General features: G+C 42.3%; 2 protein-coding genes and 1 long non-coding RNA gene across 6 annotated transcripts; 1 reads left to right on the top strand and 2 right to left on the bottom strand.

Annotated features, from left to right (window-relative positions):
• Nucleotides 1-55,162: 55,162 nt before the first annotated feature.
• Nucleotides 55,163-201,718, bottom strand: LOC134343607 (uncharacterized). Of its 2 annotated transcripts, none has more exons than XR_010017287.1 (3): nucleotides 201,601-201,718; nucleotides 180,428-180,502; nucleotides 55,163-55,185 (listed from the first exon to the last, which is right to left on the bottom strand). It is a non-coding gene; the product is annotated as an uncharacterized LOC134343607 (long non-coding RNA). The 2 variants fall into 2 exon arrangements; XR_010017286.1 differs by lacking the exon at nucleotides 55,163-55,185 and adding an exon at nucleotides 102,479-102,662.
• A 39,464-nt stretch (nucleotides 201,719-241,182) lies between these two features.
• On the bottom strand, nucleotides 241,183-251,476 carry LOC134343606 (transcription termination factor 1, mitochondrial). Of its 3 annotated transcripts, none has more exons than XM_063042371.1 (3): nucleotides 251,421-251,476; nucleotides 251,069-251,216; nucleotides 241,183-242,769 (listed from the first exon to the last, which is right to left on the bottom strand). In XM_063042371.1, exon 3 carries the CDS (start codon nucleotides 242,717-242,719, stop codon nucleotides 241,571-241,573), a length of 1,149 nt encoding a protein of 382 aa, XP_062898441.1. In that variant the 5' UTR covers nucleotides 242,720-242,769; nucleotides 251,069-251,216; nucleotides 251,421-251,476; the 3' UTR covers nucleotides 241,183-241,570. The 3 variants fall into 3 exon arrangements, with proteins under 3 accessions (XP_062898441.1, XP_062898442.1, XP_062898440.1); XM_063042372.1 differs by having other exon boundaries at nucleotides 251,393-251,461; XM_063042370.1 differs by having other exon boundaries at nucleotides 251,069-251,460.
• Nucleotides 251,477-265,750: 14,274 nt separating this feature from the next.
• LOC134343759 (leucine-rich repeat and death domain-containing protein 1-like) lies at nucleotides 265,751-287,883 on the top strand. The gene is made up of 6 exons (XM_063042499.1): nucleotides 265,751-265,814; nucleotides 270,596-270,738; nucleotides 274,220-274,418; nucleotides 281,148-281,309; nucleotides 281,966-282,086; nucleotides 287,316-287,883. Exons 1-6 carry the CDS (start codon nucleotides 265,751-265,753, stop codon nucleotides 287,494-287,496), a joined length of 870 nt encoding a protein of 289 aa, XP_062898569.1. The 3' UTR covers nucleotides 287,497-287,883.
• Nucleotides 287,884-288,358: the final 475 nt, after the last annotated feature.

Below are 288,358 nucleotides of genomic sequence, written 5' to 3'. Positions count from 1 at the left end.
GGGTTTTGACTTGCCTTTCTAGCGATCCTACGAGCAGTTCTCTCGGAAACTTTTCTTGGTCTTCCAGACCTCAACTTGACCTCCACTGTTCCTGTTAACTGCCATTTCTTAATTACATTACTAACTGAGGAAACAACTACCTGAAAAAGCTTTGCTATCTTCCTTCTCCTGCTTTGTGGGCATCAATTATTTTAATTTTCAGAGTGCTAGGCAGCTGCTGATTGCTGGGACAAGGTTTGAGGATCCAGGGTATTTATAAAGCTTTGAAATTTGCATAACCTGGCCTTTCCTAATGATGATTGTGATCAAACCATAGTCCTAACAAGCTAATTAAGGTCTGAGACCTTTGTAAAAGTTATCTGAGAGCTCAAATTTCTTGGGGTGCCCAAACCTTTGCATGGGGCTCCTTTCCTTATTTTCACTCTAAAATTGTACAAAACAAAAATAATACACTAATCTTGCTTAAAATGTTGAAAAGAATGTTTCATCTTTAACTTTATGACTTTTGGAGATCAGTTCATCTTCTACTCACTTAACTATTCACAGTAACAGAAATTTTGACCAGGGGTGCCCAAACTTCTGCATGCCACTGTATACACATAATGCACATCTACCATGAATGGTTGGATCTTAGAAAGCATTGATGAACAGAGAGCCCTTGGAATTCAAGTGTAGTGACCTTTGAAGGTGGAATGACAAGCAAATACTGTGGTTAGGAAGGTATATGAGACGTAAGCCTCCATTAGTCAGAGCATTGAACACAAAATCAGGGACGTAGCGCTCCAACTTAGAAAGTCAAATTTAGGTAGGACTTCCACAGTGCACAAAGGGGCCCTGGGGAATGTTGTAGAACTGAGGAGCCTTGGAATACAAGTGTGTGGTTCACTGAAAGTGAGTCTCAGTAGAGACGATGGTGAGGAAAGCTTTCATATGTCAAGGCATTGAGTTGATTAGTTGAAATGTCATGGTGCAGGGTGTTGGTGAGGCTGCACTTGGAATATTGTGTTCCATTTTGGTTGATCCGCTATAGAAAGATGTTATTAAACTGGAAAAAGTGCAGAAAAGATTTACAAAGATGCTGTGGGACTTGAGGGCCTGAGTTATATCTCCCTTGAGTACAGGAGACAGAGGTTATTTTATAGAGGTATTAAAACATGAGGGGCATAGATGGGCTGAATGCACTCAGTCTTTTTTCCAGAGCAGGGGTATCAAGAACTAGAGGGCATTGGGTTAAGGTGAGAGGGGGCATATTTAAGAGGAACTTGAGGGGAAACTTTTTTACACAGAGGGTGGTACGTACATACGTTCATGGAATGAGCTGCCAGAGGAGACAGGTACAGTACAAGAACAGCTTTTATAAAACAGATAGACAGGTACATGGATGGGAAAGTTATGGGCCAAATGCTGGCAAATGAGACTGGCATGTAAAGGGCCATCTTGGTTGATATGGACCGGCTGGCCAAAGGGCCTGATTCTATGCTATATGATTCTGTGGCACTATGGTAACTTTATAAAACTTTGGTTAGGAAAGTGGTACAGTATTGTGCCAGGAACATGCTGTCACTGTGTTCAGTACTGCTAAGATGCTAAGATGATTCAGGGAAATAATGGTTATAATGATTCAAGGAAATTAAAGACATATCTGAAACAAATCTTGTTTGGTCCTTATTCACATCAGTTGAGAATCAATATCTCTAAGATTTAGATCATCAAATTCATTTTTCTTTACTATGAAAAAGAACATAATATACTTTGTTTGGATTAATGTAGTGCTATAAAGAGCACAATAAAATAACTCAAGCTAAAACAAAGAAAGAATTTAACTTTATACTGCAATGTTAATACTGATGATGAAACATGACCAAATTCTGTACGACTTTTGCAATGTAACAAGCTTGATAAGGGTGAAGATCATTTAACAAATATAAACTCATTTAGCTGAAAGAATAATCTACATTCCCCTCTCTTACTAAGCAGCTATTTCATAAATGGCTAAAGGGCTTTTTCCTCCATGATACCCATCTATTGAAAATGAAAAAGAAAAGAATTATAGTTTTTGTGAAGAACTTCCTGCAAAATATTTCAACTTTGCCACAGAACAATTTGAAACTGTTGCTCAACCTATTTTTTTTTAAATATATACAATTATTGTTCTTTGTTTATTCTTCTTGATGTTTATTAACTTAAAAATGGACCTGAGTCATGCCTTTATGGCAGTTCTGCAGTGAAATTTAAAACCTTTTGTTGAACTTTAACTCGTCACTGGGATCTGGGTGCTACTGGTGAGGTCAGTATTCATTGTCCCTAATCGCCCTTGAGAAAATGGAGATGACATTCCTTCTTGAACTGCTGCAGACCTCCACATTTTTCCTTTGAAACTACTCTTTCAGTGCCTTTGATCTGGATGGTTCCAGGAGTTAAATCTGTACCAGTGAAGAAGGAACAGTGATAAACTTCCAAGTGAAGGTGACGTGCGATTGGAGGAAAACCTGCAAGTGGTAGTACTCCCATGCGTCTACTCCTTGTGTTCTTGCATCTACTGGATTGGGAGGTGCTGTAGGAGTAGGCTGTGTGAGTAACTGCTGTGCAGTTTGTAGATGCTGTACACTACAACTTCAATGAGTTTTCGGTGGTGGAAATGAATGTTCAGGGTGGAGGATGGGGTACCAATTTTGCCTGCTACTTTGTCTCAGAATCTGTCAAACTTCTTGAGAAATTGAAGGTACCGCAGAGCTCTAACAAATTATTAAGCTTTCTGGTCCAAGAGAGCAGCAGATTCTCATGAATTCAAACAATCTATCACATCTTAGGATGATAGCATTCATCATTCAATCACAGCCGGTCTTGTTGCCCGTCAATCGTCCAGCTCTGATTGCTGCTGCTCATGGTGTGATGCACATAGGTGCGTGGACAGCTCAGTCATTGGTCATGGCCCTCAATACCAATGACTGAGCATCCCTCCACTGGCTCACATAAGTTAGAACTTAGAACTGTACAGCACAGTTCAGACTATTCAGCCCACAATGTTGTGCCAACCTTTTAACCTACTCTAAGATCAATCTAACCCTTTTCTCCGAAGTAGCCCTTCATTTTTCTGTCATCCATGCACCTATCTAAGAGTTTCTTAAATGCCTCTAATCTACTGGGTCTGGCAGGGCATCCATTACATCCATCACCCTCTATGTAAAGTATATACCTCTGACATCCCCTCTATATTTTCTTCCACTCATTTTAAATTACGACCCTCTCGTATTAACTATTTCTGCCCTGGGAAAAATTCTTTGACTAATCCACTCATTCTACCATCTTATGCCTCTTATCAACTTAGTAAGGAAAATGCACATGGAAACAGTAACTTAGGGAGACCTAGCTGGGTCCAGCATTAATGATTTGAGGTCAAGCACACGCTAAGATAATCATCAAAAAGCAGAAGATAAAATGGGAACCATGGTGCAGTGAGAATTTTTCTCCTTTATCCTTACACATTAATGGGACTTGGGGGTCATGGGGAGGTAGGTATGTAATGATAACCCAAAGTTTTCCTAAGAAGTTCCAAAGAGCTTCCTCTTGTTTCACTGCAATCGTTAAAATGAAACTGGTCCCACAGGTACTCTGTTAAAACAAATCCTCTGCCATGCCTTAGGATGACCTGATACCATTAGACATCCTGTTAACCAGTCACTAACTTACACTTCGGGATTTTTAGTTCCAGAGAAAATATTCCAACCCAGCCAGTCTCCCTTGACGTTAATTCTCCAGCCCTCTGCAGTGTGATGACCAGAGCTATACGCAGTACTCCCAGCTGTGGCACAACCAATGTTTACCTTCCAGGATATCTTCTGTGCTCTTGTATTTGGTTCCTCAGTGAATGCAAGCATCCTGGAGTTAAAACATTTTAAGCTATGGAAAAAAATGGCTGTCTCAGGTTGTTGGGAATTTGCAGGTCATGGCTGGGTATTAAAGGAGAAAAGAGTAGAAGGGAAGCTTTGTGATGATTAATTAATAAAAGAGGAAGTTAGTGTAAAGCTAAAGGGTAAGGTAATGAAAACATGAGGGAAAAAGATTACATCCCAAGGAAATACAACATGGGAAAAGCTAAACCTTTCTCTGAACTCTCGAAAAATCATAAAATATCAAATTATCTGAAACAACAATAGATCAGCGTACAGGAAGGAGATAAAGAGACTAGTGGTATAGTATCATGTCATCAACCCCCTCAATGTCAACTAAACAAAAGAGCTGGTTGTTGACTTCAGGAAGGGGGCAGTGCACATGCTTCTGTTTACGTCAGTGGAGTTGATATTGAAAAGGTTGAATGCTTCAAGTTTTATGAATGAACATCAGCAATGGTCTGTCCTGGTTCTACCACATAGACATCAAGACCAAGGAAGTGCACCAATGCCTTTACTTCCTCAGGACGCTAATGAAATTTGGCATTCTCCTTTGATCTTCATGAATTGTAATTGATGCACCATAGGAGGCATCCCATCCAGGTACACCAAGGCTTGATATGGCAACCAAAGACTACAAGAAACTACAGAGAATTGTGGTCACAGCTCAGCACAATGTGAAAACCATCTTCCCTCCATGGAATCTGTCTATACTTGCTGCTTCGGTAAAGCAGTCAACATAATCAAAGGTCCCATACACCCCAGATAGTCTCTTCTCTCCCCATTCCTAGAAGATACAAAAACCTGAAAGCATACCACAAGGCTCAAGAACAGCTTCTATCCCAATCCTCTGGTATGGTAAGACCACACAATCTAACTCGTTGTGATTTTTCATCTTATTGTCTATCTGCACTGCACTTACTGTATCATCATATTCTGCCTTCTCATATAGTTTCCCTCAATGTACAGATGCGATAAAATTATCTGTATGCAAGATACATTTATTGTCACGTGTACTGAGGTGCATTTTTCACTGTACCTCAATACACATGACAATAATAAACCAATTTACCAAATTGTGGAACTCATTGTTTCCTCATTGTGATGTGATTGCCTGTTAGAATTGGTGCTGTTCCTTCAGCTTGAATTATACTTCACTAGAACAGTGTAGGACTCGGAGGTCAGAGGGAAATTAAAGTGACAGGCAGCTGGGACTCAGCGTTACACATGCAGTTTAAATTGAAGCTGTTTTGAAGGATTCTGTGTTGACCCAATGTGATTGATCTCTTCAATAGAGAAGAGATGAAATAGCGTGTTGAAGAAGTATGCTGAAGTTCAAAGTTATTCCATGTTCGCCTGGAAAGTGGACTTGGGACCAAAGCGGTGGGAAAAAGAACAGATAAAATGACACTTGAAATATCTCCTGCAGTTTCAAAGGAAACTCCAAGAGATATTCGCCCTTGAAAAAGCAAGGGGTAAGTGAGCAAGCTAAATAATATGGTAGAATTTTGAAGATCAATTTACCATGAAACCTAATCATTATAATGGCGGTTGTATTTGTAATAACTCAAAGTTCACCTGATTGGCACATGATGTATAAATTAATAAACTTATAAGAGGATCTAACATAAGCAAAAACTGTTATATTTAGTTGGCAAAAGCATGGGAACAAACTCAAATTTTGAAGATATTCAGTGAATAATTTCCTTGTGCAATTTCTGCAAAATACTTTTTGCATAGTTTGTTAAAGTACCGAATTACATCGTCAACACTGATGTTGCATTTAAACATTGTCCTTGTTACATTTTCAGTTTGTTTTAATGATTATCTGGAACACTAGAGACTGGAAATGTATATGACCTACCCATTCAGAATCTCTTTCTCTTTTTGCATTTGGCCAACTAATGATTTCCTTCCCACCCTCCAATAAGATTTGATTTAGCAACACACGCCGAGGTTGCATCTGCCCACACAGAACTGCAATGTTTGCTGTTTATGAGCAATCTTTCTGCTCATTTCTGCAGTCTCTGTGGTAACCATATTACCAGATAAAATTAATTAACTCCACAATTGACTGATAACATCCATAACCACCTTTGGGTCGGTGGATGAAAAATCACATTCAGCTGTGTAACAATAGATAAGGCCAAAAGCAGGATTCACTCAAAATTTAAATATTTGGAACTTTATTTTTTAATGCCAAGTAAAGTTGATTTCTCTCAAGTGCATAATCTATTTGTCACACTCCACTCCTTATCAGGAAACTACACATGTGGCTACCAGCCTGACGTCTTGGATTACTCCAGAGACCAATATACAAGACCAGAATGAAATTCCTCCCTTGGAAGCTAATCATTCAGTTAGTCACCAACACCTGGGCAGTTACATGCTGCACATGGTGTGTTTTTTTTTGACTTAACAAGAATCTAGAGCTTCTTTGAAAGTATAATATATGCTTAGCTGCTTAACACAGAAAGAAAGTCACAGGGTATTCTTGCTGCTTAAGTGGTCAATTGAAGTGGATTTTCAAAGATAATGTTTTCCAGGTAAATTCATACTGTGATCTCCTCAAACAAAAAAGCATATCATAAAAAGGCTTTCACTACATGCTCGTTAAAAATAATCCTCGTATACTCTTAACTGCAAGAACAACAAGTGAAATTTTATAAGGAAGCTTTTGCAATTTTTGTCCAGAATTTTGGAAGGAAATGGAAATACATTGCTTCCACATGAGATATGCATTCCTTAAAGTGAGTTAATAATGAAATAAGGGCTAGAGAAATTGTAAAGCTCCTCCCGTTAACATTTGCTGTACTCTTTATCTCGGCTCTGAGATCGTCTCACAATGTAATCATATTAGGTTGTTATGTTTTTACCACATGTCCTGGATAGAAGAATCAAAGTAATTGTACATTCTATAACTGAATTGCCCAAGTTTGCTTGATCTTGAAGAAAGCTGCACAAAATGATCTCACAATCACTCTGATGTTTGTTACTGACAGCCTTTAATACTGGACCATCTTTGACTTCCAGTAACAAGTTGAATAAGTACCCAAACTTACTTCTGCACAATGAAGCACAAGCAATTTCACAGACTTGGAGGTGACACAGTGGCACGACTGATAGAGCTGTTGTGTCACAACTGAAATTACGACTTCTGTGAAATGACTGTGTAGAGTTTGCATATTCCTCTGCGATGGCGTCAGTTTCCCCTGTATGTTCAGGAATATGTTTATTTATTTAGAAATACAGGGGGAAACGGGCCCAGCTCAACGAGACACACTGCCCAGCAGCCCACCTATTTGAGCCTAGGCTAATCACAGAACAATTTATAAGGACCAATTTACGGCAGACTGCAATCTTCATGAGCCCTCACTTGTGGGAGAGAGAAAGAGGTTTAAAAAGAGCTCAGTGCCTTTCAGGACTTTTCATCAGGCTACAGTCAAAATGATCTGTAAGGCTTTTGGCAAAGGCCAATAAAAAGAGGCAGGGTGTAAGCAGAGTGTCCTCTGTGGGAGTGACCATTGAGTGAGTGGGCCTTTGACAGACTGCTCAGGCTTTGAGTCAAGAAGCTGATTACTGTCAGTGCACTTGCCAGTGAGGGTAAGAATAGGACGATCGGCAGATGAAAGTGTGGCTGAGGAATTGGTACGGGGCAGGGTTTCAGATTCCTGGATCACTGGGATCTCTTTTTGGGGAAGGTATGACTGTACAAAAAGGATGGGTTACGCCTGAACTCGAGAGGGAACAACATCCTTGTGGTAGGTTTGCAAAAAGCTGTTGGGGAGGAATGAAACTAATTTGACAGGGGGATGGGAACTAGACTGATAGGGCTGAGGATGGGGTAGTTACTATACAATATGTAGTGAGACTGTAAGGAAGGACAGGCAGATTATAGGACATTAGTGCAGTCAATGGGATGAGTTGAAGTGTAATGGGGACAAAATCAAAAAGGCTGATGAACACAGGACTTAAAGTATTATATTTGAATGCATGCAATATGGCAGATGATTTTGTAGCAATTAGAGACTATCCTATATAACATTGGGTCATGGCTGAAAGAAGGTCATAGTTCAAAATCCAAGGTTACACATTGTATCAAAAGGACAAGCAGGTAGGCAGAGGGGGTGGGGATGCTCTGTTGGTAAAATTGAAATAAAATTTATATGAAGAGGTGACATAGGATTGGAAGATTTGGAATCCTTGTAGGTAGAGTAAGAAACTGAAAGAGTAAAAAAAAGGTGGGAGTTGCATGCAGGCCTCCAAACAGGAGCAAGGATGTGGGGTATAAGTTACAATGGGAGATAGATAGATAGATACTTTACTGATCCCAAAGGAAATTACAGTGTCACAGTAACATTACAATTGCACAGATATACATATTAGGAGATAAGTAGAAAGAATAAAAAAAAATGAGTTACCACCAACAGTCTAACAGGAGGGGGTCATCACTTCCCTGGCTATAGGTTGACTCATTATAGAGCCCAATAGCCATGGGTAAGAATGACCTCATAAAGCGCTCTTTAGAGTAGCGCAATTGACTTAATCTATTACTGAAAGTGCTCCTCTGTTCAGCCAAGGTGGCATGCAGAGGGTGAGAAGCATTGTCCAGAATTGCCAGTACTTTTTGTAGGGCCCTTTGTTCTACCACAGCCTACCCCTGTCCAGTTTGACTCCTATAACAGAGCCAGCCTTTCTAATCAATTGAGTGAGCCTGTTGGCATCACCCATGCTGATGCCATTGCCCCAGCACACCATCACATGGAAGATTGTATTGGTGATGGTGAAGGAAAACATGTGAAAGAGAGGCCTGCATACTCTAAAGGACGTCAGTCTCCTCAGGAAGTAAAGGCGACTCTGGCCCTTCTTGTACACAGTCTCTGTGTTGGTGTTCCACACAAGTCTGTCATCCAGGTGCACCCCCAGGTACTTGTAGGTCCTCACCACATCTATGTCCTCACCATCGATAGTAACAGATAGAAAGGGCGTGTAGAAATGGAAATGTTGTGACAGTCCTAAGGGACTTCAATATGTAGGTAAATTAGGAAAATCAAGTTGGTGCTGGATCCCAAGAGACGGAATTTGTAGAATGCCTATGAGATAGCTCTTTAGAGCAGCTTGCAGTTAAGCTTACGAGAGTAAAGACCATTCTAGATTGGGTGTTGTGAAATGAACCAGATTTGATTAGGGACGTTAAGATAAAAGAACCATCAGGAGGCAGCTATCATAACATGTTAGAAATCACTCTGCAGTTGGAGAGGGAAAAGCTAAAGTCTGATGAGTCAGTATTACAATACAGAGGCACGAGAGGAGCTAGCCAAAGTTAATTGGAAAGAGACGCTCTCAGGGATGATGGCAGAACAGTAATGGCTGTTTCTGGGGGTGATTTGGGGTAGATACATCCCAAAGAAGAAGTAACAATCTAAAGGTAGGATGATACAATTGTGACTGACAGGGAAAGTCAAAGCCAGCATAAAAGCAAAAGAGAAAGCAATCGTGTAGCAAAAATTAGTGGGAAGTTAGGTGATTGGGAAGCTTTTAAAAACCAATAGAAGGCAACTAAAAAAGGAGAGAAAAGGTGAAATACGAAGATAATCATCATCATTATGTGCCATGCCATATGATGTAAGAAATCATGGTCCCATGACCATGATTGATCTTGGCAAATATTTCTACGGAAATGGTTTGCCATTGCCTTCTTCTGGGGACTGTCTTTACAAGATGGATGATGCCAGAGATTGTCTGCCTTGTGTCAGTGGTTGCATAACCAAGACTTGTTATGTGCATCAGCTGCTCCTATGGTTTCACTTGACCCTAATTCAGGGGGGATGTGGGGGGGTGGGGGGGCGGTGCTAAGCAAGGGCTACACCTTGCCCAACAGTGACCTGCAGGCTAGCAGAGGGAAGACGTATCTCCATCCCACCACCCTATGAAGGTAAGCTAGCCAATGATATAAAAGAGGATACCAAAATGCTTTTCAGATATATGAAGGGTAAAAGAGAGACAACAGTGGATGTCGGACTGTTGGAAAATAATGCTGGAGAGGTACTAATGGGAGAACAAAGAAATTGCGAACAAACTTAATAAATATTTTGTATTATCTTCACTGTGGAAGACCGTAATGTGAGGCTAGCAATTCAAGCGTGTCAGAGGGCAGAAGTGAATGTAGTTGCTATTACTAAGGAGAAACTGCTTGGGCAGCTGAAAGGTCTGAAGGTAGATAAGTCACCTGGAGCAAATGGACAACACCATAGAGTTCAGAAAGAGGTAGTTAAGGAGATTGTGAAGCCATTACTAGTGATCTTTCCAGAATCACTGGATTCCAGAATGGTTCCAGCGGACTGGAAAATTGCAAATGTCACTCCACTTTTTAAGAAGGGAAAGAGACAGAAAAGATGAAATTATAGGCTAGTTAGCCTGACCTCAGTGGTTGGAAAAATGTTGGAGTCCATTATTAAGAATGAAATTTTGGGGTACTTAGAGGTAAGTGAAAAAATAAGGCAAAGAAAGCTTTGTTTCCTTAAGGGAAGTTTTTGCCTGACAAATCTTTTGGAAGTCTTTGAGAAAATAACAAGCGAGATAAACATCAGAGGAGAGTCCATTGGCATTGGGCACCTGAATTTTGAGAAAGCCTGTGACGTGATGCAGCATGTGAGGCTGTTGAACAAGATAAGAGCCCATGGTATTTCTAGAAAGATACTGGCATGGATAGAAAATTGGCTGACTAGCAGGAGTCAAAGAGTGACAATAAGGGCGACCTTTTCTGGTTGGATGCCAGTGACTAATGGTGTTCTGCAGGAGTGGGTATTGAGATTGCTTCTTGTCATTGTATATGTCCATGATTTGGATGACAGGATTGATGGCTTTGTGGGCAAGTTTGCAAAGATATGTGGAGAGGCAGGTAGTGTTGAGTAAGCAGGGAATCTACAGAAGGACTTAGACAGACTAGGAGAATGGGCAAAGAAATGACAGGTGGAATATAGTGTCGGGAAGTATATGCTCATGCAGTTTGGTAGAACAAATAAAGGCAATAACTATTTTCTAAACAGGGAGAAAATTCAAAAATCAAAGGTGCAAATGAACTACGGAATCCTCATGCAAAATCCTCAAACTCTGCAGGTTGAGTCAGTGGCAAGGAAGGCAATGCAATGTTAGTATTTATTTTGAGACAGCTGGAGTATTAAAGCAAGGATGTAATTTTGAGACTTATAAGGCATCGGTCAGACCACAATTGGAGTATTGTGAGAAGTTTTGGGCCCTTTATCTAAGAAAAGATGTGCTGGTATGACGGTCTAGAGGTGGTTCATGAGAATAACTCCAGTAATGAACGGGTTAATGTATGGGAGTGTTTGATGGTTCTGGACCCGTACTTGCTGTAGTTTAGAATAATGAAGGTGGGTTTCATTGAAACTTATTGAATATTGAAAGGTCTAGATAGAGTGGTTGTGGAGAGGATCGTTCTGATAGTGGAGAACTCTAGGATGCAAGAGTGCAGAATCAGAATAAGACTATAGATCATAAGACCATAAGACATAGGAGCAGAATTAGGTGATCTGGCCCATCGAGTCTGCTCAGCCATTCAATCATGGCTGATCTTTCTTTTCTATCTCCTCCTCAACCCCAGTTCCCGGCCTTCTCCCCGTAACCTTTGATGCCATGTCCAACCAAGAACCGATCAATCTCTGCCTTAAATACACCCAGCAACCTGGCCTCCACAGCTGCATGTGGAAACAAATTCACTACGCTTTGACTAAAGAAATTTCTCCGCATCTCTGTTTTAAAAGGGTACCTCTCTATCCTGAGGATAGCAGGACATCCATTTAGAAGAGTGATAAGGAGGAACTTCTTTAGCCAGAGAGTGGTGAATTTGTGGAATTCATTGGTTTGGGTGGCTGTAGAGACCAAGTCATTGAGTATATTTAAAGCAGAGGTTCTTGATTAGTCAGGGCTTCAAAGATTATGGGGAGAAGGTGGGAGAATGGTGTTGAAAGGGTCAATAAATCAGCTACGATGGAATGGTGGAGCAGACTTGATGGGCTGAATGGTGTAATTCTGCTCCTATGGCTTATTCTCTTATGGTCTTAACCTACTAACCAGTGCATTTTGAAATGTGGCAGTAAACTGGAGCAGCTGGAGGAAACCCATATGTTCATAGGGAGGATGTACAAACTCTTTGCAGACCACATTGGAATTGAACTCCGAACTCCAACGCCCTGTGATATAATATCATTGCGCTAACCGCTACACTACCGCGGTTTCCTCCCACATTCCAAAGGCGTGTGGGTTGGCAGGTTAACTGGCCACAATAAGTTGCCTCTCGTGTAGATGAGCAGTAAAATCTCTGGGAATCCCTTGGTGTTTAACTGTGGAATGATTGAACTTAAAGCTCACTGAGAGACATAACTGGAGCAGAAGGCAACTACTAGAACAGATATGGGAAACTAACAGATGTGGTATATTTGAACTTGTTGAATAATTTTTATAAGGTCCCCCACAGAAGTTAGTGTTAAAAATGAAACCACAAGCGATTAAGGATAATATCTTTGCATAGATTGAAAATTAGTTGACAGACTGAAAGCAGAGAGTAGGAAAGAATAATCTATTCTCAGGCAGCAACTAGTGTGGTGCTTGGAACGTAATTGTTCACTCAAGGGCCACTGCATCGGGTACACCTGCTCATTAATGCACAAGTCTAGTCAGCTAATGTAGCAACATCTCAATGCATAAAAGCATGCAGATGTAGGCAAGAGGTTCAGTTGTTCTTCAGACCAAACATCAGAATGTAGAATTGACGTGATCTAAGTGGCTTTGTCTGTGGAATGACGGTTGGTGCCAGGCGGGATGGTTTGAATATCTTAGAAATTGATGATCTCCTGGGATTTTCATGCACAACAGTCTCTAGAGTTTACAGAGAATGGTGCGATAAACAAAATCATCCAGTGAGTGGCAGTTCCGTGGGCAAAAGCACCTTTTTAATGAGAGGGGTCAGAGGAGGATGGCCAGACGGGTTGAAGCTGACAGTAACTCAAATAACCACGCATTCCAACAGTGGTGTGCAGACGAGCATCTCGGAATGCACAACATGTCAAACCTTAACACTGAATGAATCAACATCATAGCAGTGGAGTTATTTTTGAAAGCGTACTTCTCAGCATTGTCCATATTTTTCTGAGTGAGAGAAATTAGACCAAACTGGCTGGTGAGTTATAAGAGTCACTGAAAAAATACATGTTTTCCTTGTCTTACACTATAAAATACTCTTGATAATGTAAATTGCATAAGAATTTAAATGTCTGTTTTCCAGGAAGGAGCTGACCAGTGTTGACACTGAAATATGGAGAGAAAGCATTTACATTTCCGTGCCCCCGCCCAATCCCTCAATCAAAGTGTACTGAAGAAGGGTCCTGGCCTAAAATACGACTGTTTATTCTCTTCCATAGATCCTGCCTGGTCTACTGAGTTCTTCTAGCATTTTGCATGTGTTGCTTTTGATTTCCACCATCTGCAGAATTTCTTGGGTTTAACATCAAAAGCTGCCTTTTCTTTTTATAGAGGATAACTTCCTAGCACTCACAGCTTCCTTTTTTTTAATTTGCCTTTCTTGCCCTTATCTGCAATAAGTTCTTCATTCTTTATCAGGTTCAGTTTTGTAGGTTAATCAGTGAGAAATGTTGATTCATATCAGCATCCCACTATAATACAAGGGGTGATTGATAAGTTTGTGGCCTAAGGTAGAAGGAGATGGGTTATACAGCTCTCATTAACGTGCACATGCAGTTCAACTCTTTGAGTGATTATGGAGAAAGATTGAAGTTAATAACTCATCTCCTTCTACCTTAAGCCACAAACTTATCAATCACCCCTGCTGTGGACACTTTCTGGAGGTCCAAGATCTGTATGCTCCATGACCGCTGGACTAAGTGTGTAAATGTAGGAGGGAACTATGTTGAAAAATAAATGTGCTAGGTTTTCTAAAATTGACTCCTTCTACCTTAGGCCACGAACTTATCAATCACCCCTCGTATGAAGACATATGACAACAGTTCTTGAGTAAAATACATTTAGTATTTTGAAAGTGATTCTGATACGCTCTAGCAGTCAAGTTTTATAGAATATAGTGAAAAGGGTAGGAGCTACCAATAATCAACTTAAAGTTTGATGAGATCATTATTATTTAAGCTCAAAGATGTAAAATTACAAAACAAGCAAAACACACAAAATGCTGCAAAAACTCAGCAGGCTGGGCAGCATCTGTGGAAAAGAATACAGTCAGCATTTTGGGATGAGACCCTTCGGCAGGACTGGAGAAAAAAAGCTGAGGAGTAGATTTAAAAGGTGGGGAAGGGAGAGAGAAACACAAGGTGTTAGGTGAAACTGGGAGGGGTAGGGATGAAGTAAAGAGCTGGGAAGTTGATTTATGAAAGAGATACAGGTCTGGAGAAGGGGGAATCTACTAGGAGAAGGCAGAAAGCCATTTATTCCCTGGCCTTCTGTCTTCTCTTCTTCTCTTTTGTCTATCCTGCTTGTTATTTCCTCAAAGAATTCCATCATATTTGTCAGGCACGATTTTCCCTTAAGAAAACCATGCTGACTTTGGCCCATTTTATCATGTGCTTCCAAGTACTCCTAATCTTCATCCTTAACAATGGACTCAATCATCTTCCCAACCACAGAGGCTAACTGCCCTATAATTTCCTTTATTTCAGCCTTCTTTCCCTTCTTGAAGGGTAGAGTGACATTTGCTGCTTTTCAGTCCTCTGGAACCATGCCAGAATCTAGTGATGCCTCCACAAACTCTTCAACTACCTCTTTCAGAAACCTCAGGTGTAGTCCATCAAATCTAGTTGACTTATCAACCTTCAGACCTTTCAGCTTCCCAAGCACCTGCTCCCTAGTAGTAGCAAATTCACTCTCTTCTGCCCTCTGAAACTCTTGAATTTTTGACATATTGCTAGTGTCTTGCACAGTAAGGCTGGTGCAAAATACTTGTACAATTCGTTTTCCATTTCCTCGTCCACCATTACTTCCTCTCCAGCGTCATTTTCCAGTAATCTCACATCAACTTTCATTTCTCTTTTACTTTTTATATATCTGAAAAAAACTTTTATTATCCTATTCAATATTATTGGCTAGCTTACCTTCATATTTCATCTTTTTCCCTCCTTATGCCTTTTTTTTTAGTAGCTTTCTTCTGGTTTTTAAAAGCTTCCCAGTCCTCTAACTTCCTACTAATTTTTTGTTCTATTATATGCACTCTCCTTTGCTTTTATGTTGGCTTTGACTTCCCTTGTCAGTCATTGTTGAGTCATCCTGCCTTTAGAATACTTATTCTTCTTTGGGATGTATCTATCCTATGCCTTCCAAATTGCTCCCAGAAACTCCAGTCATTGATGCTCTGCCATCATCCCTGCTAATGTCCTCTTCCAATTGTCTTTGGCCAGCTCCGCTCTCATGCCTCTGTAATTCCCTTTACTCCTCTGTAATACCGATGCATTTGCCTTTAGTTTTTCTCTCTCAATTGCAGGGTGAACTCCATCATAATATGGTCACTGCTTCCTAAAGATTCCTTTACCTTAAGATCCCTAATTAAATTTGGTCATGACACAACACCCAATCCTGAATAGCTAAACCCAAACTGCTCTAAAAAGGCATCTTGTAGGCATTCTACAAATCTCTCTCTTGGCATCCAAAGTCAGAACCAACCTGATTTTCCCAATATACTTGTGTTATGAAATCTGCCTTGACTATCATTATATTGCCCTTTTGACATGAATTTTCCATCTTCCATTGTAATTTTTACCCCATATCCTGGCTACTGTTCAGAGGCCTGTTTATATGTCCCTTCATGGTATTTTTCCCCTTAGAGTTCCTCAACTCTACCCACAATGATTCTACATCTTCTGATCCTATGTCACTGCAGTCCTCTTCTCCACCCACCCACCCCCACCCTCACTTCTGTGCTGCAGCCAGAGACCCAGTGCCAGAGACCCAATTGCTGGGGCTTCCCCCAGTAGGCCGTACCCCCCTACAGTATCCAAAGCCTATTATTGAAATATTAACACTGATGAATTTAAAGTTGCTGACCCCTCCATCTCTGATCCTCCAGTGAGAACTGGCTCATAGATCCCTGGTTTCCACTCCTGAAGTCAGTAATCAGCTCTTTCGTCTTGCTACATTGAGTAAGAGGTTGTTGTTATGGCACCACTCAGCCAGATTTTCAATCTCCCTCTTATATACAGATTTGTCACCATCTTTGATTCTGCCTAGGGTCGTGGTGACATCAGCAAACTTAAATATGGCGTTGGGGCTGTGCTTAGCCACACAGTCATAGGTGTAAATTGAGTGTCGGAGGAGACTAAGCACAGAAGCCTGTGATGCAACTGTGCTGATGGAGATCATAGTGGAACGTCATTGCCAATATGAACTGACAGGCCCTGATGAGTAAGTGAGGCAATTGAGGGTCTAATTGCACAAGAAGGTATTGAGACCAAGGTCTTTAAGCTTATTGATTACTTTTGAGTGGGTGATAGTATTGAATGCCAGGCTGTAGTCAATAAAGAGCATCCTGATGGATGCATCTTTGCTGTCCAGATGTTCTAGGGTTGAGTGAAGAGCCAATCTAATGGCATCTTCTGTGCTTCTGTTGCTCCAGTAGTCAAATAGGAGTAGATCCAAGTCACATCTCAGGCAGGAATTGATATGTTTCATCATTAACCTCTCAAACCACTTCATCAATGTGGATGATAGTCATTGAGGTACATTCTTCTTAGGCACTGGGATCATTTCAGTCTGCTTGAAGCTGGTAGGTACCTCAGACTGCTGTAGTGAGAGGTTGAAGATCTCAGTGAACACTCCAGCCAGTTGATCAACACAGAGCTTTAGTCTGGCCAGCTACCCCATCAGGGTTGGATGCTTTTCATGAATTCACCCTCCTGAAGTCTGCTCACATATCAACTTCAGAGACTGAAATCACATGATCATCAGGGCCTGTGGGATTTTGTGATGGTTCCTCCAAGTTTTGATGATCAAAGCGAGCATAGAAGGCATTGAGCTCATCTGGAAGCGAGGCCCTGTTGTGGCCTATGTCATTTGATTTGACTTTATAAGATGTGATGGTATTCAAGCCCTGCCACAACTGTCGAGCATCCTTCGTTGATTCAAGTTTAACCAAAAATTGCCACTTCACCTGTGAGATTATACCTGGATCTCCTTTAACTTTCTTGGTCGCCAGTCTTGAACGCCTCTAATCTGGTCCTCAGCAGGTTATGGATCTCATAGGGCTTCTGGTTGGGGAAGACTCCGAGTAATTTTGTGGGGATACACTCATCAACAACAGTTTTAATGAAGTCCATGATAACCATGGTGCATTCATTCACATCCCCATCTAAGTCCTAGAACATGGCCCATTCCACTGACTCAGAGCCATCCTATTGCCAGCCACGACCAGTTAATCCAATATGTTGTCCTAATCTCTGAAGCTTTGCTCTTTTGCCTCAACCTGTATGCAGTTAGGAGAAGGACAGGCATGTGATCAGGTTTTGCCAAAATGCGATCAGGGTATGGAATGGTAGGCACTCCTTATCCTAGTATTACAGTGGTCTGGTGCATTGGGGCCTCTGGTGCTACAGGTTATATGCTGATGGTAATTTGGCAATATTTTCTTCAAACAAGCCTTATATATTCTATTTTACAAATTCTAATTGCAATGTAGAATTTTACGTATGACACTGTTGTGCTGCCACAAAATAGCAGATTTCACAACATATGCAAGTGATAAGAAACCTGATTCTGATTCATCCCAGTGATGATAACTGAGCCTTAGGCTTATTTTCTTTGATAACACTCCTTTGAAGTATTTTGGGACATTTTCTATGCGAAAGACTCTCCACGAGTACAAGTTGTGGATGTTATTTTCAGTTTGGCTGGCATATTTAGTATTTGGCAATGGGGGGTTTGGGGGGGATTACCTCTTGCAGAGAAAAGTTATGTTATTCAACACCTTGTTTACACTTTCCCAATTACAAAAGCATAATTATTATAATTGGGTGTGGTCTTTCATTAATTCTACTGTGTTTCTTGTATTTACTGTGAGTGCCCACAAGGAAAGGAATCTCAGAGTTGTATATGGTGACATATATTGTAGGTCCTTTGATAATAAATTTATTTTGAACTTTGAACTGAACATAAGTTCGTACAATTTATGAGCAGTGGTCAGTCATGTGGCCATTAAGGCCACTCTGCCAATCATCCACATAATTCTTGATCTCCTTCCTTGGCTTTATTCTCCTACGTTACCCTATACAGTACTTCGTGATTCTCTTTATATCTAAAAACTTGTTCTCTGTTTTGAATGAACTTACTGACCAACTTTTCACACAGTAATAGAGGATTACAAAGATCCACTCCCCTCAAATTTCTCCTAATCTCATGCCAGCAGTTTCTATTTAAGGGCCAGCTGTTTCAGGATTTCCACACGCCCATGCATGAAATTGAAGTCCTATTCTTGCAGGCAGCTGTTCATTTTCCAACAGCAATCCAAATCTGCACTCACAGAGTTGTGTATTGGAGCACAGTGTCACAGCAAATTTCCACAGAAGTTCCCTTGAAATAATTGTACCACATTAAAGCTAATACAGGGAATTTCCTCCACTGATCGGGATATTTATAAGGTTTTAATGGTTTTAGTTAATTTACATATTTTAGTTCAAATTTTTAATAGGCTGATTAATGTTTATTAGTTTTAACATATCTTTGTATGTTTCTGAATGCCAGAAAGAAATCAAAACCATTCAGTTTTATGTCAGCTTTATCACCCATCTAAGTTGGTGGAGTTTCATGGCCAACTCTCAGATCTTCACTAAGTTTTCAGAGAAGGTTTTATTATGCCCTCTATTGTTGATCTTGGAGCTGGAATTTTGCTGAATGCTTTCAATAAAGAACAATCTTCATAGAGAATCAATGGGATCTTGACACCACAAAATCTAGGCCAAGAATTGTACGAAAGCTGCCCACGATAAGTTTCATTATCCCGATAAAAAGAAGAAACAAAGATTAGTGATCCAGAGATAAATGACACTGATGAGAGAAGCAATGCCCATTAAAAATGCTCAATAATATGTCGGAGTTTGGAATGCAATTGATAACTGTCTCTTCTCTCAACAGATAACAATAGAGCTGCTTTGTATGTACCACATTTCTAGTTTTCTAGTGACCTGATAGAGGTGATTAGATGATGAGAGGCATGGATAGTCGGAGGCTTTTTCCCTGGGATGGAATGACTAGCACGAGAGGGCACAGTTTTAAGGTGCTTGGAAGTAGGTACAGAGGAGGTGTCAGGGGTAAGTTTCTTTACGCAGAGAGTGGTGAGTGTGTGGAATGGGCTGCTGGCGATGGTGGTGGAGGCGGATCCGATAGGGTCTTTCAAGAGACTCCTGGACAGGTACATGGAGCTCAGAAAAATAGAGGGCTATGGGTAACCCTAGGTAATTTCTAAGGTAAGGATATGTTCAGCACAGCTTTGTGGGCCGAAGGGCCTGTATTGAGTTGTAGGTTTTCTATGTTTAATTTCAGTCATGATTGACTATTCTGACACCTATGCACATTCTGACATATGTCCCCACCTAAGAACCTCTTGAACATCTATATTATATTTGCCTCCACCACCATCCTGACAGTATATTCCAGGTACCCTCCACCTTCCACTCTCCACTCTAATGAAAAATAATAAGCTCCCAAGTATGATCTTCTTTCAGCCATGACTCAATGATGCCCACTATGTCATACTGTACAGTCAAATATAATACCTTCAGTCCTGTATTTGACATCCATTTACACTCCCCTTTGAAAACTTCCCTTCTTACCTTAAATGCATGCCCTCCAATTTTAGACATTTTCATAAGACCATAAGACCAAAGCATATAAGGGCAGAATCAAGTCATTTGGCCCATCGAGGCAGCTCCATGTTTACATCACAGCTGAAACCCATTCTCCACACCTTCTCCCCAGAACCTCTAATGCCCCGACTAATCCATAGATGTCTGTGGCAATGAATTCCACAGATTTACTACCCTTTGGCTAAAGAAATCCTTCCACATTTTTGTTCTAAACTGATGTCCCTCCATTCTGAGGCTATGCCCTGGTCCTCTCCCACTACAGGATGCATCTCATCCACATCTATTCTATCTAGGCCTTTCAATATTTGATAGGTTTCAATGAGGTTCCTCCTCATTTTTCTAAACTCTAATGAGTACAGGCCCAGAGCCATCAAATGCTCTCATACATTAAGTCTTTCGTTCCCTGAATCATTCTTGTGAACCTCCTCTAGACTGTCTCCAATGCCAGCACAACGTTTCTTAAAGAAGGGGCCCAAAACTGCTCAAAATACTCCAAGTGCGATCTGACTAATGCCTTATAAAGCTTCAACATTACATCTTTGCTTTCTTATTCTAGTCCTCTCAAAATGAATGCTAATGTTCCATTTGCCTTCCTTACCACTAACTTAACCTGCGAGGTAATCTTTAGTGAATCAATCACAAGGACCTCAAGTCACAGCACATTTGGAAAGTGGAGAAATGATCGGACAAAGTCAGCATGGATTTGTGAAAGGAAAATCATGTCTGACGAATCTCATAGAATTTTTTGAGGATGTAACTAGTAGAGTGGATAGGGGAGAAACAGTGGATGTGGTATATTTGGATTTTCAAAAGGCTTTTGACAAGGTCCCACACAGGAGATTAGTGTGCAAACTTAAAGCACACGGTATTGGGGGTAAGATATTGGTGTGGGTGGAGAATTGGTTAGCAGACAGGAAGCAAAGAGTGGGAATAAACGGGACCTTTTCAGAATGGCAGGCGGTGACTAGTGGGGTACCACAAGGCTCAGTGCTGGGACCCCAGTTGTTTACAATATATATTAATGACTTGGATGAGGGAACTAAATGCAGCATCTCCAAGTTTGTGGATGACACGAAGCTGGGTGGCAGTGTTAGCAGTGAGGAGGACGCTAAGAGGATGCAGGGTGACTTGGATAGGTTGGGTGAGTGGGCAAACTCATGGCAGATGCAATTTAATGTGGATAAATGTGAAGTTATCCACTTTGGTGGCAAAAATAGGAAAACAGATTATTATCTGAATGGTGGCCGATTAGGAAAAGGGGAGGTGCAACGAGACCTGGGTGTCATTATACACCAGTCATTGAAAGTGGGCATGCAGGTACAGCAGGCGGTGAAAAAGGCGAATGGTATGCTGGCATTTATAGCGAGAGGATTCGAGTACAGGAGCAGGGAGGTACTACTGCAGTTGTACAAGGCCTTGGTGAGACCACACCTGGAGTATTGTGTGCAGTTTTGGTCCCCTAATCTGAGGAAAGACATCTTTGCCATAGAGGGAGTACAAAGAAGGTTCACCAGATTGATTCCTGGGATGGCAGGACTTTCATATGAAGAAAGACTGGATGAACTGGGCTTGTACTCGTTGGAATTTAGAAGATTGAGGGGGGATCTGATTGAAACGTATAAGATCCTAAAGGGATTGGACAGGCTAGATGCAGGAAGATTGTTCCCGATGTTGGGGAAGTCCAGAACGAGGGGTCACAGTTTGAGGATAGAGGGGAAGCCTTTTAGGACCGAGATTAGGAAAAACTTCTTCACACAGAGAGTGGTGAATCTGTGGAATTCTCTGCCACAGCAAACTGTTGAGGCCAGTTCATTGGCTATGTTTAAGAGGGAGTTAGATATGGCCCTTGTGGCTACAGGGGTCAGGGGGTATGGAGGGAAGACTGGGGCGGGGTTCTGAGTTGGATGATCAGCCATGATCATAATAAATGGCGGTGCAGGCTCGAAGGGCCAAATGGCCTACTCCTGCACCTATTTTCTATGTTTCTATGTTTCTAAGTCCCTTTGCACAACTGATTTTTGCATTTTCTCCCAGCTTAGAAAATAGTCTATACTTCTATTTCTTCTACCAAAGTGCATGACCTATACACTTCCTGACACAATATTTCATCTTCCACTTCTTCATCAATTTACCAAGTCGTTTTGCAGAGTCCCTGCTTCCCCAACACAACCACCCTCCACTGACCTTCCTACCATCAGCAAAGCTGGCCACAAAGCCATCCAACTCACTGACATCCTATATAACATAAAAAGAAGTGGTTCCAACACCACTAGTAACCAACAGCCATCCAGAAAAGGCCGCCTTTATCCCCACTCTTGTCCTCCTGTCATTCAGCCAATCTTCTATCCATGCTAGTATCTTGAGTTCTTATCCTGTTTAGCAAACTCATCTGCAGCCCCTCATTAATAGCCTTCTGAAATCCAAATAAATAAAATCCATTGAATCTTCTTTGTCTATCCTGCCTGCTAGTTCCTCACAGAATCACAACAGATATGTCATGCAAGATTTTTCCTTTAAGAAACCATTGGCCTGTTTTATCATGTGCCTCCAAGTACCCCAAAAACCTCATCCTTAACAATTGTCTCCAACATCTTCCCAACCACTGAAGTGAGGCTAACTGGTTTAACGTTAACTCTCTTCTGCCTCCCTCCCGCCTTAAAGAGTGGAGTGACGTTTATGATCTTACAGTCCCCCAGAACCACTCCAACATCCATTGAATACCCAGGGTTGTATATAGGGCCTGTATATAGGATCTCTTTTTACACTTGCAGTTTCTTAACTCTAACCAAAAGGATTCTACAATTTCTGATCCTATGACACCTTTCTAAGGGTTTAATTTCATTTTTTTTTTACCAACACAGCCAGCCCGCCATCTCTGCCTACCTGCCTGTCCTGTTGATACAATGTGTATCCTTGGATGTTAAGCTCCCAAGTATGATCTTCTTTCAGCCATGACTCAGTGATGCCCACTATGTCATACTGTACAGTCAAATATAATACCTTCAGTCCTGTATTCAACATCCATTTTAATTTGCCCTCATGTAACTCATGCCACTGACTGTAATTTTGCCCTTTTGTTTACCTGTCCTTCCTCACCATCCCACTACACACTACATCTTCTTGAATATTAACTGCCCCATCTTCAGCCCTATCATTCCGGTTCCAATCCCTCTACAAAATTACCTTAAACTCTCCCCAGTAGCTCCAGCAAGCCAGCCTGCAAGAATATTAGCCTACCTTGAGTTCAGGTGTAACCCATCCCTTTTGTATAGGTTGTGGCGACCCACTTTCTAGCACACATGAACCGGCTCACAACAGCGCGCGCAGGCAGAGGGCCGGCCCCAGAAAGGGCGCCAGGCCATCTTCACCAGCAGGGAGAAAATCCCGCGCGTGGAAAGGGTCTGGGAATATGCATTCCCCACAGCAGTCCTGCCCAGGGAGGGTGGGAACGGGAAGGCTTTAAAGCAGGCCGCGAAGTTTGAATAAATCTCTTTATCGCAACTCCAACTCACTGACTCCGTGTGTTCTAACGCTGTGTGTAGCACACCGCTACAAGGTCATTCTTTCCCCAGAAGGTATTCTAATGATCCAGAAATCTGACACCCTGCCCCCCCCCCACCAATTCCTCGAGCATGCATTCATCCACCAAATCACCTTATCCTTGCCCTCACTGATGCATGTCTCAGGCAGCAATCCAGAGGTTACTACTGGTGATTTCCAGCTTTTCAACTTTCTGCCTAACTCCCTCTGTTCTCTTGTCAGGACTTCATCCCATTTCTTTCCTATGTCATTGGCGGGAGGAGAGAGAAGCAGTGCGCCGCGCGTGCCCTGCCCTCCAATGAAAAATGATATTGTATCTGTTAAATAGGGGCCGTGGACAGTTCTGATTTGATGGAGATGGACGTGAAAGCACAGAGAAACATCCGGAAAAATTTCTGAAACGCTCGTTCGCTGCTGTCGTTACTGCGCGGTCGGGAATCTTTCGGAGGGAAGGCCTCAAAATCCCCGGCTTTGCCTGCCATTGGTGACTGAGAAGGAGGTTGAATCGTTTGGATAGAGATGGCGCTGAGTACTCAGTGTTGGAGAGCTGATCAGAGCTCGAAATTTTCGGACAACTCAGAGTCGGACCGTGGTCGGGTAAGGCAGGGAGAGTTTTTCTTCCTTCTCTCTGTCTGCGTGAGATGTGGGACATTTGAGAGTCTTTGAACTTTTACTGTGCTCATGGACTTCTTGATCAAGTTATGGTATTGTTGCATTGTTGTAACTGTATGTTATAATTATATGGTTTTGTTAGTTTTTTTCAGTCTTGGTCTGTCCTGTGTTTTGTGATATCACACCGGAAGAAAGATTGTATCATTACTAAATGACAATAAAAGAGGACTGCGTGTCTTTATAATCTAAATTTCAGCTATTCACACTCTCCCTTTAGAACGTTATGGACCCAATCCAAGCCATCCCTGACCCTGGCAGCTGGGAGGCAACATCCCATCCGGTTCCAGAGACTCTCCTGTGTGCTTTTCTAACTGGAATCCCCTATCACTACTGCACTGCTCTTCTGCCCCCTTCCCTTCTGAGCCTCAGAGCCAGACTCAGTTCCAGAGATCCATTCACTGTAGCTTCTCCCTGGTTGGTTTTCTCTCCCTACAGTGTCCAATATTGTATACTATAATTGAGGGGAATGGCCACAGGGATACTCTGCACTGGCTGCCTCTTTCCTTTCCCTCTCCTGACAGTCACCCAGCTACCTGCCTCCTGCAACTTAGGGGTGACTACCTAGCTGTAGCTCCTACCTATCACCTGATTCTCTCAAGTGGGCCAAAGGTCATCCAGCTGCAGCTCCAGTTCCTTAATGTGGTCTCTCAGGAGCTGCAGCTGGACGTACTTTGTGCAGATATAGTTATCAGGGAGACTGGAAGGCTGCCAAAGTTCCCACATCTCACACAAAGAGCACACCATCAACTCTGGACCCATTCTCATCGCACTGGCTGTGTACTTGTGGTGAACATTTGGCCCATAATGACAGTGAGGAAGCTCACTAATTCAACAACTGTTTTTAATGTGATGAACACAAAAAACAGACCAGGCTCTATGACCCAGGGAGAGAACCCATTCAGTCACATAAAGACGGGAGAAATGATTATTACACACCCCGGTTACAGTGAGAGTGACCAACAAAGACACAAACAAATAACCGTATATCCCAAGCTAAAATGTAACCATAACTGAACTTGAACATCCCAGCATAATCCCACGAAAGCACCTTAACACAAGAACAATAAGTAGCACTGGTTGTTGGGAATGCTGGGGTGATCAGTTGACCGCACTCTCCTGGAGTGTCACACTGCCCCCACCAGAAGAATCAGCAACCCCAGAGCCAACGACAAAGTCCAGAAGTCCCGGTGGTGGTTGACGCTGTCACCTGTGGCGCTGGGGGATTTCTGGAGCTTCCCCCACCCCACCCTGCCCTCTAGGGGAGGCACTGTTTGATGAGGCAAGAAGCAGGGCACCCAGAATGCCACTTCCTTCCTTCAGTCTCGCTGGGTCGGTGGCCAAGTGCCAATACAGTGCCAGCTGGTCTCAGTGCAGCATAGCTGCCTTCCACGGCTCAGGCAACTGTAACTAGTATAATACATTGGATCAAAGTTGCTGGTGAACGCAGCAGGCCAAGCAGCATCTATAGGAAGAGGCGCAGTCGACGTTTCAGGCCGAGACCCTTCGTCAGGACTAACTGAAGGAAGAGTTAGTCCTGACGAAGGGTCTCGGCCTGAAACGTCGACTGCGCCTCTTCCTATAGATGCTGCTTGGCCTGCTGCGTTCACCAGCAACTTTGATGTATGTTGCTTGAATTTCCAGCATCTGCAGAATTCCTGTTGTTTATAATACATTGGAAATGCGTTTGGGCACCTCTCTCGGTCCCTTCAGTAGCTTCCCAGCTTGGGGGATAGTCTCTGCTTCTGGGAAGGGCAGTAGACCCATACTGGCACCCCCACTATGTGCTGCTACATTGTTAGCCTAGGCTGGCGGCCTGGCCTCTGCTGGGACGTGTAAGCATCGCAGCAGTGCACAGACAGCTTCATGTCCTGCCAATACCCAGGCCAGTAGAAACGTCTGTGCAGCCTGCCCAATGTCTTTGCAATCCCAAAATGGCTGGCCCCCACCAGACCATGCACCGATCACAGCACTATGGTGCAGAGCCCCCGGGGGACCACCAGCTGCAGGAGATGTCTGTCACCGTCAGAAAACTGCCGCCACCGGAACAGCAACCCATCGCACCTCTCCAGCGTTCCCCACTGAGACCACAGGGCTCTGGTCTTTGGATCCAGGGCGGAGACCTCCCACCACCTCGACCACCGTCCCCTGCTCAGCCATGCCCCATGCCTCACCCGGGCCAGCACGGGATTGCTCGCCTGATCACCACGCAGCTGCTGGTCTACAGTGCTGAGATCTACCTCGCCGTCGGCTGGCACCTGAAGCACTGTCACTGTCGCTTGCCCCTGGTTCCACCGTGGTGCATTGGGCCATTGCGGGGTGTGCTGCAGTGCAACAGGCTGCCGTGGGACCAGCGGGGTTGTGGCTGCGCTCGTCCGGTCCACTTCCTGGAGCTGCCCGGCTGGAGAACCAAGGCTTCAGTGCCAAGATAGAGTGTTGCCCCCAGCAGGACAGCAAGTCCAGCCCAATGATGCAGGGCTCCCGGATGTCGGCGAGCCGCACCTCGTGCTCCACTGTGTTTCTCCCCACTGTGACACGCAGCCACCTCATTGCCACACAGTCGCCAGTGTCCGTAGCCAGCTGGACCACTGTCATTGCCCACCCAGCCAAGCTGGCCCATGGACTCCTGAATGGATAATGGTGATGGTTGACCCCATGTCCACCAATGCACGCAATCTTTTACCCTCCACCACGCAGTCCACATATAAGCCTTGCTCCTCACCCAATGGCCCCTCCACAGAGGTGACAATGGAGGGATTTTGCCGGATATCTTGGGAGACGCTGTCTGCTTGGTGCTCCCCAATGACTGCGCTGGGTTGTGACATGATGTTGGTGTGAAGCTGTCCCAGGCCATGTGGCCTGCCTCCCCCAGCCGGTAGCAGAGATTACTCCCTGGCACGCGGTGGGGCTGGCGCGGAGCTGGTCAAACCTGTCTCACAGGCTCCTCCTCATCAGTTTTTTCCTCACCCTCAGTGACCCAAGCCCGGGCTTGCGGCAAGCAGGGTGATGCTGGAACGGCTTGGGGGTCTAAAATTGCTTCTGCCCTCTCTGCCTCAGCCAGCGATGATGGTGATGTCAGGCGAACACGCTGCTGAAGGTGCTGTGGTCTCAGCACCTTTACAAAGGCAAGTGAGTAAGCTCTTCCTCAGCTGCAGGAGGCAACTAGGGGTAGCCATGCTGAGCACAGTAGCGGAGTTCTGCTGCAAACCCTCCCAGGCTTTCTCCCACATGGCACTGTCTGCTGCCCAGTTCTTCCCTCATTGCTTCCTCCAGTGGCCTCTGCTCAAAACACCACTCCAGCACCTCTATGAGGATCCTCCAGTAATGCTGCTCAGCTGGCGTTAGGTTGAGGAGGGTCTGAAGGGCATCTTCTTTCAGTGCCAGGGCAAGGTGCACCACCTTCTCGGGCTCCACCCGTTGTGCCAGCAAGTTTGACTCGCACCAGGTAAGGGTCCAGGCGGCTAGACCCAATGTATCTGAGGAGCTTCAGGGTGGACATTGTGGAATACAATGCTGAGGTCCATTGTTCTTCCTTTGGTTCTGGCGGTGTTGATGGTGTTTGCCATATTACCCATCATTCCATGGCAGTGGTGTCTTGGTGCAGGCCACGAAAGAGGCAGGTGACGTGCTCTGCCATGTTCCCCAGGTTGGGGAGCCTGGGTACGCATGCCCTGTGGGGGTTCAGTGGGAAGGCACGATGCACGGTTCCCAGGTCCTCCCTGTGGGTTTCATCTCCATGAGCCTGGCCTGGGGGTGCAGGGGAAACATATTGCTCAGTCCCTCAACATTCCCCAGATCTTAAGGTGCTCTATCTAATGACATCACTCGTCAATCTCATTGTCAATTCCTAATCCCACTCCAGATACCAATGTGGTGAGCATTTGACCCATAATGACAGATGAGGAAGCTCGTTAAACTCAACAACTGTTTTTATTGTGATAAACAGAAGGACAGAATAGATACCATGACTGAGGAGAGAACCCACTCAGTCACATACAAACAGGGGAAGAGATTATTACACTCCCCGGTTACAGTTAGGGTGACCCACAAACATACATGCAAATAACTATATATAGTATCCCAAGCTAAAATGAAACAATAAATGAACTTGAGCATCCCACCAAAATCCCACAAAAGCGCTTTAACACAAGAGCAATAAATACAACTGGTCACAACCCCTCCGAAGTGTCACATACTAATAGATTATGAAAGAAAAAGATACTTACTTGAAATATACTTGGAACCTTTACCCCCTCTTGCCCAAGCATCTTGTGCCAAGCCTGACCACTCTAACACAGGCCCACTCACATAATTGCCACTCCAGTTACACTTCACTTCTTTTTATTTGCCAACTAGAGGAGAGGCTGTACTTGATTGCCAACTGGAGGAGAGACGGTACTTGATCTAGTATTAGGAAATGAACCTGGTCAGGTGTCAGATCTCCTGGTGGGAGAGCATTTTGGAGGTAGTGACCACAACTCTATCTCCTTCACCATAGCACTGGAGAGGGGATAGGAGCAGACAATTTGGGAAAACATTTAATTGGGGTAGGGTAAATATGAGGCTATTAGGCAGGAACTTGGAAGCGTAAATTGGGAGCAGATGTTCTCAGGGAAATGCACATCAGAAATGTGGCAAATGTTCAGGGAATATTTGCATGGCATTCTGCATAGGTATGTTCCATTGACGCAGGGAAGGATGGTAGAGTTAAAGAACCATGCTGTACAAAGTATGTAGAAAATCTAGTTAAAAAGAAAAGTTTACAAAAGGTTCAAGAAACCAGGTACTGTTAGAGCTCTAGAAAATTACAAGGTTTCTAGGAAGGAGCTTAAGAATGGAATTAGGAGAGCCAGAAGGGGCTATGAGAAGGCCTTGGTGAGCAGGATTAAGGAAAACCCCAATGCATTCTACAAGTATGTGAAGAGCAAGAGGATGAGCTGTGAGAGAAAAGGACCAATCAGGTGTGACAGTGGAAACACGTGTATTGAGTCAGAGGAGGTAGCAGAGGTACTTAATGAATATCTTGCTTCAGTATTCACCAGGAAAAAAGACCTTGCCAATTGTGGGGATGCCTTACAATGGACTGAAATGCTTGAAAAATTTAAAAAAGAGGATGTGCTGGAGCTCTTGAAAAGTATTAAGTTAGATAAGTCACTGGGAGCAGATGAGATATAACCCAGGCTACTGTGGGAAGCGAGGGAGGAGATTGCTGAGTCTCTTGTGATAATCTTTGCATCATTAATAGGGATTACCGGAGGATTGGAGGGTTGTGAATATTGTTCCATTGTTCAAGAAAGGAAGTAGAGATAACCGAGGAAATTATAGACCAGTGAGTCTGACTTCAGTGGTAGGTATATTGTTGGGGAAGATCCTGAGGGGCAGGATTTATGAGCATTTAGAGAGACATAATTTGATTAGGTGTAGTCTGCATGGCTTTGTCAAGGGCAGGCCATGCCTTATGAGCCTGATTGATTTTTTTTGAGGATGTAACAAAACATTGAGGAAGGTAGAGCAGTGGATATGGATTTCAGTAAGACATTTGATAATGTTCCCCATGCAAGGTTCCTTCAGAAGGTAAAGAGGCATGGGATTCAAGGAGACCTTGCTTTGCGGATCCAGATTTGGCTTGCCCGCTGAAGGCAAAGGATGGTTGTAGATGGTTCGTATTCTGCATGGAGGTCGGTGACCAGTGGTGTGCCTGAGGGATCTGCTCTGGGACTCTTCCTCTTTGTGATCTTTATAAATGACCTGGATGAGGAAGTGGAGGAATGGGTTAGTAAGTTTGCTGATGACACAAAGGTTGGGGGTGTTGTGGATAGTCTGGAAGGTTGTCAGATGTTACAGCGGAATATCGATAGGATGCAGAACTGGGCTGAGAAGTGGCAGATGGAGTTCAACCCAGATAACTGTGAAGTGGTTCATTTTGGTAGGTCCAATTTGAAGACATAATATAATATAATATGGTAAGACTCCTGGCAATGTGGAAGATCTGAGAGATCTTGGGGTCTGTGTCAATAGGACACTCAAAGCTGCTGTGTCGGTTAACAATGTTGTTAAGAAGGCGTATGATGTGTCGGCATTCATCAACTGTGGGAATGAGTTCAAGAGCTGAGAGGTAATGTTACAGCTATATAAGATCTTGGTCAGACCCCACTTGGAGTACTGTTTTTAATTCTGGTCATCTCACCACAGGAAAGATGTGGAGATTATAGAGAGTACAGAGGAGATTTACAAGGATGTTGCCTGGAATGGTGTACCTTATGAGAATAGGTTGAGAGTACTTGGCGGTTTCTCCTTGGAGCAATGGAGGATGGAGGTATATAAGATAATGAGAGGCATTGATCATGTGGATAGCCAGAGGCTTTTTCCCAGGGCTGTAGTGGCTAACACGAGGGGGCATAGTTTTAAGGTGCTTGGAAGTAGGTCCCGAGGGGATATTAGGGCTACGTTTTTCACACAGAGAGTGTTGGGTGTGTGGAATGCACTGCGGACGGCAGTGGTGGAAGCAGATACAATAGGGTCTTTTAAGAACCTCTTAGATAGGTACATGGAGCTGGGAAGTATAGAGGGCTATGTGCTAGGGAAGCTCTAGGCAGTTTCTAAAGTAGTTTACATGCTCGCAACAACATTTTGGGCTGAAGGGCCTGTAATGTGCCGTAAATTTCCATGTTCTACATTCTATCAGAGATGCAGAGGGACTTAGGAGTCCTCATGCAAGACTCACGGAAGGTGAATTTACAGGTTGAGTCTGTGGTAAAGAAGGCAAATGCAATGTTGGCCTTTATTTCAAGGGGAATAGAATATAAAAGCAAGGAGATAATGCTGTGCTTTTATAAGACACTAGTCAGGCCACATTTGGAGTATTGCCAACAGTTTTGAGTCCCATATCTCAGAAAGGATGTGTTGTCATTGGAGAGAGTCCGGAGGAAGTTCACAAGGATGATTCTGGGAATGAAGGGGTTAACAAGTGAGGAGCATTTGGCACCTTTGGGCCTGTACTTACTGGAAGAATGCGTGGGGATTTTATTGAAACCTACCAAATGTTGAAAGGACTAGATAATGTGGATGTGGAGAGGATGTTTCCTATGGTAGAGGTATCCAGAACTTAAGGGCACAGCCTCAAAATTTAGGGGTGACCCTTTACAGAAGAGGTAAGGAACAATTTTTTTGGCCAGAGAGTAGTGAATCTGTGAAGTACTTTGCCACAGACTGCGGTGAAGGCCATGTCTGTGGGTATATTTAAAGCGAAAGTTGATAGTTTCCTGATCGGTCAGGGCATCAAAGGATATGGCGAAAAGGCAGGTGTATGGGGTTGAGTGGGATCTGGGATCAGCCATGATGAAATTATGGAGCAGACTCGATTGGCTGAACGTCCTAATTCTGCTCCTATGTCTTATGGTCTTATGAAGTGGTTCTGCAGCCTGCAGTCAACAAACAATGCAGCGCTAAGTTGAAATGAACTGAACTATATGAACATTTCTACACTGTTTAATGACTCCGTGATTTGATGTTTTATACTTGTGTTTTTCACTTGTTTTTTGTGTTTGTGTGATTTTTCTTCTTTTTCGTATTGGTGTTTGATGTTTTATTTGAAGGTGTTCCATGATGTTTCTTTGTTTAGTGGCTGTCTGTGAAGCCTCAGTGTTGTATAGTGCATGCCTATTTTGATAATAAATGTACTTTGAATCTTTGAAATGCCTAAGAGGTCATTGTGATTGCAGCCCACTCTTTTAAACCTCGTGCTGCCTCTCCCACAAGTGAGTGCTAGAGTCCCTCAGACAGTCCTACATTGAATTCAGCATTGACTGGCAACTGCTTTGTCAGGCTTTGTCAAAGGCAGGTTGTGCCTTACGAGTCTAATTGAATTTTTTGAGGATGTGACGAAACACATTGATGGAAGTAGAGCCATAGATGTAGTGTATATGGATTTCAGCAAGGCATTTGATAAGATACCCCACACAAGGCTTAATGAGAAAGTAAGGAGGCATGGAATCCAAGGGGACATTGCTTTGTGGATCCAAAACTGGCTTGCCCAAAGAAGGCAAAGAGTGGTTGTAGACGGGTCATATTCTGCATGGAGGTCGGTGACCAGTGGTGTGCCTCAGGGATCTGTTCTGGGACACTTACTCTTCGTGATTTTTATAAATGCCCTGGATGAGGAAGTGGAGGGATGGATTAGTAAATTTGCTGATGACACAAAGGTTGGGGGTGTTGTGGATAGTGTGGAGGGCTGTCAGAGGTTATAGCGGGACATTGATAGGATGCAAAACTGGGCTGAGAAGTGGCAGATGGAGTTCAACCCAGTTAAGTGTGAGGTGGTTCATTTTGGTAGGTCAAATATGATAGCAGAATATAGCATTAATGGCAAGGCTCCTGGCAGTGTGGAGGATCAGAGGGATCTTGGGGTCTGAGTCCATAGGACACTCAAAGCTGCTACGCAGGTTGACTCTGTGGTTAAGAAGGCATACGGTGCATTGGCCTTCATCAATCGTGGGATTGAGTTTAGGAGCCGAGAGGTAATGTTGCAGCTATATAGCACCCTGGTCAGACCCCACTTGGAGTACTGTACTCAATTCTGGTCACCTCACTACAAGAAGGACGTGGAAACCATACAAACGGTGCAGACGTTATTTGCAAGAATGTTGCCTGGATTGGAGAGCATACTTCATGAGAATAGGTTGAGTGAACTCGGCGCTTTTCTCCTTGGAGTGACGGAGGATGAGAGGTGACCTGATGGAGGTGTATAAGATAATGAGAGGCATTGACCATGTGGATAGTCAGAGGCTTTTTCCCAGAGCTGAAATGGCTAGCACGAGAGAACATATTTTTAAGGTGCTTGGAAGTAGGTATAGAGGAGATGTCAGGGGTAAGTTTTTTACGCAGAGAGTGGTGAGTGCATGGAATGAGCTGCCGGCGATGTTAGTGGAGGCGGAAACGATAGGGTCTTTTAAGAGACTCCTGGATAAGTACATGGAGCTTAGAAACACAGAGGGCTATGGGTAAGCCTAGGTAGTTCTAAGGTAAGGACATGTTTGGCACAGCTTTGTGGGCTGAAGAGCCTGTATTGTGCTGTAGGTTTTCTGTGTTTCTATGTTTCCTGCAACGCGCTGGTGCCAAACTGTATTGGTCTCTACCGTTCCTTTGAGTTCATCGGATGTGTGGAGAGGGGGAGTTGCTACATGGTCAACAGCTTGCTCTCCATATTCTGCTGCCCTGGCTTGTGCATCTAGACAGTTAAGATGTAACATCAATGTCGACCCTGACCACCAACTGCGTCATCATAGTACCAATTAATACTTTAAAAAGGGGAATCTCCAGAGTATTAAATGTTTCATATGGCAGGTGTTTTTCTCATCACACTTTTAATTGTTTTTTGACAAGCCACCCCTCCAACTCATGGCCCTATCAATGGACCAAAGCAAAACTGCCTCAGATCTTGCTGAGAGGGACCAGGTTGAGGACGTCCTGGGTTGGGGCACCACAGGAGCAAGCTGGGATTTGTCGGGCACCCCATCGGTGTAATGTTTGCACTGTTTTGGCACATTGACTTCTGAGTCTATTTGTGGCTGTCCAGTTTTTTCTGGTAGCTGTCGTAAAGCCCAGGAGGAGTGAGATGGGGGCCATCCAACAGATCTCCACCAGAGGGGCATGTTGGTGTGTCAGTACTGGGGCCATTCAGTGTGTTCATCATAGAAGTCAAAGTTTTTCAAGTTGTAAAAATGTTTTTAGGATTTGATTCGGGAAGTTAGAGGAGTATTTTGATGAGTTTACAAACTGGAATGTTGTTGGACATATTTAGGATATGCTTGTAGAATTTTGCTGAAGCTGCTCTTCTACAGATCTCCGGGGGTGCTATTCCACTCATTGTTGAGAGCCATTGGATAGGTGTGGATTTCAGGGCTCCTGAGATTATTCTCATAGAAGTATGGAGCTGTGTATTGATGATGTTTGTGTGAGCACTTCTCTCTCAGGTGGGTGCGCAATATTCAGTGACTGAGAAACATAGTGCTAGGCTAAATGTTAATAGGACTGACTGGTTAGCACCCCAGTTGGTACCTGCTACCTTCCTGGTCATAGCCATTCTGGATTTTAGGTTCTTTACAACATTTTGAAGATGGATCTTGAAGGTGGAGTATTAAATAACATGATGGAAGGATATAAGGAAAACACAATGCTGGGAATCTCAGCAGGTCAGTCTCTCTTTAAAGATTCAGGTCTGCAACCCTCCCTCAGAGAAATGCCTTAGTTTCATTTTGCTTGTTGTTGGATTTGTCACAATGTAATAGTGAATCTGAATGTGGCTATCAAAGATGCAGGTTTGTTAATGTGTGACATTTATCTTTAACAAGAATTTCAAGCAATTGAATCAATAAATCATTTAGCCTATCACCTGACAAAATGTGAAGTGTTTCAACAGCAAGTTAGTGGCTGATCATGTGATATTGATTGTCTTGTTATGGTGAAACCAGTCAAAGTATCATCTTTTTGGTATTTAAAGCTGCTACTGACACCACACCCATTATCTAAACTACAATGGGCCAACAGACTAGGTTTTTAATAAAACTAGTTTTGATTATAACCCAGAAACTAATGTTATGATGTCATACCTATTCAAATTCTTTTGAGAAACTTATGCCAAAGGCACACTCAGTAACAATGAAGCCCCTTTCTTCACTGAAATTAAGAAGGCATTCTCTTCATGATAAATTGATTGACGAATCATATAATGTGTAGCAAAGGAAGGATGGAAGACCTCTGTAGTAGTTATGAAAGGAATCAGTCTTTGAAGGCAAAAAAACTCTTTGACCTGGAATGCTCTTTTTCTTTTTCTGAAAATACCACCTAAAATGATGAGTTTTACCAGCAACTTACATTTTTTTTACATTTCAAACCTCCAGCAGTTGCAGTTGTTTTCCCTTTCAATATTTCCTAATTGTCAGGTTTTGAATTTTTGTGTCAAATTGATAGCCTTGTTATGGGAGAACAGGATTCCAGAGACATGAAAGAACAGAGATAATTTGTTTGTTTGACCAATCAGATTGAAGGAAATAAGGACTGAAAATTAGTGGTGAATTCAGTTTCACATCAGCAATACACATAAAGGGGGGTGAGGGTTGGAGAAAAAGAGGTAAGAATCTCCAACAGCAATTTAAAACGAGAAAATCTGTAGATGCTGGAAATCCAAGAAACACACACAAAATGCTGGAGGAACTCAGCAGACCAGGCAGCATCCACGGAAAAGAGTAAACAGACAACATTTTGGGCTGAGACCCTTAATCGTGACTGGAGAAAAAAAAAACGAGTCAGGGCAAGAGGGAGGGGAGGGGAGGGGAGGAAGAAACCCAAGGTGATAGGTGAAACTGGGAGGGGAGGGGAGGGGAGGGGAGGGTGAAGTAAAGAGCTGGGAAGTTGATTGGTGAAAGAGATATAGGGCTGGAGAAGGGGGAATCTGATTGGAGAGGACAAAAAGCCATGGAGGAAAAAGAAAGGGGAGGAGCTTCAGAGGGAGGTGATGGGTGGGTATGGAGATGAGGTGAGAGCGGGATATGGGAATGGGGAATGGTGAAGTTGGGGGACATTACAAATAATTGAAGTTCATGCCGTCAGGTTGGATGCTGTGCAGACAGGATATAAGGTGTTGCTGCTCCAACCTGAGCGTGGCATGCAGCAACAATTTAAGTTTGAAGGCATGAATATCCATAATAACACACATAAAAGTTGCTGGTGAACACAGCAGGTCAGGCAGCATCTCTAGGAAGAGGTACAGTCGACGTTTCAGGCCCCCCATCCCTCCCCACCGATCTCCCTCCTGGCACTTATCCTTGTAAGCAGAACACGTGCTACAAATGCCCTTACACTTCCTCTCTCACTACCATTCAGGGCCCCAGACACTCCTTCCAGGTGAGACGACACTTCACCTGTGAGTCGGCTGGGATGATATACCGCATCTGGTGCTCCCGATGTGGCCTTCTATATATTGGTGAGACCCAACGCAGACTGGGAGATCGTTTCGCTGAACACCTACGCTCTGTCCGCCAGAGAAAGCAGGATCTCCCAGTGGCCACACATTTTAATTCCACATCCCATTCCCATTCTGACATGTCTATCCACGGCCTCCTCTACTGTAAAGATGAAGCCACACTCAGGTTGGAGGAACAACACCTTATATTCCGTCTGGGTAGCCTCCAACCTGATGGCATGAACATTGACTTCTCAAACTTCCACTAATGCCCCACCCCATCCGTTATTTATTTATTTATATACACACATTCTTTTTCTCTCTCTCTCTCCTTTTTCTTCCTCTGTCCCTTTCACTATACCCCTTGCCCATCCTCTGGGCTTCCCCCCTCCCCCCTTCTTTCTCCCTAGGCCTCCTGTCCCATGATCCTCTCAAACAACAGGAATTCTGCAGATGCTGGAAATTCAAGCAACATACATCAAAGTTGCTGGTGAACGCAGCAGGCCAAGCAGCACCTATAGGAAGAGGCGCAGTCGACGTTTCAGGCCGAGACCCTTCGTCAGGACTAACTGAAGGAAGAGTGAGTAAGGGATTTGAAAGCTGGAGGGGGAGGGGGAGATGCAAAATGATAGGAGAAGACAGGAGGGGGAGGGATAGAGCCGAGAGCTGGACAGGTGATAGGCAAAAGGGGATACGAGAGGATCATGGGACAGGAGGCCTAGGGAGAAAGACGGGGGGGGGTGACCCAGAGGATGGGCAAGAGGTATATTCAGAGGGACAGAGGGAGAAAAAGGAGAGTGAGAGAAAGAATGTGTGCATAAAAATGAGTAACAGCTGGGGTACGAGGGGGAGATGGGGCCTAGCGCGGAAGTTAGAGAAGTCAATGTTCATGCCATCAGGTTGGAGGCTACCCAGACGGAATATAAGGTGTTGTTCCTCCAACCTGAGTGTGGCTTCATCTTTACAGTAGAGGAGGCCGTGGATAGACATGTCAGAATGGGAATGGGATGTGGAATTAAAATGTGTGGCCACTGGGAGATCCTGCTTTCTCTGGCGGACAGAGCGTAGATGTTCAGCAAAGCGGTCTCCCAGTCTGCGTCGGGTCTCACCAATATATAAAAGGCCACATCGGGAGCACCGGACGCAGTATATCACCCCAGTCGACTCACAGGTGAAGTGATGCCTCATCTGGAAGGACTGTTTGGGGCCCTGAATGGTGGTAAGGGAGGAAGTGTAAGGGCATGTGTAGCACTTGTTCCGCTTACACGGATAAGTGCCAGGAGGGAGATCAGTGGGGAGGGATGGGGGGGACGAATGGACAAGGGAGTTGTGTAGGGAGCGATCCCTGCGGAATGCAGAGGGGGGGGAGGGAAAGATGTGCTTAGTGGTGGGATCCCGTTGGAGGTGGCGGAAGTTACGGAGAATAATATGTTGGACCCGGAGGCTGTTGGGGTGGTAGGTGAGGACCAGGGGAACCCTATTCCTAGTGGGGTGGTGGGAGGATGGAGTGAGAGCAGATGTACGTGAAATGGGGGAGATGCGTTTAAGAGCAGAGTTGATAGTGGAGGAAGGGAAGCCCCTTTCTTTAAAAAATGAAGACATCTCCCTCGTCCTAGAATGAAAAGCCTCATCCTGAGAGCAGATGCGGCGGAGACGGAGGAATTGCGAGAAGGGGATGGCGTTTTTGCAAGAGACAGGGTGAGAAGAGGAATAGTCCAGATAGCTGTGAGAGTCAGTAGGCTTATAGTAGATATCAGTGGATAAGCTGTCTCCAGAGACAGAGACAGAAAAATCTAGAAAGGGGAGGGAGGTGTCGGAAATAGACCAGGTAAACTTGAGGGCAGGGTGAAAGTTGGAGGCAAAGTTAATAAAGTCAACGAGTTCTGCATGCGTGCAGGAAGCAGCGCCAATGCAGTCGTCGCTATAGCGAAGGAAAAGTGGGGGACAGATACCAGAATAGGCACGGAACATAGATTGTTCCACAAACCCAACAAAAAGGCAGGCATAGCTAGGACCCATACAGGTGCCCATAGCTACACCTTTAGTTTGGAGGAAATGGGAGGAGCAAAAGGAGAAATTATTAAGAGTAAGGACTAATTCCGCTAGACGGAGCAGAGTGGTGGTAGAGGGGAACTGATTAGGTCTGGAATCCAAAAAGAAGCGTAGAGCTTTGAGACCTTCCTGATGGGGGATGTAAGTATATAAGGACTGGACATCCATGGTGAAAATAAAACTGTGGGGGCCAGGGAACTTAAAATCATCGAAAAGTTTAAGAGCGTGAGAAGTGTCACGAACATAGGTCGGAAGGGATTGAACAAGGGGTGATAAAACAGTGTCGAGGTATGCAGAAACGAGTTCGGTGGGGCAGGAGCAAGCTGAGACAATAGATCGGCCAGGACAGGCAGGTTTGTGGATCTTGGGTAGGAGGTAGAAACGGGAAGTGCGGGGTGTGGGAACTATAAGGTTGGTAGCAGTGGATGGGAGATCCCCTGAGCGGATAAAGTCGTTGATAGTGTGGGAGACAATGGCCTGGTGCTCCTTGGTGGGGTCACGATCGAGGGGTAAATAAGAGGAGGTATCCGCGAGTTGTCGCTGTGCCTCGGCAAGGTAGAGGTCAGTACGCCAGACTACAACAGCACCCCCTTTATCAGCGGGTTTAATAATAAGGTTAGGATTAGTGCGGAGGGAGTGGAGAGCAGAGCGTTCCAAAGGAGTGAGGTTGGAATGGGAACAAGGTGCTGTGAAGTCGAGACGGTTGATGTCCCGTCGGCAGTTGGCAATAAAGAGATCCAGAGCAGGCAGAAGACCAGAGCGGGGTGTCCATGAAGAAGAGGAGGGTTGAAGACGGGAGAAGGGGTCATCGGTGGGGGTGGAAGAGTCCTTGCCGAAGAAGTAGGCTCGGAGACGGAGACGGCGGAAGAAAAGTTCCGCATCGTGGCGAACATGGAACTCGCTGAGGTGTGGGCGAAGGGGGACAAACGTGAGGCCCTTACTGAGAACAGAGCGTTCTGCCTCAGACAGTTGAAGGTCGGAGGGGATGGTAAAGACCCGGCACGGATGAGAGCTGGGATCAGAGGGGGGAGGGGGGAGGCTGGGGGTGTCAATGGAGAGGGGAGGGTTGGGGTGAGAGGAAGATGGAGCCTCTGAGGGCCCAGGAGTTGACGGTGGGATCTGAGGAAGACGGGGTTGCAGAGTGGTGGTGGGGGAAGGGGAGACGGGAGTCACAACAGCAGCACATAAAGACCCAGCCTGGAGTTCAAGGCTGGAGTCGCAGTTGGTGGTTGCGCAATCGCTGTGAAGGTGTCCATGGTCGTTGCTGGAGTCCGGGTTTTGAATATGTCCTGAGGTGTTGGAGCCGCCGAGATCAATGGCAGGGGCCGCAATTGAAAGTTCATGCCTGCTAGCGTCGGGGCCGGCAGGCTCTGGAGTCCGTAGATGTAGGAGCTTGCGATCTTTGCCTAACATGACAAAGTCAAAAAAACGGCGATTGCAGGCGTGGATCCGACGGAGGATGAAATACCGGGTAGGACCATTACAGACGGCGAAGAAAGTGTCCCGAAGGTGTGGAAGGGTCTGGGATAGGGACACCAAGTACCTCCTCATGGCGGAGAGCTTCGCCTTCAGAGCTTGACGGGAGAAGCGGCGAGAGGCAGAGTCAATAAAATGTGAGTACCTGGGATCCTCAGAAGGTCCAAATTGAGAGGCTTGGAAACGAATCCTAAAGCCAACTGGAGTAAGTTGGCGACGGAGGCATGTTCCAAGAAAGGATACATGGCTGTGATAGCGAGTTTGAGTCAAAATGTGGTCGAAAAGTTGAAGAGCCGAAGAAATTACAGATGGGGAGCAGTGAGAGATGGTTTCACTGAACTCCCGTCGAAGAGAGGATCTAAACTTCTTCGGTGTAGGCATCACCGGAAGAGGCTTCGCAGTAGTGAATTTAAACACAAACAACAGGAATTCTGCAGATGCTGGAAATTCAAGCAACATACATCAAAGTTGCTGGTGAACGCAGCAGGCCAAGCAGCATCTATAGGAAGAGGCGCAGTCGACGTTTCAGGCCGGGACCCTTCGTCAGGACTAACTGAAGGAAGAGTGAGTAAGGGATTTGAAAGCTGGAGGGGGAGGGGGAGATGCAAAATGATAGGAGAAGACAGGAGGGGGAGGGATAGAGCCGAGAGCTGGACAGGTGATAGGCAAAAGGGGATACGAGAGGATCATGGGACAGGAGGCCTAGGGAGAAAGACGGGGGGGGGTGACCCAGAGGATGGGCAAGAGGTATATTCAGAGGGACAGAGGGAGAAAAAGGAGAGTGAGAGAAAGAATGTGTGCATAAAAATGAGTAACAGCTAGGGTACGAGGGGGAGGTGGGGCCTAGCGGAAGTTAGAGAAGTCAATGTTCATGCCATCAGGTTGGAGGCTACCCAGACGGAATATAAGGTGTTGTTCCTCCAACCTGAGTGTGGCTTCATCTTTACAGTAGAGGAGGCCGTGGATAGACATGTCAGAATGGGAATGGGATGTGGAATTAAAATGTGTGGCCACTGGGAGATCCTGCTTTCTCTGGCAGACAGAGCGTAGATGTTCAGCAAAGCGGTCTCCCAGTCTACGTATCCTCTCGTATCCCCTTTTGCCTATCACCTGTCCAGCTCTCGGCTCTATCCCTCCCCCTCCTGTCTTCTCCTATCATTTTGCATCTCCCCCTCCCCCTCCAGCTTTCAAATCCCTTACTCACTCTTCCTTCAGTTAGTCCTGACGAAGGGTCTCGGCCTGAAACGTCGACTGCGCCTCTTCCTATAGATGCTGCTTGGCCTGCTGCGTTCACCAGCAACTTTGATGTATGTTCCATGATCCTCTCATATCCCTTTTGCCAATCACCTGTCCAGCTCTTGGTTCCATCCCTCCCCCTCCTGTCTTCTCCTATCATTTTGGATCTCCCCCTCCCCCTCCCACTTTCAAGTCTATTACTACCTTTTCTTTCAGTTAGTCCTGACGAAGGGTCTCGGCCCAAAACGTCGACTGTATCTCTTCCTAGAGATGCTGCCTGACCTGCTGCGTTCACCAGCAACTTTTATGTGTGTTGCTTGAAATTCCAGCATCTGCAGATTTCCTCGTTTGAGAGTGGTTTATTGAGCCATGAACATTGTTTAAAGAATTCTTAATTGAAATATTCTGTACTAGAAAATTCTGTATTATATTTAGTTTGTATCTACAGTACAAATACAACTTTGTACTTTTAATGATGCCATCCCTGAAAACAAAGGAGTAAAATGGTTTGCACAGCAAGTTTTGAATATTTGAATTTAAATGGATATTTGCCCAGTTGACATTTTGGTTGCATCTAAGAGGTAATCAGCAGCATTAGACTCAATTTTAATTTAATAGTACACTTTGTCTTTCTTTCAGAAACTGCCGTATTAATTGCTATATGTATAGGTAACCATTTTATGATGGTGTTTGAGAGAAGTGTTGGAGTTTCATTTCGTATCCACTTTATATACCAGTCCATTGAACAAATTGAGAACTAATAGTCTGAGGAATTTCCATATTATCTAAAAAAAAATCAAACCTGTACAGAGTTTTCTATTGCAGGTGAGTTCACTTATCTAATGATGATAATAATAGGTCAGAACTTAATTTAAAGGATAGTACAGTTTCATTTGAACAATCCCAGTGACACATTAAAACTGGTTCCAGTGATGTGCAGCTCAGGTTCTGCAAATTCCAGTAGCAGTAGAAACCTCCAAGCATGGAATATAGTTCATTCTAAGATTTTATTCCTGATATGAGGCTTCCTAAAATATGGATTATTAAAATTGGTAAAGAATATCTGTCATGTGTATTGGATTCAGACCTAATTACCATATATGGTCAAAAGGGATTACATAAAGATTAAAGAGGACAATTAGAATTTGAACACTCTTGGAGAACATCAAACTATGGAAAAGATAATAGATCATTGGAGACTCTTATACGTTTGTGATAAGTGACACTTGTCTGTTGCAGCACAAAAGTTTACAAATGAAAAGTAAACCATTCATAAAAGATCATGCAGGACACAATCCCTTGTTGCATTTGCATTGCTATTTTGTTTTGTTTTGCACTTCTGCTGAAATAACCACATCTCTTCCTACTTCCTGGCCTAGTCCAAGTTTACAAACAAGAGGAGAGTTCTTGTGAATTTTGGCTTCATTGAAAGAGGCTACTACAAGAAAAAGAGCCAAGATCATCTTGTTTCTCTGGCAGCTCAAGACAAATGCACTCACACATGAAGTTCACAATTAGGAAGAAGATTTTTTAAAGGAGTCTTGTGAGCAGTGCTTCATCAAAGAGGCATGTCATGAGATACATTTAACTGACAGAAATAAACAACATCAAGAACAAAATGTTATATTCATACTATCAGCAAAGGAAATCATAGACTAAACATACTGGTTGCCAGAAAAGAGATGTGGTGGGGTCAGTTCAAGGGCATGGCTGTGTTATTAAATGAGGATTTCATGTTGTTCTTTACCAAGGAAGATTTTTGGATCATTGGGTTCTCTTGTAGGGAAGGTGGGACCTGTACAGAAGAGACGGTTTGCACTTGAACTGGAGGGGGACTAATATCCTAACGGAAAGGTTTGCTGGTGCTGCGTGGGTGGGCTTAAACTAGAGTTGCAAGGAAATGGGAACCAGAATGCCAGAACAGATCGTGGAGACATTGTGGAGTAGGATGCTGTTAAGACATCAGACAAAGTTTGAGCACGGTGCAACTGATGTCCTGAGTAGCATATATTTCAATGCAAGTACGATTATAGGAAAGGCAGATGACTTCAGGGCATGAATCTACACATGGGATTATGATATTGTAGCCATTATTGACACTAGGTTGCATGAGGGGCTGGCAGCTCAGTATTTCAGGGTTCTGTCACTTTAGATGCAACAGAGTATGAGGGATAAAAGAGGGAGGAGTGGCATTACGAGTCAGGGAAAATGTCACTGCAGTGCACAGTCAGGACAGACTGGCAAATTTGTCTAGTGAGGCTTTATGTATGACCATGTTAATTGGGCTATGTTATAGACCACCCAGCAGTCTGCGGGATTTAGAGGAACAAATTTGTAGAGAGATCACAGACTGTTGCAAGAAATATAAGGTTGTGAATGTAGGTGATTTTAACTTTCCACATATTGATTGGGACTACCATACTGTAGGAGGACTAGATGGGATAAAGTTCATCAAATGTGTTCAGGAAATGTTCTTTAGTCAGTACATAGAAGTCCTATCTAGAGGGAGTGCAAGACTCTAACTCTTATTAGGGACTGACATTTAGCAGGTGACAGAAATTTGTGTAGGGCAATACTTAGCATCTAGTGATCACAATGTCACTAGTTTCAAAATAAATATGGAAAAGGATTAGTCTGGTCCTTGAATTGAGAGTCTAAATTGGAGAAAGGCCAATTTTGATGGTATCACCTAGGGTCTAGCAAGTGTGGGTTGGGACAGGCTATTTTTTCTGGCAAAGGTGTCCTTGGTAAGTTAGAGGTTTTCAAAGGTGAAATTTTAGAGTACAACGCTTGTATATGCCTATCAGAATAAAAGGTAAAAGTAACAGGTTTAGGGAACTTTGATTTTCTAGAAATATTGAAGCCTGGATAAGAAAAATAAAGGAGATTCATAGCAGATATAGGCAGTTAGCAGCAAATGAGGTTCTTATGGAGTCTAAGAAATGCAAGAGAACACTTAAGAAATAAATCAGGAGGACTAATTGAAGGCATGAAGTTGCTCTAATAGACAAGGTGAAGGAAAGTTTTAAGGGATTCTACATACAGATACGTTAAGGGCAAAAGGATTGCAAGGGATAAAATTGGTCCTCTGGAAGATCAGGATGGTAATCTATGTGTGGTGCTGAGAAAGGGGGGAGATCTTAAATGGATTTTTTTTGCATCTGTATTTACTTGGTAGACGGACACAGAGTCTATAGAAGTGAGGCAAAGCAGCAGTGAGATCATGGGCCTTATGAAGATTGGAGGAGAAGGAAAAGGAGATTAGATTAGATTCTGAGAACACTAAGTGCTCTTTTTATTGTCATTTCGAAATGCATACATGCATTAAGAAATGATACAATGTTTCTCCGGAGTGATATCACGGAAAACAGGACAAACCAAAGACTAATACCGACAGAACCTCATAATTATAACATATAGTTACAGCAGTGCAAAGCAATACCATAATTTGATAAAGAAGAAATCAGGGGCACGGTAAGTCAAAAGTCCCCAAGTCGATCGACTCCCGAGTCCCCGATAGCAGGTGGCAAGGGGAGAAACTCCCTACCATAAACTTCCAGGCACCGTCAACTTGCTGATGCCTTGGGAATCAACCGACCACAGCCGACACCAAGTCAATCCGTCCGAAAATTTCGAGCTTCCGACCAGCCTCTCCGATACAGCCTCCCGAGCACCATCTTCTACCAAGCGCCTTCGACCTCGCCCCAGCCGCTGAAACACGCAAAGCCGAGGATTTCGGGGCCTTCTGCTCTGGAGATTCTGGTTACCACACAGTAGCAGCGGCTGCAAAGCGGACATTTCAGAAGTTTTCCAGATGTTCCTCCGTACTCTCGCGTCTGTCTCCATCAAATAAGGATTGTGCATGGTCCCCTACTTGACAGATAACAGACATCACCACCAAAGTGGCCGCACATGCTGCTGTCGTGCCGCCATCTTTTCCTCCTCCTCATGTGTGCTGTCTTGAGGAAAGTTAGTATGGATAAATCCCCAGGGCCTGAGAAGGTGTTCCTTTGGACCCTATAGGAGGCGTGCAGAAATTGCAGGGCCCTAGCAGAGATATTTTAATCATCCTTGGCAACAGCTGAGTTACAAGAGGATTGGAAGATAGCTAGTGTTGCTCCATTGTTTAAGAAAGGCATAAAAATAAACCAGGAAATTAAAGGCCAGTGAGCCTGACATGGGTAACGTAAAGTTATTAGAAGGTAATCTAAGGAACTAGATATATGAGTATTTGGATAGACATGGACTAATTAGGGATAGTCAGAGTGGCTTTGTGCATGGTTGGTCAAGCCTAACCAATCTTAGTTTTTTGAGCATGTTAGCAGGAAGATTGATGAAGTGGATTTGTCTGCATGGACATTAGCAAGATATTTGACAAGGTCCTGCATGGGAGGTTGGTCAATAAAGTTCAATCGCTTGGCATTCAAGATGAGGTAGTAAACTGGATTAGACATTGGCTTTGTGGGGGAAGCCAGAGTGTAGTGGTAGATGATTGCCTGTCTGACTGGAGGGCTGTAGCTAGTGGAGTGTCACAGGGATCGGTGCTGGGTCCATTGTTGTTTGTCATCTATATCGTTGATCCGGTTGATAATGTGGTTAATGATGACACAAAGATTGGGGGTGTAGTGGACAGCAAGGAAGACTATCTGAACTTGCAGGGGGATCTAGACCAGCAGAAAAGTGGTCTGAAAATGGCAGATGGAATATAATGCAAACATGTGCAAGGTGTTGCATTTTGGATGGAACTATCAGGATAGGTCGTACACAGTCAATAGTAAGGCACTGAGGGGTGGGGTAGAACAAAGGGATTTGGGAATACAGGTCCATAATTTGTTGAAATAGGCATCGCAGGTGGATAGAGTTGTAAAGAAAGTTTATTTTGGCTTATTGGCCTTCATAAATCAAACTATTGAGTACAGGAGATGGGATGTTATATTGAAGTTGTACAAGACATTGGTGATGCCTAATCTGGAGTATTGTGTGCAGCTTTGGTCAACTAACTACAGGAAAGATGTAAATAAGGTTGAAAGAGTACAGAGAAATTTTACAAGGATGTAGCCAGGACTGGTGGACCTGAGTTATAAGGAAAGATTGAGTAGGTTAGGACTTTATCACTTGGAACTTAAAAGATTGAGGTTAGATTTAATAGAGGTATACAAAATATAGGTGACGGGGTAGAGATATATCTCTAGCAAAGGAGGTATAAGGTGCTTCTTCCATCGCTAGGCTGCGGGTCACCCTTGGGCAAGGTGTAGCACCTACTTAGCCCTCCCTCCCCCGATCAGGATCACGCGAAGCAATGGATGCAGTTAATGGATGGCTGTATTAGCTGCTGGTGCATATCACAGGTCCTGGTTATGTGATCACTGATGCCAGCCAGGCAATCTCTGCAGAATATTGATAATGGCTGGGATCATCCATCTTGTAAAAACACCGCCCAGAAGAAGGCAATGGCAAACCACTTCTGTGGGAAAATTTGCCAATGCCAATCATGGTTATGGAAAGACCATGATCGCCTATGTCATACAACACAGCACATAATGAATGAACACAAAATTATGAAGGGTATAGATAGGGTAAATGCAAGCAGGTTTTTTCCACTGAGGTTGGGTAGGACTACAGCTGGAGGTCTTGGGTTAAGAATCAGAATCAACTTTAATATCACTGGCATAAGTTGTGAAATTTGTTAATTTTGCAGCAGCAGTACAATGCAATACATGATAAATAAAAAACTGAATTATAGTAAGTATATATGTGTGTATTAAATATTTAAGTTAAGATGAGTAGTGCAAAAAAACAGGAATTAGAAAAAATGAGTGAGGTAGTGTTCACGGGTTCAATGGACAATTTAGAAATTGGATGGCTGAGGGGAAGAAGCTGTTTCTGAGGAGTTGAGTTTGTGCCTTCACACTTCTGTACCTCCTTCCTGATGGTAACATTGAGAAGAGGGCATGTCCTGGGAGATGGGGATCCTTTGGTGATGGAAGCCACCTTTCTGAGGCACTGCTCCTTGATGATGTCTTGGACACCAAGGAGCTTAAAGTGAAAGGTGATGGAGTTGTGGATAGAGCAGTTATTGAACAACCTTGCACTCAACATCAGCAAGACCAAAGAGCTGATTGTGGACTTTGGGAAAGGTAAAACGAGGGAACACAAACCAGTCCTCATAGAGGCATCAGAAATGGAGAGAGTGAGCAGTTTCAAGCTCCTGGGAGTCAATATCTCTGAGGATGTAACCTGGACACATATTGAAGCAGCTATAAAGAAGGCAGTTTGAAGAGATCTGGTTTGTCAACTAAAATACTCGAAAACTTCCACAAATGTACCGTGGATAGCTTTCTGACCAGTTGCATTACCGTCTGGTATGGGGGTGTGGGGGGGGCTACTGTACAAGATCAAAATAAGTTGAAGAAACTTGTAAAATCAATCGGTTGTATCATGGGTACTAGGTTCCGTGGTATCCAAGACATCTTCAAGGAGCGGTGCCTTAGGAAGGCGGCATCCATCATTAAGAATCCCCACCACCCAGGACATGCCCTCTTCCCCCGTTACCATTGGGAAGGAGATACAGAAGCCTGAAGACACACACTCAATGATTCAGAAACAGCTTTTTCCTCTCTGCCATCTGATTTCCAAATGGACGTTGAACCCATGAACACTATCTCACTACTTTTTTTATTTCTGTTATTTTGTACTATTTAGTTTAACTTAACTACAAACATTTGTATTTAATAGGCATATATATACTTAATGTAACTCAGTTGTTTTCTCTATTTATTTATCATGTATTTCATTGTACTGCTGCCAAGAAGTTAACAAATTTCATGACATACGGAAGTGATATTAAATCTGATTCTGATGGGGTGCAGAGCTGGGCTGAGCAGTGGCAGCTGGAGTTCAATCAGGAAAATTGTGAAGTGATTCACTTTTAAATGTCGAATTTGAAGGCAAAGTATGGGGTTAAAGACAGGATCTTAGTAACATGGAGGAACGGAGGGATCTCGGGGACCACATCCATAGATTCCTCAAAGTCCCCACACAGGTTGATAGGGCTATTTAAGAAGGCGTATGATGTATTGGCCTTCATTTGTGGGGGGTTTGCATTCAAGAGTCGTGAGGAAATGTTGCAACTCTATAAAACTGCGGTTAGACCACACATGGAATATCGTGTTCTGTTCTAGTTGCTTCATTATAGAAAAGATGTAGAAGCATTTGAGGGTATGCAGAGGAGATTTACTGGGCTGCTGCCTGGATTAGAGAACATATAAATAATGTTAGGACAGGGTGAATGAGCTAGGGCTTTTCCCTTTGGAGAGAAGGATGAGAGGTGACTTGTTAGAGGCGTACAAGATGATAAGATGCATAGATTGAGTGGATAGATAGAGACTTTTTCCCAGGGTGGAAATTGCTAATATAAAGGTGCATAATTTTATGGTGATTGGAGGAAAGTATGGGGGGGGGGGTGGGAATATCAGACATGCATTCTTTTACATTGAGAGTGGTGAGTGCATGGAACACCCTGCCAGATGTGGTGGCAGAGGTCGATATATTAGGGACATTGAAGAAACTCCTAGACAGCAAAATGGAGGGCTATGTAGGAGGGTAGGGTTAGATTGATCTTAGAGTGTGCTAAAATATCAGCACAACATCATGGGCTGAAGTTCCTGGACTGGGCTGTAATGTTCTGTATTCTATGTTCTATACCATTGGAGTGTCAACAAAAGGAGATATACTGTAGCTGAGCCACTAAATTAGCTAAAAATTGATTTAAAAAATACTAAAATGGCCAGCTGTACCTAAAGCAGTTAAATCACATGATTCAAATGTGATATATTCTCAGCTGTTGAGGGAAGGACAGAGGAAAGTGTAGAAAGTCCTGGCCATTATGTTGCAAACTACAAAGACTTAAGAGTGATGCTTGAGTATTGGAAAAATTCCATATTGTGCACTCTTGGTCAAAACTGGAGCAGCTTGTTTGCAGATATCCATTATCGTCTATGTAAACAAGTTGTCCCTCAGGTCCTTTTTTAAAGCTTTTTTTCTCTCTCACTTTAAACCTATCCCTGTAGTTTTTTTATTCCATTTCCCTGGGGATAAGGAACTGTGCGCATTCACCCCTCCTGATTTTCTACCCCTGTATAAAACCATCTCTGTCTCCGACACACCCAGGAATAAAGTCTTAGTCTGTCCAATTTCTCCCTATAGCTCTGATATTATAGGTATCTCTCTGATGTTATAGGTATCTAACTATGCTTCCTAAGGGTCCTGCCATTTAATGTATAGTTTTCCCCTTGCACTTAAACCTCTCAAATGCAACACCTCACTGTTGTCCAGAATAACTAACGTCAACCATTCGTACTCCAAATTTCCAACTGATCTATATCCTGCCATATACTTTGACAACTTTTGTTACTATCCACAACTCCACCAATTTTTGTGTCATCTGAAAATTTAATAATCAAACTCCTCACATTTCATTCATAAAAATCACAAGCAATAGCACAGTTCTCTGTGGAACACCAGTAGACATGGACCTCAAGTCGGAGAAAAACAGCTCCAACACTTTTTCCCTCTGTTTTCAATGACCAAGTCAATTTTTTATCCAACATTCCAACTCTCTGCAGACATAGAACTTACTCTACTGGACCAACTTACCATAAGGGAACTTATTGAATAGGAAAGTCTCTGTAGACAGCAGCCATTGCAACACCTTCATAAATCATAATTGTTACTTTCTCAAAAAGCTCAATCAAGTCTGAAAGAGGTGTACAGCCAATACCTTTTGCCCCAAAGTGGCAACAGCCAATACTAGAGGATGTCCATTTAGAGAGAGAGGAAGGAGATGCCAGAGATAAGTGATTTTTTTTTTCACACAGAGGATGGTAGATGCCTGGAACAGATTGCCAGGGGTGGTGGTAGAATCTGTTATAATAGGGACATTTAAGAGACTCTTAGATAGGCACATATCTAAGGGTTGGAAAAATGTAGGGTTATAAGATGTGTATAAGGGAAGGGTTAGATTGATTGTGGAGTAGGTTTATAAGGGTTGAACACAATGCCATGGGCCAAAGGGCCCTCACTGCTGTACTGTTCTGTATTCTAATCTAACAATCTATCAGTCCTTTGCAAACAAAACAGTCTCCTCAGCCCTCCAGTGCAGAGAATTTCAAAGACTCTCTCCTCACTGGATGGAAGATTTCTTATCTGACCTGGATCGTCACCACATTACTTTGAGACTGATCCCTAGTTCTAAATATCCTAGCCAAAGGAAATATCAACCCCTGTCAAGCCCATTAATACTTTTGTATACTTCAATGAGATCATCACTCATTGTTCATAAACTCAAAAGAGCACAGGCTTTATCTGCTTAATCTTTCATCATTCAATAAATCTATTATCCCAGGAATCCAGCTGGTGAACTAACTTTACCTGTACTGGCATGATTCTGTGTGACTGGTATATGATGTAATTCCTAGGTATGGGATGCATTTGACTTTGTAGGTGGTAGGGTGTGCAGGCTTTGGCTAGTTTCTGCTATGTTTACATGGTCACAATGTAAACTTGCTTCTGTGCCATTCAAACAGATCCTGGTAGAGGAGTTTTTTTAACTGTAGATGCTAGAAATCTGAAATAAAGACAGACATAGTCAATAAAACTTCAGCAGGTCAGGCAACATCTGTGTAAAGAGTATATGTTTCGGGTCAAAGAACTGAATGAGAGGAAAAAGTTTTTTTTCCTTGAAACTAATGTGAAACGAAATTCTGTTTCTCTTTCTCACAAAGAAGCTGGATTGTGTCTGCTTCTTAAGAGTTATCATTAGTATTGCCCTCTTGAGATATATGAAAATTAATGGAAGCCGTGACTTGAATTTTATGTGTAACTTCCAAGGTTCTGTGATCAATGTCTCCATAAAGCATGAAGCCAAAAACGGGTATTCCTGTCCTAAAGAAAACATTTTAGAAATTTATCATAATTATGTTTTTAAAATACTGCTGGAGTATAGTTGTGCAAATCAGCCATGTTGAAAAATGATTCTGTAGGTGATACATAACAAGCAGAATAGCCGCATTCAATAAAGACCAGTTAACATTAAAGCACACCCTGTGTCCCAACAATATTTATAAACTTTATTATATAATGGAAACTCTGAGCTTCAGGATATGTTTGAAAATGCATGCATTCTGTTGGGTCACATCAGTAAGGTTTAGGCGTGCTGCAGTATGTAAATGTAGAACAGCACATTGTAGTGAGCTAACAAGCAGTCTGGAAGAAAGCTGAATACAAAACATTCGACGCAGTGAATTCTTAGAACCAGACTGAAATGATTCTCAGCACATCAGCGCAGAAAGTGCTTGAGGTGTTATACATAGGTTGTGTCCTGTTCTCATCGTGTTTTAGCAGTGAAGGTAACAAAATAAAGAATATCTGAAACTAGATAAAGTATTGAAGGTGACACAGATTCAGTACGCTTTGAAATGATTTAGCACCTGCTAATTTATACTGGTTTCTTCCTGCTTCAGCAAAGGAATGTGTTGAAGAAAAACCCTTAATTATGTGCTACAAGTAATGGAATGTGCAACACATCCAAACACATTGGAAAGAGTCCGGATTATGGTCAGCTTCGTATAGAATTAATTCTCCAATGGAGAAAGAAAACAGTCTGAATAACAAGAAGTGAGACTCAAGAATTTGTTTTTAATGAAATAAAAATCCAGATATAATTTCTACCTTATATGGAATTCCAGATTCAGTAAAGATGTCCCAAAGAAACATTGACCTGTTGACTCATCACCTGGGTACTCACTCAGCCAGGACTAGCTCCCAGATAAGGATTGGCTCTGTTTTAACATTCTCATCTTTGCTTTCATATCTTGCCAATGGTCATTTAAAATAACAGCATTCTGCAATTCTATAGATCTGTATGATGTGATTAACCTGGAAAGGATGTGCTGAAACTCGAGAGGGTAAAAATCCACAAGTATGTTGCCTAGACTGGACTGCTTATACTCTAAGGAGAGGTTGTATAAACTGAGATTTTTATCACAGGAAGGAAGGCTGAGGGATAATGTAATAGAGGAGATTAGACAAGGTGGATGCTGTCAGTCTTTCTCCCTTGGTAGGAGAGTCTACCTGGGGTCCATGAACCCTCTGCTTAATGGTATTGGTCCATGGAATAAAAGAAGGTTGTGAACCCCAGGTCTAAAACTAGAGGGAATCGTTGTAAGGTGAGAGGTGGTGAAAGATTTAAAAACTAGTTTTTCACACAGAGGGTGGTCAATGTATGGAATAACTGTAAAAGGAGGTGTTATAGAGGCAGCTGCAATTACAACATTTTTTGGAAAAAAACCTTTAGAAAAGTTCATGCGTGGGGAAAAAATTGGAGGAATATGGCTCAAATGCAGGCAAATGTGATTATCTTAGATAAACATCTTGGTCAACATGAATAATTTGAGCCTAAGGCCTCATTTCTATGCCATTTAACTCAATTAATCTATGAATCAATTCTGTTTTGAAAATTTCAGTTGTATCCATTCTTTCTCTGGCAGCCATGCTAAAGGTTTAAGTTTTTCAATTCCCTTCCTACTATCTCTGTCTCCCCGCCCCAGGTGTGTGTGAGGCAAGTGCAGAAATTGCTGGGGCCCTAGCAGGGATATTTAAATCATCCTTGGTGACATGTGAGGTTCCAGAGGATAGAAAGATAGCCAATGTTGTTCTACTATTTAAGAAAGGTTCTAAACAGAAACCAGGAAATTATAGGCAGGTGATCCTGATATCTATAGTGGGAAAATTATTGCAAGGTTTTCTAAGGGACTGGATATATGAGTATTTGCATAGACATGGACTGGTTAAGGATAGTCAGCATGGTTTCGTGTGTGGTAGGTCATATCTAATCAATCTTATAATGTTTTTTAAACAAGGTACCAGGAAAGTTAATGAAGTCAGGGCAGTGGAGTTTGTCTACGTGGACTTTTAGTAAGGCACTTAATAAGGTCCCACATGGGAGGTTGGTCAAGAAGGTTCAGTCACTTGGAATTCAAGATGTGGTAGTAAAATGGATTGGACATTGGTTTTGTGGGAGAAGGCAGGGAGTGGGAGTAGATCGTTGATTCTCTGACTGGAGGCCTGTGACTAGAGGAGTGCTGCAGAGATCAGTCCTGGGTCCATTGTTGTTTGTCATCTATATCAATGATCTGCATGATAACGTAGTTAACTGGATAAGCAAATTTGTGGATGACACCATGATTGGAGGGTACAGTGGACAAGGGGGAAGACTATCATGGTTTGTAGCAGGATGTGAACCAGCTGGAAAAATGGGCTGAAAAATGGCAGGTGGAATTTAATGTGAGGTGCTACGCTTCGGTAGGGGTAACCAGGATAGGTCTTACACAGTGAATAGTAGGGCACTGAGGAGTGTGGTAGAACAAAGGGATCTGGGAATACAGGTCCATAATTCATTAAAAGTGGCATCACAGGTAGATAGGGTTGTAAAGGAAGCTTTAGGCACATTGGTCTTCTTAAATCAAAGTACTGAGTACAAGAGATGGGATATTGTGTTGAAGTTGCATAAGACATTGTTGAGGCCAAATTTGGAGTATTGTGTGCAATTTTGATCATCTAACTACAGGAAAGATGTAAATAAGGTTGAAAGAATACAGAGAAATTTTACAAGGATGTCACCAGATCTGGAGGACCTGAGTTATATGGAAAGATTGAATAGGTAAGGACTTTATTCCTTAGAACATAGAAGATTGAGGGGAGATTTGATAGAGATATACAAAATTGTGAAGGGTATAGTTAGAGGAAATGCAAGCAGGCTTTTTCCCACTGAGGTTGGGTGGGACTACAACCAGAGGTCATTGGTGAAATATGAAAGGTGAAAAGTTCCACCCCGAAACATCAACTGTTTATTCCCATCCATGGATGCTGTCTGGCCTGCTTAGCTCCTCCAGCACGTTGTGTGCATTGCTCTGGATTTCCAACATCTACAGTACTACTTGCGTTGCTGAGTAAAGGAATGTTGGAGAGGGAACAAGAGCACCAGCTTCAGCACCCGACAGTGGGATAAACTGGGAGGGGACAACCAAAATGGTGTGGTGCAAACAGGTGGAAGATTAAAGGCACCAATTCAGTTCTGAAGGAGACCAGTGTATCGACTCATTGGAGAGGGCACAGTCAGTACAGCTGTAGTGATTAGTAGAGACAGTAATACAGTTAGTACAACTGTGGTGATTAGTAGAGACCGTAATACAGACAGTGAGTACAACTGTGGTGACTAATGAAACTTAGACGACTGAGAGGCAACTTGATCAAACCAAGAAGTTTGCACAGGACGGATGATGCAAAAGTATTGCTACTTGTGAGAATATCTGGAACTAGGGCCGTTGTTTAAAAATAAAAGCTTACCTATTTAGTACAAAAACACTGTTATTTTTATTCCTTTCAGAGAGTTGAAAGCGTTTGGAACTCTCTTCCTCAAATCTAAATATTTTTAAAGCAGAGTTAGGTAGGTAGATAGGTGAAATATTATTGGGGAGAAGGCAGGAAAGCAAAGATAAGGTTACAGTCAGATCAACCATAATCTTACTGAAGAGTTTGATAGGATGACTGGCAAACTCCTGCCCTTAACTCATACTTCATTCTGTAATTAGCTCACATTCAAGGATGAGGGTGGCGTGGGGTGGTAGATCTGTGTCCGGCAGTGATGAGTATTTTTGGAATGTGGTGATGAAAAGACACCCCTGCTGTTCACGGCTCCACATTCAGTAAATGTATTTAAACAACTTTAAACAAGGCTCAGCCTGTAGCAACCCCTTTACTGACTGACTGTTAGGCTGAGCAACCAGGTGATTTCCTAGAGCGCAGCTGGTCAAGTGCTCCTCAGCTGAATGTAAAAAGGGTCTAATGACTACCTTTTACCTTCACCAACATGACAGGCAGCACACTTTCAGCTCATAATGAGCATGCCTCTTGATGGTTTAGGTGGTCATTTAGCACTCAAAACAGGAGTGATGCAATTGCACTGCTTTGCCATTTTCCTCAGTCACATTGATTCTGATAATTCCCAATACTCATTAATATTTTCTTAGTGTTTATATCATTTCTCCTTAAATGTGATTGAACTGATTGACTGTCATGCATACAATCCAACCGCCGCCCCCCCCGCTCTCCTTGATCAGATAATTTAAAGGAACTATGATGAAACTCAATAAAAATTACAAAAAAAATACATTTGCTCAATAATCTTCAAGTTTTATAAATTTCAATTAAAACAGAAAAATCACAAAAATATGAAGAAACCACTCACCTTTTCAAACAAAACAGGCAGTGAATGGAGTGGAGTTAGACACAGTTGTGGCCAGATATAAAGTTCATTCAGCCATCAGTTCAGGATATTTGTGCTCCATCTCTGGTGTTTAGTCCAATGATAAAGTGAGAACTCCAATGAACTGCAAAGCCCAGGCATGGACATCTGTGAGGAGATGACCAGTACAGAAATTTTTATCATTAGTTCCATAGAGAACAGTTAACAAAAGAGAAATATGTTTAAGACTAGTCAGTATATTTTCATTTCAATTAGCTTTTTAATAAATCAGTTCTTCCATCTTTCTCATGGATGATTTTTGTGATTGTCTTGCTTTCATGTCCATTTCTTTCCCAACTGTCAGTGGAAATAGAGACTCATCTTTTCATTATTCTCCAACTTTTGAATTTAGTTAATGCAAAATCGGTTAACACATCCTTGGCACCTTGAATCTACATGTTGTTAGTTACTAAATTACTTCCTTTGACGTACAATTTGCACAGATTTTGCCTATATGCCATGCTGTGCTTTATTTTGTTCAAAATCAACTTTTACATAAGAATTTGAAAATTCAAAGGTACAAATCAAAATATAGTCACATCATAGCAACACTTTACAAGAATAAAAGTGCCTTGTCCTTCTCAATATTCTCTCTAAGGTGTGCACGCACACATTTTTTGCTACCAGTGCACAAAGGAATTTAAACTGCGCTCAAAAGATTGTTACCCTCTACTTCATTGGCATGTTAAGTGTATTTCACGATCGTACACAATCACATTTCCTTTTCCGGTTTCTGATGCAGATTGTGTTGACAACATAGAGTTTGCGATGATTTATCTGCAGATTTTAGAACTAGCTTATTCATACTGCTTTTATTGAAGAAATAATTGATTCACTGTGTTGAATTCCAAAGAAGCAAAGGACGTGAAGTGCAAAAGAACTGCTAGTTCATTGAAAGCGGAATGGCGTAGTGAAACAGTAGAAACTGCTACACTGAAAGCTCATGAGGTCAGGAACGTGCAGCTACGAGATATATTTATGTACAATACAGAAACTGGTGTTATCAGCATGTATTGTCACAATGCCAAATTTGCTGGAGAGTTTGCAATTGGGAAGAAGTGGAGTGATATTTGGAAACTTGACCTTTTTAAAGTGTCATTTAGCAAGCAAATCATGTATGGGTGGTGTACAAAAGCTCCGGTCGAGAAAATCCTCTGTTTCCCACTACAGGCCTGCTACATTTGTTTTGTGAGGGTGCAGGTGAATGAGAGCAAAAACAATCAAACTCAGAGGAGACTAAAGTTCTTATTGACAGTGTTTTGCTAGCACTAAAAATGAATACCTCTATTTTTAAAATTCAGTGCACACATGTAGTTGTCACTGGGCAAAAAAATTGCACAGCACAAGATTTTTGTGTACAGTGGTCATTACAAATTAGAGGAAACATTAAATGAGGGTATAAAATATAAACAATAAAATAAAAAATTAATCATATTTTTCTTACTAGCTGGGTTCAACCATCTTAAAATTGAAATTGTAAAATGACATACAGAAAGCTGCTTTATGCATAAAATTCACAGACTATTTTATTTTTTAAAGGTCTATTATTTTGAAGTATAAATTATAATGTAAAGCTCAAGATAGTTATATAGATTATCTTTAAGGCAGATCTCATTATACATGCTGCATTTCAAAGCTGACAGAATATGATTGAAGGATGTGACGTGAATAATTCTCATTTTCATTTTTAAGGCTTGAAGAATTTTTAAGGGAAAAATTACTTTAGAGGACTTTGAAATATTGAGACTGTTTCATTAATACCAGTTAGTCCTTTTATCCTTAAAGAGTAGTTATTTTATGGTTGCACAGGGAATTATAACTTGTATCTCTCATTATTGGTAAATAGTTTATGTGATGCAGAGAACACCGCTTCTTAGTCCTGTTCACAACTCAAGATCCCAAAATGTTTTACAAATAATTAAAGACAAGTGGTTCTTACCAGAAGACCACAATTTGTGCAGATCAGAAGTAACATTTCCTCCTCGCTGACAATCAATACTGGTGCCCCTCACGGGTGTGTGCTTGGTACTACTCTCTCTACAGCAATGACTGTGTGGCTAGGCACAGATCAAATGCCATCTATAAATTTGCTGATGACACGATTGTTGGCAGAATTTCAGACGGTGACGAGAGGGCATACAGGACAGAAATATATCAGCTAGTGGAGTGGTGTCACAGCAACAACCTTGCAATCAACATCAGTAAGATCAAAGAACTGATTGTGGACTTCAGAAAGGATAAGATGAGGGAAAACACACCAGTCCTCATGGAGTGATCAGAAGTGGGAAGAGAGAAATTTCAAGTTTCTGGGTGTCAGTGTCTCTGAGGATCTCTCCTAGGCCCAACATATTGATGTAGCTATAAAGGCGGCACAACAGTGGCAACATTTTATTAGGAGTTGAGAAGATTTGGTATGTTAAACTGGAAGGAGGAGAAGATGGTGGCGCGACGCAGCACGCGCGGCCTCTCCGGTGAAATGATATCGTATTTGTTAAATAGGGGACGTGAACAATCCTGATTTGATGGAGACGGACATGAGAAGGATGGAGGAACATCTGGAGAAACTTCTGAAATGCCCGGTCCATTGCCGCCGCTACTGTGTGATCGAGAATCTCCAGAGGGAAGGCCTCAAATCCGCGGCTTTGCTGTTGTTGGTGGCCGGGGCTGGGGTCGAAGGGCTCGGCAGAGATGGTGCTCAGTGCTCAGTGCCGGAGGGCTGGTCAGAGGCTCGGAGTCTTCAGACGGACTGAGAGTCGGACTGTGGTCGGGTGCTTCCAGGATGCTGCATCGGCAAGTTTGCAGCGCTGGAAGCTCATGGCAGGGAGAGTTTTCTTCCTCCTACCGTCTGCGTGAGATGTTGGGACTTTCGAGAGACTTTGAGACTTTTTTTTTTACCGTGCTCATGGTCTGTTCTTCTATCAAATTACTGTATTGTTTGCACTGTTGTAACTATATGTTATAATTATGTGGTTTTTGACAGTTTTTCTGTCTTGGTCTGTCTTGTGTTTCTGTGATATCACACCGGAGGAACATTGTATCATTTCTTAATGCATGCCTTACTAAATGACAATAAAAGAGAACTACGTGTCCTCATAATCTAAATCTAAATGTCTCCAAAGGTACTCACAAATTCCTACAGATGCAGCCATTTAGAACGTGGAGAGCATTCTAACTGTCTGCATCACCATTTGGTATAGTGAGGAGAGGCTACTGCACAGGATGAAAATAAGCTGCAGAGTGGTGTAAATTTAGTCAGCTTCATCATGGACACTAGCTTCCACAATATCCAGAATGTGTTTGAGGAGCAATGCCTCAAAGAGATGGCATCCATCATTAAGGACCCCCATCACCCCAGAACAAGCCTTGTTCTCATTACTGCCATCAGGAAGAAAGTACAGAAGCCTGAAGGCACACACATGCAGTGATTCAGGAACAGCTTCTTCCCCTCTGCCATCTGATTCCTGGATGAACATGAACTCCACCTCACTATTTTTTATTTTTTTGGTGCACTACTTATTTATCTATTTAATATATATGATTACAGGTTTCCCCCACCATCTGAAGGTAGAGCGTTCCTATGAAACGGTTCGTAAGCCGAAATGTCGTAAAGCGAAGAAGCAATTACCATTTATTTATATGGGAAAATTTTGTGAGCGTTCGCAGACCCAAAAAAACCTACCAAATCATGCCAAATAATACATAAAACCTAAAATAACAGTAATATAGTAAAAGCAGGAATGATATGATAAATACACAGCCTATATAAAGTAGAAATACTTTTCCACAATCATTACTGCACTGTTTTCCGTAACGGAAATCTCATGCAAGCGCCGTCGGCAGAAAATCTCACACAAGCGCTGTTGGCAGAAACACTCTCTCCAGTAACCTTTAAGCTATGAAGCTGCCAAATCATACCAAATAACACATAAAAATACACAGCCGATATAAAGTAGAAATAATTTATGTACAGTGTAGTATCACTTACCAGAATCGGGACAGCGCAGAGCACACGATGATGGTGTGTTAGACTGAGTCATCGCAAGTTGGCTGGTTCATTGGCCCCCACCCTCCAGGCCGCCAACCGATACATTGCCGCGAGGCACTCAGGAGTCCAGCGGTAGCCGGGAGGCATACAGCACATCTTTAAGAAAAAAGCTGAAATAAACATGCTAATTAATTAGATGCTGCCCGGCACATAATTGTTGGCCCAGCTCAGTGCCGATTGCATCACCTCTGATCTGGGCTGACAATTACGTGTGGGGCGGCACCTAATTAATTAGCATGTTTATTTCCACTTTTTTCTTAAAGATGTGCTGTGTGCCTCCTGGCTACTGCTGCATTCTCCGCGAATCGGTACAGTATCTGTCCGCAGCCTGGGTGTTCGGGTGGTGGTACACTGGGGTGTCATCTCGTCGTCTGTTTCCATTAAGGCAGGCAGATCATCTTCTCCTATGACTGACCGCCTCGATGTCGAAGGTCGAGGTTCGTCGTCTGCTGTGGCTGATGTGGAAGGCTTGCTTGACTGCTGAGCCTCGCGCATTTTTCTATCATACAGTTCTTTGTAAGGACTCAAACCATCCTGCAAATATCCCCTAAACCTATGTACCCTTTCAAAATTAAAGTCGTACTTTATCATTGCAGCGAAAATCTCACGTAGTTGCTTCACTTTCGCTACTGCATTGGGTTTCGATTGTTATCCTTTCCTCTTTCAATTGCTTCAGCTCTTCATCTATCAGTTCTTGGTCATGGGATGCCAAAACCTCTTCAACATCATCTTCATCAACTTCCACAAGCCAAACTCACTTAGTCCTTACTTCGTTCACCGCGATCGAAACGCTTAATTATGTTTAGTTTTATGCTAAGTGTAACACCCTTACGAGCTCTTTTAGGCTTTTCCGACACCTTAGAACTCATCTTGCTAACGGCTACTCACAGAAACGTGTTTAAGCAATGCCGGCGAGAATGCAGTTCTGAATCCGGGGAGAGCGGCTGCTCGGGGCGCGCGCTGCTTTTCTTCGCACACTGCATTTTTTTTAAATCGCGCACTGCTTTTTTTTATAACAGTTAAAACACCTTCTGAAAGCGAAAACAGGGTACCAATGTAGGTCTTTCGTAACAGTGAGGTTTTGTAAAGCGAATGTTCATAAAGCGGGAGACACCTGTACTGTAATTCATGTTTTTCTATTATTATGTATTTCATTGTACTGCTGCCACAAAGACAACAAATTTCACGACAGGTGCTGGTGATATTAAGCCTGATTCTGAAAATTAGGCATCGCTGAACTGTAGGTACCACAGCAGCTAATTTGTCTTCAGCAATCTCCTGTCAACAATGTTGTGATACAAACAGTATAATGGTAATTTGCTTTCTCGCTGGTGTTTATTTTGACTTGACTTCATTGAAACCTATCGAATGTTGAAAGACTTCAATAGAGTGAATGTGAAGAGGATGTTTCCTATGGTGGGAAAGGCTAAGATGAGAGGACACAGCCTCAGAATAGAGGAGCATCCTTTCAGAACGGAGATGAGGAGGAATTTCTTTAGCGAGAGAATGGTGAATCTGTGGAATCCATTGCCACAGGCGGCTGTGGAGGCCAGGTCATAGGGTATGTTTAAGGCAGAGGAAGATAGATTTCTGATTAGTCTGGGCATGAATGGATATGGGGAGAAGGCAGGAGATTGGGGCTGAGAGGAAAATGGACCAGCCATGATGAAATGTGAGAGCAGACATGATGGGCCAAATGGCCTAATTCTGCTCCTATATGTTATGGTCTTATAAATATTGATTCCACACCACCAGATTCTTGAAACAACTGGCAAAGCCTTAAACACTACAGTTTAGCAACACCATGGCCACTTTGATCACTTTACTAAAATGATCTTTGTTTTTTGTTTTATTGTAATTGGATTCTTTCTTGTAAAACATGTATATAGTTCATGTTTAATTAATGTTTTTCTTGTAAATTCTACATTGTATGATGCTATGTGCCTGCAACGCCACTGCAAGTAAGTTTTTCATTGCACGTGTCCATACATGTACTTGTGCATATGACTTTGACTTTCATCTTTGGAATGCCATTATAAGGTCTTTTACACTTATACCAGAGCTTAGAAGCTCAGATTAATACCTCTACAGTGCAACGCTCTTACTACAGTGCTGGAATAATTTTTGTACTCAAGTCTACAGGATAAAAAATAAGCACAAAATCTTCTGACACATAGATTGCCCTCTGAGACTGAGAATCTTAAGAGACATTTTAGAAATAATGGAAATTTGACAAATAAGAGTAGAATCTGCCAACAGAGGGGAGAGAGTAGAGAAAGATGGACATATTAAGGGCTCTTTCATAAATCAACTCTTCTCACCCACAGATGTTTAAGATTGTCTGATCAAAACAAACAAATGCCCTCTCTGACCTTGCAGACTTCAGTGGGAGGGTCTGCAGGAAACTAGAATCTCATAAATTTCTAAGGCTCGTCCATAAATCATTTTAAAACTCTCAATTGGCTGCTCTGAAAATTAAACAAAGAAGAGAAAATCCGTAGATGCTGGAAATCCAAGCAACACACACAAAATGCTGGAGGAACTCCACACCTAGAGACCTGCTGAAGGGTTTCAGCCTGAAACGTCGACTGTACTCTTTTGCATAGATACTGCCTGGCCTGCTGAGTTCCTCCAGCATTTTGACTGAAAATTAAACAATTGAGTAACAAAATAAAAGCTGATGAATCAATTTTGTATTATATCCCACCAGTAACCAATAAATCAAGAATACTTTTTATTCCCAGCTCGGGTTGTCTCATGGCAAGGTAAAGGATGCAAACAAGTGCAATAATGTGGGATCTACATATTACTTAGGTTGTTACATTTAGGAGGGTTTAATACTTTCCTTACTCAAATGTCCTATGTCTCTGTGAACTTTGCAAGTTTGTGATATTTATGAAAATCGCCAGCAGTTATATTCATATATGATTAATTAATGTGGCTCAATTAGGAAAGTGTGTGAAGTTCTAATGTGTGAAATTGGCACAAACAAGAGAGTGAAATTTTAATCATGCTGATAGATTACATTTGAAATGTCTGCTTGCACAATGCTATTTTTTTTCTTTGTCATTTACACACATTGTATAGGTGCCCGGGGCCACACTACAGCTGATTTTCTATTCCTGATTTGCCCGTGCACATTTAATGTAAAGCTCTTTATACACAGGGAGTAGTGACAGCCCTTTTGTTTTCACACAGTCAATTTTTGTTCCTTGACTGTGGGAAAACTCCTCAGAAAGGGCTGGGTTCACCAATGCCTCAACTCTGTAGAGCACTGCAAAAAGCAGGAAAGAGTCCAGCTGCTAGCTCCTACCCCTGTTGGTGATGGGAGAGCCAGGACCCCAGTGTCTGAAGCTCCCAATGAGTTGAAGATCATAAATAGCATTCTTCTTGAAATTTGCAGTATTTTCTGTACTGTCTTGTCTATAGTGTACAAATGCCATTCATTCCTATTGGGAAAATATTAACTTTACGTTTATGATAACACTTGCAAATGAGAACAGTTGCCAACATTGGATGGAGACATTCCTGGAGAATTGATGACATTATGTTCTGGATGCATCATAGCTGACAACATGCTGACTGATCAGCCAGGGAGGGTAGAGACATCACAGGGTCAAGTCAAGAAGCAACCAAACATCATCTGACAAACATTACTTACAAGCAGTTTCATAAGATGTAAATGATACTTAAGACTCGTTTTATCCAAGTAATGCACCAGCTGAAAACAGGTCTAAAGGAGGAACTCAGCAGGTTGGGCAGCATCCGTGGAAATGTTCAGTCAACATTTCGGGCTGGAACCCTTCGTCAGGAGAACCCTTTGCCAATGTTCCGGCCCGAAACATTGACTGATCGTTTCCACGGATGCTGCCCAACCTGCTGAGTTCCTCCAGCGTGTTGTGAGTGTTGCTTTGACCCCAGTGTCTGCAGATTATTTTGTGCTTAGGTCTAAAGGTCTCTGGATGTTCAATATTTTCATTCACGTTGGAATCGTAGAGTCATACTGCATGGAAATAAGCCATTCCGCCCATCCGGTCTATGCTGACCATCTAATCTATGCCCACTTGTCTGCATTTGGCCCACATACTTCTAAATCTTTTCTATCTATGTACACATATCCTAGTTCCTTTTAAATGTTGCTATTGTACCTGCCTCAACCATTTCCTCGGGCAGCTTGTTTCATATATTGTCGACTCTCTGAGTGAAAACTTGCCCATCAAGTTTCTATGAAATCTTTTCCCTCTCATTCTAAACGTATGTCAGCTTGTTCCTGATTCCTCAAGCCTGGTAAAAAGTCTATATGCATTCACCCTATTTATGCACTCAAGCATATTTATACACCTCTATAAGATCATCCTTCATGCTCCTATATTCTAGTGAATAAAGTCCCAACCTGCTCAACCACCTTCCATATCTCAGTCTGTCAACTTTTGGCAAAATACTTATAAATCTCCTGTACACTTTGAGTTTAAAGCCATCTTTCCAATTGCAGGGTGACCAAATCTGAACTTAATATACATGATTGACTCCATTTCTCGACAATCTCGCTGATTAAAGTGGGGAGCAGGATTGAAATGAACGAGGACGAGAGGCAGAAGGCAAGTGGGTGTTCAACGCCATCGAGCTGCCTTTGACCAGTCTCTCTCCCTCTCGCTCGCTGCTGCCAGTGGAAGGTGCCTGCATCTGGTTGGTCTTCCTCTCAGTCTCTTTTGCTACTCCCAGAGGAAGGTGCCGAAATATTGGTTTAATCAGCGCGGTTTGTGAATTGGACTCTGTAGAGTTCTTGTTATGATGTGTTTCTGGTTACTCCTTTTTTTCATTATTGCTAATTCATGCAATTTTGTTCGAGGCGGAGAGGCTCTGCAGCCTGCAGGCAACAAACAATACAGCACTAAACTGAACTGAACTGAACTTTGTGAACATTCCGAGACGGTTTCAATGGTTTGATGTTTTATATTGTGTTTTTCACTCATTTTTTGCCATTTGCGCGATTTGTTCATTTGGTGTTTCATGTTTTCTTTGAATGGGTTCCATATCGCTTCTTTGTTTAGTGGCTGTCTGAGAAAGATGAATCTCAGGGTTGTACACTGCATATGTACTTTGATAATAAATGTACCTTGAATCTTGAATCTTAAAATGGTCCTCACCAATGTCTTGTGCAACTGCAACACTACAACACAACTTCTATATTCAATGCCCTCATTGGTGGAGGCCTGAGTGCCAATTGCCTTCTCCACTGGTTAAAACTTGGGTCCTACAATGGTTTTGGTGCCCACTTCTAGGCACCAAAATTTGTATGATCTACTCCATCATCCTACTGATGGTTTTCCCTTCTCCAAAAATATCAGGTTTCACTGAACACTTCAACGAAGCTGAAGGTCTTTTACTTGCTGTGCTCTTTGTTAAATCAATTAAAATTATATTGAAATATGAGCAGCAGTATATTCACCAGTGACTCATATTCAGTGCACATTCCGTGTCGTACACCCATGCATCCAAGATAACAATTTGCAACCACAGATGTTTCAGACTACCCATCAGAAGAAGAAATGGATTTCAAATTGACATGAAGTAGTTTCAAAAAGAGATTTTGAAAGAAAGAGTGAAAAAGTTCCACCTTGGGTGTTTCTTAAAGGACAAAATGTGCAAAGATTTTTAAGGACAAAATTCCAGATAAGAGGGATTCAAAATCGAAAGGTTTGACCTTGGATATTTGCTGAAATAAAACCAGAAAATGTTGACAACATTCAGTATTTCAGGCAGAATCTGAGTTTTTGTGACAGCTTGAGCTTGGAGTTTGAAGGTGAGAGAAGAAGAGTATTGTCAAAAGTCAAATAAGCAGAAAATTCGAGCTGCAACATAACTGTTATTTCTTACTGTTAGTTTTGCTTAAACTCAGAATGTTACTGCAGAAAGAGAGTCTTGGACAAATGGGTGGAACGTTGAACCAAATTAGTTGGGCAAGAATGTGGTAATGGACAAGTGGCCATATCTTATGATTTACTTAAAAATCTATCATCTTTGAATATATTCAAGGACTGAGTATCCTCGGCCATCTCAGAGGGAGAATTACAATGCATAGTGACCCAGACTACCTCATATCAATGCCGAGATTCTGACTCTATATCTCATAGGCCTATACTTTCTGAACAAATGAAACTATTTCTTAGTGGTTAACTTGTCAAACCATCTCAGAATCTTATTCATTACAGTAAAATTTGTCCTGTTTTTCTAAATTTGGTCTGTAGGTGTCCATCACGGACCTCATAAAATAATCCCCTAACTAGGGATCAAGCAGGTGAACCTACTCTGGATTAACTCCTTAATCCTTCTGTGAGCACTCAGAAGAAATGATACATATTGATAACCTATTGATACATAATTATAACCTATCCCTCAATGTCAGCAAGACAAAGGAATTGGTTGTTGACTTCAGAAGGAGTAGCGGACCGCACGACCCCATTTACATCAGTGGTGCGCAAGTGGAACAGGTCAAAATCTTTAAGTTCCTCGGGGTCAATATCACAAATGACCTGACTTGGTCCAACCAAGCAGAGTCCACTGCCAAGAAGGCCCACCAGCACCTTTACTTCCTGAGAAAGCTAAAGAAATTTGGCCTGTCCCCTAAAAGCCTCGCTAATTTTGATAGATGCACCATAGAAAGCATTCTTCTAGGGTGCATCACAACCTGGTATGGAAATTGTCCTGTCCAAGACTGGAAAAAGCTGCAGAAAATTGTGAACATGGCGCAGCACATCACACAAACCAATCTTCCGTCCTTGGACTCACTTTACACCGCACGCTGTCGGAGCAGTGCTGCCAGGATAATCAAGGACACGACCCACCCAGCCAACACACTTTTTGTCCCTCTTCCCTCCGGCAGAAGGCTCAGGAGCTTGAAGTCTCATACGGCCAGATTTGGGAACAGCTTATTTCCAACTGTGATAAGACTGCTAAATGGATCCTGACCTGGACCTGGGCCATACCCTCCAAATATCCAGACCTGTCTCTCGGTTTGTTTGCACTACCTTACTTTCCCTTTTCTATTTATGATTTATAATTTAAATGTTTAATATTTACAATCAATTTGTACTCCAGGGAGTGCGAAGCACAGAATCAAATATTACTGTGATGATTGTGGGCTCTAGTATCAATTGTTTGGCAAAAATAAAGTATTATATGCATGGTGCATAAAACCCTGTTCAAATGTAGCCATACTTCCTTAACACGAGGAATTCTTCAGATGCTGGAAATTCAAGCAACATATGGAACATAGAATAGTACAGCACAGTACAGGCCCTTCAGGCCACAATGTTGTGCCGACCCTCAAACCCTGCCTCCCATTATAAGCCCCCACCTTAGATTCCTCAAAGTTGCTGGTGAACGCAACAGGCCAGGCAGCATCTCTGGGAAGAGGTACAGTCGACGTTTCAGGCCGAGACCCTTCGTCAGGACTAACTGAAGGAAGAGCTAGTTAGAGATTTGAAAGTGGGAGGGGGAGGGGGGCTAGTAAGAGATGAAAGTGGGAGGGGGAGGGGGGCTAGTAAGAGATTTGAAAGTGGGAGGGGGAGGGGGGATAGTAAGAGACCCTGACGAAGGGTCTCGGCCCGAAACGTCGACTGTACATGCTTACTTATTCCCCTTTCTCTGTACTTTTATAATGAAGGTCAAAAATATTTCTGACTGTCCATTTGTTTGCTATACTGCATATTAACTTCCTGCGTTTTGTTTATGTGTACTCGGATCCTTCTATTTCTATTCCATAAAATCAAGCTCAAAATGCTTCATCACTTTGTTACTATCTAAATAATAGATTCCAACCTTTTTCCAACAATAAATGTCCAGCGAATTGACCTCTAGCCCCCCCCCCCCATTTTAGTTTCCTGACAGGTATGATTCTGAGAATTTATGTTAGATTGTTGCATAAACAGCAGCATTGGCACAAAAGTGCTCAGCTGTTCTTCTTTACAAGGTCAATTGTGTGGGTGTGTCTTCATCAATTCCGTTGTATAGCCCAATGCCCGCTGGTCTCACCAATTTGATTGTTATTATTCCTTCAAGTGCTGGGTTGGTACAAGCAAGTGGCTTTCTAAGATACATTTGAGAGCAGTTAAATTTATCCTCGGTGCTGGAATCACATGTATTAATTGGTAAACTGCCTCATGAAAGATTGTTCAGGAAATTGGGGCTAAGATCAGGATAATCCAAGGAGAGGACTGATTAATTTTCAAAAAAATTGAAGGGGGAAATAAATGGGCCATTTTAAGTTCGGCAAATCAGTGGGACACCATGTACTGTGAATCAGTGCAAGTCTTCAGCTGTTCAAAACTGCATTAATGACAGGTGAGGGTGGCAGATATTATTACCTGAAGGGCATGAACGAAGCAGACGGATCCTTACAACTGTTGAACTTTTCCATGCTCACCAAAACAGACACTCACTTGTTATTTGGTTTAATGGAAGAGTTTAAATTCCCAATTGATATGGTGGGATTTTGGGTTCATGCTTTGTGTATTACTACCCAGGTCTCTCGGTTATTAGTAATGAAAAATACAAAAAAAAAAGCAATAGGGAGAGAATGGGTTGAATTAGGGAATCAACCAGGACGCAGCTGGAGCAGTGATAGGACATGGAATGCAGTAGAGACATAGCTGGGTTTAAACGGTACATTTTGGTTCGATCAATTTTGAGAGGACAGCAAGATGGGTGAACTATCATCAAAGGGTTTGCGAAGAATGAAAATAGAAACATTAGCAGCTGGAATCACAAGCTCTCAGAGATTAATAAGAGTTAGGTCAGGCAATTATTCAGGAATTAACAATTAATCTCCTGTACAGTTCTGGGAAAAAAAGTTCAGAAAAATTATAAGGGCATTGTGAAATACTTTGGATGTTTTCTACTGTGCTTGAGCACTTCCAATGTAACTTAAAAAGTATAAGCATGGCCTCTTTAATCTTCTCCACCACACAGCGAGATCATGGTTGGTGTGATTTTTGCCTCCACTCTGCTTTCCTAACTTGTTCATTGACTCCTCTTTTATTAGTTATAATGGCAATGAAAGTGTGCCAAGGGACTTTTCGTTGGATGAGTGAGAGAAGGAAGACGACATGATAAAGCCTTCATTAATGAAAATACTCAACCAAAATGCAATAATGACAAGAAATCGGGCGAGGACAGGGAAGCTGTGATGAAATGAGACAACGGGATTCTTTGCAGAAGGAAGGAATTAATTATTTGCAAACTAATTTACTCAGTGCTCCTCAGAAGATAGAAGTTTTATTATTTTGACTGCTGACTAACTCATAAGGTGGAACTTGGATAATTAATTTGCAAATGTTGGACTTTACAGCTGCCTGCTATAGATTTGAACCATGTCTCAATTTGCCCAAAATGGTAAAACATAGTCTTGCACTGATCTGGTCTGGAACTGAATCTGATTACGACTCCAGCACCATCAATGTGGGCTTCAACGACCATGGACACCTCCAAAGTGATTGCGCAACCACCAACTGCGACTCCAGCCTTGAACTCCAGGCCGGGTCTTCATGTGCTGCTATTGTGACTCCCGGCTCCCTTTCCCCCACCACCACTCTGCAATCCCGTCTCCCTCAGATCCCACTGTCAACTCCTGGACCCTCAGAGGCTCCATCTTCCTCTCACCCCAACCCTCCCTCTCCACTGACAACACCAGCCTCCCCCCTCTGATCCCAGCTCTCATGACTCCAGCCTTGAACTCCAGGCCGGGTCTTCACGTCCTGCTATTGTGACTCCCGTCTCCCCTTCGCCCACCACCACTCTGCAACCCCGTCTCCCTCACATTCCATCATCACCTCCTGGGCCTTCGGAGGCTCCTTCTTCCTCTCACCCCAACCCTCCCCTCTGCACTGACAACACCAATCTCCCCGCTCCCCCCTCTGATCCCAGCTCTCATCCGTGCCGGGTCTTTACCATCCCCTCCGACCTTCAACTGTCGGAGGCAGAGCACTCCGTCCTCAGTAAGGGCCTCACCTTTGTTCCCCTTCACCCACACCTCAGCGAGTTCCGCGTTCGCCATGACGCTGAACTCTTCTTCCACCAGCTCCGTCTTCAAGCCTACTTCTTCGGCAAGGACTCTTCCACCCCCACCAATGACCCCTTCTCCCATCTTCAACCCTCCTCCTCTTCATGGAGGCCCCACTCTGGTCTTCTGCCTGCTCTGGATCTCTTTATTGCTAGCTGCTGATGGGACATCAACTGTCTCGATTTCACCACACCTTGTTCCCAATCCAACCTCACTCCTTCCGAATGCTCTTTTCTCCACTCCCTCCGCACTAATCCTAACCTTGCTATAAAACCCGCCGATAAGGGGGTGCTGCTGTAGTCTGGTGTACTGACCTCTACCTTGCTGAAGCACACTGACAACTCGCGGATACCTCCTCTTATTTATCCCTCGATCATGACCCCACTAAGGAGCACCAGGCCATTGTCTCCCACACCATCACCGACTTTATCCGCTCAGGGGATCTCCCATCCACTGCTGCCAACCTTATAGTTCCCACACCCGCACTTCCCGATTCTACCTCCTACCCAAGATCCACAAACCTGCCTGTCCAGGTAGACCCATTGTCTCAGCTTACTCCTGCCCCACCTAACTCATTTTGCATCCTTGACACTGTTTTATCCCCCCTTGTTCAATCCCTTCCCACCTATGTTCGTGACACTTCTCACACTGAGTTTTTTCAATGATTTTAAGTTCCCTGGCCCCCACTTTTATTTTCAGCATGGACGTCCAGTCCCTATATACCTCCATTCCCCACCAGGAAAGTCTCAAAGCTCTCCGCTTCTTTTTGGATTCCAGACCTAACCGGTTCCCCTCTACCACCACTCTGCTCCGTCTAGCGGAATTAGTCCTTACTCTTAATAATTTCTCCTTTGGCTCCTCCCACTTCCTCCAAACTAAAGGTGTAGCTATGGGCACCCGTATGGGTCCCAGCTATGCCTGCCTTTTTGTTGGCTTTGTGTTCCAATCCTATACTGGTACCTGTCCCGCACTTTTCCTTCGTTACATCAACGACTGCATTGGCGCTGCTTCCTGCACGCATGCAGAACTCGTTGACTTTATTAACTTTGCCTCCAACTTTCACCCTGCCCTCAAGTTTACCTGGTCCATTTCTGACATCTTCCTCCCCTTTCTTGATCTTTCTGTCTCTATCTCTGGAGACAGCTTATCCACTGATGTCTACTATAAGCCTACAGACTCTCACAGCTACCTGGACTATTCCTCTTCTCACCCTGTCTCTTGAAAAAATGCCATCCCCTTCTCACAATTTCTCCGTCTCTGCCGCATCTGCTCTCAGGATGAGGCTTTTCGTTCCAGGACGAAGGAGATGTCCTCCTTGTTTAAAGAAAGGGGCTTCCTTTCCTCCACCATCAACTCTGCTCTCAAACGCATCTCTCCCATTTCACGCACATCTGCCCTCACCCCATCCTCCCACCACCCCACTAGGAATAGGATTCCCCTTGTCCTCACCTACCACCCCACCAGCCTCCAGGTCCAACATATAATTCTCCGTAACTTCCGCCACCTCCAACGGGATCCCACCACTAAGCACATCTTTCCCTCCCCACTCTCTCTGCTTTCCGCAGGGATCACTCCCTATGAGTGGTAAACTATATATGTATATATATAGTGACCTGTCTGGACATGCCTGGACATGCCCCTCTGCTGACTGCTCCTGTGGCTCCTCCCACAGACCCCTGAATAAAGGCGATTGTGTCACTGCTCCTTCCTCAATCCAGGGCAGATACTCAGCATGGACGTGGGACCATTTACTGTTAATAAAAGCCTTTCAGTATTTACTCTACTTCCAGTCTTTTGGAGTAATTGATGGTGCATCAATTTTATTAACAATAATTTTAAAGCGTGGAACACGTCCTGAAACCCGACAAGCTAGACCTCGACCCGCAAACACCTGAAGCTGGAAACGCTTTTGAACTCTGGTTGGCCTGCTTCAAATCATACCTGGAGGAGATTGAAGTGACCGAGTCCACCACGAAACGCAGAGTTCTCCTCTCCAGGGTCAGTCCACGGGGCTACTCTATGATTAGAGACCAGCCGAGCTACGATGGCGCAATGAGCACCCTCAGAAGGCAATACCTGCGGCCGGTAAACACCGACTATGCGCGACATCGCTTAGCGACGCGGCAGCAGCGGCCCGGAGAGTCGAGAGCTGAGTTCGTCCAGGCCCTACAGACACTCGTGCAGGACTGCGATTGCCGGGGGCTGACGGGTGAAGAGCATGTGAAGCTCCTAGTAAGAGATGCCTTCGTCACAGGGACCAGGTCAGTGTATGTGCGCCAGCGGCTGCTGGAACACGCCAATCTTACCTTACGGTTCGGCGATTGAGCTGGCCGACGTGCTGGAGGCCGCTCTGCACAACTCTGATGCTCTCCAGGCACGCGATCTCCCGACGGCCCCGTGGACGCTGCAGACCCCGCAACCCACTGGCGAATCGACCACGGCTGCTGCCAGTCGCGAGTCTGCGAAGTGCTACTTCTGCAGACTCGGGAAGCACCCCCGGAAACGCTGCCCAGCCCAAGAAGCTACCTGCTCCAGCTGCGGAAAGAAGGGCCACTTCGCCAAGGCCTGCAGGTCCAAACCACGAGCGGGATCGAGTAGCGCCGCATGCGAGGCATGGGGGTTGCCATCTTCCCTGCATGCCGCCACCATGTGCGAGACATGGGGGCCGCCATCTTCCCGGCACGCCGCCACCACGTGCGAGACATGGGGTTCGCCATCTTGCCTGCCGCCATCTTTCCTGCACACTGCCACCACCTGCAAGACATGGGGGCGGCCATCTTGGTTGGTGCCACCTCCCACCGCCTACGACCAATGGGTGCTCACGAGGCACCCCACCACGCCGGACCAAGACAGCGACTCAACTCTGGCCTCTGTGACCCTCAACCAAAGCGCTCCCCACCAGCTCACAAGGTCAATGATGGACATCCCGGTGGAGGGGTGCAGGACAAGCTGCCTATTTGACATGGGCAACACGGAAAGTTTGATCCACCCAGACACAGTGCAGAATTGTAGACTCGCGATACGGCCGGTAAGTCAGGGGGTCGCCATGGCTTCCGGGTCGCATACAACAGATATCTGGGGGGATTGTGTAGCGACACTAGTGGTGCAGGGCACAGAATATAGAGACTTTACATTACTGGTCATGCCTCAACTGTATGCCCCTGTGCTATTAGGTCTCGACTTCCAGAGCCACCTGAAAAGAGTGACAATGGAGTATGACGGGCCCCTCCCACCAATCACTGTCGTAAATTCTCAGTTTTGTAGGAATACGTCACATACCCCGCTACTGACCACCCACACACACCGACCCGCATATCCCACCCAACACCATGCCAACTGCCACACTACCGACACCATTTGCAGCCTCTCCACCCTCAAGATCCCTCCCCCACTGCTGTTCGCCAACCTGACCCCCAGCTGTAAACCTGTGGCAACTAAAAGCAGAAGGTACAGCGCGGGGGACAGAGCCTTCATTAAAGTCGGAGGTGCAGCGGCTGCTCAGGGAGGGGGTCATTGAGGCAAGCACAAGTCCTTGGAGGGCGCAGGTGGTGGTTGTTCGGAACGGGGAGAAGAATAGGATGGTCGTGGACTATAGCCAGACCATCAATAGGTTCACGCAGCTCGACGCGGACCCTCTACCCCGCATCGCGTATATGGTCAATCAGATAGCACAGTACAAGGTGTACTCGACCATAGACCTAAAATCCGCTTACCATCAGCTCCCCATCCGCTGGGAGGACCGCCCTTACGTGGACGGCAGGCTTTGTCACTTCCTACGCGTCCCCTTCGGTGTTACGAATGGTGTATCTGTCTTTCAGAGGGAAATGGACCGGATGGTGGACCAGTGCCAACTGAAGGCCACGTTCCCATATCGGGATAACATCACCATCTGCGGTCATGACTGGCAGGATCACGACAACAACCTCCAAAAATTTTCCACGCGGCCACAGCTTTCAATCTCACCTATAACAAGGACAAGTGTGTGTTTGGAACCACCCGACTTGCTATCCTTCGGTGTGTCGTGGAGAACGGAGTCATTAGCCCTGACCCCGACCGTATGCACCCCCTGTTGGAACTCCCTCTTCCCAACACCCTCATAGCCCTCAAAAGGTGCCTGGGCTTCTTTTCATATTACGCCCAATGGGTCTCTAACTACACAGACAAGGCCTGCCCCCAGTCAAGTCCACCACATTTCCCCTCTCAGCTGATGCCCATGCAGCCTTCAGCTGCATTAAAGAGGACATTGCCAAAGCAGCAATGCATGCGGTGGACGAGGCCATTCCCTTCCAAGTAGAGAGTGACGCCTCCGACTTTGCGCTGGCTGCTACCCTCAACCAGGCAGGAAGACCGGTGGCGTTCTTCTCCTGTACCCTTCAAGGCCCTGAAATTCAGCACTCCGCGGTGGAGAAAGAGGCCCAGGCCATAGTGGAAGCTATTAGGCGCTAGAGGTACTATCTCGCCAACAAAAAGTTCATCCTGCTGACTGACCAGCGCTCAGTCGAATTCATGTTTAGTAACCAACAGTGGGGCAAAATCAAAAATGATAAAATTCTGAGGTGGAGAATCGAACTCTCCACCTACAACTATGACATCATGTACGGGCCTGGGAAGCTCAACGAGCCCTCCGCTGCCCTATCCGGGGGAGCGTGCCCCAAGTGTAGGAGGGCGGCAATTGTAATGTGTTTCGAGTGAAGCGGGGTAGAATTTGATGGGGATACCAAAGGAAAATAGATTTATTGTAGATGGGTGTTCTGTTGTCTACATCAACTGCCGTGGGCAAAAGAGACTGACTCAGTACTGTGTGGTCTATTTCATCCTCATTTGGAAACATACTGCTGATCCCTTATCTTTGGTAAGACTAAATCCCAAAATTGCCTGCTCAACACAACTGATAGAGTACTGTCATCAAAAGGAAGCATTCATAACCACCTACTCAAGAGTAATTAGCAATGGGCATTAAATGTTGGCTGTACCAATGACACCTGGTTCCTGAAAAGCAATTGTTGACTTCAAAACAGGAATGTCACCAATTGTTTCATTAATAGAGAAAGGTGTTCAAATTGGGCAGGATTTAAGACATCCTTGTAAATACAATGAAGTAGGGCTGTCGTCCAACAATAAATCAAATTTAATTAAAGAAAATTAATTTGGGTACAGAATTAATCAAAGTGATACTTCTGAACATCTACAATGTTGATTTGAATACTAATTTATTGAAAGTGGTTGGGATGTTGAATATAACATCAGAAATAAAGGCAGATTATGCCTTCAATAAATGTGCCCTCAATCAATATCATGCTTGACCTTTCCCTCTTCCTACATTAGTCTAATATCCTTTAATTCCTTTAATATTTTATAACTTATCAATCTCTGTCTTCAATATTCTCAACAGCCGACCCTCTACAGCCCTCTTGTGTAGAAATGCATTTCAATTAGGTTACCCTTCATTCTTCTAAATTCAGCAGAGGATAAATGCAGTCTGTGTAATCTCTCATCCACCTCAGAAATCAATCAGATGATTACTCCACTGCACTATCTCTATTTGATGTGCAGATCCTTAAGCAGGATCTACAATATTCAGAATCAGGTTTAAGATCACTGGCATATGCCATGAAATGTGTTGTTTTGCAGCAGCAGTATATTGCAATACATAATAAAAAACAATAAATTACAATAAGAGATATATTTTTAAAAATATATTAATTAAGCAGTGCAAAAGAGAGTAAAAAATAATAGAGGTCATATACATAGGTTCATTATCTATTCAGAAATATGATGGCAGAGAGGAAGAAGCTGTTCCTGAAAAATTGAGTGTGTGTCTTTGGGCTCCTGTACTTCCTCCTCGATGGTAGTGTAACCCTCAGGTTCGGCCAGTACGCGTTTGTCTAGGGGAAGACAGCCTCTGGCCCAGCCAAACTTAGAAATGCGGTTTATGTAGATACTGTGTGATGTGTTGCCCAGTTACAAATCCGAACCACAAGGTATCAGACAGTATACCATATGCAATTTTACAATTGAACTTTATAAATTTTAATCTGACTATAGGGTTAGTAAAGAAAATAAAAAGAAAAAGGGCCCATGAAATAATGAAACTGTCTAATGTGCATGTTGGAGCTCACAGATTCATCCATTCGACCCACCCCGCCCCCCCCATCAACTTGCGAGTGTCGCTGACCGTCGGACCCTCGCTCCCAGTCCACTCCGTCTGCCAGTCTACCAACTCTCTCCATTCGCATCTTCTCTCTTCATCCCTCACTGACCAAAGACCCCGAAATCCCTGCTCCCAGACCCACAAGAAAGAACATGCCTCTCATTGGATAGTGCACCATTTCCAATCCCTCGTTATCTCTAGTCATAACCCAAACATTGCTGTTACAGAGAAACTATTAGCTTACCAGTAAAACATTACAAAGAGGACATTACATTAGCAGTGAAACCTTACAGCACATTACACTCTGCCCCCACCAAATTTAGTCTTGTCCTCATGACGTTGAGATAATTCGCCAACCCTTCCTGCAAAACACAAAGTCCAACCCAGGTGTAAAAGGCAGTGACATAGCTTGCCAAATGGTAGGGGTAACTCTCTGTTCCCCAGTGCTACACAGGCCAGTCTATCTGGGGGGTCACCTAATTCTCTGAGACCTCTGTACCCCCCCCACCTAACTCTTCAGGTTCAGGTAATACTGGGGATACTTCCAGTCTACCTAGCGAGGCCTCCCCCGAACTATCACTCATGCCCACCTGCAACTTGGACCCCACTGTCCCGTAGCCAAGCTCCGCTTCATCCCTTGCAGGGTTCTGCAGCAACCCAGGCTGTCCACAGATAGCACCACCTCCCTCCCCACTTCACCTGACCAGCAGGAGAAGGGCTGGAAGTCTCTTTCTCAATCAGTGGGGAGTTAGTAATAAGGCAGCATATACCACACATCCAGGTCCTCATCCTCTGAATCAGTATCCCTCTCAGGGGTGGGGGCCAGCCAAACCTTGCCTGCTGTGGGCCCTGCAGCCACCCTGTGGTTCCGCAGAATCCTCTTACTAGGTGTAGGCTCCAAGGTGGGCTCTGGGTCTACCTGCCCCTCTTGTCCCGGGGCAGCAGGTGGTTCCAACTGAGAACCTTGACAGGCCCGCTCCCATCCTCTGGTTTCACCCAGAGAACTGATGGTAACAATGAGAAGAGGGGATGTCCTAGGTGACGGGGATCCTTAATGATGGATGCCGCCTTACAAGGCATCACCTTTTGAAGGTGTCCTGAGTGCTGGGGAGGCTAGTGCCCATGATGGAGCTGGATGAGTTCACAACTTTCTGCAGCTTTATCAGATCCTATGCAATGGTTTCTCCATACCAGATGGTGTGGCAAGCAGTTATTTGCTCTCCGTGGTATCTCTGTAGAAATTTGTGAGTGTCTTTGATGACATACCAAGTCTCCTTAAACTCCTCATGAAATATAGCCACTGCCGTGCCTTCTTTATAATTGTATCAGTACGTTGGACCCAGGATAAATCTTCAGAGCTGTTGACACTCAGGAACTTGAAACTGCTCACCCTTTCTACTGCTGATCCCTCACTGAGGACTGGTGTGTATTGCCTCGACATCCCCTTTTTGAAGTCCACAATCAATTCCTTGTTCTTACTGATGTTGAGTGTAAGGTTGTTGCTGGGACACCACACCAAACAGCTACTGTACACTTCCTCATCCACCACATGAAATTCTGCAGACAATAGTTGTATCGTCACCCAGTTGTGGGTGTAGAAAGAGGAGAGGAGAGAGCTAAGCACACACCCTTGAGGTACACCAGTGTTGATTCCTAGAGAGGAGGAGATGTTATGTCCAGAAAGAGTTCTCAACAATGCCTTCTATAATTGGAGCAAGGCATCTCTACTTTTGTATTCAACTCCTCTTACAATAAACGACAACATACCATCTGACATCCTCATTGCTTTCATTACTTGCACGTTAATTTGCAGTAATTTATGGACAAGGGCAACCAGGACTTTCCGTATAGTAAACTACCCATTTGCTACTTAATTGCTTATCTTTTTGTTTACTTTGACAAAACTACAGTGCAGGTGGAAACTGCTGACCCGTCTAAGGAGATATGTTGCCAATTTAAACTACTGAATATCATACATACCTGCCAAAAGAGCATCTGCAGGCATTCTGACCTCTACAAGGGACTGGCAGCTGTTGGTGGACCTCGAACGGCAGCCGAAGTTCCCCAACCATATCGCAGCCACCACCCTGCGACCAGACATTGTCCTAGTGTCTGAGTCTACTAAGCAAGTGGTGCTGCTGGAGCTGACAGTCCCATGGGAAGATAGCTTGGAGGAGGCCTTTGAAAGGAAGCTCTCCAAGTACGCAGGACTGGTCAGCAACTGTCAGCAGGCTGGATGGAGAGCGAGGTGTCTCCCAGTGGAGGTTGGTTGTAGGGGATTCGTAGCCCATTCTTTAGTTAGAGCCTTCAGCATTTTGGGCATTGAGGGAGAGAGGAAGAGGAGAGCCATCCGCAGTACCACCGATGTGGCAGAGAGGGCCTCAAGATGGCTGTGGCTTAAAAGAGGGGAGCCATGGACTCAAAAGTAGCTGGCCATCTGGACACAAGCTGGGGTCTGATCAGCCCCGGCTGGGTCACCTGGAGGAGGTTGTATGATGTTGAAAGACCCGAAACACCCGATGATTCCCAGAACATCACTGACGATATGTCCAGAAGCATCAGTAGATGTATGTACACAGCGCAGTGGTGATATTTTGATATATCATTAAATCTTAATCATGCCTTCTGTTTATGGAACCATACAATGAAACCAAGGCAAGAGCAATGGCAATTTATGGGACCCACATAAGACGAATTTCATTAATTAATGTAGTAAATGTTCCTGGTAAAGCATGAATTATTAATTCATGTCCTGATTAGAAGTTAGGAATTCTAGGAGCTAATGCAGTTCAACAACATGAAAGAACTTGAGCTACAGAGGTATCAGGCATCAGAAAATTCTGAAGCTAGGTAAATTGCAAACTTTTTTTTTGATGAACTTGGAAGAACTTACTGTTTTTATTTGGATAACATGCAATGTGATCTACAGTATATTGCAAAGTAAATATAAGGTTACAGAAGGGAGTCCAAGTTGGATAAAGCTCAGACAGGATGATATATGAAAACAATATTCACCTCTATAATTCCAATGACCACATTTCAAAAACTTATTGTACATGAAGAAATTTGGACACTTCTGAAGGGTATAATAAAAGCAATATTTTCATTCTTTACAATTTGGCAGGCAGATGTTTTGTTGGGAGACATTGGATATGGATCAAATGAATTTGCTTATTGAAAGCCAGCACTTAGGCATTTAATAAAGAGAACATGGTGTGAATCCCAGACTGTGCATTTGATGTAGGGATAACATAAAGGACTTTTCTCTCTTTTGTCACTTGATTTTGAGCAGAACCAAGTGAACAGAAGAGCAGAATGGGACTCTGATAGGCATCATCTCACTTTGATTGCATCACCCACCCTTCAGCAGCCAGAGTCACCTTCACAGAAGAGGAGGGTCCTGCATCCACTTAGTATTGTCTCTAGATCTAATTTCAGAGAATGAAGTGAAGAATGAGAGAAGGGAGACCAAGACTGATTACCCTAAGAGGAGGAATTTAATAGCTACCAGCTGGTATCTTTGTACCCACTGCCAAATAGTTGTGCACAGATGCATAAAACAAGAAAGGAAAACTCCAAGTTTCCTCAATCTCCTTCCTATAGGAGGACACCTATGACTTAAGTAAATTGGTATGTGAAAATGCTGAACTAAGGGTTTCTCTTAAAGCTTCTCCAAATGATAATTGAGAATTGAAATTGTGGTTATTAAAAATCCAAAGAAGCTTCTCCTTAAACTCACGCCCACATATTAGCAACAGCACTAAAGACTCAAAGCCAAAAATAACACGTGTGTTTGGACCGGGAGAAGGATTGAAGGTGTGGGTTGTATGGAGCATTGTAACCATGCAACTTAATCTCTCTCTCACATCTCCACCATCTCCTCTTTAATTCTTTTTGACATTTCTCTACACCCGATAATTAGCTGGTGGGTTAATTAATCTATTATGAGGGGGAAACCAGAACACACAGTGCAAAGCCTATGTGTCGAATGATGCAAGTGAAAACTCCACATCAGCACCTCGTGAGGTAAGTTTCCAACCAGAATCCCTGGAGCCGTGAGGTAGTCGCATTAGCTGTCATTAACTGCTACATCTTTCTAACATTGTTTCAGTAAAAATATCTTTTAACAAACATGAACATTTATTTTTAAATGTACTAGAATAATTATTTTGAGGTTTCCAATGTTGTGAGTGAAGGAAAATGGAAAGGGAAGAAAAAAGAATGTGAAGGGATTTGGTAACTTTAACACAACCAGAGTAGCTAAAGGTGAAACATACTCGCTAGGGTGCAACATTATGTGCACAGTATGTCTGTGTCTCTATGCTTGGCCAAGCTGATTTGGTCATTCACCTCAATCCAGACTGACAGTAATGCCAGAGACACAAGAGAATCTGCCGATGCTGGAAATCTTGACCAACACACACACACGCAGTGCTGGAGGAACTCAGCAAGTCAGTCAGAATCTATGGAGAGGAATAAACTGTAAATGTTTTGGGCTGAGACCTTCATTTGAACTGGAAAGGAAGGGGGCAGAAGCCAGAATAAGTTGTGGTGAGGGGAAGGAGTGCAAGCTGGCAGGATCTGAGCTCTCTTATCAACTGCCAGTTTGTACTCATCACAGCTTTTTATTCTGGCACCAGACATCTTACTTTTGCATCCCTGTGAAGGGTCTAAGTCCAAAATGTTGATTGTTTATTCCATAGATGCCGCCTCACATGCTGAGTTTCTCTGGCCTTTAGCATGTACAGTATTGTAATGCCAGAGTTTGTGAATGGGATGCTGTTTGATTCTAAGATTGTGTCTTTCATGACACTTCCTCAGATGTCTTTGTTCCTTTAATATAAAATAAATGTTTTCCTTCTTTAATTTAGCCTTTAAAAAATCATGACAATGGAGCCTAGATTGAAATCTCCTTCTCAGCCTTGATCTCTGGACAGTACGTTTGTGGTCATCAGGAACTACTGCTAATTGGTTCTTGAAGTTTGTGTGGCAACACTTACAGATTGAAGGTTGCTCATTTGTTCGTCTGGTTCTCCAACGTTATTCCACGTGGTCATGATGATTGATCTTAAATGACTTAGAGATACTCTCCACATCTAGCCACAATTATGCAGTATTACACAGTAACCTGCCACGTATGTCATAGACAATAAGGCACTGTGAAAGCAAATAAATTTAAATTATTCCTCACTTCAGTCTCAGGAATCATGTGGAATAAATAAAATAGTAAATTACTTCAAGACTAAATCCCATTGTGAATAGGTTTATACAAAAACTACCTGGGAAAGTGAATTGCTAAGGGTATTATTAAGGGTATTATTTCATACTGGAAACATTCATGGCTTTTAATTGACTAATACATAGTTTTTTGTACAAGTCATCCAGAGGCATGTTCAAATAGTCATATAGCTAAATAAACCTGAATTTTTACTCAGTAAAGATGACCACAAAACCACTAGATGTTTTGTGAAATTCAAGCAGTGACCACTGCAGCTGAGTCTTGAGTGACGCCTCTGAACAGGGTGATAACAAAAATGAGCAGTGAAGATCTGACATGGACATTGACCCGAGGTCTGATTCTTAAAATAACTTCTGAAACAAATAGTAGACTATCATATTGACATTTTAATAGATCTAAAATGGAATGTCAGAGATGATAGACTTGATGATAGATGACAGATATGACATCCATGCACGTATTTGCTCTGAAAATGATGAAGAAACTGGAATAAATATTAGCATAAAACGAAAAGCTGCCAAAATGAACTCAAAAAGTCTTTCAGCTTGTGGCCTCATGGCAGTAAAGCCTTCCAATATGTTATAAAAGAACAGCTAGTTTGCTAATGGTCTTGACGCAAGGGACTGGCCGTTCCCATCTGGAATTGCCTGGTTAATTCATAATGGAACCAGCAATTATTTAAAGACATAGGCTAACCAAGGAGGCAGAATCAATATAGCCTCGTCAGTTACAGCAACATATTGTAAACAGAAAAATTGTCCAGGGCTTCATAACTCAGATGAAATACTGCTGTCTACATCAATGTATGTGGCTATATGGACCATTACAGCCAGAATTAAGCAATGTTCCCCTGACTTTATGGTTATAGTTAATAGGTCTTCTATAATTCATCTCCTTTTGAATAGCATTCAACTTTATATTGGCACTAAATTGTATTTTTTTTATTTTGCATCACAGGAAAGAAAATGCAGTTATGAATAATGTTAGAATTGAAATTGCTTTGTTTTGCTCTTTGGTGCTTTATTATTGAAGTGCAAAGTGCATTAGTGAATTGAAAGAACAGGCAGGACTCAAATCACCTGAAGAATAGGCTCTGCTATTTTCCTGCATGACTTTCAAACACCACCACAGATTTTGATAACTTTCACCTGTCACTGAGCAAGCTAACATGAAACAGAATACATCATAGTGCTTATAAAGGCCAATATCTTTCTAATGCATGACATTTTGGCTTATGGAATTCTTCAGGAGTCATAGCACCTTCTGATAAGGTGGGGCATTGCTTCATTTAATGGGGATGATTGAAAGAGAAGATCTTATCAGCACGATGTTATGTTCTTGTCTTTCCTCTTGCATCTCAGATCTTCTGATCAACTTCACAAAGGACAGACTTGTATATACAGAGGTCAGGCAGTTCACTTTAGCACCATTGCTGTAGGCCGCACCAGAAACCAATCTCCAGATTGTGATATATTTAGACTCTGATATGACATTAACACTCAGGAGAACATCACTAATGGCAAAAAAAAATACTGTGGCATAAAATGCAACTGCATTAGTCCCATGTCACAGTGCACAGAATGGTTCTTAAATGTGTTCCAGAGACGGCTGCAAAGACCATTCTGATGGGTCACATTTTAAGCACTAGTTCTTGAGGCTGCTGTTTGCCTGCCTCTGTTTTAACAGATCCTCCTTTCATCCACCATCCCCACACAGCATTCCAGCTGGCCAGTGACTGGAAGGCAGCACTGTGCACTCGCAGGAGGGAGGTTTCCTCATGGGGTGTTTCGGGAATTTTATGCTAGTTTGGAGGCCAGGATCAAGGTTGGAGGCAGAGAGGCAAGAACAATTGGTATTTGAATGGGGGAGGGGGCCTCAACCCGCAAAGGAACAAAGAAGGGGAGAGAGGACAGTGGGAAGGGCAGAGTGGAGGGGTGTGTAATGTATGGATCTCTTAGTGAAATGCCTCCCCTTAGCACTACTTATTGACTGATAACTTACCCACATGCATTGACCTGTTGTTCTCTCTCTACAAAGTGAATATACCAGTTAACCTCACCTCCATGTGTGCTTTTATTTAATTGATATGCAGTTGTACAGACACAAAAAGGAGAGCAGTGTTAACTGGTAAATGGGTGTAATGCCCTGGTTCACATCTTTAATGTTATGTTGTAGTGTAGTTCATAGAGCAGTTCGTCTGCTTTCAACCTGTTGTTGAAGATGAGGGATAAAGAGGAATGTGCCATCCAATTAGGATGGTGGGACTGGGGGGAGGCTTTTTTTGGTGAGGGACACTAAGGTTGGTCTTGGGTCTTTTGTTCGGCAGGAGATGAAGAGTGAAGTTGCTGGGGGAGAACCAGTCATAGGATGTGATCCAGTGGGAGACCGGTTTGTTTGAGATGGATTGCAAACGACGTTCGGAAGGTGGTGTGCGCTTTCAAGTTGACCAAGGGGCCCAGCGTGTGAGTGACAGGTAAGTTCAAGATGAGCTTCAACTTGTGCACATTTGACTGTTTAATTAGAATGGGCCCTTTTTGTCTTTTCTTCACTAACCCTTTAGTTAAATAAGATTCCTTAAACCGTATGCTGTGTACTGTCTGGTATTTCTTAGCACTGAGTTGTAACAGGGTAGCAAATTACACATCATCAGGGTTTGGAGTGGGAGAGCATCCCAGTCTCACGAGTTCAGCGGGACCGGACTGTGTATTCCCTAGACTTACGCAGCCAAGGAAACCAGCGGCGTTTCATTTGTGGGGCTATCATCCCGGATCGATTTCATTGGGTGCTGTGTGATTGCCCTGAGCATTGATCTGGTGGGTTGTGTGTTTAAGCCTGTGTGAAACTATTGTCTGGTAAAATGATCACCTCTTTGTGGGTTGAGGCCCCCCATTCAAATACCAGTTGTTCTTGCCTCTCTGCCTCCAACCTTGATCCTGGCCTCCAAACTAGCATAAAATTCCCGAAACATCCCATGAGAAAACCTCCCTCCTGCGAGTGCACAGTGCTGCCTTCCAGTCACTGGCCAGCTGGAATGCTGTGTGGGGATGGATGCTGCAGAGGTTGAGCGGTGTTGCGAATCCATGGGGTTACTGGTAATGAATGCATGTGTATTGAGCGGGGTAGACATTTGTATTCCCAATGAATTGCTACTTCAGACGTTAAGTACCGTTAGAGCATTAGGAACAGTTACAATTATGGAGCAGAAGTTTGACAAAATAGTGGGCAAAGACTCAGTTTTAGTTCAGACTAGCGCTGATGTAACAACAGTGGATCTGCCTGGTACAGCTGGGGCCCCCGGGAGAGAGGGGGGCCATGGGCTGTCCATACTTTCCGGGAGGAGGGGAGTGTAGGTGAGCGTGCTGAATCAGAAGCAGAGTTTCCCGTAGCTGGGGCCGGAGACTTTAAAGACAAGTTGTTCTCATTTCTGTGGAGTGAGGGGAAGGAGTGGTCTGATGTGGAAGGTCGAATGAGTCCTCCAGCAAGGGGTGAGCATTCTGAGTTGGTAGCGACCATTGATGCCACTCAGTGCGATAGAGATCTGGGGTCTTAGTACGGATGACTATCCATATGATGGTCACTTGTCCTCGAAACTGGTGTTTTCAGAGGTAGCTGTGGGAGTAGCTAAGGTCCTTGGATACATTTCGTGTTGGTTTGTCCAGACCCGGTCAAGAAGGCTGAAGCTTCAGTTCTTGTGGGGACAAATACTCCTATTGTGAGGAGGCTAGTGGGAGCCTGCAAGGAGAAAGTTGGAAAGAGCTTTCTGAAAACATTGTCCATTCACCCTGTGCTCCAAGCCACACTGGGCTGGATGATGAGCATAAACGAGGGACTGTGAGGTCCAAACTGGTCCTGTTATGCCCTGGGGAAGCAGCTAGAGTGACGGGAAACCCCAAATTTCCCAGAACGCCAGATGCCGAGGCCCTCTTAGTGGATGTTCCAGAAAACCACAAAGAGGAGTCATGATTAGCTGCTGGGGTACTAGTGAGACCTCTTTCCAGTGACAGTAATGTCTGGTGTCCCTGTGAGACAAGCTGGGCGAAACTCTGAAAAAAGGAGAGTTAACTGCTAAGTCATTCAGCGGGGTTTCATAGGATATGAAAGAGAGAGAACAAGGATGTAGAGGGGAAATCGGAGTGGGAATAAAGAGATGGGAAAGGAGCAGGCAAGAGCAGCAAGGAGAAATAAGATAAAACACATGGAAGGAGAAATGGTGTAAAGTAAAATAGACATTAAGAGGGAGTGGTTTAACAGAAAAAGGAACTCTGTGAATGTTTGTGCGCATGTGTGTGTGTGCTTGCATGTTTGTGGATGTATTTATGCGGATATGTGCATGTGTTCATTCAGTGTCCATCTGTATGGAGATATGCCTACACTGCAGCTCTGATACCAGGACCGTTCCCAATCGAACATTTGCCTTCTTCATATTTTCAATTTCCCTGTTCTGTTCCTACCAATCCTTAATGTCAATACCGATTTTTATTTAGACAGAGATCTATAATACTAAATTGAACATCAAATGAAATCATCCCAAATAGCTTCAATGCTAAAATACCTGATCACATAATTAATACAATGAAAGGTAACAAAGCAATTGAAACATAGAATGTAGACATAGAACATATGAGATAGAGCATAGGACAGTACAGCACAGTATTGACCATTTGGCCCACAACCGTATACCAACCTTTCAACCTACTCGAAGATCAATCGAACCTTTCCCTCCCACATGGTACTCCATTTTTCTTTCATCCATGTCTACGAGTCTCTTAAATGTCCCTAGTTTATCTGCTTCTATCACCATCCCTACCACTTCCTGTGTAAAAAAAGCCTATATCTAACATGACCCCATACTTCCCCTAAGTCACATTAAAATTATACGCCTTTGCATTAGCTATTTCTGCCCTGGGGAAAAACGTCACTTTTTCATAGAGTGCCTGTCCACTCTATGCCACACATCATCTTGTACACCTGTCATCCTGAATTGCTCTGAGAATACCCCTAGCTCACTCAATCTATCCCCATAATACACGCTCATTAATCCAGGCATCATCCTGGTAAATCTCCTCTGCACCATCTCCAAAGTTGCCACTTCCTTCTAAATCAGGTGACCAGAACTGAACACAATACTCCAAGTGTGGTCTAACTAAAGTTTTGCAGAACTGCAACATTACCTCATGTATCTTGAACTCATTTCCAACTAATAAAGTCCAACACTCCGTGTGCCTTCATAAACACACTAACAATTTACACTATAACTTTGAAAGATCTATTTATATGGACCCCAAGACCCTTCTGTTGCTCCACACTACTAAGAATCCTACCATTAACCTTGTACTTTGCCTTGAAGTTCAACCTTCCAAAGTGTGTCACTTCACACTTTTCCAGATTGAACTCCACCTGCCACTTCTCAGCCCAGCTCTGCATCCAGGTAACAAGTTAATGAAATAGTCCACCAAGACCAGGATTGAGATATATATATATATATATATCGCATAAATCCATGACTGGACTCGATTTAGAGTGAGTGGAAGGATTATTAAGATATAGCAAAAGTGGTTAGGGATCACGTCAGAGAAATCTGTCTTGGATCTTACTTAGGGGCTAAGTTTAAGTTAGAGATCAGTTTGTGCCTTTGATCAGGATGAGAATTGAAGGAGGCCAATAAAGTCAAGGGAAGTTAGGAGGCAGAATCAGCCAGCAATGCATACATTTTCCTTGACATAGTTGGACTACTCAATGTTATTCTCTGTCTTTATTTGTGATTTTATATGAAATCTGGATGGAATAAGACTGCAGATACTGGAATTTGGAGCAGAAAGCAAACTGCTAGAAGAATTCAGCAGATCAAGCAGAGGTAAAGGATCAGTCAATGATTTGTGATTGAGAGGCCAGTATGCAGATGTGAGAGGGAGGGGTGAAACAGATGCTGGTGTGGGATAAATAGAATCAGATGAAAGGGGTGATGGACACGTGAGGAGGGAGAGGTGATGAGACAGAGGTTGGTTGGTGATAAGCGGAAACACATTGGGTGGGGGAGGAGATTAAACAGATATATAGTAGGTATCTTCCCTTTACACTCTCATTTCTGAAATAAGCTTAGCTTGCTGAATCATTTGACTTTCAAAGGATTTGAGAACTTCTTATTAAAAGTTTTAGGGTATGAGAGTGTAACACTAGTTTTAGCAAAAAAAAGTAGTGGGAGGCCAAGCACATTAAATGCCATGGGCATACAAGCTGATTTAATTGCAGCAGATGATGTGGAATAGCTCAAGAGAAACTGCTAGTGACAGGGGAAATGGTAATAGATTACAGACATAGGATAATACAAAAATGAAGTGGGGAGAATAAGCAGGTATTTTTATACATGGTGAATTGCTATCGTTAAAATCCATTGGTGAAAGGATGAAGAAAACAGCTTTCTAAAGAGAATTTGACCTATCTTCAAAGGGAGAAATTCAGGACAATGGAGAAAGAGTCAGGGAGACAGGGAATGAGATGAATTGGGTCACAAGTCCAATGCCCCATCATTCTGGTTGAGGAAAGCAATCTGGCTAATCAAAGAATTTAAGGATCCCACTGCAAAACTCTCAGCCAAGCATTTTGGATCTCCCCCTCCCCCTCCAGCTTTCAAATCCCTTACTCACTCTTCCTTCAGTTAGTCCTGACGAAGGGTCTCGGCCTGAAACGTCGACTGCACCTCTTCCTATAGATGCTGCTTGGCCTGCTGCGTTCACCAGCAACTTTGATGTGTGTTGCTTGAATTTCCAGCATCTGCAGAATTCCTGTTGTTTGCAGCCAAGCATAGGATTTTTTGATATAATAATAGAGCTGAATACCAGAAAAGCTGTCAACTCTGAATTAATCAACATACATCAAAGTTGCTGGTGAACGCAGCAGGCCCAGCAGCATCTATAGGAAGAGGCGCAGTCGAAGTTTCAGGCCGAGTCCCTTCGTCAGGACTAAAACGTCGACTGCGCCTCTTCCTATAGATGCTGCTTGGCCTGCTGCGTTCACCAGCAACTTTGATGTATGTTGCTTGAATTTCCAGCATCTGCAGAATTCCTGTTGTTTGCGTTTAAACTCTGAATTAATTATGTCTTTCAGAGAAGTTCTAGATTAGTACTTATCAAACCAGAACAGGCTGTCACAAATTATCTTCATCTTCTTAGACAATTTCTCTAAGAATTAACCATAACCTCCTTCCTTTCAGTTTTGTGACCTCTAAGGTGATAATGAGGCCAATGTAGGAACCGCAAACCCTTCCACAGATGGGGCAATTGGTGCTGGACAGGACTATCAAGTGGGTAGTTTGGAGCATTCCTTCGACCCTTTGTGCTGTTCATCTCTGCATTACCGAGCATGGACTCAAGATTTCCATTCTCCTCCCAGATATTTAATCTCCATATTGAGTAGTCATGGGCTGGGATTCAGTGGGAATGTTGCACTTTCTCAAGTTGGTTTTGAGAACAGCCTTGTAGTTTTACCTCTATTATGTTGGTATTGCCTCCTGTGACAGATCTCGAAATAAAGTACGCATTTCAGGAGTCCAATGCCAGGTATGCAAACAACAGATCCTGCCAAACAAAGCCAATATTCAGGGCTCCACTGCTGGGAGCATTAACCTATGAGAAGGCACTGATATTACTCAATGGTAGGTTTCTCCTTGAAGGCTCCACAGGTATATTGATGATGGTTAATGAATTTCATCATTTAATCTGGCTTTAATGAGTTGTGGCTTCAGATATACAGGACTTCTGTCTTGCAGGCTTTGAGTGTAAGGCTCCTGTTCATATAAACTTCAGAGGTGGAATCAACAATGACTTGGGCTTATCAAGTACTTCAGTCTATATTAGTTTTATCAAGTACACATTGTGGATATGATGAATATCATATTGGGAGCAACACAAACCAATATAAAGGGAAACAACAGGAATTCTGCAGATGCTGGAAATTCAAGCAACACACATAAAAGTTGCTGGTGAACGCAGCAGGCCAGGCAGCATCTCTAGGAAGAGGTGCAGTCGACGTTTCAGGCCGAGACCCTTCGTCAGGACTAACTGAAGGTCTCGGCCTGAAACATCGACTGCACCTCTTCCTAGAGATGCTGCCTGGCCTGCTGTGTTCACCAATATAAAGGGCCTTTTTTGTCCTCACCAAATCCTTGATTCTGTCAGTTAAAACTGGCTGTTCACAGAAATTTGTCTCCATTTTATGTTTGCTTTGTAATGGCATGCCATGACTCTAACCAACAAGTCCGGGTTCCCAATGAAGACCAGCGTCACACAGGTTTTGAGTTTCCAGCAGTGGGTCATAACATCATTCGGCTTCAAAACTTTACTCAGTCATTTTTATTGCTGCATCTCATCTCCAACAAACACTGCAGAAGGGGAAACCAACTGATGGAACAAATAGAAAACTGTTCACGTATTGGCTCCTCAACTACTGATCCAACATCACCTCGAACTTAGTAGTAGAATTGCAGTACACAATCAGTGTGAATGAATAGATCTGTCCGATTCGTATTGAATCTTGGAAATTAATGCTAAAATCTTAGGCCTGAGAAGGAGAGCTCTACCATTGAAATTGTCATGTATTGAATATGGATAGGATGTGCTTGTTAAGCTAAAAGTCATTTTTCATTCCAACCTTTCTTAGTATCTCAAGGTTATATGAGTGAACATGAATTAAGCTAATTCAATATTATCTGAAGGTTTCCTTCATTCTATAATCAGGAATAGATCTGTTACCAGCTATTGTGAAACAAAATTATAGTCATAGTCAATGAGTCATAGAAGAGTACAGCACAGAAACAGGCCCTTTGGTCCATCTAGTCCATGCCGAGCCATGAAAGCTGCCTATCCCATCAACCTGCACTGTGACCATAGGCCTCCATACCCCTACAATCCATGTACCTATCCAAACTTCTCTCAAATATTGAAATTGAGCCTGCATGCATCACTTGTGCTGGCAGCCTGATTCACACTTTCACGACCCTCTGAGTGAAGGAGTTTCTCCTCATGTTCCCTTAATCCTTTCACCCTTAACCAATGACCTCTAGTTGTAGTCCCACCCAAACTCAGTGGAAAAAGCCTGCTATCTATACCCCTCATAATTTTGTGTACCCCTATCAAATCTCCCCTCAATCTTCTATGTTCCAAGGAATAAAGTCCTAACCTATTCAATCTTCCCTTATAATTCAGGTCCTTCAGACCTGGCAACATCCTTGTAAATTTTCTCTGTACTCTTTCAACCTTATTTACATCTTGTTGTAAGACTATTAGCAATGCAGCTTCACTTAAAATCTTAAAGGCTGGATCTTGAAGAACCATGTTGTATTTTTGGAGGAAGTTCAGTAAAAATCTTAGTGTCAAGATGTGCACAAATGCTGCAGAAATATAATTAGATATAAAGTCATCACTTACAAACATCACATGCTTCTCTTAATCAAAGCCTCTTTTGTTTTGCCAAAAAATGTGGTCCATTCAGGAAATGACACCAGGCCAAAAGCACCACCAAATGTCTGTGAGTTACTTACCTTTCTCTGATAATATAGTGGCAATGCAGGCTTTATTAGCTAATGAAATGTGAGCCTTTTAATACCATTCACTTTGGGGAAAATATCTAGTTTGCAAGCAATTGATGATTTAAAGGGACATCTCAATTTCCCTTTTCAAATCAATATACGTCTTTAATTTATCTGTAATTTCACGATTGTTGTATATGTTATGAAATTGCATCTCCCACTTTCTAATATTTGGTATGGTCAAATAACACAGTGTTGTGTCAGACCTCCAGTGGTATGAATAATTCCATGCAATAACCCTGTACACAGTAATTCATAATACAATGATTATTAGAAAAAATGGAGTGGAATTCCACTCCACCCCATGTTTCAGGATGGAATGTCAAGGATCCTCTAAAGCAGCTTTATAGCAAATTATAATTGAAGAATTCACCAAATATACAATGGATTCTGAAAAACTTAATAAAGATTAAATTCTGTGTTTATGATTTAATTTTTCAAGCATGTATCAGCTTTAACTTGAATAGGTAATATTTAATTACAAGAGATATAAATTACTGCTGGGTGGATTCAGAACTCAGCTATCAGCAAGGCAGTAGTTGGCAATGGGCCAGGAGGGCCTACAGGATGTTTAAAGCACTGATTTTGTAGAGTCAACATCATTTCCACGACGTGAAAGCTTTCTCAACCATTGTCAGGCCTGATATTGGCAACTTACCATTTGGTGAGATGGGTGGAACCATTAAATCATTTGCCAGACATCGGAAGACAAAGAAAAAAATGTGACCACACAAGGCTTTTGATTTTCTTTATTGTGTTTTACTAAATCAGTTCAGGTTAAAATATTGGCTGGCAAAATCTGTTTAGCACAATAATTTTAGCAGCAGAAAATCTTGAGCTTAATTATTTTTTCTCCACCAGAATTGACTTTAAAGGCTATTTAGCTGACACTTTTCCGAAGTCTCAGTGAAAGGGAAAGTACAGTGGTGTGCTTTGGTCCTGTGGTGGCACAACAAAAGTATTGAATTTCACACAGCAAATCATAATATCCCTCTGCTCCTTCATTAGGGTAGGCAGATCGCCTTAACAAAACAAAGGAATCAGCTATGTTTGCACTGGAGATATTTGAACCATGTTAACTATTTGGTATATTTTGGAACATGCTTCTGCCTGATTATTTCTGCTGCGATTCTGAAGTTAACAGTTTTGTTGCTGAGCCTCATAATCATGGCTCCAAGTTCAACACATGCTCAAAAGTCTAGAATGACATGCCAATGGCTTAAGTAGAAGAGTGCTGCGCCATCAGTGGTCTTTTAGATGAGGTGATACCAGGACACTGTCTTCCCTCTCATGTCGATGTGCATTATTTTATCGAACCATGCCAATGAAGTGCCAAAATGTTTGGCCACTATTTAGCTTTTAACCAATGTCAGTAAAACAGGATATCTGCTCACCTTGTTGTTTGTGAGGCAAAATGTGTTGGTGTGGTTCAAATATCACAACTGAAACAAAACGTGAAAGTTATTTAGTTACCTATAAAGATCTCAGAATGTCCTGAGATTTTTGAAGGTGCTGAATAAATAAATGGCCAACCTGTGGTGATGTTGATCACATTACTTATAATATTAGTTAGCTGAAAAAATTAATCTGTCTTTTAAATTCACAACAGATTGAGGACAAAGTAGTCATAGTGACCATATACTGCTTTATATAAGCCCCCTGTGACAGTTTTTATGCACTAATGGTCTGTCCACTTGGACCAGAATAGGGTTCTGAATCATAATGCCACTTACTTAAATGTAAGCAAACTACTTATTAGTGATGTTAACCTAAGTGTAAATGTTTGACAGCAGACCTTTTATGTTAAATTGCACACAATGAAGGCATTCTGTTCCTACTAAAGTTGCCACAAAGAAGCTTGTATTTAAGCAATATGACTTCTGATTTTGCTGATGCATGCTCTTTCAATTTAAAGATTTTTCAACAAGGCTGAGCAGATTTTTATAAAGAGAATAAAACATTGCTATCAATTGAAGCAAAATTAGCCAGATTAAAATTGTTTGGTTTAGCAACATGGGGCTAAATTATTATAGATAGTGCGGGTGGAGAACTGAATAGAAATGGGAAGAGGGTGTCAAGGAATCCGAAAAATTGTACAAAAGTAAAGAATTAGAATAAATCATTAAATGATACATTAGTGAAACAGCCTCAAGTTGAAAATAGTCTACCCTTCTTTCTCTGTTCCTGTAACTCGCAATAACCCACCCTTGTTTCACTGATTATGTCACTCATAACTTACTCACCTCTTTCCTATCACAAAGTCCAAACTTGCAAATACCCCTGTCACTGCTCACCCTATCTTCACTCAATACAATATTAAAATTTTAATGTTTTGATACTTGGAAGTGGAATGGGTGCAGAAAGGTTTTAGGAGAATGTTATAAGGACTGGAAGACTTAATTTTTTTCCCTTGCAGCAGAGGCAACTGAGGGGCAACCATAAAGAGGCATGTAAAATCTTGAAGGGTGGCCCTATAGAATTATGAGATGCTCAGTCTTTTTCCAAAGGCAGTGGAGTCTAAAACCAGAGGTCATAGATTTAAGGTGAGGGGGGAAGATTTAAAAGGGATCTGAGATGAAACTTTTGTACATGGAGGGTGATGGGTATATGGAACAAGCTGCCAGAGGAAGCTGTAGAAGAGGGTACAATTGTAAAGTTTAAAAGACACTTCAACAAACACATGGATAGAAATAGTTTAGAGGGATATAGACACAAGCAAATGAGACCAGCTTGGATGGACATTGTGGTGGGCATGGTTGAAAGACCGGTTCCCATGCTGTATGGCTCTATGACTCTGTGAATCTAGATGCTATCCAAAATCCTTGCTGCGGTTACTGGGTCTATGAGCTTTAATAAATCAAGTACTGAGTAATGTCGTAAAGTAAGATATTTCAAAGGCAAAAAAAAAAATTGGAAACAAATCTCACAAGAACCATTCAAATAGTTTTGAAAATAGTATGTAGCTAAGATTTCAGAACTGACTGCCTCTCCAAAGTTAAAACATCAGTGAAAGACCACACACAGATGGAATCAGAAATGGCACATGCACAGATAGCAATATATCATTAGAACAACCTTTTGCACAACATTATGGATCATCTCAATTAAGTAGAGAAAGAGAACAGGAGTAGGAGAATTAGCAGTAGAGGATGATAGAATCATAAGAGAAATAAGGCGATTTTGAATATTTGATGCAGTTGGAGGCTGATGAAAATATGAGAAAATGATAGGGACAAGTCAATAGAAGGTCAACTTCCTCCACCTTCCTTCAGCAGGAAACTCAGCCAGGATTTCTTCTGCTACTTTTATAAACTAAGTTCTGTTGACGCAGGCACGTGTGGACAATAAATAACAATAGGATGAATGTATAGGGAACTCTGGATGTGGAGGGATCTCTAGGGTTAGATAAAGAGCAAAAGGGAAGTATATGGCAGCTGCAGAGGGCTAAGCACAGAGAATATAATCTGTAGAGGGGCATGCATAAAGGAAATTAGGAAGGCAAAGAGGTGTCACAGAATGGTACAAGAAGGCTGAATTCTTGTCTGTGTTTTGTGAATATACTTAGGACAAAAGAATAAACAAGGGAGGAATTGAGCCCATTAGCAATGTCAGGAGCAGCCTGCGCCCAGAGCCAGAAGACAGAGGTGAGGCTCTAAATGAATTCTTTTCATCAGTATTCATAAAGGAAAACGACTTTGTAGTTGGATAATGCAGGGAAAGGGAAAGTGAAATTCCAATGTAACTCTCATAAGTAAAGAGGAGGTACTTGGTGCCATACTAGACTTAAAGGTGGATAAATCCTAGGGCCATATGGGATTAGTCCCAGGTTGCTATGAGGAACAAGGGAAGAAACTGCAGTTATAAGATCCATATAACTTTTATAAAGTTGCAACATTACCTTCCAACCGGGACCAGCAAAGGCAAGCATGACATGTACTTTTCTTATCTATCTGCATCTGTCGCTACTTTCAGGAACTATGGACTATTCCCTTTCTGACTTCCCAGAATGACTTCTCAAACTTATTGGGATCAGTACTCCATCAATTTTCTAACTGATCTGTTGCTTATTCTGCTGTAGGCTTAGATATCCTTCCACACAAAGCACAATACCAATTTTCATGACATCCATAAACTTCTGATGTTCAATTTATACCATTGATAGAGGCCTCTTATCCTGTCATATCTGTGCAAGTCAAATCGTAAAACCTTGCCAAATCCTATTGGGACTTCAAGGACATGTTCAAGTACTTTATAATTGTGATGAAAGCAAGGACAGTAAAGGTGGGGAGAGCCAGCCTTGGATAACTAAGGAAATAAAAGAAGGCATCAACCTAAAAGCTCATGCATACAAAGTTGTCAAGAGTAGTGGGCAACTGGAAGACTGAGAAAACTTTAAAAAGCAACAAAGTACCACTAAGCAAGCAATAAAGAATGGGAAGCTAGATTATGAAAATAAACTAGCACGAAATATAAAAACGAATAGTAACAGTTTTTATAATTATATAAAGCGGAAAAGGGTGGCTAAAGTGAACGTAGGTCCCTTGGAGGACGAGAAGGGGGAATTGATATTGGGTAATGAGGAAATGGCCAAGGTTTTGAATGACTATTTTGTGTCGGTCTTCATGGTGTAGGACACATCTAACATGACAAAGAGAGATATTATGGATGCAATGGGAGGTGAGGACTTTGATACAATAGCTATCACTAAAGAGATAGTGATAGGCAAACTTGTGGGCCTGATGATAGATAGGTCCCCTGGTCCTGATGGTATGCATCCCAGGGTACTGAAAAAAATGGCAGAAGTTATAGTAGAGGCTTTGGTAATAATTTACCAAAATTCTCTGGACTCTGGGCAGATCCCAGCAGATTGGAAGATGGTGAATGTCACACCACTGTTCAAAAAAGGAAAAAGGCCCGTTAGTTTAATACCTGTAGTTGGGAAAATGATTGAAGCTAATATTAAAGAAAAATAGCAAGGCACCTGGAAAGAAATGGATCCATCAGGCAGATGCAGCATGGATTCACCAAACTTACTGAAGTTCTTTGAGGATATAAAGAGTGCAATGGATAAAGGAGAACAGATGGACGTTATTTACTTGGATTTCTAGAAGGCGTTCGATAAGGTGCCACATAAAAGACTTATCCATAAGATAAGGATGCATAGAGTTGAAGGTGATGTATTAGCATGGATGGAGGATTGTTTAACTAATATAAAGCAGAGAGTTGAGATACAAGGGTGTTACTCTGGTCTCCGGTTGGCAATCAGTGGTGAGCGATGAGCCACAGGGGTCGGTGCTGGGTCTGCAACTGTTCACAATATACATTAACGATCTGGAAGAGGGGACCAAGCATAGAGTATCTATTTTGCTGATGATACTAAATGGGGTGGAAAAGCAATTAGTGCAGAAGATACTGAGAGCCTGCAGAGAGATATAGATAAGTTAATGAGTGGGCAAGGGTCTGGCAGATGGAGTACAATTTTGGTAAGTGCGAGGTCACCCACTTTGGAAGGAAAAATGAAAGAGCAGATTATTATTTAAATGGTAAAAAATTGCAGCATGTTGCTGTGCAGAGAGACTTGGGAGGGCTTGTGCATGAATCACAAAAGATTGGTTTGCTGGTGCAGCAGGCTATCAAGAAGATAAATGGAATGTTGACCTTCATTGCTAGAGGGATTGAAGTTAAGAGCAGAGTGGTTATGCTGCAACTGTACAGGATACTTCTGAGGCCGCACCTGGAGTACTGCATGTAGTTCTGATCTCCTTACTTGAGGAAGGATATATTGGCTTTGGAGGTGGTGCAGAGGAGGTTCACCAGGTTGATTCCAGAGATTAGGTGGTTAGACTATGAGGAGAGATTGAATCGCCTAGGACTTTACTCACTGAAATTCAGAAGAATGAGAGGAGATCTTTAGAAACATATAAAATTATGAAAAGATAGATAAGATAGAGGCAAGAAAGTTGTTTCCATTGGTAGATGAGACTAGAACATGGGGACATAGCCTCAAGATTCAGGGGAGTAGAGTTAGAGCACAGATGACGGGGAACTGCTTTTCCCAGACAGTGATGAATCTGTGGAATTCTCTGCCCAATGAAGCAGTGGAGGCTACCTCAGTAAATATATTTAAGACAACATTGAATAGATTTTTGCATAGTAGGGGAATTAGGGGTTATGGGAAAAAGGCAGGGGGGTGGAGATCAGTCCATGGCCAGATCAGCCATGATCTTATTGAATGGCAGAGCAGGCTCGACAGGCCAGATAGCCTACTCCTGCTCCTATTTCTTATGTTCTTATGTTTCTGTCTCTGCCATCTCTTTAGGTAGCGAGTTCCAAACCTCATCCACTTCCTGGATCAAAAAGACTTTCTTCATCTCCCCTCAGATACTTTAAGTCAATTCTCCACTCTGTTTGACCCTTCTGCTAATGGAAAGAGCTCCTTTCCATTAACTCTGTCAAGAGCCCTCATAATGTTGCATATTGTCTCCCCTTAGCCTTTCTTCTGTTGACTTTTTCTATATACAGCCCTCAAACGGTTCAGAAACGTGTTGAATAACATCCCCTTTCATAATTTTGTGCTTTATTTAATAAATGAAAGGCATCCTGCAAGCCTTTAGAATCACCTTATCGACCTGCTGTGCAACCTTTGAGGATATGCGAACAGTGCATTGTCTCTGTGTTCCTCCATGTATCCTCCCAATTATTCCCTTGCTTTGTTGCACCCCCCAAAGTAGATTACTTCATATTTCTCTGGATTAAATTTCATTTAAATTTTCTGACCAACCAAAATCTGGATCTCCAAGGTAGTGCTGGTAAATTATTGGAGTAGAGATGGGTTAGAATGGACATGCCGGGCCAAAGGGCCTTTTGTGTTCTAATGTTTTCCTCCCATTATCAAACAAGTGGCTATTTTTGCATTATCTGCAAACTTCTTTATTATGTCCATTCATTTTGTCTAAATCATTAATATACTTAATGAACCAACTGGAAATAGTCTTCCAGTCTCAAAGCATCCAGCAGCCTTTCCTCTTTGTTTCCTGCCAGTGAGCAAGTTTTAAATCAAATGTATCACTCTCCCTTGGATCCCTTGAACTTTAACCGTTTTGACTTTGTCAAAAGTTTTCCTAAACTCCAGTCATCATATTTACTCCCTTCATTTGTAATTGCTCAAGTTAATCAGACACAACTCCGCCTTAACAAATCCATGCTGACCCTAATTAATCTATGAATATCTAAATAAATGTAACAGCGTCCCTCAGATTTGATTCAAACACACAAACCACCACCAAAGTTACTGTTTGTCCTTTCTTCCCTATCCAAACAACATTAGTGGTCTCCCAGTTCTCTGACCCCACGCCTGCCGCCATCGTAATTTGGTTCTATCATTTCCACCTTTGTTTCCTTGCTACAGCCAGGAATAAATCTTATCTGAACCTAGTTGGTTATCTGCTTTAAACGATGATAAACTGTCTAATACGCGCTCTCATACCAAGTTCAGGAATCAACATCCACACTCCTTCTCTCTAATTGTCTACAAACAAGAGAAAATCTACAGATGCAGGAAATCTAAGCAACACACACAAAAGGAACTCAGCAGGCCAAGCAGCAACTATGGAAAAGAGTGAGTAAACAGTCGACGTTTCGGGCTAAGACTCTTCATCAGGACTATTTTTTTAATATTCTTTTGTGATAACAACCACAGATTGTTGATTAAGAACCTTACCCATAGCCTCGGCTACTACACTTAGATTAACGTCTTTCCCTAATTGGCCTTCCTCTTCCTTTCATTATCCTTTTACTATTTTGTTCATTATAAAACAGCATAATATTTTCTTTAATTTTAATCTCTAGTATTTTTTCGTAACTTATCCCTGCTTTTCTAATTTGATGTTTAATTTCAAACCTACACACTGTTTGCAGAAACTTCCATTTTGCACGGTGTTGTCGACAGTCCTCCTTGTCACCTTCTAATCTGGGCAGCGTTAAGTTTTTATCCTTGTGAGAGAAACTTGTAAGCCTCATCATTGTAGACCTTGATAGATCAAAAAGAAACAGCAGAGAAATGAGGTCTCCTGATCTCCTTCTGATCTACCTGGTCTTTCCTTCCAACCTTGCAACCCGTCCTCCACCAACACCCAGTTTCTTTCACTTCCCCCACCTACTCCATCTGCCTATTATTCGCAAAAACCTCCCACTGGGTCCCCTATTCCCTCCCTGTATTGTTTCCGTCCCTCTCTTGGTTGATTCATCATATGTAATCTTACCTTTTTATTAGGTTCCATAATCTACAGCTCTTTGTTGCCTCCACCTAACACTTCCCATTTCCACCCTTCCCTTCCTCTGGAAGGAGGGTCATCAAAAGGGTTAATGAACTAAGGAGCTAACTTGCATTTTTATATTTGGACTTTGTAACCCAACGTCCTAAGCTGAGACCTGAAGACAGCAGATGGTCTTTCATAATCAAGATGCAGCATTGAGTGCAGATGGCCGAGAAACGGAACATGATTTAGTCACTTGCCTGTCTATGATTAAAAATACTTTGTGCTACAGATATATTTCCTTGCATGCCAGTAGTCAAGAATATCCATCTGTTTAGAAGTAGAAACATATAAAATTATGAAAGGGAAGGATAAGATAGAGGCGGGAAAGTTGTTTCCACTGGTAGGTGAGACTAAGACTAGGGGACATAGCCTCTTGATTCGGGGGGAGTAAATTTAGGACAGAGGTGAGGAGGACTACTTTTCCTAGGGAGTGGTGAACCTGTGGCATTCTCTACCCACTGAAGCAGTGGAGACTACCTCAGTAATATATTTAAGACAAGATTGGATAGATACTTGGATAGTAGGGGAATTAAGGATTATAGGGAAAAGGCAGGTGGGTGGAGATCAGTCCATGGCCAGATCAGCCATGATCTTATTGAATGGCGGAGCAGGCTTGATGGGCCGGATGACCTACTCCTGCTCCTATTTCCTATTTCTTATGTAAGTCTGATCTCTAAAGTCATTTTCTTCTACACTCCCGCCCCTGCCCTGACTCCATCTGTCTATCAGCTCTTTGGACAACTTTACACTACTCTTAGGTTGCCAATGTGTCATACTATGGAAGAGCAGTTACCATCATGTTAGTTGAAGTCAAAACAGAATTAACTGTAGACAAAAAATAGCCAATTTTTGCTGAGCTGATCCCTTGCACAAAGATGGAACAGTTCCAGTAACCATCTGGACAGTTGGTAATCTAGGGTTCAACAAGACAGGTAAAAACCCCCACTGTGTGAACCTTTACATCTGCATCCAATAATATCTTGGCAAAGAATCATCAATGCAGAGAAAAGAGGTTCTTATTCATCTCGTTCCACCAGGATTTAATATTTATTATTCACCAGTTGGATTGGGAGCAATTATGTCATTGAGATTCAAACCATCTGCTTGGAGGTGCTGTGAAAGCAAGTTTTCTGTTCTGTCCTTTTCTACCTACAAATGGGTGTAAGGTTACAATAGCATTTTCTCACACCATTATTTATCCTCACCTTTATGATTTTCATTGCATTGCACATGCCTGCCTTCCCAAAGGAATGCTTAGTCATATGTTTAACTGAAGGGAACTTCAGAAAAATTGCTTTGCTCACATCTGACTAAGATAAAAATATAAACCTAAAGATACTGCCGCAAATTGGTTAGACCCTATTAAGAAAGAGATTCACTTATTAATACTGAATTACACCAACTGCATATGAATAATATATTATTAGAACAAACTGATTTATTTTTATTTCTCTTTATGGACAGCAACATATGGGATTCTGTTGAGCTGGGTAGAACATCAGGGCCATTCTATCAGTGTGTGTGAGCTTCCATGCTGGGGAAAAAGGGATATAAATTTAATACTGCAATTCCAAGGTAAAATAAGTTTTTATCCCCCACTTTTCAATTAGCAAATATATCACTGCATTAAAGCCCACATGTAATATAGCTAGTGATGATAGAGGGAAAGAATTCCTACTAGATCAGCTGGAGTTGTCAAGCTAAATCAATATGGTCAGTTTGAAACAATGAGCAAATTTTGTTAATTAAGCTTTTATGTGGATGGACGTAAGAGGAGAAGTAAGTCAAAGGCATAGAGTGATGGTGAAACGTTACAGAAACAGGTCCTCTGGCCCACCATGCTGATGTCAAATACCCATCTCTTCTCATTTGCTAGCACTTCGTCCCTATGACTTGGCAATTCAAATGCTCTTCAAGATAAATTTTGTGAGTCTCTGCCTCCACCAGCTCTAGATTCCAACCATATAATGGGTCAAAAAATATTTTCTCAAATGCTTTCGAAACCTCCACCAATGCCCTCATTTTTTAAATTGAACAGACAGAATCCGTCTCCAAAAAGGTAATTCCTTGTCCTTCAGAATTTAGGGACATGAATCATTTCCCTACCATTGAAGTCGGACTCACAGCTCTGTAGTTACCTGGCTTATCCCTGATACTCTTCTTAAGTAAAAGTAACATATTTGTTTCATCCCGTCATCTGCCACTTCTCTATAAAAAATATCTGACAACATCCCAGCAAACTCCTCTCTGGCCTCAAGTAGCAACCTGTGGGGTTATCCAATCTTCAATCTGCTAAGAATCTAATACCTCTTCCTTTTTAGTGGTAATCTATTCTAGAATTTCACTGCTCCACCTCCAACTACAATGACCTTCTGTAAGGGCAGTGGCTCTTCTACCATGTGGCACTTTTCTCAAACTATTGGTTGTGCACCTGATCTGTGGATCAGAAATATTTAAATTGCCCTTTACTGTCCTTCTGGTAAGCAGCTGCTCTGTTTCACCATCATGTATGTTGGCCCAGTCCTATTGGAACATCTTTTCCTTTAATGAACCAGCTTCCTGCTTTGGAATAATGGCAAAATAATGACCACTTGGTTATGTAAAACATAAACCTTAAATTCCTCAAACACGAGGAAATCTGCAGATGCTAGAATTTTGAGCAACACACATAAGAGTTGCTGGTGAACGCAGCAGGCCAGGCAGCAAATATAGGAAGAGGTACAGTCGATGTTTCGGGCCGAGACCCTTCGTCAGGACTTACTGAAAGAAGAGCTAGTAAGAGATTAAATTCCTGCAGGTCACACAGTCAAAGAATCTAAGAGATAAGCAGCAGAGTAACAGGCCACTTGACCACTAGGTCCATGTTAACCCTTTTGTCCATCTACACAAATCACATTTGGCTGCATTAAGACAATGTCCTTCGATGCTCTGCCTATGTAAATGTCTGATGAAATACCTCTTAAACACAGTATTTGAACCTGATTTCACAATATTCTTTGGCACATTCCAGATACCAAAAACGCTCTGCATAAGAGACTTACCCCTATGAACCCCTGTAAAACTCATTGAACCTGTGCCTTCTTAGTTCAGGAAAAACAAGGATTTTGAGTATCTACAGGTGCTGCCTGACCTGCTGAGTTCCTCCAGCATTTTGTGTGTGTTGCTCTGGAATTCCAGAATCTGCAGAATTTCTTGTGTTTTTGATTATGTACTCCATCTGTGCCTCTCATAATCTTATCCACTTCTATCAGATCACCCCTCAGCCTCTTTTACATCAGAGAAAACAACGCCATAACTAAGGCCCTCCAATTTCTGGTGGATTTTCTCTGCATTCTCTCCAGCACAATTACATTCTTCCAATAATATGGCAACCTGTGTTTTGTAAAGTTGAAACATGACATCCCAACTCTTACATTCCATGCTCTGGCCTTTGAAGACCGGCATGCCATATTCCTTTTACACTATCCTATCCACCTATGCTGCCACTTTCAGGGAGCCATGGACGTGAGGAGTGCTGGATTCCAGGCTAATCTCGGTGTGCCTGGGACTGAGCAGAACCAATACAACATCACCTCTCTGTAGTCTCTGTTCCTCTAATTCTGACTCAAGTCTCACTTATCCCTCACTAACTATACTGCTTTCATTTGCCAAGAGACCACATACTCTCCAAAAAACCCTTTCCTTTTCTCCCTTTCCCTATTTATTTCATACACCTTCCTTGGGTATATAAATTGTTGAGAGTTGATAGTCAGAATCCTTTTTTTTCCCCAGAAGGGAAAGGACAAATGCTAGAGGGCATAGATTTAAGTGAGAGGAGTAAAGTTTGATGGAGATGTGTGAGGCAAAGGGTTTTGCACAGAGAGCCTGGAACCCACTGCCAGAAATAGATACTATAGTGATGTGTAAGAGGCAATTAGGTAGACACACGAACAGGTAAGAAAGATACATTCTGTGTGTAGGTAGAAGAGATTAGTTTATATTGACACTATGGTCAGCACTCTATTGTCCAATGTTCCATGTTCTATGACCAGTCTTCAGAATCAGAATAAGAATCAGAATCAGGTTTATTATCACCGGCATATGACGTGAAATTTGTTAACTTAGCAGCAGCTACTACTACTACTACGACGTCGACTCAGGCCTAGGGGGCCGGCGTTGGGCAGCAGCAGTTCAATGCAATACACATAACCTAGCAGAGAGAAAAAAAATAATAAGAAGAATAAAATAAAACATAATAATAAATAAACAAGTAAATCAATTACATATTTTGAATAGATTCAAAAAAACCATGCAAAAACAGAAATGTATGTTAAAAAAAAGAAGTGAGGTAGTGTCCAAAGTTTCAATGTCCATTTAGGAATCGGATGGCAGAGGGGAAGAAGCTGTTCCTGAATCGCTGAGTGTGTGGCTTCAGGCTTCTGTATCTCCTACCTGATGGTAACAGTGAGAAAAGGGCATGCCCTGGGTGCTGGAGGTCCTTAATAATGGATGCTGCCTTTCTGAGACACTGCTCCCAAAAGATGTCCTGGGTCTTTTGATTATCTTTCATAGTATATCCATTCTTGAACTAAAGGGGCAAATTTCTCTTGCACTTTTGAAGACCACTAGACAGGTCTTTTTCCACATTAATCACATTGCACAGATCCAACCTAATGAAGGCTCTAGAATGTTTTACCACATTAAAGAGAAATTGCACATAAATAGTTGATTTTGTTATTGTCAATGACAGTAAGAACTTGCAGCAAAAACTAAAAACTGTTCTTGGGAATGATCTCCCTAGCAGTTAGAAGGAACTTTATCTCTCGGTTTGTAATAAAGAGAGACGGAAAAAGGAAGTTCACAATAAGAATGAGGATTGTACATCAATTGGGTGGGAATCCTTAATTGACAAGGAAAAGAAATGGGGCGACTCTCCAACAGGGTTCAAAGAGCTGGAGAAAGCCCAGAAATAGTAACTAGGCAATTGAGATTCCTCAAGCCACTGACTGGAGGAAAAGATATTTGAGTGCAAAGGAAATCCTTCACTTTTTCTGTTGTAACATGTAAGAAATCTGATCTATATTTTCTTTTAGCTTACCACTCCTGGATCTGGTTTTGCCTGATGGGGAAGCTATCACTTGTAGGCACCACTCCCCAATGTTCAGACTTCTGGTTAGTGTTGCAGTTTAGTCCTAGATGACATCTATAACATTGATTTTCTTTTCATTACTAAGCTTTCACTGAGAAGTAAAGATGTCAGATTTCTTCTCCTGAAATGCATCTCTCTGAACAAGTTTTGACCAGATCAGTGCACACAAAATGCAGGAGGAACTCAGCAGGCCAGGCAGCACCTATGGAAATGAGTAAACAGTTGACATTTCGGGCCGAGACCCTTCATCAGGACTCAGCATGAAATGTCAACTGTTTACTCTTTTCCATAGGTGTTGCCTGGCCTGCTAAGTTCCTCCAGCATTTTGTGTGTTTTGCTTGGATTTCCAGTATCTGCAGATTTTCTCATGTTTGTGAAGCTTTGACTAGAGTTTAGTAGTTTTGTGACCCTGATTATAAATGACTCATTCTTATTAAAAGTCTGGTTTAATAAGTGATTTTAAGTTTTGCTGTTTCCATGCTAGGATTTGAACCCGAGTCTCTGGGTTGTTTGTCCAGATCTCTTGACTGGGAATTTAACCATCACACCAAAAACAAAATGATCTGTGTATTTAAGGCAGAATTCCACTTCTTAACTGTGGCTGCCTGCTGAAGCAAATAGATTGGTTCAACATACTGCCAGGAAGGCAGCAAGGTCATGGTGGGTAATTGATGGGTTTATTTTAGCAGCCTCTGCCTGGCTTTCACCAGAATGGAAGAATTAAAACCAGATCACTCTCTGCACAAGGCACATGTAGCACATACAGAGAGCAGTAAATATACAATCACACAAAAAATATAATATAGCCCAAATCCCTGAGTGTCATGTCCTGTAGATAAATGGTGCATAGACATTGTCAGCAAGTATAAGCCAGCAGCAGCCCACAGACGAATTCTTGTATTCCACTGAGCAAACACTACGGAGCAGTGTCATTTTGAGGGACCAGTCCCAACACAGCTTGGATGCCATCTCACACCACTTCCAGCATCACCCCTTCTGGGCAGATGCAACAGGCGAGCCCATGGCATGAGGCCTAGTCTGAGGTACAACCAAGGCCATGCAGCTCCTCTGCCATCGGTCTTTCCAATAAACCAGTGAACCCAACTTGCCGTATTCTGCGTTACCTATGCCCAACAGGGTCTTGCGATCACCAGAAAAATGTTGAAGACAATCACTCGCAGTTAGACCTCACACCGCCTTTATACATCGTCTCTAAGACCTTTCAGTAGCAAGCAGTAACACAGTCTGCATCAAATGCAGATCCTCTGCTGTCAAGCAACTTACTGATGGGGTAAACCTGCAGTAGTAAAAGGTTTTAATATCCAGCAGTGTATTGCAATTGTAAAAAGACATTTACAGAAGACAATAACACCTTTGGTTGAATGCAGAAAGGCCACTGCATTAGAGCATGCTGCTATTTTTCCAGATTCGTTTCTGCTTGGAATGACATTTGCCTTTCATTGCATCCGTCAGTGCCTTCAAATGACGAAGAAGATTTATCTCAGATGAGAGTAATTGCCTAAAAATATCTATCTGTCTTACCTTTGGGGAGTTTAACAAAAATGTAACCATTATCTCTCTCCAGCAGCTGTCAGAATCAGAATCAGGTTTATTGTCAATGACATATGTCATGAGGTTTGTTCTTTTGTGCATCAATACAGTGCCAGACATAAAAACCACTAGAAGTTATGATAGAGAGATAGATAGATAGTGAACAAGAGGAATAGTGAGGTAGTGCTCATGGGTTCATGAAACATTCCAAAATCTGATGGCGGAGGGGTAAAGAGCTGTTCCTAAAACAGTGAGTGTGGATCTTCAAGTTCCTTTGCCACCTTCTTAAGGCACTGCCTTTTGATGATGTCCTCGATTGTGGGGAGGTGTCGTGCCGATAGTGAAGCTGTCTGAGCCCACAACCCTCCACAGCCTCTTTCGATCCCGGGTTTTAGAGCATCTGTACAAGGCAGTGATGCTGTCCACCATGCATCTGTAGAAATCTGCAAGAGTCTTTGCTGACCAAATCTCTTCAAGTTCTTCATGAAGTATAGGCTTCAACCTTCACACTCTGCTCCCCCCGCCCCCCGCATTTTGTTCCATCTGCCACTCATATTTTTCTCTTAGTTTTCCTCCGTCTAGTATTTGTTGCGATTGTCTCCCAACTCTACCCTACTTCCCCTTGCACGTCTGTCATCTTACACCCCCTCCTCAGTCCACCAACCATCTGACACACCACTTCTCTTCACTTCTCTATACTGGCCATCTCACCTCACCACTTTGTCCTAATGCAGTGTTTTGGCTCGAAACATCAGAGATTCCTTTCCTCCCACAAGTGCTGCTCAAACTGCTGAATTCCTCCAGCAGGTTGCTTGTTGCTGCTATTCCATTATCGTTCAGGTCGACAGGGAGGAGAGATTCAGTCATCTCCACTCTGTTCAGGTGGAGGTCCAGCAAAGACTTAGCACAGTGCCCATGGTGGCGGCTATTAGGTGGTGAGCGAGGATGGGGAAATGAAGGCGCACAACCTGCAACAATTCCAAACAGAACAGGTCACAGAATTATTCATCCTTTGTTCTTAAGTTGCCTCACATATAGGATTTCATGGTTGCAATGCTACATGCTGAAAGAATGCACACAAGGGAGATCATTAGATATCAGATCATGTCTACAGATGTCCAGTCTATGTTCAAGCAAAACTCCTCAGCATACTGTGAATTACCAGGGAAGAAATTTGCCATCTACATCCAAAGGGCAACATAGACATTGTCCTTTCAGTGGTTGCTATGGTCACCTTACACATGTGACTTATTTCTGGCCAGCAATGTGATATCAGCTAACAAGCAAGCCACAGCTGGATGTAAGTGTCAATGTCATCAGCACTTCCACTTTCTTTTGTAGTAAACAGCCGCCCTTTGTCATTGCATTGGACCCTTTCTCAAAATACCAGTGAATTTCAACAGCTGGTCTTTTCCCAACTAATCCTATATGTCAGTAAATGAAAACATTTCCACTGCAATAATGCATGAAGCCAACGCAAGACATGAATGTCGCTTATCTGCTGATTATGAGACAGTAATAAGTTCATATGTGTGTGACTATTGATAGGGAAGATATTATGATACAACAATTCCAACATGAATTCTCAAGTTACTTATTCAATATATGTAATTTTGTCTAACTCCTTAAAGTGTGGCATTTTTTTTTCTTGCAGCTGTTCCCAAATGCTGCAGACAGTAAGGAAGCTATTCTGGAGTTTCAGACATTTTATGGAGGGAGAACTTCTATTCTATTGACCACTAAATAGGAGTACAAGGAAGAATAACGATATATTTCCCTCATCTACCCTTGGACTCTATTTCATGCCTAGATGTTCAGTTTGCCATCCTTCCATCCTTTCTCACTTCATGTGCTAGAGTGAGGGAGTTCAGGTTTTGGCTCAGAGGCTTTGGCAAGGAGAGGTGGAAGCTGTAGGTAGATTATTTCCATTTAATTTTTCTCTCTTTCTTATTGCCCAGATAGATCAGCGGTGATGCCAGGCAGTATAGTGGAATGCTCATTTTGTGCGATGTTGGAAGGCACGGTCCCTGACAACTACACCTGCGAGAAGGGCATCCAGCTGCAGCTTCTTTCAGACCGTGTTAAGGAATTGGAGCTGGAAGAACTGGATGAACTCTGGATCATTTGGGAGGCTGAGGGGTTGATCGATAGGACAGACAGGGAGCTAGTTACACCCAAGGTACAATACTAGGTAACTGAGTGACTGTCAGGAGAGGGAAAGGGGACAGGCAGCCAATGCAGAGTACCCCGGTGGCTGTTTCCCTTAACAACAGGTATACCATTTTGCATACTGTTGAGACGGGGAATGGCCTAGCAGTCAAATGCCACAGTGATCAGGTCTCTGGCACTGAGTCTGGCTCTGTGACACAGAAGGAAAGGAGAGAGAAGGCATGGGTTGCAGTGATAGGGGATCCGTTGGTTAGGGGAACAGACAGGAGGTTCTGTGGACAAGAATGAGATTCCTGGATGGTATGTTGCCTCCCAGGTGCCAGGGTCACCAACACCTTGAATTGAGTGCACAGCATTCTAAAGTGGGAGGGTGAGCAGCCAGAAGTCGAGGTTTTCATTGGTACCAACGACAAGGGTAGAAAGGGTTACGAGGCCCGGCAAAGCGAGTTTAGGGAGTTAGGTGCTGAGTTTAAAGGCAAAACCTCCAGGGTTGCGATCTCAGGATTGCTACCTATTCCATGTGCTGGTGCGGCCAGAAATGAGAAGATCATACAGTTTAACATGTGGCTAAGGGGCCGAAGGAGGGAGGGCTTCAGATTTTTGGATCATTGGTCTCTTCTAGGGAAGATGGGACCTGTACACTTCAACTGGAGGGCTCTCCTTGCAGGAAGGTTTGCTGGTGCTTCATGGAGGAGTTTAAACTACAGTTGCAGGGGTGCGAACCAGAGCACTATGGAGTGGGTCATGGAGTGCGGTGGTTGCGGGGAAAAATTTTGTTAAGCTTACATGCAAAGAGGTTTCGAAAGATTGAGCATGGTGGGACTGTTGTTCTATGTATATTTCAATGCAAGGAGTATAGTAGGAAAGGCTGGTGAGCTTAGGACATGGATCAGCACATGGAATTGTGAAATTGCAGCCATTAGTGAAACCTGGTTGCAGGAGGGGCAGGATTGGCAGCTCAACATTCCAGGGTTCTGTTTTAGACATGATACAGCAGGAGAAATTAAAGGGAGAGGAGTGGCATTTCTAGCCAGGCAAAATGTCACGGCAGTGCTCAGACAGGACAGACTAGAGAGCTTGTCTACTGATGCTACATAGGTGGAACTCAGAAAAAAGGAAGGGATGACCACTCAACAGTTCATGGGAATTAGAGGAGCAAATCTGTAGAGAGGTCGCCGTCTGTTGCAAGAAACATAAGGCTATAATAGTAGATGATTTTAACTTTCCACATATTGACTGGGACACCCATACTGTAAAAGGGTTGAATGTCAATTGTATTCAGGAAACTTTCCTTAATCAGAACATAGAGGTCCCAACTAAAGAGAATGTGACCTTAGATCTTGTATTAGAGAATGAGACAGAAATTTGTGTAGGGGAGCACTCTGCATCCAGTAATCATGATGCCGTTAGCTCCAAGATAATTATCCAAGATAAGTCTGGTCCGCAGTTAGGATTCTAAATTGGAGAAAGGTAAATTTTGATGGTTCCAGAAAGGATCTGGCAAGTGTTGATGGGGACAAGTTGTTTTCTGCACGGGTGTACTTAGAAAGTGGGAGGCCTTCAAAAGTAAAATTTTGAGTGTACAGAGTTTGTAGGTATCTGTCAGAATAAAAGACAAGGATAACAGGAACCTTGGCTTTCAAGAGATGCATAGCAGAGATAGGCAAGCAGGAAGAAATGAGGTAATTTAGGAGTATAAGAAATGCAAGAGAACACTTACGGAAATCAGGAGGGCTAAAAGAAGACATGAGATTGCTCTCGTAGACAAGGTGAAGAAGAATCCGAAGGGTTTCGACAAATATAGCAAAGGACAAAATTGGTCCCCTAGAAGATCAGAGTGGTAGTCTATGCATGGAGCCAAAAGAGATGGGGGAGACCTTAAAAGGGGATTTATGTGCATTTGTATTTACTTGGGAGATGGACATAACAGAATTGTGGCAAAACAACAGTGAGGTCATGGAACCGATATGGTTTACAGAGGAGGGGGGTGTATGTTGGCTTGAGACAATTTATGGTGGATTAATTCCCAGGGCCAGACAAGGTGTTCTCTTGGACCCAGTGGGAGGCAAGTGCAGAAATTATAGGGGAGCCTATCAGAGATAGTTAAAACGTCCTTTGCCACAGGTGAGATGCTAGAGGATTGGAAGAGAGCTAATGTTATTCCATTGCTTAAGAAAGGCTCATAATGTAAACCAGAAAATTATAGGCTGATGAGCCTGACATCAGTAGTGAGCAAGTTATTGGAAGGTATCCTAAGAGACTGGATATACAAGTATTAGGATAGATAAAGACTGAGAGTCAAAATGACTTTATGTATAATAAGTCATGTCTAGCCAATCTTATAAAGTTTTTCGAGGATATTATCAGGAATGTTGATGAAGGCAAGGCAGCGGATGTTGTCCACATGAATTTTAGCAAGGTCTTTAACAAAGTCCCGTATGGGGAGGTTGGTCAAGAAAGTTCAGTCGCATGGTGTTCAAAATGAGGTAGTAAATTGGATTAGACATCGGCTTCACAGGAGAAGACAAAGTGTGGTAGTAGATGGTTGTTTATCGAACTGGAGGCCTACAACTACTGGTGTGCCCCAGGGATCAGTGCTGGGTCCATTGTTTGTCATCTACATCAATGATCCAAATGATAATGTGATTAACTGGATCAGCAAATTCGCAGATGACACTAAGATTGGGCGTATAGTGAATAGTGAGGGAATCTATCAGAACTTGCAACAGGATCTGGACCAGCTGGGAAAATGGGCTGAAAAATGACAGATGAAATTTAGTCCAGACAAGTGTGCAGTGTTGCACTTTGGGAGGACCAACCAGGATAGGTCTTACACGCTGAGTGGTAGGACACTAAGGAGTATGGTAGAACAAAGGAATCTAGGAATACAGATCTATAGTTCCTTGGAAGTGGTATTGATAGAGTCACAAAGGCAGCTTTTGGCACATTGGCCTTCATAAACCAAAGTACCGAGTATAGGAGTTGGGATGTTATGTTGAAGTTGTAAAAGAGATTGGTGAGCCCTAATTTGGAGTATTGTGTGCATTTTGGTCACCTACCTATAGGAAAGCTGTCAATAAGATTGAAAGAGTGCAAAGAAAATTTACAAGGAGGTTGTCAGGACTTGAGGACCTGAGTTATAGGGAAAAGTTGAATCAGTTGGGATTTTATACCCTAGAACATAAAAGTGATTGAGGGGAGATTTGATAGAGGCATACAAAATTATAAGGGGTATAAATAGGTAAATCCAAGCAGGCTTTTCCCACCCATGATGGGTGAGACTAGAATTAGAGGTCATGGGTGAAGGGTGAAAGGTGAAATGTTTAAGGGAAACATAAGGGGGAATTTCTTCACTAAGAAGACAGTGAGAGTGCGTAAGTGAGAAGTGGTGGATGCGGGTTCGATTTCAACACCTAAGAGAAATTTAGATAGGTACCTAGGTGGGAGGGGTATGGAGGGCTTTGGTCCAGATGCAGATCAATAGGTCTAGGCAGATCAATAGTTCCTCATGGACTAGTTGGGCCAAATAGCCTGTTCCGGTGCTGTAGTGTTCTATGACTCTCTGAAGACTTCCCCTGTTGAAGACTTTGCATTGGCTGCAAATTTTTTCAAATTAATTTTCGGGCCTTAGAAAAGGGAGCAGCTTCTCTAATCCTCGAAATGGGCCATTGGGCTCACATGGGAGAAACCCTTCAATTATGAGCTGGAGTTCTTTAAGGACAAAAACTTCTTATCGTTAGGGTTCCTGATCTTGTGTTTTTTAAGGCTCAAGTTGCATTAGAATAATGATATTCAAAAGTTTTCCTCACTCTGTCAGGCTAACTGGAATGACTTACCCTTGGGATAAGATGATGTTTTATGAGACGGAAATTATTCACATTTTTCTTTTCACATGCATTTTTTAATGTTGTTCCATTGGGATTTATATGATGTACTAGATGTGACTGTTACTTCGGACGTGGGTTACATTTGCTGGATTCCTGACTGTCTAATCAAAGTAATTGAATATTAGACTTGGATACAATTCACCCATTTGTTTTATATATTGCTTCCATGTTGTACACATGCCTAAAATTCCTTTGATGATTATAGCAAAAATAAAATTACAATGTAGATAAAACATGAATTGTGCTCACACTGAGATTATCATTAAGTGAAATTTAATTTTCTATGTTCCCTCCCGAGTAACGCACAAAAAAGATAATTCTGCAAATGAAAGTATCTATAACACATCAATTGCACTTCAGTCATATTCTGAGCCACAAGATATGTTGTCAGACATAGGCAAGATTTATTAAACTGCCAGAGGCAATGTCAGATTGTAGTTTTGAATCTGACTGGTACTCAATATCTGAAAATGAAAGTATACCAAACAAATGTCCTATAAATGATGATTAAAACATTGAAAATGGGCTATTGTTAATAAATAAGCCATACTTCTAACAAGTTTGTTGTGCCTTTTATATGACCATGAGTAGGATTTCCTCAGCAAGTTTTGAAGTATTGACATGTTCCATGCTATGCAGAAAAAGATCAATATAGTATGTGTAACCTACATTAAGTCCCTTGTCAGCAAGGCGATCGCATTTAAAATGACAAAGCCTTGAAACCAGAATACTTTCATGATGAAAGACTGAGTGAGTGAAGGAGAATATTTCCAACACAGTTTAATGAAGCATTATATTCATGTGAGGAATGAAAAAAAAAACCTGGAGTCTGGTAAAGCTTTTAGTAAAAAAGTAAATAAATCAGCCTTCGTATGTCGTAACCAATTAGACATTTCTGATCCAATGATTTTTAGGATTACTTTGCAAAGCATCCTTGAAATTTAAAGATCTTACACAATATCACAAGGTCATCTCATTTACAGTCTGCTGGACTCAGACTTTGAAACCATTTTGAGAATAAAGATGGCAGCTGAGGACTTTCAATGAGCCTGTTGCTTTTTGCCACAGACACTTTCTGAGCAACAGAAGAGATAAGATTGAAATTTGTCCTTGATCCTTGTGCTAAATATACACTATGGTTGAGTTCAGTGGTGCAGAATTTTGTAAGCTGAGCTCAGTCTCCTGCATCTCTATATTGCACAGGATGAAATTACCCCCGTTACTTTTTTGTTGATGATTGTTGGTGCCTTGGTGGCGTAGTGGTCAGCACGGTGCTGTTGCAGCTCGGGGCATCAGAGTTCGGAGTCCAATTCCAATGTCATCTGTAAGGAGTCTGTATATCCTCCCATGGAATGTGTGGATTTTCTCCAGGTGCTCTGGTTTCCTCCCACAGTCCAAAGATGTACTGGTTAGCAGGTTATCTGATCATTGTAAATTATCCTGTGACTGGGCTCCGGTGATTCACAGCAGCATGGCTCGAAGAGCCGGATGGGCAAGTTCTGCACGGTGTCTCAATAAATAAATAAGTCTGCCCTAGACAATTACATGGCAATGTACACCTCCTTCCTCCTGGTGTATATCTAAGCTATGGACTGTGTCTGTTACCGTCCTCCTAGATTCAGGAGAAGTCAAACATTGAACAGATTTATGGTCTGTATTTCTTGCTATTATTTACTCTCAATGAGTTTGCTAGGGCCAATTTGTCACCGTGAATTGTAGGATAGAGGCCAGAAATGAATGAGATGGATACTGCTTACTTGCTGCACTGTTGGACAGTATATCAAACAGAGTCCATAATCCCTTTCAAACTAACCCTGAGTCTTAGGGTCAGAGTGCAATCCAGCATAAAAACAGACACTTCAACCCAACTAATCTTTGCCACCCAAAGTGCTGACCTAAGCTACTCCCATTTATATGCATGTAAGCAATAACTCTCGATAACTTTAAATGTCATTATTGTACTACTGTCACTAACAAATTTGTCAAATAAAATTAATTAACTTAGGGTGGATAAATCCCCAGGGACTGAGATAAATCCAAGGAGATTGCTGGGTCTCTGACAGAGAATTTTGTACCATTATTAGACATGGATGAAGTCCCAGAAGACTGGAGGATGGCTGATGTTGTCCCCTTGTTCAAAAGGTGCAGTACAGATAAGCCTAGAAACTAGGGAGGCTTATATCAGTGATATGGAAGCTATAGGAGAAGATCCTGAGGGACAGGATTCTTGTTCATTATAAAGGCACGCTGATTACGAAGAACCAGCATGGTTTTCTGCAGAAGAGATACTGTCTCACAAATCTGACTGAATATCTTGTCAAATATCCTACTAAAGTGCCTAACGTGGACTTTAATAGAGCTTTTGACAAAATCCTGCGTGGAAGGCTGGTCCAGAAGGTTAACATACATGGGCCAAGATGTGCTGGTAAGCTGGATCCAAAATTGGGTGAGTAATAGGAAGCAAAAGCTACTGGTGGTTAGGTATTTTTCTACTGATGTACCACAGGAATCAGAGCTAAGACCTTCATTGTTAGTAATATACAGTATATTAATAGAAACATAGAAAACCTACAGCACAATACCAGGCCCCTCGGCCCACAAAGTTGTGCCGAACATGTCCCTACCTTAGAAATTACAAGGCTTACCCACAGCCCTCTATTTTTCTAAGCTCCATGTACCTATCCAAAAATGTTCTCTTAAAAGACCCTATCGTATCTGCCTCCACCACTGTTGCCGGCAGCCCATTCCACAAACACACCACCCTCTGCATAAAAAAAAACTTACCCCTGACATCTCCTCTGTACCTACTCCCCAGCACCTTAAACCGGTGTCCTCTTGTGGCAGCCATTTCAGCCCTGGGAAAAAGCCTCTGACTATCCACACGATCAATGCCTCTCATCTTCTTATACACCTCTATCAGGTCACCTCTCATCCTCCGTCGCTCCAAGGAGAAAAGGCCAAGTTCACTCAACTTATTCTCATAAGGTATGCTTCCCAATCCAGGCAACATCCTTGTAAGTATCCTCTGCACCCTTTCTATGGTTTCCACATCCTTTCTGTAGTGAGGCGACCAGAACTGAGCACAGTACTCCAAGTGGAGTCTGACCAGGGTCCTATATAGCTGCAACATTACCTCTCAGCTCCTAAATTCAATTCCACGATTGATGAAGGCCAATACACCTTATGCCTTCTTAGCCACAGAGTCAACCTGCGCAGCTGCTTTGAGCGTCCTATGGACTCAGACCCCAAGATCCCTCTGTTCCTCCACACTGCCAAGAGTATTACCATTAATACTATATTCTGCCATCATATTTGACCTAGCAAAATGAACTACTTCACACTTATCTGGGTTGAACTCCATCTGCCGCTTCTCAGCCCAGTTTTGCATCCTGTCAATGTCTGCTGTAGCCTCTGACAGCCCTCCACACTATTCACAACACCTCCAACCTTTGTGTCATCAGCAAACTTACTAACCCATCCCTCCACTTCCTCATCCAGGTCATTTATGAAAATCACGAACAGTAGGGGTCCCAGAACAGATCCCTGAGGCACACCACTGGTGACTGACCTCCATGCAGAATATGACCCGTCTACAACCACTCTTCGCCTTTTGTGGGCAAGCGAGTTCTGGATCCACAAAGCAGTGTCCTATGCCTCCTTACTTTCTCAATAAGTCTTGTATGGGGTATCTTATCAAATGCTTTGCTGAAATCCATATACACTACATCTACTGCTCTTCCTTCATTAATGTGTTTAGTCACATCCTCAAAAAATTCAATCAGGCTCGTAATGAATCCAACAATCTTATATAACACATATAAATGAATTGTATGAGATTTCTGTTGGTCTACTTAGTAAGCTTGAAAACGATATGAAAACTGATGGAGTTGCAGATAGTGAAACGTTTTGTCAAAAGATTCAGTAGAACATGAATCAGCTGGAAATATGGGTGAAGTGTGGGCAGATGAAATTTAATCCCGACGAATGCAAGGGAATGCATTTCTGGTAGTCGAATTCTGACAGGTCATACAGTGTAAATGGCAGGGACTACAGGACCACTGATGTAAAAAGAAACCTTGGGGTACAAGTCCATAGCTTGCTGGAAGACATGACACAGGTGGATAGGATAGTGCAGAAGGCAGTTGATATGCTTGCCTTCATAACCAAGGCATTCAGTATAAGAGTTGGTTCAGCATGTTGCAATTATATGAAAAATTGATAAAAACCTCATTCGGGGTGTATTGTACAGTTCTGGTTGCCACACTACAGAGAGTATGTAGTAGTGATTAAGCGAGATTAAAGAGACAATTCATCAGGATGTTGTCTGGAATGGAGTGGTGTAGATATAAGGGGAGACTGAATAGTTTGTTTTGTTTTCTTAGTAGATCATGGATGGCTGAGGATTAGCTTACAGAAGTTTATATAATATGAGGGGCATTTATCTCCCTGGCTTACACAATTTACCTGCCTTGTTGAAGTGCAATTGGCCTTACTTTTAGCGCTCACATAATAGACCCCACCATCACTGAGAATGGGCATATAATTTTCTTCCCTAGTTCATAGCTCGATGGGCTAGCGCTGTGGAGTTTCAACTGATCCATTGGTTGTGAGAATGCTTCACTCTATCCTCTTTATTTCTCTTATTTACTGCACATGTATTACATCTTCATTAGACTGCCATCTCATTTTTAGGAATGCAGTTGTACGTTCCTAACTCAGGTTTGATCCCTACCTTGATAGTAATGCTAGACTTAGGGGACAAGTCAGGCCATGAAGTTAAAGATTGTGACGGTGTGCATTTTGGCGGCTGAGTATGGTCCACACCACTTCATGGATGCCCAGTTCTGAAATGCCAGATCCGTTCTGAGTATGTCCTATTTGCCACAATTGTAGACCCTCCACACACCGCAATGGAGAGTATCTTCAGTGGGAAGATGAAATTGTATGGTTGTCATTGGTATCAGTGCAATCATCAACAGATGAATTTGGAATAGGTTAGTTGATAAGGAAGAGGTCAAGCAGGCTTACCTGTCGTGTTGGTTCACTCACTATCTGCACAGACCCAGTCTGGTAGTTTCATCCTTTGGGTCTCTACCACCTCACTTGGTATTGGTGCTATCAAGCCACTCTTGGTGATGGAGGTTGATGATCCACACCCAGAGTATATTCTGTACTGATGCTACTTCCAGTGATTCTTCCAAGTGGTGTTCAACATGGAGCAGCACTGTTTCATCTGATGAGGGAATTCTGTAGGTAACACTTAGTTCTACCCAATGGCAAGAGATTTCATGAAGTCTTCAGACAATGATACAAAAGCCTGAATGTATGTATCATCAAGCTCAAGGACAACTTCTAACCCACTGTTATAAGACTATTGAATAGTCCCTGAGTACAATAAGATGGGATTTGACCTCACAGGCCTCACACCTTATTGTCTGTCTGTATTACACTTTTTTCTGTAACTAACACTAATTCTTCATTTCCCTTGTACTATCTCAGATGTAGAAGGGTTCTTCATTGTTGTTTCTGTAGCAATTTAGTTTTACCAGTCAGGGTTGTCAGCCCTGAGCTGTAACCATAAACCCTGCGGGACCAGTGGACCACTCTTATTCTGGCCTCGACCCTTTGACCTGTTTGGCATGGGTGACCCTACCAAGAGCCAAAGCACAAAGCCCTGACTCCAGATAACATAGGTCTCTGAGTCATTAAGGCACACAAGCCTCCTAACCATGACAAGGTTGTGGTTAGTCTCCAGACACCGGTACCTAGATATTTGCAAGGAGGACCCTTGCAAGGTCATCTGGCTGGGTGAGACTTTGCTGTGAACAAATACAGTTCCCGGTCAATGCCCAATACAATCTCTGATCTTGTCCTTAGTTTCCCTACGCAGAATAATTTTATGGGAGGCAGGAGATTCTGACAAAATATCCACGTTGCAGCCCTTCTCCAAATCACAGCCCCTCATGTTTATCCCATTGATACAACATGAATAAGTGCTGTTGATAACAATCTTCATAGAAGTTTGATTTTGGGAGAACTTATCAAATACACTTCTTTAATAGTTGAAAAAGACAGAATGAAAGGAATAAAGTTGGCATGCAGTGACCCCACAAAGACATGCTTTCCTCCAGAAAGCAAAACTATTTTATTTGAAGAAAGACCTTTGTAAAACTCATGTGTTTTGTGAAAAAAATTTGGAAAATTTGTGATGGCCATATCTGAAAAACTCCAATAAAAAAATTGAGTCATAATTAATACAAATCATTGGATAACGAATAGATGAGAAAGGGAATGGGGATAAATGCAAAACAATTTTGAGTACATGCACACAAATACCCAGAGCCTAGAAAATTACACTGATCATTTGCAGATACACATATGAACATGCATTGTGATTTAGCACGATCAGAATATGATATTCAAAGATACAGTCTGTTTGGTTTGAATGAAGGAACAACAGAGTTATTATGCTGCCTTGCACTATAATACCACTTCAAATTAAAGGCATGGCTATATGGACTCATAAATCCAAGTTATTTCAATCCCTTTGTGTAGAATGCTAAGAGCATTTCTTATTTCTGTCCTACCCAGGCTTCTTCTCTCACTTCTTGCTGTTTTACATTGATGCTTATTTTGTGCTATTTCTTGATTATGTAAAAAAAAACTTGTAAGTTTCATCGGCTTTCCATCCTGCCCTCACTTTCACCTGGTCTATTTGTAAACTCTTCCTTCCCTTTCTTAACTTTCATGTCTCCATTTCAGAGGATAGGTTAGCGATGAGTATTATACACAAGGTCACACACAAGAAAATAGCATAGGATTCAACTGCTCAGCCCCTCGTCTCTGCCTTGCCATTTAAAATGATCAAGGCTGATCTGCCCCTGACCTCAACTCTTCCTCTGTACCACTCCCCAATCTTTCAAAAAGTTATTTACTTCCCCTTTAAATACCTCATCATGTGATCCAGCTTCCACAACCCTCCAGTGTAGAGATTTCCTGAGATTCGACATCGCAAGCCCATAGTCTTCTGGGATGCATTCCTCCAGAGATACTTTACCATCTTCATTCAACATCACCATCATCAGTCAGATATTTCCCCTACCCTGGTCTCCACCCATTGCAGATCTTCCCATGTGTTCTCACTGTGACCCCCCCCAACCCATTTTTCCTATGTTACTTAAAGCTTGCTTCCCCTTTCTGATGAAAGTTTATTAACCTGAAACATCAACTCTGTTTCTCTTTCCACGGATGCTGTCTGACTGGCTTTCAGCTATTTTTTTTTTATTTACTCCAGATTTCTAACATCTGCAGTCCTCTGATGAGCGTTCACAATTAGTGATCACTCAAGCATTAAGTTTAGAGAAGTTACAAGAAATGACAGAGTAAAAAATCAAATGCAAGGATATTCAGTTGGGAAATGACTAATCTCAGTGAGTAAAAAACGGTGTAGCTCAGGTGGTTGGAGTCAATTTGTTTTGCTTAAAACTTATTAAATTTCAGTTTTTCTGATGAAAAGTCATCAATCTGAAAGAGCAATTCTTTTCCTCTTGTTCACAGGTAGTGCTTGGTCATGCCAGTGTTTTCTCTTTTTATTATGAAAAGCAATGGTGTTGAAGGCCTGACAGCGCTGTGATTTATTGACTTTAATTGCATACTCTGACCATCTTTAAATGGTGTGTTATCATGTTCCTTGATTTTGGGGCATGTTGAAAGACAGGTTCACCAATTATCGCATTGTCAGTCGATGCAAATGTGTTATGAATGATACTTCTTTTTAAAACGTATTTCAACAATATTTCATGTTAGACATTGATTAATCCGTGCTCCACAAATTTGTTTTGCTAACAAGTTTCACCAAAATAAATACACATAAAAGAGGATGATACCACAGTTAATTACACAAATAATACTTGGCCTGTGGGCGGTGAAGATGCACAGACTGGGCTGGAGGATATAGCCGAAACTCTCTCTAGAGAACAAGCAGAAAGTGACATTTGAGAAGCAGCAGGCTAACTGGACAACTGGGTAGAATCCAAGCAAATATTCAAGATGGAATAAGTGTTCATTGTTCAAGAAGGACTATGTATTCATTGCAAGGAAAATGGGGCTTTTCTTCCCCCATAACATACCTTAATCAGAGTTCCTCTTATGGAATCACTCTTTCCAATTGTTGAAAAAAAAAGCACCAGCCTGTTTCTGTTATGCTATGATTTTTAGATATTAAGAGAATCAAAAGATTTAGGTTTAGTTAAAAGTTGAAGTGTTGTTAGGGTTAAAAATCATGACTTTGCTAAATGACAGAACAGACGCAGAGGGACAACTGGCTTCTATTTCTTATGCTTTCATGTGCTTACATTATATATTCAATAGATTGCAGCACTTTAACACAAGTTTATACTATTAGGATATACACCTCAATATTTCATTGCCATATTTGTTTAGCATTATTCTCAGATCACTATGATCTATGCTCACAATTTTGAATGCAGTTATTACTTACACTCACATGGCTGTTATGCACACTTAATTATTTCCACATGTCTCAAGCTCTCCTGCGCATGATGAAAGACGAGTGAAGGAGCACAGTGCCTGAGCTTTTGTGACATTGAAAGCAATAAACTATGCATTATTTTGATTTGTCACAGGCAAAAGGAATAATTGCAAAAGAACAAAAGCAAAATTTAGAATAACTAAGTAATATAACTGAGAACTGGAGAAAGCTCAAAGTGACTTCCACCTAGTGTGTATGCCAATTTTTTTTTTAAATACAGTATACCTAAGATGAAGACGCAGACCCAAGATTATAGAGGACAAAAGAACACCTAAATAGGACTTAGCATAGGAACTATGGTATACAAACAGATGTAACCTCAATGTAAGTACATCTCACTTAATTCTAAGGATATGGATTTACTAGCAAACATTGTATTTATTACAAATCTCTGAGGCAAGTGAATGATGATTGAGCTACCTTAATTAAAAGTCAGGCCATATCAGTGCAGGGGTTGGAATCGCACTTATCATTACAAAGATAGTATGCTTTCTTCCCTTAAAGGACTTTAGAGAATCAAACTTTTTTAAACAATCCACCAACCCAACAATTACATTTTTGATATTAAGTGAATGAACAGTATTCAAGTTCCCAGTGTTTCATGGTGGACTTTGAGCTCATGTTCTCCACATTATAGTCAAAATTCTGGATAATTAGTCCATTAATATTGCCATTAAACTTGAAATGTTAATCATGCCTTGGCCAGTAACCCTCGAGCTATGGGTCAGTAGCCCTAGAGCACTTTGCAGGGATATGCGAGACTTCCTACATATTTACTGAAGGTTTGTGACCCCATCTGAGGCTGGGAAAAAGTATAACATAAGATCATAGGACTCATTGGTACCCTCTTGGAATTTAGTGAATTCTGAAAAATTGGTACCCTCTTGGAATTTTGTGAATTCTGAAAAATTGGTACCCTCTTGGAATTAAGTTAATAGATGAAGTACCTCTGCAACCACTTCCTTACCAGCCCAATGTGCAGACTATTATATCCTGTTGAGTTGACTGCATTTGGTCCTGAGAGTTTTTCTAATCCTATTTCCCTCTGATTGGGATTTCTTTTACAAGCTCGTCCATGCTATTTGAAATTAGCATATTTGTTCAGGATATTTGCAGTGAAGACCTACTTGGTTAAAACATAGCTGCCATTTCCTTGTTTAGAACCATAGAACCATAGAACATTACAGCACAGAAAACAGGCCTTTTGGCCCTTCTTGGCTGTGCAGAACCATTTTTCTGCCTAGTCCCACTGACCTGCACCTGGACCATATCCCTCCATACACCTCTCATCCACGTACCTGTCCAAGTTTTTCTTAAATGTTAAAAGTGAGGCCACATTTACCACTTCGTCTAGCAGCTCATTCCACACACCCACCACTCTCTGAGTGAAGAAGTCCCCTAATGTTCCCTTTAAACTTTTCCCCCTTCACCCTTAACCCATGTCCTCTGGTTTTTTTTCTCCCCTAGCCTCAGTGGAAAAAGCCTGCTTGCATTCACTCTATCTATACCCATCATAATTTTATATACCTCTATCAAATCTCCCCTCATCCTTCTACGCTCCAGGGAATAAAGTCCTAACCTATTCAACCTTTCTCTGTAACTGAGTTTTTCAAGTCCCGGCAACATCCTTGTAAACCTTCTCTGCACTCTTTCAACCTTATTTATATCCTTCCCGTAATTTGGTGACCAAAACTGAACACAATACTCCAGATTCGGCCTCACCAATGCCTTATACAACCTCATCATAACATTCCAGCTCTTATACTCAATACTTCGATTAATAAAGGCCAACGTACCAAAAGCACTCTTTACGACCCTATCTACCTGTGACGACACTTTCAGAGAATTTTGTATCTATATTCCCAGATCCCTCTGTTCTACTGCAATTCCTCAGTGCTCTACATACCTTGTATGTTCTACCTTGATTTGTCCTTCCAAAGTGCAACACCTCACACTTGTCTGTATTAAACTCCATCTGCCATTTTTCAGCCCATTTTACCAGCTGGTCCAAATCCCTCTGCAAGCTTTGAAAACCTTCCTCACTGTCCACTACACCTCCAATCTTTGTATCATCAGCAAATTTGCTGATCCGATTTACCATATTATCATCCAGATCATTGATACAGATGACAAACAACAATGGACCCAGCACTGATCCCTTTCTGAAGGTCTTCATAGAAACTTGAGCCGCTGTCTTCCTTAATATATATCCATAGAAACTTCTGGTCATTGTTTTAATATTGCGTGCAAGTTGTCCTCTTCAGATCAATTCTCGCTTTTCTTGTAAGATTTTTAGTTTTTTGCTGCTGTTGTTGAAAAATCTCAGTCCTCTGGTCCACCTCTGTCTCTTACTACTTTGTATGCCTCTTTTCCATTTGACTTTATCCCTGTTCTCCATCGATAGGCATGGATGATTCCTCTTTCTTATGGAATCCCTCTTTCCAATTGGGATAAATTTCTCCCTAGCATTATGAACTAGCTGTATAAATAGCTCCCACAGATTATCCAATGACCTAACTCTAGGTTTGTTTACCTAGTCCTCGCTCGTCATATCCATTTTCATGCCATTGAAATTGCCCTTAATTAAATTGGGGACGCTGGTTTTGGACCTGAGGTATTCACCATCAAACTACAGTATTTCTACAATTCTGCCATGTTGTGGTTATTATTTCCTGAGGGAACCTTTAACCAAGAGATCTCTTATCAATCCTTTCTTAGTACAAGTTCAAGTCTAAAACAACCTGTAACAGATAGGTTCTATAATATGCTGCTCTAAGAAGCAATTGTGACATAGTTCACAAATTCTTCTATGATATCCTTGACAGTTTGGTTGGTTCAATTGATATGCAGATTACAATCTCCCATGATAATTGCTGTTCCTTCAATAGTTATCTACTTATGCTTTCATGAAGCAAAGCCTTAGAGACTGTCAGACTACTCTCTCCCACGTCTTCTTTCCCTTGCTACCCAATATCTGCACCCCAACTGATTTGACATTACTATTCACTTTTTTTTTTACATGTCAACCCAGCACCACTCTTGATTAATAATGGTACTTGGCCTATTCTTTGGGAGCACTATATGACCTGGAATATTTTGTATCCAGGCCTGGTCACACAGCTATCATGTATCCATACCAGCTATTAGATCACATTCATATCTTGGTATTTGTGCCGACGTTTCATCCAACTCATTACAAAAGTTATGTGCATTCAAGCAAAGAGCCTTAAGCTTTGATTTTTTACACTTGTTACTTACCTCAGACAATTGGATCTTCCCACTACTACTCCAAATTATTCTCCCACTGAGAAGAAATATTTTTAACTCTGGCACTAGGCAGGCAACAGAGCTTTCTGGACTCTGTCTTTGCTGCAGAGAATGGTGTCTGCTCCAACTATGCTATCCCTTATACTGTAACTACTACATGTATTTTTCTCCCACAGTTGAATGCCCCCATTCCACAGCTATTTCCTGCAGTCCCTATCCTCGACCATACAAGGAGCAAGAACATCTTACCTGTTGGACAAGGATAAGGGGTAAGGTTGCTCCAGGATTAATTTTCAGATCCATCTACCTACAGTCACACTGCCCTATGCCTGATCAGTCACAAAGTAGTTAATCTGAGGGGTGTTATTTCTCCTAGAATACTGTTTTCAGGTAACTCTCCCTCTTTCTCCTTCTTCTTGGAGGTGCGTGTTTCATGATAAGCTCTTGGTGATGCTTCAATGTGGTGGTTTTGTCAAACTCATAACCCACAACCTTGAATACCTAATGGTCAGACGCCATCCATTCTGTTTACCTAGGCAGTTCTGCTGCATAATCCTGACTGCAGTTTACATACCAACAGTAGCAGACTATAATCAAGTGCTTGAAATGCTACGTGATGCTGTTTCCAAACTAGAAACCATCCATCCTGATGCATTTCAAATCATACTCGGGAACTTCAACCCGTCTGGTATGAAGAAAACCCTGCCCAATTACCATTAGCATATAACCTGTAGCACCAGAGGTCCCAACACAATAGACAACTGTTGTACCAAGACGAGGAATGCCTGCCATCCCATGCCCGGATCACATTTCTGTAAATCAGATCACTTAGCAGTCCTTCTGCTACCTGCACAGAGGCCGATGCTAAAGAGCAAAGCTCCAGAGATCAGGACAACAAAGGAGTGTCCTAATCGTGGGAGGCAGAGGAGCGGATACTTGATTGCTTCGAGTCAATGGACTGGGCCATGTTCAAGGATTCATCTATAGATCTGAATGAATATACCACGGTTATCACAGACTTTATTAAAACAGTTGTAGATGAGAGCTCCCCCGTCCACACCCACAAAATCATTCAGAGTGTTTCCCAACCAGAAGCCCTGGATGAACCAAGAGATTCGCAGTTTGCTGAGGTGAGGGCCAGGTCAGAGACATCCAAATCTGGTAACCAAGGAAGTTACAAGAGGTCTATGTACAATCTCTGAAAAGACATCTCATGAGTGAAGTGGCAATTCTGGACTAACCTTGAATCAACAAAGGATGCTCAACAGTTGTGCAGGGTTTGAATGCATCACCTCTTATAAAGTTAAATCAAGTGACGCAGGCAGCAACAGGACTCTGCGTCCAGATGAGTTCACAGGACTCTGCGTCCAGATGAGTTCAATGCCACCTATGTTTGTTTTGACCATCAAAACATGGAGGAACCATCACAAACTCCCACAGCCCCTAATGATCCTGTGATTTCAGTCTCTAAGGTCAATGTGTGAGCAGCCTTCAGGATAGTGAACCCACAAAAAGCACCTGGCCCGGATGGAGCAGCTGGCCAGGTATTAAATACCTGCGCTGATCAACTGACTGGAATGTGCAGTGAGATCTTTAAACTTCTGCTTCAGCAGTCTGAGGTACCCACCTGCTTCAAGCATACTTCACTCATACAAGTGCCGAGGAATAATGTATAAAACTGAAACAAGAGAAATTCTGCAGATGCTGGAAACCCAAGCAAAACACACAAAATGCTGGAGGAACTCAGCAGGCCAGGCAGCACCTATGGAAAAAAGTACTGTCGACAATTTGAGCTGAGACCCTTCGGTAGGACCCACATCCCCTAATATCCTGCTGAATGGTCTCAAATGTCAACTGTATTCTTTTCCATAGGTGCTGCCTGGCCTGCTGAGTTCCTCTAGCATTTTTTGTGTGTTGAGTGTATTAAACTGCCTCAATAACTATCGTCCAGTAGCACTTACATCCACAGTGATGAAGTGTTTTGAGAGGCTGGTGATAAAACACATCAACTCCTGTCTGAGAAGCCACTCGGATCCACTCCAATTTGCCTACCAGAGCAACAGGTCCACAGTAGATGCCACCTCATTGGTTCCTCACACAACCCTGGAACATCTGGACAGCAAAGATGTATATATCAGGATACTCTTTATCGATTACAGCTCAGCATTCAATACCATCATCCCCTCAAAACCTTGGCCTCAATATATCCTTGTGCAATTGGATCCATGATTTCCTCACTTGCAGACCGCAGTCAGTTCAGATTGGCAATAAAGTCTCCTCCACAATCTCCATCAGCACAGGTATCCCCTGCTCTACTTGCCTTACACTTACGACCGTGTGGCTAAGTACAGCTCCAATGCCATATTCAAGTTTACCGTCAACACCACTATCGTAGACTGAATCAGAGGTGATGATGAATCAGAGTACAAGAGGATATTGAAAATCTGGCGGAATGGTGTCATAACAACAACCTCTTACTCAATGTCAGCAAGACCAAGGAGCTGATTATTGACTTCAAGAGGAGGAAATCAGAGGTCCATGAGCCAGTCCTTCTCAAAGGATCAGAAGAAGAAAGGGTCAGCAACTCTAAATTCCGCTGTTATTATTTCAGAGGACTTGACCAGCACATTAATGTAATTATGAAGGAAAAACAACAGTACCTCAACTTCCTTAGGAGTTTGAGAAAATTCTGCATGACATCTCAGACTCTGATAAACTTCTATAGACGTGTGGTGGAGATGGTATGGAAACACCAATACTCTTGTGTGGAAAATCCTACAAAAAGTAGTGGATACAGCCCGGTCCATCACAGATCAAGCCCTCCCTACTATTGAGCGCATCTATATGAAGCGTTGTTGCAGGAAAGTAGCATCAGAGATCCTCACCACCCAGGTCATGTTCTCTTTTCACTGCTGCCATTGCGAAGAAGGTACATGAGTCTCAGGTCTCACACCACCAGCTTCAGGAACAGTTATCACCCCTCAACCACCAGGCTCTTGAACCAAAGGGGATAACTCTACTCAACTTCACTTGCCCCATTATTGAAATGTTCCCACAACCAACAGACTCACTTTCAAGGACTCTTCATCTCATGTTCTCACTATTTATTGCTTAATTATTGTTATTATTTATTTATTTTCATATTTGCACAGTTTGTTGTCTTTTGTACAGAGGTTTAATGCAGTCCTTCATTGATTCTATTATGGATTTACTGAGCAGGCACTCAAGACAATGAATCTCAGGGTTGTATATGGTGACATATGTACTTTGATAATAAAGTTACTTTGAACTTTGAATATTTTCTTCTTGTAAAGTTTAACGGCAGTTGGCAGACCAACATAAGGTGCATTACCGCCACCTATTGAGATGAAGTGTGGAACAAAGGGACAAGAAGTATACCCACTAAATTCCCTCCCCTCCAAAAAAATTAAATAACATCAAGAAGTCTATTACTTTTCAGAAACAGAGTTATATACATTCTGAAGGCAATGATACCCTAACAAGTTTTCCATGTTAAGTATTGTCTGTCCAAAAAATCTCACTTCAGCAATTAGCTGTTACCTCTGCACTGCAAGGGAACTGCATTCAAATAATGCATGCTGCATTGTTTCTTGCCAAGTGCACTCCCTTCAAATGCCCATATCATCACATTAATTTTGAACAGGGAGTTACCCAATTTAGTATGTCCAATCTGCAAACAAGTAAGTCTTCCTTTCTCATTTTATAGCCATCTCCCAGCTGAGTTCCCACCACCTCTGAATTTTATATAAATGCCATCCTTTCTTTTCCTTATCCCAACTTTGTTGCCACAGTAATTTAATAGACTTCTTAATTTTGCCTTTCATCTTCACTTTATGCAAAACCATTATGACATATATCATTAATTTTAAGTGATTGCTTGGCAAGACTGTCTGTCATCTCGTTTCCTTCAACCCCAATATGGACAGCAACCCATAAAAAATGTACTCATCGGTCTAGACCCTGCATCCTCAGTGGATGTTGTCCAATCTCAAGAAGAATGTCTGGCCTACAATTTGAAGTACCTGTTTTAATAGATGTCAAGACCAAGAATGAATAAGAGCGCAGAAGTAAATAATCAGGGTGTACTTCTTCAATCCAATCCAAGGCTAAAATGATAGCAAACACCTCAGGTGTGAATACTGATACTTCGTCTGATAACTTTTTTTAAAAAAAGTCATCTGAAACGTGGAACATTAACAGAACACCTGAAGGTTCTTTTGAAACATCTGTGTAGATGTGCAAGAAGCCATAATATCTGCCTTGCACTTATTGCTGAACTTCCTGTGCCATGGATAAATAATCACTCCTCATCTTGATCTTTTCCTAAAGGCCCAAATCAACTACAGGTAAAGGGAAAAACCTGGAGAGGTGACAGAAGGTAATGGGACCATCATTCATATTAAACAACCCAAAATCTGTGCCCACTTGTTTCCCATCCACTCAGAACTGGAGACCTTATGAATACAGTGCTCTCCTATTATGCCAATATTGAATGACCAACTTTATGTCCTCTTACGTTAACCCAATAAACAATTGCCAACTGTAACCTGCGTAGATGGAAAGGTACTTCACCCATTTCTACCAGTAATGCTGAAATTGGGGATGATTTACTAGCACCATAACATAATCTCAATGCTTAAGCTTGAATTTTATCTAGGGGCTTTAAAACCACTGGTGAGTCAGACCTATAAGCAATATATCTATAATCAAAGACGGATCTGATTAAAGCAATAGACATTTGATTATGTGGCCTACTTGCACCCCAATCACACCCAACTAAGCATTTCTCTAGAACTTTATCATGTGTACCTTCTATTTTTGTCTTGTATACACCAACATGCCTAGAAACTTTACTGCTGACTTTTGTTTAAGGGATTTTCCTTATGACTTGAGATCAATTGTGGGTGTAATGTTCCTATTGGAAAAACAAATAACTTGGGTCTTTGCAACAGAAAATTTAAACCCGTACAAATGTACTACTCCTCTACTTCATTAATAGCTGCCTGCATTTTCTATAGTTAACTATTATATATAGTTAACTATATAATTTATATTCCTGCCTTCCCTCTACACTGCCCTATCATCAGCATATACTGATTTGCAAACGTCTGGGTCAACATTTAAGAAAATATCATTTATCATTATACAGTATTGAAAAGGAGTGGGCTACACAGACACCCTGTGGAGTCCCATTCTCTATCTCATACTCCTTAGAGAATGTTGTTCCCACCCTAACTTGTAACATCCTATAACATAAAAAATCTTGAATCCAAATGAAAATTCTGCCGATTCCACATCTTTTCCAGTTTAAGCAGCAACCCTCATGTCCATAACTAATCATAAGCTTTCTCTACATCAAAGAAAACTGCTGCTACTGATTCTTTATTAACTTGAGCCTTATGAATATCAGATTCCAGACTTAATACTGAGTCCATGGTCATTCTCCCTTTAGGAAATCCAGATTACTATACAGATAACGTTCCACTACTTTTCACAAAAATTTCAATGCAAGGATAACAACCATTCATTTCCAGGAAGCAGGAAGTCACCCTTCAACCCATATTGTATTTTAGAATTTCAAAACAAATATAAGTTTCAAATCTGAAATAAACATATTATGACAAATATCATCTTTCCCAGGTGATGTCTGACCAGCACCATTAACAGCCTGTTTAAGCTCAGGCAATGTAAATTCAACATCCAAGCAGGAACTGGAACATTCTTTTTTTCTCAGCAATCTGGGCACTGCTTGCCAAAGCTGTATCTCTACAAGATTTCTTTTCTTTACTAAGTTGGCCAAGCTATGTACACGGACATACGTTTTTGCTAATAATCCTGCTTTTTCAGAGTCAGTAACTGCAACCACCGTACAAAACCAGTAATGCATCCAGTTTTCTAATTCCCATTTTCTGTATCATACCCCAAATTTCTCCTGCCCAGTTCTTTTGCCCAAAGTTATCATAGTACATTCTCCAATACATTTTCTTTGTCCTTCTCACTACTTTACTAACTATAGCTTGAACTATTTTATATTGTATGAAAGATGAATAGGATTAACACTAACTTACCTAAAAGCTTTATTCCACTCCTTCCCGGCTCGTTTACATTCATTCGTCCAAAGAGAACAGCTTTCCTTTTATTATCTCCAATGATCTGGGAATTGATCATTGAGATGATTGCAGAGCACAAAGTATTAGTACTCAACTCGAAATCCTCTGAACCATGTGAAATCTGCTTACACATAAATCATCAAATCCATCCTCATTTGCCTATTTTAAATTCCATCTGGGGATTTGAGATCCTTTCCTCTGATACATATCTATTCCCATTGTACAGATAATGGGGAAGTGATCACTCCCCATTGTTGTATTATTATACACTTCCCAGTTATACATATTTGCTACATTCTCAAATACCAGAGTAAGGTCTACAGCAGAAACAGTGTTATTGGGCTTATCCTTGTACTCCCACCATCATTCAAGTACCTTCAACACTTCTCCTACAGCAAATCTTCCACCACAATCCCATTCACATCAGTGTTAATACAACCCTAAATAGTATTCAGAGCATTAATTATTCCACACCTTACAATCTTATTTTTCCCCATTCCCACCCACACATTCCAATATATCAGGTATTAACCTTTAACAGGGATTATAAAATGTATTATCTGTAATTTACTATTTTTCCCCAAATTCCAATCGCAATTGACTTACAAACAACTGCAATCCCCCAAACAATTTGTGCTATCCCACTTTTGACTCCTCCTTCATTTCCGATTTTCTGATCACGACTTATATCAACGTAACCTTATATCTTAATGCAGACCAGATTTCAGCTAGCTTTTCACTACACATATAACATCAGGTTTATTTGGTAAATCTTCAATAAATTGCTTAAAATCTTGACCATTAGCTAACAAGCTTCTAGCATTCCACTGTAAGATTAGAAAAAGCATAACCCTTCTTTGAAGTCTGAACATTATTTACTCCTCCTTGTAAGGCATAATAAATAACATCTAAGTCTTTCATCGGTAAGTTTTTCTGCAGCTTTTAATATAATTTTAATTTTTCTGTCAAAATTTTAGTTATGCAGTACAATTTACCACATCTGCTTTGAAAGTGACAAACTTTAGTTTATCAACAATCAGAGAATCCTTTGTAATACAATCATGCACTTTACACACAGCCTTTAAACTACCTGTTTTCTAGATATTAATAGATCCCATTCACACGGTCTTCTGTTCATTCTGAAGAGCCTCTGCATATGATATGCCCATTTCCACCCAAACACACTGCACTTCCACAGCTTTCATATATACAGGACACCCTGCACAAGCAAAGCTATGGTCCTCTCCACAGTGGCTACATTTTAGCCTAACACCTTCTCCACAATTGCTTACTCATGTTCTCTACCACAGGGCAGGCTCAATGGGCTGGATGGCCTACTCCTGTTCCTATTTCTTATCTACCACACTGCTTTTTACCCTTACACACACCTGCTACATGACTATATGTCTGGCATTGAAAACATCTCAGAGGGGCTGGCACATAGACTCAACCCATACAACTCATATATCCTAAATTAACCATACTCGGCAACCTTTTTTGATCAAACTTAATCAACAACGATAAGCTTTTTGTTCTAACTCCACCATGAACCCCTTTTAAACACTTAGCATCCTTAAATTTTCCCTGACTAGGTTATTTTTAATTTGGTCTGTGGATATACCTAGAAGCACTCCAGAGATTACTCCCCAAAGCCATTGTCGTTCAATATAATTTCTTAGTGTTACTTTCATTTCTCCCACAGCTTTCAACCCTAAAGTTTTCTCACATTACTTACTATCTTTACAAAACATTAAAAGTGCCCATCTTTTAAAGGTGTTGTGCCCACAATATTACTTAATGCCTTTTTGTCATATTAGATTGATATCACAAACAGGTCCAGATTCAAAACTCAACAAAACCTCAAACTTTTCCTTTCTTCTTTTATTTAAATCCTGTCTACTGCATTCATCACTGGACGATTAGCCACTGTAATCATCAATCAGCCACTTATTTTTCCATTTCCCAGAAACCTGCCATTCACCTTCCTCCATACAACTCCTATCACCTAATACCACCTCCCATTGTTTCCTCCATCTCTAACCACACATCCCTGCCTGAGAGAAAACTCACAACAACAGGCTCAGTCCTTTGATCCAACCACAATCAACAGTTTCCCCATAACTTGCTCATAGCAATGTGTCAATTTGTCTTATTCTTGGACTCCATCGCATTACCCAAGCTGAGATTCCTTCAGCCAGCCAATGCTTGCTCAGATATAGTTGCTGTTAACCACAATCAGTTCCTGTCTATTGTAATTACATGTCACCTGTCAAGCCATCAATATTCTAGTTAATTAGTTGGATTAGTTTAATTAATTTGGATTGGATTTCACTCCTTATCAATAATAATGTCCTATTTTGAATCATTAATCCAATTAGTAGTGACTGAGAAAAATATTTCATACAATGTCTTAACCACCAATAATGATAAATGTGCAGTTGGCTTATCTAGTGTGCCTACACTCAGCTTATCAGTTAAGTATAGTAAATAAAGTTCAAAGTTCAAAGTAATTTTATTATCGAAGTACACAAATGTCACCATATATAACCCCTGAGAGCTCATTTTCTCACAAGCATACTCGGTAAATCCATCATAGAATAATAATCATAATCGAACCAATCAAAGACTGCACCAAATGGACAGTCAACCGTGTGCAAAAGACAACAAACTCTGCAAATTCAAAAAGAAAAAAAATAATAATAATAAATAAATGAGCAATAAATATCAAGAACATGAAATGAGGAATCATTGAAAGCGAGTCCATAGGTTGAGGGAACATTTTGTGAAGATGAGTGAAGTTATCCCCTCTGGTTCAAGAGCCTGATGGCTGAGGGGTAATAACTGTTCTTGAATCTGGTGGTGTGGGTCCTGAAGCTCCTGTACCTTCTTCCTGATGGCAGCAGCGAGAAGAGAGCATAACATGGGTAATGGGGGGGTCCCTGATGATAGATGCTGCTTTCCTGCGATGATGCTCCATGTGGATGTGCTCAGTGGTGGGGAGGGGTTTTCCCATGATGGATTGGGCCATATCCACTACTACTTGTAGGATTTCCTAGTCAAGGGCTTTGGTGTTTCCATACCACGTGGTGATACAGCCAGTCAATTTACTCTCTGTCACACATCTATAAAAGTTTTAGATGTCACGCCAAATCTTCACAAACTCCAAAGGAGGTAGAGGCGCTGCTGTGCTTTCTTCATAATGGCACTTCAGTGCTGGGCCCAGAACAGCTACTCTGAATTGATACACTGAGGAATTTACAGTTGCTGACCCTCTCCTCCTCTGATCTTTCGATGAGGACTGGCTCATAGATCTCTGGTTTCCTCCTTCTGAAGTCAATATTCAGCTCCTTGGTTTTGCTGACATTGAGAAAGGGGTTGTTCGTGTGGCACTACTCAGCCAGATTTTCAATCACCCTCCTATATGCTGATTCATCCTAAAACAGTGTTGTAGTCAGCAAATTTGAATATAAGACCATACGACACAGGAGCAGAATCAGGCCATCTGGCCCATTGAGTCTGCTCAACCATTCAATCATGGCTGATCCTTTTTTCTATCTCCTCCTCAACCCCAGTTCCTGGCCTCCTCCCCGTAACCTTCCATGCCATGTCCAATCAAGAACCTATCAACCTCTGCCTTAAATACACCCAGCGACCTGGCCTCCACTGTTGCTTGTGGCAACAAATTCCATAAATTCACCACCCTTCGGCTAAACAAATTTCCCCACATCTCTGATTTGAAAGGGCACCCCTCTGTCCTGAGGCTGTGCCCTCTTGTCCTAGACTCTCCCACCATGGGAAACATCCTTTCCACATCTACTCTGTCTAGGCCATTCAACATTCGAAAGGTTTCAATGAGATCCCCCCTCATCCTTCTGAATTCCAGTGAGTACAGACCCAGAGCTATCAAACTTTTCTGGTATGATAGCCCTTTCATTCCTGGAATCATCCTTGTGAACTTCCTCTGGAACCCGGCCCAAAACTGTTCACAATACTCGAGGTGAGGCCTCACCAATGCCTTATAAAGCCTCAGCATCACATCCTTGCTTTTGTATTCTAGACTATGGCAATGGTGCTGTGTTTTGCGCAAAATCTTAAGTATAAATCAAGTAGAACAGGGGCTAAGCATGAAGCCTTGCAGTGCACCTATGATAATGAAGATCGTGGAGGAGATGTTCTTGCCAATCTGAACTGACTGGGGTCTGTAAGTGAGGAAATTAAGGATCCAATTGCACAAGGAGGTATTGAGGTATTGATTAGTTTTGAGAGGATGTTGGTATTGAAATCTGAGCTGTAGTTGATAAAGAACATTGTGATGAATGCATCTTTGCTGTCCAAATGTTCCAGGATTGAGCGAAGTGCCAATGATATGGTATCTGCTGTGGTCCTGTTGTGCCGGTAGGCAAATTGGAGTGGATGCATGTTGCTTCTCAGCAGGAGTTGATATGTTTCATCACCAACCTTCCAAGACACTTCATCACCGTGGATGTAAGTGCTTCTGGACGATAGGCATTGAGACAGGTTACCACGTTCTTCTTAAGTGTGGTAATAATGGGTATAATTAAAGCTTGCTTGAAGCAGCTGGGTGCCTCAGACTGCCAAAGCAAGAAGTTAAGGATCTCAGTGAGCAATCCAGCCAGTTGATCAGCACAGATCTTTGGTATTTGGCTAGATACCCTGTCCTGAGCTGGATTCTTTTCATGGGTTCACCGTTTTGAAGGATGCTCACATGTTGGCCTCTGTGACTGAAATCACAGGGTCTTCAGGGCTGTGGGAGTTTGTGATGGATCCTTCATGTTATGACGAACAAAGCAAGTGTAGAAGGCATTGAGTTCATCTGGAAGTGAAGCTTGATATAGTCCTTGGCATCAAGGTTGGATTAGCATTGTTTCTATTGTGTAATGTGAATAATGTCTCAGTTTGGAGCACCTGCATCTATAAATATCTATCAATGAGTCAAATATGAATGTAGGAGGAAGAATTGTTAAATCTGCAGATGACAAAAGTTGGTTTTATTGTGGATTATGAGAAAGTTTGTCTTAGGCCACAGATGTAGGATATAAATCAGATAAAACATTGAGCAGAGTGTTAACAGATGGAATTTAATTCCGACAAGTGAGAGATGATACAGTTTAGAAAGTCATATAGGGGTAGGGCATATGCAGTAAATAAAGGGAGCTAGGGAATGTTGATGAACAGAGGGTCCATTGTTCATTGAAAGTGGCAAATTAATGGACGGGGTGGATGAGGAGGCAGGAAGCATGCTTGCCTTCATTGATCAGGGTCATAAAATATAAAATTGTAATATTGCAACTTTGTAAAATGCTAGTTAGACAACACTTAGAATACTACAGTTCATACAGTTTACAATGCCTCCTGAGACGGTGATGTGCCTCTCATGTGAGATGTGGCAGTCTTGGGGGAACGCCCCTCTCCCGCAGAGTCACATCTGCCAGAAGTGCATACGGCTGGGTGAGCTGGAAGACCACGTTAGAAATCTGGAGCAGCAGCTGGATGACTTTCAACTTGTCAGGGAGAATGAGGCAGTCATAGATGAGAGCTACAGGGAGGTAGTCACACCTAGGCAGTCGGAAGCAGGTCATTGGGTGACAGTCAGAGGGGGGAAAGCGAAGGTGAGCAGACAGGTAGTGCAGAGCACCCCTGTAGCCATTCCCCTGAATAATAAGTTTACCGTCCTGGATACTGTTGGCGGGGACGACTGACCAGGTGTGAGCCATGGTGGCAGGGCCTCTGGCACTGAGTCTGTCTCTGTGGTGCAGAAGGGTGGGACGGAGAAGAAAGCTGTTGTCATTGGAGACTCTATCGTCAGGGGAGCAGACAGGAGATTTTGTGGACGTGAGAAGGACACCTGCATGGTTTGTTGCCTCCCGGGTGCCAGGGTCTGGGATGTCTCCGACCGGGTGCACAACATCCTGGTACAAGAGGGAAAGCAACCAGAAGTCGTGATACATGTTGGTACCAACGACATAGGCAGGAAGAGGGATGAGGTCCTGAAGTGTGAGTTTTGGGACCTAGGCAGAAGGCTGAAGAACAGGACCTCAAGGGTGGCATTCTCAGGATTGCTGCCAGTGCTACGTGACAGTGATGGTAAGAATTGGAGGAGATGGCAGTTGAATGCATGGCTGAGGAGTTGGTGCAGGGAGCAGGGTTTTAGATTTTTGAATCATTGGGATCTCTTCTAGGGAAGGTGGGACCTGTACAGATTGGATGGGTTGCCCCTGAACTCGAGGGGGAGAAATATCCTTGCAGGTAGGTTTGCTAGCATGGTTCAGGAGGGTTTAAACTAATTTGCGAGGGGGATGGGACCCAGAGCGATAGAGCAGTGAAAGAAGTGCATGGAGTAAAGCCAGATCTAACATATAGAGAGGCTTTGAGGAAAGAGAAGCAGAATAAAGGGCGTAAAGGTAGGAAGGTAGAAGGGCTGAAATGTGTGTACCTCAATGCAAGAAGCATCAGGAACAAAGGTGATGAACTGAGAGCTTGGATACATACATGGAATTATGATGTAGTGGCCATTACAGAGACTTGGCTGGCACCAGGGCAGGAATGGATTCTCAATATTCCTGGATTTCAGTGCTTTAAAAGGGATAGAGAGGGGGGAGAAAGGGGAGGAGGGGTGGCATTACTGGTCAGGGATACGATTACAGCTACAGAAAGGGTGGGTAATGTAGCAGGATTCTCTTTTGAGTCAGTATGGGTGGAAGTCAGGAACAAGAAGGGAGCAATTACTCTATTGGGGGTATTCTATGAGCCCCCTGGTGGCAGTAGAGATACAGAGGAGCAGATTGGGAGGCAGATTTTGGAAAGGTGCTAAAATAACAGGGTTGTTATCATGGGTGACTTTAACTTCCCTAATATTGATTGGCACCTGATTAGTTCCAAGGGTTTAGATGGGGCAGAATTTCTTAAGTGTGTCCAGGATGGATTCCTGTCACAGTATGTGGACAGGCTGACTAGGGGGAATGCCATACTAGATCTAGTACTAGATGACGAACCAGGTCAGGTCACAGATCTCTCAGTGGGTGAGCATCTGGGGGACAGTGACCACTGCTCCCTGGTCTTCAGCGTTTTCATGGAAAAGGATAGAATCAGAGAGGACTGGAAATTTTTTAACTGGGGAAGGGCAAATTATGAGGCTATATGGCGGGTGTGAATTGGGATGATATTTTTGCAGGGAAATGTACTATGGATATGTGGTCGATATTTAGAGATCTCTTGTAGGATATTAGGGATAAATTTATCTTGGTGAAGAAGATAAAGAATGGTAGGGTGAAGGAACCATGGGTGACAAGTGAGGTGGAAAATCTAGTCAGGTGGAAGAAGACAGCATACATGAGGTTTAGGAAGCGAGGATCAGATGAGTCTATTGAGGAATATAGGGAAGCAAGAAAGGAGCTTAAGAAGGGGCTGAGAAGAGCAAGAAGGGGGCATGAGAAGGCCTTGGCAAGTAGGATAAAGGAAAACCCCAAGGTATTTTTGAATTATGTGAAGTAAAAAAGGATGACAGGAGTGAAGGTAGGGCCAATTGGAGATAAAGGTGGGAAGATGTGCCTGGAGGCTGTGGAAGTGAGCAAGGTCCTCAATGAGTAATTCTCTTCGGTATTCACCAATGAGAGGGAACTTGATGACAGTGAGGACAATATGAGTGAGGTTGATTTTTATTAACGAGCTGGATAGGGGGGTAGAAGGGTGGGTTGGAAAGTTTACAGACGACACAAAGGTTGGTGGTGTTGTAGATAGTGTAGAGGATTGTCAAAGATTGCAGAGAGACATTGATAGAATGCAGAAGTGGTCTGAGAAGTGGCAGATGGAGTTCCACCCGGAAAAGTGTGAGGTGGTACACTTTGGAAGGACAAACTCCAAGGCAGAGTACAAAGTAAATGGCAGGACACTTGGTAGAGTGGAGAAGCAGAGGGATCTTGGGGTACATGTCCACAGATCCCTGAAAGTTGCCTCACAGGTAGATAGGGTAGTTAAGAAAGCTTATGGGGTGTTAGCTTTCACAAGTCGAGGGATAGAGTTTAAGAGTCGCGATGTAATGATGCAGCTCTATAAAACTCTGGTTAGGCCACACTTGGAGTACTGTGTCCAGTTCTGGTCACCTCACTATAGGAAGGACGTGGAAGCGTTGGAAAGGGTACAGACGAAATTTACCAGGATGCTGCCTGGTTTAGAGAGTGTGCATTATGATCAGAGATTAAGGGAGCTAGGGCTTTACTCTTTGGAGAGAAGGAGGATGAGAGGAGACATGATAGAGGTGTACAAGATAATAAGAGGAATAGATAGAGTGGATAGCCAGCGCCTCTTCCCCAGGACACCACTGCTCAATACAAGAGGACATGGCTTTAAGGTAAGGGGTGGGAAGTTCAAGGGGGATATTAGAGGAAGGTTTTTTACTCAGAGAGTGGTTGGTGCATAGAATGCACTGCCTGAGTCAGTGGTGGAGGCAGATACACTAGTGAAGTTTAAGAGACTACCAGACAGGTATATGGAGGAATTTAAGGTGGGGGGTTATATGGGAGGCAGGGTTTGAGGGTCAGCACAACATTCTGGGTCAAAGGGCCTGTAATGTGCTGTACTGTTATATGTTTTATGTTCTTATCAACGCACTATAGAATGGATGTGATTGCACTACGGAAAGTGCACGAGAATGTTGCCTGGACTCGTGGTGAGAGCTTGGTTAAACTGGGCTTGTTTTCCTTGGAATAACAGAGGCCAACAGTCACCTGACAGAGGTATATAAAATTATGAGTTTTAAAGTGCATTTGAGGGAAAGACCTTTACACAGACAGTGGTTGATGTCAGGAAAGCTCTGCCAGATGAGATGGTGGAATTAGACATAATTGCCATGTTTAAGAAGCATTTTGACAGGGACTCGAACAGACTCTCTGTCAAAGGATATGCAGCTAAATCAGGCAAAGGGGATTCGTATAGATATGTAAAATGCTTGGCATGAATGTGATGGATTTAAGGGCCTGATTCTGTACCATATGACTCTATAATTCAATGATTCTGTAAGTTGTACATTCAAATCCTGCTCCAGAGATCTGACACTGGACTGGTGCTTCTGTGCAACAATGAGGAAGTTTTAATCTGTGGTGGAGACAAGTACTATGCTGTCATCCCTTAATTTTGCCATTAAGCAAAAACCTGTTTAATACACTGGATCCACATGAAAGTTCCATTGGCACAATATTTTTCAGGAGCAGAGGAGCTCTCCCTGATGTCCCGATCAGTATTTATTCCTCTGTTAGAAACAACAAAACAGATGATCTTTGCTATTGCAAACTAGCTGTGTCCAAACTGGCTTCCACATTTCAACAGCAGATTATGTCATGTGAAGCACACAGGTGATCCCTATGTTTGTGAAGGATATAAGTGCATCTATTTTTTCAAAATTAATGATTCAGTAAAAGAATAAAAGTTACATAAAAATAATCATTCCTACCAGAATATGTAACATATCACAGAATAATCTCAAACTGCAGCTGAACTTTACAAAATGCTTTACTTATGTCATCTACGTATCTCACTTAAATCACATCTTGCTAATTCAGTTCCACCTATTTATTACCTTGTGAGAATTTGTAAATGTTATTTTTTAGGATGTGAAATGTAATCATCAGTTACTGTACAGTTTTAGTACCATGTTAGCCAGACTGAAACAGAAAGTTAAATTCCCTGTGAAAGAAGGGATCAAGTGTTTGGTCATTTGTTTCTCTTCATCTGAATCTCAGTTATACTAACAGCCATAAAGAGAATAGTTAATTCATCTTGCTGTTTCTTATGGTTAAATTTAACATTTATTTTGTGTGCTGTGCAAAGCAGAACACGGTGAAGTTGCACCAGTATTTTAGATTTTTCTGCAATGCAGTTCACAATGCACAGTGCTGTGTTATTCTCAGTCCAAAAAACACATTTTGATATGATTCCAGAATGCAGAAAATTAAACCTTAAATGGGAGAGCTTTTCACTCTCCATTTGGAGTTAAACTCCAGTGCCATAGAGATTTACTACACAAAAGGAAGTCTGTCCAGTTCTGTCTCTGCAATCCTGTGTCTGCCACGGCTTTGAAATTTTCCCTTGAAAAATACAATTGTTTCTGTTTCAACCATTCCATACATTCCATGCTTCAACAATTGTCTCCAGTTGTTCCTTAGGGGTTATGTTTAATTGATGTTTGAGGCAAAATAGTCTTTTCCTATTCAATGAAGTGTTTTATAATATTAAAAACCCTATCACAACCACCTGTCTTGTCTATATCTCAGTTCTCCCAGTACACTCCTGTTATTGTCTGGTGGACTTAATCCCCATGCTCCTGATACTTCCCATGACCTTTTATAAAGGGATGCTAGAGCAGGGTACAATATTCTTAACTATGGGCTCATTGACGTATTTTATAAGTGCACATGACATAAATTATAAGTTTTTGTTAATTGGTTGTATACACTTTGGGCTCTTTTTGAACAGCAATGTGAGTATTCAGCAGTGACTCCATCATTCTGAGCCATAGTGTCATGTTCATGGAGGCGGTCACTCATGCCTGACCTGATGGAATGAACTGCATGGTGTGCCACAAAGTCCCAACACAGCTTGGAATTGGAGTCCTCTGTGTACCGTGGCATGGCACACATAATTTTGTTGGCAGGCTTCCCAGTGTCTAACAATTCCAGGTCTGAGCCAATTGATCTGTCTACCATGTTCTTGGATCTCAAAAGGAGTCCCAAACAGAGGAGCCGGTTTAAGATCTTGCTTCTAACAAAAGGTGATGGATTGGGAGTGAGAAGGTAGGGAAGGTTCCCTACTCCTATCTCCACATGCACATCCCAACTGATTCAGCTGGAAAGACTTCTCCATTCTACCTTTCTAAGTGCCCATCTCTGAGCTGGTGTTATTAGTTTCAGAGGCAGAGATGGTTCCCTACTCCTATCTCCACACGCACATCCCAATTGATTCAGCTGGAAAGACTTCTCCTCCAGTCTACCTTCCTAAGTGCCCATCTCTGAGCTGGTGTTGTTAGTTTCATACCAAGAGTATTTTGGCCTATTGCCAATATAGCCTTTCATTCCCCCCTTCCTTATCAAGCATCTATTTACCTGTGCCTTAAAACTGTTCCAACAATCTGCTTTCGGTGGTTTTGAAACCCTATAGGAGAAAAAAAGTGCCCCCCCTCTCAGTCATAAATGGGTGAGCCCATTTTAAACAGGGAACGAGAGAGAGAGAAGTTTCTGGTGAAACTTCATTTTTTTATACTATGCGTGAATGGTCAGGTAAAAGTACAAGATAAACGTGTAAAAAAACACAAGTATAACCTCTAGAGTGCAGACTTGATGGGCCAAATGGCCTAATTCTGCTCCTATGTCTTATGGTTTTATGGTCTACCATCGCTACTCACTGTGGCTGTAATCCTCCACTGCTGAAGATAGTCATTAAGTTCATTTCATAGGAAAGAAGATACAAAAGTGGACTCAGCCGACTCTAGTGGCAATTCGTGGCAATTTCCTGATGGAGGTTGTGTGCATTTGTGCGAGAATCCTTGTAGCCAGTCTGGTTGAGCAGTTAATACGTGATAAGTTGTCAGCTCTGGCGACATTAGCATTACAACAGGATTAAATATTTGAGTACAAGGAGAAGGATGCAAAATGAAGAGCAGTGGACTTATCACAAGAGAGTGAAAGGAAGGCTGCCTGAACTTGGTGGTCAGTCAGGTTGGAGACAGTGAATATCTGTGCAAAGGGCAGGCTTCCCTTGACAGCCCTAATGCAGTCATTTAATACTGCAGACATGTGCTACTGGTCACGTCCCACAGAAACCAAAGGTTTGTTTTCACCTCACTGGTAAATGGTTTCCTTTCATTTGCTTGTTATTTGAATAAAATATGACATCTGACAAGCTGGATAACTTGGTATTCAGCTAGGTTGCACCCTCACCTTGAAAAAACAACTGCCTCTCTTTAGCAACAAAATGAAAAGTAATATTGTGGTCCCTCCCCTTGCCAAGCAACAGTCCCAGAGGACCCATCAGTGCTGTCTGTAGGAGCTTGCATGATGTTCCTCTGACATTATAGTTTTTCCCTTGATCCGGTTTCCTCAAAAACCCCAAAGACATGCCGATAGGTTAATCAGCTCTGTAAGTCAAAGATTTAAAATGTATTTATTATCAAAGAATGTATAAATTATACAACCTTGAGATTTGTTTGCTTAACAAGCAGTCACAAAGCAAGGAACTTGAAAGAACCCAATTAAAAAAAATTAAGTCCAACCCCAAGTTCTCACAGAGAAAGAGAGAAAAATAAACAAAACAAATCATGCAAACAATAGAAGCGAGCAACATCAACAGCTTTCCAAACTAAATTTAGTCTTTCGATCCAAATTCCTGGGGTAGGCCCAAAGCCATAGTATTCAGTTCATTATATTAACGGGGCAAGTCACCACAAAGTTCGCAGACACAAAGCACAGCAGCCAGGGACAATCTCACAGCCTTAGTATTGTGGAGAGAGGAGCCCCCAATCTATCTGGGCCGGCATTTAAATCGTCCAAACCTCACACTAGGACCCAGGCCCGCTGCAACAAATCACTCCAGGGCCTAGATTCTGCTGTTGGAGAAGCCATTCTCAAACTCTCCAAATTGGCTCAGCACTTAGAATGATCCAACCTCACCTGACTCTCAACACCCTGCCTTTCCGGTCTACCTGGGCTGACATTTAGATTGTCCAAACAGCAGAGTCTACCTTGCATTAGGACCTGGGCCTCGCCGTGCTGAATCGCTCCGGGCCTAGAACACACAGCCTAGCAATTTGTTTCGGATCTGGATTTTGCTGCTGCAGAAGCTGTTCTTGACCTCTTCAAATTGACTCAGTGCTTAGTGTGAACCTCCCTCACACCTGGGTTAATAGAAACGTGGAAAACCTATAGCACAATGCAGGCCCTTCAGCCCACAATGCTGTGCCAAACATGTTACTCACTTCAGGAATTACCTCAAGTTACCCATAGCCCTCTATTTTTCTAAGCTCCATGTACCTGTCCAGGAGTCTTTTAAAAGACCCTATCGTTTCCGACTCCACCACCGCCACCGGCAGCCCATTCCACACACTCACCACTCTCTGCGTAAAAAACTTACCCCTGCCATCTCCTCTGTACCTGCTAACAAGCCTGATAGAGCTCTTTGAGGAGGTGATGAGGCATATAGATGAGGGTAGTGCAGTGGATGTGATCTATATGGATTTTAGTAAGGCATTTGACAAGGTTCCACACGGTAGGCTTATTCAGAAAGTCAGAAGGCATGGGATCCAGGGAAGTTTGGCCAGGTGGATTCAGAATTGGCTTGCCTGCAGAAGGCAGAGGGTGGTGGTGGAGGGAGTACATTCAGATTGGAGGATTGTGACTAGTGGTGTCCCACAAGGATCTGTTCTGGGACCTCTATTTCTCGTGATTTTTATTAACAACCTGGATGTGGGGGTAGAAGGGTGGGTTGGCAAGTTTGCAGACGACTCAAAGGTTGGTGGTGTTGTAGATAGTGTAGAGGATTGTCAAAGATTGCAGAGCGACATCGATAGGATGCAGAAGTGGGCTGAGAAGTGGCAGATGGAGTTCAACCCGGAGAAGTGTGAGGTGGTACACTTTGGAAGGACAAACACCAAGGCAGAGTACAAAGTAAATGGCAGGACACTTGGTAGTGTGGAGGAGCAGAGGGATCTCGGGGTACATGTCCACAGATCCCTGAAAGTTGCCTCACAGGTGGATAGGGTAGTTAAGAAAGCTTATGGGGTGATAGCTTTCATAAGTCGAGGGATAGAGTTTAAGAGTTGCGATGTAATGATGCAGCTCTATAAAACTCTGGTTAGGCCACACTTGGAGTACTGTGTCCAGTTCTGGTCACCTCACTATAGGAAGGATGTGGAAGCATTGGAAAGGGTACAGAGGAGATTTACCAGGATGCTGCCTGGTTTAGAAAGTATAAATTATGATCAGAGATTAAGGGAGCTAGGGCTTTACTCTTTGAAGAGAAGGAGGATGAGAGGAGACATGATAGAGGTGTACAAGATAATAAGAGGAATAGATAGAGTGGATAGCCAGCGCCTCTTCCCCAGGACACCACTGCTCAATACAAGAGGACATGGCTTTAAGGTAAGGGGTGGGAAGTTCAAGGGGGATATTAGAGGAAGGTTTTTTACTCAGAGAGTGGTTGGTGCATGGAATGCACTGCCTGAGTCAGTGGTGGAGGCAGATACACTAGTGAAGTTTAAGAGACTACTAGACAGGTATATGGAGGAATTTAAGGTGGGGGCTTATATGGGAGGCAGGATTTGAGGGTTGGCACAACATTGTGGGCCAAAGGGCCTGTAACGTGCTGTACTATTCTACGTTCTATGTTCTATAAGCACCTTAAAACTGTGCCCTCTCGTGCTAGCTATTTCAGCCCTGGGAAAAAGCCTCTGACTATCCACACAATCAATGCCTCTCATCATCTTATATACCTCTATCAGGTCACGTCTCATCCTCCGATGTAACCATTTAAGTTACTCCATATGAAAATGAATGGTTGTAGAATTGGTGTGGGGGTGAGGGGGATGAAATAAGAAATGGGGAAGTGATAAGTGGAAGATTAAAGAGCTGAATAAGAAGGAATCTGATAGAAGGGAGTGGACCATGGAAGAAAGGAAAGGAGAAGGGGCCCCGGAGGGAGGTGATAGGCAGAAGAGGAAAAGAAAAGAGGGAGCCAAAATGGAGAATGGAAAAGGAGAAAGGGGGAATGGGGATAAATTACCAGAAGTTAATGAAGTCGATGTCCATGTCATCAGGTTGGAGGCTGCCCAAATGTAATATGAAATGTTGTTCCTCCATCCTGAGTGTGGACTCATTGTGGCAGTAGTGGAAGCCATGCACCAGCATATCAGAATGGGAATGGGAGGTTGAGTTGAAATGAGTACGCATGCATTACTAAATGACAATAAATGAGGACTACGTGTCCTCATAATCTAAATCTAATCTAATCTAATCTAAATGAGTAGGAGTCGGGGAATTCTGCCTCCTGCGACTGACAGAGCAAAGATACTCGATGAAGCAGTCCCACAATTTACATCGAGTCTCCATCCAGAAGCAACGGTTACAGTAGGTGATCCCAACAGACTAACAGGCGAAATTTTGCCTCACCTGGAATGACTGAAGAGTGGTGAGGGAGGAGGTGAGTAAGTAGGTGAGGCACTTCTGCAGCTTGCAGGGTAAGTGCCAGGTGGGAAGTCAGCGCGGAGAGACTAGGTGACAAAGGAGTATCCTAAGTCCTGCGGAAAGTGGAGTGGGGTGGGGCAGGGAAAGATGTGCTTTGTTATAGATGGCAGAAGTTATGGAGGATAATGTGCAGGACATGGAGGATTGTGGGGTGGTAGAAAAAGACAAGGGGAACCCTCTCCTTGTTGTGGTGACAGGAGGATGGGGTGAGGGCAGGTGTGTGAGAAATTGTGAAGATACAAGTGAGGGCAGCATTGATAGTGCTGGAAGGGAACTCCTGGTGTTTGAAGAAGAGGCCATTTCAGATGTTCTTGAATGGAACAGATGCAGCAAATATGAAGGAACTGAGAAAAGGGAATAGCATTTTTACAAGTGACAAGGTGGGAAGTGTTATCTTCAAGATGGCTATGAGAGTCAGTCGGGGTATAAAGTCTACAGCAGGGGTTCCCAACCTGGGGTCCACATATCCCTTGCTTAAAGATATTAGTCCATAGCGTAAAAAAGATTGGGAACCCCTGGACTAGAGATCTGCAGAGTCTGCCTCCATTAATGGAGTCAGAGAGATCGAGAAAAGGGAGAGGAGTGACAGAAATAGACCAAGTAAATTTGAAGGCAGGATGGGAGATCAATTCAATTCAATTTTAATTGTCATTTGACCATACATGAAATTCCATAAATACAGCCAAACAAGACAGTGTTACTCTAGGGCCAAGGTGCAAAACACAGTACCACACAGCACAAAGCACATATAGCAGATACAAAACAGCAAGCACATGTAAGACATCAGTAAAGTACAGCCACGCAAAAAAAAATCCAGACCCTGAGTCCATGAATGCCATAGAAGTCTGCAGTCAACCACAATACAACTTGTCTTCTGCCAAGCAAACACTAGGGGGCAGCACCAACTCCAGAACTCCAGCACCACCCCTGGTGGAGCACACTGGCTCTGATGCCTTTCTCCTGCAGCTGTAAACAGGCGACACTGCGGCTTGAGGCCTAGCCCTCGTTACGTCTGGCCACGCAGCTCCCCTGCCATCCACCAATAAATCAGTGAATCAGACTTGCAGCATTCCACATTAACAATGTCCAGAAGGGTCTTGTGACTAAGATGGTCACTCAGTATAAGACTGCACGCCTCCTTCATGCACCAACTCCTCTGAAGCCTCGCTGACGCAAGCAGCAAGCAGCAGCAGATCTATACCAAGTCCAGCTCCTTCAGTTTCTCCACCAACGAGCAACTCACTGATGGGGTAGATCTGCAGTACTTTAAGTTCTTATTGTCTAGCAGGACCTTGTGATCATAAAAAATGTTTAAAAAGGACAGTAGCACCCTTTGGAGGCAAAGTTGATGAAACAGATGAGCTCATCATGGAGCAGGAAGCAGTGCCAATACAGTTATCGATGTAGCGTAGAAAGAGACAGTGAGCATTGCCAGTATAAGCTTGGAACATGGACTGTCCCGCATAGCAAATTAAAAGGCAGGGCATAGCTGGAACCCATACCTACACTTTGGGTTTGGAGAAAGTGGGAGGAGACGATACTGAGGGTGAGAACCAATTTCACCAGATGGAGGAGGGTGGAGGTGAAGGGAAACTAGTTAGATCTGTTGTCCAGAAAGGATATAGAAGACATAGACTGATAAAATTGTTTGAAATCTGGTTTCGTTTAACCAAATGCTCTCCCCCTACATTGCTCTGAAAGCCTTTAACTTAAGATTCAAACTCAGAACAGAATGATGTCAGACTTGTGTCATTTTTCAGCATATTATCGTAGTTTTTGACAGTGAAGATCTCCTATTTCACAGTGATGTAAACATATTGTTATTGGCTTTAATTAAACATCCCACTCCAACCATGATGTCTCATCTGTTACCAACGTAGCTCAAGGTAAGCTTCGAGAACAGAACTTTATTTTCCTACTAAGCTACGACAGGCTGGATTCAGGATTGAGTTTTACAATGCTAAAGAGCATTTCAGTAACTTAGTAAGTAGAACTTAGGACACTACAGCACAGGAACAGGCCCTTCAGCCCACAATGTGGTGCCAGACTAATTAAACTAGTAACCAAATGGCCAACTAAACAAATCTTTGGCACAACATCCTGCAGATGATGCAAATCTTGAGCAATACACACCAAGTGCTGGAGCCCCTGGGCTGATGCTGGAGTTGGTGCTGCCCCCTAGTGTTCGCTTGGCAGAAGACAAGTTGTATTGTGGTTGACTGCAGCCTTCTACAGCATTCATGGACTCAGGGTCTGGACTGTATTTTTTCTTTTGCGTGGCTGTATTTTACATGTGCTTGCTGTTTTGTATCTGTTATATGTGCTTTGTGCTGTGTGTGACTGTTGGTACTATGTTTTGCACCTTGGCCCTGGAGTAAGTCAGGCAGTAGCATTGAACTTCTCCCTCCTTCCTTTCCAATCCTGATGAAGGGCCTCAGCCCAAAACTTTGACTGTTTGTTCCCCTCCGTAGATGCTGCCTGACTTGATGAGATCCAATAGCCATATCCTTCCATTCTCTGCACATTCATGGGCTTATCTAAGAGCCTCTTGAACACCTCTTTTGTATTTTTCTCCACCACCCCATACTGTGCATTCCAGTCCCCAACCACCCTCTGTGTAGAAAACTTGCCCCAGACATGCCTTTTGAATTTTACCCTCCACCCCCCACCTTAAATGCATGGCCTCTGGTATCAAACATTTCAACCCTGGAGAGAAAGATACTGACTACCTATGTATGCTTCTCATGATCTTATAAACCTCTTTCAGATCTCCCCTTGGCATCCACTGCTCCAGAGAAAACAACTCAGATTTCTCCAACCTCTCCTTATGCACGTGTCTCTAATCCAGGTATCGTCCTTCTTAACCACTTCTGTCCAACATGATTTCCTGACCCTTGAAACTCATTGTTAAACTAATGAAGGTACGTCTGTCTGATGCCTTCTTTACCGTCCTATCAGCCTGTGTACCCACTTTCAGGGATTTATGGAACTGGACCCCATGATCCTGTGGCATCTCAACATTTTTAAGGGTCTTGCTATTAACAGTGTTTTGTCTCTTTACATTTGATCTCCCAAAGGGCAACACTTCACATTTAGCCATTTTAAACTCCCTCTCCCATTTGTGCCCCCATATCTGCATTGCTATCTCTCTCACTCTCAATGACTTTGCTGTCGATTCTCATGTTGGAGAATTTGAAATAAGAAGTGATGCCTCAGACTGTGACTGTAACATCGAAACAGCGACTGTTTGTCTCCCCTCTCACTATGGAAGGAGTGATTATTGCCTCTCCCTTGTTAGTGAGAGAGAGAGAGAGAAAAAGAGGCTGAGGGATGACGAATTGTTGGAATGACCGTTAGTTTTGATGGGCTGTAGATCATGGTCTCTCTTTGGGGGCTTTGCTGTTGCTTGTATGGTGGGTGGTGAGAATGCTGATGCTTTCTGCTAGAATAAATGGGAGAAGGGGAGGGGATGCTGTTTGCTGCTGCTTGTCCGTAGGAGTGGGACAGGGGGCTTTGGAGTTCCTATGTTTTTTTTCTGTCATTGACTCTTTGGGGTTTCTCTTCTGTTTTGAGGATGTCTGTGGAGAGTAAGAATTTTAGGTTGTATATTGTATACTTTCTCTGATATTAAAAGGAACTATTGGACCATTAAACTATATCCAATTATACCTTTGCCAGTCTTCAACACTATCCACAACATCATCAATCTTCATATCATCTGCAAACTTACTAACCCACCCATCTACATTTTCATGCAGATCATTTAAACTGTAGCACAGACAGCAGTGGTCCCTGTACAGATTCCTCTGGAACACCACTAGTCACACAACTCCAGCTCTTTGTTTTTATTTCTAAGTTCACAGTAAATTTATTTTCCAAGTACATATACGTCACCATATACAACCCTGAGATTCATTTTCTTGCAGGCATATTAAATAAATCTACAGAATAATAACCATAACAGAATCAATGAAAGAGCACATCAACTTGGATATTCAACCACTGTGCAAAAGACAACAAATTGTGCAAATACAAAAAGAAAGAAAGAATAATAATAATAATAATAGTAAATAAGTAGTAAATATCACCATGAGATGAAGGGTCCTTGAAAGTGAGTCCATTGGTTGTGGGAACATTTCACTGATGGGGCAAGTGAAGTTGAGTACAGTTATCCCCTTTGGTTTAAGAGCCTGATGGTTGAAAGGAAATAACTGTCTGTTTCTGGACCTGGTGGTTTGAGTTCTGAGGCTCCTGTACCTTCTTCTTGATGGCAACAGCGAGAAGAGAATATATCCTGGGTGACATGTGATGGATGCTGCTTTCCTGCAACAGCATTTCATGTAGATGTGCTCAATGTGGGGAGGACTTTACCCATGATGGACTAAGCCACATCCATTACTTCTTGTAGGATTTTCCATTTAAGGGCATTGGTATTTCCTTACCAGACTGTGATACAACCAGTCAGTATACTCTCTACCGCACACCTATAGAAGTTTGTCAAAGTATTAGATATCATGCCAAATCTTCGCAAACTGCTAAGGAAGTAGAGGTGCTGCTCTGCTTTCTTTGTAATTGTACTTAAGAGCTTGGCCTAGGACAGACCCTCTGAAATAATAACTCCTAGGAACTTAAAGCTGCTGACCCTCTCCACTTCTGATCTTCTGACAAGGTCCTTTGGTTTCCTTCTCCAGAAGTCAATAATCAGTTCCTTGGTCTTGCTGATGTTGAGTAAAAGGTCACTAGTAGTACGTTTATATTATAATTTCAAATAAATTTAATTTGACACTTTCACTGTGTATAACTTCTGATTCTTTCTTTCTCCAGTTTTTATTTCTTTCCCCCTGCAAATTTACCATTTTTGCCATTTTGTCTCTCTTCCTTTCCTCACTCATCCTCCATTTTAAACTTCCTCATCTAAAAATATAAGTTATTTCTGATGAAAGTTAGTGAACTGAAAGGTTCTGCCTGGCCTTCTGAAAATTCCCGGCAGACTGTGTTTATTTAGAGGTTTAAATTTTCAAAGCACATTAATGCCTGACCATGTGCAACAATCAAAATCTATCTTTTTATAGGTCTAGAAAGGCAATTTTTTTTACTCTCCAGCAGAAGATTGCAGTAATCTGACCTCACAAATGAACTTGAGTATCAGATATCAGGCAACATTTATGCAATAAAAAGAGGTCTTAGTTCAATCGAAATCTTTCATAGTAAGATCCTCAAACATGAGAAAACCTGCAGATGCTGGAAATGCAAGCAACACACCCAAAATGCTGGTGGAACGCAGCAGGCCAGGCAGCATCTGTAGGAAGAAGTACAGTACTGACGAAGGGTCTCGGCCCAAAATGTCGACTGTATTTCTTCCTACAGATGCTGCCTGGCCTGCTGCGTTCCACCAGCATTTTGTGTAGTAAAGTCCTGTTTGTCACAACAAAATATGATTCACTGGCAGATTTGCTTAATCAGTGGCTATCTAACTGAAGGTTGCTGACACCTATTTTGATGAAACAGAAAAAGCAAGAGTATTATTTACAGTAAATACATCAGCTGAAAATTGTTGCATTTTGTACTGAACTTAAGCACATGCTTCAATTTTTAATTCTTCAGACAATGAGACTACTCCAAAAGTGAAATTAAAGGATTCTAATCTTGAGATGATTATCTACATTTTAGTTCATTTTAATTATAATAAACATTTTAAGGTATTATACTAATTAAGATTCTCAGTCAATATACAATGTTTTGTAAGAGCTTCTTTTGTTCTGAGGAATGAAATAATGGAAATGATATTTTACCACAGATATGTGACTTTATTTAGCTCAACACTATTAGTAGGTTTTACTTTGGTTTGCTCTACTTTTTTTGCCTGGGGTGTCGTGTGTCATGTGTGTGTGTGGGGGGGGGAGTAACTCAAGATCTAAAAAAACAGAATGTGTGAAATCTTTAGATATGAGTAATTATATACCATTTAATTTAGCAGGAGACAGTCATGATTATAGGGTAAAACAGAGACAGCTGTTACATCTGTTACAGAGGCTTTGTGATAGTGAATGGTTCCTACAAGGAGTAAAGGGGTCAAAACAACTGGCTAACAGAAAATAAACTACCTGGAATGCAAATGGACATATACGAAGACATTAGATTTAGATTCATTTACTTATCCCATGTACAACAAAGCACACAGTGAAACGCTTGTTTTTGCATCAACAACCAGCACAAGCTGAGGATTTGCTAGGGGTAGCAAACAAGTGTCACCACAATTTCTGGTGCGAAGTGGCACGTCCACAATTTTCAGCAGAACAACATAAGCAGCAACAACAGCAACAAAATACCAGCAATAAAACAAGCTCTTTTCCTCCTTCCCACCAACTTACACACACACAAACAGTCCTCCAACCAGGCTGCCTCCTGGCCTCCAGTAGACTCACAGACTCATCAGCGTTGGGCTCTGACTTACCCTTGTCTATTGCCGTCACTGGCAGATATTTCACATACACCAGGCCAGGGCTGATAGGAGGGTTCTCAGTGATGACTGATTAAATTCTGCTTGGCTGGTCAAATTTTAAAAGGGTACACACATATGACATTCTGAGCCATATAATATAACTGGATAAACATAACATTTCAGGTTGTCATGCCTAGTTTAGTGCTGGTCAGTATACTTTTCATTCTCATAAAGGTGTCTTTTGCCATCCCTAGCAACACACACAAAAAATGCTGGTGGAACGCAGCAGGCCAGGCAGCATCTATAGGAAGTACAGTCGACATTTTGGGCCGGGACCCTTCATCACTGTACTTCTTCCTATAGATGCTGCCTGGCCTGCTGTGTTCAGCAGCATTTTTTTGTGTGTGTTGCTTGATTTTCCAGCATCTGTAGACTTCCTCGTGTCTGAGTTTTGCCATCCCTATCCTTCTTTTGATGTCCATGTCGCATCTGCCATCTGACGAATTGTAGCAGCAGAGGTGTGGTTTTTGAGGAGGATGCAAAGAATATCATGGATGAAATGAATATCTAATGAGGATGTCATGAACAGAGCAAGCACAAAAAGAGTAATAATGTATGAGATCATGAAAAGGTAAAGTAACTTCATTAGACATGTGATTAGGAAAGAGGAGTTAGAATGCACAGTAATTATGGGAAAGATTGAAGGGAAGAAAGCAAGAGGAAGACAAAGACAAATGATGATGGGGACAGCAGCCAGAGAACTGGAAATGAATACCAATGAATTGATCCACTTGACCTGAAACAGGAGTGTGTGGGCCATGGCAGTCAAAGCTCAAACTGGGCACTGCACCTGATGATGGTGATGACACACATACAAAGGTGAGTAGTTTTACATTAAGACAAATAGTCCATACAATTTGAATCTAGTGGTAATTCGGCAGAGGAAAAGTAGGCATCCATTCACTCTGGCTATTCTTTTGAACTTGTGCTTAATGGAAGTGCCCTCCAAAGTGGGGTTATGATAAGTGAGGTCTATGATATGTAGATATGCAGATATCAGTAATGCAGTCCAAAATAATGGGTATAAAACAGAAAGCTCTCTGATTAAATGTGGATTTAGGTTAGGTATGTATTGTATGGAGTAGTTTTCAATTTTTGGCTTTTATAAAATAAATAAAGAAATAAAAATCCAAGAAGTGTAGGAACAGCTGCTGTTTCTGTGCAATGTTTCCTCTTCTACTGGGAAAAACAAGTCTAGACTGGGTGAATGAAATCTGCCTGTGGAACACTTCAGCCCTTTAGGCTGAGCAACTTCAGACCTCAGCTGCCTCTCTCAATTTCCTGACAAATTGTCCTTTTCACATTGAGTTCCACTCTGTTCCATTTTGAAGCTGTTTTACATTTTGTAGCCTGGGAAAAATACACACTCGGGACAACAAATACATCTTCGGGTCTTTAATTCCTTTATCTGTTTTAGATGTTTTAATGCAGAAAGTGGGTATTGTAGTGGTGTGCTATGCACAGCGCTAAAATAACCACATGTAGTCGGTGAGTTAGAGTTGAGATAAAAGAGATTTATTCAAACTTCACGGCCTGCTTTAAAGCCTTCCCGTTCCTGCCCTCCCTGGGCGGGACTGCTGTGGGGAAAGCATAATCCCAGATCCTTTCCGCACGCGGGATTCTCCCCCTGCTGGTGAAGATGACCTGGCGCCCTTTTTGGGGCCGGCGTCTCTGCCGGTGCGCGCCGGTTCGTGTGTGCTAGAAAGTGGGTCGCCACAGTATCAAAATAAAAACAACTATATGAATTTTAAAAATACACAGTTCCTGCTGTTACAATCTCAGCTTACTTTCAGTCCACACACTAGTGTCTCAACGAGTCAAATATACAGAACCAAAATGGTAGTGGCAATTCTAAAATAACAATACAAACATTAGAATCTCACTAACCCCATACCGTATACACAACAGCAAAAATATAAATGAATGCATCTCAACTTAACTAAAAGATATACTCATTTCACACACACGTGCTTAACTTCCAAACACATATAGGCTAGACCCTGCACCACTTTGAGGGAACACACATCAAAGTTGCTGGTGAATGCAGCAGGCCAGGCAGCATCTCTAGGAAGAGATACAGTGGAGGTTTTAGGCCGAGACTCTTCGTCAGGAAATACTTCATGTTTGTACTCTGTTTGTTGTGTAAATAAACTTTTATAGTTCTGTAAAAAAAATGATATTTTTGTATCCATTGTTAGACTAGTACAATGAAATGACTCAGAATTTTGTAATTCTTCATCATTAACCTCATGAGAAATGTCTGTAGGCCTAGAATCCTCCTCTTCAAAATTCGCCACACTGGACTGTCATTAGAATGAAAATTTCATTCCAATTTTCTAGTACACTGGTAGTTTGTGTGTTCCCATAAGTCAGACAGTGGGGGGAAGTTAGAGGCAGTAATTCAGGAAGGAGAGGCTGATATCTAGGGTTGCCAACTTTCTTACTCCCAAATAAGGGACAAAAGTAGCAGTCAAATACGGACACTTGTGTTTACCCCGAGAAAGACTACCAAGACCATGAAGCCTTGCGCGGGCACCTGTGTGCGCATGCGTGACCTGCGCATATGTGATGTGCGCATGCGTGTACGTGCCGATTTTTTTTCCACAAATCAGTTTTGCCTTAATCTTCCCGACTACACTGTACATACATTATTTCTACTTTATATAGGCTGCGTATTCATCATATCATTCCTGCTTTTACTATATGTTAGTGTTATTTTAGCTTTTATGTGTTATTTGGTATGATTTGTTAGGTTGCTTTTTGGATCTGGGAACGCTCAAAAATTTTTCCCATATAAATTAATGGTAATTGCTTCTTCGCTTTACGCCATTTCGGCACGAAAGGTTTCATAGGAATGCTCTACCTTAGCGGGGGAAATACGGGACAAGGGTGGTCCCGAATGGGACAAACCAATTTAGCCCAATATACGGGATGTCCCAGCTAATATGGGACAGCTGGGAACCCTACTGACATCCCAGCCCAAGTTGGGCAAGTCCATTTGATGTTTGGAAAAAGCACCTCACGCTCCTCAACAGCCTACAGTCCTCCCCTCCATGCAATACAGCACTCAACAATTATCAACAGCCTCCCCGAAGTCGCGTCAAAACTGAGAATAGACTCAAGCAAATAAACACGGTCCTACAGCACACTTCCATGGCGGACTGAGAGACCTCTAACGAGATTACTAAAAGGGGCTGCTCACTCACTGACCACCACTGTGAGTGCTCGCATCGCACATTGTGCAAAGTTCAAAATTAAGATGTTTATTTTCTTTTATTAACCACAATCTCTTGAGGAACCCCTAGCGACCTCTCAAGGAACCCTGTTGAGAAACCCTGTTCTACTCCGTATGTGCATAATAAAGTCAGCATTTTCTCTTAAAGGCACAGGCAGCTATTTTAATATTACCAGGGTGAATACATATGTGCACTTTAGCAAAAAAAATTATAGTCAGCAATGGCCTGGTTAGATTTCTTCCCCACATAAAGTTAAGTGTCCTCGATTACTTGCTCACTGCAAAGAACCTTTAACCTCTGCTGGTAAAGAATGGCATCAAGTCAGTAGAAAGATGTGACATAGGATTGGAAGATTTTGAATCCTTGTAGATTGAGTTAAGGAACTGCAAGGGTAAAAGGATCCTGTTGGCAGTTACATACAGGCCTTACAACAATAGCTGGGACATGGACCACAGATTATAATGGGAAGTAGAAAAGGTATGTCAAAAGGGCAATGTTATAATAGTCATGGGAGATTTCAATATGCATGTCAATTGTGAAAATCAGGTTGGTAATGGATCTCAAGAGAGTGAGTTTGTTGAATGCCCATGGGATGGCTTTTTAGAGCAGTTTGTCGTTGAGCCTACTAGGGGATCAGCTATACTGAATTGAGTGTTATGTAATGAACTGGAGGTGATTAGGGAGCTTAAGGTTAAAGAATCCTTAGGAGGCAGTGATCAAATATGATTGAGTTCAACTTGAAATTTGATAGGGAGAAAGCAAAGTCTGACATAGCAGAATTTCAGTGGAGTAAGGGAAATTACAGTGCTTTGAGAGAGGAGTCGGCCAAAGTAAATTGGAAGGAGATGCCGACAGGTATGACAGCAGAGCAGCAATGGCATGAGTTCAGAGAAAAATGAGGAGGGTGCAAGATAGGTATATTCCAAAAATAGAGAAATACTCAAATGGCAAAATAGTACAACCGTAGCCTTCAAGGGAAGTGAAAACTATTGTAAAAGCATAAGAGAGGGCAAACAACAAAGCAAAAATTAATGGGAAGACAGAGGATCGGGAAGCTTTTAAAAACCTACAGAGAGCAACAAAAAGAATCATTAGGAGGGAAAAAATGAAATATGAAAGCAAGCTAGTAAACAATATCAAAGTGGATAGTAAAAGCTTCATCAAGTATGTAAAAATAAAAGAGGCCAGAGAAATAATAGCAGGGGACAAAGAGGTGGCAGATGAACTAAATGAGTATTTTGCATCAGTCTTCACTGTGGAAGACACTAGCAATGTACCAGATATTGAAGGGTGTGAAGGAAGAGAAGTGAGTCCAGTTATGTGTACACGGGAAAAGGTGTTCAAAAAGCTGAAAGACCCAAGTCACCTGGGCCTGATAATCTGCAGCCTAGGGTTCTGAAAGAGATAGTGGTAGAGATTGTGGTGGCATTAGAAACGATCTTTCAAAAACCAATGGACTCTGTCATCGTGCCAGAGGATCAGAAAACTGCAAATGTCACTCCACTCTTTAAGAAAGGAGGAAGGTAGAAGAAAGGAAAGTATAGACCAGTTAGCCTGACCTCAGTGGTTGGGAAGACATTGGAGTCAATTGTTAAGGATGATGTTATGGAGTATTTGGTGACACAGGACAAGATAGGACAAAGTCAGCATGGTTTCCTTAAGGGAAAATCTTGCCTGATAAACCTGTTAGAATTCTTTGAGGAGATTACAAGTAGGGTAAATAAAGGGGATGCAGTGGATGTTTTACACTTGGACTATCAGAAGGCCTTTGACAAGGTGCCACACATGAGGCTGCTTACCAGGTTAAGAGTCCATGGTATTACAGGTAAGTTACTGGCATGGTTAGAGCATTGGCTGATTGGTAGGAGGCAGCGAGTGGAAATAAAAGGATCCTTGTCTGATTAGCTGCCAGTGACTAGTGGGGGTTCCGCAGTGGTTGGTGTTGGGACCGCTTCTTTTATGCTGTATATCAATGATCTAGATGATGGAATAGATGACTTTGTTGCCAAGTTTGCAGATGATATGAAAATTGGTGTAGAGGCAGGTAGTGTTGAGGAAACAGGTAGGCTGCAGAAGGACCTAGGCAGATTAGTAGAATGAGCAAGAAAGTGGCAAATGAAATACAATGTTGGAAAATGCATGGTCATGCACTTTGGTAGAAGAAATAAATGTGCAGACTATTTTCTAAATTGGGAGAAAATCCAAAAATCTGAGATGCAAAGGGACTTGGGAGTCCTTGTGCAGAAAACCCTAAAGGTAAACTTGCAGGCAGAGTCGGTGGTAATGAAGGCAATGTCCACATTCATTTCAAGAGGCCTTGAATACAAGAGCAGGAACATGATGCTGAGGCTTTATAAGGCACCGCGGAGGGGAAAAAGGATCAGTCGGGATGGCGGAGCAGACTCAATGGGCCAAAGGACCTAATGTCTTATGGTCTTTAACTGCTTCTCTGAGGGAACTGAACTTAGACTAGCCAGTATCTGTGACATTGCTGGAGGACTTATGGAGGCCACATCTAGGACTGACCTTGGTTCATGTTGTGGGTTAGAGTGCTGACCAGCCTTTACTCTTTTACTCCTGTGGGGTGCTGCAGTAGGGGGACTACCAACACCTGACCCTGTATCAGCAGTCACAGGGACTATAGTCTCCGTTCCAGAAGAATTTACAGTTCCAAAAGATAAGCTGTCATAGCTAAGGTCAAGATTCTGTGCACCCTGTTCTGACACATCTTCTACCAATATCACACCATTCTCTGAATCCTCAGAATCTGACTCATGCCCCAGGGGAGGACTAGCCTGAATTACAGGGGTTTACAGTCTCCTTTGAGGAAGTGGGGTGGGAATGTTCTCATAGGGCCTGATGTCTATCCTGTTCACCCTCTTGATAGGCCCTCCCTCCAAAGGTTCCACAGTGTCTAGTACCTCCACCACCCTGTAGACAGTTGATTTCCAAGCATCCTAGATCTTATTATGGCCTAATGACCTGTTCCTGAGGTAAACCAGTGCATTTACATCAATCTTAGGACAATGAATTTTATCCTCCTGTAAAGCAATGCATTCCGCAGCCTTCTGTTCAGAGTATTCTTTCACTCTGGCTTGAGCATCACCCAGTCATTTCCGGTGTATGGCTAATCAGTCATATTTCCTGAACACAGTCTGTTCTTGCCCCAACAGACCATCCACTAGCAAGTGGGGATCAACACCAAACAGAAAATAATAAGGGGAATATCTGGTGGTCGTGTGAGGCATCACATTATATGCATACACTAATTCTAGCCACCTAGATTTGTTTCTTTTCTGGAGGCAACGCAAGCAACAAGTCATGCATCGTCCTGTTGAAATGCTTGCATTGAGCATTGCCAGTAGGGTGATGGGGTTGGGTACAACTTTTCTTTCCCCTGTACAGTTTGCACAGCTCAGCTACGACCTCACTTTCAAAGTTACGGCCCTGGTCAGAATGCAAGCTGTCAGGAACACCGTACATCATAAACCATTCCCTTAACAGCACCTTTGCTGTGGTATCCACCTTTTGATCCCGAGTTGAGAATGCTTGGGTAAATTTTGTGAAAATGTCTGTGACTACTAAGACATTCTCACACCCATCAGCTGCCAGCTCAGGCCCAGTGAAATCTACAGCAGCAACTTCAAGCGGCCTAGAAGCAAGAAATGATGTCATGGGGAGGGATGGCTTTTAGGGTGCAGCATCTTAGTACACAATGCATACAATTTTTGATCCACCGTGCCACACCCTCGTGCATGCCCACCCAAAAACATCTGCTTCTCAACAAGTGCAGAGTACACTCTATACCTTGATGGCCCATAGAGCCATGTACATACCCTGACACTTTACTCCTCAAGCTGGTAGGTAGCAGCAGCTGGTAACAGTCCCCATGCTTCTCATCCTCAACTATACGATACAGTAACCCCTTACGCTCCCTGGCCCTGTCCCAATGCCTTAACAGAGACAAAACAGGTTAGGCAGATCTTTGCATTCCTTGCCACTCAGCTTTCTGTTTAGGTCCCATAAGTTTCTGAAGACAGTTAACACAGGGTCTTGCCGCTGAAAAGTGTACAAGTCTCCATTAGAATAACCCGGGAGGGTTGAGTGCTTCCTTGCATCAGAACACTTACGTTGCTAATACCAGCTTCAAGAGCTTGGATTTGCTTAACCTTACTGCTTTTAAGACCAGCGGTAACCAGTGCCGGGTCAAGAGCAGTGCCATGATTGATCAGACTATAGATTGCCACAGACCCGTCAAACTCAGTATCCCCTGAGATAGGCTCAGGCTCCCCTGCAAATGGCTGCCTAGAGAGTATCAGCCCCAATATTGCTCCAAGCTGGACGCTACTGAACTTCAAAGTCAAACACTGACAGCTGTGAGATCCATCTCTGCTCAACTACTCCCAACTTGGCAGTTTTCAAGTGGGATAACAGATTATTGTCAGCAATTATGGTGAATTTGGAACCCAATAAGTAACTCCAAAACTTTTCTATTATAGTCCACTTAAGTGCAAGCAGCTCTAATTTCATGCTGCTATAATTCGTATCATTCTTTTCAGCATTTCTCAACTGTCAGCTTGCAAATGCAATAACCGTCTTTGCCTCTCCCCGTTGCTGGTATAAAACAGCTCCTAGTCCATGACTGTTTGCCTCAGTCTCCACTATGAAAGGCTGTGTGAAATCGGCAAAGCCGAGGATCGGTGAACTGGTCAGTTTCTCTTTGAGCAAGTCAAAGGCAGTTTGACATTCTTCCATCCAAGACTGTTTTAACAGCTGGTTTCTTTTACCAGGACTCCCTGCCTTAAGACATAAGTTCACTACACCATGCAGCAGGCCAGCAATCTTTGAGAATCCCTGAATAAACCGTCTACAATAACTTCAAAAACTGAGAAATGACCTTAAGTCTTTGACCATAAATGGTACTGGCCACTGATGAACAGCCAGGACCTTCTCAGGATCTGTGCCAAATCCCTTGGCTGATATCTGGCGTCCTAAGAACTTGACTTCTGACTGCAAAAAATGATTTTTTTTTCCAATTTCTCCTTCAGATCAGTCTCCTTGAAAATGCCAAGCCTCTCCAGTGTTCCTGGAAAGTCTGCGAATACACCAGGATACCATCCAAGTACACAAGCATAATTTGGACAACTAAGTCATTCATGGTTGTCTGCATGAGTCTTTGAAAAGTTGCCAGACAATTGCAGATCCCACATGGCATGTGAAGGAGTTCATATTGACCAAACAGGGTCCTCTGCCCATCGCACTCCTCTACCAGCACTGGTGGTAACCACTCGCAAAGTCTATTTTTTGAGAAAAATTGTGCTCCCCGCAGAGCATCAAAACTCTCATCAGTACAGGGGAGCAGGAATGCGTCCTTTTTAGTCTTATGATTCAGTCTCCGATAATCTACACAGTCTTATGCTACCATCAGCCTTCCATACCAACACTACAGGTGAAGCATACGCACTATTGCTCTCCGGAATCACACCCTTCTTCAACAACTTCACTGTACTGATTGGGTAGAATGTGACAGTATGGCTGTGAAACGGGCTCATCATCAATTAGCTGAATTTCATCTTCGACTGTAAAGATACCCAGGTACAGCTAGTAAAGTTCTTAGCTGAGCATGCTGTTCTTCACTACCCCCAATGTCGAGTCTGTCTAGAGTTGACTTTAACTTGGGGTTTCTACCCTCCTCCTTTACACCAACAGTCACTTGTTCAATGCCAGCTGAGACCCGCTGAAATCTTACAGCACGTTGCTGATCACTGTCTACGCATTCTACCTTTGACAGTATACCCAGCTGGGTCCCAGGTGAGAGCCATACATCCTCTCCAGAGAGGTTCAAAACCTGTACTGGCAGTGTACGACTACGAGAGTCAACAAGCATGGGAATAACTACAAGACCACCGGATAGAGAAGTGTTAGGTGGCTCAAGTAACATCTTATGGTCAGTACCAGCATCTCCGGAGGCCTTCCTAGCCACAATGGTAACTGCAGGTTCAGCAGGTATGTGCTCAGTATCTTTTCCCGATACTCGGAATACAGCTTTCTTTTCGGTAGTGCACATCTGCACTTTCTGGAAAACATCTCTCCAATCAGACTCCAACTTTCCTTCTATGGTTGTGTCAAATTCTATGTAGACAAGTTGTCTACACTGGCAACTAATGTTCATGCCTACAATGCATGGGACAGGTTGTTCAGTGATAACAGAATCCCTGACGACTGTACTAGAAAGCCACAACTTAGCAACTGTTAACCTAAGCCAGCCAGGAATGGTCAACATATCCTTATTCTCTCCATTCAAGTGTTCTTAAAAGAACTACTCAGTCATGGTGCTCACTTGACCATCTATGTCTAACAGACAATGGATGACACCTGATATCTTAAGCTCAATGACAGGACATGTCCCTATTGCAACAACTGGTCACAGGATGGCTGTACATCATCTGAGTCTGTGAGGTTCCCCCGAATTTCCCAACTCACAACCTGAGGCCTGGAGGATTCGGGCTCTACATCTCTTGCACTTTGCTTCTGTGGGCAATTCTTGGCCATGTGCTCTCCCATCTGACACTTGAAACATATTGGTTGCCCATCCTCTGAGACCCTAGGCTGTAACTTAGGTCCAATACTAGTGGCATGTGCAACACCCCTCTGTACAGCAAGATCTTTCATTGCTTGAATCAACTCACTAACGGTTTTGCCCTGCTCTGCAACTACTTTAAGGACATCATCTAGAGTGACAGACTTAGATTCCTGAGCTTTGAGAGTTGAGCACTGTGCCCGGCTACTGCTACACTTTGACTTTACAGTCTTTGCATTTCCTGAGGGCTCTTCTGAAAACCACAGACAAACCTCCTCTCGCACTTCTATCATTGAGGACTCGGGGTTGTTCCGCACGTACCTTTGGAGCTTGCTTCTAAGGGAAAGATCACTGATGCTCCCTATAAATTGATTTCTTAACACCACCCTCTTGGCCACAGCACCAAGGGAATGCTTCAGTAGCAAGTTGAGAGCTTGGGCTAGGGCATGTGAAAATTCTCTTATGTCTTCACCCTCATGCTGTTTGTGACTATAGAAGCTATGCAACAGCTGGGGTGCACTGTGGTTGTCACTAAAAGCTTCCCTGAGATAGGTGAACAAGTCAGCAGCCTGGTCTTCCTCAGCATCACTGCACATACGTGCTTCATCTAGGGCTGCCTCCCCGAGCAGTGACATAACAAAATCATACTGATCCTGGTTAGACTGATTTCTAGCACAAAGCATCCATTCATTTTCTTCAATAAAATCATCAACAGGCCTCCTATCTTTCTCAACATCCTCTGCAAATGTTGCAATGTGTCCTTCCCTTGAAACATATACGTAGGACCTTTGCCTAATTTATCTATAGTTACCATGGCTTCCTCATGCCTCAGGTCCAGTTTGCTCATCCTCTGAGTGTAATATTTTGAAAACTCAAGTCTTTAAAGTCTCTCCAACAAGCCTGAAAAAGGGGTTGCTGACATCTCCTGCAGAAGACACGATGACTTCACAGCCACAGTTGCTCTGGGTCACCATCACAGTTCTACATCTTGGCATCAGTTCCAGATGTCCCAGCCCAGTCTCAAGGCTCTACCATGGTCTTCACGTGACAACAGGCTCTCCTTCCATCCCACAGGAAGGTGTACCCTGTTCTTCACCACTACTGTATAACGTATTGTATATTGTACTGCATACAAAAATCAAAAACCCTCTAAAATAGCATGGAATTACCCCACTCCTGGCACCAAATTTTGTAGCCTGGGAAAAATACACATTCAGGATAACAAATCTTTCCGGTCTTTAATTTCTTTATCTGTTTTACAGAAACAACACTAGTGACAATTCTAAAAAAATACAAACAACATTAGAATCCCACCAACTCTGTACCATATACACTTCATCAAAAATATAAGTAAGTACATCTCAACTTAACTAAAAGGTATACTCACTTTGGCACACACATGCTTAACTTCCAAACACATACAGGCTAGACCCTGAAATGAATTCTCCTTGCTCACACTATGTGAACAGAGATTAACCCACTTGGTCATGAAACAATAAAGTAAGACAAAAATAAACTTTTACAATATATTGCCTTGTAGTTCGATCACTAGAAAAACTAACTTACTAGGCCAATAAGGACCTTTACACAACCACACTACCCAGTGCCAGTACCCTACTCACGAAAATCTAAAGCATCCACATGTAAAACATGTCAAATTACCGATATTCTAGATTTACAAACAAGTATAAACAAATTTACATGGATTTAATCAAATATTATTCACCTTTCCTCACCATATGACCAGTACTTCTCAGGGGGGAAATGCAGCTCCCAGTACTTGACGCTCATCTTTCTAGAACATTGTAACTCTTCTTTCTACTCCGCACGTGCATAATGATGTCACTGTTTTCTCGTAAAGGCACAGGCAGCTATTTTAGCATTACCTGGGTGAATACTCAAGTCCACTTTAACAATAAAAAATAATATTCAGCGGTCACCTATACATGCCTTTGCCTAGAGTTTCCATAGGGGTTCCCATGATCTTCTGATATGACTGCTGGAGGAGTGGTTAAAGTGACTGTTTTAGCCATTTGGACAGGGTTTTCACTAACTCTGACCAAATTCATAGCAAGAGATCAACAGAACTCCTTTCTGTTTTGAGGCCAAAATATTAACCAACCTTCTCCTCTTGTCAGCTGTTAGTGTACCTGGTGTCTTCTTGTGCAACATCTGTTAATGCAGTATTTCAGTTTCAGCATTTTTATTTGAGTTTTCTCTGGTTATCTACATCCCTTTGGATTTTCCCCCAAGTGGATAATTCCAATCTGCAAGCAACAATTATACCAGTGCCTAAGAAGAATAATATGAGCTGCCTTAATGACTATCACCCAATAGCACTCACATCTACAGTGATGAAATGCTTTGAGAGGTTGGTTATGACTAGACTGAACTCCTGCCTCAGCAAGGATCTGAACCCATTGCAATTTGCCTATCACCACAATAGGTCAATGGTAGACACAATCTCTATGGGTCTTCACACAGTCTGAGACCACCTAGAGAGAGGACAGGAAAATTTTTGTTAGACACGATTAAAAAATTTTTAATTGGGGAAAGGCAAATTATGAGGCTATAAGGCTAGAACTTGTGGGTGTGAATTGGGATGATGTTTTTGCAGGGAAATGTACTACGGACATGTGGTCAATGTTTAGAGACCTCTTGCGGGATGCAAGGGATAAATTTGTCCCGGTGAGAAAGATAAAGAATGGTAGGGTGAAGGAACCATGGGTGACAAGTGAGGTGGAAAATCTAGTCAGGTGGAAGAAGGCAGCATACGTGAGGTTTAGTAAGCAAGGATCAGATGGGTCTATTGAGGAATATAGGGAAGCAAGAAAGGAGCTTAAGAAGGGGCTGAGAAGAGTAAGAAGGGGGCATGAGAAAGCCTTGGCGAGTAGGGTAAAGGAAAACCCCAAGGCATTCTTCAATTATGTGAAGATAAAAAGGATGACAGGAGTGAAGGTAGGACCAATTAGAGATAAAGGTGGGAAGATGTGCCTGGAGGCTGTGGAAGTGAGCGAGGTCCTCAATGAATACTTCTCTTCGGTATTCACCAATGAGAGGGAACTTGATGATGGTGAGGACAATATGAGTGAGGTTGATGTTCTGGAGCATGTTGATATTAAGGGAGAGGAGGTGTTGGATTTGTTAAAGTACATTAAGACAGATAAGTCCCCGGGACCTGACGGAATATTCCCCAGGCTGCTCCACGAGGTGAGAGAAGAGATTGCTGAGCCTCTGGCTAGGATCTTTATGTCCTCGTTGTCCACGGGAATGGTACCGGAGGATCGGAGGGAGGCGAATGTTGTCCCCTTGTTCAAAAAAGGTAGTAGGGATAGTCCGGGTAATTATAGACCAGTGAGCCTTACGTCTGTGGTGGGAAAGCTGTTGGAAAAGATTCTTAGAGATAGGATCTATAGACATTTAGAGAATCATGGTCTGATCAGGGACAGTCAGCATGCCTTTGTGAAGGGCAGATCATGTCTAACAAGCCTGATAGAGTTCTTTGAGGAGGTGACCAGGCATATAGATGAGGGTAGTGCAGTGGATGTGATCTATATGGATTTTAGTAAGGCATTTGACAAGGTTCCACACAGTAGGCTTATTCAGAAAGTTAGAAGGCATGGGATCCAGGGAAGTTTGGCCAGGTGGATTCAGAATTGGCTTGCCTGCAGAAGGCAGAGGGTGGTGGTGGAGGGAGTACATTCAGATTGGAGGATTGTGACCAGTGGTGTCCCACAAGGATCTGTTCTGGGACCTCTACTTTTCGTGATTTTTATTAACGACCTGGATGTGGGGGTAGAAGGGTGGGTTGGCAAGTTTGCAGACGACACAAAGGTTGGTGGTGTTGTAGAGAGTGTAGAGGATTATCAAAGATTGCAGAGAGACATCGATGGGATGCAGAAGTGGGCTGAGAAGTGGCAGATGGAGTTCAACCCGGAGAAGTGTGAGGTTGTATACTTTGGAAGGACAAACTCCAAGGCAAAGTACAAAGTAAATGGCAGGATACTTGGTAGTGTGGAGGAGCAGACGGATCTCGGGGTATATGTCCACAGATCCCTGAAAGTTGCCTCACAGGTGGATAGGGTAGTTAAGAAAGCTTATGGAGTAACACACATCAAAATTGCTGGTGAACGCAGCAGGCCAGGCAGCATCTGTAGGAAGAGGTGACTGCACCTCTTCCTACAGATGCTGCCTGGCCTGCTGCATTCACCAGCAACTTTGATGTGTGTTGCTTGAACTTCCAGCATCTGCTGAATTCCTGTTGTTTAAGCTTATGGGGTGTTAGCTTTCATAAGTCGAGGGATAGAGTTTAAGAGTCACGATGTAATGATGCAGCTCTATAAAACTCTGGTTAGGCCACACTTGGAGTACTGTGTCCAGTTCTGGTCACCTCACTATAGGAAGGATGTAGAACTATTGGAAAGGGTACAGAGGAGATTTACCAGGATGCTGCCTGGTTTAGAAAGTATGCATTATGATCAGAGATTAAGGGAGCTAGGGCTTTACTCTTTGGAGAGAAGGAGGATGAGTGGAGACATGATAGATGTGTACAAGATAATAAGAGGAATAGATAGAGTGGATAGCCAGCGCCTCTTCCCCAGGGCACCACTGCTCAATACAAGAGGACATGGCTTTAAGGTAAGGGGTGGGAAGTTCAAGGGGGATATTAGAGGAAGGTCTTTTACTCAGAGAGTGGTTGGTGCGTGGAATGCACTGCCTGAGTCACTGGTGGAGGCAGATACACTAGTGAAGTTTAAGAGACTACTAGACAGGGATATGGAGGAATTTAAGGTGGGGGGTTATATGGGAGGCAGGGTTTGAGGGTCGGCACTACATCGTGGGCCGAAGGGCCTGTACTGTGCTGTTAAAAAAAAAGAAAAAGAAAATACAAACACCTATGTCAGGATGCTGTTCATCAACTATAGCCCAGCATTTAACACCTTCATTTCCACAATCCTGAATGAGAAGTTACAGACTTTGGGCCCCTGTACCTCTCCCTGCAATTAGATCCTCGACTTCCTCACTGGAAGACCACAATCTGTGCAGATTGGTGATAATATCTCCTCCTTACTGACGATCAACACTGGTGCATCTCAGGGGCATGTGCTTAGCCCACTGCTCTACTCTCTATATACCCATGACTATGTAGCTAGGCATAGCTCAAATACCATCAATAAATTTGCTGATGATACAACCATTGTTGGTAGAATCTCAGATGGAGACGAGAGGGTGTACAGGAGTGAGATATGCCAACTAGTGGAGTGGTGCTGCAGCAACAACCTGGCACTCAACGTCAGAGCTGTTTGTGGCCATCAGGAAGGGTAAGACGAAGGAACACATACCAATCTACACTGAGGGATCAAAAGTGGAGAGAGTGAACAGCTTCAGGTTTCTGGGTATCAAAATCTCTGAGGACCTAACCTGGTCCCATCATATTGATGCAGCTATAAAGAAGGCAAGACAGCGACTATACTTCATTAGGAGTTTGAAGAGATTTGGTATGTCAACAAATACCCTCAAAAACTTCTATAGATATACTGTGGAGAGCATTCTGATTGGCTGCATCATTGTTTGGTTATTGGGGGGCTACTGCACAGGACTAAAACAAGCTACAGAGGGTCATAAATTTAGTTGGCTGCATCTTGGGTACTAGCTTACAAAGTACCCAGGACATCTTCAAGGAGCTGTGTCTCAGAAAGCAGTGTCCATTATTAAGGACCTCCAGCACCCAGGGCATGCCCTTTTCTCACTGTTATCATCAGGTAGGAGGTAAAGGAGCCTGAAGGCACACACTCAGCGATTCAGGAACAGCTTCTTCCTCTCTGCCATCCGATTCCTAAATGGAGATTGAACCCTTGAACACTACCTCACTTTCTTAAATACATGTTGTTTTTGTTTTTGCACAACTTTTTATCTGTTCAATATTGATATACTGTCATCGATTTACTTACTTATTTATTTTTCTTCTATATTATGTATTCCATTGAACTGCTGCTGCTAAGTTAACAAATTTCACGACACATGCCAATGATAAAAAACCTGCTTCTGAACATAACCAGCAGGAACTTTTATAATTCCTCTATCACTCCTGCCCTGTTCTTTCTCCTGCAATGCATCTGCATAGCGTTATTATCTGAGCGGCAGACAAGCACTCTATTGTATCGCGTCCATGCTTGGCTTTCCTATTCACCAGTGTTGCTAATGTGTTAACAGATTTCCTTCCACCTAGAAAAGGAACGATTGAAGGATTCTGAGACAGTTTATTATCCACAACCAGCAGCCTTTCTTTTAGTAATGGTAGTGCTTCATACACAGTCAGTTCCATCTTCTCCCTCAGATCATCATTTCATCTGCTGCCTGTTGCAATTAAAGCAGTTTAATGTGTTGTGGGGTGTCAATAGTGAGCATGTTCAATATTCACAAATGAGAGGAAATCTGCAGATGCTGGAAATCTGAGCAACACACACAAAATATTGTGTGCAGTTTTGGTATTGTGTGCAGTTTTGGTCCCCTAATCTGAGGAAAGACATTCTTGCCATACAGGGAGTACAAAGAAGGTTCACCAGGTTGATTCCTGGGATGGCAGAACTTTCATATGATGAAAGACTGGATCGACTAGGCTTGTACTCTCTGGAATTTAGAAGATTGAGGGGGGATCTGATTGAAACGTATAAAATTCTAAAGGGATTGGACAGGCTAGATGCAGGAAGATTGTTCCCAATGTTGGGGAAGTCCAGAACAAGGGGTCACAATCTGAGGATAAAGGGGAAGCCTTTTAGGACTGAGACAAAGAAAAACTTCTTCACACAGAGAGTGGTGAGTCTGTGGAATTCTCTGCCACAGGAGACAGTTGAGGCCAGTTCCTTGACTATATTTAAGAGGGAGTTAGATATGGCCCTTGTGGCTAAAGGGACCAGGGGTATGGAGAGAAGGCAGGTACAGGGTTCTGAGTTGGATGATCAGCCATGATCGTACTGAATGGCGGTGCAGGCTCGAAGGGCCGAATGGCCTACTCCTGCACCTATTTTCTATGTTTCTATGTTTCTATGTTTCTAAAAAGCTGGAGGAACTCAGCAGGCCAGGCAGCATCAATGGAAAAGAGTGCAGTCGACGTTTTGGGCCGAAACTGTACTTTTTTCCATAGATGCTGCCTGGTCTGCTGAGTTCCTCCAGCATTTTGTGTGTGCTGTTCAATATTTAATTTAAGTTTCAAGAGGTTAAAAAAATCAATGAACTATTGTATTTTATCAGCAAGAAAAGCCATCATAAACATAATAATGCATGGAGAAGACCTAGAGGTTGCAATCATATCGAAGAAATTCAGAAGTAATATTAGTTCTATACATATATTTTAATCAAATCTTATGCTGTCTATTCAATCTAGTGTAATTATTTGTTGTTTAATGAATAAAATGATTCAACAGGGTACAATATCAGAAGTATACTTTTAATAGAAACATTCTCCCTCATCTTAAGCTAATACAAACCAATTTCAGAATACATTAAGTTTCAAACATGAAACACATATGTTAGAGAAATAAATATTTGAATAATTCTTCCAGATAACAGAGGGAAAAAAACTCTTTAAAAATATAACTACAATGGCAGAGAAAGGTTGTAGACACAAGAGATTCTACAGATGCTGGAAATCTTGAGCAACGCACACAAAACGCTCGAACAATTTACCAAGTTGGACAATGTCTATGGAGGAGAATAAACAGGGCTATAAACAGCATAAAATGTCAACTGTTTATTCCCCTCCATAGATGTTGCCTGACTTACTTAATTCTTTCAGCATTTTGTGCAAATAAGGTCAAAATTCAAGGATTTGAAAGCCTTGTTTTTACTTTGACCATTCTTAGTTTGACTGGCATTAAGCAGACTTGAATTGTACAAAAGGAAGTGGAAGTGGATACACGTACAGTGGTAAATTCAGAGAATCATTCCCTTTCTTCCTGCTTTGTGCTTCATATAGATTTGTTTTCTGCTACTGAGCTCTCTCACTTTATAAACAAAGCAAGGTAAATAATGTTTTAATAGGAAAGCCAGTTTTGGATCTGTTTCTCTTATTACCAAACTATCACCTTTTGGATTTGAGAGATAAAAGGGCCTTGTCCTAAAGTGTAAGGTAAAAATATACTGCAGATGCTGGAAATCTAAAATAAAAATAGAAAATACTAGGAATACTCCAAGCGTGTCGGTGAAGAGAGAAGCAGAGTTATGCGTCATGTTGATGACCTTTCGCAAGAACTAGGGACATGTTCGGCACAGCTTTGTGGGCCGAATGGCCTGTATTGTGCTGTAGGTTTTCTGTGTTCTATGTTCTAACTACTGGAAATAAAAGAAGTTTGTGCTTCTGAGAAAGATGGGGAAGGAGCAAAGGGATAGAATGGAGATCAGGAAAGACTGAGTGTCACTGAAGGAAGGAGAGGAATAGGAGAAAGCAAATAAAGTCTGAAATAGCAGAGGGGAACCACCTTCAGCACTCTCACATCCTTGCGATTTCTTGATGACCAGAAATGCATGCAGTACTCTAGCTGAGGTCTGACCAAGGGTTTATAAAGTTGGAGCATAACCTCCCTACTTCCTTTATTCAATGCATCACCTAATAAAGACATGTATCCTGTTATCTACCTGTGTTGCTACCATTGAGGAGCTATGGATTTGCACTGAGAGCTCTCTTTGTTTCTCAATACACCCCAGGTTCCCACGATTCACGATATATGTCCAAACCTCATTAGTGCTCTCAAAGTACATCAACTCACAAGAGCCAGATTAAACTCCATCTACCATTTGTCAGCACAAATCATCAAAACGTTGATATTGCTCAGCAACCCAAGACTAAGTTGCACACTATCAACAACTTAGTTCTGTCCATGAAGATACTGATCTTGTCTCTCACACCCATATCCAAGTTACTTATATGTATAACAAACAGCAAGTGTCCCAGCACTGATCTTTATTGGACACTACTAGTCCCAGGAATTCATCAAACAAACAACCCTCTACCATCACCCTCTGTTGCTTACTGCCAAATCAAGTTCCAAATCGGTTTGTCAATGTGCTGCAGATCCCATGGGCCCTAACCTTTTGAACTAGTCTCCCATGCGGGACCATGACAAATATGTTATTAAAAACAAGAGAAAATCTGCAGATGCTGGAAATCCAAGCAACACACAGAAAATGCTGAAGGAGCTCAGCAGGACAGTCCACATCTATAGAAAAGAGTACAGTCGATGTGCTGGGCCAAGAGCCTTCGTCAGGTCCTGATGAGGGGTCTCGGCCTGAAATGCCAACCATTTACTCTTTTCCATAGATGCTGCCTGGTCTGCTGAGCTCCTCCGGCATTTGTGTGTGTTGCTTGAATACATTATGAAAGTCCATTTAAATCACAAATCCAACTCTGTCCTCATCAATACACAATTACCTCTTCAAAGAATTCAATCATAAGACCACAAGACATAGGAGATGAATTGGGTTATTCGGATATCAGAGCCTGCTCCACCATACCAACATGGTGCCTCTATTCTGAGGTTGTGCCCTCTGGTCCTAGACTCCCCAACTCCACCTGGCACATAATTAATTATTATTTATTTAATTTATTAATTATTAATTATTGTTTATTTCGGCTTTTTTCTTAAAGATGTGCTGAGTGCGTTCCAGCCACCACTGCTTTCTTCACGACAATGTATCGGTCCGCAGCCCGGAGGTTGGGGATCACTGCTCTGCACATCCACTCTATCTAGGCCTTTCACTATTCGATAAGATTCAATGAGATCCCACCTCATTCTTCTAAACACCAGTGAGTACAGGCCCAGAGCCATCAAACACTCCTCATATGTTAAGCATTTCACTTCAGGAATCATTCTCAGGAACCTCCTCTGGACTCTCTCCAATGTGAGCACTTCCTTTCTTAGATTAGGGGCCAAAACATCTCATAACATTCCAAATATGGTCTGACCAATGCCTTCACATTCTAGTCCTCTTGAAATGAGTGCAGACATTGCACTTGATTTCATTACCACTGACTCAATCTGCAAGTTAACCTTTAGGAAATCCAGCATGAGGACTCCCAAAAGCCTTTGCACCTTTGACTTCTGAATTTTCCCCCATTTAGAAAATGAGCTATGCCTTTATTCCTTCTACCAAAGTGCATAACCATACACTTCCCGAGACTATATTCTATCTACCACTTCCTTGCCCATTCTTCTAATCTGTCTGAGTCCTTTAGCACAACCTGCCCCTCCACCCATCTTCACATCGTCAGCAAACTTGGCCACAAAACCATTAGTTCCATCATCCAAGTCATTGACAAACAGTATAACGTGAAAATATGCAGTCCCAAAACTAGCTCCTATGGAACACCACTTGAAACTAGTAGCCAACTAGAAAAGGCCTATCACCTACCACCCCACTAGCATTCCATGTCCAGCACATAATTCTCCATAACTCCCACCATACCCAATGGGATCCTGCCACCAAACACATCTTTTCTCCTCCCTACTCTCCGCTTTCTGCAGGGATCGTTCCCTACATGATTCCATGTCCACTCATCCCTCCCCACTAATCTCCCTCCTAGCACTTAACCTTGCAAGCACAAGTTCCACACCTCCTCCCTTACTACCATTCAGGGCCCCAAACAGTCCTTCCAGCTGAGACAACACTTCCCCTGTGAGTCTATTGGGGGGCATCTACTGTATCTGGTGCTCCCAGGGTGGCCTCCTGTATATTAGTGAGACCTGACACAGATTGGGAGACCACTTTGTTGAGCGTCTCTACACCATCCACCACAAAAACAGGATCTCCCAGTGGCCACACTTTCCAACATGTCAGTCCATGGCCTCCTCTACTGCCGCGATGAGGTCACACTCAGGTTCGAGGAGCAACACCTTATATTCCATCTGGTTAGCCTCCAACCCGATGGCATGAACATCAATCTCTCAAACTTCCTGCAATTGCCCCCTCCATTCTCTATCACCATTCCCCATTCCTGTTTCCCTCTCTCACCTTATCTCCTTACCTGTCCACCACCTACCACATGCTCCTCCCCTTCCCTTTCTTCCATGTTCTTCTACCCTCTCCTATCAGATTCCCCATTCTTCAGCCCTTTACCTCTTACCAATCAACCCCAGCTCTTTACCTCAACCCCTCCACCTCTCCCAGTTTCACCTATCACCTACCACCTTGTACTTCTTCCTCCCCTCCCCCCACCTTCTTACTCTGACTTCTCCTCTAATTTTTTTTCCGGTCCTAATGAGAGATCTCAGACCAAAACATCTACTGTTTACTCTTTTCCATAGATGCTGCCTAGCCTGCTGAGTTCCTACAGCATGTTTGTGTGTGTTGCTTTGGATTTCCAGCATCTGCAGATTTTTTCATATTTACTACCAGAGAAAGCTCCCTTTATTCCATTCTTTACCTTAAGGTCCCTAATCAAATCTGATTCATTACATGACACTCAGTCCAGATTTGCCTGTTCCCTAGTGGGCTCCACCATAAACTGCTCTATCGAACAATCTTGTAGGCATTCTAAGAATTTCCTCCCTTGAAATCCACTGATTTTCAAGATCTACCTGCATATTGAAATCCCCCATGATTATCAGAACATTGCTCTTTTAACATGTCTTTTCTACCTCCTGTGGAATTTTTACCCTACATGCTGGCTATTGTTCGAAGGCCTGTATGTAACTCCCATCAGGATCTTTTTACCCTCACAGCTTCTTTAGCGTTACGACATTTTTTTGGGAGGCTCGGAAATAAAGCTAAATATCAACCAAGTTTGTTTTCCTGAATGATAATGCTATTTTTCTGGGGGTATTGTTGTTTTTCTATTAACTTGGCTATCTCTCAGATGTGAGAATGGGAAAAATACTAACATAGACAATTATATGTTGCCATCACGAGGAATTCTGCAGATGCTGGAAATTCAAGCAACACACATAAAAGTTGCTGGTGAACGCAGCAGGCCAGGTAGCATCTATAGGAAGAGGTACAGTCGACGTGTCGACTGTACCTCTTCCTATAGATGCTGGCTGGCCTATATGTTGCCATATAGTCTTGTGTAAGATTGTGAAATGCCTGAACCCTCTCTAGAAGAAATAAGCTTTCATATTGAGATAAAATAACATTGTCTTAAGCTGTTGGCAGGCTTATAAATCTGAGGATATAGTACAAATCTGATAATTAACCACTTGCACATCTTAATGTCACAGAAATGTTATTTCAGAAAATGCAACATATGGAAAAATCCACATTGCTATTGTTCACATGTATTGGTAAGGAACCTTGTGCTGTTTAAGCTGGGGAACTGGCATTGTCTAAATTTTTCTGTAGCTTGGTTTGTGAGTTGGATTGGTCCCCTCCATAGATAGGCATCCCTGAAATGCAAACTTCTAATGATTGTGAAACAGTATAAATACCAAAAATCAAAAAATGTAATTAGCACAGAGGTCTATGAAACTGTTGCCATCACTGAGACAGGGTTGAGGGACAGGCAGCAACCGGCAACTCAGTATCCCAGGGTGGAGAGTTTTCAGGCTGGACAGAGAAACCATTAAAAGGGGAATAGGTGTTGCACTATTTGTGAAAAGTTGCATTACTTCAGTATTGAATGAGGATATCCACAAAAGGCTCCTCAAATGTGGAGGGAAGGGAAAAGATTAAAAACAAAAAGGGTGTTATCTCTACTAGGGTGTATTACAGACTTCCCAACTGTCAAAAAGAAACCAAAGAACAGATTGGCAGGTAAACAGCAGAGAAATGTAATAAAAAAAATAAGGTTATTTCAACTTCCATAGTCATAGTCATAATCATACTTTATTGATCCCGGGGGAAATTGGTTTTCATTATAATTGCACCATAAATAATTAAATATTAATAGAACCATAAATAGTTAAATAGTAATATGCAAATTATGCCAGGAAATAAGTCCAGGACCAGCCTATTGGCTCAGGGTGTCTGACCCTCCAAGGGAGGAGTTGTAAAGTTTGATGGCCACAGGCAGGAATGACTTCCTATGATGCTCTGTGTCGCATCTCGGTGGAATGAGTCTCTGGCTGAATGTACTCCTGTGCCCACCCAGTACATTATGTAGTGGATGGGAGACATTGTCCAAGATGGCATGCAACTTGGACAGCATCCTCTTTTCAGACACCACCGTCAGAGAGTCCAGTTCCATCCCCACAACATCACTGGCCTTACGAATGAGTTTGTTGATCCTGTTGGTGTCTGCTACCCTCAGCCTGCTGCCCCAGAACACAACAGCAAACATGATAGCACTGGCCACCACAGACTCGTAGAACATACTCAGCATCGTCCGGCAGATGTTAAAGGACCTCAGTCTCCTCAGGAAATAGAGATGGCTCTGACCCTTCTTGTAGACAGCCTCAGTGTTCTTTGACCAGTCCAGTTTATTGTCAATTCGTATTCCCAGGTATTTGTAATCCTCCACCATGTCCACGCTGATCCCCTGGATGGAAACAGGTGTCACCAGTACCTTAGCTCTCCTCAGGTCTACCACCAGCTCCTTAGTCTTTTTCACATTAAACCGCAGATAATTCTGCTCACACTATGTGACAAAGTTTCCTACCGTAGCCCTGTACTCAGCCTCATCTCCCTTGCTGATGCATCCAACTATGGCAGAGTCATCAGAAAACTTCTGAAGATGACAAGACTCTGTGCAGTAGTTGAAGTCCGAGGTGTAAATGGTGAAGAGAAAGGGAGACAAGACAGTCCCCTGTGGAGCCCCAGTGCTGCTGATCTCTCTGTCGGACACACAGTGTTGCAAGCACACGTACTGTGGTCTGCCAGTCAGGTAATCAAGAATCCATGACATAAGGAAAGCATCCACCTGCATCGCTGTCAGCTTCTCCCCAGCAGATGGTGTTGAACGCACTGGAGAAGTCAAAAAACATGACCCTCACAGTGCTCGCTGGCTTGTCCAGGTGGGCATAGACACGGTTCAGCAGGTAGATGATAGCATCCTCAACTCCTAGTCGAGGCTGGTAGGCGAACTGGAGGGGATCGAAGTGTGGCCTGACTGTAGGCCGGAGCAGCTCCCGAACAAGTCTCTCCAGGGTCTTCATGATGTGGGAGGTCAATGCCACTGGTCTGTAGTCATTGAGGCCGCTGGGGCGCAGCGTCTTCGGCACAGGGACGAGGCAGGACGTCTGCCACAGCACAGGAACCCTCCGGAGCCTCAGGTATTAACTGAGGTTCCCAAGTATTAACTGAGATTACCTTAGTGTTGAAGGCTCAGAGGAGGCAAAATTTTTGAGCTGTGTACAGGAGAGGTTTTTGATGAAGTACATAGTTAGGCCAGTGATGGAAGGAACATTACTAGATCTTCTGGAGAAATGAGCTGGTCAATTGGAGTGTCAATAGGGGAATATCTTGGAGATGTGATCAGAACTCTTGTTTATCTTAAAATGGTTATACAAAAGGTGAATCTGTAGAATTCATTGTCACGGACAGCTGTGGGGGCCAAGTCACTGGGTATATTTAAAGCAGTGATTGATATGTTCTTGATTATTCAGGATGTCAAACACTACGGAGGAAAAGCAGGAGCATGAGGTTGAGAGGGAAAAGAAATCAGACATGATGGAATGGGTGGAAGAGACTCGAGGAGCTGAATGGCTTAATTCTACTCCTGTGTCTTAGGGTGTTATGGTTTATCTGCATAATGGAAAGTGCTAGAGTTAGGACTAACTAATTACAGTGGAAGCCAGGGGTAACAAAAACAGGGAACCTTGGATGTCAAGGGCTATTGAGGGTTGGATAAAGCAAACAGAGGAAGCATATAGGAAACTAATGTCAGGGGAGGCTTGTAAAGAGAATAAAATGTGTAGGGAGACACTTAAAAACTAATCAGGAAGGCAAAGAGGAGTCATGAGAAATTGCTGGCAGACAGGAAACATCCAAAGGCATTTTACAAGTATGTTAAGGGCATGAGAATGGGGTCCAATCATGGACAATCTGCATGTGGAGATTGAAGATACAGGTGAGGCCCTATAGTAATTCATTGGTGTTTGCAAAGGAAATGGTCTTCGTACAATTCAGGGAAAGGGCAGGTAAAGGTCTACTACAGGTCTCCATAAATAAAGAGATATTTGAGGTAATTGATAGCTTAGCAGGCTTAAAGTGAATATGCTGTAGATTCCTAGAATAAATGGAATTTATCCATGGTGCTCCCAAAGGCAACCAAACAGGTTGCGCTGGCTCTGGCTGAGATTATTAAATCTTCACTGTTCACAGGTAAGGTACCAGATAACTGGAGCACAACAGATGTGTTCCCCCTTCATAAGAAAGGCAGCAGAATAAAGCCTGATTACTATAGATCTGTTGGTGCAACAACAGCATTAGGGAAGGGACTGGGAAAAAAAGTTCTGAGGGAGGGGATGAATGACTACTTGGAAAGTTACAGACAAATCAGACAGTGAACAAGGCTTTGTAAAGGGCAGATCCTATTTGACCAATTTGATTGGGAGAGGGTGAACAGCAGAAATCTTGGTACATATTGGTGCTAATGACATAGGTAGGAAATGGGATGAGGCCCTGAAGAGAGAATACAGGGAGTTAGGTAGAAAGCTGAAAAGAAGGACCTCAAGAATAGTAATCTCTGGATTGCTGCCTGTGCCACGTGCCAGTGAGAGTCAGAATAATGATGCTTTTGCAGGTGAATGTGTGGCTGAGAAACTGGTGCAGGGGGCAGGGTTTCAGATTTCTGGATCATTGGGATCTCTTTCGGAGAACAGATGACCTGTACTAAAGGGACGGGTTACACCTGAACCTGAGGGGCACCAATATCCTTGCAGGCAGGTTTGACAGAGCTGTTGGGGAGGGTTAAAACTAATTTGGCAGGGGGGATGGGAACCAGAGTTATTGGGCTGAGGATGGGGCAGTTGGTACATAATTAGATGTAGTGTGTAATAAGACTGTGAAGAAGGAAAGGCAGATTATAGAGCAAAATTGCAGTCAGTGAGATGAGTTGAAGTGTAACATGGGGGCAAAATCAAAAAAGGTGATGAAAGAGGACCGAAAGTGTTATATAGGATTTGAAAGCATGCAGTATACAGAATAAGGAAGATGATCTTGTAGCACAGTTAGAGATTGGCAGGTATGACATTCTGGCTGAAAGAAGATCAAAGTTCGGAGCTTAACATCCAATGTTATGCATTGTATTGAAATGGTAGGCAGGGAGGCAGAGGGGTTGGGATGGCTCCATCGGTATAAATGACATCAAATCCACTGAAGGAGGTGACATAGGATCAGAAAATAAGATCATAAGTCATAGGAGCAGAATTAGACCATTCGACTAAGTCTGCTCCGCCATTCCATCATGGCTGATCTATTATCCCTCCGAACCCCATTCTCCTGCCTTCTCCCCATAACCTTTGATGCCCTGACTTATCAAGAACTTATCAACACCTGCTTTAAATACACTCAATGACCTGGCCTGCACAGCCGTATGTGGAAAAGAATTCCACAGATTCACCACCCTCTGGCTAGAAAAAATTCTTCTCATCTCTGTTCTCAAGGGTCAATCCTTTATTCTGAGGCCGTGCCTGCTGTATTTTTTGGGATGAATAGTTCAGTAAACATTTCATCTCACATGTCACTGACATTAATTCTGTTTCTCTCTCCACAAACACTGCCTGATTTTTGAGTATTTCTAATCAGTTTTCATTTCATCTCATCGTTTATAGATAATTATTTGCAGATAAGAATTTCTCAGACAGCAATTTTTTAAAAGAGGGAAAGAAATTTGTTTGGTATTTTCATGTATGAACCACAGAAGGAAATAGGTATCCTCACTGTGTGCAGTTCAGTAGGTATTTATCATTGATAGTTCAATGGATAATTGGTACAAAGCATTTCCTCCAAGTCAAAGTCTTTGAATGTTTAGTATCTGAGCCCATGGTGTTCTACTTCCATATCAACGAATTAAAATCAGGTTTATCATTTTTCTGGTGATTAAAGTTAACTTAATGAACCCAGTCTTTGCTTCCATACTGTCCAGAAGTTTCATGTATCGATAATTCATTTGTGAAGATATCTACAATTTACTATATTAAATTAGAAAATAGAAGTTCCAGAACATTTGGTAGTGTCCGTGAAGAGAGAAACAGTTCTATGACATTTTTTCACTTTCTGTTTTTACTTCAGAATTTCAATATCTGCACATCTTTGTTTTATCGTCTTTTACTAATTTCGGCCTGTGTTCTCCCTTGTTACAGTTTACGGAGTGATTTCCAATTTATCTGTTCCATCTTTTTAAAAGTTCTTTTGAATACAGGTAATGTTGAAGCTGACAACTGCTCAGCACTAGTTGCTTTGAGAATGTTCTAACAGGCATTCTCTAAGTGGTAATGGTGCCTGTAAAAGGGTCACAAAAGGCAAGCCAGTCTATTTGATTTGATATTCTACTGCTGCTTGACAGGGACAACACAGCTTGTAAGTCTGTTCAAGATGGTATTTATACATCATGACTTATTTTTGAAGTGGTTCAGTATGCTATAGCAAATTACTACTCTTTACAGGAAATCTTTAAAATAACTACTTTTGGGTGATACTTACAGCTGTTAGAAACATTTGAATAAATCTGTGAGAAATATAGAACTAATATGCATTTTTGCCAATGAATCTACTTTTCAAATGCATCAAACTCTTCTGAAAACATTAGCTTTCTCTTAAAATTAAATTTCAGAATCTGGGCACTACTGTCAAGGCCAGCATTTGTAGCTCATACCTAATTGCTCTTGAAAAGGTAATGGTAATCTACATCTTGAACCACTATAATCCTGGTAAAGCTACTCCCACAGTGCTGTTGGGTTGGGAGTTTCAGAAATCAAACCCAGCAGTAATGGTAATCCGTGAATAAATATCCACATCTGGTATACATGGTAATATTGAGAAAATGCATTTTATTTGTAGTGTTGAAGTTTGCAATGTTTGTAACTATGAAACATCTCTCCAGCCTCATAAACATAAATTGGAAGTATTTTAATGGTAAAAAAATTGTTTTATCATTACACTTATGGTTGTCCCAGGCAGGTTTTAACAAGTTTTATCTTTAATTGTGGCACTTAGTTATTTGTTGATTCAAGACATATGGATGATTTAAAAAAATGGAGAGCTATGTAGGAGAGAAGGGTTAAATTGAGCTTAGAGCAGGTTCAAAAGTTGGCACAATATCATGGGCCAAAGGATCTGTACTGTGCCGTAATGTTATGTGTTCTGTGTTTGATGCTCTGGGTTCTAACAACAAAATGAACTGCGAAGTTTTTTTAAAGTGGCGTTTAGTCGAAAGTCTGGAAAATATTCTTCCATCATCAAAGTCATTCAAACAGTTAAACACAGCAACAGAATATTAGGAAGAGTGAAAAGATATTTTTAGTGTTTAATTATCAGAGTATGATACACCAGACAAAAACAAAATGTTATTCTGAAAGTGTTAACTGAAAGGGGAAAACCAACACCAAGGCTGTTTATGAGAAGGGGATGAGCAGAATCTATTTTCTAAGGAAGGAAGCTGAGATCCTTCAATGTGTGCAGCAGGATGGTGGAGATCTTTTACCAGTCTGTTGTAGCAAGTGCAGTCTTCTTTGCGGCTTTATGTTGGGGGAGCAGCTTTGGTGCTGGTGATGTGAAAAGACTAAATAAACTCATCAAAAAGGCTGGATCCGTCCTTGGCTACAACCTGGACTCTCTTGAGTTAATGTTGGAGAGGAGGTCACTAAGCAAACTGTTATACATGATGGACAATATGGCACATCCTCTCTGTGTCCTACTGAATAAGCAGTGAAGCACCTTATCAAACAGACTCATTCAGCTCCACTGTCACAAGGATCGTTACAGAAAATCTTTCCTACCAAATGCAATAAGCATAGGCAACAGTTCATCTCTATGCGGCAGGAGAACACACATCATAGTACAATAGTCTCTGTTTTATTTTTCTGTACTTTACTATTGTGTATATTATTATTCTGCACTTCATTATTGGTTAAGTCTGGACACTGCTAAGTGTGTTTTTAAATGTTGATGCTGTAATGAAAGAATGGAAGCAGAGCACACAAACTGTATCACAATGCTGAACTGATAGAAAGTAAAACAGAAAATGATTTAAGTTCTCAGCAAGCCAGACATCTGTAGTAAGAATAGGGTGAATGTTTCAAGCCAATGATCTACAATCAAAAAATGGGAAAATTGGAGGTAAAACATGGTTCAAAATATATAGAATCAAGTTAAGAGAGAGAGAAAAAAATATTAGAAAGGTCTCTGCTAGGATCAAAGGCAGAAGAGCTGCAACAAATGTTGGAGCTGGCCAGAGAAGATGGTAAAGTTATCAAAGTAAATGCGAATTAATGGGAATGCTTAGCATACAAAGAATAATTATCGTGAGGGAAATAAAACAGTTGTTCAACTAGTAAAAGATGTTTCTACTGCAGTATATGCTAAGATGTTGTTTTTCCTTAGTTCTCAATCCAGGGTTATAAACCTTTCAGTTGTCAGACCTTGTAAACCCCTTGGCCTAAAGCATTTACTTGCTCCTCTAGGACATGGAACAATGAGATAAAGGCATCTTGGAACACTGAGTATAAGATTATAACTGAAATAGCCAAAAATTCCAGGTGCCAAAATGCAGACATCGCTCAAATTCATGTAAAGAGTTGGGTAATCAACATGAGGGAGCACATTAAAAAGAGTTACCTTTCAATCAAGTCCCTTTCAATCGGGACTTAAAAGGCAGAGTTTCGCGGCAGTTTCTCTGAGTTGGGCGGCAACCTGTCAATGAAAGGGATTCATTAGAAAGGGCCAATAAAAATCACTAAAGTGCAAACAAGGTAGTCATTCTTTTGAGTGTGCCAGTTTTAGAGTGGCTTTGGCTCATCAGGCTTGGGTGAGTTAAAGTATCTGGTAAGTCTCTCTCTTTCTGTTCTTATTTGTTCATCCTTTGTCTGTTAAGGCATTGTAGTGTAGTGAGAATGGTTCCAGGGCAGTGTTTTGTACAGTGTGTGGGATGTTCAAAGACTGGAAAAACCTCCAGTCTCCTGGATAAACAGATCTGCACCAGAAGCACTGAGTTGCAGCTCCTGAGATAACATAAGGAACTGGAACTTCAGCTCAATGACCTATGAATCATAAGGGAGAATGAGGAGGTGATAGGCAGGAGCTACAGGGAGGTAGTTGCCCCTAGGTTGCAGGAGACAGGTAACTGGGTGACAGTCAGAAGGAGGGAAAATGCACAGCCAGTACAGATTACACCCATGGCTGTTCCCCTCAATAATAGATAAACAACTTTAGATACAATTGAGGGGGATGACCTAACAGGGGTGAGCCACCCTCTCCAGGTCTCCAGCACTGAATCTGGTGCTGTGGCTCAAAGGAGCAGAGAGGTGAAGAGGACTGCAGTGTTGATAAGAGGTTCCACAGACAGAGGGACAGAGATGAGATTCTGTGGCACGGTAGAGACACCCAGATGGTATATTGCCTCCCTGGTGCCAGGATCAGAGATGTCTTGGATCGGGTCCATGGCACTGTCAAGGGTGAGGGTGAGCAGCCAGGTCTTCATGCATTTTTGCACCAATGACATAGGTAGACCAAGTGAGGAGGTCCTGAAGAGTGATTTGATAGAGCTAGGTATAAAGATGAAAAACAAAACCTCTAGGGTAGTAATCTCTGGATTTCTGCCTGTGCCATATGTCAGTGTGAATAAGAATAGAATGACTTGGCAAGTGAATACGTGGCTGAGGAACAGGTGCAGAGAAATTTATGGATCATTGGGATCTCTCCAGGGGAGGATACAACTTGTACAAAAGGGGATTCAAACTCTTTGTGGGCAGGTTAGCTGGAGTTGATCAGGTGGGTTTAATCTAATTTGGCAGAGGGATGGGAACTAGAGTGATAATGCTGAAGGTGAGGTAATACAGGACAGAAGGTGTTATGTTTGAATGCACTCACTTTACAGAAGAAGGTAGATGAACTTGTAGCTCAGATTGGCATGTATGATGTTGGAGGCATCACTGAATCATGGCTGTAAGAAGATTCTGGCTGGGAGCTTAATATTGAAGAATACACAGTGTATCGAAAGGACATAGGGTCAGAAGGTGTTGAATTGTTGTGGGTTGAGTTAAGGGACTGCAAGAGTAAAAAGACGCTGATGAGAGTTCTATACAGACCCCCCCAAACAGTAGTAGGATGTGGTCTACAAATTACAATGGGAGATAGAAATGCACGCAAAAAGGGCAATGTTATAATAGTCATGGGGGATTTCAATATACAGGTATATTGGGAAAATCAGGTTGTGTGGGATTCGAAGAGTGGAAATTTCTAGAATGCCTACGGATGACTTTTTAGAGCACCTTGTTGTTGAGCCCACTAGGGGATCAGCTATTCCGGATTGGGTGTTGTGCAATGATCTGGAATTGATTAGCGAGCTTAAGGTAAAAGAACCTTAGGGGTAAGTGTTCATAATATGATTGAATTTATCCTGAAATTTGAGAAGTAAAGCTAAAGTCAGATGTATTAGTGTTACAGTGGAGTAACGGGAATTACAGAGACATGAGAGAGGACCTGGCCAAAATTGATTGGAAAAGAAAACTGGCAGGGATATCAGCAGAGCAGCACAGGATATATACATCTCAAAGAAGAAGTAGTATTCTAAAGGCAAGATGACACAATCGTGGCTAACAAGAGAAGTCAAAGCCAACATAAAAGCCAAAGAGAAAGCATAAAATAGAGCAATAATTAGTGAGGTGGAGGATTGGGAAGCTTTTAAAAACCAACAGAAGGCAACTAAAAAAATCATTAAGAAGGAAAAGGTGGAATACGTACTAAAGTAAGCTATCCAATAATATTAAAGAGGATAACAAAATGTTTCTTCAAATACATAAAGTGTAAAAGGGAGACAAGAGTGGATATTGGACCACTGGAACAAGATGTTGGAGAGGTAGTAATGTGAACAAGGAAATGGCTGATGAACTAAATGAGTATTTTGCATCAGTCTTCACTGCGGAAGAATCTAGCAGTATGGTGGAAGTTCCAGAGTGTAAAGAGTCAGCAGTATGTGAAGTTGCCATTACTAGAGAGAAGCCTCTTGGAAAACTGAAAGGTCTGAAGGTAAATAAGTCACCTGTATCAGATGGTGTGCACTCCTGGGTTCTGAAAGAGCTGGCTGAAGAGATTGTGGAGGCTTTAGTAATGATCTTTCTAGAATCAATTGATTCTGGCATGGTTCTGGATGACTGGTAAATTGTAAATGTCACTCCAGTCTTCAAGAAGGGAGAGAAGCAGAAGGAAATTATAGGCCAGTTAGTCTGAGCTCAAATGTCGGGAAGGTATTGGAGTCGATTGTTAAGGATGTTGTTTTGGTGTACTTGGAGGCACATGATAAAATAGGCCATAGTCAGCATGGCTTCCTCAAGAGAAAATCTTGCCTGACAAATCTGTTAGAATTCTTCGAAGAAATAAGAAGCAGGATAGACAATTCAATTGATGTTGTGTATTTGGATTTTCAAAAGGCCTTTGACAAGGTGCCACACATGACACTACTTAACAAGTTAAGAGCTTATGGTATTACAGAAAAGATACTAGCATAGATAAAGCAGTGGCTGATTTACAGGAAGCAAGAGTAGGAATAAAGGGAACCTTTTCTGTTTGGCTGCCAGTGACTAGTGGTGTTCCGCAGGGGTCTGTGTTGGGACGAATTCTTTTTACATTATGTGTGACTGACTTGGATGAAGGAGTTGATGGCTTTGTTGCAAATTTTGCAGATGATACAAAGATTTGTTGACGGGCAGGTAGTTTTGAGGAAGTAGAGAAAGAACAGAGGACAGACTAGGGGAATGGGCAAAGAAGTGGCAAATGGAATACAGCGTCGGGAAACATGGCCATGCACTTTGGTAGGATAAATAAAAGATCTGACTATTTTCTAAATGGGAGAAAACACAAAAACCTGAGGTGCATAGGAATTTGGGAGTCCTCGTGCAGAATTCCCTAAAGGTTAATTTGCAGTTTGCGTCTGTGGTGAGGAAGGGAAATGAAATGTTAGCATTCATTTCAAAAGGACCAGAATATAAAAGCAAGGATGTAATGTTTAAGAATTTATAAAGCAATGGTGAAGCCTCGTGGATTATCATGAGAAGTTTTGGGCCCTTTATCTTAGAAAAGATGTGCTGACACTGGAGAGGGCTCAAAGGAATTTCATGAAAATGCTTCCAGGATTGAGCAGCTTGACTTACAAAGAGCATTTGATGGCATTAGGCCTGCTTTCACTAGGATTGAGAAGAAAGAGGGGTGACCTACTTGATGGCATTTGATGGCATTAGGCCTGCTTTCACTAGGATTGAGAAGAAAGAGGGGTGACCTACTTGATGGCATTAGGCCTGCTTTCACTAGGATTGAGAAGAAAGAGGGGTGACCTACTTGAAACCTATCCAATGGTGGATGTGGAGAGAATATTTTCTGTGGTGAGAGAGTCCTCAGAATAGAGGGGTGTCCTTTTAGAATGGAGATGAGGAGCAATCCCTTTACTCAGAGAATGGTGAACCTGTGTAATTCTTTGCACAGGCAGCTGTGGAGGGCAAGATTTTATGTTTATTTAAGGCAGACATTGATAGATTCTTCATTGGTCAGGGCAAGAAAGGATACAGAGAGAATGCAGGAGGTTGGTGCTGAGAGGAAAAATGGATCAGCCATGATGAAATGGCAGAGCAGACTCAATGGGTCAAATCTGCTTCTGTATCTTATGGTCTTATGGTAATTCAACAATCAATCTGCTCATTTAAATCTTTATATGGCATGGATACACCTCCCATCATTCCTGCAACCAACTGTTGTGTATTTAATATTTCAGTAATATTTGAGTAATATTGTAAATATATTGTTTGATTAAACATTCTTTGTTCTTTACAGAGTTCAATACAGGTCATATGTAAAGTATGTGAAGGCATATGTCATAAATGAACGTCTCGCTAAAAGTAAAAATAAAACTAAGACATGTTCTCCTGGGCTCCCATCATCTCCATTCAATTAGTTTTATATTTTGGAGTTACAAAACATAATAACCACATGTGTCAAATTAGCTGTTGCAGTCTGGATTGCTGATAGCCAACATAAGGACCTGATGCCTTGTGTCAAAGCAGAGGATGATGCCTTAGCTTCAGAACAGAGGCCCTGTGGCATTAATGGGAAGCCAATCAGAATACATAATCCCCATTTGCTCATCTTTGGAAAAGGAAAGCCTTTCAGTGGCAGCAGTTATGGAAATAACGTCTGGTCATCTATCAGAAGATACATCCCTTTATATTGCTTAACATCCAATTTTGTTTAGCAGGCACAGCTTGAAGTATCTTGGGAAGTTTGCTACATTAAACTAACTTTGTTAATATGATTTATTGCTGTTACCAATAGACGTTGTTAATATCTAAAATGATATCCCAGTGGCCACATATTTTAAAATATATATTTAATAATAGATGAAATAATGTCTATTTAAAACCCGTAAGTGTTTATCTATCAATATCACCAAAAACAGCCACTCATAGTACAGATGTAAGATTCCGTAAATTGTCAAAAGAATTCAACAAGTCATCCCTAAATACAACAGAAAACACTATTGGTTGCTAAGTGAAATTGGAAGAACAGCAACTAATAATGTTTAAAATTCAAAGCATTCTATGAAAGTCATGACAGCCCTCAGTAATGGCAAGTTGAAAGTCCATCAGAAAAGTAATTTTGGGTCATATTTTAAAAACGCGAACAACAGGAATTCTGCAGATGCTGGAAATTCAAGCAACACACATCAAATTTGCTGGTGAACGCAGCAGGCCAGGCAGCATCTCTAGGAAGAGGTACAGTCGACGTTTCAGGCCGAGATCATGAGTATTTTGGGGAATAAAGTCTGAGATCATATCAAGAAACACATTTTCCTTACACTCAAATGCAGAATAAGTGGACTATTTACCTACTTATTGAAAGTACACCCAGGCAGTATTTTATTCAGTTATTGTTTTTGCATTAAGTGTTTGAAATGTGTGGCCATGTTAAATGTTCAGATCATTTATTGAATAGTTTATTTTTTGCATAATAAATATATGGTAGGGAAAATTATTGTTTAACTGCCTATAAGTATTAATTAGGCATAGAATATCTTGAAAGGATTAAAATGATTACATGATTAAAAACACCACTGGGTGTGAGGCTGAGCTTTACTTAGAATCATTCTCTCCTCTCAGCTTACATCCTGCCCAACACCAACATCAACAGTTCACAAAGATGAACTACATATTGACTGAGTGAGTAATGAAAACTTCACTCTTGACTTTTAAGAACATAATTTAGGGCAAAATGGGATTTTTAAAAAAAATCCTTCAAGCCTGCTGTGCTATTTAATATCATGGCTAATCTGATCTTGACATCAGCACCTTCCTGTCTCTAGCCCAAAACACTAGACTCCCACATAATCTAAAAATCTGTCTACCTCTGTTTTGAGTACAGCTGAGGAACCTTTCTGGAGTAGGGAGTTACAAAGATTCATGATTCTATGGGAGAAGAAATTTGTCCTTACGTACAACTCAAGTGGACAACATTTATCCTGAAACTCTGCTTCTTAATTCTAGAAATCCCCACACAGGAAAACAATTTTAAAATCTGCACTTTTTCAAGCCCCCTATTCTCTTATAAGTTTTTCTCTTCTAAACTCGCAAAATTATAAACCAAACCTGCTGAACTGTCATTATTAGGCAATACCCTCATTCCAGAAGACTTTCTGAATGGCTTCCAGTGTGAAAATTTCCCTCCTTATAAGGAGAACAGAACTGTACAGCAAAGCAGGTGTGGTCTCACAAACACCCTGTAAGTTTAATCAAGATTTGCCTGCTTGTATATTCCATCCTTTTTGCAATAAAGGCCAATATTTTATTTGTTTTCCTAAATGTTCGATCCATTCTTATGCTAAGTTTCTCAATCTCATGTACAAAGAATGCAGTGATTCTTGCTGTGTGGTACAAGTAAAGTTTATTGGCTTAGTAGATTAGCACATACTGTACTTTAAATTTTATATTGTATGATTATGAGCAAGTAACAGTGTCATTTTAAATGAATTATGAAGAAAGTGGTTCTTGTTGAATTGTGCAGAAAAACCCACTAAGCATTTTTGAAGTCCACATTAAGTAACAATTATGGCAATCCAAAATTCTACTTTATTTCATCTCCACTGTAATTCTTTGCTTTACTAAGTTGCCTTGACAATAAAAACAGAATAAAGTTAAAACGTAATGCCTAGTTGTTTGAGTTAATCTATAAAAGATATTAATCTATTGGTAATTACCAAAATTTATGATATTCATATTAATGTTAAGCTTCACTTGAAAATAATTGCTTCATTTTTAAATTTTCATTCCTAGCTAACTTATGGTGTTTGTTCCAGAGAAAAGTTAAAGCAGAGACAATGCCACAGACACTCCTTTAAGAATGTAATGCTTATTAAAACTGCTGGATCCAAGAGGCCCAGGATTCCATTTGCCCAATGGGTGTTTCCCTGCTTTGAATTGACAAAGCAGCTTGGGGTTGAGCCCACCAACATAGAATGAAGACTCAGGGTAGTTGAAGTAAATTAATGGTTTCCCTTTTTACAGCAATTAAATACAACAAAGTAAAGATGTTTTAGTAGTGCCATTCAGTTTTTTTAACGCTTGAATATACGTCATAATTTGTTTCTGCTTTTAATTTTTGCTTTACATTTCCAATTAAATGCAAGATTTATTATTAGTATACACATATTAACCTGGACACGAAGTTAATTTGCTTGAATAATTAAAAGGAATGAATATATTTCAGTTGACAGTGCAAAATGTGTTATACAATAGTAGTACCACATTATACTTCATTATATATGCATTTTTGTTGTGAATGATAATTGTTGCTTTGGGGCCCTTACTTCTTTAAGATGGTATTAGATGATCAGCTACCCCCTTGGTTCCAATAAGGTTCATTCTGCAAGGAATTTTGAAAAAATAATACAGACCTTGCTTTGAGTTCTTTGTGTTTTGTGTATCTTTCAGCACATATTACAAATAGACTATTGGAAGTTGGAGAACAAATGTCCCAACATCTATACTTCCAACTTTCAAAACCAAACTCCCACTCATCGTTTAGCATGACTGTCTAGGGATGAATTTCATTTGGCAGTTTTCTTCACCTTTCTGCCTACTCAACAGAAATTTTAAATTCTTCTTCGCTACACAGTTTTTTTCTGCCTCTGTTAATCAAGATTAGACCATAAGATCACAAGATGTAGGAGCAGAATCAGGCCATTCAGCCCATCGAATCTACACTGCCAATTCCATCATGGCTGATCCCGGAACCCACTCAATCCCATACACCTGACCTCTCGCCATGCCCTTTGATGCCCTGACCAATCAGGAAACTATCAACTTCCACCTTAAATACACGCACGGACTTGGCCTCCACTGCATTCTGTGGCAGAGCATCCCACAGATTCACTATCCTCTAGCGAAAAAAATTCATCCTTCCCACTGTTCTCAAAGGACACCCCTCTATTTTGAGTCTGTGCCCTCTAGTTCTGGATACCCCCACCATAGGAAACATCCTCTCCACATCCACCCTGTATAGTCCTTTCAACATTCAGTAGGTTTCGATGAGATCCCCCCACATTCTTCTAAATTCCAGCTGCTAAATGCTCCCTTCATTCCTGGAATCATCCTTGTGAACTTCCTCTGGACTCTCTCCAATGACAACACATCCTTTCTGAGATATGGGGCCCAAAACTGTTGACAATACTCTAAGTGCAGCCTGACTAGTGTCTTGTAAAGATTCAGCATTATCTCCTTGCTTTTATGTTCTATTCCCCTTGAAATCAATGTCAACATTTCATTTGCCTTCTTTACCACAGACTCAATCTGTAAATTAACCTTCTGGGAGTCTTGCACAGGGACTCCTAAGTGCCTCTGCACCTCTGATATTTGAGTCTTCTCCCCATTTAGATAATAGTCTGCACTATTATTCCTTTTACCAAAACGCATTCTCATACATTTCCCAACACTCTATTCCATCTGCCAATTTTTTGCCCATTCTTCCAATTTGTCTGAGACCTGCTGCAATCACATTACTTCCTCAGCACTACCTACCTCTCCACCTATCTTCATGTGATCCGCAAACTTTGCCACAAAGCCATCAATTCCATGATCTAAGTCATTGACAAACAATGTGAAAAGTAGCGGTCCAATACTGACCCCTGAGAAACACCATTAGTCACTGGCAGCCAAACAGAAAAGGCCCCTTTTATTCCCACTCACTGCCTCCTGCCTACTAGACATTCCTCTATCCATGCCAGTATCTTTCCTGTTAACACCATAGGATTTTAACTTGTTAAGCAGCCTCATGTGTGGCACCTTATCAAATGCTTTCTGAAAATCCAAGTAAATGACATCCACTGCCTCTCCTTTATCCACTCTGCTTGTTACTTCCTTGAAGAACTCAAAAAGATTTATCAGGCAAGATTTCCCTTTACAGAAGCCATGCTGACTTTGACTTATTTCCTCCCTCAGCTTGCCATCTCAACAAGAGTGGAAGTAAAAGGGATTGGGGGGGGGAGGGGAGGAGGGGTGGCATTACTGGTTGGGGATACTATTACTGCTACAGAAAGGGTGGGTAATGTAGCAGGATCCTCTTTTGAGTCAGTATGGGTAGAAGTCAGGAACAGGAAGGGAGCAGTTACTCTATTGGGAGTATCCTATAGGCCCCCTGGTGGCAACAGAGATACCAAGGAACAGATTGGGAGGCAGTTTTTGGAAAGGTGCAAAAATAACAGGGTTGTTATCATGGGTGACTTTAATTTCCCTAATATTGATTGGCACCTGATTAGTTCCAATGGTTTAGATGGGGCAGAGTTTGTTAAGTGTGTCCAGGACAGATTATTAGGTAACGAACCGGGTCAGGTCACAGATCTCTCAGTGGGTGAGCATCTCGGGGACAGTGACAACCGCTCCCTGGCCTTTAACATTACCATGGAAAAGAATAGAATCAGAGAGGACAGGAAAAATTTTAGTTGGGGAGGGGCAAATTATGAGGCCATAAGGCCATAAAACTTATAAAACTAAAGAAACAAAAACCTGAACAATCCCTTGCAATTAATTAAAGAAGAAATTTTTTTACAATTAAAGTAAGGAAGATTTCAAAGTCTAGAAATACTTTGTAGAATCTGTTGAAGATGATAGCAATCATGTAGAAATGAAATTTAACTCTCTAAAGGATGCTTTGGTAGAATCAGCAAAGTCAGTGATTCCTAAAAAAGAAAAAAACGCAAAGAATAAATGGATGACAGATGAAATGAAAAATCTAATGGAAGAAAGGAGACGGAAGAAAGCAAATCCTATAGAATATAAATCCTTAGAGAAAAAGTTAAAAACTTATGTCAAAAAGTCAAAGAAGAATGGTTAAACCGGGAATGTGAGCAAATAGAAAGAATCCCTATTACTGATCCAAAAAGGTTACATCAACAAATCAAGAATATCACTGGTAAAAAGCTCCTCTGTTCTTCAAGTGGATGTTTGAAAGCAAAGGACGGTACCACTATCATGGAAAAAGATGAGATTATGAACAGATGGACTGAGTATATTCAGGAATTGTTTGAAGACGATCGAAGCGAAAAACCAGAAATTAAGAAAAACATTGAAGGTCCAAGTATTTTAAAATCTGGGGTTCGTAATACAATAAATAAGATGAAGAAAGGAAAGGCAGCAGGTCCTGATGAATCAGTAATAGAACAAATTATCGCCCTTGAAGATTATGGAATTGAAAAACTTACTGATTTAATCAATGACATTTATGAGACTGGAATAACACCATACGAGATGAAAAAAGTATTTATCACTCTTCCTAAGAAACCTGGAGCAATAGAATGTGAATTGCATAGGACCATAAGTTTAATGAGTCATATCACCAAGATACCTTTAAGAATTTTGATAACAAGAGCTAAAAGTAAGATACAACCTGAAATAGGCAAAGAACAATGTGGTTTTGTGAAAGACAAAGGTACAAGAAACGCAATATAGATGTTAAGGATACTATCAGAATGAGGTATTCAAGTGCAAAAAGATTTGTTTGTTTATTTTATCGAATACTCAAAAGCATTTAATAAAGTGAAGCACTATAAGTTATTTGAAATATTACAGAAAACTCTAGATCTAGATCGAAAGACCTCCAACTAATCAGAAATCTGTACTGGGAACAAACTGCCACTGTAAGAATAGATGGAGAAGTGAGTCCGTTTATGAAAATCAAGAGAGGCATTAGACAAGGGTGTGTTTTCTGGCCTGATTTATTTAATATGTACAGTGAAATAATATTACAAAAAATAAGAGACATCTTGGGAATCAAAGTTGGCGGTGAAAACATCAATAATTTCAGATATGCAGATGACACTGTGTTAATCGCAAGTACAGAGGAAGAACTACAAAACTTAATTGATATAATTGTTGAAGAAAGTGCAAAAATGGGTCTATCTATCAATTGCAAAAAGACAGAATGTATGGTGATATCCAAAAAGGAGAATCCTATCTGCAGGCTGAAAATAAACGGGGAAGACATAAAACAAGTACAGAACTTCTGCTACTTAGGAAGCTGGGTGACATCAGATGACAGGTGCGACTTGGATATTAAAAGAAGAATAGGGATGGCAAAAGACACCTTTACGAGAATGAAGAGTACACTGACCAATACTAAACTAGGCATGACAACCCGCCTCAGAGTACTGAAATGTTAGATTTATCCAGTTATGTTATATGGCTCAGAATGTTGGACAATATCTAGTAACATGAAGAAACGAATTGAAGCAGCAGAGATGTGGTTTTTGAGGAGGATGCAAAGAATATCATGAACGAAACGAATATCTAACGAGGATGTCATGAACAGAGCAAAAACAAAAAGAGAAATAATGTATGAGATCATGAAAAGGCAACGTAACTTCATTAGACATGTGATTAGGAAAGAGGAGTTAGAATGCACAGTAATTATGGGAAAGATTGAAGGGAAGAAAGCAAGAGGAAGACAAAGACAAATGATGATGGAGACAGCAGCCAGAGAACTGGAAATGAATACCAATGAATTCATCCACTTGACTCGAAACAGGAATGTGTGGGCCATGGCAGTCAAAGCTCAAACTGGGCATGGCAACTGATGATGATGATGATGATGATGATAAGGCTAGAACTTGCGGGTGTGAATTAGGATGATGTTTTTGCAGGGAAATGTACTCTGGACATGTGGTCGATGTTTAGAGATCTCTTGCAGGATGTTAGGGATAAATTTGTCCCAATGAGGAAGATAAAGAATGGTAGGGTGAAGGAACCATAGGTGACAAGTGAGGTGGAAAATCTAGTCAGGTGGAAGAAGGCAGCATACATGAGGTTTAGGAAGCAAGGATCAGATGGGTCTATTGAGGAATATAGGGTAGCAATAAAGGAGCTTAAGAAGGGGCTGAGAAGAGCAAGAAGGGGGCATGAAAAGGCCTTGGCGAGTAGGGTAAAGGAAAACCCCAAGGCATTCTTCAATTATGTGAAGAACAAAAGGATGACAGGAGTGAAGGTAGGACCAATTAGAGATAAAGATTTGAAGATGTGCTTGGAGGCTGTGGAAGTGAACGTGGTCCTCAATGAATACTTCTCTTCGGTATTCACCAATGAGAGGGAACTTGATGACAGTGAGGACAATATGAGTGAGGTTGATATTCTGGAGCATGTTGATATTAAGGGAGAGGAAGTGTTGGAGTTGTTAAAATACATTAGGACAGATAAGTCCCCAGGGCCTGAAGGAATATTCCCCAGGCTGCTCCACAAGGCAAGTGAAGAGATTGCTGAGCCTCTGGCTAGGATCTTTATGTCCTCGTTGTCCTCAGGAATGGTACCGGAGGATTGGAGGGAGGCAAATGTCGTTCCCTTGTTCAAAAAAGGTAGTAGGGATAGTCCAGGTAATCATAGACCAGTGAGCCTTACGTCTGTGGTGGGAAAGCTGTTGGAAAAGATTCTTTGAGATAGGATCTATGGGCATTTAGAGAATCATGTTCTGATCAGGGACAGTCAGCATGGCTTTGTGAAGGGCAGATCGTATCTAACAAGCCTGATAGAGTTCTTTGAGGTGGTGACCAGGCATATAGACCATAAGACAAAGGAGCAGAATTTGACCATTCAGCCCATCGAGTCTGCTCCGCCATACAGATGAGGGTAGTGCAGTGGATGTGATCTACATGGATTTTAGTAAGGCATTTGATAAGGTTCCACACAGTAGGCTTATTCAGAAAGTCAGAAGGCATGGGATCCAGGGAAGTTTGGCCAGGTGGATTCAGAATTTGCTTGCCTGCAGAAAGCAGAGGGTCGTGGTGAAGGGAGTACATTTGGATTGGAGGGTTGTGACTTGTGGTGTCCCACAAGGATCGGTTCTGGGACCTCTACTTTTCATGATTTTTATTAACAACCTGGATGTGGGGGTAGAAGGGTGGGTTGGCAAGTTTGCAGACGACACAAAGTTTGGTGGTGTTGTGGATAGTGTAGAGGATTGTCGAAGATTGCAGAGAGATATTGATATGATGCAGAAGTGGGCTGAGAAGTGGCAGATGGAGTTCAACCCAGAGAAATGTGAGGTGGTACACTTTGGAAGGACAAACTCTAAGGTAGAGTACAAAGTAAATGGCAGGATACTTGGAAGTGTGGAGGAGCAGAGGGATCTGGGGGTACATGTCAACAGATCCCTGGAAGTTGCCTCACAGGTGGATAGGGTAGTTAAGAAAGCTTATGGGGTGTTAGCTTTCATAAGTTGAGCGATAGAGTTTAAGAGTCGCGATGTAATGATACAGCTCTATAAAACTCTGGTTAGGCCACAATTGGAGTACTGTGTCCAGTTCTAGTCGCCTCACTATAGGAAGGATGTGGAAGCATTGGAAAGGGTACAGAGGAGATATACCAGGATGCTGCCTGGTTTAGAGAGTACGGATTATGATCAGAGATTAAGGGAGCTAGGACTTTACTCTCTAGAGAGAAGGAGGGTGAGAGGAGACATGATAGAGGTATACAAGATATTAAGAGGAATAGATAGAATGGACAGCCAGCACCTCTTCCCCAGGGCACCACTGCTCAATACAAGAGGACATGGCTTTAAGGTAAGGAGTGAGAAGTTCAAGGGGGATATTAGAGGAAGGTTTTTTTACTCAGAGAGTGGTTGGTGCATGGAATGCACTGCCTGAGTCAGTGGTGAAGGCAGATACACGAGTGAAATTTAAGAGACTACTAGACAGGTACCGTATATGGAGGAATTTAAGGTGGGGGGTTATATGGGAGGCAGGGTTTAAAGGTCAGCACAACATTGTGGGCCAAAGGGCCTGTACTGTGTTGTACTGTTCTATGTTCAATGTTCTATGTTCTAATCCTCTTGGAACCAGAGATATCCAAACCTCCATCAAGATCTCCATAAAAGGCACACTCATTTCCATGGTAAAATGGATTCACATTTCCTCAATCACTATGTGAAGCAAATGAAAATGTTTTACAACAGATATTGGATTAGTTTAGAACTTTTCAACTAGAGAGGTGGAGGTTTTTATGTGAAATAAAAACTGAAATATTGTAAATACTCAGCAGGTTGGCTACCATCTGTGAAAGAAAACTAACATTTCAGCTGATGGCTTCTCATAGGTTAGAAGAACCTAAAAATTAAGTTGCAAGGAAAGGGAAGGGCAGTGAAATCAAAGGAATGTCCGTGACAAAGTGATGGTGCTGGCTGAGAGGATGGTACTCTCTGTGGGAGGTGTAAGGATAGCAAGAGAGGTAACAACAAAATACTATTCTTTTTTTCTGTAAAGATATTCTTTTTTGCTGTAAATCTAAAAGCTAAATAAAAAGTAACATGTTTTGGATTTAAACAGGCACATAACTTCAGTACTTGTCAGAGATTAAACACCATCTGCCAAGTACAAGATGGGGAGGATTCTATGAGCTAGAACCTAGTATATAGAATATTACCCCACAAAGCAGACCTTCAGCCCATTATGTCAGGTACTGACCATGATGCCAATCTAACTAATCCTATCTACCTGCACAAGATCTAAGCTCCTCTATCCACGGTCTCTTTATATGTTTGTCTAAATGCTTCTAAACTTTGCTATCATATCTGCTTCTTTCACTTTTACTGACACGACAGCATATTCCAGGCACCTACCAAACTCTGTATTAAAAAAAAAATCACCCTACGCATCTGCTTTCTTCCCTGTCTGATCTTAAAAGCATGTCTTCTAGTTCTTGACACGTCTACCAGGGAAAAGAATTCTGACCATTTACCGTATCTATTCTCATAATTTTATATACTCACCCTCCAATGCTCTTGAGAAGATAATACAACTTGGTCCAGCCTGCCTTTTAGCTAATACTCCCCAAGCCAGGAAATGACCTGGTGGACCTCTTTTACATCCTCCACATCCTTGACGTAATGTAGTGAACAGAAATGCACACGGTACTCCAAATATGGCCTAACCACAGATTTATACCGAGGCAACATGACTTACCTACCATTATCCTCAATGACCTGACCAATAAAAAAAGGATGCTGTATGCCTTCTTTACCATCCTATTCACTTGTGTTATCACTTTCAGGAATCAATGGATTTGCACCCTACATAAATGCTCCTAAAGGTCCTGCCTTTTACTGCATACTTCCTTCTTGGATTTGATCTTCTAAAATGCACCACACTTGTCCAGATTAAAGACCATCTACCATTTCTCCACCCAAGTCTCCAACTAATTTATGTCCTCCTCTGACAACCTTCCTCACTATCCACAGTTCTGCTAATGTTTATGTAGTCTACATTTCTATGTAGTCTCTATGAGACCACCCACACACAAGAGACTGCAGAACTGGGGCAACAAGCAAGATGCTGGAGGAACTCAGCGCATCAGGCACCATCTGTGGAGGGAAACTGACAGTGGATGCTTTAGGTCCAGGCTTTTCATCTGAACTGAAAAATAGAAGGGCGATAGACAATATTAAAAGATGGAGGGAGGCGTGGGACAAGATCTGGCAGGTGATCCAGGTCAAGACAGGTGGTAGACAGAGAGAGCAGGAGAAAATGGAAATCATGACAGAGATTGAGAAGTATTAGGTTGGGTAGAGGTAGTGAGGGAAGGAAAGTGTGGGTGACGGTCAGATGCAGTGGGATGAGGAAGGGAAAGAGGCAGGGCATTGGGACCTGGGGTTGGTGTAGGAGAAACTAGATAGATCAGGAGGAGAGAGAAAAAGGACAAAGAGTGAGCAGTTTACCTGAAATTGGGGAATTCGATATTCATGCCATCAGGTTGTAGACAACCAAGTTGGAATATCAGATAAAGTTCTGCCACACGCTCCATCTTCCCATCACCATTTTGTCTGGCATTGATACTGATGATCACAGATCTCAGGAAGAGAGATGGAGTAAAAATACAGAGGAGGAATCCTTTAATTGAAAGGCAGAATAGGCTCAAGGGGATGGATAACTTGTGCTGGTTCCTAAACCAATAGTTTGTAGCGATGTGCTACACACAGCGCTAGAATAACCACACGGAGTCGGTGAGTTAGAGTTGCGATGAAAGAGATTTATTCAAACTTCGCGGCCCGCTTTAAAGCCTTCTCGTTCCTGCCCTCCCTGGGCGGGACTACTGTGGGGAATGCATATTCCCAGACCCTTTCTGCGCGCGGGATTTTCCCCCTGCTGGTGAAGATGGCCTGGCGCCCTTTTTGCTGCCGGCCCTCTGCCTGCGCGCGCTGTTTCGTGAGCCGGTTCGTGGGTGCCAGAAAATGGGTCGCCACATAACCCCACCCCCAGAACCGGCGATACCTCCCCCAATGTCCACAGTCTGGATCGGCCTCTGTTTGGGAGGTCTGCCCCTGCGCCGCGGTGCCTGAGCCTGGACCGGTTGCGCCAAGTCCACATGGGCCGGTTTGAGTCGGTCCACCGTGAAAACCTCCTCTCTCCCCCTAATGTCCAGCACGAACGTGGACCCGTTGTTCCTGATCACCTTAAATGGCCCCTCGTAGGGCCGCTGTAGCGGTGTCCGGTGTCCGCCCCGTCGTACAAAAAGAAACTTACAGTTCTGCGGGTCTTTGGGTACGCAGGTCGGGCTCTGTCCGTGCTGTGAAGTGGGTATGGGGGGCAGGTTACTGAGCCTCTCCCGTAGTCTGTCCAGGACCGCTGTGGGTTCTTCCTCTTGCCCCCTTGGGGCTGGTATGAACGCTCCTGGGACGACCAGGGGCGCGCCGTACACCAACTCGGCCGACGAGTTGTGTAGATCCTCTTTGGGCGCCGTGCGGATTCCGAGCAGGACCCAGGGAAGTTCGTCCACCCAGTTAGGCCCCTCCAGGCGGGCCATGAGAGCCGATTTCAGGTGACGGTGGAAGCGCTCCACTAGTCCGTTCGACTGTGGGTGGTAGGCAGTTGTGTGGTGTAGCTGTGTTCCTAAAAGTCTGGCCATAGCCGACCACAGGCTGGAGGTGAACTGGGCGCCCCTGTCGGAGGTAATGTGGGCTGGTACCCCAAAGCGTGCTACCCAGGTTGCGATCAGTGCTCGGGCGCAGGATTCGGAGGTGGTGTCGCTGAGCGGGACTGCCTCTGGCCATCTGGTGAACCGGTCTATCACAGTTAGGAGGTACCGCGCTCCTCATGACACTGGCAGGGGCCCCACGGTATCCACATGGATGTGGTCGAACCTCCGGCGGGTGGGTTCGAACCGCTGCGGTGAAGCCTTGGTGTGCCGCTGCACCTTGGCCGTTTGGCACTGCATACACGTTTTGACCCATTCACTGACCTGTTTACGAAGTCCATGCCACACGAACCTGTTGGAGACCAGCCGGACAGTTGTCCTGATGGAGGGGTGTGCTAAGTTGTGAATGGATTCGAACACCCGCCAGGCTGCTGGGACAACGGGGCGGGGTTGGCCAGTAGCTACGTCACATAGTAGGGTCCTCTCACCTGGGCCTACGGGGAGGTCTTGGAGCTGCAAACCGGAGACTGCAGTCCTGTAACTGGGGATCTCAGCGTCTGCCTGCTGTGCCTCTGCCAGCGCTGCATAGTCCACCCCCTGGGACAGGGCCTGTATGGTAGGTCTGGAAAGTGCGTCCGCCACGACGTTGTTCTTTCCAGAGACATGCCGGATGTCCGTCATGTACTTGGAGATATAGGACAGATGTCGCTGCTGGCGGGACGACCAGGGGTCGGACACCTTAGTGAACGCAAAGGTAAGCGGTTTGTGGTCAGTGAACGCGGTGAAGGGCCTACCTTCTAAGAAGTACCTGAAATGCCGGATTGCCAGGTATAGTGCCAATAGCTCCCGGTCGAAAGCACTGTATTTGAGTTCGGGTGGTCGTAGGTGTTTGCTGAAGAACGCCAGGGGTTGCCAGCGACCCTCGATGAGTTGTTCCAGCACTCCACCGACTGCTGTGTTGGATGCGTCCACCGTGAGGGCAGTAGGAACGTCTGTTCTGGGGTGCACTAGCATCGCGGCGTTTGCCAAGGCTTCTTTGGTTTTAACGAAAGCGGTTGCGGCCTCTTCGTTCCAGGTAATGTCCTTGCCCTTACCCGACATTAGAGTGAACAAGGGGCGCATGGTTCGGGCTGCTGAGGGGAGGAAACGGTGGTAGAAATTCACCATACCCACGAATTCCTGCAAGCCTTTGATTGTGTTGGGTCGGGGGAAGTGGCGGACCACGTCTACCTTGGCGGGCAGCGGGGTTGCCCCGTCTTTAGTAATCCTGTGGCCCAGGAAGTCGATGGTGTCGAGTCCAAACTGGCATTTGGCTAGATTGATTGTAAGGCCGAATTCACTCAGGCGGGAGTAGAGCTGGCGGAGGTGGGACAGATTCTCCTGCCGACTACTGCTGGCTATGAGGATGTCGTCCAAATAGATGAATGCAAAGTCCAGGTCGCGTCCCACCACGTCCATTAGCCGCTGGAAAGTCTGTGCGGCATTCTTTAGAGCAAACGGCATTCGGAGGAATTCGAAAAGTCCAAACGGGGTGATAAGTGCTGTTTTGGGGATGTCGTCCGGATGTACAGGGATTTGATGGTATCCCCGGACGAGGTCTACCTTGGAAAAGATCCTTGCGCCGTGTAGGTTTGCTGCGAAGTCTTGAATGTGCGGCACAGGGTAGCGGTCTGGCGTTGTAGCCTCGTTCAGTCTGCGGTAGTCTCCGCATGGTCTCCAGCCCCCCGTTGCCTTGGGCACCATGTGAAGGGGGGAGGCCCATGGGCTGTCGGACCGTCGTATGATCCCTAATTCCTCCATCTTCTTGAACTCCTCCTTCGCCAGTCGGAGCTTGTCCGGGGGAAGCCTTTGAGCACGGGCGTGGAGGGGTGGTCCCTGGGTTGGGATGTGGTGCTGTACTCCGTGTCTGGGCATAGCTGCCGTGAACTGCGGTGTCAGTACTGATGGGAAATCCGCCAGGACCCTGGTGAATTCGTCGTCGGACAGCGTGATGAAGTCCAGGTGTGGGGCTGGCAACTGTGCTTCACCCAGGGAGAACGTTTGAAAAGTCTTGGCATGGACTAATCGCTTCCGTTGCAGGTCGACCAGCAGGCTGTGGGCTCGTAGAAAATCTGCCCCCAGCAGTGGTTGGGCCACGGCGGCCAGTGTGAAGTCCCACGTGAACCGGCTGGAGCTGAACTGTAGCCGCACCGTGCGGGTGCCGTAGGTTCGTATTGTGCTGCCATTAGCGGCCCTCAGGGTGGGTCCCGGTTCTCTGTTGCGGGTGTCGTAACTGGTTGGAGGTAAGACGCTGATCTCCGCTCCGGTGTCGACCAAAAAGCGGCGTCCCGACTGCTTGTCCCAGACGTACAGGAGGCTGTCCTGATGGCCAGCCGCCGTAGCCATCAGCGGCGGCTGGCCCTGGCGTTTCCCGGGAATTTGCAGGGCGGTCTGCAGCGGCGGGCCTCCGTGCCCCACCGCTGGTGGTAGAAACACCATTGTTCATTGGGCTCCTCACTCCTGTCGCCGGGTTTTGTAGGCTCTGCTGCCGGGCCTGGTCTGGTCTGTCGTTGGGCACGCGGCTTGGTGATCTGTGCGACGGATGCCCCTCTCTCTTTCCTGGCATTCCACAGCACATCTGCTCGGGCCGCCACCTCCCGGGGGTTGCTGAAATCTGCGTCGGACAGCAGCAGGCATATGTCCTCGGGCAGTTGCTCTAGGAAAGCCTGCTCAAACATGAGGCAGGGTTTGTGTCCTTCAGCCAGGGCCAGCATCTCGTTCATTAATGCTGACGACAGCCTGTCTCCCAAACCATCCAGGTGCATTAAGCGGCGTGCTCGTTCGCGCCGTGAGAGTCCAAAAGTCCTTTTGAGCAGGGCTTTGAATGCTGTGTATTTGCCGTCCTCCGGGGGCGACTGTATAAACTCCTCAACTTGTGCAGCAGTCTCCTGGTCGAGGGAGCTCAGCACGTAGTAGTAGCGAGTGGACTCCGAGGTTATCTGCCGAATGTGGAATTGTGTTTCTGCTTGTTCGAATCATAAATGAGGTCGCAGCGTCCAGAAGCTTGGCAGTTTTAATGAAACTGCGTGAACAGATGCAGCATCGGTCATCTCTGGTCCAAATATCGCTTGGGCCGTCGGGGTCACCAATTGTAGCGATGTGCTACACACAGCGCTAGAATAACCACACGGAGTCGGTGAGTTAGAGTTGCGATGAAAGAGATTTATTCAAACTTCGCGGCCCGCTTTAAAGCCTTCCCGTTCCCGCCCTCCCTGGGCGGGACTACTGTGGGGAATGCATATTCCCAGACCCTTTCTGCGCGCGGGATTTTCCCCCTGCTGGTGAAGATGGCCTGGCGCCCTTTTTGCTGCCGGCCCTCTGCCTGCGCGCGCTGTTTCGTGAGCCGGTTCGTGGGTGCCAGAAAATGGGTCGCCACAAGCTATTATATTTTTCAGCTAAAACTCCTAACACATATACTCAAACAACAAGCAACACACATCAAAGTTGCTGGTGAACGCAGCAGGCCAGGCAGCATCTCTAGGAAGAGGTATAGTTTCAGGCCGAGACCCTTCGTCAGGACACATACACATACACTCAGTGATCTCTTTATTAGGTGCACCCCTACAAAAATCTAATCAACCAATCATGTAGCAACAACTCAATGCATAAAAGCATGCCGATATGGTCAAGAGGTTCAGTTGTCATTCAGACTAAGCATTAGAATGGGGAAGAAATGTGATCTGAGTGACTTTGACCATGGAATGATTATTGGTTCCAGATGGGGTGGTTGGAGTATCTCAGAAGCTGCTGATTTTCTAGTGTTTTCATTCACAACAGTCTCTAGAATTTACAGAAAATAGTGCAAAAAACAAAAATCAGCCTTTAGTACAGCAAGGAGCTGAGCAAATGTCGCGGGGAAGTGAGCATAACCGGCCTGACCCTCTCCTCCAGTCCCGACACCTGGCCCTTTCAAACCATTCGGCCTGGTATGTAAAATATCTAAACATCAGGTCGTTCCTTGGTCTCAGATCCAGGCCCTGTTGCATTGATATACTCTGGGCCTGGATCAGTTACATACACAGAGATCACAGAATCAGAACAAGGTTTAACATCATCAGCACATGTTGTGAAACTTGTTAGCTTAGCGGCAGCAGTACAACGCAGTACATGATCATGTATAGAGAAGAAATAAATGAACTACTGTAAGTATACTTATGTATATTAAATAGTTAAATTTTAAATAGTGCAAAAACAGAAATAATATATATATTTTAAAACTGAGTTAGTGTTCATGTGTTCAATGTCCATTTAGGAATTGGATGACAGAGGGGAAGAAGCTGTTCCTGAATCGCTGAGTATGTGCCTTCAGGCTTCTGTACCTCCTACCTGATCGTAGCAGTGAGAAAAGGGCATGCCCTGGGTGGTGGGGGTCCTTAATAATGGACGCTGCCTTTCTGAGACACCGCTCCTTGAAGCTGTCTGGATACTGCAGAGGCTAGTACCCATGTTAGAGCTGAGTAATTTTACAACTTTCTGTAACTTATTTCAATCCTGTGCAGTTGCACCACTCCCACCCCACCCCACCCCCAACCAGACAGTGATGCAGCCAGTCAGAATGCTCTCCATAGAGGGTGAAAATTCATGCCCCAATTCATTTATTTATCATATGTACATTGAAAGATACGGTGAAATGTGTCATTTGCGGGAACAACAAACACACCCTAAGGACGTGCTGACAGCAGCCCGTAAGTGTTACCACACACTCCAGCACCAGCATACCATTCTCACAATGTTTAACGGAACAAAACAAGACAACCATAGCAACAAAACAAAATAGCAACAGCAAAACGAGCCCCTTTCCTCCTTCTCACCTACACACTCACACACTCTCTCACACACAAAAACAGGCCTCCAGCCCCAGGAAAGGCTACCTCCAGGTTTCCAACCTCCAGTCCCTGGCCTGAACTAGCAGACTCACAGACATAAGGCCTCCAACTTCCAGACACACAAACTTGGGGCTTCGACCATCAGGCCTCAGCTTCCAGACTTGCTGATTTTTGCCTTTGACCTTTGAGCCCCAGCCTTCATTATTGACCCCAGGACTTGCCAATCACAGGACTTTGAAGGGTGTTGCTACATTGGCCAGAGGCAGAAAGCTTTACTGTAAAGTTCATTAAATTGGTGTATAACATTATGGATGCAAAAATATGGTGTAATACTGGCATAAGTAACACAAATTTCCTCAATCTGAAAATTCAGCATAATGCCACTGCAAATTTTGAATAATTCTAAAGCATATTACGAATGCAACCCAGAGCTTATTCATTATTTATGCACAATTTAAGAAACATTTTCTGGACAGTGACGATTGCCACACAATGGCTTGTTAACTCAGTGGTATAATAGCTTGAGATCTAGTTCAGGATACCCCGCATTGTACTTCTGGCATTGTAATGGAGACATGCAAAAGTCAACTGCTATCTGCAAATGGAAATCAACTCCAAGGACTGTGCAAATTGCCTTCTCAATTTCGGCATGTATTGATTCTTGTTTATGTCAATATTTTAAATAAACATTACTGCTGAAAGAGAACTGGAGGCCAATGCCAACACACCAACTACGTCTGTGAAGCAGCTTCTAATCAGTAATGTACCGCTAAGCTTAAATGGCCAATCATGTCTTCTACCAGACCGAAGCAGCTGTCAAAACTGTCAGTAGACTGCATATGTAATTGGTATCTGCAAACATTCAGAACTGTTACAGATTAATATAAACTAAATATAATTGAGAATGCTAACTAGAGAACTAATTCAAAAATGTGAATGACGTGGAATGACGACATTCCTCTGAGCTGCTCCTGTCCATTGAAATGAATGGAGTGCCTGAGCTATGCCAGGTTTAATGTGGTGCATAGTCAATCTTCATTACTTTAGGATCTGTTCTGTTCTTTCTTTTGCTCCTCCCTGTTTTTGAAAACTTCTCTTTGCCTGAGTGCTCCAGTATACTGGTCTCCTCCAGTTTTGAAGTAGTGACGACCTTAATTTAACTGCCCACCTCTGGGGCCAAGCCCACAGCTGCCAACATTTAAGATCCAAAATTCCATCCCATTCCTTGAAACCTACCATCCTAACCAAGGTTTAAGTCACCTGTCCACCTATCTCCTTATATGGGTTGTTTGATAATGACCCCATCAATCACCCTGGAAGATTTAACAGAAGTTTTTGCTTAGTATTGTTCATTATGTCAATATTCCAACTGGATCATTACAAAGTCTAGGCAACACACACAGAATGCTGGAGGAACTTAGCAATCCAAGCAGCATTCATGGAAAAGAGTACAGTCGATGTTTCAGGCTGAGACCCTTCAAATTACAAAGTCACTTATTTTTTTTTCTCAAATAAAGCCTATTTAACTATATTCTTTTCCTAACATCCTCCCTAACTGGTATCATAATTCACATGCAGATTCAGGATGTCATCTAAAACTGACCGACTTCTATAGGTGCACAGTGGAGAGTATCATGACTGAATGAATCATTGGTATGGAAGCACCAGCGCCCATCAACAGAAAAGCCTATATAATGTAATTGATCCATCCCAGTTCATCACAGCTAAAGCTCTCCCCACCACTGAGAACCTCTAAAAGGAGCTCTGCCACAAGAAAGCAGCATCCATCATCAAGGACTCCTCCGTCCAGGCCAGCATCTATTTTTATATGTATTTGCACTGCTTGTCTATTTTGCACTTTGGTTATTTTTCAGTCTTTGTTCGTGTGCCGTTTTTCATTGATCCTATTGTATTTTTTGTCCTACTGTGAATGCCTGCAAGAAGATGAATGGTGACAGATACTTACCTTGATAATAAATTTACTTTGGATTTTGAACTTTCATGCATGTCCTCAGTTAATGGACAGCAATATCCTTCCTGTGACTGGATGACCAATATTCTACACAGTACATTGGAAGAGAACGCTTTGACAGTTTAATGCAGTAACAACTTCTTTTAATTTATTGTCATTAAATTCACATTATAAGTGACATGTTTATTTTAATTATCATTATTAAATAATTACATAATTCCTAGCTCCTCATCAGTTATTGCTGAAATATGATTTGTGACATGCAGCACTTTCATCAAAAGATATGATACAAAGTATCTATTGAATGAGAAAAGACTTCTTTTGTCAAGTACATTCCACATCTTTAGGAAGCCCCAGAACATTTTATTATCAATGAGTTATTTTTGAAGTGTGGACACTGTTTCATTTTAATGACTGGCCACCTTTTTTGTACATTAGATTCCTGAGTTCTATTTTGGCATGGAGCATTGTTTTCATACACTTTGTATGCAAGTCGTAATTCATTTTCTACTTGGGAGCAATTGGTAGCAAACAGGAAATGCCTAAAAAGAGTTTTTACCTTTACACGGGGAAATATCAAACCCTAGAGGGCAGAGTTTTAGGGTGTAAAGTTTATAAGAGATTATTGAGGGAAGTTTTGAACTCAGTGGTAGGTGTCTGCAATGCACTGCTGGGGGAGGTAACGACTGCAACATTTAAGAAACATTTAAATAGTCATATGAAGAGACAGGGAAATGATGGATATTAACCATATGCAGGCAGATGGAATTAGTTTAATTTGGCATCATAGTTGTCACAGATATGCAGAGCCTGTTCCTCTGTTGTACTGTTCCGTGTTCCATGGTCGAAAGCTATTGGAAACAAAATCCGACTGTGGCTTTGGAGCTATAACTATCAGGTTAGAGGCAGGGATGGATGACTATAATTCTAAAATCAAGGTACATTAATACCTTTATCTACTCTAGATCTACAACTCTCCACAAAGTTAGCGTAGAGCAACATCTACCTTACTATTAGCCACTGTGGTGAAAATGTTAATTGACAATGCTACCCTACAGGAAAGATGTCAACAAGGCTGAAGGAGTACAGAGAAAGTTTACAAGGATGTTGCTGGGACTGGAGGACCTGAGTTATAAGAACAGATTGAGTAGGTTAGGACCTTATTCCTTTAATGTAGAAGATTGAGAGGAGATTTGATAGAGCTATACAAAAGTATGAGGAGTATAGATAGGGTAAATGCAAGCAGCCTTTTTTCACTGAGGTTGGATGGGACTCCAACCAAAGGTCATGGCTTGAGGGTGAAAGGTGAGAGGTTTAAGGGGAACATAAGGAGAAACTTCTTCACTCAGAGGGTCATGAGATTGTGGAATGAGCAGCCAGCCCAATGGTGCATGTGAGATCAATTTCAATGTCTAAGAGAAGTTTAGATAGGTACATTGATAATAAAGATATGGAGGGCTATGGTCTGGTGCAGGTCAATGGGAGTGGCAGTTTAAATGGTTTCAGCATGCACTAGATGGGCCAAAGGGCCTGTTTCTGTGCTGTACTTCTCTATGACTCTATGACTTTAATGTACAGATTTATTCACATTCACTCTGCGATGATTTTTTTTATCTTGCCTGTTCTTTTCAGTTCTCTTTACAAAAAGAACGAATTATGTTTCTTTCCTCTGTTGCCAGAGACCAGCTGGTGAAGAAAGTATGTGGCTTCAGGATGCATGCAGATGTTCCCATAGCCACAGGGAGTGGGGAGACTCTCCTGAAACATGGTAAGAGGACAGTGAAGCAGGTTGTCAAAGTGGTTGGTCTCAGGAGAAACGATTGGAGATTCAATGTGCAGTTCTGTCGGGATCCATGACTGTACCTCAATAACCACATGCTCCTGCTTATGCGCCGAATGACTCTTTGACCCTATTGCAGACTGTATCCCAATCACATTGCATAAACTTGTGCTCCTGGATAGTCCTGGTACATTGGTTACAGCAGAAATGAAAGAAAAATAAGTTTATTTATATAGTATCACCCATTTCAAAGGTCAGACAGGGCCCTTGGGAATTATAATGTATGCAGGAAAGAGCTTAGGAAAGGACTTGGGAGGGCTAGAAGGAGACATGAGAAGGCCTTGGTGTATAGAAAGCCCCAAGGTCTTCTATAATGTATGTGAAGAGCAGAAGGATGACTAGAGTGATGGTAGTGATCAGGGATAAAAGAGGAAACAAATGCCTGGAGTCAGAAGAGGTAGGGGAGGTCCTTAATGAATACTTTGCTTCAGTATCCACCACTGAGAGGAACCTTGAAGAACATGAGGTCAGCCTAGAACAGGCCAATGTGTTAGAACATGTCATCATTAAGAAAGAGGATGTAATGAAACTTCTGAAAAACATTAGGTCACATAAGTCCGTGGGGTGTCAGACTGGATATACCCCAGGTCACTGTGGAACATGAAGAAAGAGATTGCTATGCCATTGGCAATTATTGTTGTGCTCTCATAGTCTACAGGAGTAGGAACAGAAGATTGAAGGATGGCATATTCCTGTTCATGAAAGGTAATGGGAATAATCCTAGGTATTATAGACCAGTGAGTCTTACACCAGTGGAGACAACTTATAGCAGAGGATCCTTGGAGACAGGATTTCTGAGCACTTGGAGAAACATGGTCTGAGTAGGGATAAATAGCATGGCTTTGAGGGGCAGGTTATGCCTCATGAGCCTGATTGAATTATTTAAGGAAGTGACAAAACAAATTGATGAAGGTAGAGCAGTGGGTGTAGTGTAGATGGATTTTATTATGGCGGTCTACAAGGTTTCCCATGGTAGGCTCATTCAGAAAGTCAGGAGGCATGGGATCCAGGGAAACTTGGCTGTGTGGATCCAGAATTGGTTTGCCTACTGAAGGACAAGGAACTGGGAACTAGGAGCCTGGGCTTGGACTCTGAGCCGGAGACTGGATAAGGACCCAGAACCTGGGTCTTGACTCAGGCTCGGACCCGGAAACTAGGCGAGGACATGACCTGGCTACAGGACGTGGCGAGGCTTGGGTTCCCCAAGGCGAGAACATGGCCAGCCTTGGGTTCAGACTCCAAGGACGAGGACGCAGAACCTGGGTCTTGTCTCGGGCTCGGACTCTGGAACTAGGCAAAGACATGATGTGGTCTTGGGAGACAGGACTAGGCGAGGCTACAAGACAGAACGAGAGACTCCTGGGCAAGATGAGGGAACTCCAGTACAGGACAAGGGAACTCCAGCACAGCACAAAGCACATGGACAGGACAAGAACATGAAGCCTTGACTTGGTACTCAGGAACAGCCGAGCCTTGGACTTGGGACAACAGGAACCTTGGAACCTTGGACTTGGGACAGCAGGAATGCAGAAGACAGAGCCTTGGTCTTGGGGAGGACAGGAACACAGAGCCTTGGACTTGAGAGACAGAAACATAGGGACAAGAAACACAGAGCTGGGACCCCTCCTTGGGAACAGGACTTGGGGCCAGGGCTCTACACAGAGTCAGGACAACTCCTAAGGAGCAGGACAAAGGGCTGGGATTTATTACAGAACACAGAGAGACAGTTCCCAACACAAGGTAGCAGCAAACGGCCAGACCTACCTGGTGAAGGCATGGACACGGAGACAGTTCCCAACACTAGATAGCAGCAAACAGCCGGACCTACCTAGCAAAGGCATGGACACAGAGACACATCTCAACACTAGGTAGCGGCAAACAGCTGGACCTACCCAGTGAAGGCATTGACACAGAGACAGTTCAAAACAACAATAGACAGTTCCTTATCTTGCTTCAGCAGTTGAACTTGACAGCAGTTCAGGCAGAGGTTACAGGCAAGGCAAGGCAAGGCAAGGCAAGGCAAGGCAAGGCAAGGCAAGGCAAGGCAAGGCAAGGCTTCAGGAAGCAGGGGCAGAGAAGGGATTCAGACAGGGGGTTGGGACAGGAACAATCCAGCAGCCAAGCCCTAGTCTCCGGAGGTATTTATCTGTCTGCCCAAATGAGAATCATGTGCCTCGATTAGAGCACCCAACAGGACAAAAGAAAACCAGAAAACCTGGAATAAGGATTGATGGACCGGTCTGTGAACGGGAATGCGGACTTCACGGACCGGACCATGACAGGCAAAGGTATTTAAAACTACCTTAGCTACGGGTAATCTGCTGGAGGGCTGGAGGATGTTCAAAATTCAAAGTGAATTTATTATCAAAGTGCATATACATGTCACCATATACAACCATGAGATTTGTTTGCTTGCAGGCATACTCAGTAAAGCCAAGAAACATAATAATATCAATGAAAGGCCACACCCACAGGACGGACAAACAAACAATGTGCAAAAGACAACAAACTGCAAGTGCAAAAGAAGGAAAAAAAGAAATAACAATAATAAATAAATCAACAATAAATACCAAGAACACTGGATGAAGAGTCCCTTGTTCCCTTGTTCCCTTATTCAAGAAAGGGAGTAGAGATAGCTCAGGAAATTATAGACCAGTGAGTCTTACCTCAGTGGTTGGTAAGTTGATGGAGAAGATCCTGAGAGGCAGGATTTATGAACCTTTGGAGAGGTATAATATGATTAGGAGTAGTCAGCATGGCTTTGTCAAAGGCAGGTCGTGCCTTATGAACCTGATTGAATTTTTTGAGGATGTGACTAGACACATTGATGAAGGTAGAGCAGTAGATGTAGTGTATATGGACTTCAGCAGGACATTTGACAAGGTACCCCATGCAAGGCTTATTGAGAAAGTAAGGAGGCATGGGATCCAAGGAGACATTGCTTTGTGGATCCAGAACTGGCTTGTAGTTGTGGACGGGTCATATTCTGCATGGAGTCTGGTGACCAGTGGTGTGCCTCAGGGACCCCTACTCTTTGTGATTTTTATAAATGACCTGGATGAGGAAGTGGAGGGATGAGTTAGTAAATTTGCTGATGACACAAAGTTTGGAGGTGCTGTGGATAGTGTGGAAGGCTGTCAGAGGTTAAAATGGGACATGAATAGGATGCAAAACTGGGCTGAGAAGTGACAGATGGCATTCAACCCAGATAAGTGTGAGGTGATTCATTTTGGTAGGTCAAATATGATGGCAGAATATAGTATTAATGGTGAGACTCTTGGCAGTGTGGAGGATCAGAGGGATCTTGGGGTCCAAGTCCATAGGACACTCAAAACTGCTGCACAGGTTGACTCTGTGGTTAAGAAGGCATACGGTGTATTGGCCTTCATCAATTGTGAGATTGAGTTTAGGAGCTGAGAGGTAATGTTGCAGCTAGATAGGACCCTGGTCAGACCCCACTTGGAGAACTGTGCTCAGTTCTGGTCACCTCACTACAGAAAGGATGTGGAAACCATAGAAAGGGTGCAGAGGAGATTTACAAGGATGTTGCCTGGATTGGGGAGCATGCCTTATGAGAATAGGTTGAGTGAACTCGGCCTTTTCTCCTTGGAGCAACGGAGGATGAGAGGTGACCTGATAGAGGTGTATAAGATGATGAGAGGCATTGACCATGTGGATAGCCAGAGGCTTTTTCCCGGGGCTGAAATGGCTAGCATGAGAGGGCATAGTTTTAAGGTGCTTGGAAGTAGGTACAGAGGAGATGTCAGGGGTAAGTTTTTTACGCAGAGAGTGGTGAGTGCGTGGAATGGGCTGCCAGTGACGGTGGTAGAGGTGGATACGATACAGTCTTTTAAGAGACTCTTGGATAGGTACATGGAGCTTAGAAAAATAGAGGGCTATGGGTGACCCTAGGTAATTTCCAAAGTAAGGACATGTTCGGCACAGCTTTGTGGGCTGAAGGGCCTGTATTGTGCTGTAGGTTTTCTGTGTTTCTATGTTTTAAGAGTCCTTGAATGTGAGTCCATTCGTTGTGGGATCAGCTTAGTGAAGAAGCAAGTGAAGTTGTCACCTCTGGTTCAAAAGCCAGATGGTTTAGGGGTACTTACTGTTCCTGAACCTGGTAGTGTGGGTCCTGAGGCCCCTGTACCTTTTCCCTGATGGCAGCAGTGGGAAGAGAGCATGGCCTGGCTGATGGTGGTCCTGAATGACAGATGCTGCTTACCGGGGACAGCGTTCCATGTAGATGTGCTCAATGGTGGGGGCTGAGCTGTATCCACTGCTTTTTGTAGGGTTTGCCATTTAAGGCCGTTGGTGTTTCCATACCAGGCCATGATGCAACCAGTCTATATACTCTCCACCACTCATCTGTAAAAGTTTGTCAAAGTTTTAGTTGTCATGCCAAATGTTTTCAAACTTCTAAGGAAGTAAAGGTGCTGTGTATTTCTTCATAATTGCAGTAACATGCTGAATGTTGTTGCTTTGCTCAACAAAAGCTCTAAGAATAAGCTGAGAAATTAAAGGCCAGTGAGCCTGACATCAGTGTGGGTAAATTATTGCAAGGTCCTGGACATTTTTCTTGTGATGACAAGACCCTGTTGGACATTGGTAATGTAGAATACTGCAAGTCCAGTTCATTGATTCACTGGCAGGACTGGCGTAGGGGTGGCCGCGTGGCCTCAGTTGTGGTACGGATCAGGCTCTCGTGCCACGGTGTCTCCTGTTGCAGCCACCAGAGTCAGTGTGGGAGAGAGCAGAGGTGCAATGGGAGGGCTGGCTAAGCCCATCAGTGCTGCCCTCTATTGTTCACTTGGTGGAAGACAAGCTAGATTGCATCGTCTGTGGCTGTGCTAGCCAGTGATGAGGAACTGCTGCATTCTTCTTGCAGAAACATCCAGGATAACATCCCATGCACCATCAATCTACAGGCCATGCCACTCAGAGAACCAGGCTAATATTATATTTTTGTGACTGTATATAGGGTTGCCAACTTTCTCACTCCCAAATAAGGGACAAAAGTAGCAGTCAAATACGGGACACTTGTGTTTACCCCGAGAAAGACAACGATGACCATGAAGCCTTGCGCGGGCACCTGTGTGTGCATGCGTGACGTGCACATACATAAAGTGCGCATGCGTGTACGTGCTGATTGTTTTTCTACAAATTGGTTTTGGCAATTCTGCTCAGTGAAACTACACTGTACATACATTATTTTTACTTTATATAGGCTGTGTATTTATCATGTCATTCCTGCTTTTACTATATGTTAGTGTTATTTTCGGTTTTATGTGTTATTTGGTAGGTTATATTTTGGGTCTGGGAACTCTCAAAAAATTTTCCTATATAAATTAATGGTAATTGCTTCTTCATTTTACACCATTTCGGCATGAAAGATTTCATAGGAACACTCTACCTTAGCAGGGGAAATACGGGACAAGGGCGGTCCTGTATGGGACAAACCAATTTAGCCCAATATACGGGATGTCCCGGCTAATATGGGACAGTTGGCAACCCTCACTGCATATGATATCGTAATTCTATATGCATGTGCTATGAGCTGCATGTGACCATATGCACTGTGTTTTGTAACTTGGCCCTAGAGGAACACTGAGTCGTTTAGCATGTGTACGGTTGAATGATGATTAAACTTGAACTTGGACTAAGGGACCAGATTCCAGTAAGATGGCGACATAGGCAAATACAGCAGCCTCTTGGGGGTCAACCAAAGGTGTCTTTATCTTTGTAAAATTTGTTTTGTACAATCCAAAGACAATTCTACTCCAAGAACGTCAGGTCCTGCAGGGCTACTCCATCAGTGAGCTGCTCGCTGATCAGAGTAACTGGACTGGTGTCAGCATTGGAGCCAGCCGAAGGATCGAAGGGGTTGGCCGAGATGTCAAAGGGGTCAGTCGGGATATCACTGTTGTGCCAGAGGAGTCAGTTTGGGTACAGAGGAATTGACCTGGCTGCAGACCGTGTTGATGCTCACTACTCAGAAGCATCAGAGTTGGTGCAGCATAAATGTGGGAGACTGTCTCGGACATTTCACTTGGACAGTGACAATGTAAGTTGCTGCAGGCCTGTTACCCTTGTCTGGTGAAGGGACAATTGACATGGGAGCTGTGCAGCCTCAGTTGTAGTGAGAACTAGGCCTCAAGCCTCAAGCCTGCCTGCTGCTGCAGACCAGGTGAGAGACATGGAAGAGCTACAGCCTGATGAGCTCAGATGGGGCCTGGCCTCACCCATCAGTGCTGCCCTCCTGTGTTCAAGCAGTGTAATGACAGGCTGGGTTGCGTGCATCTGTACACTGCCAGGAGAATGTACCATCCATTGCTGGACATTGTGGCTCGGGGCTTGACCTATATTTTTTTTCGAGTAAATATGTTTCTTTGCTCGATATTTTGAATTATATTACTCACTAGTTTTGAAAGCTTGCTTGCTATTTGAATGCTTTGCACCTTGGCGGCAGAGGAACGCTCTCTCATCAGTTGTATCTATCAGAAACAAGAGAAAATCTACAGATGCTGGAAGTAACACACACAAAATGCTGGAGGAACTCAGCAGGTCAAGCACCATCTATGGAAAAGAGTACAGTCGATGTTTTGGGCCGAGACCCTTTATCAGGAGAAAATAAGATGAGGAGTAAAGTTAAAAGGTGGGAGGAGGTGAGGGAGAATCACAAGGTGATAGGTGAAACCAAGAGAGGGAAGGGTGAAGTGAAGAGCTGAGAACTTGATTGGTGAAAGAGATGCAGGGCTGGAGAAGGGGGAATCTGATAGGAGAGGACAGAAGACCATGGAAGAAAGAAAAGGGGGGAGGAGCACCAGAGGGAGGCGATGGGCAGGCAAGGAGATAAGGTGAGAGAGGGAAAAGGGGATGAGGAATGGTGAAGGAGAGAGGGAGGGAGACGATTACTGGAAGTTTGAGAAATCAATGTTCATGCCATCATGTTGGAGCCTACCTAGATGGAATATAAAGTGTTGTTCCTTCAACTTGAGTGTGGCCTCATCGTAACAGTAGAGGACGCCAATGGATTGACATGTCGGAATGGGAATAGAAAGTGGAATTAAAATAGGTGGCCACTGGGAGATCCTGCTTTTTTTGACAAATGGAACATAAGTGTTCAGTGAAGCAGTCTCCCAATCTACGTTGGGTCTCATTGATACACAGGAGGCCACATTGGGAGTACTGGAGACAGCAAATGACCCGAGTAGACTCACAGGTGAAGTGTTGCCTCAACTTGAAGAGCTGTTTAGGGCCCTCGATGGTAGTGAGGGAGGAGGTGTAGGGGCAGGTGTAGCACTTGTTCCACTTGCAAGGATAAGTGCCAGGAGGGAGATCAGTGGGGAGGAGGGATGAATAGACAAGGGAGTCGTGTAGGGAGTGATCCCTGTGGAAAGCAGAAAGTGGGGGTGAGGAGAAAATGTGCTTGGTGGTGGGCTCCTGTTGGAGATGGCGGAAGTTGCAGAGAATTATGAGCTGGACGCGGAGGCTGGTGGGGTGGTAGGTGAGGACAAGAGGAACCCTATCTCTGGTAGGCTGCTGGGAGGATGGGATGAGAGCAAATGTGCGTGAAATGGAAGAGATGCAGTTCAGGGCAGCATTGATGGTGGTGGAAGAGACACCCCTTTCTTTGAAGAAGGAAGGCAGTTCCTTCGTTCTGGAATAAAAAGCCTCATCCTGAGAGCAGATGCGGCAGAGACAGAGGAATTGAGAGAAGGGGATGCCGTTTTTACAAGTAACAGGATGAGAAGAGATATAGTCCAGGTATCTGTGAGAGTCTGTGGGTTTATAATAGGCATCAAGCTGTCTCCAGAGATAGAGACAGATCCACGGCCTCCTCTCCGGTCACGATGAGGCCACACTCAGGTTGGAGGAATAACACCTTATATTCCATCTGGGTAGCCTCCAACCTGATGGCATGAACATCGATTTCTCGAACTTCCAGTAATGCCCCCCCTTCACCATTCCTCTTCCTCTTTTCCCTCTCTCACCTTATCTCCTTGCCTGTCCATCACCCCCCGTGGGTGCTACTCCCCCCTTTTCTTTCTTCCATGGTCTTCTATCCCCTCCTATTAGAGCCCCCCTTCTCCAATTCTGGATCTCTTTTGCCAATCAACTTCCCGGCTCTTTACTTCACTCCTCCCTCTCCCGGTTTCACCTATTGCCTTGTGTTTCTCCCTCCTCTCCCCTACCTTTTAACTCTACTCCTCATCTTTTTTCCTCCAGTCCTGCTGAAAGGTCTCGGCCCAAAACATCAACAGTTTACTCTTTTCTATAGATGCTGCCTGTCCTGCTGAGTTTCTCCAGTATTTTGTGTGTGTCAGTTGTATCTATGTATGGTTTGAATGATAATTAAACTTGATTTAATAAGTATTTGGATAGACGGGGCCTGATTAGGGATAGTCAACATGGCTTTCTGTGTGGTAGGTCGAGTCTGACCAGTCAGAGTTTTTCAAGGAGGTTACCAGGAAGGTTGATAAAGGGCAGGCAATTGACATTGTCAACATTGACCCAGCATGGCCTTTGACATAGTTTCACATTTGAGGCTGATCTAGTCATTTGGCATTCAGGATGTAGAAGTAAATTGAATTCAAGATTAGCTTAGCAGGAGAAGCCAGAGAATGTTAGTAGATGTTTGCCTCTGGAGGCCTGTGTGTGGTGGTGTACTACAGGGACTGGTGCTGGGTCTGTTGTTGTTTGTTATATATATTAATGATTTGGTTAATAATACTGGATCAGCAAATTTGTGGATGACACCAAGATTGGTGGAACAGTGAACAGTGAGGAAGATTATCAAAGCTTGCTGCGGGATATGGACCAGCAGAAAAAATGGCTGAAAGATGGCAGACGGAATTTAATTCAAACAAGTGTGAGGTGTTGCATTTTGAGAGGACAAATCATGGTAGGACTTAGACAGTGAATGGTAGGACATTGAGGAGTGCAGTAGAAGATGTAGATCATAATTTCTTGAAAGTGGTGCCACAGGTAGACAGGATCCCAAAAACAGGTTTGGGCACATTGACTTTCGTAAATCAGAGTACTGAGTACAGAAGTTAGGATGTTACGTCAAAGTTGTATAAGACATTGGTGAGGCCAAATATGAAGTATTGCGTGCAATTCTGGCCACATACCTACAGGAAAAATGTTGAAAGAGTACAGAGAAAATTTACAAGGATGTTCCTGGGACTTGAGGACCTGAGTAATAGGGAAAGGTTGAAAAGTTATGAATTTATTCCCTGAAGTGTAGGAGAATGGGGGAAGATTTGATAGAGTGTACAAAATGATGAGGGGTATAGATAGGGTAAATAAAAGCAAGTTTTTTCCACAGAGATTGGGTGAGACTAGAACCAGAGGTCATAGGTTAAGGATGAAAGGTGAAATATTTAAAGGGAACCTGAAGGGAAACTTTTTCACACAGAGGGTAGTGAGAGTATGGAACGAGCTACTAATGGAAGCGGTGGATGTGGTGGACATATTAAGGAACAGGAGCTAAAGCTCAATGATCTTTGACTCATACAGGAGAATGAGGGAGTGATAGACAGGAGCTACAGGGAGGAAGTCATCCCTAGGTTGCAGGAGACAGGTAACTGGGTGACTGTCGGGAGAAGGAGGGGAAATGCACAGCCAGTGCAGTGTATACCTGTGGCAGTTCCCCTCAGTAATAGATATACAATTTTAGATACTAGTGAAGGGGGATGATGTACCCGGGAGCCTCAGTGACCGGGTCTCTGGCACTGAGTCTGGTGCTGTGACTCAGAAGAACAGAGAGGTGAAGAGGACTGCAGGGTTGATAGGAGATTATTTAGTCAGAGAAACAGAGATGAGGTTCTGTAGGCACGATAGAGACACCTGAATGGTATGTTGCCTCCTTGGTGCCAGGATCAGGGACGTCTCAGATCATGCCCATGGCATTCTCAAGGGGGAGGGAGAGCTGCCAGAAGTCTTGGTACGTATTGACACCAATGACATAAGTAGACAAGGTGAGGAGGTCCTGAAGAGAGATTTTAGGAAGCGAGGTAGAAAGCTGAGAAACAGGACCTCCAGGATTACTGCCTGAGCCATGTGCCAGTGAGGGTAATAGGATGATTTGGCAGGTGAATGCGTGACTGAGGGACTAGTGCAGAGGGCCAGGGTTCAGATTTATGGAACAGTGGGATCTCTTTTGGGGAAGGTATGACCTGTACAAAAGGGAGATTACACCTGAACTCAAGGGGGTCCAATATCCTTCTGTGTAGGTTGGCTAGAGTTGTTCAGGTGGGTTTAAACTAATTTGGCAGGGGGATGGGAACTGGAGTGACAGTGCTGAAGATGAGGTAGTTGGTTTACAAACAGAGGCAATGGGTAGTGAGACACTGAGCAAGGAGAGGCTGGTGATAGGGCAAAATTGCAGTCAACAGGATGAGTTGCAAGGTAAAAGGCAGACAAAATTGAAAAGGGTGAATACAGGACTGAAGGTGTTATATATGAATGCGCGCAGTATGCGGAACAAGGTAGATTAATTTGTGGCACAATTACAGATTGGCATGTATGATATTGTAGGCATTACTGAATCACAGCTGAAAGAAGATTATGGGTGGGAGCTTAATGACCAAGAGTATACGTCGTATTAAATGGACAGGCAGGAAGGCAGAGGGGGGTGACGTTGCTCTGTTGTTAAAAAATGAAATGAAATCATTAGAAAGAGGTGACATAGGGTCAGAAGGTGTTGAATCATTGTGGATAGATGGCATCCATTAGTCTCACGAGACCATGGATCTGCGCCTGGAAAGTCTTGCTTCAGTCTCTCCAAGGCACAGGCCTGGGCAAGGTTGTATGGAAGACCGGCAGTTGCCCATAAAGCAAGTCTCCCCTCTCCACGACACCGATGGTGTCCAAGGGAAGGGCAAGGGCCGATACAGCTTGGCACCAGTGACGTCGCAGGAGTTGCCAGAACGAGGTTGAAGGCAACGTCGGACTGCTTTAGGAAATCCAGCTCCGGATTTGTCCTCAGGGTTTACTCCTGAAGCCTTTCCCATGAGTGGGTATGGCCACAAGGCAGCGGAGGTGTGAAATCAAAATCTTCCCTCTCTTAGATGGACTGCCTTCCCAGGCTAACAAGCTCCATCTACCCGAAGCACTGGTTTTAAGGCGCCAGGATCCGCCTTTGCCTCTTTTCCTGTCAGTAGAAACAGTTCCGCCGGGCTTAAAGGCTGAGCCACACGAGAAGGCCAGGAGTTGGACTTGATTGTCAGAGGCTATTTGAGGTGCATGCCGTGAGGAGCACTTTTAGGTAGTGGGAGCTTGCCCCACCCCCACTCCTTGGCTTGACAACCTTGGAACTGCAAGGGTAAAAAGACCCTATCCACGACAATTATAATGGTCTACGTTATGACAGGATACAGAAAATTCATGCCAAAAAGGCAAAGTTACAATTATCAAGGGGTATTTCAACATGCAGGTAGATTGGGAAAATAATGTTGGTGCTGGATTCCAAGAGGGGGAATTTGGAAAACGATGCCTGGAGAGGTAGAAATGGGGGACAAGGAAAGAGCAAGTGAACTGAATAAGTATTTTGCATGTCTTCGTTGTAGAAGACACTGCAGTGTGGTGGAAGTCCAGACATCAGGGATCATAAAGTGTGGGAAGTTACCATTACTAGGGAGAAGGTTCTTGGGAAACTGAAAGGTCTGAAGGTAGATATGTCACGGGGACCAGTTGGTGTACAACCACGGTTCTGAAAGAGGTAGCTGAAGAGATTGTGTAGAGGTATTAGTAATGATCTTTCAAGAATCAATAGATTCTGGAATAGTTCAGGAAGGCTGGAAAATTGCTAATGTCACTCCAGTCTTCAAGAAGGAAGAGAGGCAGAAGAAGGGAAATTATAGGCCAGTTAGTCTGACCTCAGTTTTTGGGAAGATGTTGGAGTCAATTGCTAAGGATGTGATTTTGGGGTACTTGGAAGTAGATGATAAAATGGACTCAGGAGAAAACCTTGCCTGACAAATCTGTTGGAATTCTTTGAAGAAGTAACAAGCAGAATGGGCAAAGGAGAATCAATTGATGTTGTGTACTTAGATTTTCAGAAGGCCTTTGACAAGGTGCCACACATGAAGCTGCTGAACAAGTATGAGCCCATGGTATTGCAGGAAAGACTCTAGTATGGATAAAACCGTGGCTGATTGGCAGGAGGCAAAGAGTGAGAATAAAGGGAGCCTTTTCTGGATGGCTGCCAGTGACTAGTGGGGTTCCGCGTTGGGACTGATTCTTTTTACATTATATGCTAATGATTTGGATAATGATTTGATGGCTTTGTTGAAAAGTTTGCAGATAATACCAAGATAGGTGGAGGGACAGGTAGATTTGAGGAAGTAGAGAGGCTACAGAAGGACTTAGACAGATTGGGAGAATGGGCAAAGAAATGGCAGATGGAATGGTCAGTAAGTGTATGGTCATACACTTTAATAGAAGAAATGAAAGAGTTGACTATTTTCTGAATAGGAGAAAACACAAAAATCTAAGGCACAAAGCGATTTGGGAGTGCTTGTGCAGGATTCCCTAAAGGTTAATGCGCAGGTTGAGTCTGTGGTGAGGAAGGCAAATGCAATGTTAGCATTCATTTGAAGTGGACTAGAAGATAAAAGCAAAGGTATGATGTTGAGACTTTATAAAGCCCTGGTGAGGCCTCACTTGGAGTATTGTGAACAGTTTTGGGCCCCTCACCTTAGAAAAAAATGTGCTCAAACTGGAGAGGGTTCAAAGGAGTTTTATGAAATGATTCCAGGATTGAATGTCAAGTTATATAAAGACAAGAACTTGCTGGCTCTGGGGCTGTATTCATTGGAATTCAAAAGAATGAGGGGGGACTTAATTGAAATCTATCAAATGGCAAAAACTTCAACAGAGTGGATGTGGAGAGGATGGTTCCTATGGTGGGAATGTCTAAGACCAGAGGACACAGCCTTAGAATAGAGGGGCATCCTTTTAGAAAGGAGGTGAGGAGGAATTTCTTCAGCCAGAGAGTGGTGAACTGGGACTAGGCAAAAGCGTTGGGCATGGACTAAATGATCCAAAGGGTCTATTTCTGTGCTGTATTGATATGATCGATGTGCTATATAGGTAAGTTTGTAGTGAAACAGAAATGAGACCTGATTGATAAATGTGATGGGGTAAGACTGATAGGGACTTTAGGCAACTAGAACAGCAGGTTGAATACATTATTTGAAGGTGTATTCAATGATATTGGTTATCAATGTGTAATCACAGAACCTGACAGGATTTCATGCAGAATCTCAGATTTTGACTCCTTAACCCAACCATTTTGACAATCTGCTCCAATGTCCTTCCAGCATGCCTCTGGAGGGGCTCCTCATCCCCCATGGATATAGACCATTTCTTTCTCAATCCCTCCTCCACTAAATCAATAATTCCAATGTCTTCTCATAATTTTGATGATTCATGTCCTCTCACACTGTCAAAATCTCCACTTTTTCCCAAATCAAAATCAGATCTGCAAGACTGTCAGCAGGTGCAACAGAACCATCCACTATACTTTAAAAAGGGCAAGCTGTCTTTAACTTGCGAACACCAGCTTTAATAGAAGTATTGCCATTTACAGTGCTGGCTTCCCCGTAGAACTCAGGCAATGAACTCCACAGTAAACACCGACTGGATGATAAAATCATCTATACGAGCAGGCATCATGAATTAGGCAGGCTGGCTTTAATACAGTCAATGGACATGGGGTTAATTGGTGACAGCACCCCAAAACTTGCTTCCAGGGGTTATCAAATCTGGTCTCAACAACCAGCTGTCATTAGCGTTGTCATCGGAGTTAAATATCTTGAATTGCTCTGTAGGTGCCGTGCATCTGTTCTCTATCTGCATTGTATTCTATGTTGCGAGTTTATTATGTCTATTACGGTAACTAGTCATGTGAGTGGGGGTGTGGAAAAAGTGAAGGGAATAAGTCATGTATCCTTGCTTTGTTCATTGCAATTTGTAGTGGATGTCATATATTTTGCTGACTGCTGAATCAGGCTCAGTTAAACTTGGCTTACACTTGGGTATGCTTAAGTTTCATCGCTTCAAGATTATATGTTTGCTAATTACTAATAAGGGATCGAATACAATCCTCGACTTCTGGAGCGATCACTTTTGGAGTGAGGGCACGTCATGCAAGCAGGGTTGCCAGCAGCGGCAGTTGTTTTGGTTTTGGTTTGGCCATTACATGCTCCTTTTCTTTTATCACAGAGCCAACACAGACACATTTCAGAATGAGTTCCATCTGTACTGAGAACCTTTATGTTTTGTTCTTACTTTATTTCTTGTTATTTCTGGCACTGAGGATATGTTGCTGGCTTACTTTTAGTCAAAGTTTCCAATTTTTCCTTGAAGTACATTAATTAATCAGCATTGTTATTCTTCATATTTTGGCAACTAAACAATTCAACTTCATAATTTTCCACAATAAATCTCCATTTTTTTAAAAGGACAATTACCAGAACATAAATTCACTAATTGACAATAAGTGTGTGTGATTGATACATATTTATATATGTTTTTTATTTATTGGCTAATTTTCAATGTGCAATTATTTACTTAGACTTTAATAAGTCAAGTCTGTTTTCGTTATTTCAGCTGTTTTTAATCACTGAAATATTAAAACATTCATCTCACTTAAATCCTTCAACACTTTCTAAATGAGAGGAGAGATCTATATTCATTCTCCATATGCAATATCACTCTAAATGTCCTGATTTAAGAAGAAGAGAGCATAAGGAATTGAAGCTTATGAAATTGAACTTACGGAAGCATAAGGAATTGAAGCTTATGAAATTGAGCTTATGGAAGCATAAGGAATTGAGCAAAAGGAATTCAGCCCTTTGTGGTTGCTCTGCCAAACCATGATCAACATTTTACGTCAGGGCCTCATTCCTGCATTGACCCTGTATCCTTCAATTACTTTACTATATAAATGTTCCTGATTTACAAATACTGAGCAACTGAGTCTCCACATGCCACTGGGGTGAAGAATTCCAAAGATTCACTCTGTTCTTCTCATTTCTGTCCTCAATGGCTGACTCTAATTTTGAGGCTGTAATCTCCACTTCTAGATCCCCAACCAGAGGAAACATCAAATCAGGGTCTACTTGTGAAGCTCTAAAATCTGTTGCAAGTTTCAATGAAACTGCCTCTCATTCTTTTAATCGCAAAAGCATAAAATGTGTCTCTACATTTGTACTTGATCCTCTTTTCAACATCGTTTTCCTGTCTAATTTCTTGCTATAGTCCTATCATAACCTTCAGTAATTTATGTACAGGCATACCCAGATCCCTCTGAACATCGAAATCTTACAAGCTCTCACTGTTTAAGAAGGTACTCATTCTACTAAAGTAGACCTCACCAGGCATGAATATAAAACAACTGTACTTCCAGTAAATGCAATGAAAAATGCACATATTAAACTTAAGTTCTTCTTTTTTACTGTGCTCATTTATGTCTGGTAATTCTTTAACTTTCCTTCATAATTAACTTTGTTCAGCCCAGTGGAATTAGATTCTAATGTAAACACACAACCTCTAATATAAAAACAGAAAACTGCTGAGAAAAAATATCAGCAGGTCAGGTAGTATTTGGTGAATGGAAAGAGATTTGCTATTCAGGTCCAAAATCCTTTGAGATTCTGTTTAATACTCCTTTAGTTTTCCCAGATCCTACCTGACCAGTGTAGTGTTTCCAGTATTTTCTGTTCATATTTATTGTACTTTTGGAAAATCAAACCCAGGTATAACTTTCACAGTGCACGGCAGGGCCCTTGGAGGACAAGTACACGTAATGGAAGTGGTGTCAGAGTTAGGTAGGGTGATGAAGAAGGCTTTTGGCATGCTCTCGGGGCACGGAGTATAAAAGTTGAGTGGTCGTGGTGTGGTTGTACAGGATGTTGTTGAAGCCACACTTGTGTTAAGTTTTGTCACCCTGCTATAGGAAAGATGTTATTAAACTGGAAAGAGTGCAGACAAGATTTATAAGGGTGTTGCCAGGATTGAAGTATTGAATTATAGGGAGGGGTTGGACAGGCTAGGACTTTATTCCTTGTATCATAGCTGACTGAGAGATGATCCTATAGGGACAGAGAAAAGGTGAACACACTCAGTCTTTTATCCCAGGGTGGGGAATCAATAACTAGAGGACTAATCAATAAAATGAGATGGGAAAGAGTGGTGTGCATGAGCAATGAACTGTCAGGAGAAGTGGTTGAGGTAGGTACAATAACGATTTTTAAAGAAATTAGTTGCATAAATTGGAAAGATTTCAACTGTTATGAAGCAAATGCTAGCAAATGGGAGTAGCTGAATGGAACATCTTAGTTGGCATAGACCAGATGGGCAAAGTGTCTGTTCCCATGCAGTATATTTTGTATCTGAAGTTTTTTTTTATTTTATTAGAACTTCTAGTGATGGGTTCCCACTTAGAGTGATTCACTTTGAGTTGATTTTAGTCTGAAAGATCTGCCATTGAGGTTCTAGTTTCCTCAGATGCAAATTTTGTACTTGCTTTTGGACAGATTTCTGGTCCTTGCTTGTACTTCATCAACAGAACAACATCAGTAAAGATAAGGTTAATTCTGTTGCTCTCTGTAGATACTGCCTGGCCTGCTGAGAACTTCCAGCTATTGTTACTATGGCAGCAGTATAGAACTGCAATACTATATAAACTATAAATCGTACCTCTTTTTAGTCAGCATTGACAACTCGAACGATCTGAACTGCCAGATATTCAAAGGAAGGTGGTGATGTGCACTACAGCTTCCTTGTCTCAGTAGGTTTGTGAAGCCAGATTATTTAACTTAATGAGTCTGTGTGATCCATAATTCAAATTCATGAGAGCTAGTGCGAGCCATAATATATCAGTTAAAGCATGGCGTCACCCAGTAAGAACTGAGATGAGGAGAAATATCGTCATTAACCTGCAGCAAAACTATGAATTTCTCTACTACAGTCCTTAGACCTGTGCATACAGAAACCTAGTGAGTATACTACAAAGAGTGCATCTCCTCCTATACTACCGCCTCTGTAGACCACTCGTTGGTCTCACAGAAACATTAAAAATAAGCACAGAAGGTTGAGGCCTTTAAGCTTCCTCTGTCATTCGATTTCTCAATACCATATATGTTCAGAAACTTTGCCCCTCCTTCAATTGACAGTGGAGGGCAAAGTTTCTGAACATAGTCAAGAAGAAAATCCAGATATTTCTGGACAAAGGTAACAACATGGTACAAGGAGAGTGCAGGTATATGATATTAAGATGTCGAATGGCAGGGGAAGGGTCATCAGTCAGAATTTCCCAGAAGTTGGGGAGGGTGCTACCTTTTCTCAAGGAGGCTTTATGAAGACCTTTGAATCATTTCCCCTGTACTGATTGTTGTTGATCTTAGCAATTCTTTAGGAGATATCAGATAGTGAAGTTCATATCAATTTGTTGTCTTAGCCATTAGGAGGAAACAACTCAGTAGGACCATTGTGATTAGACCTTGTCTATGATTACCTTAAATAAATTACTATTTTTAACCTTTCCCTTTAAGGACACACTGATAATTTCTCTATAAATACAGAGACTAAGCAATCTCAAGAAGTGAATTACACAATGGAGAAGGACTGACAATGAGGAAGTGGAGGGATGGGTTAGTAAATTTGCTGATGACACAAAGGTTGAGGGTGTTGTGGATAGTGTGGAGGGCTGTTAGAGATTACAGTGGGACATTGATAGGATACAAAACTGGGCTGAGAAGTGGCAGATGGAGCTCAACCCAGATAAGTGTGAGGTGGTTCATTTTGGTAGGTCAAATAAGATGGCAGAATATAGTATTAATTGTAAGACACTTGGCAGTGTGGATGATCAGAGGGATCTTGGGGTGCAAGTCCATAGGACACTCAAAGTTGCTACACAGGTTGACTCTGTGGTTAAGAAAGCATACAGTGCATTAGCCTTCATCAATTGTGGGATTGAGTTTAAGAGCCGAGAGGTAATGTTGCAGCTATATAGCACTCTGGTCAGACCCCACTTGGAGTACTCTGCTCAGTTCTGGTCACCTCACTACAGGAAGGATGTGGAAATTATAGAAAGGGTGCAGAGGAGATTTACAAGGATGCTAAATGGATTGGGGAGCATGCCTTATGAGAATAGGTTGAGTGAACTGGGCCTTTTCTCCTTGGAGCGACAGAGGATGAGAGGTGACCTGATAGAGGTGTATAAGATGATGAGAGGCATTGAATGTGTGGATAGTCAGAGGCTTTTTCCCAAAGCTGAAATGGCTATCACAAGAGGACACAGTTTTAAGGTGCTTGGAAATAGGTGCAGAGGAGATGTCAGGGGTAAGTTTTTTACGCAGAGAGTGGTGAGTGAGTGGAATGGGCTGCCAGTGATGGTGGTGGAGGCGGATAGGATAGGATCTTTTAAGAGACTCCTGGATAGTTACATGGAGCTTAGAAAAATAGAGGGTTATGGGTAACCCTAGGTAATTTCTAAAGTAAGTACATGTTCGGCACAGCTTTGTGGGCCGATGGGCCTGTATTGTGCTGTATATTTCTAACTTTCTTGGGTCAGTTTATTAATTTTCCATTGGAGAAGACATTGGCACAAATCCTATACAAGATGAATATAATCCTCTAGGATGCCCAAAATTAAACACAGCTCTTTTAAAAGGATGTATAATAATTTTACAATTGCATGCAGTTAAGTAAAAAGCAGTGCTCAATGTTCTCAACTAACAGTCATTTTAAATACCTATTCATCTTTTTTCACTATTTTTCAAAAATATTAATCATAAAATAGATTGTTCTTCCATCAGACACACATTAGGACATCCCACGCTGCCAGAAAATAAGATGCCATAATATTACTGAGGTTGACCCATATGTTTTCCTCAAGGAAATTAACATCAGGATGCACAACCACTGCTCCCTCCCCATAATCCTCAACGCAGGTGTTCCCCCCCCGCCGCCCTCCAGGGCTCTACGCTGAGCCCACTGCTATAGCCTCTGCTCACACACATCTGCACAACCAAACACCCAAATAATCACATTGTTAAGTTCACCGTTGACACCACAGTGATGGAGCTGATCACCAACAAAGCTAAGATGGTCTACAGAGAGGATGTGGAAGAGAATGAGGCTTGGTGCCAGGTAAATAACCTCTTTGTCAATGTCAACAAGACAAAGGAAATGGTTATCGGCTTCGGGAGAACTTGGACCATTCACACCTCTCTTTACGTTAGCGGCACGGCAGTGGAATCTGAGAGCAGTTTCAAACTCCTGGGAGTGCACATCTCGCACAACTCCCACAACTCCCAGAACACATCTGACACCATCAAGAAAGCTCACAAACGCCTCTATTTTCTGGACTACGTACAACCTTCTACTGATGCACTGTGGAGAGCATCCTAACAGGCTCGTCACTGCACTGTGCAGAAACTACACTGTGCAGACTGGAAGGCTTTAGCAAAGTAGTCAAAACTGCCCAAAACACCATCGAGGCCAGCCTACCTGCCATCGAGGTCATACAGTACATACAGAAAGATACCAGAAAAAGCTCAGCAGCATTATGAAGGATCCCACCTACCCAGCTCATTGACTGTTTGTCCCACTTCAGAGAGGAGGCTACATAGCATTCATACCAGGACCACCAGACCCAAAAACAGTTACTTTCCCCAAAGGTAAGCCTGATCAACACCTCCACCCACTAATCCACCCCTCTACACTCCCCACCACCACTACTTGTCTTTCCTGTCAGATGCCTTATGTACAGATGCTCCTTTGCTTGGTGTACATACAATCAATCTATCTTATGTATTTATATTTGTCTTTTTTAATTATTTTGTTCTTTATCTTGGTGTGTGTTTTCTATGCTGCATCAGGTCTGGAGAAACAATGATTTTCTTCTCTTTTACACTTGTGTACTGGAAATGACATTATAATCTTGAATCAGAAAATAAACTGCTGGGCACCTGCAGCTGCATTTGCTAAAAAGGTCATTGGTTCTTGAATTTAAGTGGTTTAAATTGAACAACAACTTACTAACTCACAACTTTTTCCAAAAAAAAGCTCAGAAACCTTGTGAGACTCTCTTTACCTTCTAAGTTTCTAAATATGCAATTCACTTTTCAAAAATCACCCTATTCAGAGAGTGTCATTAAAAAATGAGCAAAGTTGTGGCAAAAGTGCAGTAAAAGGGCAAACAATTATATGTGCCAGAAATACAACTTATTACAAATTTCAAAAGTGCAGAAAAGTTAGGCCAGGCAGTACTTCTGGAGAGAGAAACTAAATTTTAAAAAAGTTCAGACAGAAGACTTTTATGTGCTTTGGTTATATTCAATATCCACACATGCTGAGTCATTTCACTAAACAATTTCAGAATGGCATGAAATGCCTGTCATATTAAAGTGATTACTTCCAGATCACACCTTCAGTCAGTTCCGTTATCATGTCAACGCCTATCATCATGAATTAAACTCTATCTGGATGTGGTAAGAGAGTTGTATTAACAATCAGTTTCTATTGATCATGAAATACGTATTCAAAACATTTGCAAGTGAAATATCAGTACCTCTTGAGAAAACTTAAAATTCTCCAGAGCAATTTTTAATTTGTTGAGTGCAGATTTCAAATACTTTGGAATAGTATTTTCCAAAGATTAAAACATCTATGAAAACTCACTCATCTCCCTTAACTTAGTTCCTTCATTAACTTGCACCATTAATCAATGTTGTCTTTCAATCTTTTTATATGTGAGTCTGTTTCTTCTGAGTAAGTTTTTTAGAAATCTTTGTCATTTTTGATGAAAATAAGGGGAAAACTTCAATAAAAAGAAAGGATCTTTCTTAATTAAAACTTTGGAAAGATATTTTTATTCTCTCTCAGTTGGGGGAGTTCTATGAATTAAGGCACCTCAAAACACAACTATGGGTGAAAGGTTGATAGAAGTAACTAAAATATGATGAATACCCCTAAAGGTTATTACAAGGATAGCTGCATAGTTAAATTATTAAACAATATGAATTAATTCTGTTGAATACAGAACTTTCTGGGAACGTAACTTACCAGATTGAATGAAACTGCAAATATTCCCGAACTAGTATAAGCAGAAATTTAGGAATCAGAGAGGTTACAAAGATCACGGCAAACTGAGATGCTTACCCATGCACAGCAGAGGCAAGCAAGAAAAACAATTAACTCATATTCTTTATCTAAATTATTAGAAGTTGCTGATTCACAGTTATTATTTCCTACAACATTCTACCATGGAACAAGATGAGGAAGGAAATAATGTTTATCTTGGACATGAACTGAATCATGAGCTAAGGAACACAATAGACATTTTGAACTCTGGAGTAGACTTACGCCACTCCTGCCTAAAACTCCTTTTCACAAAGTTTCAATCCACTGCCAATTGCAGAAATTTGAGCTAACAGTGACATCTGGAGGATCCTTTTGGTAAATCCTTTTGGGAGCTTCAGTTCTGTTCAACATCCATGTCTGCTAAGTCATTTTGCTAAAACAATTTCAGAATTAGATGTGGTGCCCATTGTAATAAAGTGATTACTTCCAGGTAGCACCTGGATTCAGTTGCATTTTCATATCAATATCTACCCTTGTCAATCAAACTCTATCTAGAGTTAGTAAAAAGATGTATTACAAGCTTTGTTTATTGATCATGAAATATGTATTCAAAACATTTGGATTCAAATTTCAGTATCTCCTGAGAAAAGCTAAATTTTTCCAGAGCAATTGTTAATTTGTTGGATGTAGATTTCAAACATGTGTTTTTGTTGTACCTCCCAGAACGATTGATGCTTGCAGTTTTACTAATTAGTCATAACTGTAACATCAGTATAATTGATTTTCTGAGAAATTGCACAGTGTACACTATCATTTACAAAATAAGGCAATATATGTTTTTCAAACGAGCCAAAGTTTCCTGCTAATGGAACACTCTGTAAGAGAGGAAGAAAGTGCATAGATTTAAACGATCACACCACTGGAAGGATCAATGCTCTGACAGTCCAGGACATTTGTGTTTGTTCCATGGGGTGGTTAGCCCTTTATATCAGGAAGGCTTTACTGGGGTACTACATTGCAAATCTTGATGGAACCATCCACAAGCACAAGATGTGAATACCATCTTGGAATTTAGAGTTGGAGTTTCAATCTTTATTCGCCCTGAGTTTTAAGAGGGCTCAAATCATGTTGGACCCGAAAACAGTAATACCACCACTAAGCCAAAGCTTCCTACTTTATGAAGTAACTCTTACGACATTTTAGACTACTGTTATGTTTGACGTGTTCGGACATATTTCACTAGAGGATTTTCCACAATAATGAAGAACTATCATAAGGGAAATTCAAGTTCATTGCTTCCAATAAATAACAAGACCATATTCAGCACGTTATCACAAAAGGAATTAGAGTGGGTTAGGAAAGAAGTTATTAATGCAGATGTCATTATAGAGTGACATTCTCTGTTGGGAATCATGCTAAAGCAGAATCCATAAATTATTTCTAAATGTAATTTATTAGTTGGAAAAGTCTGAAAGGTATTATAAGGAAGCAGGGTAGAGAGATAAGGTTGAGCAAAACTATACAACAGCTTTATTGGATTAATGTTTGGATTGTAACATTCTGATATGCTAATATTTAAGGAAACAGGGCTTTGTATACAGATATAAGTAACCATTAAGTTAATAACAATCCAACTGGTTATTTATTTACACGCATCTTTGATCTTCTGAGCATCTCAGCAAATTTGTTCCACTCAACGGTATTGAAGATTCCAGATACTTGCACGGCAATAATTATAACAGACTGACCTATATTGAAGTAAAGGCTCTCAAACAATGTACCTCAAGGTCTGAGTGTGCCTGCATTAATTAACGAGGCAATGTAACCCTTGGAATAATATACCACCTTTAAGCTGTGTTTCCTATGGATAATTCTCCATTTATCCATTTGGAGTTACCTTGGCTGTGCTCTGGCATTTAGATTTGTGCTAGTTTTTTCCACAAGTTTTATGTGATAACCTGGCTGTTTTGACAGCAGACAAAGGAGAGGCTGCCCATAATTTCTTAATGCCTTTTGGAGTGAAAGTGTGATTCAATGAGATACCGTTTGAAATTGAGTGGTGATCTATAGACTTTTTAATGAGGTGGTGGATGGTGGCATGAGTTACAGTTCCAAACAATTTTTGTTCTGAACTCCTTCTAAGTCAATATTTTTACTATCATTGAATAACATTCTCAAGTGGAAACTCTCATCTCAAGACTTTGTTTCCTAAAGACTCATGATACTTTTGCTATCTCTTGAAAAACTGTGTTGGGAGAACTTCACTTATTACAGGTTCCATTTTAAAACGAAATATTTGACAATGAGAAATACTGATCCTCTGAGCTAAAGTTTGTTTCTTATGCCTGATCAAGACAAGAAGAAATACCAGGTAACACTCACAAGCATTATGTGATTAGCTTAATTAACTTCTAAGGAGACACAAGAGACAGCAGGTGCTGGAGCCTTGAACAACAAACAACCTGCTTGAGAAAATCAGCGGGTTGAGCAGCATCCGTGGGGAGGGGAAGAAATTGTCAATATTTTGGGTTAAACCCGGCATCTGGTATCTTCTAAGGAGATATGTAAATAGTAGATAATTATCTTTTGAAGTTGCCTGAAAGAAACAATGAATGCTGGGAATATTAAAGGCAAATGCTGGAATTGCTAGTAATTTCAAAGTGTTCTACTTTGTGCCTGCAAGGCTACAGTTTGCTGTGCCAAAAGCCAAGGTAATGTTTCTTGCATTTACTTTGATCTTCACTAGAACAGTGTAGGAGGTTGAAGAGAGAGAGAGATCAGAGTGGGAGTCAAATGTGGCATTAATGTGACATATAAAAGGAGGCTCAGACTCACTTTTGCAACAGAAATGAGAAGTTCTGCAAAGCAGGAATCCAGTATGTATTTGTTTCTCCAGTGCAGAGGAAACAATATAGATTTGAAGTAATTGCTGCTTCATTGGAAAGGCTAATTTGGGCCCTCAATGGTGGGAAAGAAAAAGGTAAAAGAGCCGATGTGGCAATTCCTCCAGTTTCTTGGAAAGGTGCTATGGAGTGTGAAGCAGGTAATGGAGGATATGGAAGAGTGAAACAGAGTATACCAGGTAACAAAATGTGATTGTATTCCTTGATTTGTATGGTAATTCAATGGAATAGTGTAGGGGGCCACAGTAAGTCAAAATGAAGTGGTGGTGGTAGTGGTGTAATACTCTCGGAATGTTGGAATGATGGACCAACAGATTTTGAATGATTTTCCTATTAGTACCCAAAATATTTTTAATTCATTTTTTGATATGTTACTGTATTATAATAAGTTCTCCAGAGAATCCAGTAGGTTTAAAGGGAGTGCAGGAAACAGAGCCTATTGAATTGAAAAGGGAGAGTGGCAAACTTTATCTGTGGAGCCAGGTACCAAATCATCAAGATTTCCAAATGGTTAGCAGATTACTGGAGCTTCACTGGTTATCAATGATTTGTTAAAAAGTTAAAATGCCAAATACTGGAATATCCATCTTTCTGGTTTTGAAATAAGGTTAATTGATTACTATAATCAGGAATGAGAGAAATAGAAGATATTGGGGACTGTTATCAAATGCAAACACCCTTTTTGGCTCATATCTGCAGTAGGGCAGCGCGGTAGCGTAGAGGTCAGCACAACAGTTCACACTACAGGGGACCATGGTTCAATCCCCTCCTCTGCCTGTATGGCAGAGTTTGTACATTCTCCCTGTGACCACTTTGGTTTCCTTCAGGTGCTCTGGCTCCCTCCCACAGTCCAAAGACATACCAGTTAGTAGGTTAGTTGGTCATTGTAATTTGTCCAGTGATTAGGCTAGGATTAAATCAGAAGATTGCTGGGCGGCGTGACTCAAATGGCCTATTCTGTGCTGTATCTCAATAAATAAATACTGAGATTGCTTTTGAGCACCACACCAAAGAAAGGATATTTGTCCTTAGAGTGAATTGGCATTCATTAATTATCTGGATCTAAAGAATTAAATTATGAGAAAAAGTTAACGCAACTAGGATTGTTCTTGTAGTTTAGAAGGCTTAAGGGTGATTTGATTAAGGCTTAAATATTTTAAGTGGAACAGAGAGATAGCTGGAGCAAATCAAAATTTGTTGATCAGGGACTCTGGTGCTAGAAGCTCAGTATCTATAAGCTAGAGATAGTTCTTTCAACAGTGAAGTTAGCAAACACTTCTAAGGGAAAATCAATAGACGTGGTGCATCTGAATTTTCAGATTTTCAATAAGGTGCTATGTGAGTATTTGATCAACAAGGTTAGAGTGCACAAAATTAGAGATAATATACCAAAATATCTTATCCCAATGAGAAGTGGCTTTTAGGCTGAAAATTAAATGTATTTACAGAATGAAAACCTGTGACTAATTGTGGTGGTAGCTGTGTAATATGTTCAGAATGTTGTAATGATAGACCATCAGATTTTCTAGACTATTGAATGCTTTTCCTATTAATACCCAAAATACTTCTAATTCATTTTTTGATATGTTACACTGTTCTTTAACACGTTTTCCAGTGAATGCAAGAAGCTTAAAGAGGGTGCAAGAAGCAGAACCTATTGAATTGAAAAGGGAGAATGGCAAACCTTATCTGTTGAGCCAGATGCCAAATCATCAAGATTTCCAACTGGTTGGTTAGCAGATTACTGGAGTTTCACTGTATATCGATGATTTGGCTGAGGGGAAGCAATGTCAAATTAACAACTGATGATGATACTAAACCAGGAAGGACCATGAATATGTAGGAGGATGTAAAGAGGCTTCAGAAGAATATTGACAAGCTGAGAAGGTGGACAAGAAAATGCCAGAGGGAATATAATGTGGAAAATTGTGATGTTATTCACTTCAATGCACAAAATAGTAGAGTAGCATTTTTTTGAATATTGAGAGAATGGATTAAATTGATTCTCAATGACACCCACCCAGGTGTCCTTGTACAGAAGCCACTGAAAGACCACATATAGGCGCAGCATGCAATTATGAAGACAAAAGGTGTGTTAAACTGCAGATGCCGCAGATAAGGAAATTCAGCATGTATCCAGTGGCTGTTACAATTTTCACAGATGCACCATAGAAACTACCTAATCTGGATGCATCACAGCTTGGTACAGTAACCTCCCTCTCCAAGAGAGCGGGGAATTGCAGAAAATTGAGACCGCAGCCCATTCCAGCTTCTCTTCCTGCTGCCTCAGGACAGCAGCCAAAAGTATATCCTGTGACTAGGGTAGGGTTAATCAGGGTGGCGGGGTTACTGAGGAGGTGTGGCTTAAAGGGCCGGAAGGGCTAACCCCGTGCTGTACCGCTAAATAACTAAAAATAAAATAATCAAAGACCACTGCTGCTCTGTTTATTCTCTCTTCTCCTCAGCTTTTATGCCACTGTTACCACTCTTGACTGGACATCTTAGAATCAGAATCAGAATCAGAATCAGGTTTATTATCACCGGCATGTGATGTGAAATTTGTTAACTTAGCAGCAGCAGTTCAATGCAATATATAATCTAGCAGAGAAAAATAATAATTAAAATAAAGAATAATAATAAATAAACAAGTAAATCAATTACGTATATTGAATAGATTATTTAAAAACATGCAAAAACAGAAATACTGTAAATTTTTTAAGTGAGGTAGTGTCCAAAGATTCAATGTCCATTCAGGAATTGGATGGCAGAGGGGAAGAAGCTGTTCCTGAATCACTGACTGTGTGCCTTAAGGCTTCTGTATCTCCTACCTGATGGTAACAGTGAGAAAAGGACATGCCCTGGGTGCTGGACGTCCTTAATAATGGACGCTGCCTTTCTGAGGCACCATTCCCTGAAGATGCCCTGGGTACTTTGTAGGCTAGTGCCCAAGATGGAGCTGACTAGATTTACAACCCTCTGCAGCTTCTTTTGGTCCTGTGCAGTAGCCCCCCACCCCCATACCAGACAGTGATGCAGCCTGTCAGAATGCTCTCCATGGTATCAGTGAGAGGTTGAAAATGTCCTTACACTAGAAGGTGAACTCATTGTGGCCCTTGCACTTTATTTGTCTATCTGCACAGCACTTTCTCTCTAACCATATTTGTTTCTTCAGCGATACAGCGCAGAGTAGGCTCTACCCGCACTTCGAGCCGTACCACACCAGCAACCCCGCAACCCTGATTAACCCTAATGTAATCACGGGACAATTTACTACTTGGTAGTCTTTAGACTATGGGAGAAAACTGGGGCACTGGGGAAAACCCACACATTCCATAAATAGGACATACAGAGACTCCTTAAAGAATTAACTCTGAACTCCAGAACGCCCCGCCCCGCGCTGTAACTGATGGCGCTAACCGCTACACTGCTGTGGCACCCAACTGGAGTGTAATTGTACTCTAATACAATGTTCCGCATTCTCATTGTCTTACTCATGCATGGAATATGTCTGGTGGCATGCAACCTGAACCCCTTCACTGTATCTCAGTACATGGAGCAATAATAAATGAACTAATCAAACAAAAACAGAAAACACTGGAAAAACTCAGCAAGTCAGCTGACATCTGTAGAACGAGAAACATCCAAAGCTTTGGATCTGTAGCTCATGGTCAGAAAATTAAATGTTAAACCTTATTTTTCAAAAATCTGAATGCAGGAGTAAAGAACTCTTACTGAAATTGTGAAGAGTCTTGGTGAGACTGATTTGGTAGTATTTTGTACAGATTTTGTCTCCATACTCAAGAAAAGCTGTATCTGACACGAAGCCGTGTGCAAAGATTTGGTGGACCTGTTCCAGGGATGGCAATTTTGCCAAAGAGGAGAGATTGACAAAATCTGACATATGTTAACAACAGCTTAGAAGAATAAGAATAGATCTCGTTGAAAAGTCAGAAATCCTTTCAGGATTCAACATTATTAACAAAGGGATGATGTTTTCTTTGAGAGTTTATAACCATGAGTTAGAGCCTCAGAATAAGGGATAGTCTCTTTGGAAATGGGATGAGGAAAAAATACTTCATGAATCTTAGCTCTGAGATAGAAGGTCAGCCTGATCTTGATGATCTATGGAACACATTCAAAGGACTAAAATACCCAATTTTGTTCTTAATTTCTTAAAGCAGAGAAAATAGACAATCCAAATTATGTTGAAGATATGTGGGAAGAGCAATGGAGGGAAGACAGTTTTAATGGAGACACAAAAGACTGCAGTTACTGGAAATGGTGTATTGGCCATCAAAAGGAAGATGCTTCAATGGCTGGAATCATGATCAAAAATTTCAAAGTAAATTTATTATCAAACTATGTGTACGTTATACAACCTTGAGATTCATCTCTTAACATGCAACCACGAAACAAAGAAACCCAAAAGAACCCATAAAAAATAGATTGTCAAACATCCAATGTGCAGAGAGAAAAATAAAAGAAATTATGCAAACAATAATAGCAAGCAAGTAGCGTTATGAACTGAAGTCCACACAGAATCCATCCCCAGACCCTTGGTTCAGCACTGAGTGGAGCAGCGAGCTGAACCACCCCTGACCTTTCCAATCTGACCCGGTGCCTAAATCATCCAACAATCAGGCTCAGATACTTCGATACACTTTGAGGCCTGGATGCCACCACCTCAATTCGGCCTTTACCCAGCATTTCCAATTTGGCACAGCATTTAAATCATTCAAACCTCAGGTCTTCCTTCATCTCGGTGACAGGCCTGCTGCCTTGCTTCGCCTCCATTCTGCTTCCAAGTTGAAATGGAAGTTACAGGCTATTGTTTGCGGTGATCATTTGCCAGAAAAAGATCACAAAATTATTTACGCAAACAACAGGAATTCTGCAGATGCTGGAAATTCAAGCAACACACATAAAAGTTTCTGGTGAACGCATCAGGCCAGGCAGCATCTCTAGGAAGAGGTGCAGTCGACGTTTCAGGCTGAGACCCTTCATCAGGACTAACTGAAGGAAGAGTGAGTAAGGGATTTGAAAGCTGGAGGGGGAGGGGGAGATCCAAAATGATAGGAGAAGACAGGAGGGGGAGGGATGGAGCCAAGAGCTGGACAGGTGATTGGCAAAAGGGGATACGAGAGGATCATGGGACAGGAGGTCCGGGGAGAAAGACAGCGGGGGGGGGGAACCAGAGGATGGGCAAGGGGTATAGTCAGAGGGACTGAGGGAGAAAAAGGAGAGTGAGAGAAAGAATGTGTGTATAAAAATAAATAACGGATGGGGTACGAGTGGGAGGTGGGGCATTAGCGGAAGTTAGAGAAATCGATGTTCATGCCATCAGGTTGGAGGCTACCCAGACAGAATATAAGGTGTTGTTCCTCCAACCTGAGTGTGACTTCATCTTTACAGTAGAGGAGGCCGTGGATAGACATGTCAGAATGGGAATGGGTTGTGGAATTAAAATGTGTGGCCACTGGGAGATCCTGCTTTCTCTGGCGGACAGAGCGTAGGTGTTCAGCAAAGCGGCCTCCCAGTCTGCGTCGGGTCTCGCCAATATATAGAAGGCCACATCAGGAGCACCGGACGCAGTATATCACCCCAACCGACTCACAGGTGAAGTGTCGCCTCACCTGGAAGGACCTGTCTCTTGCAAAAATGCCATCCCCTTCTCGCAATTCCTCTGTCTCCGCCGCATCTGCTCTCAGGATGAGGCTTTTCATTCCAGGATGAAGGAGATGTCCTCCTTTTTTAAAGAAAGGGGCTTCCCTTCCTCTACTATCAACTCTGCTCTCAAACGCATCTCCCCCATTTCACGCACATCTGCTCTCACTCCATCCTCCCGCCACCCCACTAGGAATAGGGTTCCCCTGGTCCTCACCTACCACACCACCAGCCTCCGGGTCCAACATATTATTCTCCGTAACTTCCGCCACCTCCAACGGGATCCCACCACTAAGCACATCTTTCCCTCCCCACCTCTCTCTGCTTTCCACAGGGATCGCTCCCTACGCAACTTCCTTGTCCATTCGTCCCCCCCATCCCTCCCCACTGATCTCCCTCCTGGCACTTATCCGTGTAAGCGGAACAAGTGCTACACATGCCCTTACACTTCCTCCCTTACCACCATTCAGGGCCCCAGACAGTCCTTCCAGGTGAGGCGACAATTCACCTGTGAGTCGGCAGGGGTGATATACTGCGTCCGGTGCTCCCGATGTGGCCTTCTATATATTGGCGAGACCTGACGCAGACTGGGAGACCGCTTTGCTGAACACCTACGCTCTGTCCGCCAGAGAAAGCAGGATCTCCCAGTGGCCACACATTTTAATTCCACAACCCATTCCCATTCTGACATGTCTATCCACGGCCTCCTCTACTGTAAAGATGAAGCCACACTCAGGTTGGAGGAACAACACCTTATATTCCGTCTGGGTAGCCTCCAACCTGATGGCATGAACTTCGACTTCTCTAACTTCCGCTAATGCCCCACCTCCCACTCGTACCCCATCCGTTATTTATTTTTATACACACATTCTTTCTCTCACTCTCCTTTTTCTCCCTCTGTCCCTCTGAATATACCCCTTGCCCATCCTCTGGACCCCCCCCCCGTCTTTCTCCCCGGACCTCCTGTCCCATGATCCTCTCGTATCCCCTTTGCCAATCACCTGTCCAGCTCTTGGCTCCATCCCTCCCCCTCCTGTCTTCTCCTATCATTTTGGATCTCCCCCTCCCCCTCCCATTTTCAAATCTCTTCCTAGTTCTTCCTTCAGTTAGTCCTGACGAAGGGTCTCGGCCTGAAACGTCGACTGTACCTCTTCCTAGAGATGCTGCCTGGCCTACTGCGTTCACCAGCAACTTTTATGTGTGTTGCTTGAATTTCCAGCAGCTGCAGAATTCCTGTTGTTCTAGTTATTTTCCTTGTTTCATTAGCCACCAGCCGGAAGTTGCTGAGATTCACCAGTGTCACCTTAAACTGGAATGCAAAGGAAGATGGTTGTGGTAATTGGAGGTCAATTGTTTGCCTGGGACGTAAATCCTGCTGAAGGGTTTCGGCCCAAAACATCGACTGTACCCTTTCCCTAAATGCAGCCTGGCCTGCTGTGTTCCTCCAGCATTTTGTGTGTGTTGCTCTGATTTTCAGCATCTGCAGATTTTCTCATTTCTAACATTGCATTTGTCTTCTTTACTACTGACCCAGCTTGCAAGTTAATCTGAAGAGAATCCTTAACTGGGACTATTAAGTCCCTTTGCACCACCAATTTGTGAAATCTCCCCCCATTGAGAAAACAGTATACACCTTTATCCTTTGTGCCGGAATGCATAAACCCAATTTCCCTACACTGTACTCCAGCTGACCTTATGGTGCCTTGTCTCCCAACTGTGCAAATCATTCCACAGACTCCCTGCCTCTGAAACACCACTTCACCACCCCCACCTACCTTGGTATCATCTGCAAACTTGGCCACACTGTCATCAGTTCCTTCATCTAGATGATTAATGTATAAAGTGAAAAATCTGTGGTTCCCCTGCAGAACGCCACTATTCACTGGGAGCCATCTAAAAAGGTTTGCTTTATCCACACTCCCTGCCTCCTTTATTTTTATTTTATTTATTATAGACATTGCATAGAATAGACCCTTCCAACCCAACACACCAAACTAACACTAAGCTAATGACAGGACAATTTCCTATGACAAATTAATCTACTAACCAGTACACTTTGGACAGTGGGAAGAAACTGGAATACCTGGAAAGAACCCATGTAGCTCTCGGAGAGGACGCACAAACTTGTTACAAGCTCCTGACTGCACTCTGAACTCCGACACCCCAAGCTATAACTAACAGCTAATTTTCTGTCCATGTTAGCGGCTTGTCTCAGATACCATGGACTCTTATTTGTTTTAGAAGCCTCGTGTGTGGCAACCTATCAAAGGCCTTCTGAAAATCCAAGGAAATAACACCACCAACTCTCTTTTCTCTAACCTGCTTGTTACCTCCTCAAAGAATTCAAACAGATTTATCAGTCATCACTTTAACGAAACCATGCTGGCTTTGACTACATGCTTCCAAGTACTCTGAAATTTCATCCTTAATAAGGGATTCTAAAATCTTAACAACTGCTTCGATCAGGCTAATCCTTTCTTTTGCTTCCCTTCCCTCTTAAACAAGGGTGTTGCATTTGGAATTTTCCAGTCCTCCGCAAACCTCACTGACTCTAATATTCTTGAAAGATCCACAATCCCTTCAGCTACCTCTGTCAGAATCCGGGCCGTAGTCCATCTGGTCCAGGTAATTTATCCACCTTGTGGTCTTTCATCTTCCTCAGCACCTTCTTCTTGGTAATGGTCACCACACACACCTCTGCCCTCTTACTCTTGAATTTCTGGCATGTTACAGGTTTCTTACACTGTAAAGACTGACGTTGTGGTTTTTTTTTTGTTCCTTCTCTATTTTTCTATTCCCCATTACTACTTCCCCAGTGTTAGCTAGGGTCCCCTTCCAATCAACCTCTGCCCAGTTCTTCCCTCATTCCTCTGCAGAGAACTGACAAGGCCATAAGACCTGGACAAGATGGTGTACACCCCAGGGATCTGAAAGAGGTGGCTGAAGAGATTATAGAGGCATTAGTAATGATCCTTCAAGAATCACTAGATGAATTGCAAAATTACAAATGTTACTCCACTCTTCAAGAAGGGAGAGAGGCAGAAGGAAAGTATAGACCAGTTTGTCTGACCTCATTGGTTGGGAAGATGTTGAAGTCCATTATTAAGTTTAAGGTCACAGGGTATTTGGAAGCACAAGATGGGCCATAGTCAGCATGGTTTCCTCAAGAGAAAATCTTGCCTGACAAAACTGTTGGAATTCTTTGAAGAAATAACAAGCAGGATAGACAAAGGAAAATCGGTTGATACTGTGTACTTGGATTTTCAGAAGGCTTTTGACAAAGTGCCACACATGAAGCTACTGAACAAGCTAGGATCCCATAGTATTACAGAAAAAAAATTCTAGTATGTATAAAACTGGCTGATTGGCAGGAGGCAAAGAGTGGGAATAAAAGGAGCCTTTTCTGATTGGCTGCCGGTGCTAGTGGTCAAAGCAGTATCATATTTCAGCTTCTCTCTCTCTCTCTCTCAAACTGCAGGGTGAATTCTATCATATTTGCGGTCGCTGTCTCATAAGAGCTTCTTCACCTTAAGTTTCCTGATCAAGTCTATCCCATTACACAACATCAAATGCCGAATTGCCTGTACCCTAGTGGACTCTAACACAAGCTGCTCTAAAAAGCCATCTTTTAGCCATTCTACAAATTCCTTTTCCTCCAGTCCACTACCAACTCGATTTTCCCAGTCTACCTGCATATTGAAGTATCTCATGATCAATGTAACACTGCATTTTTCACTTGCCTTTCCTATCTCTTGGTGCAGTTTATATCCTGCCTACTGATTACAATTCGAAAGCCTGTTCATAACTCCCATGAGGGCCTTTTACTTTTGCAATTCCTTAATTCTACCCACAATGATTCTACATTTTCTAATCCTGTATCACTCCCCTTAGTATTGATGTCAGTTACCAACCGGGTCACTTCTCCCCCTCTGTCCGCCTACCTATCTTTCCCATAGGATGCATAGCTTTGCATGTTTTACTCTCAACTCTAATCCTCTTTTGATCATGTACCTAATGATGCCTATGACATCATACCCAATTTCAATCTGCACAGTGAGCACATTTATTTTGTTATGTACTATATACTACATGCATTCAAATATAACATTCTCAGTGCTGTATTCACTGCCTCCCTTCTCAATGTCATCCTTATGTTGCCTGAAGTTAGGTTCCTAACCCGTTCTAAACTCTATTCTTTTTGTTATTCGGGAGACTTCAATAACTTCTCCTGCACATTCTTTCCTTTTGACCTTTTCTTCAATTTTCCCTCCTGTTGAACCCATCTCCCCCACCAATTGTTCAGTTTAAAACACTACCTACAACCTTAGTTGTTCAGTTCACTAGGACTCTGGTCTCAGCATGATTTATGTGGAGCTTGGCCTATCAGAATCCCTCCCTGCCTATGTCCTGGAACGTACTGGGACACAAGGACATTCCTATTAGGAATAGAGGGATACAGACCATATGTAAACTGATGGGATTAGCTAGATTAGAATCGTGGTTAGCAAAGATATAGTGGGCCATAGGGCTTGTTCCTTTAATGCACTATTTTACATTATTCCTCATTTTCTGTTAATTAATCCTTAATTCACACCAATATATTACTCTGCATACTGTGTGTAATTTGAGGTCATCTCTTGTAACATCGTGTTGAAGGTCCTCATTAAATCTAAATATGCAACCACTTTATTCCAGACCAAGGATGACCAACTTATGGCACACAACAATCTTGTCTTGGACTGCTGCAGAAGAGTCACAAGATATTCAACTGGACATGAGGTTCAAGGCATGTGCAGTCAACTAACCCTTGAATCTGTGATCTACTTTCATTTAGAATTATGACAAATAGAGGAAGTGAGTCAGAAAGAGGACCACGGCGAGAAGGGGTTCCAAAAATAGGAAGGGCAAATTATTAAAATCATGGGGCAGGTCAGAGTATCACAGCAATGACCACAGTAGTAGGGCTCAGCAGATTATACAGTTGATGCAAGAGATGAAGTCAGAGGTCAAGGAAGGAGATTGGAGATTACAATGGGGATAGCAGAGTCAGGAAAATGATGGAGGTGAGGAAAAACAGACACAATATTGATATCTCAAGTAAATGATCAGATTAGATTTGGGAAATCAAGGAAGATTATGGGAAAGGCACATAGAATTAGAAAAATTTTTAACAGCAAAAAGGTGGGTAGGATGATGATAATAGTAAATGGTTCTTTCAACCAATGGTAATAGGAGTTGAGAGTCAGGATGAATGAAGGAAGAGAAATCATTGATAATGAGAAGGAATTAGGTTATCAGCGGTGAATGTGGAGAGGAATGGATAGTAACAATAGCAAGTTAAATAAGACATCTCTCTCTGGTAGTGGCCTAAGCACTGTGAGCAAGCTAAACAAAAAAGTAATCCTCAGTCTTTCAGTCAAGTCCTTTTTAAATGCTCTTGTTCATTTAAAATGTGCAGTACGATTTTGTACGAGTGATATCAAACAAATATTTCACATGGTTTGATGTCATTTGTTTGTCCAGCAATTTCTTCTATCCAATACTTCAGCCTGCAGTTTTCTGCTTCAATGTTAAGATGGCTTCCCAAACCAAAAGTTTGGTCACGTTTACTGCAGAGTTTATTTCATCATAAATTGAGACAGAAAATTTCCAGTTTCATTTAAGAAATAATATTCCCTCACATTCTACATTACTCAATGCTTTCATTAGGTGGCTGCAAAATAATGTTCAGTACATGGTAAGAATACTTGAACAATTTCACAAATTCAGGGTTATTTCAATACGGATATGAACGTACAAAGCAATTGCTACTGATAATTGGAATCTTTATTTTTGACATCAGCTTACAAATGAGTATTAATGCAAAACATGTTTACTTTTTATTTCTACACCACCCAGCACTTCATATGTATAATTAAAAAACTGAAGAGCCAAATTAGTTTTAAAAATTACTATTTAGGTTTTATTGAATAAGACACAAGGCAGAGGATCAAATCTATTCCACTGCATTTAACTTCTTTAATTTTGCTTCAAATCGTCTTCTACTAGCATCCAAAATTGTAATTCCAAGTTTTCTAAAGTCATATCCAACCCTTTCCAGTTCTTCTATGCGTTTTTTCAAATTCTCTGCACTGAATTCCAGTACTCTGGGCTTCTTTAATAGGTGCTTAATATTAATTTCCTTTTGCAGGAGATAATCTATTTTGTTCAAGACTTTTGAAAAGGAAGCATAAAATGCAGGTGGATAGTCGATGAAAAATTTCTTCACTTCTTCAGCTGTGCACCCTAAGGACTGTAACTGCTCACTTACATTCATGAAATTTCTTTTCATGTAGTCACTGGAAAGGTCCAAAACCTCAGCACCATGCCCTAGAAGTAGTTTTATGAGTTCACTGTTGCTTAATTCAAGTGCCTCTGTGAAAAAATCTACATTTGTTTTTATTCGTTTAGTGCTTCTAATAAGAATATATGCATTTTTAGTGATCACTCGTTTCACAAATTCACGTGGATTCTCATCACCCAAACTAATAGCGAGATCTTGCAGAAATGTTACCATCTGCTTGTTTAGTTCCAAGCTGTTTGAAAATGTTCGTGGAGCAGTAGTCAACATACGATGCAAATCATTTGTCGTCAAACCAAGAGAGCAAAGAAAGCAGATATTTTTTTCAAGATTTTCATTATCACTTGAACGAAAATATGATTCTGGAGAACGCTGAATGATACTTATGATCTCAGAATCAGTCTTAAAAATGCTTCGCCATAATTGCCATCTTTTTTCAAGGTGGGTAAAGGAACGTGTAATGGCTCGAGGGTATCTTGAAATAATACTGGCAATGGCTTCATTATTGGCACCTTTACTTCTCAAGAATTCTGCAAGACATTTTTCATTTGTAACCAATTTTCTGAACACTCCTGGCTGTCTCTTCCTGGCCATCTTAATATCCACACCCATAACAGTCAAGTTGTTTATTAACACTCCATTTTCTGGTTTTTGGTTTATCTCAGTTGAACAATGACGATGGGAAGTGTTGAATCTCAGATAGGTTATCTTCAAAAGTGCAACAGGGAAAAAATTTGGAAAAAAAGAAAATTTTGTTCCCCCGGTGTACATGTGCATCACCCGTGTTGCCACTCTGCTTGCCATATTTCTCTAATAACACGGCTGATAGACCACCTGGTTACAATCTTTCAAACCTATATATGGAGGAAAGGAAAAGTAATTGTGTCAGTAATAAAGAAATGGAAGAAAACACATAACTTTTAAAGTTTCTTAAACATTTACAAGCAACTGTAATAGTTAGCCATTTATTTTTCTGTTAGCAAATGCCATTACTTATAACGTATCGAAATTCTACAACCATTTGTGAACTGATAAGTATGAACTACTTTTCCAAACATGCATTAGGTGTACTGTATCTTACTACTTACGATTGGCAGACTACCTTTGCAATTACCTGGTTTTCCGCATTAATTACTCAGAAAACGTGGTATGATCTTTATCTAAGTCACAATATTGGAAGGTGTTTTGAGAGATTGGATATACAAGTATTTGGACAGCCAAGGGCTGATAAAGATAGTCAACATGGCTTTGTGCATGGTAGTTTGTGTTTAACGAATCTTGCAGAGTTTTTCAAGGAGGTTACCAAGAAAGTAGACGAACGAAAGGCTGTGGATGTTGTCTACATGGACTTTAGTAAGGCCTTTGACAAGGTCCTACGTGGGAGGTTAGTTCAGAAGGTTCAGACACTAGGTATCCATGGTGAGGTTGTAAACTGCATTCGAAATTGGCTGTGTGGGAGAAGACAGAGAGTGGTAGTGAATGATTGCTTCTCAGGCTGGAGGCCTGTGACTAGTGGTATGCTTCAGAGATCTGTGCTATGATCACCGTTGTTTGTTGTCTATATCAATGATCTAGATAATAATGTGGTAAGTTGGATCAGCAGGTTTGCTGATGACACTAAGATTGGAGACGTTGTGGACAGCGAGGAAGGCTCTAAAGCTTGCAGAGGGATCTGGATCAACTGGAAAAATGGACCAGAAAATGGCAGATGGAATTTAATGCAGGTAAGTGTGAGGTGTTGCATTTTGGAAAGACAAATCAAGGTAGGACATACACAGTAAATGGTAGGGCACTGAGGAGTGCGGAGGAACAAAGGGATCTGGGAGTTCAGATACATATTTCCCTGAAAGTGGCATCACAGGTAGACAGGGTTGTAAAGAAGACTTCTGGCATCCTGGCATTCATAAATCAAGGTACTGAGTATAGGAGTTGGGATGTTATGGTGAGGTTGTAAGCATTGGTGAGGCCAAATTTGGAGTATTGTGTGCAGTTCTGGTCACCAAGCTATAGGAAGGATATCAGTAAGATTGAAAGAGTGCAGAGAAGATTTACTAGGATGTTGCTGGGTCTTTGGGAGTTGAGTTACAGGGAAAGACTGAACAGGTTAGAACTCTATTCCTTGGAGCGTAGCAGAATGATGGGGGAATTGATAGAGGTTTACAAAATTATGAGGGGTATAGACAGAGTAAATGCAAGTAGGCTCTTTCCACTTAGATTGGGAGAGATAAATACGAGAGGACATGGCTTTAGGGTGAAAGGGAAAAGGTTTAAGGGGAACATTAGGGGGAACTTCTTCACTCAGAGTGGTGGGAGTGTGGAACTAGCTGCCATCTGGCATGGTAAATGCGGGCTCACTCTTAAGTTTTAAGAATAAATTGGATAGATACATGGATGAGAGGGGTCTGGAGGGTTATGGACTAGGAGCAGGTCAAAGGGACTAGCGGAATAAATTTTCGGCACAGACTAGAAGGACCGAATGGCCTGTTTTCTGTGCTGTAGTGTTCTATGGTTCAATAATAGATAAACACAATCTGCCTAAACTAATAACACAGAGACGATTGTACTTCTTGACAATACTGACTACACCATTTAAACAATCACGGTCTAGGTATGTGAATCTCTGGGACAATGGCTTCCACGAAAGCTATTTGGAGTCAGGTGTTCCAATCAATGAGATGAGATTGGAGGTGTGGGTTGTAGTGGTGCCCTGCCCTATATAAAAAAAACATGCAAAGTCAGGTTACTGACAGGCCTGCTCTTCTGAAGAATGATCTATTTATATGCACCATGCCTTGATCAAAACAACTTTCAGAGGACCTTAGAAGAATTGTAGAGATGCATGAAGCTGGAAAAGCATATCTAAAGACCTGAGTCTTCATCAGTACACAGTAAGAGAAACTGTCTACAAATGGAGGAAATTCAGTACTGTTACTACTCTCCCTAGGAGCGGGTGTGCTGCAAAGATCACACCAAGAGCACAATGTGCAATGCAGAAGGACATGAAAAAGAACCCAAGGATATCAGCAAAAGACCTGCAGAGATCTCTAGAACTTGTAAAGTCTCTGTTCATGTGTCCACTACAAGGAAACCACTGAACAAGAATGGAGTTCATGGAAGGCCACCACGGAGGAAACCACTGCTCTCCAAAAAAAAACATTGCTGCAAGTTCACTACAGACCACCTGGATCTTCCACAACACCTCTGAGATGATGTTCTGTGGACAGATGAGACAAAAATTGAACTTTTTGGCAGAAATCCATGCCGCTATGTTTGGAGGAAAAAAGGGCACTGCACACCAACACCAAAACCTCATCCCAACTGTGAAGAATGATGGAAGGAGCATCATGGTTTGGGGCTGCTTTGCTGCGTCGGGGCTGGACAGCTTGCAATCGTTGAAGGAACAATGGACTCAAAAGGTATCAAGACATTTTACAGGAGGATATCAGGGTAGTGGTCCATCACCTGAAGCTTAATAGAAGTTGAATGATGCAACAAGACAATGACCCAAAACACAAGTGTAAATCAACAACAGAATAGTCTAAAAAGAAAATGTGTGTTTTGGAATAGCCAAGTCAGAGTCCAGACCTTAACCCAATTGAGATGCTGTGACATGACCTGAAGAGGGCTGTTCATGCAAGGTGTCCCAGAAATATTGATGAACTGAAAGTTTTGTATGTTGGAATGGTGTAAAATTCCTCCTTGCTGTTGGATTGGAGGGTTGCGGATGTTGTTCCCTTATTCAAGAAAGGAGTAGAGATAGCCTAGGAAATTATTGACCAGTGAGTCTTACCTCAGTGGTTGGTAAGTTGATGGAAAAGCTCCTGAGAGGCAGGATTTATGAACATTTGGAGAGGCATAATATGATTAGGAATAGGCAGTATGGCTTTGTCAAGAGCAGGCCGTGCCTTGCGAGCCTGATTGAATTTTTTGAGGATGTGACTAAACACATTGATGAAGTAAGAGCAGTAGATGTAGTGTCTATGGATTTCAGCAAGGCATTTGATAAGGTACCCCATGCAAGGCTTATTGAGAAAGTAAGGAGGCATGGGATCCAAGGGGACATTGCTTTGTGGATCCAGAACTCGCTTGCCCACAGAAGGCAGAGAGTGGTTGTAGACGGGTCATATTCTGCATGGAGTTCAGTCACCAGTGGAGTGCCTCAGGGATCTGTTCTGGGACCATTACTCTTCGTGACTTTTATAAATGACCTCAATGAGGAAGTGGAGGGATGGGTTAGTAAGTCTGCTGATGACACAAAGGTTGGAGGTATTGTGGATAGTGTGGAGGGCTGTCAGAGTTTACAGCGGGTCATTGATAGGATGCAAAACTGGGCTGAGAAGTGACAGATGGAGTTCAATCCAGATAAGTGTGAAGTGGTTCATTTTGGTAGGTCAAATATGATGGCAGAATACAGTGTTAATGGTAAGACTCTTAGCAGTGTGGAGGATCAGAGGGATCTTGGGGTCCGAGTCCATACGACGCTCAAAGCAGCTGCGCAGATTGACTCTGTGGTTAAGAAGGCATACAGTGTATTGGCCTTCATCAATCATGGAATTGAATTTAGGAGCCGAGAGGTAATGTTGCAGCTATATAGGACCCTGGTCAGACCCCACTTGGAGTACTGTGCTCAGTTCTGGTCGCCTCACTACAGGAAGGATGTGGAAGCCATAGAAAGGGTGCAGAGGAGATTTACAAGGATGTTGCCTGGATTGGGGAGCATGCCTTATGAGAATAAATTGAGTGAACTCGGCCTTTTCTCCTTGGAGTGATGGAGGATGAGAGGTGACCTGATAGAGGTGTATAAGATGATGAGAGGCATTGAATGTGTGGATAGTCAGAGGCTTTTTCCCAGGGCTGAAATGGTTGCCACAAGAGGACACAGGTTTAAGGTGCTGGGGAGTAGGTACAGAGGAGATGTCAGGGGTAAGTTTTTTTTACTCAGAGAGTGGTGAGTGCATAGAATGGGCTGCCGGCAACGGTGGTGGAGGTAGATACGACAGGGTCTTTTAAGAGACTTTTGGATAGGTACATGGAGCTTAGATAAATAGAGGGCTATGGGTAAGCATAGTAACTTCTAAGGTAGGGACATGTTCAGCACAACTTTGTGGGCTAAGGGGCCTGTATTGTGTTGTAGGTTTTCTATGTTTCTATGTTGTGCAAGTCTGATCAGCAGCTACAGGAAATGTTTGGTGGAGGTTATTGCTGCTAAAGGAGGTTTTAACAGTTATTAAAGGCTATTAAAGGCAGTTATCTGGGCTTTTTCCAGCCTAGACTGCGAATAACTAAACCATGTGTTCAGTAAGGACGTGAAAAGTATAATTGTTTGTGTGTTATTAGTTTAGGCAGATTGTGTTTGACTATTATTGTGACTTAGATGAAGATCAGACCACATTTAATGAATAACTAAATCAGAAGTCCAGGTAATGGCAAAGGTTTCACAAACTTTTTTTCTTGCAACTGTACATAAAAAAGGAAAAGATACACGAAACTGAAGATAACTAACAAAGGCAAACAACAGGAATTCTGCAGATGCTGGAAATTCAAGCAACACACATCAAAGTTGCTGGTGAACGCAGCAGGCCAGGCAGCATCTCTAGGAAGAGGCGCAGTCGACGTTTCAGGCCGAGACCCTTCGTCAGGACTAACTGAAGGAAGAGTGAGTAAGGGATTTGAAAGCTGGAGGGGGAGGGGGAGATGCAAAATGATAGGAGAAGACAGGAGGGGGAGGGATGGAGCCGAGAGCTGGACAGGTGATAGGCAAAAGGGGATACGAGAGGATCATGGGACAGGAGGTCCGGGAAGAAAGACGGGGGGGGGGTGACCCAGAGGATGGGCAAGAGGTATATACAGAGGGACAGAGGGAGAAAAAGGAGAGTGAGAGAAAGAATGTGTGCATAAAAATGAGTAACAGATGGGGTACAAGGGGGAGGTGGGGCCTAGCGGAAGGTAGAGAAGTCAATGTTCATGCCATCAGGTTGGAGGCTACCCAGACGGAATATAAGGTGTTGTTCCTCCAACCTGAGTGTGGCTTCATCTTTACAGTAGAGGAGGCCGTGGATAGACATGTCAGAATGGGAATGGGATGTGGAATTAAAATGTGTGGCCACTGGGAGATCCTGCTTTCTCTGGCGGACAGAGCGTAGATGTTCAGCAAAGCGGTCTCCCAGTCTGCGTCGAGTGCTCCCGATGTGGCCTTTTATATATTGGTGAGACCCGACACAGACTGGTATGTGACCCCTTTGTACAGCAATAACTTCAACCAAATTTTTCCGGTAACTGCTGATCAGTATTGCACATCGGCTTGTGGGAATTTTAGGCCATTCCTCCTTACAAAACTGCTTCAACTCTGGGATATTGGTGGGCATCCTTGCATGAACTGCTTGCTTCAGGTCCTTCCACAACATTTCTATAGGACTACGGTCAGGACTTTGACTCGACCATTCCAAAACACACATTTTCTACTTTTTAAACCATTCTATTGTTGATTTGCTTGTCTTTTGGATCATTGTCTTGTTGCATTATCCAACTTCCATTAAGCTTCAGGTGATGGACTGCACTCTAACGTTCTCTGGTAAAATGTCTTGAAACAATTTTGAATTCATTGTTTTCTCAATGATTGCAGGCTGTCCAGGCCCTGAAGCAACAAAGCAGCCACAAACCATGATGCTCCTTCCACCATGCTTCACAGCTGGGATGAGGTTTTGGTATTGGTGTGCAGTGCCCCTTTTCCTCCAAACATAGCAATGTGCACTTCTGCCAAAAAGTTCAACTTTTGTCTCATCTGTCCACAGAACATTATCTCAGAGGTGTTGTGGAACATCCAGGTGGTCTTTTGTAAACCTGAGATGTACAGCAATTTTCTTTTGGAGTGGTGTCCCTCCATGAACACCATTCATGTTCAGTGAGTTCTAGACATTTCTGTAGCTCTTTTGCTATTACCCTTGGGTTCTTTTTCACCTCCTTTAGCATTGCACATTGAGCTCTTGGTGTGATCTTCGCAGGATTCCCACTCCTAGGGAGAGTAGCAACAGTATTGTTTCCTCCATTTGTAGACAGTTTCTCTCACTGTGGACTGATGAACACTCTGGTCTTTAGGCATGCTTTTGTAGCCTTTTCCAGCTTCAACAATTCTTCTTCTAAGGTCCTTTGAAAGCTGTTTTGATCGGTGCACATAAACAGGTCTTTCTTGAGAAGAGCAGCCTCTGCCAGTAACCTGACTTCTGTGTGTCTTTTTTTATAGGGCAGGGCACCACTACAACCCACACCTCCAATCTCATCTCATTGATTAGAACACCTGAATCCAAAGAGCTTTTGTGGAAGACATTATCCAGAGGTTGAAACTTTTTCCAACAAATGCATGTAATATTGGATCATTTTTCTCAATAAATAAATGAACAAACATAATTTTTCAGTGCTATTTATTTAATTGGGTTATCTTCATCTAGTTTTAGGGCTTGCGTGAAGATCTGATCACATTTTAGGTCATAATTATGCAGAAATGGAGATAATTCTACAGGGTTCACAAACTTTATAGCATCACTATATACTCATTTGCTTCTACCATGCCCCAACCAACATGACAAATTAACATAACTCATAATAAATGCACAACACAAAATACAAATTTATGGCGAGAAGGCAGGTGTATGGGGTTGAGTGGGATCCGCGATCAGCCATGATGAAATGGCGGAACAGAATCAATGGGCTGAATGGCTTAATTCTGCTCCTATGTATCATGGTCTACAACACAGACAGATGGAAAATAGATACCTGGCTCTGACAGAAAGCTTGAATAGGTTAGGATTTTATTCCCCTTCCAGATGAGGGAAATGCATTGACGTTGACTGAGAATAGAATTAGAGAAATGTTTAAGGGGAACATGAGGGAGAACATCCTCACTTGGGGCAGTGACAGTATGGAACAAGCTGCCAGCGGAAGTGGTGGATGCAGGCTCAATTTGAGCATTGAAAGAAATTTGGATAGATACATGGATGGTGGTATGGATGGCTATGATCCAGATGCAGGTTGATGGGACTAAGCAGATTAAGATTGGCTCAGACTAGATGGGCCAAAGAGCCTATTTCTGTGCTGTGGTGCTCTATGACTATGACATGAGAGGTAATAAAATCATGAGGGGGCATAGACAGGGTGAATGCAAACAGTCTTTTTCCCAGTGAAAGGAAATCAGACACTGGAAGGCATAGGTTTAAGATGAGGGGAAAGATTTAAATGGGACCTAAGGGGCAACTGATACACACAGAGGGAGGTGTGTATGTGGGTCAAGCTGTCGGAAGTATTTAGGCCAATACAATAACAACATTGAAAAATTATTTGGACAGATAGGTCAACAATGAAGGTTTCAGAGATATGGGCCAAAAGTGGACAAACAGAGCAAGCTCAGATGTGCACTCTGACCAACAAGGATGAGTTGGGCTGCAAGGCTCGTCTCTGAGCTATTTTATAACTTGACACTTATACAAGGATTCAAATCAACAAGGCACAATCAGGCAATCAAATGGAAACATGTCCAAAATTTTGACCCACTAGTGACACTTACTTTTAGTGTTTTCTTTACCCTGTTTTGTTTTGTCACAACTGGAGAAAGAGTCAGATTACAGTGGCAGTTGTTGACAGAGTGTGGGCACGTGGCCAAGTGGTTAAGGCATTCGACTGGCGATCTGAAGGTCGTGAGTTCGAGCCCCAGCTGAGGCAGCGTGTTGTGTCCTTGAGCAAGGCACTTAATCACACAGTGCTCTGCAACGACACTGGTGCCAAGCTGTATCGACCTATGCCCTTCCCTTGGACAACATCAGTGTTGTGGAGGGGGGAGATTTGCAGCATGGGCAACTGCCGGTCTTCCATGCAACCTTGCCCAGGCCTGCACCCTGGAGAGTGAAGACTTTCCAGGCACAGATCCATGGTCTCGCAAGACTAACGGATGCCTTTATGTTGCCAGAGCTAGGGTGAAGAGCAAAGAAAAGACAGGCAAAGTAGGACCTGGTGCAAGGAATGACGGATTGACTAGTGGCAGGCAAAATAATGAAAAACAAGGGCAGGAATCCAGGAACAACTTTTTCCCCAACCACGATTACTCAAAATAGGGCTTACTTGCCCCTACCACCTCCCCAGCCCACCAAACAATTTCATTCCTACCTTTGTGTTTCACATTTGGCCCATTCAGCCAGCTCAAAAGTGGAGTGAAAGCAAGTCATCCACGGTCTGGAGGAGCTCCCTAGATTCAAATGTTACAGTCACTTTACCCTTTCGAATGAGAAACGGTGGGCTGCATCTGAAATATAGTCTACAGAAAGAGAGAAAACAAAACCTTTGTCCGATTAAGCAGAGGACATTCAGAACACAGGCTGATATTCAAACAAATCCGTTATCTTCTTTACCCTCCCCAAGAAAGAATAGAAACATTAACCGTGACAATGATTGATTTCGTCGCACAGATAGTAGCACAAGATTATACCCTACTTTGCTTGCTAACACACACAGGACATACCGACGGCAGAGAGACCTGACTGGCAAGGCAGCACATGAAAAGTCAGCGGCTTCCGGAAGCCGCTCGCTAGGAATCCCGGGAGGGACTGCGGAAGTCACACCGCGAGAGCTCCATGCATCTGACACAGTCCAGCTAAAGCAAACCCAGGCAGTATCTGCAAATGTGTTTAGTGCACCTGTAACGTAATGTAGATGCTATTCCAGTAAGATGAGCGTTTTTTTGGTTAAATAAGAAATGGCAGTAAAACGCTGCAGGTGTATTGCACAGGCTACCCAGCCATTATAATTATACGCGGAAATTAAAAGACCGTTTTGAAAATTAAGACCTGCAGGAAGAATAAATGAAGAATTTAAATTGATGACACACAAGACTTCAGAAGCTTGGGGTTAAAAACAAATTGCAAAATTCATTTCTGTAGCAAGAGGAGACGTAACGTAAAGATTTTACTCCTCACGTATGTGTAAGAAATAAAGTCAATTCAAGAGTGACGATTTTCTACGAGAGTTCAGGGAGCTAAATTAGACGGTAGGACCTCAAAACTGCTACCCGTGCCACGTGCTTGTGAGGCCAGAAATCGGAAGGTTATACAGTTTTAGCCTGTGGCTAAGGAGTTGGTGTAGGAGGGAGGACATAAGATTTGTGGATCATTAGGCTATCTTCCAGGGAAGGTGGGACCTGTACAGAAAGGGCGTTTCCAACTAATATCCTAGGGGGAAGGTTTGCTAGTGCTGCACGGTGGGGTTCAAACTAGAGTTGCAGGGGCATGGGAACCAGAGTGCCAAGACAATTAGTGGAGAGGCTGTGGAGACGGATGTCCTCATACAAAGTCAGGTATCAAAAGGTTGAGCACGGTTTGATTAATGTCATGAGCTGGGTACATTTCAATGCAAGAAGTTTCTTAGGAAAGGCAGATGAACTCAGGACATAGATCAACACTTGGTATTATGATATTGTAGCCAGACATCCCACCCCCCCCGGAAGTTCCGTGAGTCTCCCGCATATTGATAGCGGCTCCCTGACGCCCAGAAATTATATACAATATCCTGGAAATTGATTTTTTGGGGAGGGGAGGGGGCATCCTGATTGGTCTCTCTTCATGCTAAGTAGACCTATCTGTTTTCTCTGTGGGCGGGCTTTACAGTCGACCTCAAAAATAATGACTGTTGCTCGCTGCACTGTTTGCAAAAGTGACTCTTCTATTGCCCATGGTGGGTTAAAACGTAAAAGACATGTTGAGGTGAGTTTAACAGGTGTCATTCGTTCATTAGCATAGCTAACATTATTTAAACTAGCTGGCTAGCTGCTCAGGAGCTACTCTATTGATGTCCCACGTGATGAGGCCAAACGCCCTGTAGATGCTTAAAGTTGTAATAGAATAAACATAATGATATAAGTACATATTTTCATGTCATATTTTCTGCATATGCCCAAATTGGTTTACAAATGAGAGAAAATCACTAAGCAAAGTATTACATACACCCTTGGAGGTCGACCGGGGGGGGGGGGGGGGGCGGAGGTGCGATGGTGCTACCTCCCTGAAATGAAGTTTTTGCAGGGTGGGATGTCTGTTGTAGTCATTAGTGTGACTTGTTTGTGGTGGGGGGTAGAGGAGGCTGCACTGGCAGCTCAATAATCTGGGGTTCCATTGTTTTAGGTGCAACAGAGTGGAAGGGATTAAAGGAGGAGGGGTGGTGTTACTAGTCAGGGAGAAGGTCACGGCAATGCTCAGTCAGAACAGACTGGAGAACTCCTCTAGTGAGGCATTATGGATGGAGCTGCGAAATAAAAAACGTTTGACCACATTAATGGGGCCATATTAGAGACCACCCAAGAGTCCGAGGGATTTAGAGAACCAAATTTGCAGCAAGATCACTGACTGTTTCGAAAAACAAAGAGTGTCATATAAAACACAGAAAATGCTGGAGGAACTCAGCAGGCCAGGCAGCATGTGTAGAAACGAGTAAGTAGTTGACATACCGGGCCAAGGCGCTTCATCTATACTGGGGGGGGGGGAGATGTGAAGTTAGAGCAAGGAGATAGAGGGAGATGAGGAAGAAGTACAAGGTGGTAGATGATAGGTGAAACCAGGAGAGGGGGAGGGGTGAAGTAAAGAGCTGGGAAGTTGACTGGATAAGAGGCTGGAGAAGGGAATATCTGATAGGAAAGGACAGAAGAAAGAGAAAGGGGAGGAGGGCCAGAGGGAGGTGATGGGTCGGGAAGGAGATACAGTGGGAATGGGAAATGGTGGGGAGAGGGGTCAATTACCGGAAGTTTGAGAAATTAATGTTCACGCCATCTGGTTGGAGGCTACCCAGTTGGAATATAAAGTGTTGTTCCTCCAACTTGAGTGTGGCCTCATCGCGGCAGTAGAGGAGGCCATAGACTGACACGTTGGGATGGGAAGTAGAATTGAAAAGGGTAGCTATCAGACCCGCGTTTTCTGGCAGGCCACTATTTCTAGTCCTGATGAAGGGTCTCAGCCTACCCTGAAGTAGTTTAAATCTTCCCTTTGACAGGAGTTCAGTGAAACCCTCTCTCACTGCTCGCCATCTGTGATCACTGCTGCCCTCCAACTCTTTGTCCATGTGCACCCTCTTTTCCAGCCTTTTATCTCTTTCACCATTCAATTACCCAGCTCTTTACTTTACCCCTCCCTCTCTCCCGGTTTCACCTATCACACACCACCTTCTACTTCTTCCTTCCCCCTCCCCCCCTATCTTCTTGCCCTAACTTCTCATCTTTTTTCCCAGTCTTGATGAAGGGTCTCGGCTAGAAACATCGACTGTTTACTCTTTTCCATAGATGCTCCTGGCCTGCTGAGTTCCTCCAGTATTTTGTGTAGGTTGCTTGGATTTCCAGCATCTGCAGGTTTTCTTGTCTCAGGTTGTTATAGTGGGTGATTTCAACTTTTCACATATTGACGAGGGCTAGATGAGCTAGAGCTTGTCAAATGTGTTCAGGAAAGTTTCCTTAATCAATACATAGATGTCTCAATGAGAGAGCATGTGATACTTGATCTGCTATTAGGGAATGAGAGAGGGCAAGTGACAGAAGTTTGTGTAGGGGAACACTTTGCATCTATAAACCATAACGCCATTAGTGTCAAAGTAAATGTACAAGGTGATAGGTCTGGTCCGCAGGTTGAGATTCTAAATTAGAGAATGGCCAATTTCGATAGTATCAGAAAGGATCTAGCAAATATAGATTGGGACAGGCTGTTTTCTGGCAAAAGTGTACTTGGTAAGTGCGAAAGCTTTTATGTGCCTGTCAAAATAAAACGTAAAGATAACAGGTGAAAGGAACTATGGTTGTCAAGAGAAATTGAGGCCCTGATTAAGAAAAAAAAGGAGATGCATAGCTGGTATAGACAGGTAGGAGCAAATGAGACGTTTTGGAATATAAGAAATGCAAGAGGACACAAGAAAGAAATCAGGAGGGCTAAAAGAAGGCAAGAGGTTGCCCTAGCAGTCAAGGTAAAGGTGAATCATAAGAGATCTACAGATATGTTAAGAACAAAAGAGTTGCAAGGCTTCTCTGGAAAATTGTTAATCCATCAAAATGGAGCGAAAAGAGATGAGGAACTATTGTTTTGCACCTGTATTTACTCAGGAGACAGACACAGAGTCGACTGAAGTGAGGCAAAGTGGCATCAACTTCATGGATCCTATACAGATTACAGAGGAAGAGGTGTTTGCTCTCCTGAGGCAAATTAGTGTGGATAAATTCCCAGGGTCTGACAAGGTGTTCCCTTGGACCCTACAGGAGACAAGTACAGAAATTGCTGGGGCCCTGGCAGAAATAGTGAAATCACCTTTAGCAACAGGTGAGATACCAGAGGAATGGAGGACTGAACAATGTTGCTCCACTGTTTAAGAAAGGCTCCAAAAATAAACCAGGAACTTAATAGGCCAATGAGCCTGTCAGTAATGGGAAAGTTATTGGAAGGTATTGTAAGGGACTGGATATATGATTATTTGGATAGACATAGACTGATTAAGGCAGTCAGCATGACCTAGTGCGTGGTAGGTCATATCTAACCAATCTTATAGAGTTTTCAAGGAAGTTACCAGGAAAGTTGATGAAAACAAGCTGTTGTCTATGTAGATTTTAACAAGGCATTTGACAAGATCCCACATGGGAGGTTGGTCAAGAAGGTTCAGTTGCTCGAAATTCAAGATGAGGTAGTAAATTGGATTAGACACTGGCTTTGTGGGAGAAGCCAGAGAGTAGTAGTAGATGGTTGCTTTTCTGACTGGAAGCCTGTGAGTGATGAGGTGCTACAGGGATTGGTGCTGGTGCTGTTGCTTGTTATCAATATCAATGATCTTGATGATAATATAGTTAACTGCATCAGCAAATTTGCAGATGACACCATGATTGGGGGTATAATGGACAGTGAGGAAGACTATCAGAACTTGCAGTGCGATCTGGACCAGCTGGAAAAATGGGCTGAAAAATGGCAGATGGAATTAAATGCAGACAAGTGCGAGGTGTTTCACTTCATTGGGACCAATAAGGGTAGGTGTTACACAGTAAGACATTGAAGAGTGCAGTAGAACAAAGAGATCTGGGAATACAGGTCCATAAATCATTGAAATTGGCAGTAAAGAAAGCTTTTGGCAGCTTGGCCTTCATAAACCCAAGTATTGTGTACAGGAGATAGGCTGTTATGTTGAAGTTGCATAAGACATCGGTGAAGCCTAACTTGGAGTGTTGCGTGCTGTGTTGGTCACCTACCTACAAGAAAGCTGTAAATAAGGTTGAAAGAGTACAGGGAAAATTTACAAGGATGTTGCTGGGTCTGAATGAACTGAGTTATAAGGAAAGACTGAATAGGTTACGACTTTACTCTTTGGAAAGTAGAAGATTGAGGGGAGATTTGATAGAGATATACAAAATGATGAAGGATTTAGATAGGGTAAATACAGCAGGCTTTTTCCACAGAGGTTGAGTGGGACTACAACCAGAGGTCATAGGTTAAGAGTGAAAGGTGAGAAGCTTAAGGGGAACATGAGGGGAAATTTCTTCATTTAGAGGGTTGTGAAAGTGAGGAATGAGCTGCCAGCACAAGTGATGCATGCAAGCTTGAGTTCAAAGTTTAAGAAAAGTTTGGATAGGTGTGGAAGGCTCTGGTCCCATTGCAGGTCGATGGGAGTAGGCAATTTAAATGGTTCAGCATGCACTAGATGGGCCAAAGGGCCTGTTTCTGTACTGTACTTGTCTCTGATTCTATGACTCTACAACACAGGTCAAGCAGCATCCTTGAAGGTAAAGGGATAGTTGACATTTCGAGTTGATACCCAGCATTAGTGGAGAGGAGATAGTCACTACAAAGAATTGAGAGAGAGGAATGAGCAGGAAGTGCCGGGTGATAGGGGGAACCAGGTGAGCAAGGAGATGATGGACAGATAGAGCCTGTTGGGGGGAGAGGAGGGTGGAGGTATATTCAGAGACTGGAAGGTAAATGGAGACACGAGAGACAGCAGATGCTGGGAAATTATATATTTTAAAAAAGGTGATAAATGGAAACTTAAGAGAACACAAAACTCCAGATTCTTAAAATACCCTTTCATCTCAAAATTCCAAAGGCTGACTCTGGGTACAGAAACACTCTATTGATTGATAAATATACCTATGACTATGTTCAATGTCCTAAATGGCAAGATAGCCAGTCTGGAACCTTCCTTGATCTCAATCGCACTAATGAAACATATCTTAGCTCAAGATATTTGATGCTTGGTTCAATCTGGGCCAATTATGTTCTGTAAATTTTGCCAATACATACAAGAATATCTCCAGGTCATGTAATTTTCCAAAATCTGAACCAATAGCCTGCTGTTTTCACAAACAGTGTTGTTTGTTTACAGAGCTAGCTTTATGGCCTTGTAGCTAACATTTGAAGACAGTGTGAAAGCTGATACTTACTGTATTTGCATTAAATGATTATTGCTTTATAATCCATAATTTTATCTGCTAGTTCCCAAAACGGTTCTAGAACTTACTCTCTGAAAATGGAATGGAGTTGGCTTTGACTTGACTTTCCATAGCTTACAAAAAAAGAGATCTGGAAATGGGATTAACCTGAACAATTCTTTTCAAACCAGCATAAATATGATCCCTGAATAGTTCCTTCAATGCCATACATTTTGATTGTTCCTGAAGTGGATGATCAAATTATAATATTATGACACGAAAATAAATTATAAATCTTCGTTATTACTGGGTTAAATCCTAGAATTCTCTACCAAACAGCACAGTGGCAATCTCTTGATCGTAGGTACAGCAACAGTTCATGATGGTGGTTCAATAATCCTTATCAAGCGCAATTAAAATGGCAATATTTCAATTATAAGGTAATTGAGATATCCCCTATATTAACTACATTGCTCTTTATTTGCCATTGTGTTGCATTTTCAGTTATTCTGTTAAAGCTCTACAAAATATTGCAGTTCACATAACAGAAGAATATAAACATGATTGTGTTCCGTTTGTTTTTTTCCAATTATATAAATAACTTTCTGTGTAACCGTACTGCTACAAAAGAAATGTAAGTATATCAAATCACAACCAACAGAAAATCTGCAGATGTTGGAAATCCGAGCAACACACACAAAATGCTAGAGGAATTCAGCAGGCCAGGCAGCATCTATGGAAAAAAATACAGTCGACATTTCGAGCCGAAACTTCAAATGTAAGTATATAGTGCCAATAAAAGTCACCCTCTCCCCCCGGAAGTTTTCTTGTTTTATTGTTTTACAACATTGAATCACAGTGGATTTAATTTCAACAGTGGCTTTCTCTTTGCCACTGTCCCATAAAGCTGTGACAAGTGAAGCATCCAGGCAACAGTTGTTGTATACACCGTCTCTCCCTCCTCAGCCACTGAAGCTTGTAACTCCTCCACAGTTGTCATAGGTCGCTTGGTAGCCTCCCTTACTAGTCCCTTTTTGCACGGTCACTCAGTTTTTGAGGACGGCCTGCTCTAGGCAAATTTACGGCTGTGCCATATTCTTTTCACTGCTTGAAGACTGACTTAACTATACTCCAAGGGATATTCAGTGACTTGGAAATTTTCTTGTATCCATCTCCTAACTTGTGCTTTTCAATAACCTTTTCGCAGGGTGACTTGGAGTGTATCTTTTTGGATTCATGGTGTAGTTTTTGCCAGGATACTGACTCAGCAGCAATTGAACCTTCCAGATGCAGGTGCATTTTTACTACAGGCAATTGTAGTATGCCTTGACTACACACAGTGATCTCCATTAAACTAATTGTGTGACTTCTAAAACCAAATGGCTGCACCAATTATGATTTGGTGTGTCGTATTAAAGAGGGTGAATACTTATGCAATCAATTATTTTGTGTTTTATATTTGTAATTAATTTAGGTCACTTTGTAAAGATTTGTTTTCACTTTAACACAAAAGAGGCTTTTTCTGTTGATCAGTGTCAAAAAAGCCAAATTAAATCCACTGTGATTCAAAGTTGTAAAACAATGAAACTTGAAAACTTCTTGGGGGGGGTGAATACTTTTTATGGGCTCTGTATTTATTCTTACAGCCTTGCTGGTTTTCTTGGCTCACATTTCTTCAAGCATCCAGTCACTCCCTTCTAAAGCCAGAATTAACATATTTCCCAGAACTAAAGCCAAGACATAATATTAAAATATGCAGTTGTAGGTTTAGAATTTGTTCAGTCTTAATAGTTTCTTGTAAATTGAATTTCAATTTTTTAAGATAAATAATTAGTTGCTTTTTCATATGAGCATTAGAATTAGATGGAGCAGTACAGCCTTTGAGCTGCTGTGCCAGATATCAAGATCTCCCAACTCAATGCCATTTTTCTTTACAATCCCCATATTCCTCAATTCCTATAAACCTTAAGAAATCTATCAATCTCCTTGCTTAATAAACGACAACTAAGGCTTTGTGGTACTCCAGGATGGAGTATTCTGAAGTTTTCCTTACCTCTGCACAATGAATTTCGCTTCATCATGTCCTTATTTTGACACTGTGAACCCTGGGGTTCTGTCCTCCTCAGCCCAGGGAAATATACTCCCTAAATTCAGCCTGTCAAGCAAGCCCTCTAAAAATCTTGTTTAAATAAATTCTGTTTCCTTATTATTTTACATCTGGAGAACAAAAGAATAGTCTATCTAAATTTTTCTTATACAGCAAATCCAGTATTCTGGGAATCAAAGTAGTGAATCAAACTGCATGTCTTACATATCGAATACATTCTTTCTTAGATAAAGAAACAAAACTCTACACAATAGTCTAGGTACAGATTTTATCCTTACCTTCATAAGTTATTGTGTGTTGTGTGTATTACTGTACCTGGTTTGGAGAAACGTCTGGTCTCTCTATACTTTATATGGTTATCTACATATATACATGTATATAGTTCAATGAAAATAAACGACTTGAGTTTCACCGAGGCCCTAGATAGGTGCAGTGACGTCTTTACTCATGAACTCAAATCCACTTGTAATAAGTGTTCACATACCACTTAGCACCGTGGAGAGCAGCCAAAGCGACCTGCACCTTCGTCATCTCTGAGGTGTTTCCAAGGAGTGGACAGTTGCAAGGCTGCGGGACTGGACAGCATCACAGGGCAAGTACTCAGGATGTGCACAGCACAACTGGCAGGTGTGTTTACAGACATTTTTAATCTCTCCCTCTCCCAATGTAGAGGAGAAGTCATCACCCTGACACAGTGGTGTCAAGAAAACAACCACTTCCTCAATGTTGCAAAAACAAAGGAGCTGGTTGTGACTACAGGAGGAATGGAGACAGGCTAACCCCTATTGACATCAATGGACCTGGGGTTGAGAGGGTGAACAGTTTTAAGTTCCTCGGCCTACACATCACCAAGGATCTCACATGGTCTGTTCATACTGGCTGTGTGGTGAAAAAAGCACAATAGTGCCTCTTAAACCTCAGAAGGTTGAAGAAGTTTGGCATGAGTCCCCAATTCCTATCGACTTTCTACAAGGACACAATTGAGAACATCCTGACTGGCTGCATCATTGCCTGGTATGGGAACTGTACTATCTTCAATCACAGGACTCTGCAGAGAGTGGTGTGGACAGCTTAGTGCCTATGTAGATGTGAACTTCCCCCTATTCAGGACATTTATGGACACAGATATGTAAAAAGGGCCTGAAGGATCACTGGGAACCCAAGTCACCCCAACCACAAACTGCTCCCACTGCTACCATCCGGGAAACAGTACCGCAGTATAAAAGCCAGGACCAACAGGCTCCGGGACAGCTTCTTCCACCAGGCCATCAGACTGATTAATTCATGCTGATACAATTGTATTTCTATGTTATATTGACTGTCCTGTTGTACATACTATTTATTACAAATTACTATAAATTACACATTGCACATTTAGACGGAGATGTAACAAAGATTTTTACTTCTCATGTACGTGAGGGATGTAAGCAATAAAGTCAATTCAATTTATTTTCTTAATCACCAATTGTAACTGCATGTTGATTTTTAGTGACATGATTGCAAGTACACCCAAGTCCCTTTGAACATCAAAACTACACAGTTGCTCACTACCTAAAAAAAATCAGTATCTCTTTTACACCTCAATGTGGATGCCCTCACATGCTTACATATATCATATTCTATCTGCCATGTCCTTGCCCTTTTACTCAGATAGCCTATATCACTCCTGAAGACTCATTACGTCCTTGGTAAAATCTAAATATCGGATTTAACATTTATGCACATAAGCAGCATCTTCAACTTAATATTCCTTGAATGCACTCTCAGTTTCATTCAATTAACCTAAGTGGCTTTAGTATTATTTGCTTAAAATACAGAACATGATACACCACTCCACTTTAGAAACGAATAATTAAAACACAAAATTTTTGAATAGACTATACACACGGTCACTTCAAAGATTAAGAGGATGCTCTGTATTTAATAATAGTATTCTTTGTGATCTGTTTGATAAAGTACCATAATTTTCCCATTGTTCTAACATGAATTGAAGCTGAAATAACTTGCATTTGCAGAGCCTTGTTTCACACCATGAGGAGTTTGCAAAGCATTGTTGCCAAACTCCAAAGTTTTGTTGTATATACAAAGCAGTAGGCAATTTTTGGGCAGCAAGGTCACAAGAACAGCAATGAGAAATCTGACCATTTTTGGCATAGTTAGTTGAAAGATTAATTTAGGCTTGGAACTAAAAAAAGCTCTTTCTTCAAATTATATCATTGGATATCAAAGGGTATGGGGAGAAGGCAGGGGAGTGGGGATGACTGGAAGAATTGGATCAGCCCGTGATTGAATGGCGGAGCAGACTCAATGGGCTAAATGGCCTACTTCTGCTCCTATATTTTATAGTCTTATGATGTTTTCTGCGTACTGCATAGCAGGTGTGTCTTCATTTAACACTATTTAAAAGATAAAATAGTGTCTTGTATAAGTATTCACACCCCCCCCCAGCCCTTTATTCACATAAATGAGTATTACAACCAGGGATTTTGATCAATTTAACTGAGAACTTTTATTTGTAACTCACATGCTCTCTTTTTCCACAGTAGATTCCATAAAAAAGGGAAAATTGTAACGCATAAAAAAACTGAAATGTCACTTCAAAAGTATTCATCCTCCTTTGCTCAGTACTTCACTAAACCACCTCTTGCACCTACTACAGCCAATAGTCTTTTTGAATAAGTCTCTGTTAGCTTTGTACAATATGATGGAGCAAGATTTGCCCATTTTTTCTTGCAAAATTGCTCAAGCTATGCCAAGTTAGTTGGGGAGTGGCGGTGGACAGCAATCTTGAGGTCTTGCCAGAGATGTCCGATCAGGTTAAGGTCAAGACTCTGACTGGGCCACTAAAGGACATCAATTTTCTTCATTTGAAGCCATACCATTGTGGCTCTGATAGTGTGCTTTGGGTTATTGTCTGCTGAAAGACAAACTTCCTCCTCAGTTTAAGCTTCCTAGTAGAGACTAGCAGATTTTTATCCAGGATCACTCTTAATACTTAGCAGCACTCATCATTGGTGACCAGGTTTCCAGTCCCTGCTGCTTCCCATTGATAAGATAGAACTTTACTTATCTTGAAGGAAATTATTGTTGCAAGGTTGTTCAGTCAGAAATATATACTTTAAAATACAAAATGTAAGCACTGAGGTATGAAAAAATACAAAATATGCTTTAAAAGTAATAGTGCAAAATACAGATGTGCAAAACGAGGAGGAGGAGTCGTAGAGTCTTTTTGCCACTGGGAGAATGGATCTCCTGTGGCGTTCAGTGGTGCACCTCGATGGAATCAGTCTGTTACTAAAGGAGCCCCTCTGTTTGTCCAGTATGTCAATGAAGGGGTGAAGAGGATTGTCCATAACGCTCTGTAATTTCTGCTGCATCCTCCTTTCAGACACAACCACGTGCTACCTCCGCCATAATTTACAATAGGGATGGTGTTCTCTGGCTGATGCGGAGTATTAGATTTACAACACACATACCTTTTAATGTTGAGACCAAAATGTATCACTTTAGTCTCATCCAACCTCAAAACATTCTTCCACATCTTTACAGTATCTTCTAAGTGACACTTTGCAAAGTCTTTACAGGCAAGGATATGCTTTTTTCTTAGCCAGGGCTATTTCCTTGCCACTCTTCCATAAACATGCTTTTTGTCAAGGCCTTAGCGATTGTGGAGCCATGAACTTCATCTCCATTTGTAGCCACTAACCTCTGCATCTCCCTCAGAGTGACTGTTGGCATCACAGTAACCTCCCTTACAAGTGCCATTCTTCTCTAGCAATTAAATTTAGTGGGGCGGTCTGACCTAGGCAGAGTGGCTCTGGTTTCACAATGGACTGTGCTGAGCCCTGAGGTAATTTCAATAGATTTGAGATGGTCTTGTACCTTTCCCCAGATTTGTGCTTCTCTTTTATCATTTCCCTGACTTGTCTTGAATGCTCTTTTGTCTTCATTTTCATATGGTCTGTTAAAAATCTACCGTACTGTTGGACCTTACAGAGTGAGGGGGTATTTATTCCTATGAATTCATTGAAAACAGGTGATCCTCCAATTTTTTATGTCAACAAATTGAGTGAGTTGGTAATTGTAATATACAGTATTGCATCTGAGGAAAGTTAGCATGGTAATTACAAAGGGGATGAATACTTTTTCAGCCTCACAATTTTGGTTTTTAATTTTTAGTAGATTGTTGACAGATTTTGAAATTTATTATGATTTGACGTGAAGTACAATGTTTTGTAGATTTAGTTCAAAAAATCCTAATTTAGTAAAATGAGAGATTAAAATGTGAAAATAGTTTTTTTTTAAATTGCTTATTGAGATGCAGCGCAGAATAGGCCTTTCCGGCCCTTTGAGCTCTGCCACTCAGCGATCCCCCGATTCAATCCCAGCCTAATTACGGAACAATTTACAATGACCAATCAGTACATCTTCGGAATGTGGTAGGAAACCGGAGCACCGCAAGTCATGGGGAGAACTCCTTACAGACAATGGTGGAATTGATCCTGGGTTGTTGGTAATGTAAAGCGTTGTGCTAACCACTACACTTCTCTGCCGCCCCACCACCTAATCTTATTGAATTTTTTGATGATCAATTTCCATTGAGAGTGGGGAAGATTCAAACAAGAGGACATGGGTTGAGAATTAGAGGACAAAAGTTTAGGGGTAACATGAGGGGGAACTTCTTTACTCAGAGAGTGGTAGCTGTGTGGAACGAGCTTCCAGCAGAAGTGGTTGAGGCAAGTTCGATGTTGTCGTTTAAAATTAAATTGGATAGATATATGGACAGGAAAGGAATGGAAGGTTATGGGCTGAGTGCAGGTCGGTGGGACTAGGATAGGGTAAGAGTTCGGCACGGACTAGGAGGGCCAAGATGGCCTGTTTCCGTGCTGTAATTGTTATATGGTTATATGTGGGGGCTGAATACTTTTTCAAGGCACCTTATCTCCTTGTATTCCTATTCTAGAACTGTACTTTAGCTTCGGTGAGTCTTTTGCATTCAAGTGGTAGAATCAAATGTAATCCATTAAACTTCTGTTTAATCCATTTAACTTCTGTTTCAAAATATACTTTATTCATAAGGATCTTTTTAAGTATCTAAAATAACATTTAAGTCAACATTTTCATAACACTCAAGATTCAAAATCGTTTATTGCAATTCATCAGTTTACAAATGTAAAGGAGAATGAAATATTGTACTCCGGATCCAATGCAGCTTAAAAAACACAATACATATAAATACATAAGATTACTTATATAAATAGACCAATTGTATGTACATAAAGTGGCTCTAGGTACAGGAGTATCTGTACATAAGATGACTGACAGGAAATAAGTCAAAAGTAGTCTTGGGCCAGAAATTCCCAGTAATCAGTGGGGATATTGCATTTCTTTAAGGAGTCTTTGAATACAGCCTTGAATATTTTCCATTGCCATCCTGCTAATCTCTTCCCTCAGAATTGAGCTTCAGAAATCTGATATCATGCATGCAAACAATATGGCTTGCCTAATATATCTATTACTGGGGTTTCATCGTTGAGGATGCTGTTTTGGGAAAACATTGATCTTAGTTTGCTTAACTGTTGAATTAATTGTGAATTGTGAATTTTTAGTATTTTCTGTCTGGCACATACTGAGGAAGAGGTATTTCAAGACTTAATCTGAGTCCTAGCACTAAACTCATACTATTACCATGTAACAGTTATCGTTGCCCTCTTATATGCTTCTGAGACCTGGATATATTTCAAGGCACTGGAAAAAAAATCAGCAACACTGCCTCCGTAGATTACTGGATATAGTTGCATATAGTATATTACCAGTGTTCCCCAGGTAGGCAAGTGGAGGTCTATACAGATGGGAGTCACTAGGGCCAGTGATTACCACCCCCCCCCCCAGGTCATCACTGTTGGAGGTCCACATGAGTCTGGATGTCGAGGCCCAAAGGTCAAAGCCATGATTAGCGACTCCTTAGATTGAGACCTGAAGGTCAAACCTGTGATCGACAAACCCTTGGAGAGCTACCATGCTTTCCCTGTGACAAAATGGGTTTCCTTTTGTTGCCAAGAAATTGCAGTACATGCATTAATTGGAGACTCAGGGAGTACCTGGTAAAGTACTAAAGACCTGTGCTGATCAACTGGCTGGAGTGTTCACTGATGATTTTATCCTCTCACTCTGGCTGATTGAGGTACCTTCCTGCTTCAAGCAGGCTTCAATCATACCAGTGCCTAAGAAGAGTGTGGTAATCTGTCTCAATGACTATCATCCAGTAGCACTTACATCCACTGTGGTGAAGTGTCTTGAGAGGTCGGTGATGAAACATATCAACTCCTGCCTGAGAAGCGACTTGCATCCGCTACAATATGCCGATCAGAGCAGTAAGTCCATAGCAGATGCCATTTCGTTGGCTCTTCACTCAACCCTGGAACAATGTTCCCTCTAATTTTGTAATTTAAACTGTGTGCAGTTTAAATTCTTTTGTGTGTTTGTAGCAAAAGATGTGGGCACGCTCACCTTAAAGGGAACATTGCTTTGGAACATCTGGACAATGAAGATGCATACATCAAGACTACAGCTTGGCATTCAATGCCATCATCCCCTCAAAACTAATCAATAAGCCTCAATACCCTTGTTCAATTGGATCCTCGATTTCCTCACTTGCAGACCCCAGTTATTTCAGGTTGGCAACAGCATCTCCTCCACGACTTTCATCAGCACAGGTGGATCACAATGCTGTGTGCTTAGCCCCCTACTCTGCTTGCTTTATGACAGCGTAGCTAAGCAGAGCTCCAATGCCGTATTCAAGTTTGCTGACAACCCTGCTGTTGTACGTCGAATCAAAGGTGGTGACGAATTAGTATATAGAAGGGAGACTAAAGATCTGGCTGAGTGGTGCCATAACAACAATCTCCTACTCAATGTCAGCAAGACCAAGGAGCTGATATAGACTTCAGGAGGAGGTAACTAGAGTCCATGAACTAGTCCTCATTGGGGGATCATATCACTTCTCATTGTTACCATCAGGAAGGCAGGCACACACTCCTAAAGGCACACACTCAGCAATTCAGGAACATCTTCATCCCCTCTGCCATCCAATTTCTAAATGACCATTGAACCCATGAACATTACCTCACCACTTCTTTTAATTTCTGTTTTTGCACTATTTACTTAACTTAACTATTTAATATACATATATATATATATAGTATACTGGGGGCCGTGGTCGAGTGGTTGGCGACTTGGGCCAGCTCCCCCACTGGACTTAGTCTGGTGAGAAGGGTGTGAGGACACCCAGCAGGACTTAAAAAAAACAAGACCTGACAAAGGACAGATGAGCTCCTTGTGAGCCAATGGCCACCTTCCGTGGAAGAGATTAAAGCCTCACCACGTATCTACGAATCGTATGCTATGCATTTGGTTAGAAGAGACATGAGGAACTTGGGCGCTGCACCATGTGCCTGGACCTACCCAAGGCCTCCGCCTAAGGAAGAGCCGAGCTCAAAGAAGGGGCCGCGGCTGGAGGCCGACACGGCCTCGGGCTCGAGTTCGTCGGGGGCAGCGGCAGGCGGTGCCAAGGCGGCCAGCGAGAACAAACTGGAGGAGAGGCTGTACTCGGTGCTGTCGCAAGATTGAAGAAGTTGGAGGTGCATAGCCACCAACCCCGGATTCGGGACGGCATCCACTGACTGACTGACTGATATATAGTTACAGCAATTCAGTTTTTTTTCTATATTTATCATGTATTGGTTTGTACTGCTGCTGCTATGTTAACAAATTTCACGACATATGCCAGTAATATTAAACCGATTCCGATTCTCATTCTGATTCAGACGTGGAGAGGGTTAACACCTTTAAATTCTTCGGTGTTATTTTTTTCAGAGGACTTGTCCTGGGCCCAGCAACTAAGTGCAATTACAAAGAACTCACACCATTACCTCTACTTTAATCGGAGTTTGTGAAGATTCGCCATGACATCTAAAAGTTTGACAAACTTCTGTAGATGTGTGATGAGTATATTGACTGGCTACTTCACAGCCTGGTATGGAAACCCCAATACCCTTAAACGAAAAATCCTACAAGAAGTAGTGGACGTAGCCCAGAACATCACAGATAAAGTCCTCCCCACCACTGAGCACATTTACATGGAGCACTGTCACAGGAAAACAACGTCCATTGACAACGACCCCCACCACCCAGGACATGTTCTCATCTCTCTGTCGCCATCATGAAGAAGGACTCACACCACCAGGTTCAGGATCACTTCTTACCCCTGAACCATCAGGCTCTTGAACCAAAGGGGATAACTTTACTCGACTTCACTTGCCCCATCATTGAAATGCTCCGACAACACTTTGAAAGACTCTTCATCTCAGGTTCTCGATATTTATTGCTTGTTTATTATTATTATTATTTCTTTCTTTTTGTTTTTTGCACACTGGTTGAATGCCCAAGTCGGTGCAGTCTTTCATTGATTCTATTATGGATTGTTTGAGTATGCCTGCAAGAAAATGAACCTCAATGTTGTATATGGTGACATATATGTACTTCAATAATAAAGTTGTTTTGAACTTTGAAAAAATGAGATCAGTACAACAGGTGTGTGAATTGAATTGACTTTATTTCTTACATCCTTCACATACATGAGAAGTAAAAATCTTTATGTTAGATTATGAAAACATTCAGTCCTCTTTTATTATCATTTAGAAATGCATACATGCATTAAGAAATGATACAATGTTCCTCCAGAGTGATATCACAGAAAACAGGACAAACCAAAGACTAACATGACAGAACCACATAATTATAACATATAGTTACAGCAGTGCAAAGCAATACCATAATTTGATGAAGAACAGACCATGGGCACAGTAAAAAAAAGTCTCAAAGTCTTGAGTCTATCGACTCCTGAGTCTCCGATAGCAGCCGGCAAAAGGGAGAAACTCCCTGCCATAAACATCCAGGCACCATCAACTTGCCGATACCTTGGAAGCAGCCGACCCCTAGTCCATCCGTCCAAAAACTCTGAGCTTCCGAGCAGTCTCTCCGATACAGCCTCCCGAGCGCCATCCTCTGCCGAGCGCCTTCGACCTCTCCCCGGCCGCTGAAACACGCAAAGCCAAGGATTTCTGGGCCTTCAGCTCCCAAGATTCCGATTACCACACAGTAGCAGCTGCGGCGAAGCGGGCATTTCAGAAGTTTTCCAGATGTTTCTCCGTGCTCTCATGTCTGTCTCCATCAAATCAGAATCATGCACGTCTCCATCTAAGTGTGCCATGTGCAATCATAGTAATTTATAATAAATAGAATAGTCAATGTAATATAGCGTACACTCAAATCAGCGTTGAGTTCATCAGTCTGAAGGCCCGGTGGAAGAAGCTGTCCCGGAGCCTGTTGGTCCTGGCTTTTATGCTGTGGTACTACTTCCCAGATGGTAGCAGCTGGAATTGATTGTGGTTGGTATGACTTGGGTCCCCAATGATCCTATGGGCCCTTGTTACACACCTGTCCTTGTAAATGTCCTGAATCTTGGGAAGTTCACAACTACAGATGAGCTGGGCTGTCCGCACCACTCTCTGCAGAGTCCTGTGATTAAGGGAGGTACAGTTCCCATACCAGGCAGTGATGCAACCAGTCAGGATGCTCTCAGTTGTGCCCTTATAGGAAGTTCGTAGGCGGCCCATACCAAACTTCCTCAACCGTCTGAGGCGAAAGAGGCGCTGTTGTGCCTTTTTCACCACACAGCTGGTGTGTACAGACCACGTGAGGTCCTCGGTGATGTGGATGCCAAGGAACTTGAAGCTGTTTACCCTCTCAGCCCCAGATCCATTGATGTCAATAGGGGCTAGCCTGTCTCCATTCTTCCTGTAATCCACAACCAGCTTCTTTGTTTACTTGACACCACTGTGTCAGAGAAATGACTTCTTCACTGTAGGCCACCTCGTTATTGAGATAAGGCCAATCAATGTAGTGTCGTCGGCAAAATTAATTAGCAGATTGGAGCTGTGGGTGTCGATACAGTCATGGGTATACAGGGAGTAAAGGAGGGGACTTATACGCAGCCTTGAGAGGCTCCTGTATTGGGAGTCAGAGGGTTGGAGGTAAGGGAGCACACTTATAACCTGCTGGCGATCTGACAAGAAGTCCAGGATCCAGCTGCACAAGGCAGGGTCAAGGCCGAGGTCTCTGAGCTTCTTATCAAGCCTGGATGGAACTATGGTGTTGAATGCTGAACTATAGTCCAAGAACAGCATTCTCACATAAGCATCCTTCTTCTCCAGGTGTGTAAAGACAGTATGTAGAGCAGTGGCTATTCCATCATCTGTCAATCAGTTGTGTCCATAGGTGAATTGTTTGGGGTCCAGCTTGAGTGGTAGGAAGCTGCAGATGTAATCCTTGACCAGCCTCTCAAAGCGTTTTCTTATTATTGAGGTGAGTGCGACAGGACGCCAGTCGTTCAGTCATGTTACCTTGGTCTTTTGGGGTCCAGGGACAATGGTGGATGTTTTGAAGCAGGAGGGCACTCTACACTGGGAGAGGGAGAGATTAAAAAGGTCAGTAAACAAACCTACCAGTTGTGCTGCGTACATCCTGCGTACTCGCCCTGGGATGCCGTCTGGTCCCACAGTCTTGTGACTGTCCACTTGTTGGTAACATCTGCGTACCTCAGCCTCAGAGATGACCAGGTTGCAGGTTGTAGCGGTGGCTTTCCTCGGAGGTTCTTGAGTTAGCAACATCGAACCGAGCATAAAAGCGATTCAGCATCTGGGAGATATTGGCGGCACCGCAACGTTTGGCTTTAAAGTCTGCGATGGTGTGCAGCCCTCGCCACAAATCACCTGTGCTATTCGTTGTGAATCTTGACTCAATCAGCAAAGAAGGCTTTTTTTCTGAATCAAAACTAGGACTTACCTAGTATACAGTAGACATTTTAATGAGTGCTGATGGATCTTTTAGGATTTTATAAATAATTGACAAAAGTTTGTAGAAAACCACTTTATTCTCCTTGGAGAGTCTAAAAAATAGAAATATAGCCATGTGATCAGTCACACGAGTGAGTGCACTGCTTTTATGTACATAATGATGTAGTACTGTATAAAGAAACGAAAAGATTGGTTACGGCCGCTGTCCACCTAGCTCACAAGCAGACGCAGATTCTGAGGGCGCACTGACCGCCCCGGCCCGGCCCCGGCCCCGGCCCGGCAAGGGGAATCTCGCGAGTGGTCGGAAAACGCGACTTGCATCAAGCAACCCGTTGCTGTGGTAACGAAGTGTCCTCCCACGGCGGCTGGGAGAGCGGAGGAGGTGAGTGCGTTGGTAGAGGGCCGGCGGCCGGCGGTACCTGGTGCCGTGCTCCGCCCCGCTCCTCACTAACCAAACATCAACGGGCATCTTCCTATTATAGCCTCCATCTTCAGTGCCGGTCTGAATGGGAAGTGAGCACATCTTTAACAGAGGACGAAATGTGAAGGCAGGCAGGAGAATGTTACCGCTGTTACAAGACCGTGAAAGGGAGAGAGAACTTTCCATTCACTGGTAGATTTTGAAGAGCGTGGGCTGATGATTGGTTCAAGATCCAGGCTTGTAAAGGGCAGATTTCAGAACACTAGAATAATACTTTATCAAAATACAAGACCAAACTACAGATACTGGAAATTTGAAATGGACGCTTAAAATTCTCAAAATACAACAAGACAGGTAGCATCAATGGAGAATGAAGCAGTTAATGTTTCAGGTTGACTACCCATTGACAATTCTGTAGCAACTCACCTAGACAGATTCAGTTGAAATGCCAGCCTGTCTGGAAATGGATGACAAGCTGACTCTCCATATCCAAGAGTCCTTCTGCTACTTATGCAGGTCAACCTCTGGCAAACCCCAATGTTCTAGATCTGCTGCCAAAGGTCTTTGAAAAGACCAAGGTCTTTAAAAAGTCTATGATTATTAAGGGATTGGACGCGCTAGAGGCAGGAAACACATTCCCAATGTTGGGGGAGTCCAGAACCAGCGGCCACAGTTTAAGAATAAGTGGTAGACAATTTAGAACAGAGTTGAGGAAAAACTTCTTCACACAGAGGGTTGTGGTTCTGTGGAATGCTCTGCCTCAGAAGACAGTGGAGGCCAGTTGTCTGGATTCTTTCAAAAAAGAGATAGAGCTCTTAAAGATAGCGGAGTGAAGGGATATGGGGAGAAGGCAGGAAAAGGGTACTGATTGTGGATGATCAGCCATGATCACAGTGAATGGTGGTGCTGGCTTGAAGGGCTGAATGGCCTACTCCTGCACCAATTGTCTATTGATTATTATAGATGTGTAAATATGGTGTTTGAAATAAATAACACAATTCATAAAGAAGAGAAAGGAAAACTTAACAAATGAGAATGTTATGCATGATAATAAATCCCAGTGCTTAATAATTGAGAAAGCCCTGAATTGCACTTGGGATGCTCTTGAGTTCCAAGTATTAGCCCAGCACTAAGCATTCTTCCAGTTGAGGCTGAAAGAATTCCCAATAGTGGCAATGAATTCAATTTAAGATTTCTTAAATTTCAAATTTAAATTCAATATTATTTTGTCATGTTATGATTTTTCTATTTTAGTGTTGTTCAGTGATAAAGCAAGCAACTCAGAACAACATCAGCAAACTTGAAATTAGAGTAAGTGAAGAATAATCGAGAAAAGATGACTCAACAGATCTCAGAAGAGTCATTGGATCCACATACACTTGAGGAAGTTACAATTTTTCTATTTTCAGAGAATGATGATATACAAGTTAATAACAACATTGAAGTAATATCACTTAACAGAAGGAAGTTGACCTCTATTCCATCAAAGCTTTATCTTCTTAAAAATCTGAAACTATTAGATATTAGTCACAACAGCATCACATTCATTCCAGGTGAAATTGCTGCACTTAAGAAAATAATCTACCTTAATATTGATGGAAATAATATTTCAAAGTTGCCTGTTGAAATTGGACACCTCACTAAGTTAGAAACATTAAGTTTGGAGGGAAATCAACTAACCACTTTACCAGAAACCACAGCCAGGCTGAAGAATTTGCGTGTTCTAAGACTAAACAATAATAGGATATTTGTTTTCCCAAGATTCATATGTCTGCTACCGGAGTTAACGGAACTTCATCTTTCAAAGAACTCACTTCAAAGCCTACCAAAGGAGATCTCTGAGTTGAAAAACTTAAAAATTCTATCACTGAATGATAATAAGTTAACATTTTTGCCATTGCAGTGTTTTGATTTGTTTGCTCTCAAGAAACTAATGTTGAATGGAAATCAGCTGGCTGTTCTTTCAGAGAAAATAGTGAAACTGCAGGAACTACAGGTTCTGCAACTGAAGTATAATCAATTAAGTGAACTCCCAAATGAAATCTCTAGATGTGAGAAAATTAAACAACTTTTACTTGATGGCAATAAGATTACTCAGTTGCCTTCAAAGATAGGCAATTTATATTATTTGACAGATTTATCTGTTAGTAATAATAAACTAAAAAATCTGCCTGTTGGTTTGTCACATATCATTAACCTTTCAGTTTTGGACATTTCCCATAATGTTGTAGAAGAAATTCCTATTGAATTCAAAAACTGTTTCCGGGTCACTAGAATAAATTTAAGCCACAACAGTTTTAAGCAATTTCCAGGTGCATTATGCTTGATTTCTGGATTGCAGTACTTAAATCTTAGTTACAATTATATCTCTGAAATACTTGCAGATGTATCCTGCATTACGAACCTGGAAACTCTTGATTTAAGTGCAAATAATTTCTCAGTGTTTCCCATTCATATATGCCAACTTATGAACATGAAATATTTGGATTTGAGTAAAAATAATATTGGAAATATTCCAGCACAAATTTCTGCTTTATTTCAACTTCAGAACCTTTACCTTCAAAATAACAACTTTACTCTCTTTTCCATAAATTTATGCCAATTAGCTAATCTGAAAGTACTTGACATATCGAACAACAAAATTAAATATCTTCCAAAGAATATTTTAAAACTAGAGCAGATTATGGAGCTTAATTTTTCTAATAATTATTTTGATTTTTTTCCAATTGAAATATGTAATCTGACAACACTGGAAACACTGATAATTAGTCAGCTGGATGGTGTGAAGGTAAGGATATTACATAATAGACAATAATTTAAAATAATTGTTCAAAGAGCCTTTGATATATTGACAGTAGAGGGAGAAGCCATTTTATAAGTTTGGTGGCATCAGCTGTAGTTTTTCTATGTTTCTATTGAGTTCTTGGTGGAGGAGATCCAGAAAGGGAGGGATGGTCTGTTCTGAAGTACCTTTCCTTTCATTTGATTAAAATGGAAATGCAAGTGTTAACTTTGATATACAAGTTTTGCATTGTAAATTGTGTGCATTTGCTGTAATTTGTTCTCTGGAGATGTTCTCAGTAACTTGAAGTCATGTGCAAAATTAGTAGTTTCACCAAGGCATTCCTACAAAATTTGGGCAATCGTAACTAATTTGAGACTTACTTAAATCCAGGTATGCAGTTAAAAGTGGTGAATCCAGCTTAAGACATTGCATACATAGAAGTACAATGTTTTGTGGCAATGCCTTATCCAGAATTATTTTATTGTTGTTCAAAAACTTACAGATAAAGAAAACCATGTGGGAGAAATTATTCTTGTTAACACTTTGGGTGTTAACTAATCCTGGCATGCATAAGTAGTATGGGATTGCTTTGGGGGAATAAAATAACAGAAAACACATTAATTCCTCTTTTTCCCATGTTATCTTTTCCTTTCCCAGATAAGAGACTTACCTGATGAGCTATGTAATTTGACAAATTTAAAAGAACTTGACATATCAAACAATGAATTGAAAGCCATTCCAGCCAGGATTGGAGAGATGAAGAACTTGGAAAAACTTGTAGCTGCATACAATAATATAACCTATCTCCCCAAATCCCTGACAGAACTTGTCAAACTTAAATGCATCAACATTCGAGGTGAGATTACTGTATAAATGCAGTGGGGTCAAATAGAAGGCAATGTTACCTGTAGTAGTATGCAGGTGGCAGTGTGGTATATGCAATTAAAGGATAATTGATTCCTTTTGAAAATAATTTGGTTAGCCATATTACTGAGAAGTGCAGTTTAAGACTGTTGATGGGAATAGCTAGCCTCCACCATTATTACACTGTAAAGCTTTGATGGACCATTGAATGCAAAAATCCAGAAGTGTTGTCATTCATTCTGCACTTCCTGCACATCTACAGGAACAGCTGGATGGTGGCTTTCACCTGCACACCAGAATAAACTTAGAACATGAATACGCTTATGAGGATTTTGGCACAGATAAAATAGCCTGTTTCTGTGCTGTATTTTTCTATGATTCTATGACTTTGGGTATTTTGAACTACTTTCACTATTGTAATAATGCTTGTATAAACAAGATGCTTTATTAAGAAAGAAAATCCACACCACAGAGATTTCTAAGTCATTAAGGGCACCATTCCCTGAGGTGAGCAGCAAGTTACATAATTTCATTGCTGACTGAAATTCAAGCCGTTCTCTGCACTTTGAGGGAAAGCAATGACAGACTGAAGACTCTGGTGTCAGGAATAATTCTCTGTAGTTATAGTCATACAGCCCAACTTTCAGCCCATCTGTTCCATATTAACCAAAATTCTCACTGAAGCTAGTTCAGTTTGCCTGCATTTGGCCCAGGTCTTACCTTTTCTATTCATGTACCTATCCTGGTACTTTTTAAATGTAGTCAATGTATCTTTTGCCAAGAACAATTATGGTCATGGAAAGACGATGAATGCCCATGTCATACGACACGGCACATAATGAACAATGTAGCTGCCTCAACCACTCCCTCTGGCAGCTCATTCCATATACTGATCACTCTTTGTGTTAAAAAGTTGTACCTCAGGTTCCTATTAAACCTCTTCCCTTTCACCTTAAATGTATGCTCTCTAGTTATTGATTCCCCAGTCTGGGAAAAAGGTATGTGCATTTACTCTATGAATGCCTCTCATAATTTTATACACCTCTATAAGATCATCATTCATTCTTCTACGTTCGACTAAAAGATGTCCCAATCATCTCAAGCTCTTTCCATAACTTAGTCCTTTGAGTCCTGCAACATCATCATAAATCTCCTCAGAACTCTTTTCTATAGCAGGGCTATCAAAATAACACAATATTCCAAATGTGGCCTCACCAACATCTTCTACAACTGCAACATAATATCCCAACCTTTGTACTCAAATGCCCTGACTGATGAAGACCACCCTGCCAAAAGCCTACTTCACTACCCGGTTTATTCCTGGGTCCCTCTTTCTACAGCACTCCCAGGGTCAGACTGTTCATAGAGAAATTCCTACCTCATTTGTCTTCCCAAAATGCAATACCTTGCCCATCCAAATTTAATTCCATTTTCCTTTGCTTGGCCAGTTTACCCAGCTGATCAAGATTCTTCTGTAAACCCTGATGGCCATCTTCACTGTCACTGAAACCATTTATTTTAATGACATCTGCAAACATTCGTACTAACCAAGACTAAATCATTGATATAGATGACAAACAGCAATGGACCTAGCAGCAAACCCTGGGGAAAACCACTGATCATAGGCTTCCAACCCTTAAAGTAGCCTTCACCATCTTGCTTCCTACCATCAAGAAAATTCTGTATCCAATTAGCTAGCTCACTCTGGATCCATGTAATCTAACTTTCCATCGCAACCTACCACATGGAACCTGATCAAAGGCCTTACTGAAGTCCATAAGACATAGGAGCAGAATTAGGCCATTCAGCCATTGAGTCTGCCATTTGATCACTGATTTATTTTGCCCCTCAACCCCATTCTCCTGCCTTATCCCCGTAACCTTTGACATCCTTGCTCATCAAAAACCTATCCATATCCACTTTAAATATCCCCATTAACTTGCCCTACATGCTATAGCTGCATGTAGCAATGAATTCCACAAATTTATCTGGCGTAAGAAATTCCAACATCTCTGTTCTAAAAGGAGGTCCTCTTACTCTGAGGCTGTGCCCTGGCCCTAGGTCTCTTCCACTATTGGAAACACCCATTCCATGTGTACTCTATCTAGGCCTTTCAATGTTTAGTAGGTTTCAATAAGATCCCTACTCATTCTTCTAAACTCATATGAATACAGGTCCAGAGCCATCAAACACTGCTCATACATTAATGGTTTTATTCCCAGGATCATTCTCGTAAACCTCCTCTGAATCCTCTCCAAATACCAGCACATTGTTTCTTACATATGGGGCTCAAAACTGCTCACAATATTCTAAATGTGATCTGACCAATGAGCATTACATCCTTGCTTTTATATTCTAGACCTCTCAAAATGAATGCTTTCCAATGTCATTGCATTTGCCTTCCTTACTACCAACTCAACCTCCAAATTAACATATAGGGAATCCTGCACTAGAACTCCCAAATCCCTTTGCACATCCAAATTCTGAAATCGCTCCTCCTTTAGAAAATAGTCAATGCCTTTATCCCTTCTACCAAAGTACATGACCATATACTTCCCTTCACTATATTCCATCTGCCACTTCTTTGCTCATTGTCCTAATACGTCTGTCCTTCTGCAGACTCCCTTCTTCCTCAGTGTTACCTGCCCTTTGCATGTCTCTGTATCATCTGCAAACTTAGCCACAAACACATCAATTCCATCATCCAGATCACTGACAGATAACAAACCCTAGTGGTAGACCACTAGTAACTAGCAGCCAACCAGAAAATTCCCCCTTCCACTGTTTGCCTTCTAGTAGTCAGCCAATCTTCTGTCTATGCTAGTATCTTTCTTGAAATACCATAGGTTCTTGTTTAGCAGCCTCATGTGCAGCATCTTGTCAGAGGCCTTTTGAAAATCCAGGTAAACATCCATTTCTAAGCTGCCTGTTATTTCCTCAAAGAATTACAACAGATTTGTCAGGCTAGATTTCCCCTTATGAAAACCATGCTGAGTTCAGCCTATTTATGCTCTGCCTCCAAGTATCCCAAAGCTTCATCCTTAATAATGGACTCTAACATCTTGTCAACCACTGAAGTCAAACTAATTGTCTTATAATTTTGTGTATTTTGTCTCGTTCCCTTTTTAAAGAGTGGAGCGACATTTGTGATTTTCTAGTCCACTGGAATCATTCCAGAATCTAGTAATTCTTGGAAGGTCACTACTGATGCCTCCGCAATCTCTTCACCTACTTCTTTCAGATCCGTGGGATGTGGTCCATCTGGTCCAGGTGACTTATCTACCTTCAGATCTTTCAGCTTCCCAAGCATCTTCTCCTTAGTAATAGCAACATCACACCACCTGCCCCCCCTCCCCCCCGATACTCTTGAATTTCTGGCATTCTGCTAGTGCCTTCAATAGTGAAGACTGACGCAAAATACTTACTAAGTTTGTCCACCATTTCTTTGTCCTCTATTACTGTGTCTCTAGCATCACTTTCCAGTGACCTGATGACCCCTATTGCCTCTCTTTCACTCTTCATATATCTGAAAAATCTTTCGGTACCCTCCTTTATACTATCGGCAAGCTTACCTTCATATTTTATTTTTTCTCTCCTTATTGACTTTTCAGCTGCCTTCTGTTGTCTTTTAAAAGCTTCCCAATCTTCTACCTTCCCATTAATTTTTGCTATATTGTACGCCCTCTACACAAATTGCGATGCACCACCTCCCTTACTACCACTCAAGGCCCCAACTTCATTTGTGAGTCTGTTAAGGTCATCTACTGCATCCAGTGCAGCCTCTTCCACATCAGTGTGACCTGACATAGATTGGGGGACTGCTTTGTTGAGCACCTTTGCTCTGTCTGCAACAACAGCGGGATTTTCTGGTGACCATCTATTTCAATTCAACTTTCCATTACATGTCTTACATGGCCTCCTCTACTGCCATCATGAGGCCACACTAAGGCTGGAGGAGCAACACCTCATATTCTGTCTGGGTATCCTCCAACCTGATGGCATGAATTTCTATTTCTCAAAGTTCCAGTAATTTCTTCCCCTTCCCCTTCTCTCTTTTTCAATTCTCCATTCTGGTTCCTTCTCACTCATTCTTTTCTCGTCACCAGCCATCATCTGTCTCTGGTGCCCCTCCTCCTTCCCTTTCTTCCATGACCCATTGTTTTTCTTCAGTCCTTCATAACTAACATGGTTAGAGCATTGGCTGATTGGTAGGAGGCAGCGAGTGGGAATAGAAGGATGCTTGTCTGGTTGGCTGCTAGTGACTAGTGGTGTTCTGCAGAGGTGAGTGTTGGGACCACTTGTTTCATGTTGTATATCAATAATTTAGATGATGGAATAGATGGCTTTGTTGCCAGGTTTGCAGATGATATGAAGATTGGTGGAGGGGTAGGTAGTGTTGAGGAAACAGGTAGGCTGCAGAAGGACTTAGGCAGATTAGGAGAATGGGCAAGAAAGTGGCAAATGAAATACAATGCTGGAAAATGCATGGTTGTGCACTTTAGTAGTAAAAATAAACGTGCAGACTATTTTCTAAATGGGGAGAAAATCCAAAAATCTGAGACGCAAAGGGACTTGGGTGTCCTTGTGAAGACCACCCTGAAGGTTAACTTCCAGGTTGAGTCAGTGGTGAGGAAGACAAATGCAATGTTAGCATTCATTTCAAGAGGTCTTGAATGCCAGAGCGGGGATGTGATGCTGAAGCTTTATAAGGCTCTAGTGAGGCCTCACCTTGAGTATTATGAATAGTTTTGGGCTCCTCATCTAAGAAAAGATGTGTTGGCGTTGGAGAGGGTTCAGAGGCAGTTCACAAGGATGATTTTGGGAATGAAAGGGTTATCATACGAGAAACATTTGATGGTTCTGGTCTGTACTCGCTGGAATTTAGAAGGATGAGGGGGGATCTCATTGAAACCTTTCGAACAGTGAATGGCCAGGACTGAGAAGATGGGGAAAGGATGTTTCCCATGGTGAGGAAGTCTAGGACAAGAGGGCACAGCCTAACGATAGAGGGGTGTCCATTTAAAACAGAGTTGAGGAGAAACTTCTTTAGCCAGAGGGTGGTGAATTTGTGGAATTTGTTACCACAGGCAGCTGTGGAGGCCAGGTTGTTGGGTGTATTGAAGGCAGAGATTGATAGGTTCTTGATTAAACATGGTATCAAATATTACAGTTATTAAGGCCAGGGAATGGGGTTGAGGAGGGGAAAATAGGATCAGTCATGATTGAATGGTGGAGCAGACTTGAAGGGTCAAATGGCCTAATTCTGCTCCTATGTCTTAAGGTCTTATTCACCTCTTCCGCCTATCACCTCCCAACTTCTTGCTTCATTCCCCTCCCCCACCCACCCACTTTCTCTCCCACCTGGTTTTACCTATCACCTGCCAACTTGTACTCCTTACCCTTCCCCAACTTCCTATCCTTACTTTACAATCCTGATGAAGGGTCTTAGCCCAAGACATTGTCTGTTCATTTCCCACCATAGATGCTGCCTGACCTCTGAGTTGTTCTACCACTTCGTGTGTGTTGTTCAAGATTTCCATCATCTGCAAAACCTCTTGTGTTTTTGCCCCCTCTTTTACTTTAATGCTGTCTTTGACTCCCTCGTCAGCCACAGTTGCCTCATCGTCCCTTTAGAATGTGTCTTCTTCTTTGGGATGAACAGTTAAGTTTAAGCAGAGCAACCAGAGTTAGAGTGGGGAACTGAGGCTTTTGCTCAAGAGACTTCAGTGAGAAGAGCTGAGGTCCTGGAGGCCAGTTTTGGAGTGGTCATCATGTGAGTCGGCTAGTATAGACATATGAGTTCTAAGGCTTTCGTCTCTCAAGATAGAATCTGTAAATTGCAAGGAATCCACATGATGGCATGCTAGGCTGTTAATAACTGTAAGAAGATATGCAGAATTAATGCTAATGTTACAACTTCAGTGGTAAATTAGGAGCTTCTAAAGGCACTAAACCTCAAAGAAGAAAAGACTATTAATTTGTGTCAAACATATAGCTACAATAATTGTGGCTATGAATCATTCTCTTATGGTGCTACAATTCTTTTGAATCATGATATTCTTCTTAAATCCTTTTGTGTCAAGTACCAAATATTTAGTGGGAATCCATATGTGGTAACGATTGATAAGATCAGAAAAATATGTGTAATCTTGAAAGCTGTATACAGGGAATTCTATTCAACTACAAGCATTTGGGTTAAAATTGCTCATCTAATATTTCCCAGAAATAGCATAATAAATATATGTATTAAGTTTAGATACATCTTAATAGTTGATACACAACCCAATTATGAGAAAGAAGCTTAAACACAAAATAATTGTTGACCAATCTTTTCCACGGATGCTGCCCGACCTGCTGAGTTCCTCCAGCGTGTTGTGACTGATGAGAAAGAAGCTGCATTGTATATAAAGCATAATGGTCACACCAAGCCCCTTAACATTTAATTTGCATCTCTACACCTGTTGCAGGCAAAATCTTTTTGTTCCTGTTCAAAATTTACCTGGTATTCCCTAATAAAAAAAAACCAAGTGGTTCCATGCTGCTCTTTGCATATGCTTACCATCCTGGAATTAGCTACTACTGGGTAAAATTTGCCTCACTTTCTCATGATTTCAGCATAATATTCTCAAATAATGAAACCTTTTAGTGTGTTTACTATAATTCATTAAAGTAGGCAGACACCATTTTTATGTGTGAAAATGCTTCTTTTATCTTACTTTAGGAAATAAATTATCATCACTTCCAAGTGATTTTGGACAGCTACAGTCTCTAGAAGAGATAGACTTGAAGGAAAATTTGCTAGTAAGACCTCCAAAGCTGGTTTGTGAAGGGGGGAAACGCATTGAAATAGAGCAGTATTTGAAATATGCATATGCCAAGGACAGTAAGTATATAATGTTGAATAATGTATCAAGCAACAATTTTTATCTGGTGATTAGTAATAATGCAAAATCTAATTTTATGACTAAGGTTCGGAGGTTCTTTAATTCAATTGGTATTATGTTAATTCTAAATCCCACTCTGAACTAAGTCTGCAATATCTCCTGAATAAGGCCCAGTGTAAGCTTCAGGAATAACACCTTCTCATCTACTCTGGGGCACTTTGTAGCTTTCCAGACTCAATAGTGAGTTCTCCAACTTTAGATAACTCACTTCCCGTTTCTGCCTTGGAGTTGGTCATTTGTATGTGATATTGGCTCAGATTTTCTCCCTGTACTAATACAGCCTGATGTGTTGGGCATGCCCCAAGGTCCTCCCATTAGCAAAGAATAACACAGACCAAGAAGTGTAATCACCCTCTAACTGATCTCACTGACATATTTGATCTGACCAAACCCTATCACAGAAATTTCCAGATAATCAACTCCCTACCAGCACCTTCTCTGTAACTTAATCTACCAGTTTATCTTTTTCTCAGTTTTGACAAAGGGTTTCCAACCTGAAATGCTTAAATCTCAATTTGCAACAGATCCTGCCTGACCTGCTGAGTGTTTCCAGTAATAACTGTCTTACTTTGTTTTATTAACTCCTTTAATTTAGAAATCTTTCTGGAGAAAACTTTACAATTAATACCCAAAAGCATCCCTGCTGAAGGTTTTGAACACTTCTGTAAAAAGCTTCGTCTACCTTCCAGTGATATTACTTCACTTGGAAAATTAAGGTTTGTCCTTTTGACTTTCTAAAAAAAAATTGGCACTCTATGGGAAAATTCTGATGAGACATTAGACTTAGGAGGAAATTAGAATATAGAATAGTACAGCACCTGACAGCCAATTCGACCCATGATATTGTTCCAATATTGATGACGATTTATACTAAATGTACTCCTCTTGTGTATCATCCCTATTTCTCCATTCCCTTCATATTCCTGTGCTGTCTAAAAGCATCTTAAACACTACCAAATTGCCTGCTTCTGCTACAATCCCTGGTAATATATTCTAGGCACCTACCATTCTCTGCATAAAAAACTCACTTTTAAACCATTCCCCCTTCCACTAACCTTAAAAACATGTACTCTATTGTTTGATGTTTCTTTCATGGGGAAATATTCTGTCTATTCTAGCTAAGGTTTTCATAATTATGGTTCTCATAATTCAAAAAAAAACTCTTTCAGGTCTCCTGTCAGCCTCTGACACTCAAGGGAGAACAACCCAAATTTGTCATTTTGACCAACCTTTCTTTATAGCTCACATCCCTAATCCAGGCAGCATCCTGGTAAACGTCCTTCTGCACCCTCTCCACTGTCTCCACATCCTTTCCATAATTGGACGATCAGAACTGCATTGCAATACCCCAAGTGCAGTCTGACTAAACTTTTATATAGCTGTAGTATGAATTCTTTATTCTCATACTCAATGCCCCTATCAATGAAGCAAGCATGCCACGTGCCTCCTTTACCGGATTATCTACTTGTGTAGCCACCTTCAATAAACTATAGACATGGACTCAAGTACCTCTGTACCTCAATGCTATTAAGGTGTCTACCATTAACTGTATACTTTCTCATTTCATTTGACCTCTCTAAGTGCCACACCTCACATTTGCCCAGATTAAACTCCATCTGCCACTTCTCTGCCCATATCTGTAACTGATTTATATCCCGCTGTTCACACTCCACCATTCTTGGTGTCATCAGCAGACTTGCTAACCTACCCATCTACATTTTCATCCAAATCATTGATATATATCACAAACACCGATACTTGCAAAACACCATTGGTTTCAAAGGTACATTTAATGTCAGAGAAATGTATACAATGCACATCCTGAAATACTCTTTCTCCACAACCATCCACGAAAACAGAGGAGTGTCCCCAAGGAATGAATGACAGTTAAATGTTAGAACCCCAAAGCCCCCCCCAGCTCCCCCTCCACACATAAGCAGCAGCAAAGCAACGATCACCCCTCCCCCACCAGCAAAAAAAAAGCATCGGCACCCACCATCGAGCACTCGTGTGCAGCAAAGCATCAGTAAAGACACAGACTTACAGTACCCAAAGACTATTTGTTCACCTGGTAATTCGACATACCACAGGCTCTCTCTCTCCCTAATAAGGGAGAAAAAGGTCTCTGTTTCACAGCAGGAGGAGAGGCTTAACAAACAACTGGCTGATTTACCATGTTAAAAGTCTGTTGCATCACTTTTTCTGAGCTCTGTGCCCAATGAACTCAGGTCTCTGGGCACACAGCCAAAGATCTTCCGTTTCCCACAACACCCCGGATTCCTGCAGAGACCCGACCCTCGGTCCGCCCGTCTCCAGAGTCGTGAGATCCTGGAACTCCGAAGGCGAGCTAATCTCTTAGGCTGCATGTTTGGCACATTGAATAATGGCCAGTCATAAAACCCTGAGAGCAGGTCCCATTCCCGCAAAAAACCAAAGTCAGCGTGTAACTCCAGGGCAGATTCTTCTAAAGAACCCTGAAAGGTAAAATAGAGATATTAAGGATGGAAATAGAGCTGTATCTGTATCCGAAGATGCAAGCAAAGGAGTCGCCGTTAGGTGCCATTAATCCTCCTAAGCTCCTCCTCCTCACTTGGCTAAGGACCTTTAGCCAAAATGATAACCTTCTACCCCTACTTCCATCTTCTATAGGCAGGCTAGTTCTGAATGGATATGCATCTTTATCTTCTGAATCAACCAACCATGGGGGACTTAATCAAATGCCTTATTAAAGACCATGTATGTAATTCCACTGTCTTACCTTTGACAACTAGCTCCTTTGATACCACCTCAAAAACCTTTACATTTGTAAGGCATCACCTACCTGCACAATGCCTTGCTTTTCAAAGTGTGCTTAAATTCTATCCCTCAGTATCCTCTCCCTATAACCACTGACATGAAGCTCACTGGCCTACAGTTACCTGGATTATTCTTATTTCCCTTCTTAACAACATTTTCTATTCTCTAATCCTCTGAGACTTTGCCTGTTGCTATTGAGGACACTAAGATACTTGTCAAAGCCCCAGAATCTCCTCACTTGCTTCTTTAATACTCCAGGATATATGCCATCATGCCTTGGGGACTTTCCATTTTAATGGTTTTCAGAATAATCTCCTCCTTAATCTTAAACTGTCGCAGCACATTAGCATGCCCCAGTCTACCTTCACTATCCTCCAATTCCTTCTCCTTGAAAGTACTCCATTTAATAACGCTGTCACTTGTTCTGACTCCAAGCTCAAATTGTCTCCTTTATCCTTGAGAGGCCCTAGCTTGTCCTTAGTTACCCTCTTTTTTTCTTAAATATAGGTATAAAATGACTTGGGGTTTTCCTTGATCCTTCTTGGTAAGGACATTTCATGGCCTTCTTTGGACTTCCTAATTACCTGCTTGAGCATTTTACTTCTATCTTTATATTCTGCAAGAGTTCAATCTGAGCTATATGTATGCTTCCTTTTCCTTCCTGACTAAATTTAGAATCTGTTGGGCCATCCAAGATTCCTTTACCTTACCATCCTAGTCCTTGCTCCATACCAGAACATAGTAACACTAAACTTCCATATATTATACATAGACTTTTCCAAAAGCAGTTACTCCCAATCAATGCCCTTTAGATCCTGTCTTATCTTGACACAACTGATATTTACCAAGGAGTAAGAATTGGAGGATAGCAAAGGCAGAATGGGGTATATGGATGATATGTAGACAGATGGGATTGGATTAATTTAGCACATGGTTGACCCAGACATTGTGGGCTGTACTATTCTGCTTATATTTTGTGTATAAGACATATGGGGCTGAGAGGAAAATGGATCAGCCATGATGAAATGGCAGGGCAGACTCAATGGGTCAAATAGCCCAATTCTGCTCACTTTCTTAAGGTCTAATACTATGTATTCTATCTCCACACAGAGTTTACCATTTTAACCACTGATAACCCGTTTGTATTCCTACTTTTTTTTATATTTCACTTCAAATACATCTTTTGGATTTTCCTTACTTTAACTGATACCATTTTTCTTTCTTTTTAAATCTTTTTATTGAATAAGTATACAAAAGGGTAAGCCATATAGGCACTAATACATTGTTAGAATATAATAAAATTACAGGAAATATTAATACAGAAAAAAAAGTGATACAAACAATGCAATTTAAACATAACATACTAAGGTAACATAATAGTATACTAATTTTTATATATATATGTCAATAGAGAAAAGGAAAAAAAAACCAGAAAAACCCACCGTGCAACTAAACTAAAAGCAAAGCAAAGCAATGGGCTAACTTGGAACCAAATAGAGTTAAAGAACTTAAAATCACGTCCTCAAACCCGACCTCCATTAAAAACAGTTAAAAAAACCAGAAGGGTATATAAATATGGAGCAAAAAAAAAGAAAAAAAAAATTACATTAAATGAAAATATTGAATAAAAGATCTCTAGGTCTGTTCAAATTTAAGTGAGGAATCATAAAGATTGCTTCTAATTTTCTCCAAATTCAAGCATAGTATCGTCTGAGAAAACCAAAAAAGGTGGTTGGAGTGTTAAGCTCTTTCCAATGTTGTAAGATACATCTTTTCGCCATTAAAGTAAGAAATGCAATCATTCTACGGGCTGAAGGAGAAAGATTACTGGAAATTTTAGGTAGTCCAAAGATAGATATCATTTTTAAGCCAGTTGTTAGCCTTACTAATTTTCTTTCCAAACTCACTTTTACACTGTATTCCTCCAGGCTTTTGCAGTATTGAGTATTTGGTGCATAATATAAGCTTTCATTTTTTTTTACTTTATCTTGCTTTGTATATACCTTCCCATCCAAGCGACCCTTGACTTGAACCTTCATTACTTCCACCATGGATGATTTTCATTGTTCTGATATTTATTTACTTTGTTACCTGTTTCCAATTCAAAAGGTGTAATGAATTTCCAAACAAAATTCTGTAAACAAATGAAAATATTAGGGATTCAAAGTAAACTTTAGAAATGGGTAAGAAATGAAATAAATTACTTTGGAGTTATATCAATGTGGGAATACTGAATGTTCTCTTTTTTTTTAATTTGTAGAAATTGCCTGGATGTAAAGTTGTCATATTTATCTATAATGCCAAACTTAAGGACAATAAAGTTGGAACAGCAATTCATGAATTACAACTGAATTTAAGAGAAAATGTTACTGACTAAAAAATTGTATATTTAAAATAGCAAAATAGCAAAGTACCTTACAATGAAAGAAACAAGCAGTGTACCCCTTGATTGATGAAAAAAATAACAAAAGCTGGAACTAACAGACATGGAATTGTACAAGTTCAAAGTTGTGCCAAATTGTATTGAGCAGTACTCAGATAACACCTAGATTATTGTGTCTAATTTTCATTATCAAGAAAAGGAATACCTCAAACAAAACAAAGGCAAGGTGAAATGGGTGATCCTGGACACTAAAGCTGCAAAAGGAAGAAGCTGTGCTTTTCAGCCTGGAACAGATGCATACAAGAGCTAATTTATTAAAGGTGTATAACATTTTCAGTGGATGCAAAATGTAATAGGATATATGATCTTAAGTTAAGTACAGTATTGACAGTAGAATAAAGAGTTGTAAATTCAAGATAAATATAGGACTGGTGTTCAGAGATTTTAGTTAACACAAAACATGATCAATGTATGGAATAGATTTCTTGAAAGTGTATGGGAAGCAAAGACCACAAAATAGACACTGTAGGGGGAGAGATTAAGGTTTTACCGGATGACTTAGCATCTTAGTGGCCTTGTTTACCTAAAACATTTAACCAAATCTCATCATATTGGACTAGAGAGTAGGTTGCCTTTATTATCTCTCACCTGGTAGAATTAGTATGATTTGATATAGATGGCTGAGGTAGGGGAAATAATATTGCTTTATTCATTGGGGAGTAGGTAACTAACATTGTTGCTGAGAAGTTGTTTTCCTTTTGTTTAGGATGCCATTGGAAGAGAAAATAAAGTCCGCTCTAATATGGTGGCAAGATCATCGTGTGGCCATGCTAGAACCTGGTGAGGCAACAGAGGAGTTAATTCGAACACTAGATAAAGCAGACTTAAATGAACTAGCTTCTAAAGTGAGATCTTTAAAAATTTGTACACAAGCTATAAAATTATAAAATTTATACATATAATCCTGTTATTAAATTAGAAAAAATGTTATTCCTCATTATAAAAGATTTCTGCAAAAAAAATAGTGAAAAATAAGTCATTCTATCTGACAGATCACTCTGTGGTGAAAGTTATATTACATTTGAAATTAACACTAGCAACATAAATTTTATTACTTGTATTTCTTGGCCATTATGATATTGCCTTCCAAATACTGCACATAACTTTTAGATGTAAATCCATATGTTAAAATGCAAACATGAAATTTACATTTATATTTGTTAATACATGAAACATGAACAACACATTGCAAAATGCATAATTCTGAAGTTTTTTAAAAAAAATTGTTCATAACAAAATAAACCAATTGAAACTTAATACCTGGATTATATTAAATAAAGTGGTTGTAATATTAATTATGCTGCAGTAATTTATTCTCCTAATCTTGTTTTTTTCAATAAAATCAGGGTGATTCAAGCAAATCAGCAAGTCGGATTTTTATAGTACTTGTAACGTTTCAGGATGCTTCCGATTAGCAGCGTCAGATAAGAACTGACACCAATTTAAAGATGTTAGGGTGGGTAGGTAAAAGCTGGATTGAAGAATTAAATATTCAGAGCCATTTTAAAAGAGGTGTAAGTACTTACAGACAATAGACCATAAGACATAGGAGCAGAACTAGGCCATCTGGCCCCAGTCAGCTCTGCTATTCCGTTATTATTCCACCTAACCCCATTTTCCTGCCTTCTCCCCGTAATGTTTGACACCCTGACTAATCAAGAACCTATCAACCTCTGCTTTAAATATACTCATTTAATGTGGCTTCTCCACAGGTGCCTGTGGCAATGAATCTCACTGATTCACTGTCTT

Source organism: Mobula hypostoma, chromosome 3, assembly GCF_963921235.1.
Source record: "Mobula hypostoma chromosome 3, sMobHyp1.1, whole genome shotgun sequence".
NCBI classification, from domain to species: Eukaryota; Metazoa; Chordata; class Chondrichthyes; order Myliobatiformes; family Myliobatidae; genus Mobula; species Mobula hypostoma.
This window is presented reverse-complemented; position numbering and strand designations above follow the sequence as displayed.

What these genes read in the sequence shown, in the direction of transcription:
- LOC134343759 (XM_063042499.1), top strand. Translation starts at nt 265,751, where the DNA reads ATGAAACATATCAACTCCTGCCTGAGAAGCGACTTGCATCCGCTACAA. An exon ending in CGGCTGGGAGAGCGGAGGAG is followed by an intron (nt 270,739 to 274,219) that starts GTGAGTGCGTTG and finishes TTCCTTTCCCAG; the next exon opens with ATAAGAGACTTACCTGATGA. An exon ending in ATATGCATATGCCAAGGACA is followed by an intron (nt 281,310 to 281,965) that starts GTAAGTATATAA and finishes CCTTTAATTTAG; the next exon opens with AAATCTTTCTGGAGAAAACT.
- LOC134343606 (XM_063042371.1), bottom strand. Translation starts at nt 242,719, where the DNA reads ATGGCAAGCAGAGTGGCAACACGGGTGATGCACATGTACACCGGGGGA.